Source organism: Hemicordylus capensis, chromosome 9, assembly GCF_027244095.1.
Source record: "Hemicordylus capensis ecotype Gifberg chromosome 9, rHemCap1.1.pri, whole genome shotgun sequence".
NCBI classification, from domain to species: Eukaryota; Metazoa; Chordata; class Lepidosauria; order Squamata; family Cordylidae; genus Hemicordylus; species Hemicordylus capensis.
The window spans coordinates 7,049,868-7,277,058 of NC_069665.1; the positions used below are offsets into that span (position 1 = coordinate 7,049,868).

At 46.5% G+C, this 227,191-nt stretch overlaps 5 protein-coding genes across 15 annotated transcripts; 3 read left to right on the forward strand and 2 right to left on the reverse strand.

The window, feature by feature from the left end:
- Positions 1-65,790: 65,790 nt before the first annotated feature.
- Positions 65,791-70,404, reverse strand: TMEM30B (transmembrane protein 30B). Its single transcript, XM_053271582.1, has one exon. The coding sequence runs from the start codon at positions 69,824-69,826 to the stop codon at positions 68,696-68,698; it is 1,131 nt and encodes a 376-aa protein (XP_053127557.1). The 5' UTR covers positions 69,827-70,404; the 3' UTR covers positions 65,791-68,695.
- A 16,707-nt stretch (positions 70,405-87,111) lies between these two features.
- On the forward strand, positions 87,112-119,812 carry LOC128334139 (receptor-interacting serine/threonine-protein kinase 2-like). Its single transcript, XM_053270454.1, has 12 exons — positions 87,112-87,270; positions 91,690-91,864; positions 93,005-93,158; positions 93,633-93,788; positions 93,922-94,070; positions 95,941-95,990; positions 101,124-101,285; positions 104,977-105,062; positions 106,421-106,489; positions 108,638-108,791; positions 114,078-114,248; positions 115,136-119,812. Exons 2-12 carry the CDS (start codon positions 91,713-91,715, stop codon positions 115,432-115,434), a joined length of 1,602 nt encoding a protein of 533 aa, XP_053126429.1. The 5' UTR covers positions 87,112-87,270; positions 91,690-91,712; the 3' UTR covers positions 115,435-119,812.
- A 16,655-nt stretch (positions 119,813-136,467) lies between these two features.
- Positions 136,468-183,757, forward strand: SLC7A6 (solute carrier family 7 member 6). Of its 9 annotated transcripts, none has more exons than XR_008311323.1 (12): positions 136,468-136,580; positions 145,565-145,670; positions 147,935-148,047; positions 148,802-149,361; positions 155,176-155,301; positions 162,776-162,920; positions 165,586-165,709; positions 172,762-172,865; positions 174,874-174,970; positions 177,751-177,900; positions 178,943-179,104; positions 181,195-183,757. XR_008311323.1 is itself a non-coding variant. In XM_053271492.1 (12 exons), exons 4-12 carry the CDS (start codon positions 148,842-148,844, stop codon positions 181,284-181,286), a joined length of 1,542 nt encoding a protein of 513 aa, XP_053127467.1. In that variant the 5' UTR covers positions 136,468-136,580; positions 145,565-145,670; positions 147,916-148,047; positions 148,802-148,841; the 3' UTR covers positions 181,287-183,757. The 9 variants fall into 9 exon arrangements, 8 of the variants coding, with proteins under 8 accessions (XP_053127467.1, XP_053127465.1, XP_053127473.1 ...); XM_053271492.1 differs by having other exon boundaries at positions 147,916-148,047; positions 178,921-179,104; XM_053271490.1 differs by having other exon boundaries at positions 178,921-179,104.
- A 1,235-nt stretch (positions 183,758-184,992) lies between these two features.
- On the reverse strand, positions 184,993-194,329 carry SLC7A6OS (solute carrier family 7 member 6 opposite strand). Its single transcript, XM_053271193.1, has 5 exons — positions 194,073-194,329; positions 191,793-192,158; positions 188,300-188,503; positions 186,403-186,514; positions 184,993-185,698 (listed from the first exon to the last, which is right to left on the reverse strand). The coding sequence occupies exons 1-5, from the start codon at positions 194,244-194,246 to the stop codon at positions 185,574-185,576; spliced, it is 981 nt and encodes a 326-aa protein (XP_053127168.1). The 5' UTR covers positions 194,247-194,329; the 3' UTR covers positions 184,993-185,573.
- A 90-nt stretch (positions 194,330-194,419) lies between these two features.
- PRMT7 (protein arginine methyltransferase 7) lies at positions 194,420-226,864 on the forward strand. Of its 3 annotated transcripts, none has more exons than XM_053271191.1 (18): positions 194,420-194,539; positions 195,529-195,684; positions 198,516-198,552; positions 202,449-202,598; positions 203,030-203,138; positions 204,139-204,251; positions 206,210-206,451; positions 207,195-207,375; positions 208,222-208,349; positions 208,599-208,737; positions 209,638-209,721; positions 211,026-211,073; positions 214,097-214,186; positions 214,558-214,719; positions 216,462-216,536; positions 220,306-220,466; positions 224,058-224,154; positions 225,524-226,864. In XM_053271191.1, the coding sequence occupies exons 2-18, from the start codon at positions 195,590-195,592 to the stop codon at positions 225,683-225,685; spliced, it is 2,073 nt and encodes a 690-aa protein (XP_053127166.1). In that variant the 5' UTR covers positions 194,420-194,539; positions 195,529-195,589; the 3' UTR covers positions 225,686-226,864. The 3 variants fall into 3 exon arrangements, with proteins under 3 accessions (XP_053127166.1, XP_053127165.1, XP_053127167.1); XM_053271190.1 differs by having other exon boundaries at positions 194,467-194,607; XM_053271192.1 differs by lacking the exons at positions 194,420-194,539; positions 195,529-195,684 and adding an exon at positions 197,148-197,322.
- The last annotated feature ends 327 nt before the right edge of the window (positions 226,865-227,191 follow it).

A 227,191-nucleotide genomic window follows, 5' to 3' on the forward strand; every position in this document is an offset into this window, starting at 1 on the left:
GGTTGTTAAAAGTATCCAGATAAGGCTTTCATAAAAGTGCAAAAACACCTCTGTCTGAATGCCTGCATGGAGGATGGAGAGGCGTTCAGGCTTGCACACAGCTTGCCATTTCTCCCCACTCCAAATGCCACATACTTAACTTTGGGGCTGGGGAAGGCGGCAGCAGAGGTGGTGGTGGGGGTAGCAGTGGAAACTCCCAAGACTCTGGAAGAGTGTTTTTGCCTGCAGTGGGCAGCCAGTCCCAGAATCTCCAGTTGGAAACTGGTAGGATCCAAGGAAAGCCCAGCTCTGTCCAAACCCTTCATCTTCCCCTGCCTTAAAGATAAGTACTTGGCTTTTGGAGCAGCGGAAGGAGAAGGGTACACCAGTCTTAGCATTCCCTCCTCTTGCTTTCACAGCAGCACCTTAAGGCAGGAGTTCTCAATCTTCTTCTTCTTCTTCTTCTTCTTCTTCTTCTTCTTCTTCTTCTTCTTCTTCTTCATAATAATAATAATAATAATAATAATAATAATAATAATAATTCGATTTCTATACCGCCCTTGCAAAAATGGCTCAGGGCAGTTTACAAAGAGAGATAACAAATAAATAAGATGGCTCCCTGTCCCCAAAGGGCTCACATTCTAAAAAGAAACATAAGACACACACAGTCACTAGAAGTACTGTGCTGGGGGTGGATGGGGCCAGTTACTCTCCCCCTGCTCAATAAAGAGAATCACCACGGTAAAAGGTGCCTCTTTGCCCAGTTAGCAGGGCAACTGGGCAAATCTTGGGTCTCCAAATGTTGTTGGACTAGAAGAACTCCCATCATGGCCTTTGGCCATTGCCACTAAGGAAGATGGAAGTTGTTTCCCAAGAACTTCATTCATTCATTCACATATATATCCCACTCTCCTCCAAGGAGAGCAGTGTACAGGGTTATGTTTCTCCCCACAACACAACTGTGTGGTAGGTTAGGCTGAAAGATGTGACTGGCCCAGAGTTACCCATTGAGTTTCAGAGCAGAACAAGGGTTTGAATTTGGGTCGCCCCAGTCCTGTTCGACTGCACCACACTAGACCCAAGGTCAAGAGCCACTGACTGAAATAACTTCATCTCAAGAAAGGGGCTCAGAGGAGCACAGCTACCACTGACTTCACTCAGTAATTTCCATTTCAGGTGAGCAACAATCTCAGGCACATCCAGTACCCCATCCCAAATCCTACTTAAGATCAACTTAACTCAGGCATATCCAGGCAAGCACCAATTTCAGCCATATCCACTGCCCTTCAAACAAGCAACCATCTCCAGTATATCTGCCGTCCCATCCATAACCCTAGCTAAGATAAAGCTAAACCAGTGAAATAAATCATTGTTCCTTGTGTGGAGACCAACTGATGTAATGGTGCTGGCATTCTCTAAAACTATAATTACTGAGTTCAATTGTTGCTTTTTACTGGAATAACTTGCCCTGACCTTTGATCACTGCAAAGAAACTGATCTAGAGTTTGAAAGGTCAGTTCCCTTCTGCACTTCCTCTGTATCTCAGCATGGAATCAGATGCTACAAAAGATGTTGAGGTGCCCCATCCAGGAACTCCCTGACCCCTTTGCCCAGTTACATTCACTATACCTCACTCATGTCATGATGGATCTTGCTGTGCATTTCCCTGCCCTCACTTCAGATTGGGGCTGTCCGTGGTGCGGGTGAGGAAATGCAGAGGGGATGACATCACACCATGAGTCATTCTAGACATTGCACAAAGAGAGCCAGATTCTTCTAACATCGAGCTTTTCATGCCCCCCAGAAAGGCACCTGTGCTGATCTTTTGGCAATACACATGTGTTTTTAAATGTAATGGATAATTATAGGGATGCGTGAATCGATTTGGGTACAAAATTATTTGTACCCAAATCTACCGGTTTGGGGCAATTTGTAGACAAAAGAAATCACCCCTGTGCTAGCTGGCCAGATTCGGGTCCAAAACAAATCACTCAGATTTGTAGATTTGGACCTCCATTTTGTGGCAATCTCAATTGCTGTCTCCATTTTGTGTCAGGATTTTTTTTTTTAAATCCCACCCTCCTAAACTTCAGATTGGTGACTTACAGTGTGCAACGATTGGCTGGCGATTCCCCCCTGGTCCCAGATTGGCTCGTTTCCATTCAAATCTTGTTTTGCCAGGGGTGGCTGACCCCTCATTGGCTAAGGGAAGTGTCAAAGAAGGGACAAGGGCGCGGGGGGGGGAGTTTGAAGGAGGGAGTTTCAAATGTACTTAAGGAGACAGACAGCCACCTTTCTGCCTCGTGGGGGAAGAGAAAGAGAGAGAGAGAGAGAGAGAGAGAGAGAGAGAGAGAGAGAGAGAGAGAGAGAGGAGCTTTGCTTTGCCTTGCCTGCCTGCTGCCTGGAGTGGATGCTCTGCTTTGAGGAAAAGAGAAGAGGATTTTTTCTCACTCCCTTCCTGCTGCTGAGAGAATCACTGCCTGCGTCTGCTGTCTGTGCAAATCGATTTGGGTACAAAACGATTTGTACCCGAATCTACCTGTTTCAGGAGATTTGTGGACCCCTGTGCTATCTGGTTGGAATCGGACCCAAAACAAATGGAAGGTGCTTCAATTTGGGTACAAATCAAATTAAAAAACTTGAGTTGTGTACATCCCTAGATAATTAAACAACTGCCTTTTAATTGATTGAGCTTCTAGAAATTTTCCAGTTGGTTCACAGTCCTACTGGGAGCATCCTATGTGGGAGCTACTTGGCTGCTCCAAAGATCTAGGTTGCCAGGATCTGAATCTGTGTCGGTTCAAAGTTTGGGTTAGTATCAGTAACATAAGCAACACAAAGGGGTTTTTCACATGACACAGGTTGATTGAGTAAACTCTGTGTTGTATGGGAGACTGGGAGGCCTCCTGACCCAGCATCTGCCATCTCAGGTCGCCCAGATACGCTCCCCAAACAAAAAGTGAGGCAGGGCAGAAAAGGAGCCTGTCCTACCTCACTTTTTGATCGTGTGCTGGAGCAGGGCTCTGAAAATGACTGCCTGGAGCAGCGGCCATAGAGCCCTGAGCACAGAGCAGCCAGAGAGAGGAGCCCAGCTGCATTTCAGTTGCTCTACCCCAGGTAAATATAAGGTAGAGACCACTTGAAAGGGTGCTTCTTTGTCCAACTGCCCAGCTTGCACAGCTGCTATGGAGTTCTACATTCTACTGCACATGTGAGAGGAGAGAGTCATAATAATATGTGCTGTCATATTAAAAGACACCTCTCTGCCCTGATAGAAGGGGTAATTGATTCCCTGTCCCAAAGAATGAGAAGGTGGACCCCTGTTCCAAAGGGACTGAAAATTTAAAAAGAAACCAAAGAGAGACACAATTGAGCTGATGGGTTCAAAGAATCTGGGGGCCCCAGCTTCTGATGGACCCCCAGCTCCACCCCTCCCTATTTTCTTCATTATCTCCCTCACTCCAAGGGGCCACCAAGGAGAGGGGTGAGCATGGGCCCCCTCTCCCCTAGCTATGCCCCTGGTGGGATGCAATTCTAAGATAAATGGGGACAGTTGCTCTCTCCCTAGTAAATATAAAAGAGCTATCACTTCAGAAGGTGCCTCTTTGCCTAGTTGGCAGGGGTTGATGCCCCCATGTTTAGAGATGATTTGGAAACAAAAACCTTTTTCCGAACAGTACCTTTGACTTGTGGTAGTCTTGTCAGGACTGGGGCTAATCTGATAGTGTTCACGTGGTGCTGAACTGTCCAAACCACAGAAGGCCTGAGGTATTGTGTTCACCTAAAAGTATCCTTTCCGAGAACTTGACACTCATATCATTTCCTGCTGCCTGCCCAAAGATTGCCTGTTACCCAAAGCAGTAAGTCCTGATGTATTTCAAAGACAAGCATCTTAAAGACTACACATAAAAAGGGTTTGTTAGGCCTCCATGATTTTAGAAGTGCCACCACAGGCAGGATCATTCAGGACCAGTATTTTTGGGAAGATAATATTTAACATTTCCCCTTCACCGTCACAATGGTCCATTGGTACCAACAGAAGCTTCCACTTGGGAGTTAATAGTAGATTTGGGGGCATAATTGTATTTAGGACCAGAGAGGGACAGAAAAGGTACCTCCTGGGCACCATGGTGTCAGTCATGACTGGGCACTTGTGCAGCTATGATTTAACTTAAAAAACAAAACCCTGCATATTTGGACCAAAGAGATGTATGGTGTTAGGCTACCTGTGGTTCTATGCCCCCTCCCTCCACTCTCCCATCTGTATTCGGACTTACTGGAGAGCTCCCTCTCTGCACTCAGAGAGACCGCAGAGAGGAGGGGGAACAGGCTGTGCAAGCTTCCTTCTTGACCAAAGGACAGCCTGCAAAGCTAATCACACCAGAGGGAGCAGCTTCCTCCCTCAACTCTGTTCCCAGGGGATGCAGCCTGAGGGTCTGCATTCAGACGTACCGCAAGCTGTGCAGAACCTCAGGTTGCGGCAACGAAATTCACTACAACCTGAGGGTTCAGACTGGAGTTCCAAATCTGAACCCTCGGTTTCATCACCACACCAAACCCGAAGTAACGTCTGCAGAACCGCTGGCTCATTCAACTGTTGTTCCACGTTACGTGCGAATGCAAACTTAGTCTTTTTGGTGAAATATGTAACACTAGCTGAACCAGGCACAGAGCATCTGCACCTCTAGTTCTCCCTCATTCTCTCCTCCCCACCCCCCGGCCACCACTATCTCCCCCCCCCCATTCCCTGGCCTGTCATTTGGCCGGCAGATGGACCCAGAGAGGGAGGCTGTGCTGACCACTCAGCGACCTGCTCGGCTGTTCTCCTCGCCACTCTGCACAGGTGCAGAGAAGTTCTTTCAGCCCCAGTACAGGCCAACCTGACATTTGGCTGGCAGGCAGACTGGAGAGGGTGGCTGTGCCACCCTTTCCGCTGCCTGCCCATGCTTCACATTTGGCCTCAGTGCGGGCCATACTTCCTTTTGGCTGGTAGGTGGGCCGGACAGGGTGTCTGCACCACCCTCTCTGCCATCTACACAGACGTTCTCGCCCTCCCCCCAGCTGCCACTTTTGGCTGCTTTCCTCACCCTCACCCCCAGCCACTATTTTTCTCTCGCCACTTTCAGCCGCTTTCCACTCACCCTCCCCAAGCTGCCTCTTTCCTCTTGCTGCTTTCCTCTTGCCCTCCCCCCAGCCGCCGCTTTCCTCCCACTGCTTTCAGTCGCTTTCTTCTCGCCCTCCCATTTTCCTGGCCAGCAGTTTCTTTTCCCCACCCACTCATCTTTGTCACTATCCGGCAGCTGCTCGCAAACCCGCGCGAGAGCTGACACACCTGGGATTAGCCATGGGTATGCTTTAGAGATAGAGAGACAGACAGACAGATAGATAGGTAGTTTCCTTGTGAAATATTACAGGAGTTACTAAGACATGCAGTTTAGTACACATGTAGTAGTAGTAGTAGTAGTAGTAGTAATATGATACAAGGAGCCCTCAACACATTTACTGTGGCATACATGAAACCGCTAGGAGAGATCATCAGGAGGTTTGGTGCTCAGTGTTATCAATATGCTGATGACCCCCAGATCTAATTCTCCATGTTGACCTCATCAGCAAATGACATATATTCCCTAAATGCCTGCCTGGAGGTGGTAATGGGCTGGATGAGGGATAACAAACTGAAGTTGAATCCAAATAAGATGGCGGTATTGACTGTGTGGGGTTGGGATACTAGATATGGTTTAGATCTGCCCTGGATGGGGTTACACACTCCCCCAGAAAGATCCGGTACGTAGCTTGGAAGTGCTCCTAGACACAAAGGCTCTCCCTGGTTTCTCAGGTTGAGGCAGTGGCCAGGAGCGTTTTTTACCAGCTTTGGCTGATTAAATCAGACACGTCCATTTCTAGAGGTAAATGACCTTAAAACAGTGGTACATATGCTGGTAACCTCCAGACTTGACTACTGTAATGCACTCTACATGGGACTGCCTTTGTACATAGTCTGGAAACTACCATTGGTACAGAATGCGGCAACCAGATTGGTCTCTGGGACAACACAAAGGGACCACATAACACCGGTTTTGAAAGAACTGCACTGGTTGCCGATAGGTTACCGGGTGAAATACAAAGTGATGGTTATTACCTATAAAGCCCTTAATGGCTTGGGTCCAGGCTTTTAAAGAGAGCACCTCCTTTGTCATGAACCCTGCCGCCTGTTATGATCTTCTGGTGAGGTGCGGTTATGGTTGCCACCAGCTCGTTTGGTGGTGACCCAGGACCGGGCTTTCTCTGTGGCTGCTCCAGAGCTTTAGAATATGCTCCCTGCTGAAATAGGAGCATCTCCTACTCTGCTTGTTTTCAAGAAGACCCTCAAGACTCTCCTGTTCTCGCAAGCTTTTAATTAGAATTTTAATAATTTTAATAATTTGTTTTACTATTAACTGTTTTATACTATTGTTTTAATTGTGTCTTGTGTATTTTAATCTGTGTTGATTTTTAAATATCTTAAATTTTGTACACCACCTAGAGATGTACATATCAGGTGGTATAAAAATATGATAAACAAACTTTCATGGGTAAACTGCACATTATGCTAAAGGTAATCCATGTAGTGCTGCTTGCAAACTTCACTAGTGGACCTTCAGCAACAGGGCTTCTAATATGATGATGACGACGACAAAGAATATGTATATACCGCTCTTCAACCAAAGTTCTCAAAGCAGTTTACATAGAGAAATAAATAATACATAAATAAGATGGACATAGGAACATAGGAAGCTGCCATATACTGAGTCAGACCAGTGGTCCGTCTAGCTCAGTACACAGACTGGCAGCGGCTTCTCCAAAGCTGCAGGCAGGAATCTCTTTCTCAGCCCTCTCTTAGAGATGCCGCCAGGGAGGGGACTTGGAACCTAGATGCTCTTCCCAGAGCGGCTCCATCCCCTAAAAGGAATATCTTACAATGCTCACAATCTAAAAAGAAACATAAGGCAGATAGCAGCAACAGCCACTGGAGGGATGCGGTGCTGGGGTTGGATAGGGCCAGTTGCTCTAAATATTGCTGCTAAATATAAGAGAATCACCACATTAAAAGGTGTCTGCTCAGTTAGCAGGGACCTGCTCAGTTAGGGACTATGAAGTGCAATCTGTAAAATAAACCAGATATTTTGATTAAAATATAGCTTTCGCTTCACCTGCTGGCACTGGGTGAAGGTTCATCCAAATCTCTGCTGTTTTCTCCTGACATCCTGCCCAGATTTGCAAGTAAGGACTTTACTCATGTACTTACTGGAGGGCTCCCAAGGTGAGCTATCCTATCTGTTTACTGTTCATCACTGTTCATTCCAACTCAAGCAAAAATATTGATTTGGGCATCTGTTCAATTCTGTGGGAGTAAGCAATCAAATATAAGAGGAGTCCCATGAGAAGGTATGCAATGCTCTCTGACTATTCAGAATATTTCAGATTCTTATTCAGAATCCTTACAACAGCCCTGGAAGGTAGGCCAAGCATCATTAACCCCATATTGCATGTGGGAGAGGGCTGAGACAGACAGATTGTGGTTTGCATGTAGCCACTTTGTGAGTTCATCATGCCAGAAGCAAGACCCAGCCCAGGGACTTCTTGATCTGTAATCTGGTCTCTTACCACGACAGTGTACCAGCCTTATATTTAGACTCAAACCTGGGAATACCAAGGTTCTGCATGCAAAGCAGATGGTCTACCAATGAACTACAAGCCTATCCCCAAGGGTAGCATACACGAGTCTCCTATTCGGGCACTGACCACAACAGGATCTGCTTAGCTTCAGCAAGGTGGCTGTGTTGTGTATCTTTAGACCAATCTTGTGGTAGCAAGCAGGAATTGTCCTCTTTGCTAAGCAGGGTCTGCCCTGGTTTGCATTTGAATGAGAGATGAGCTCTGCAAGATATTATTCCCCTTAGGGGATGGGTTGCTCTGGGAAGAGCATCGGCATGCTGGCATGCAGAAGGTCCCAAACTCCCTCCCTGGTGTCTCCAAGACAGGGCTGAGAGAGGCTCCTGCTTGCAACCTGGAGAAGCCAATCTATGTAGACCATACTGAGCTATTATTATTAATTATTATGATGATTATTATGAATTCGACTTCTATACTACCCTTCCAAAAATAGCTCAGGGCGGACCAGCTAGATGGACCAATGGTCTGACTCCATAGAAGGCAGATTCCTATGTTCCTATGGAATACTGAAATTCAAATTATCCAGGGAGAAACTTGTAGGATAATTTCAGGAACAAACCTAGAACATCTTGTCACTGTGCGACAATCTTTGCTTCTAGAAGACTTCAGTGTTGCACACATGTGTGCTTCCAGTATTTTGAACACTATTTCATGCCATAAACGGTTTGTGTTTCTCCCGCTAGCTAAATTCAGGATTAATCTCCAGCTAAATCTCTGTCAGTTGGGCTGCCAAGCCAAATGGGTTAAGCAATTTCCAAGCACAGGAAGAATCTGATTCTGCACCTTTATAACTATGTTTGCTTTAAAGGTGTGATGGAACATGTTTAAGCCCACAAAATGTCATGCCCCTGACACCAAGCAGGGAGGTTTTCCTTGGCTCTCTCCCACTCCGAAGGAATTGCTGGAGGGTTCAACAACATTTCTAATTATCTGCAAGAAAAGGGTGGTGCTTTCTTTCCGTGGGAAAAAGGTGGGGTTTGTTTTTGTCTCTGCTCTCTGAATGGAGGCAGCTAGAGGCATTGTAGGGAGAATGAAGAATGGCTGAAATAATCTATAGGCCCAGATTCAAGGGGGGGATTTGTGAGAGCAATCTTGCACACTGAGTTTCATGAGGACACATGTCTGAGATGTTTCGACATTATTAGCCTACTTTCCAGTAGGCTTAGGAGATCACCCTGCATTCTGTGTGTGTGTCCGTGTGTACCCCGCTATCAACTTCACAATGCCTGGACATATGAACCAAATCAGGCACAGTTGTAGGGGACACATAGGGACACCTCAACGGCATAGTTTGTAATACTTCTGAGTACCAGTTGCAGGGGAGTAACAGCAGGAGAGAGGGGATGCCCTCAACGCCTGCCTGTAGCTTCCAGCAGCATCTGGTGGGCCACTGTGTGAAACAGAATGCTGGACTAGATGGGCCTCCTTGGGGCCTGATCCAGCCGGGCTGTTCTTATGTTCTTCTTATGTCAGCCACCCTGATCCAAGATGGCGGACAGGTAAACATTTGAGGCGCAAGTGGGCTAAATTGTGAACCGCCTAACTTATTTGAACCCAATTTGCTAGAGCTGTAGGGGCACACAGGGAAACTCCAATGACATAGTTTGTGAGGATGTCATCAACCCCAAACCAAGATGGTAGATGCGTGAATGTTTGAGGCACAAGTGGGCTAACTTGTGGATGGTCTAACCCATTTGAACCAAATTAGGTACAATTTTAGTGAGTGACACAGAGGGACACTCAATGACATAGTCTGTGATGATGTCATCACCGATTCAAGATGGTGGAAGTGTAAACTTTGGAGGTGCAAATGGGCTAACTTGTACACCACCTAACTGATTTGAACCAAATTTTCAACAGCTGTAGGGACACACAGGGACACATCAACGGCATAGATTGTGATGATGCCATCCAACCCAATTCAAGATGTCAAACATGTAAACTTTTGAGGCACAAGTACACTAACTTAGTACACAAATCTAACCGATTTGAACTAAATTTGCTACAGCTGTATGGACACATAGGGATGCCCCAATGGTGTCGTTTGTGATGCTGTCATCCACCCCAATCCAAGATGGTGGCCGTGTGAGCTTTTGAGGCACAAGTACACTATCCTGAGGACTGTCTAACTGATTTGAACCAAAGTTAGTCCAGTTGTAGAGAGAGTAAAAGGAAAGAATGCCGATTAGTTCTTACTAGAACAACTTGTTTTTATTGTGGCTGGCTAACAATAAATTTTATTGTTATTATTATTGTGGCTGGCGCACCTAGGTAACTTGGTGCCTGGAACTGAAGGGCTTCGGAGCCCCCCCCCCACCGCTTAAAGTTTAAAAAGAGAGAGAAGAAACCTGCATTTGGGGGGGGGGCTCCAAATGGCCGGTGGATGGGCTCTTGCTCATGATGTCACGGGTGTGCGACACTTGATTCCCACTGCGCAAGCATGATGGAGCATCTCGCAGTTCTCAAGGGCTGCTGGGCCGGCCAGCCAGACCTAATAGCCACTGTGCCAGCTGTGGGGGAGGCCTGCTTGGCTCACTCCTCACCCCCCGGCCACGCACACGGCAGCTACGAGGCAAAGATTGGCAGGACAGCAGCAGGGCGGGCACAGGGTGGTGGCAGGAGCCCACCCACCCCCAGACATTTGGAGGCCCCTTTCAACATTGGAGGCCATGGACTGGCATCCCAAGGTCCGGGGGTAAGAGTGCCCTCTGGTGGCTAAGGGGCTCAAAAGCGGGAATTGTCCCAGGCCTCCCTGGACTTCTGCGAGAGCCTGGCACAGGGAGAAGCAGCTGCCTCTGGAGAAGCAGAGAGCCTGGCTGAGGGTCAGGAGGACAGGGCTGTAAAATCTTCTTCTTAGGGGGCAGGGCTGTAGCTCCATGGAAGAGCGCCTACTCTGCATGAAGGAGGCCCCAGGTTCACTCCCTGGCAGTGTCTCCAAGTAGGACAGACTCCTGCCTGAAAGCTTGGAGAGCCACTGCCAACCAGGGTACGCAACACTGAGCTAGCTGGCCAAAGGTCTGACTCAGTAGGCAGCAGCTTCCTAGGTGGTGGGGCTGTAGCTCAGTGGCAGAACAGCTGCCCTCTCTACAGAAGGACCCAGGCAACAAGCTGGCACTGGCTAGATCCACTTCTCCGTGGCATTTAGAACGGCTTAGGTCCGAGTTATCTTAGAGAGTGCCTTCTTCTGCACGATCCCTACCGCACATTAAGGTCATCTGAGGAGGTCCGTATCCAGTTCATCTGGTGGCGACTCAGAGGTGGGCCTTTTCTGTAGCTGCTCCTGGGCTGTGGAATGCACTCCCGGCAGAAATTCGTAATTTGAGATCATTACTGTCCTTCAGGAGAGCCCCTAAAACCTATCTGTTTGGTCTGGCCTTCCAGGGTTTTTAAATGAAAAATTGTTTTACATTGTTTTAAACGGTTGTCCTGGTTCTCCAGGGTTTTGTAGCTGTTTAATTGTTTTAATTGGTTTTATTTTGTTTTTATAGTTTTGATTTTAACTGTTAACTGGTTTTAATTGTTTTTACCTTGCCCTGAGCCACTTTGGAATGGCAGTATATAAATTGAATGAATGAATGAATGAATGAATGAATGAATACATACATACATACATACATACATACATACATACATTTTCCCCTGGCATCAAACCCTTGTTTATTTTCCAGCAAAATAAAAAATCCAACATACACTTTGAAATCAAACAGACTAGTCAAAGGTCAAGTGTGGAAAACTGCCAATCAGATGCTCCCCTCTCCTTATCACAGCCAGCTTATTTATAAATACAAGAGTTCAAGGTAGCCGAGGCCCTGGAAACCACGAGCAGTGGCATTCACTGAGCTTGCCACAGCTGAGTTACCTTTGATGCTCCTTTTAAATCGATAGAAAAAGGAAAGGCATTCAGCAGCCACAGGAATGAATCAGGCCCTCATCACACCGTGACCTCATGGGCCCCGCAGCTAGTTCCAAAGGAAAGATCGCAAAGTTAGTTTACTAACATTATTACCAGGAGAGCTACAGCATGGATCACTCACCGTTATGCAACACCTTGGCAGAGTTATAAATTAACTATAGAAGGGGTCGGGTCCTATTATTGCTATCGAGATGGGATGATTTCCAACTAAGAAGTGAACTCTAGTCCTGTGTCTACTCCTTGCCAGTGACATGCACAGGATGGAATGTTTGGTCAGGATGTAGGAGACCTGGGTACCACACACACACACACACACACACACACACACACACACACACACAGCGCCACCCCGGGGAGAGACATCATAGCTCAGTGGTTATGCACATGCTTTGCACATTGGGTTTGACTCTAATTTAAAGGACGTTGAGAGAATGAAAATTCTACTGCCATGAACTGATTTACAGTTGTTGTCGGTTGTTAATTTTTACCCCCAGTAGGTAAATTTTACCCAGTAGGTAAATCAGCAGAGCACTAAGGAAGAGAACGCACACTCCAGTTACAGAGTAGGTAGCAGAGGATGGTTTAGTTGTTGCAGCTATTTAGAGAAAACACATGGAGATTCCTGTACAACGAAATACTAAGTATTTATTGGTTAAGTACACCTTAAGTGGCGCAGCGGGGAAATGCTTGACAAACAAGCAGAAGGTTGCCGGTTCGAATCTCCGCTGGGATGTTTCCCAGACTATGGGAAACACCTATATTGGGCAACAACGATATAGAAAGATGCTGAAAGGCATCATCTCGTACTGCGTGGGAGGAGGCAATGGTCAACCCCTCCTGTATTCTACCAAAAGAAAACCACAGGGCTCTGTGGTTGCCAGGAGTCAAAATCGACTTGACGGCACACTTTACTTTACACTTGGATAGGAAAGCCTAAATCTAATCTAAAGGATTACATAATGAATAGGTAAGGAGGGAGACAGATGTTTCCATTCCTGTTCTCTAAGAGGAATGGAAGGATTGTGACTCACTTACTCACTATCTCTACTCCCAGTGCCCTAATGGTCATTAGGATAGTTGGTGCAAATGGTCGATGCGCTGGAACTCCATATCCAATGACAGTGAGCCAGGGGAGCTGCTGTTGCTTAAAGGCTTTAGGAGGCTGCTTTCGACCACTGTGAAAGGACCAAAATTAAATACAGAGACAAGTAATCCCACACATGTCCATATGCACAAATGGATAGTTACACTTCTTGCATCTGCTTGCAAGATTCCAGTCATCTTGCCAAAATCCTTTTGGTCGAGCAAGCAAGGAATCAGCCACCCACAGTGCAAATGTCCAGGTGCTGAGCAATTGCAATGGGCAAATTGACATGTGTGGAACTGTCTGCGTGATGTTTCATAAATCCACACTTTTTTGGCGTGATGCTGATGGTGGAGGAATGCTGGATACCAGTTAGCAGTTGCACAGGGTTCCAATTCAGCTTCACCCCAGCATTTCCCCGTTTTTCTCTGTTTTTTGTTTTGAAATATGTTGCTCAGCATCACTTAGTTGGCCAAGGCTACAAACTGAAACAGTCAGTGTGCGTCCTTTCAGCTCCCTAGACTGCTTCCAGGGAAATCTGTTTCTCATTAGAGGTGATAGGAATATTAAATCTACCACATCAGGAAGGTGTTCCATAGAAAAAGGCAGTCGCACTCATGGTACCAACCACTAGAGAAATGGACAGTTTAAAGCAAAGCCCTTCCAAATGATCATAGGGGGATGGCTTGTGGGGAGAGGAGAGCTGGTCTTGTGGTAGCAAGCATGACTTGTCCCCTTAGCTAAGCAGGACCCTGGTTGCATATGAATGGGAGACTAGAAGTGTGAGCACTGGAAGAGATTCCCCACAAGGGATGGAGCTGCTCTGTGAAGAGACCTGACAGCATCTCCAAGATAGATTCCTGCCTGCAACCTTGGAGAAGCTGCTGCCAGTCTGTGAAGACAATACTGAGCTAGATAGACCAAGGGTCTGACTCAGTATATGGCAGCTTTCTATGCTCCTAAGATCTCCTGCCCTGGTAACCACAGATGAGCAGAACCTGTTTGGATCTGCAGACTGCGCACACGGATGAACCAGAAGCAGCAGTCTCCATTGCTGAAATTGGGAGCTAGGTTCTCCAAGGATCAAAAGAGCTATCCCAGCATGCATCGTGCTGCCAGTAGACTGGCAACCCTCATCACATGATCATCTTTCCTCTGGCCATGAAGGGGCGAGAGACAGGTCCAGCCCTACTGATGGCACTGCTAGCAGAGGATCATAGAGTGTGCTTTGCAGAGCGGGACATTCACAGCTGACAGTCTCTGTTGCCACAGCCGCCTATTGTCAACATTGTTTTGCGTTTTTTGTATATGTTTTTAATTGGTTTTATGCCATTGTAAACCACTCAGAGGTGAAAGTTTGGGGCAGTGTACAAATTTGATAAACAAACAAACAAAAATAAACATGGCTGCTGCTTCCTGTCCCATGACCTGATATTGAAGACAAATGCATCCAGACACCCAAAACATTGTGGTAGAAGCACTCACTTTTAATCCTACCTGAATAAAGAGCAGGATAGAGGATCTGGGTTACCCAGATTTGAGCGAGCTGGGTTAGAGAGATACCCGTGGGTTCACACAACCATGAATCCCTGGGTATACTGCCGTCTACCCTTTTCTTACATGCTTGTTTGAATGGACTTGCAATGTATTGGAGAGCCGTCTTATCCTGAATCAGACTATCGGTTCATTTAGGGCAGTATTGTTAGTGGCTCCCCAGGGTTCTAGACAGAGGTCTCTCCTGTCCTACCTGGGTTTGAACCTGGGATCTTCTCCATTAATATGTGTGCTTTGCATGTGTCACACAGGAAGATTCCCGTCACAATTACTGCTTTATAAGAGCGCCTGACTATTATACACCAAAAGCTGACCAACATGCTCGCCAACCTCTGGTCTTGCAAATTTGCCCGTTTAACTTGCTCCACCTGTCTCTCCTTGCCACACAATCCCTGCAGGGAGGCATTAAGATACAAGCCTTCCATCAGACAAGTTGGGTTTGCATTGATTGATTGATTGATTGATTGATTTGCCACAGTTGTATACCACCCACTACCCAAGTCTTTAGTCGGTTTATATGCTGCTTATATTAACAGTAATAAAAATAGCCAGTATTTGCATTGGTTTTCAAATTGGCTGAACACTTCTGGCTGGCTCCTGATGGCTCTATAAACGGTTTCTGTGTGCTTTCCATAGAAAAGGAATGTAGATCTATTACATCAAAAGCATTAAGAAAAAGCCTGCTGTTTTACCAAGAAACATAAGAATTCCACGGGAGAAGAAGGCAGTCACTTTTGAATTTGTTGGGCCATTTTTGAATTGGCGTTAGACCAATTTGTCTGAATGTTGGTGCTGGCTTCCAGGAAGTACTGCCCAGTGGTTGCAATTCAGTAGGCAGGGTTTCTTAACCTTGGGCCCCAAGATGTTGTTGGACTACAACTCCCATCATCCTCAGCCACATCATCTGGGGGTGATGGGAGTTGTAGTCCAACAGCATCTAGGGGCCCAAGGTTAAGAAACTCTGGTCTAGTTCATGCGATTGACATCTAGGTAGCAGGAGTGCTCAGCCAGGGTAGAAGAGCTGGGCACAATCCTGATGAGCAGTGGTGTGAGCTCCGAGATCAAAGAAGGAGGATGGGAGAATGATCATGTAGGAGCCAGGAGAGGGAGCTGGACAGCCCCCCACCACCACACTCAGTAAAATGCTGGGGAGAGAAGGATCTGGGTAGGGTGTGCCTGCCTGACCCAGCTCCCACCTCCCACACAATCAGGAGGAGCGCTGGTCTTGTGGTAGCAAGCATGACTTTGCTATGCAGGATCCGCACTGAATGCATTTGATTGGGAGACTACATGTGTGAGCACTGCATGATATTCCCCTTAGGGGATGGAGCCACTCTGGGACAAGCATCTGCCTGCTTGCATGCAGAGGGTTCCAAGTTCCCTCCCTGGCAGCATCTCCAAGAGAGACTCCTGCCTGAGATCTGGGAGAAGCCGCTGCCAGTCTGTGTAGACAATACTGAACTAGATGGACCAATAGTCTGACTCAGTTTATGGAAGCTTCCTATGTTCCTAATCACAATCCCCTCCTCCTGCCTTGAACTTGGAGTCATCGCTTCCTATGTTCCTAATCACAATCCCCTCCTCCTGCCTTGAACTTGGAGTCATCGGGATCACGCCTGTTTCTCCTACTCCTCCTTCCCAGATCTCAGTCATGTGAATTAACCTAGTAATTGCATGCAGTGACTTAGCTAAACAGAGCCTGCATATTAGATAAGGATATATAGATAACAGAAATATAGCACTGTCAATAAACATGGTTAGTGATATCAGAAAATAGGTAAGTCCCTATTCTGAGCAATTTACAATATAATGTTGACAGAGGGGGAGGCAACAGATAAGCCGAGAAGGCAAGGAAGGGAGAGGCACAGGTTAAGAAGGATGAATATAAGCAAGTGAAGACGCACGTAAATAAAGTGTGCCGTCGAGTCGGTGTCGACTCCGGGTACCCACAGAGAGCCCTGTGGTTGTCTTTGGTAGAATACAGGAGGGGTTGACCATTGCTTCTTCCTGCACAGTATGAGATGTACTCACAGCATCTTCCTATATCGCTGCTGCCCGATATAGGTGTTTGGGGATTCGAACCAGCAACTTCTGGCTTGCTAGTCAAGCCATTTCCCCACTGCGCCATTAGATGGCTGATGAAGTTGCACGTACTTGGAGTTTATTTCAGAGATAACAACCCAGAGATTAAGTCAAATAATAGGAAGGTTTTGAGGAGGGATTCAAAGACAGAAAAAGAGCTAACTTTTAGAATTCATGTATTTTAATCTCCTTTGCTACATGCAGTCAAGACCTTCTACCCAAGTGTTTAACTGAGGGTAGTTCACCAAGGTGTAATGTAAATTGTTGCCGTTGAGTGTATTTACTTACCTTGGCAAGAAAAAAAAATCTGTTCCACAATGCCCAAATCAATCTGTGTTTTCTCAGCTATCATCATCATCATCATCATCATCATCATCATCATCATCAATCATCATCCAACAAAAAAAGTTCTCAAAGCAGTACAGACAGAAAATGAGAGAAGAATGTTAGTCCCCGTTCCAAAGGGACTTGTGGTCCAAAAAGAGACACTACAACTACAACTACTATTTATATACCACTTTTTAACACAGAAGTCCTCAGAGGGGTTCTCACGGAAAACAAGGGTTCTTAGACACAAGGAAAACACTAGCACACAACCACTAGAGAGATACTTTACTGAGCAGAATGGGGGCAGTTGCTTTTCCCGCTGCTAGATAGAAGAAAGCCATCACCTGAAGCTGCCTCTTTGCCCAGGTAGCAGGGGCAATTGATTCCCTGTCCCAAAAGGGCTCAGAGTCTCAAAATTAACAGAAGGGAGGTGCCAGCAACATTTGCTGGAGAGATGCTATGCTGAGCTGAACAGCGACCATTGGTCTCCTCCAGTCGCTTTCTAGACTAGCTGCTCATCAGCAGCAAAATGCCTCAGTTTGGGCAAGTAGCATTCGGGACGTAAACAGCAGGGGGAGCAGTCTCGCAGCAACGAACAACCCAGAAAAAAACAGCAACTTTTGCATGCCGGATATACGACGTCCGTGCTCTATATCACAGCAATTAAATTCTCAACAAGGTGAGAATGTGAATGGCAGCCTGCTGTCCACATAGGGACTGTGATGTCACGACACAGGAAGTGTGGAAGCACACTTCTGAGATTCGTCCTGACCCCATTGTAGGGTCTAGTCTGGAAAGCGCCCTGCTAAATATCATGTTCAAAAGTGCCTTTTTTAAAAAACTGCACATGTGGGAAAGGAGAGCTGGTCTTGTGGTAGCAAGCATGTCTTGTCCCCTTAAGCTAAGCAGGGTCTGCCCTGGTTGCATACGAAAGGGAGACTAGAAGTGTTTGCACTGTAAGATCTTCCCCTCAGGGGATAATGGGGCCACTCTGGGAAGAGCATCTAGGTTCCAAGTTCCCTCCCTGGCAGCATCTCCAAGATAGGGCTGAGAGAGATTCCTGCCTGCAACCTTGGAGAAGCTGCTGCCAGTCTGTGTAGACAATACTGAGCTAGATGGACCTATGGTCTGACTCAGTATATGGCAGCTTCCTATGTTGTTCCTAAAGATTTGCCAGTCTGCACCAGAAAGAAAGAGGAGCTCAGAAGAAAGTGCAGCCACATGGCCCAACGTTTTCTGTACACAGTACAATACAACGGATATTTATACACCACTTTTCAATGAAAGGTTCCAAAGCAGTTTACACAGATATAAATAAATAAATAAATAAATAAATAAAATGACTCACTGTCCCCAAAGGGTTCACAATCTGGAAAATAAAGATAAAAAAATAAACCTAAGATAGACACCAGCAACAGCCACTGGATGGGTGCTGTGCCAGGGATGGATAGGGCCAGTTGCTCTCCCCCTGCTAAATAAAGAGAATTATCACTTTTAAAAGGTGCCTCTTTGCTCAGTTTGCAGGGGACAATTCATGTATAGCCATGAATTGCACCACATTGAATTAGTAATTACTACTGGGGAGTTAATAGCATGGAAGAGATTGTATCCATTAACAAAGTGACCTTGCTGCAGTCATAAGTCATACTGCAGATTATTGCAGTTATACAGTTTCAGATAAGATCAGAGTCAACAGGATTTCAGCTCAGAAAAATCCCTCCAGTGGCTGTTGCTGGTATCTACCTTATATTTCTTTTAGATTGTGAGCCCTTAGGGGACAGGGGACCATTATATTTATTTGCTGTTTCTTTTTCTATGTAAGCCGCGTTGAGAACTTTTGTTGAAAAAGTTTATAAACATTCAGAAAAATATTAGAAAAATGCAACAAGTTCAAACTTGGTCTTCCAAAGTAAAGCAAATCAGCAGAGACCAGTGGCTTTTCTGCATGCTCAGAAAAAGATATGTCCTGTCACATGTTATCCTTTTGCTGCCAAGGCCAGATCAATAAAAAATAACATGAAAACCAACACAAAACAAAAGCAATTACAGCAAAAAACCTAAATAGCAGTTTAAAATTGTTTAAATCTTAAACAGAAGTTTAAAAAATTAAAAATTGCAGCAAATTGCAGCAAAATACATAAATAGTTTGTGCTTTTATTAATTATTTTATTTTATTTTATTTTATTTTATTTTATTTTATTTAACATATTTTTATACTTCCCAAAACTTATGTCTCTGGGCAGTTTACAGCAAAACAAAATAAATGGCAACAGAAAAAATTAAAACATTAGTTTAAAAAAATGACAGCAAAAAAGTTAAAACATTACTACAATTTAAAAATTTAAAACAACATATTAAAACAATGTTAAAACTATTAAAACAGTATTTAATTAAAAGCCTGGGTGAACAGATGCGTCTTTAAAGATTTTTTTTAAATTGTCAGATGGAGAGGCTCTTATTTCAGCAGGGAGCGCATTCCAAAGCTTCGGGGCAGCAGTGGAGAAGGCTGGTCCCTGAGCAGCCACCAGACAAGCCAGTGGCAACTGCAGACAGACCTCTCCTGATGATCTCAATGGGCGGTGGGGTTCATGACGAAGAAGACGTTCTCTTAAATACCCAGGGCCCAAGCCGTTTAGGGCTTTATAAGTTATTAACAGCACCTTGTATTTTGCCCGGAAACCTATCGGCAGCCAGTGTAGCTCTTTCAATGTGGGAGTAATATGCTCTCTCCGAGATGACCCAGAGACCAACCTGGCTGCCGCATTCTGGACCAACTGCAGTTTCCGGACTACGTACAAAGGCAGCCCCACATAGAGTGCATTGCGGAAGTCAAGTCTGGAGGTTACCAACATATGTACCACTGTTCTGAGATCATTTATCTCAAGAAATGGACGCAGCTGGCGTATCGGCCAAAGCTGATAGAAGGCACCCCTGGCCACCTCCTCAACTCGGGACACCAGGGAGAGGCTTGGATCCAGAAATACTTTTAACTAGCTTAACTGGCGCAGAGCATCTGCGTGCTAGTACTTGATTGCTCCTCTCACCCCAGAGCCCCCCTCACCTCAGAGATCTCTCCACCCTCACCTGAGCCACACTCCTGCACGTCCTCCTCCATCCCCTTGATTCCATCCTCCTCACCCCTCTTGGTCATTCCTCCATCCCTTTATTCCATCTCCCTCGCCCTTCTTCGTCATGGCTGCAGCGTTGCTGGTGCTGAATGGCCAAGTTGCAGCCCCCTATCCCCAGAGAACTCCCCATCCTCACCCGAGCAGCGCTCCTCCTCCTCCTCCTCACAGGAGCAGCAGCAGCAGTTGGCCGGCCCTACCTCACGGCCACCACCACCATGGACGAACATTCTCCTCAGGCCCCTGACAGACCCAGGCCCATCCCTTGCTGTCCCCTCCTTCTGCCAATGGCCTCGGTAGACCCAAACAGCAGTAGTGGTTGACTGGGCCCTTCCTTGCTGCCAGTAGGCACCGCCATGGCTGCTCATTCCCCTCAGGCCGCTGACAGGCTTGGGCTCGTCCCTCTCTCTTCCCCTCCCTTCTTTTTCTCTCTCTTCCCCTCTCTCTTTCTCTCTCTTTCTCTCTCCCTTCCTGAGTTAACAAATCTTGTTCATCTTGTTTCCTCATCTAATTCACACAACAGCAGCCTTCTTTTCCTGAAGGGGATCTTTCCTCCCTCACGACCCCTTTCTTTGCAGACCCATGCCTAGATAGATAGACAGATAGATAGACAGACAGATAGACAGATAGATTCCTCTCCTCTACAATCAAGAACATCTTCCAACCAGTAACAGTTTCATTCAAACTGTCCTTAACCATCACAGGCTCCTCCTCCCTATCTGCATATGGAACCCCCATTCCCCAATCATCATGGTGCCACAGGCACCTCCCCCCATCTGCATATGGAATCCCCACCGCTCAATCACCATGGTGCTTCTGCTTTCACAAGCTCCTCCTCCCTATCTGCATATGGAATCCTCACTGCCCAATCAGGTGCTACCACTCGCAAACTCTCACAAGAGCTGCCACGCACAGGATTAGCCATGGGTATGCCTTAGAAAATTAAATACATAGATGCTATGCTAACAATATGGACTTTATGTAGCACTGAACAGCTAATAATGAAGGTGGCAGGCAAACGTGTCAAGTTCTTTCTAGCTGCCTTTGGTCTCACATGCCCTTACTTTTTAGTTTTTAGTTTTAAAAGCCATTTTACGGGGTGGTGGGTTCTCCCTTGTTGGACACCTTCAAGCAGAGGCTGGACAGCCACTTGTTGGTGATGCTCTGGTTCGGGATTTCCAGCATCAAGCAGGTGGTTTGACTAGATGGCCTCTAGGATACCCTCCAATTCTATGATTCTATGTTATTTTGAGAAGTATCTACGTATACTTCTACTGCGCAGCCCTTAGGGACATATTTTTGGATGGCCTCAAGGAAGGGGAGGGTGTGAAGAAATGCCCCTTTCCCTGTACAGTTAGTTGTTAGCCTGCTCTTCTCACTGCACTGGTGCTCCCTTGCTCTGTATGTCATCCACTGGATAGACTACTACTACTACTACTATATTTATATACCACTTGTCAGCCAAAGTTCTCAAAGCGGTTTATACAGAAAAATGTGTAATACATAAATAAGATGGTCCCCTGTCCTGAAAGGGCTCACAAGCTAAAACGAAATATAAGGCAGAGACCAGCAACAGCCACTGGAGGGATGCTGTGCTGGGGTTGGATAGGGCCCGTTGCTCTCCCCCTGCTAATTATAAAGAAAATCACCACTTTGAAAGATGCCTCTTTGCTTAGTTAGCAGGGGTTATGTATAGCATATAGCACTGTATACGAAATGAACGGAACCTATGGAGATCTGATCACAGATGTGTTTCCTTCCAATGCCTCTTACTTACTAGGGGTGTACATTTTGGAATTTTCTTGTTTTGATTTGTATCCGAATCTAAACATCCCCGTTTTGTTTTGTACCCAAATTTTCTGAATCCGATTCAGCACTGTTTTGTTTTGTAGCCGAATTTTCCGAATCCGAATCGATTTGGATTTTTTAAAAGGGTCCCAGGGCAAAAAGAGTGGGTGGTGGTGGTAGCGTCCAATGGGTGGAAGCTAGCAGCCAAATTTCAAAAGAATTAGGCAAAGGGCTTTTTTTGGTGAATTTTTTAAGTTTACACATCTTTAAGAATTTTCCCATAGGGAATAATGGAGATTCCAGCAAATGTATCGCTTCAAATCAAGGGGAAAGGGATGACCCAGAGCGGAGTGTGGTGGGTGGTAGTGCCCAATCGGGGCAAGGAAACTTCCAGAATTATTTCAAAGAAATTGGGCAAAGGGCTGATCTTTTGTGATTTGATGAAGTTTACGTGTCTAAGATTTCTCCCATAGGGAATAATGGAGGTTTAGGTTTCAGCAGCCCCATAATTCCACTTGGGGGGCACTGGGGTTGCCCAGAGTGAGGGGTTGTGTAGTGCACATAGGGTGCCAACCACCCCCATACCCACAAGCCCGTGGGGTACTGGGTTTTGTTGTTTCTGAGGTGTTCACTGTAGATTCTCTGGTAGCATATGAGATTTTCAGTGAAAAACAAGAATACACTCTCATATGCTACCAGAGAATCTACACTCAGAACACCACAGAAACAGCAGAACCCAGCACCCCATAGGTTAGCAACCCTTCCCCTGGCCAATGTGGGGTCAGTAAAGAGTGGGAAGAAGCAAAAGAGCCAGTGGGGAACAAGGAGGGAATTGTCAGCAGGTCAGCCCATGAGTTAGGTCACTGATCAGAAGTCTGGAAGGGTGGGAAATTCAAAGAGATGTCAAACACAAAATGGAGACTGACTCAGAGATCACCACAAAATGGAGGTCCGAAACAACAAAACGTTTCGTAGCCGAAACAGGGACATTTTGCTTTGTATACAAAACTTTTGGATCTGGAAAATGGGTGTTTTGTTTTGTCTTCAAAACACCCGAAACAGGCTGTTTTGGGTACAAAACGTTTTGTATCCGAAATGTTTCGCACATCCCTATTATTTACTTTCTGGCTTATAACACTGCCAACCTTCACTTCTCTTGAGCATCATTTGGAGTGAACTTAGGTCATGGCCAGAACTTGGCTTTTCATTCTGTTGAACTTGCTTTGCTGAGGTACAGTCAACAACTCCAAGGTGGCTTTTATTCAGACTCTGTAACAAAAACAAAAGCAGAACATTGCTCAAGTCAGTCCTGGGTGGGATCATGATGCAGAATGACAGGTCCTTTTCTTACAGGCAAGCAATGGCAAGCCGGTCCTGCACTTAATGCCATGGTTGTAACAAGGAGAATTATATAAGGTCTTTAATTCCTGAGTTACAAGAGGCCAATCCCATCACAAAGTGACTTGTCCAGAACATGTTGTGGCAACTTGCTATGACTGATGTCATTGATCAATCCACACCTCAATAGAGATTCGTGTTAACTGAGGTAACCCTGTGTGGGATTTCTGCCATTAAATACCAACCATCTCTTAAAGGCTGCAGCAGAAGCTCTGAGATTTTGCATGGATTCCTAGCTGAATGCCAGGTGAGCTCCTCACATCTACCTAGATTAAGATGTTAATCTCCTTTTGCCAGAAAGACAATCGCGAATGTGCTGAACACCACCCTGCTGCATCCACGGTTCATATCTTGCATCATTTGGGCTTTAGCTTGTTTATAATGGCCTCACTACTGCATGTGAAACACCCTTCTAAATTCCCACCCATTCCTATAATACTTATGCAATTAATGCTAAGGATTTGTTCTCACTGAGCGGGGACCACGGCACCACATCAGGCTGTTTTGACTACATAAAAGACAATGAAAGGTGGCATAAGTTTGCTGGGGTTAAACCAAGGACTCCTGTTTCTCCCCAAAACTTGAGTCCACTTCAGAATGCCCATGGGGGCATGGAATGTCCATTATAAAAGAACACACACACACAAAACCCTACATACAGAAAACTGGAGGTCAGGGAGTGGGGGCTACACACAGGGTTAGGAACATAGGAAACTGCCATATACTGAGTCAGACCATTGGTCTATCTAGCTCAGTATTGTCTTCACAGACTGGCAGCGGCTTCTCCAAGGTTGCAGGCAGGAATCTCTCTCAGCCCTATCTTGGAGAAGCTGCCAGGGAGGGAACTTGAAACCTTCTGCTCTTCCCAGAGCGGCTTCATCCCCTGAGGGGAATATCTTGCAGTGCTCACACATCAAGTCTCCCATTCAGATGCAACCAGGGCAGACCCTGCTTAGCTATGGGGACAAGTCATGCTTGCTACCACATGCTGTTGCTTTTAGGTATCTAAAAGCAAAGGTACACCTAGGTAATTTCGGATCCTGGACCTAAATGCATTTGGGGGAGGGGCTGCCATGCTGCCCCCCACTACCAGATAAGCTGCAGTGCACTATTGTTTACACCAGAACATGCTCAGGGAAAGCTGGGCACTGGTGGGTAGAATTTTTTCAGAAGAGATTCTGAATAAGATACTTCCACTGACTTGCAGAGAGATACCACATTTTGCATGTACAATCCACTTAGATTAGCAGGCCGCTCAGCATTTGGAGGCCCCTCAGGCCTGCAGAGGAATCCACCCAGATGTCCAGGCCAAAGAGCGTCACTGCCTAAATGTCTCGGGCCACAGGCTCACAGAGTCTGACCCATTCCCATTCACCCCCATATTTTTGTATTTATTTCTTGCACCATCTCCACACCGCCCCACACCCCGGCTGATTTTTTGCCCCCTTTTCTTTTGGGCTTTGCACTAGGCAAAGCTTTAAAAGTTTGTTTTAAAGTTATATTAGCAGAAGAGCGGATAAACTGTTGCAGGGAAGCTGGCTTGGCTGCAGCCTGCCCAAACACAACATCAGCATGTTGCGGGGGGAAATCCCTCTAGAATCTAGCCTTCCTGTTTGATTCAGCCACTGGCTTTCATCCTTCTATCACCTGGATAGAGAATGGGGTGTCTTGCCAGAACCAAAGAGGATTAGGCTCAATTCTCGCCGATATACTTGTTGTCTTACCTGAATGGAGCCAAACAACAAGGGTGCGTTGCTCAAAGAAAGCGCTTTATTTCATGTCATGAAAGGCACGAGTATCATCAGAGAGCATCTGGGTGATACTGCACGCATGAGTCATAAAGTTTGGTAGTTTTATAGGTTTCAAACATACATGCATATCAATAGAGCGATTAATACACATCATTAGTTATCAAACTTACATATTCCAGAGGTGTCATCTAGAGCCTGAGAAGATGAGTTACTACCTGGCTTTTATGACAACTTTAATCCCTATGGTATCTCTTCGTACTAGCAAGACCCTCTTTCTGCTGACTGAGGAATTTAGCTAATGCCGTGTGTTTGACCACTCCTGGTACCTGTTGTCTCTGGTGGGCCTCTCAACCCACATTCTTGAGAGGTGGGCCTCTTGCTCTTAACTCTGGCCTCCGAGAGGCTTCTCAACTCTGAATAACCTGCTAGCTTTATATTCCATTATATTCCATTATACTTTTGAGTTATACTTTGATACACACTTTTATATACTTATTTGTAGGCCTGGATTAAACCATTCATTATCAAGCAGCAGCAATCTGGGGTTCACACACTACCGGGGCTTTGTGCCTCAGGGACCCAGGGCTAAACACACACATGCGTGCTATATAGGTTAGTCTGCAGGGAAATGTAAAAGGTCAAAGTAGTCTAATTGACAAGAAGATGCAGCAGCAGGAAAGATCAAGAAACCCTGTTGAGAATGCAGGATGGTGTGGCGATGACAGACTGGGGAAAACAGCAGTCAGTTGACGGTCGGCAGTGAATGTTGGAGTTTGGCGGGGCCCCACCTGTCGCAGGAGTGCACGAGCAAGGAGAACACTGCTCATTCTTATTGTTTGGAGACACAGAGCCTATTCCCACGATCACGAGAAAGAGGGCTAAGGGAGCCTAGCCTGCTTTCTGGTGTTCGTTGGAACTCGTTGGTTCGCGGGTGAGCCCGATGGTTCAAAGGCGGCTAGCCTGCCTAAATCCCCCTCCCCATAAACGAGGTTAACAGAGCAAGCGCTCCGTTAACCTTGGGGGTTTTTTTTGCTCATGTGCCACCACGGTGCACGGCGAGTCACGGGTAGACCCCCAGCCGGAAGGTTATAAGCAGCCTCCTGGTCTTGGAGCTCCCCCCAGAATGCCCTGCGCACTTGCGCAGGGCATTCTGGGACTTCTGGGGGCCATGTGGGCCCCGATCCCCACAGCTCCCACCGGCTCAGTGACAGAACCAGTAGTCCTGTGGGTGGCCAATCCAGCCACGCAGGGCTGCAGGCCTCATCATCTGCGGGGAGAGTGGGCTAAGCCTGCTTTCCCCGCAGAGCCCAATACAGCACTTCACACTAATCGTGTGAAGCGCCTCATAAAGTTCTTAGTAAAGTAGTTTATTTAGGAAATACATCAGAGAGATAGGAAAGGCCTACATGCCTAGCTGCTTGCTAGATCAGGAAAGGGAAGGAGAGAGGAAGAGGAAGTCTGTCTCTCAGGTGAGAGAATGTAAGCTGAGGCTATCAGTCTAACAAAGAGGAATCAGGACCGAGATCGTGTGGTCAGAGGGGAATCCTTTACTCACTAGCTCTATTCCCTAGTGCCCCTAGTGGTCAACAGGGTTGCTGGTGCTGAGAATTGGTGCCTTCAGGGGCTGCATCGAACATTTAAGAGGGCTGGGAGAGGGTGAGCTGGGCACTTTCCGGACTGCGAGGCTTACACTGCAAAAAGTGGCATAAATGCCAATGTTTTGTGGCGCCAAATTCAAACTGCATTAGAGATCCATTGTAAGGGGGCAAGCCTCCTACAACGGGGAAATGCAGCTCCCCCCCCCCGCTTTTCTTTTCTTTTCAGGTGTGACAACATTATAGGGCTGTGACACAGCAATAATCCGAAAGAAGGCATCGGAAATATGAATGGCACTTTCCTTACAATGCAGGCAGGGGCTGTGATATCAAAACACGGGCAATACAGAAGCACACTGGAGGGAACCATTGCGACACTGTCATAGCGTGCAAACTGGAAAGTGGCCTGGAGGCTTGGGGAGTAAAGGAGTACTGAACAGAAGAGACTTCTCTGAGGAATAGAGAGGTGGAGGGTTAGGTAGAGGCAGTGATGAATCTGCTCTCTGGAGGAAAACCCTTCGCCTGTTCAGGGAAAAACCTGGAGTCCTCAGAGGGTTAGGGTTAGGTTGGGAACAGAGCAAACAAGCAAGGCACCCTAACTCCAAAAGGAGAAAAGACATAAAGAAGGAGCCTTAACATCCTATCATCTTAAAAACATCAGCACTGTTGTAAATCATAAGTTGCAAATTCATGTTGAAACCCTGAAACCACTATGCTTATTTACAATTCATACCTGAAACCACTGCACATTAACACTGAATAAACTTGTAGAACATCTTCTTTCCTCTTCCACACCACCAGAAGTGCTACGCCACGCAGCAGCAAATCAGAGGGAGCAGTGTGATTCTGCTCTCAGATCTTTCCAAAACAGGTCTGAGTGGTGGCTGAGCAGAGATATCTGGAGGTAGGCTGACCCACAAAAACCTCAGCATCCCAGGCGAAGAGCAATCCATAATAGCGGCAGCTGGAGCTGGTGCTGATCTAGTGGGCTACCTGGGATTCCCAGGTCTTGGACTTCTCTTTAGTTATTTTTTACATTTGTATCCTGCTTTTCCTCCAACAAGGCAACAGAGGTGCAAACCCTCCACACCGGCAATGGGGAAATAGCATGGGGTTTCTATTGGTTCACGCAGGAAGACTAATGCAGTCAGACTGGTTAAAGTCTCTCTTGTGAAGGAAGAGGCAGGCAGAGAACAAACAGCTCCAGGGTGACCACTAGGTTGGGCAGGGCAGGAAATAGGAAGCAAGGTCAAGAAGTGGGCAGGGCTGGAAGGAAGTAGGCTTTAAGCCCGGTCAGCTCTCTGCCCTGGGGTATTTGAAGACAAGGCAGCTGATGGCAGCGGGGCTGGTTCTGAGTTTGGGAGCCAGGAGTTCTCCGGGAGAGGGAACTGGCTGAATGCAGCCAGCCAGGAGGAGGACTCAGGTGACCAGCTCTCCTCCTCCCCTGGCTGTCCCTGGAGCTGACCTTTTTAGGGGTGCTCCAGTCATTCTGGAGGTTAAGAAGGGTTAGGAGCCCACCTCGTCCCCTGAGAGTCTGGCACAGTGCTCTCTTACCTGTGCTTTCTGCTGTAGCCGGGCAGATAAAGAAACCGCTCCTCTTGGGCTTGCTAACAAAGTTCTAGTCACGATTTTGCAGCCTGAAAACAAACAAACTTGAAACCACATTCCTTTTTTAAAAAAAAAAAAACTTTTCTGTCTGTATCATCTTGCCAAATGACCTTTTCTCCTGCAGGAAGTCATGTCTCCATAATGCTGTAAGCCGTGCTGCACAGTGTGCTTTTCTATCAAGCATGGCTGCGTTGGAGCCTGTGCAGTGCACACACAACCCTGCACGTACTGTGCAGTTGTGAACAGAGATGTTTCACTCGGGCATGCAAACCACAGCTCTTCAACCTGGTTGGGTCAACACTTGTCCCGCTTACTGTATCTCTCAGCAACCCCAGGGCTGCTTCTTACGACCTCCCCCCACCCCCCACCCTGCCACATCTGACATGGCAGTGACAGGGAGATCAGGTCGAGGTGGGGATGGAAAGGAAGAGCAGCTGCTCTCTCCAGGTCTTGCATATCTGAGGCCTCAGGCCTATGCTGTCGGAGGTCAGTGGAGAATCAAGACCTTGGTGCATGTCAGGCAATGCATGAAAGGTCACTCCCTTGCTTGCTCCCACCTCCCCCTCTCTCCTTTTTAAAAAGCAGCGGCAAGAGGGCACCCTAATAGGCTTCTGCCTAAAGCAGGGGTGGGGAACCTTGGCCCTCCAGCTGTTTCTGAACTACAACTCCCATCATCCCCAGCCACTTGTGGCTAGGGATGGTGGGAATTGTAGTTCAACAACAGCTGGAGGGCCACAGTTCCCCACCCCTGGAAAGGGACCACCTTGCCTCACCTCACCTCATAGAAGGGTCGTCCTTGCTTGTGGGGCCCAAGGCTTTCCTTTGACCTGCAGTGAGAGGCAGAAATGGGATCTTTAAAGGCCTGGTTCTTCCCACTGTGACCTAGCAGATAGGAAGCACAACCTACCATCCAACCTGCATAGAGGAGGAAGCATCCCTCTTCATGAGGTCCTGACTGACCATGGGACTTTCTAGTTTCTCATCTTAAATTTTAATTTTAAATTTTAAAAAAGTGTGATTGTAACTGATATTAAAAAATGTTTTTAAAATTGTTTTTGTATTGTCTTTTGTACTTTCTCCCATCCACCCCGCCCATTTTTTATTTTTTATTTTTGGTCTGTTGTGAATTAATATGTTTTTATCTCATTTAATGTTGTGTTGTGAGCCTTCCAGAGAACAATTTGTTATGGAGTGGCTAACAAATAAAGTTGTATTTATTGTTATTATTGTTTACACAGTCAGACAGGTGTTATTGACTGGTTTGTTTTATCCAGACATCGAGTCCTTCCCAAGGACCTGGGATGGCTGAATTTTATTGTCAATTGTTATAGATATCGTTGCAGAATATTGTTGTTGTTGTTGTTGTTGTTGTTACCACCTTGGGGTTCTCTTTCTCTATTAGGGTGGTCTTCCTCTGTGATATAATTGGCTGAATTTTGGCTGTTTGGCCTGCTCCAAAAATCATACAATCCAACTTTTGGTGTTTGGGGAGATGAAAGAGGAAGGAGAAGGAGAAGCAAGCTCAACAGGGGAAGAATGTGAGCTACAGTAAATGCACAGAAATGTCCTTTAGAATATGATTCTCAGTGCAGCTAAATGTTTGGTTGGTGATTAGGAGGAAGCGGTTAAGCCCAAGCCCACAGTTTGGTGGAGGGACCTGAAGAAACTGAGATAAAAATTCAAAAGTAAACTCTAAGAACAGAAACAGTCCTGACCTTGCATATCACTTTCAGATTGTAATCTTCGTGGGGCAAAGACCAGACATTTTGGCTGACATTACTCTGTAAAGCTCCCTGGGCACTGATAGTGCTGTAGAAACAACAAATCAATCAGGAACGCAAAAGTTCACTGGCACGGAGAAGTGTTTTCACCCAGGCAAACATGCTGACTTTGATCTTGAACTGTGCTGCCTTCTCAAGCAGAGAGGGAAATATGGTCAAAAGTGCACTATGTGTTGTAAACGTTCCTAGCTCGATAAAGAATACTTTGAAGAATTACATTTGCCGTGATCCATCACAGGGGCTTGAGATGTGGAAATGCTTCTGTATGTGTAACTGCCACAGGTGCTCATCCTGATGCTCTTAACAGCCCCATTGAATTGAGAAGATCAGAAGGTTCCCAGTTCCCTCCCTGGCAGCATCTCCAAGATAGGGCTGAGAGAGACTCCTGCCTGCAACCTTGGAGAAGCCGCTGCCAGTCTGTGCAGACATTACTGATCTAGATGGACCAATGGTCTGACTCAGTATATGGCAGCTTCCTATGTCCCTGTGATGGGAGAGGCTTCTGTACTCCTCCCTTGCGTGCTTTTCTTCCTGTTAAAATCCCTGCCCTGTTTTATGTGCTTATTGATCTTTGTTTAGACATAAGGATCTGTTGTCCTTCACATCTGGTTTGGCCTTTAGTTTGGGCTATGGCAACATCCCTTTGTCCTCGGATGTCACAGATGGGTGACATACCCTCCAGCTCTCTTTCTTTCTCAGGGACACTCCCTGTTTTCTCATATTTTCTAGAGTCTTCCAGGTGGTTTTCATTCTGCTACAACCAGAACTGGCCAGCACAATTTCTGCCTATCTCTCTGTTCTGGCTCAGCAAGGTACATCGGCAGCATTTCTTGCCTGGGGATTAACTTAATCTCATTATGTCATTGCATTCTCCTCCCTGTTTTATTGTTTGTTCTCGTATTCAGATTTCAAGAAACTTGGCCTTTCTAATCAAGAAGGTGAGTTATGTAAGATATTGGTTTGGTTTACATGGCAGCCGCTTTGGTTGTGAGCCTCTCAGAAGTGTAACTGTACACCTAGCGCAAGGGAGAAGAACATAGGGCAGAATTAGCCTGGAATTCCTGAGGACATCTGAGTCTGCAGACGAACTTCAGAGGTTAGTTTTCGCTGTGAGACAGAGGTCTCCAAAATTCAGCACCAGAACAATACAAGACTCTCTACAGATAAGAGCTTTCTCCGGAGTCAAAAGTGTTTGGCACAACGGCCCCCACAAATCAGATGGAGAAGCAGGATAGCTAAAACTTTTACTCAGTGAACTCACCCTGGCTCCAAGCAGAAGATCAGTCACAGGCTGGGCCCTGCTCCCTTTACAGGGTTCAAGGAAGGTCCTCACACTGCCCAGCCTTGGAAGCTGTCAGCTCTCTTGGCCATGGCCAAAGTGCTTCTATATGAGGCTCATTCAAACAACCACCAGGAGTGCAGGGCATTTTTCACACAGGGCTCTTAGTTCCCATCTCCTCCAGAGTGGAGGGGGTGCATTCACACATCAGCTAGATTTACCCTGAGGAAGTCCCTGTGAGCTATCAGGGAGAACTTCACACACAATTCAGGGTTTTTTTAAATTGCACATTAAGAGTATAGCCCAATTTATATCCAGGGTTTTAAAAAACCCCACTTTTTGCATCATTGGGGGGGGTAACTTTGAACTAGCAGCAGAGGCACTCTTACCCCTGGACTTCAGGGCCAAAGTCCAGGGCTGCCACAGCCCCTGGGGGCCCCCAAATCCTCTTTAGTCTGTCCTGGGTGGTGTGGTTGCCCGGCGGAACATCATGATTCTTAGTTTGCAGGGGGCAGGGCTCCAAAGGCCTTTAGGTCCAGGCTCCAAAATTACCTAGGTGCACCTCTGACGAGCACAGTAAGACCTCACAGTAAACTCATGGTAAAGCCTGTGGTGTGAAAAATGCCCAGGAGCAACATCTGCCCAGCTTCAGGAGCTGTGCCTACTCCTGATGTTTGGTCAGGTACTTGCAAAAAATCTAGGTAGGAGGAGGGAAGCCTGATTGGGTGCAAGGTGGCAGCTGGGTAGGAGGGCTGCAGTGTACCAGCGGTGCACCTAGGGAATTGTGGAGTCTGGGACCTAAAGGCCTTTGGAGGCCTCCCTGCCCTGCAAATGAAGCATCATCATGCTTGACTGGGCAACTACACCACTAGGGCCGGACTGGGGGCATTGAGAGGGTGGTGGAATGTATGTGGGGAGGGCACCAGATTTAGAGCAGAATGGGAAATTAAGGGTGGGAGTTGGGGTTCAGGGGCACCCCACAGGTGGGGTGCACCGGGAATATGCCCTGTTGCCCTGTGGGCCAGTCCGAGCCTGTACACCACCTGGGACAGACCAAAGAGGATTGGGGGGGGCAGGGACTGTGGGGGCCCTGGACTCTGGTCCCGAAGTCCGGGGGTAAGAACGCCTCTGAGTGCACCCTACCCAGATTTCATCCCCAGCAGCATTTTACTGAAGTCGGAGGAAAAGCCATCCTGCCCGGCTGCCGCCAAACACCCAACCATGATGCTCCCCTCCCCCTCCCTCGATTTTACAAGCACGTGGCCATGCTCAGCTCCTGGAGGGAGTACAATGCTTCCCCTACTCTGCTGCCGGCAGTCCTGCGAATGAGCTTACTGTTGACGTACAAGCAGCTTCTGTTCAGCAGAGCTCACCAACAATGTAACTTGGTTCTGGGCATTTATGGCTCCTTGTTCAGGGATTGGTTGCCTCATCCTTGCTCTGTTTCCGTTCCCTGCGGGGTCTGGTTAAATGCTGTCTTCTTTCTTTTAGAGAGAAAGAGTGTTGTTTCACTATGAACAAAAGGACAGACCGCTGCCACAACTGCACCTTCTTCATGAAAAATGCCAAAAGACAAGTCTGAAAAAAACAAGGAGAGCCTTTAGGAGCATTGGGAGCTGCCATACACTGAGTCAGACTACCAGTCCATCTAGCTCTGTATCATCTACACAGACTGGCAGCGGCTTCTCCAAGGTTGCAGGCAGGAGTTTCTCTCAGCCATATCTTGAAGATGTCTGAGAGGGAGCTTTTAACCTTCTGTATGCAAAGCAGATGCTCTAGGGAATGTACTACAATGAATGACAGGGAATGCCCAGTGGAAAGCCCTGGTTCCTTCCAAAGGATCATAAGAGTGCATGGAATTTCCGAATGGCCATTGGCCATTTGGAAATTCAATGCATTCCATGGCCATTTGGAGGGAGGAATATAGTAACACTAGCCGACCCCTCACAGAGCATCTGTGTGCTCCTTGGGGGCCGACGGTCACCTTTTCCCTCCACCTTCTGCCCCAGTCTCCACTTCCTGGCCATGGACGGCCCGTGCCGGGCCCAGCCACTTCTCCTCCCCACCGCCACTTCTGCCCCCACTCCCCCGCCCCGGGCCTTGCCTCCACTGCTGGGTCAGGCCCGCCACCACATCTGGCCTCTGCAGCCAGGACGGACCTGCCACCTCCTCTGGGGCCTGCCGCCACCTCTAGCCTCTGCGGTCACGCCCACCGCCACAGAGACCAATCCTCCTGGGTGTGCCTCAGCCAATCAGGCACCTCCGTCGCCCAGCCAATCAGCTGGGCGCCAGGACGCACATTCCAAGGCACACCCAGGAGAATTAAATATATACCGTAGATAGAAAGCTGCCTTCTACCAAGTCAGACCATTGCTCAGTATTGTCTACACATGCTAGTAGCGGCTTTCCCAAGGTTACCATCAGGAGTCTCTCTCATCCCTATCTTGGAGATGCCGGGGAAGGAGCTTGGGACCTTCTGCATGCAAGCAGGCAGGTGCTCTTCCCAGAGTAGCCCCACCCCCTGAGGGAAATATCTTACAGTACTTACAGTATCTTACAATGTGGCCTCCCTTTCAAATGGGAACAATTCATGCTTGCTACCATGAGCCTGGCTTCTCTTCCTTTTGAACCTCCTGCTTGATGCAGGAATTCCAGAGTCAGAGCATCCCCAAAGGTGGCTGTGTCCAGCCTTTTCTTGGAGATGGCCAGCAAAGGAGAGTCTACCCACCTCCAGGTAACGGCTTCCATTTTCAAACTGCTCCTACTGTTGAGAATTCTTTCTCCTCCTAAGGCTCAGGTAAAATCTACTCTCTTGCAACTAGATCTGGTCCTGATCTCTGGGACAAAGTAAGTCTTTGCCTAACTCTGTGTGACATTTCTTCGGGTATTTGAGGAGTGCTATCCTGCCGTGCCCCCCTGCCGCCAACTCAAGCCGCCCCCGTCAACTCGGTAAAAATTCAGAAGCTTCTATCATGTTTCCTGTCATTCAGTCCTTTTGCCAAAGCTGGATGATGGCTGAATTGCTCCTGAGTGTCACTCATGCTCCAAGCTCCGGCCTTGACTCCTGGCACTCTATAAAGTTCTGTTACTGGTGTTGAAATTCACTGCAAGTAATAAAATTTCTAGATAATAAGCTTGTTCATACAACCACCAGCACGAGAGGAGAAGCGCACAGCCTATTTAGGAGAGCCGGGCACATTCCTGATTTTCGGTCATGGGTTTGCAAACGTTAAAGTCGGACACAGAGAGAATGATTGTGTACGAGGCAGCAGCTGGGTCAGACCGCTTTTCTTCTTACCTCGCTAAAAAGCTGGGGATGGAATCTGGGGAGGTCCCCTGCTCACTGAGCCAAGAGGCACCTTTGTAAAGTGGTGATTCTCTTTATTGAGCAGGGGGAGAGCAACTGGCCCTCTCCATCCCCAACACAGCATCCCTCCAGTGGCTGTTGCTGGTGTCTCTATCTTATGTTTGTTTTTAGATTGTGATCTCCTTGGGGACAGGGAGCCATCTATATCTATATCTCTATATATTACTCTAAGGCGTACCCGTTACTAATCCCATGCGTGGCAGCACTCGCAAGAGTTTGCGAGCGAGCTGTTGGCAGGGGGAGAGGAAAGCGGCTGCGCCGGCAGACAGGCTTGCAGATGAGGGGGAAAAGAAAATGGGGTGGGGAGACAATGGTGGTGGCAGGTTGGTGGGCAGGGAAGAAAGTGGCGGTGGTGGCGGGCAGGTGGGCAGTTGGAGGAAAAATAGAAAATGGTGGCTGCTGCTGCAGCGGGTGGGGAGTTAAAACAATGGCAGCAGCAGTGGGGCTGAGAACAGAGGGGAAACCGCAAGGGAGGGGGGAAGGAGGTGGGGGAGAACTAGAGGCACAGATGCTCTGAGCCCGACTCAGCTAGTTTTATTTATGTATTTATATTTGCTGTGAACTGCTTTGGGAACTTACTTTTGTTGAAAAGCGGTATATAAATATTTGCAGTACCTGTATGCTCATGCGACCCAGTGCCACCTAGCACAGGATCCTTCTCCCCGCTTCTTACCTTAAGGTTTGCAAGCACACAACTTAAAAATGGGAGTGTGCCCAGCTCTCCTACCCAGGCTGGGTGGCTTTTCTACCCTGCTTGCAGTTGTATGAACAAGCCCGATATCAAAAACCAATTTGTTTTTCCATTGCTTTCTAATAATTCTATGAGGAATATCCAACACCTGCGATCCTAACGAAATAGCTGCACACATTTGCCACAGTGTCACTAGGGATCTGCAAAGTGTGCTTCCGTACTTCTTGTGTTGTGACACCGCAGTCCCTGTGCTGACAGCAAGATGCCATTCACATTTCCGATGCCTCACTTCGGATGTTATCTTTGCATTATAGTGCTACAACATTGCAAATCCATTGCAGAAGAATAGCTGTATTTTCCCATTGTAGGAGTTCTGGGGATTGTTTTGAAGACGATCCAGCCAAGCCGAAGCATTTGACGGTGACTCCTGTTGTAGCGTGTAATGAAACATCCTGATGGGATGAAGGGGAGAAGGAGGAAAGAACTGACAATCCTTCACTGCCACCCCGTGGTCAAATCATCGAACTGCTTTGGAGAGTTGTTGCACACGTCAGGGAAGTGAATGTATGTCCTGGTTAGTTGTCCTGCCTGAACTTGCTGTTTATTAAAGGGGCTCCCGGATGGAAGGGTTTTCCTTTTTTCCAAAGGGAAAGAGGAGGAGGCAGAGGAGGAGGTTGTGCAGCAGGGAAAGGCGGCATTTGATGCCCTGCTTCAGGGTCACAGAGGTCGTGAGTCACCAATAGATGTGTTGGACCCACACATATCTCCCCCTCAAGACCACGGCTGCCAGTGCCAGCAGCTCTGGCTGCTCCTGCTGGGATAAGCAGGCTGCAGCTGCAACCTTCTCTCATCTCTGGCAAGAGGCAGTGGGGTGCTCCATTCCTTAGGAGGAGAAGGGACAGTAAAAGATAGCAATGAAAAGCCAGCCAGTCAAGCGAGTATAGTGGTTAGAGTGTTGGACGAGGACCAGGGAGACCTGAGTTCAAATCTCTGTTCAGCCAGGGATGAGTTTACTCCTGTTCGGAGGAAACTCAGTAAGGATACCTTATTGTCTTCGGGGGTTTTACTGTTCAGAGAGGTTAAGGTGCCCTGTTGGTGAGGAGGAGGAGGCGGAAGAAGAAGAAGAAGAAGAAGAAGAAGAAGAAGAAGAAGAATTCTGTAGCTACAAAAACAGAGATAACTTGCAGCCAGATAGACCAAACTTTGGCCTGTGCACAGGTTGTATCAAGCAACCTGCAAGCTTGTGTACATGTGTGTGAGTTGATATTGAGTAACCACTGGAGCATTTCCAGACTCAGGCTTTACCATGAGTTTACTGCGAGGCTTTACTGCAAATTCGAAGTTGTCCCCCAAAAACCAATGCAAAAAGTGGATTTTTTTAACCACTATCAGCCAATTACAAAAAGCAACTTTACTGGGAACAGCCTATATTCTGCGACGATATCTATAACAATTGACAATAAAATCCAGCCATCCCAGGTCCTTGGGAAGGACTCAATGTCTGGATAAAATAAACCAGTCAATAACACCTGTCTGACTGTGTAAATAAATAAATAAATAACAACAGAGGTGAGCATTCTCTGAAGCATAGAAATCTGATACTGCTTTCTCCATTCTAATGGACCACCTGATTCTTTAGTAGCCTGAACCTACCTCTGGAGCCACTAGGCAGCCAAATCTCAGCTGGGCTGCCCATGAGTACCACTGGGATCCATGTCGATCCTGGTGGTCCCATGGCATCAAACCCAGTGCCAAAGCCTGGCTCTTAGCCGAGGTTCGTGTGTCAGCACAAGCTGCTCACAGCTCGTACTGACACAGAAACGGGTGCCTAGAACGCCTGTCCCTTGAGGGAATCCCCCAATGAACTGCGCCCGGTGCACTTGTGGGATACCTGGAGGCAAGGACAATGAGTTCTGGCCTCAGAGTGATCCACTCTGCACTGTGCTGCATGGAACAGAGCTGATCATGTGGGAGGGTGCTCTATGCTCCCATCAAGGGGGGAAATGAGGGGGGGCGGGGTAGGAGGCAAGATTTGCAACCAGAGGCGTATCTAGGGAAAATCGCGCCTAGGGCAAGCACTAAGATTGCGCTCCCTGTCCAAACATCTGACACCCATCTTTCAGATAACTTTACCATAATATCAGCTGAAAAATACAAGTCAAGCTCATTAATCTTTTAATATTTCAAAAACTATTTAGCAATGGACATAGCCGAACCAAAAAATGCTGGAAAACTACAAATTTCAGTATGCTAGGGCTCATGAAATACCAAATATTATGTGGAGGTGTACGGGGAAAAAACTAAATAGAAGCGCCTATCTAATTCTCTACTTTGCATTGTAGCATCACTATTACATAAGTTTTAAAAATAAATGGAGAATTTGACTTTTCCCAGATACTCTGAAAATAATTAAACAATATGCAGAGTAAACTGTGTTACTGCTTGGAATATATTCTAGTATTTCAGAAAGACAGTTAAAATGAGAGAAAGAGCAAGGAACTCCCAGTGGGCCTTAATACTAAGGATTTCACACTGATTCAAAGACAAACTCACCGTTAATAGCCATATTATTAAGACATCACATTTAACTTACTTATCACAAGAAGCAAAGTAAGAGCAAATGAATAAAATCTTGCCTCATAAACTTCAGCGCAGTATTTACAAGCCCGGATTCTCTGTACATAGTGCCAATCTGAATATGTGTACAGTGACATATTAATTATTTTTTTTAAAAAAAAATTGCCTGTAGCCCCTTTGGGGGGTCTGATGTATGGGGTCTGCAAAGTTTTCCCCTCCTCCCACTGGCCTCTAGGGCCTCACAGGCACCATTTGAGCATGTGCGGTGGTCATTTTTTAAAATAATAATATTTTTTAAATGGTCGCTGAAAACAAAATGGCCGCCACGCTTGCTCAAATGGCCCCTGCAAGGCCTGGCATGGTCTAGGGCAGGCATCCCCAAACTGCGGCCCTCCAGATGTTGCTGAACTACAACTTCCAGCATACCCAGCCACAAAAAATTGTGTCTAGGGATGCTGGGAGTTGTAGTTCAGCAACATCTGGAGGGCCGCAGTTTGGGGATGCCTGGTCTAGGGCCTCACAGAGGCCATTTGAGAATGTCCAGTGGCCATTTTGTTTTTGGTGGCCATTTAAATTTTTTTAAAAATTTTAAGAAATGGCACCCCCTTCAAGTGGCGCCTGGGGCACATGCCCTGCCTGCCCCACCCGAGATACGCCCCTGTTTGCAACATCTTCTCCCTGCCCTCCCTCCCAGTAGGTAGTGTGAATGGCCCCAATGTCTTTTAGCCTTACCTATCTATTTGGCTTACTCGGAGGATTAAAGGAGAGGAGAGAGAATCAAATGTACTGCCTGAACTGCATATGGCTGCATCATTAATGGATATCCAGTTGGTGGGGATTAGAGACAAGGCCTTCTCAGTTGTGACCCCTCAGCTTTGGAATACCCGCCCAGAAGAGCCTCACCATGCTCCTTCCCACACGGTTTTAAAGAAACTGCTGAAGACCCATCTCTTTAGAGAGGTGTGTTAATATTTTAGCTGCAGCTTATATCCAGTGGGTTTTAACTTTTTACCCTTTGACTTTATCATTTTAAATTTGGTTTTAACCGAGGATTGTTTTTCGTTGATTTCTATTCATTTCGTTAATTTTATACAGTGTATCTGTTTTATTTATTTTGTGAGTCACCTCGAGCGTAGTGTACCAGAGGGATGGGGTATAAATATTCTAAATAAATAAATGAGCTCCTGTCGTGAGCCAAATACATATGCAGTCACTAGATAGGCATTGACATTGATATAACATTTGAAGGTGGGTGTTTTTAAGCACAGTAGAAATGAATTTGTTTGTAGGTATATACTACTTATCAGCACATAAAAGTTCTATGTGGTTTCATAGTGAAAGGGAACAGAAGATGGTTCAAATGGACTCACTATCTTAACCCAAACCCAAAGGAGACACCAGCAGCAGCCACTGGGAAGGTTGTTATGCTGGGAAGAAGAGAAACATTCTTCTAACTGGAAGACAGCTTCTACTTTAAAGGGCACCTCTTTGTCCACTTATAAGGGGCTGGAGGAATCAAATGCTCTGGCGCAAAATTATTCTAGTGCAAAGGGATAATGCCAGAACACTTCCCAGTTACACCTTTACGTAGAAATTAGGGATGTGCAGACAGGTCTGGAGGTTTGGGGATTCGGTTTGAAGGTTCTGGGGTTCGGGATCGGAACACACACACACACACACACACACACACACACACACACACACACACACAGTTCCATCCAGACCAGAACTGACCCTCTGGACAAGTCCGCAATTTTTTTAAAAAAAATTAAAATAAAAAATACCTGTAGCCCCTTAGGGGGGATTCCTGTAGGCCGAAGGGGGTCCTTTGTGGACCCTACAGACGTTCCCCCTCCCCCAGCCAGCCTCTGAAATCACCGCTGGGCAAGGTAAAAAGGCCTTGTAACTGTGTGCAGTGGCCATTTTGGCTGCCGCCACGCATGCATACATAGGAACATAGGAAGCTGCCATATACTGAGTCAGACCACTGGTCCATCCAGCTCAGTATTGTCTTTGCAGACTGGCAGTGGCTTCTCCAAGGTTGCAGGCAGGAATCTCTCTCAGCCCTATCTTGGAGAAGCCAGAAAGGGAACTTGAAACCTTCTGCTCTTCCCAGAGCGGCTCCATCCTCCAAGGGGAATATCTTCCAGTGCTCACACATCAAGTCTCCCATTCATATGCAACCAGGGCAGACCGTGTTTAGGTAAGGGGACATGTCATGCTTGCTACCACAAGACCAGCTCTCCTCTCCTCTCCTCTCCTGGCAGGCCTCGCAGAGGCCATTTACGCATGCACGTGGGAAGACAAAATGGCCGCCCCGCACAGTTACAAGGTCTGAATGGGCCCCAAAGATGCCTTTTTACCCAGGCGCAGCGGTGATTTCAGAGGCCACCGGGGGGAGGGGGAATCTTTGCAGACTACCCCCCCCCATGCCCTACAGGAAGCCCCCCAAAGGGGCTACAGGTATTTTTTTATATTTAATTTTTTTTAAAGTCCCCAAACACCCCCCCTCCCACCTGGTCAGACTGAACTTGGCCGGTCTGGTTCACGTCCAGTACAGAATCGAACCAAACCAGGCCAGCCGGTTCCGTGCACACCCCTGTTAGAAATGCACTTTTCGCTATGGAAGTTTGCTCAAATTATTGTACTAAAACCTTTTGTCATTCCTTCGCAGCCAACTCTTCATCAAATCACCATTCTAGATTGAAGGTGGTGGAAAAGCAACCTTACTTTGTCAAAGTCTTTAAGGGGGTCTCTCATATTGACCTGCAGCACATTTCCAAGGACTGGCAGAGGCCAAGGTCCTGGGGGGAATTGCCTGGGACGAATCGTCTTCCAGAAAAGATATAAAACGAAGGAAAATAGCAGCAGCAGGCTGAATGCTTCTAGGGATGTGCGGTTCGGTTCGGATCCGGACCGGTTCGTCCGAACCGGTCCGGATCCGGCGGCTCGATCCCGGACCGAATCGGGCCCTCCCGGGGACCGAGCCGGACCGAATTCGAGCCGGTTCGGTACCGAACCGGCTCGGGTTTCCCGAACCGGTTCGGGAACGAAATTGAGTCTCTGGAGTGTCTCTTTAAAGTTCCAAGTGTGTCCTCCATTTTGTGTCTCCTTCCCGAAACTTTTGCTCCTCCTTGCATCCATTTTGTGATGCTATTTCCAGGCATTGTATTGGCTGCGCTATTGATCCTTGATTGGCCAGAATGAGTCCTTTGGTCTGGTAGGCTGCTTGGCTGTTGCACTGTTGAGAGCTGGCACCCTGTTGGCCGTGGGGGGAGTGCAAAGGTGGGGGCTCCCAAAGGAGGGAATTTCAAACCTATATAAACCCAAGCCTCTTCTCTGGAAACTTCTCTTGGCTGCAGTTGTGGGATCATCTCTGAGACCTGCTTGCCCTTTGCTGGCTGCTCTGGTGTCTCTGTGAGTCCTGACTGTGTCCTGTGTCTCTCTGTGTGTGCTCTGTCTAATCCTTTGTCCACCAGCCCTTTGTGACTCTCTGTGTGTCTCCTCTCTCTGTCTGTCTCTTCTCTTGCCTGTATACTGTGTGTTACTTCACTTTACTTTCTTCTTAATTTCCCCCAATTTTCCCTGTTCCTTGTCTGTCTGCATTTCTCCCCCCCCTCCCCCCCCTTTCCCTTCTCATCCTTTGGGCCTACCCTCCCCCTCCCCCACTCCCACCCACTGCATCCTCATTGCTTTAAATCTTCTTCCATTAATTATTGCTCTTTGTCCTGCCTTGTTGTTGTCCAACTTTTTGATTTTCACATTGCATTCCATTGGTTTCAGTTATATATTGCTTGCTGGTTTTGCTTAAATTGTACCATTTTGTTTGTTTCTGCTGACTGCTGCTGCCCTGCGAGTTGGTTCCCTGAATCCCTCCCCCCCACCCCCAGAGGATTCTGTTGTTGTTTCTTGTTGTCCCATATAATCAGTTTTGGTTCCCTGCTCCAAACTTGCCCCTCCAAGTCCAACCACACCCCACCCCAACCCCACCCCATCCAGCCTTCTCCCAAGTTTGCTGCTGCCAAACCGAGTCCAGTTTTCTTTGCTTGGTTCCACTTATTCATTTGCTATTATTAATTTGCAGCAATTGTGGTTTCATTGTCTCTGTTCACTTAGTGGCCCCCCTCAGAGTCTGTGTTTGGTTCCCCCTCCCCACACCCCCACCCCCAAGTTTTTTCTGCTGGTTATAGTCTTTCTTTTAATTTTTTTTTTAAACTTCTGGCTTGTGTTCTCTTGATATATATTGCTTTATATATTTTGCTACCCTCCTCCTCCTCCCCCCCCCCCTGCCTGCCCCCCCCACCCTCCCTCCTCCCAGACCCTACCCTAGCCCAGGCCCAGCTCCTCCCCCAACCACCCCATCCAGCCTAATCGCTGCTGCTGCCCGAGTTGTTCCAGTTTCTCCTTTGCTGTTTGTTGTTGCCCCCTCCCCTTCCCCCCAACACCCCTCTGCCACACACTAGCCCCCAACCACACACACCCTCTCTGCTCCCCCCACCCCACCTCTTTTTCTCCTTGCCCCTGACTCTCTCCACTCACCCCAGGCCCCCTGCCACACACTAGCCCCCAACCACACACACCCTCTCTGCTCCCCCCACCCCACCTCTTTTCCTCCTTGCCCCTGACTCTCCACTTACCCCAGGCCCCCTGCCACACACTAGCCCCAACCACACACACCCTCTCTGCTCCCCCCACCCCACCTCTTTTTCTCCTTGCCCCCGACTCTCTCCACTTACCCCAGGCCCCCTGCCACACACTAGCCCCCAACCACACACAGCCTCTCTGCTCCCCCCACCCCACCTCTTTTCCTCCTTGCCCCCGACTCTCTCCACTTACCCCAGGCCCCCTGCCACACACTAGCCCCCAACCACACACAGCCTCTCTGCTCCCCCCACCCCACCTCTTTTCCTCCTTGCCCCCGACTCTCTCCACTTACCCCAGGCCCCCTGCCACACACTAGCCCCCAACCACACACACCCTCTCTGCTCCCCCCACCCCACCTCTTTTTCTCCTTGCCCCCGACTCTCTCCACTTACCCCAGGCCCCCTGCCACACACTAGCCCCCAACCACACACAGCCTCTCTGCTCCCCCCACCCCACCTCTTTTCCTCCTTGCCCCCGACTCTCTCCACTTACCCCAGGCCCCCTGCCACACACTAGCCCCAACCACACACACCCTCTCTGCTCCCCCCACCCCACCTCTTTTTCTCCTTGCCCCCGACTCTCTCCACTTACCCCAGGCCCCCTGCCACACACTAGCCCCAACCACACACACCCTCTCTGCTCCCCCCACCCCACCTCTTTTCCTCCTTGCCCCCGACTCTCTCCACTTACCCCAGGCCCCCTGCCACACACTAGCCCCCAACCACACACACCCTCTCTGCTCCCCCCACCTCTTTGGACCGCTGCTACTGCTGTGTCCTCCCCCCACACCTGAATCCCCCCTCCCTGCTGCGCTGCGCTTCTCCTCTCTCCTCTTTCTCTCTATCATCTCTCTTTCTCCTCTCTCTCTCTTTCTTTTCTCTCTCTCTCCTCTCTTTCTCTTTGTCCCTGCCCCCCTCTCTTTTCTCTCTCTCTTAGTCTTTTCTCTCTCTGCTCCCCTTCACTTTCCACCTCCTCTCCCACAGCTGCAGCCGCACACAGTAGCCTACCCACCTGGCGGCTGCCATCGGTTTTTTTTTTCTTTTTATAGTTTTTGGTTGATTTTGTCTCTGCTTGGGGGTGAGTTGAGCGACACAAATAGTGTTGTCTCCTCACTTCTGCCCCTCCATCGTTGTTGAACTACCCCGGTTGCCTGTGTGCCTCGTGCGGCCGCCCTGCTGTGTCTCAGCCCAGGGTGGCTGGCTGGCGGCGGCGAATCCGTGACCAGCAGTGAGTGGCAGGAGAAGGACCGGAAGAAGAGGGGTTAGTGCGTGTGCGATTGTGCACCTTTTGTTGCCCCTTTCTCTCCCTAGCTGGCGGTTTTAAATAGGGACACCCCTATTCTGAAATGCATTTGGGTGTGGGGAGGAGGGAGGGAACCTTGGAGAGGAGATGTACTGTTGTAAAACTTGTGTCTTCATGCCCATGCCCAGTAAAGAAATTGCTGCTGTGTGTTGCGTTGCATTGCATGCGTCTTGCAGGTGGTTTTTGAACAGGTGCCTTCCAGAGTGCTTCCTTGCCTCTGGGGCAGTCTGAGTGGGGTCCAGGGTTCTGATGCGATGCTGCCACTACATGCTGGGCCCATGCCATGCCAGAGTGCTTCCTTGCCTCTGGGGCAGTCTGAGTGGGGTCCTGGCTGGGCTCTGATGCTGCCACTACATGCTGGGCCAATACACACGTATGATGATGATCATGATGTTCATTCCATGAGGCTGCCATCAAGTGTTTGCTGCTGCTTGCTTGCCATGGCATTGGGCAGGCAGAGTCACAGAGTGGGTGGGTTCAACCTCTGTGTTGGTGTGACTGGGTTCTGGTTTTGGTTGTGTGCAATTTAGAGTCACTAAATAGGCTGCATTGAGTTTGATGCTCCCCCCACAGGAGCATTACTTGAGAACCACCCCCCAGAACCCACACTTTGTGTTCCAGTTCACTAAATAAGGGTTTCCTCCTTTGATCTGCAGGTTCCCAAGCGTTGACTGCATCCCTCCCCCACCCCCGGTAGGTGCTGTGCCCTCCCCCCATCCACTCTCCCCCCCCAAAAAAGCTAAAAACTTGCCACCCACACCACAACTACTCCACCCAACTGCCCGTGCCACCCTCCCACACCGGGGTTCCACCCTTTAACCCCCTATTTTTCTAAAAAAAAACCCTCCCAGACCCATCTCCCCAATTGGCTTGGTGGTTGACTCCCAAATTCAAAAAGGACACCCTCCCCCTCACTTCGATTGGCTTCCCCCCCCATATCAAAAAGTCTTCCTTTCCCCCCAATTGGCTTCCTTTTTTGAAAACAAACTTCCCCCCCGCCGCCTCCAAATCAGCTGCCTTTTTTTTGGCCCCTAAGCCCCTCCAAATTATTTTTTTGACCCTGTCTGGCCTTCCTCCTAAAGTCTCCCTCCTTCTGACCTAGCAGCATGTCTGAGCGCCGTGTGGCGGGCAGGGCTCGCTCAAGGCTGGCAGGCAGAGGTGGGAGAGGCCAGGTGCGGGGTGCGCCTGCGGCACGGGGAGGGAGAGGACGCGGGGAGCCTGAGGACACCCCAGTTCTCCCCATTGGAGAATTCTTTGCTCCGGCCCCATCTTTGGTGCGCAGGATTCAGTTCCCCACGCCTGCTGCCGCCAATCGCGGCAGAGGCAGAGGCACCGTTAGGGCTGTGGCGGGTCCCTCCTCGCTGGCGGCACCAGGTGCTGCTGAGCTACCGCCAGTTGTTGAGGTGGAGGAGACTGTGGAGTTGGAAGAGCAGGTAGAGGGCGGTGAGGACCGTGCGGCTGGCAGCGATGCAGCCAGGTTCTCCCTCCCTCTGGGGCCCCTTCCCCCTATCCTTTCGCCGCTCAGTGGGGCCCCCCCTCGTGAAGCCCGACACTCTGGTGGGGAGCGGTCTGGCGAGGTGGTGGAGGAGAGGCCTGCCTCTCCGATGCCAGTTGAGCCGGGCCCTTCCTCCGCTGTGGAGGGCGGAAGGGGCGGGTTGGGTGGCAGCAGTGGGCAGGCAGCGGCGGCCGCCCCCCCCCCTAGGACTGCAGCCACCCTGCGAGAAACGGCCTAGGACGGCGCCCAGGGCGCAGGAGGCCAAGGGCAGTGGTGCATGGGTGCATTTTGAGGTCCCTCAAGATGCCCCATTCCACGCCCGCTGTGTCCACTGCAGGATGCTTGTCAGCCGTGGAAGGGACCCTGCACACCTGGGTACGACGCCTATGTGGAGACACCTAGAGCGTCACCACCCAGGTCTCAGGGGACAGGCTGGCAGCGCTAGTGCGCCTTGTGCATCTGCCACTAGGGCGGGCAGCGGCAGTGTGCCAGCCAGCAGGCAGGCTACACTGCCCGTCCAGCGGTGGACGCAGTCCTCGGGCAGCCAGCGTATTGTTCGCGTGGACCATCATCACCTCACCCGCCTCATAGGGGAGATGATTTCCACCGATGACCAGCCGTTTCAGGTGGTCGAGAACAACGGCTTCCGCCGTATTCTCCAATACCTGGCTCCCGAATACGTCATCCCCTCAAGGACGACGTTCAGCCGGAACGTGGTCCCCTCCCTGTACCGCCGGTGCAGGGAGCTCGTGTCGGCCGAGCTGCGTGCAGCTCCGGCCGGGACAAGCGTGCATTTCACGACTGACCTCTGGACCAGTGTCAGTGGGATGCACGCTTCTTTCCTGGCCCTCACTGCCCACTGGTGGGGACCGGAGAGTGAGGGGACCTCCGCGGGCGATGCTTCCGGGTCCGGCGCGGCTCCCGATGCACTACGGCACAGGTGGGCCGTCCTGCACGTGGAGACGATGGACACGAGGCACACCGCGGAGGAGGTGGCGGCCGTACTCGACCGCCAGATAGAGGAGTGGATTGGCGGGTGTCCACACCTCTCCCGCGGCTTCATTGTCACCGACAATGGAGCCAACGTTACCGCCGCTGTCGAGACAGTCATGGACTGTGTGAACATACGGTGTATGGCACACACGCTCCATCTGACCGTCAGGGACGCCCTTGGCCTTAGGGAGCTGAGGGCGTCCCAGGAGAAGGGGGCCCGCCCCATCGCAGGTGCTGTTGCTGCCACGGCCACGCTTGTGGATAAGTCCCGCAAGCTGGCCGCCCACTTCCACCGCAGCGAGAAGTCCAGGAGACTGCTTCGCCAGAAGCAGGATGACCTTGGCCTTCCTCGCCATCTCATCCCTACGGATGTGGAGACGCGGTGGAACTCCACCTTCCTCCTGTTCCAGCGCCTGTTGGAGCAGGAGAGAGCCCTTGTCGCCCTGGCGAGGGACGAGTCCTTGGATGTCTGCGACTTCTCGAACGCAGAGTGGAAGCAGATGTCCGAGGCGGTGTCGGCACTCGAGCCCTTCCAGCTTGCCACGAAGGGCTTGTGTGGCGACACCACTCCCTTGAGCCAGGCGCTGCCCACAGCTGTTGGTCTCGAGAAGCTGATGGGTGGACTCCATATCTCTCTGACCACGCCAGAGGGTCGTGCTCTGGCTGGGAGGCTGAGGTCTGGGGTTGACAAGCGGCTCGTTGATGTGCTGGGAGACAGGGAGGAGTATGTCCTCGCTTGTCTCTGTCACCCAGCCCTCAAGGGCAATGCCGTGAGTGCCGACGACTTGCCCAGGTGGAAGGGCATCCTGGTCGAGAAGGTTAGGGAGGAGGAGGCCGCTAGGGCCCGCAGAGACCAGGGTGTTGGTAGTGGTGCGGGGGCAGCCCTCGCGGCCCAACCCGCACCCAGCAGCAGCATGGGCGGCCAGCCGGCGTCAGCTTCCCCTTCCCCTCCCTCTTCCCAGTCCAGCAGCGCGGCATCCCAGGCGGCGCCATCGCAGCAGCCATTTGCTACCGACTCGAGATCCGCCCAGTGGTTTCAGCGGTTCTGCTATGGCGCCATGCCTGGTATGCGGGAGGCTCGACCTGCCAGGCCCCCCTCCAGTGCTGAGCAATGCGTTGCGCAGTACTTGGAGGAGCCTGTGGAGGGAGACGGCGTGGACTGCGCACAGTTCTGGGCGAGCCGCCGCCAAGTCTGGCCGGACCTGGCGGTGGTGGCTGTGCGCCTCCTCTCCTGCCCCCCAACCAGTGTCCAGAGCGAGCGGGTGTTTTCACGTGCTGGGGACGTGGTGACACCCTCTCGCTCCCGCTTGGACCCTGGTCTGGTGGAGCAGCTGGTCTTCCTTAAGGTGAACCTCCCCCTGTTGGGCTACCCCAAGCTGCAGTTTGAGACGGGCGAGTGATTACCGTGGGTTGCCCCATGGTTGGTCACCTGCCTGGCTCGAACTCTGTGCTTATCCCTACCCTCCCCCCTTCCACCTCTAGCTGAGCTGACGTGACAGATGCTGAGCCGTGCCAGCCAGTCGCAGCGTGTAGTGTGCCCACACAGAGATGCAGTTGTAGTAGTAGTTGTAGTGCTGCGACTGGCCAGATGTTTACAATGCCCACGCCCACCTAAAAAGAAACCCAATGCTGACCAGCACAGGCCCTTTATCTATCCACCTGTCAGCATTTGGGGACCTGGCGTGGGCACGGCACACCCCCCCAAAGTAGCACAGCCCACGGAGTACTAGACTTAGCGGCAGCGGCGGGTATACGTTCAAAAATGCAGTGTAGATATGTAAATACTGTATGTAAATAAACATGTAAATAATTTTTTCTTTAAAAACCCCATGTCAAAATCAAGCCTCAAAATTATGCAAAAGAAAGAAAAAAAGGTGACAAAGGGAGAACAAAATGATGAATGCAAAATGAATTGATTTTATTGAAAATGTCACCAGAAATCATGTGTGGGGGGCTTGGTTTACATGGAGAAGATGATTGGGTGATTTTTTGAAATGAAACGAATGAATTATTATCATCTTATGTTCATCTTGATTGTGGTCACTGTTGATGTTGGCTGATGGCAAAAAACCCAAAACCATCAGAATAGCAATGAACTGGCTGCCAACACAACATATTGATTGATAACTGTGCAGGGGGGGAATTGGGTCTGTGTGTGTGTGTGTGGTGCAGGCTCAGTCTGTCTCTTCCTGTTGTGTGTCTGTCTGTCTGTCTGTCTGTCTGTGTGAATGGATGCCTAGCACTGTCTCTGTGTGTGGATGCTTTCTGTGTGTAGTGTGGTGTGTGTCTGTCTACATGTTTTTTTTCCTCCCCCCCATGCCTCCCTCCATCCTTCCCCTCTCATCCTCTCCCCTTCCTCTTCACCACCTTCCATCCTCCCTCCCTTCCAGCCCACCACCGCCTCACCTGCCCCCAACCCCGGTCTGGCAGATGATGAGAGTCTGGTCTCTCCCACCGAAGCACACACGTGAGCACGTGTGTGCACAAATATGTGGCTGACCAACTCTGAGCCGGACCCTCCCCCCTTCAATCCCCTCTACATCCCTCTCCCCCTCCCCTTTCCTCCCCCCTGCCTCCCAGCCTCCCTCCCTGCCTCCCTCCCCCCTCCTAGCTAGCAGCGCACACATACACACACAAAACACCTGTGGTGGCAAACACCACCAGCACACATGCACTCACACTGGTGCCACCACCTCTGCCTTGGGCCTCTGTGTCCTTGAGCAGATATGTGGTGGTGGACCAGAGAAGCATTTCTTTCCAGCAAGGCAAAAGGCATGCACTCACTGCACACACACACACACACACACGAAGAGGTGAAGACGAGAAGAGGCAACTTCTAGAACCAGCAGCAGCAGGTGAGTGTCGTGTAATTGTGTTGCTTCCCAAGGCCACTGCCCATGCTCAATGCTCAGTCTGCTGAAACTAAAGAACTAGCTACAATCACCCTTCCTCACATGCAGCTCAGCTCAGCTCAGCTCAGCTGCACAGCACACTGACTAACTAGACACTACAGCTGGTGGTAGAAAAAACAGAAGTCTAGATTCTAGAAGATGTCCTGGTGGATTTTAAACTTTCAAATCTGTGCTAGGATTGCCTCGCCCGCCTCCTCCTCCTCCTCCTCCTCCTCCTCCTCCTCCTCCTCCTCCTGCCTGTAATTGTGCCCTCTCCCCTTGCAGTTGCGCCGTCGTGATGGGTTGGTGATGTGCGTGCGCCGTCTACTTGTTAGCTCTCTCCTCCTCATGTTGGCTGGGCTTGCCAGGCACTGGCTGGCAGCAGCTGTTGGCTGTGTGCTAGGCTCAGGCTGTGGCGCGCGTGACTGGACTGGGAATGTTATTGTAGCGGCAACACTGGTTGTGGTGGTAGCAGTAGTAGCTGTTGTTGTTGCTGGGCTGGTGGCTGCTGGCCTGTGCTGACTCTGCGCACTTGGTCTGGTCTGGTCTGGTCATTGGGATGCAGATGTAGGGTGTGTGTGCATCATCCATGGGGAGCATCAGAGCAGAGCAGAGCAGGTTGGCTGGCTTCTGTCTGTCGGGCCTAGTCAGTGGCAGGCACTGAGTGAGGCGGTGGTTCCTTTGGGCATCACGTCACCCATCATGCAGAGCGGCAGGTCTGCTGCTCTGCTGCTCCGCCTCCTGCTTCTTCTCTGTGTGTGCTGCTCTTGTGCTTAGTGTGCTGCTCCGCTGCTGCTGCTGTGCTGGCAGGCAGCACAGCAGTGGCCTTTTTGTTAGATCAGAGAGTGGGTGTTGTCTCTCTGAGTGTCCTCCTCTTACTTGCTTGGATAGGAGTGGTGGTAGTAGGTAGGCATTAAGATGGACTGACTAGGTGTTACGTGTTAGGGCGCCCAGAGAGAGGGGCCAAAAAGATGGGGTGGCAATTGTTGGGTTGCTCCTAGTATTATTGGTGAATTTCTGAAGAAATTTTTTTTCCCCATTGGCTAGAATGGGGGTTCGGGGCTGCCCCAGACCCGCCTCTGTGGGGTGGCAGCACCGCCAAAGTGGGTCCGGGGCCATGGCAAAAATGCCCTCAGTCCCTCCCAGCAATCCCCGTAGAGATAGGAGTGATGGTTCTGTTGTTTTTCTGAGGTGTTCTGAGTGAGTGTGGATTCTGTGATAGCAAATGAGAGTGGATTCATGGTGTCTCATTGGAAATCTCATAAGCTATCATAGAATCTACACTCAGAATACCTCAGAAAAACAACAGAACCATCACTCCTATCTCTACGGGGATTGCTGGGAGGGACTGAGGGCATTTTTGCCATGGCCCCGGACCCACTTTGGGGGTGCTGCCACCCCACAGAGGTGGGTCTGGGGCAGCCCCGAACCCCCATTCTAGCCAATGGGAAAAAAATTTTCTTCAGAAATTCACCAATAATACTAGGAGCCACCAATTGCCTTGGGATTTTTGGGGTGGAGGACACCCATGGGTGGCTACCACCCACCCCAGCTTTTTTGCCCCTAAGGGCTCCACATTGTGAGTTATGGGCAAAAATTTATTTTTTGAAAAAAATTTGTAAAAAATCAGAGGAAGGTCCAATCGACTTGAAATTTGGGTGGCAGGTAGAACACAATGTCCCCTTCAAAACCAGCCACTTTTTGTGATCCGAACCGGTTCGGTTCGGATCCGAACCGGTTCGAAACCGAACCGGACCGGGGGGGTGGTCTGGCAAAACCAAAACCGAACCACCCCGGTCCGGTCCGGACCCGGTTCGGACCCGAACCGAACCGGGAGAACCGGTTTTATGCACATCCCTAAATGCTTCCATGGCAAAAGTGATGGAGTTGCCACTGTGGAATATGTTCTTGGCTGCCTCTCCTAAGAGCTACAGAACAGTAGAATATCTAAAGCATGAAACTTCCTTGTTTGTACAAAAGGTGGACTCTGAACAGGAAAAATAGAGCAGTTTTGCTACCAGGGCTTTATGCTCTGATGGGCATCTAGACATTTTTTAGTGTCCAAAGAGGCTCAAGGTAACACAGTGCCTGAGGTGAGGTGCTAAATGCTGCCTTGCCACAATACCCTGGTGGGGGCCAGTTCCATCTCTGAGTGGACTCTGCAATCTTTGAAAGTGGTGCAGAACTGACAAAGTCACTAGCAGCCTCCTCTCTTCTCCTCAGTTTTTCAAGGAGTGTGTGAGGGGAGGTGCCCTTAGAAAAGCTTGCAAGGGTGAGATCCGCCTTGAAGGACTGCTCCGATGGCATTTTGCCACCCTGCTGGTACCCCAATAATCTGCTGCCTAAGGTGACTGCCTCAGCTTGCCTCATGAAAGGGCCACCCCTGTTTCCAATGCAACCCAAAGATTCTTAGGATGCCATATTTGGGGCCAGAGTGGAGGTTCAGCATCTGTACAGTGATCCCTGTGAACAACATAATCAATAACTGGAGAGTATAAAACTAATCCACCAAACTACAATACAATATTATAGAGCCAACACAAATCTTAACCAGAAGCAGTAACCTCCCACTCCAACACCCAAGTCAAGCAGCAGGTAGGCTGGGTGGCATTGGGTGTGATCAGCGACTTGAATAATGTCCATCCAGATGAGGATCCTGATGATGAAACCAGTGCTCTGTGCTGCAGCCATACACCTTCACCTTCCAATCAAAAAAATCTTCAAAGAGAGAGGAAAATGCAACTCTCTGAGCAGTCTGGCCACTGCAGTGAAGAATGGCCTCTCTCTTGTAGCTACCAACCAGTATTTCCTCTAACGGATTCCCAGATGTTGACTACAACTCCCAGAATCCCCAGCTGCAATGGATTTTCTTTGGGGATTCTGGGAGTTCTAGTCAACAACATCTGGGAATCCCTGTTAGTGGGAACATGGCTGCTAATCGTTCTTTCGTTTGCAGCAGGCAGGACCGCCTCACAAGCTAGTCCAACAACATCCGGGGACCCAACTCCAACTATTCCGAGCAATAATGGCCTTCAGCCACTGGGACTGGGAACAACAGGAATTGCAGTCCCACAAAATCTGAGGAACCAAGCTTGAGAACCATGGCACTAACTATTCGTGGTGAGGTGGCAGATGAGCAGATGTGGAGGGGTGTTCATCATTTCCCAGCTCCACGGGTCACCTCACTATGGCTCTTCCCCCGGCACCTCGCCTATTGGGCAGACACGGCAACAGCAAAGTCACTGCCAGCCTGCCACCTCTTCCTCCTCCCCCCACCATTGCTTTCCCCTGACTTTTGAAAACAGAAAGAGTCCTTTGAGGGAGGCCTTGCCCCTTCCCACAAGCAGTAGGAGCGGGGGGACATGTGGCGGATCAGAGTGGTAGACCACCAGCCCTGCTCCTCTTCTCTGCCTTCCTCTCGGCATTCCCTACCCTTTTGCCTTTTCAGACACCAAAGGGCAGGAAAGTGGAGGCAGCTCAAGAAAGGGAAAAGCTAGAGGAGACAGAGCAAAAGAGAATGGCCAACAAGAGGGGTGGTGAGCTTTGGTGGGAGAAAGCCTCCTTGCCTGAAATTTCCTTTAAAAGAAAAGGCAACAAACCAAAGCTTATTTGCATAAACATCCCAGCAGCACTTCAAAACATCCTTGAAGGTGGACAATATGCCTGAAGCATGAGGAAAAGGGCAAGGCAGATAACCCAATAAGAATTCAGATTGCTGATCAGCATAGCGAGAAGTTAAAAATAATGCAGTGAGCCCTGTTTGAAGACGGCATACATGCCCTTGGGTAAACATCTTGCATCACAGCAGAATTTCTACACGTGGGATCCTGACTTGCATTTCGTGGCTGTGGATAATTCTAGAACTTACAGCATATTTGTGAATTCTGCTTGTGGGAAGGGGCAAGGCCGCCCACAGTGCACTGAAGCACCATCCTCTGTTCACTGGAAATCCTGATGAGAAATAATAAAAATCCAACCTTCCAGGAAAATAATTTTTAAAGCAATTGGCAAAAATCCCTCCAAGTCCTTTAATATCGCCTAGAGTTACCCAGAGGAATGAGGTGACTGAACCGCTGGAAGTTTTTTGAACCACCACCCTCCCCATCACTTGCAGGGATTCTCAACGTTGGGCCCCCAGATGTTCTTGGACTTCAACTCCCATAAACCCCAACGAAAGGCCACTGGGGCTGGGGATTATGGGAGTTGAAGTCCAACAACATCAGGGGGCCCAACGTTGAGAACCCCTGACTTAAAGGGACTTTAAATTGTGAGGAGTGGGCAAGGGTCAGCAAGGATCAGCAAGACGAATGGGCAGATCGAACCTCTGAACCCCCCCAAATTACTAACCCCCCTCCAAACCACTAAAAGGCCTAGCCAACCGCGGATACTCGGATCGTGGTTGGTGAGACTGGACACAATTTCCTGTCCATGGGTACTCAAAACTGCAGTTGGCAAAACAGCAAGGGATGACTGTATACCAAGGGGCATTTAAAACACAGCTATTTCTAATAATGTATCATGTTCCCAAACATTTCACTTGTCACAGTACATTTATCTTCATAATTTACCTGGATTATTCCTACCCCGCAGACAATCTGCAGTACGCTTGTGGTCCACCAGTGACCTGCAGAACACAGTTTGGGAACCCCTGCTCTGGAAGATAGAATCTAATATTGGATAAATATTGATGTATAGTAAATCAGAAATGCATAGAGGTTCACAGCATGACATAAGCAACGCCATTATGTTTAACTAAACTCAAGGATCTGCTCTGCTAGAAGGATGCTTACTACTGTGTATTCTCTCTAGTAGTCTTCCATCCCCCATAAGTTAGAGTGACCGTGAATGTAGAACAATTTTGAGATAAGGCTGTCTGTCTGCCTGCGCGCATGTTTGTGGTTTATTCCCTAATCTTAGCAAGTCATGATGACGTATTTGCTATGTAGCTGAACAACATGTTATTCTGGAGAACAATTTTAAGAGTATAAATGTATGCTCTCTGTAATGGTCCTTTGTCCCGCTTTGAGCATAAGCCAAAGTAGTACCTCTGCAGAATAAAAGCTTTGATCTTTAAGACCTCTCATCTGGGCTGATTATTGGCTCCATCTGCCCGGAAAAGAACCTCCCCTACTGGGTCAAGTCTACCCTAATACATCAAGTGGTGCCGTGTCTCGGATTTAGGGTGAAATTAAGGACCCCACTGGGCGGTGCGTCCCCTCCGGGGCTCTTGCTGGGTGAAAAGGCATGCCGACTACCGGGAAGTTTCCCGAGTCCTTTTTCACAGGCAGAGCAGCCCCCGAGTGGCCACCACAAGTGAAGGAGTCTAGAGAGGCAGATCATTGGGTGCAGTCCGGCCGGTGGGATGGGGAAGCGCACAGGGGTTAATGTCCCAGGTTATTGAGGTTGCATATTATTGGGGTGAGTATTGTGCAGGCCTAGACACTATTGTGGGTTTAAGTCCCATCGTAGTCTAGGTGCACAAGATTGGTTAAAGTCCTACTCATTGGGTTGGTCCAGGGCTGCTCGGCTTCAGCCCTCCTCAGCTGCTTTTGTTGTGCAGCTGGGGGCCTGGGTTGAGGGGGCCTGGATTACTCCCACCCGCTGGGTTTAAGTTCCGAGCCCCATATGGTGATGGGGAAAAGCTCAGAGCAATTTTGAAAGGGGAGTCATGAACCCCGTTGGAATGTGTTTTATAGACCTGACTGGTTCTTGCGGGTGGTGTCCCGTTAAGGAAAAATGATTGGTCTTTGTCAAAAAATATGGTTTTGTTATGACTTGGATGGAATGAAATGGCTTTTGGAAGTGATATTGCAACTTCTATTGTTTTGTACCCGGGTGGGAATTGGTTATCCACTTCTGTCCAGTTGGTTGTCCACTTCTGCCTGGGAGGTTTGTTTAACATTATATGTTTTAAGGTTTGTGGACTGAAATTGAAAGAGGCAAGGAAGACTCTTCCCCCCCTTCCTTCCTTCCTTCCTGCTGGAATCATGTTATCTGTGTTCGGATCCCAGCTGCTGGTTGTTTTGGCTGGGAGAAAGGGGGAGAAAGGGTGAAGGAGCGCACTTTAGAGCGCACTGCTTAGGAGAGAGGAAAGTTTGTAAGTAAGAAGGGGAATTTGGATGGAATGTATTGCTATGTGGTTTGTAGTTTGAAGGACAAAAGGGAAGTTTTTATTTAAACGGTATTTAAATGGAACCACAGTTTTATTTTGTTTAATTGCAGTCTAAAATATGTAACTGTTCATTTTGTTATGTTTCTAAAATGGTATTTGATTGTATCCCTGACATGCGAACTTATCTCCCTCCCTCCAAACACTTTGTCTGAAGGTTAACTGCGTTTGCTGTTAGTTCCAGGGGAGCTTCATTATGTGTGTGTGCTTTTGAAATGACATTTAATTGTATCACTAATATGTGAGCTTTCCTGCCTCCTGTCAAGAGCTTTGTTTAAATATTGCTTGCGTCTGATGTTAATTTCAGGGTTGCTGTGGGGGTGTTTGTGTATATCTGGAGCGCTATGAAGGAGTGCTAAACGTGCTTAAAAGTTATGTCATCACAGTTTCTTTTGTTTCAATGCTGTTCGGAATATGTAGTTGTTCATTTTGTTGTGTTTTTATGATGGTGTTTAGTTGTAACACTGAGATGGGAGCTTCCCTGCTTCCTCTCACAAATGTTACTATGTGTTCAGTGTTACTATGCCTGATGTTAATTCTAGGGGAACTGTGTATAACTCTGCCCCCGCCTGCCACAAAGGCAGAAAGGCTTTGTGATAATATATACTATTGTTTTCCTTTTGTTTTCTGTGTGGCCTGTGGTTATAATGAACTTGCTTGAAATTGCTTGAGTGGATGTGTATACACTCAAATCTACACAAGCCGGTATATTTTCGGATATGGGGTCAAGCCCATGGCAGACTGTAACCGGAGTTTGGTCTCCTCAATCCAAATACTGAGTGAGAAGGAAAGTCTTTGAACAGCCACTTGTTGTTATGGGTGAGAAGGAAAAAGAAATTCTAAGTCAGATAGAGTTATTGTTTAATATCTTTTCAATATGTAAGAAATATTCCTGCTAGTTATTTCTGATGTAAACTGAGAGTATTGTCAATGGGTCTGAGGCTTCAAATTTATAGATTTGTCCTATTGCCAGCCCTGCTTTGCCTTCACAGTAGCTGAATCTTGACATTCCAGATCCCGGATGTGGGATTTGGTGAAAGGAATTTTGTTTGGCCACTCCTGCAAGTGGAGGGGAGTTCCAAAGGACTGGTCTGCATATTACCTGGAAAACCTCCCAGATTGAAAGGGATCAAGTTTTTGTGTGTTATCATGGAATCCATACCCTGTTTTCACAGCTCCCGCCTAGAGAATAGATAATAACTGTGTTTATCACAGGCTTCACTGCTCGGCGAAACTATGGACATTTTTCTTGATGATATCTTTTAATAAGGAAGCCTGTTTGTTTCATGAGACACTGGACCTCATGTAAGGGGTTTTAAATCCTGTTTCAACAAGGTATAGTATTATTGCTTGGACTGGGTGGGGACTGTTTCTTTTCTATAGGTTTTTATGAGGATATTGTAGCCCTACCAAGCTTGCTAGTAATGAGGCTGAAGATGGAGAGCTGGAATACTATCTGCACGTGGCTTAGATGGGGATAGTGAAAATCCCAAAGGCCAAATGTTACTGACAATCGAAGTCAGGTACACTGGATGGAGATTGATTGCCCTAACAGGAATCTGTGAGTATGTAGGCAGCCACTTAGGTTAGATTGCTGGGCTAGGAAGGGGAGACCTGAGTTCGGATCCTCATTTGACCATGACACTTGCTGGGTGATATTGGACCAGCCACTTAAACTGCCTGGCCTGCCTTGAAAGATTGTTGTGTACAGACATAGGACTTATGTAGTACACTGCTTTGGACTTTTCAGAAGAACAGCTGGACATAAGAGAGACTTTATGAGGCGATGGGGGAATGGGACTGTCAGTTCCACCCAAAGGCCCTTTGTGACATTTAAGCGCTGGAATTTCTGTTGTAGCCTCTCGAATGATAAGACTATGTTTTCCCACAAGGGGTGGGGGGGAAGGATGTGGACTTCATTATTGTTTTCCCTTTGGGCTTTTTTTAATTGTTTTTGCCTCCTGCTCCGGATTGCTCATTGGGTGAAGCATTTTACCTGTTGTCAACAGTAGTTGTCGCAAGCCCCAATTGAGGACATCCCCTATTTTGGACTTTGGGGAAGGGGAAAAAGGGCAAGCAGGAAAGCAAACATAAGTTGGAAAGAAATTGCCAATAGCCTCAGGTTTGTTTATTGTATTGGGCTATACAGGGACTCAGTCTCAGTATGATGTCCCTACCCAAAAAGAAGGGGGGGGGGAATTGGAAATTCATGCATCTATCTTTTATTCCTAAAATGAGCTGGATTGTCTTGAGCAGAGGACAACAGTCCTGACCCAGAAGGACTGGCAGTGTGACAGGCCAGGCTAACCAACGGCGGCTGCCTGAAAGGGGGGTTCCCCATCTGCATTCCCAGTCCAGGCCAATGATGACGGAACATCCATTGGCTGCCCTGTTTTGGATTCGAGGAAAGGGTCGTGATGCAGGTTTCTTGTTCCTGCTTCTCATACGTCCCGGAGTGTTGTAGTTACTGATGCCAAATATCTGATGGAATTATGGTGATGCCAAATATCTGAATTGATGCCAAATATCTGAGGAAGGCCTGTATGCATCCAGAGGACGGCCTTGCATATGTCCATGCCCTGAGGAGCCTATACCCGTTATATTTGTCCCCCGAGAGAGGCGGTGACAGGGGGAGCGGACATTCATGTTGTGATTTGAAGTGTCAAGCAGCCTTGTTGGGTGAAGAATTCCTGGATGGATAAGTTTTTATAGAAGCACTTGACATGTTTGGCTTTGGAGCTTCATTGAAACTGGGTTAGAGCATTGCCATTGGCTCTCTTGTGTACGTCTGACCCTTTTGCCCCTTTTTGAGGTGTTCTATGGGTGGTTCCCATTTCGAATGTCACGAATGACATTGACTTGCTTGTGGGGGGGGGGATGATGAACAGCAGGTGTATGTACAGGAACTGGTGCAGAGACTTGTTACCGGATATGCCTGCGTCCCCAACCTACTGCTGACCAGCCTCTACGTGTACAGTCTGGGGAGCCTTGATGTCCGTGACTGTGGGACTGGGGATGGCTCTTGCAGCATACTTGTGAATGTATTTGTGTGTATTTCTGTGTGTTTCTGTGGATTTCTGTCACAGATATTGAGGAGCACTCAGTGGGGTAGGAGAAGCCAGGTTATCTGTTTGGTCACTCAGGTTTGACTGTGGGTTGCTGTATTCCCCCCAACCACTTGTTCCCAACCATATTGTTCCCAACCACTTGGGGCCAAGTGATACCCCACCCCCAAGGTACAGGCAGTAGTCCTTGCCACCGGGTTGAAGGACTGCTGGGTGGGCACACGTGCTAACATGCTGCACAAATTGCCTGGTTAGGAGGTCCGGTACCCCTCACATGGTGGATAAGGCCCCCCACGTGTGGGATGAGGTCTTGTTTGGGTTAGCAACACTAACTGACCTTGATTGGAGACCCACATGGAGGGGAGGTGGGGCCCAGGTTAAGATCTGGTTCTTCTTGGGAATACCTGAATGGTGGAGAGTGGAGCATTGGTTGCATTGTCCTGTTGGCATCCAAAATGATACCACATGGCTACTGTGCCCACACCTGGCTTGTTGGCATTGTGAATGTGGGGAAGTGTTTCCCTCTGCATGATGGAGAACATACAGGTCCCTCAGGTACATTGTTCATTTGCATGGAGGGAGTACAAGGCGAGTGGGGATTCTGGTGAGCAATGAAACATGCAGGGATGATACGTATACCTGGGGTACCCCTTTTTGGTATCTATGGCTCAGCATCATCTGTGCCAGCCACAGGGATTACTCCCTGACCAGTGCTCCAGCCTGAAGGACCAATGTAAGATGTCTCTCAATCGTTGGGAAGAAACACTGAGAGAACAGAAATTTCTACTAGATTGAGTCATTGTTGTGCTACCTACAGTATGTTTCATTTCTTACCCATTATGAGATTAAAGGGAAGAGGCAAGCAACTAAACACCATGTGGTTGGGTGTGTCAGGAAGGAGACCAGTGCTGCCATAGCCTTGGTGTTTCAGTTTCTGATTCCCAGATTAACCCACAACGATGAAATCTACAGGCCATGTGATGTGTGGGAAGAGAAACTGTAGGACAGAGATGTGGATCAGGCATCTCCCCTATCCTGAATGAACCAAGGATGTATTGGTTTTGTAGCCAAACAGCATATAAAACATAACCCCCTGAGTGGAAGGGCCGTTACGTCCCAACCTATAGGGCCCCTTGGGTGGCAGTACCTCCAGAGTATTGAATCTAGCTTTCTGCATTGGCATCGAAAGTCAACCGATGGCAGTGTGGAACACAGGGTTTCACATGGCCTGGAGGGCAATCCTATCCGGTCTGGGGTAATTGGACTGGAAAAGGCGATAACCATCATCTCCCAGGAGGTTGAGGAGTCGTTTAATGCTGTTTTGTGTGTATTGTTGGACTTGCAAGGAGAGGTCCAGTCTTTATCTGTGATGATGGTCTCTGAAATGTTTCCAATATGCTCATTGCCCAACAAGGGGGGCCATGTGCCCGTTATTATTATGTGGATAGTGACGATCAACAATTGATTGTCAATCAACAATTGAACCAACGATTGGTTTGTTCAATCAACGATTGAACCAGAAGGCCCAGGAACTTAGGAATGCCCTGCAGGTGTTTTATAACACAGGGATCCACACAAGCTGGGATTCCTGGGAACAGCTTACCAGCTGGTTGCCTGACCTGAAATGCTGTCCTGTGGCTTTCATGTTTTAACTCTAGCTAACCACTCAGTTCTATGCCCTATGACTTTGAGAGAGCACATTCCATGTAATTGCAAACACTGTTAATGTCACTTATACTTATAATACTACTGGAGGAAATGACTGATATAGCACTGCGTTTGGGGGTGGGGGCGTATTTTCAGTGGGAACATAAGGATTATCCTATTTCTCTGATGTGGGTGTCATTGCTATGAGGGAATACTTAGTAAGTATGCCCTTTATTTTTAATTGATGGACTTAATAAGATAACTGTGTATAAAAATGTGCAGATATACGTAATATCCTGGTGTAACTTATTATTTCCTATGTTGGTTGTCAGAAGGAAATTATTTACTGTTTCTCCTGTACAGAACTGCTTCTTATGATAATGTGCACTGATGGTTGTGATGGCTTTGGGCTTGTTTCTGTTTGCTTGTTGTTACTTGTGTTAATTGTGTACCCTGTTACTTATCTACCATTAGAGGATATGGAACCTATTGAGAGCCATGTATGCACCCCTTATTACCCCTTCTGGGAATAAATTATGAATGGAGGCAGCTTTATGCTAATGGGAGGAGAAGGGCAGGCTATGCTATGGTCACCGCGTCCTCTGTTCTTGAGGTCACCCCACTGCCCCCTGGAACGAGTGCCCAGCTGGCAGAACTGGTAATACTTCATAAAGCGTTGGAATTGGCTGCGGGCTATAGGATGCTGCCTTGTGGGCTGGATGGGGATCGGATCAGCCTGTTAAATGCTCAGTTGCTACAGGCAGTTCAGCCCACAGCCGTGGCAGTTATGCATTGCAAGGGACATCAGGGTGGGCAGGACCCTATAGCGCAAGGGAATGCCTTTGCTGATTCCATTGCCAGGCTTGCAGCTTGATTGAAGGCGATCCCTGCTTTCCATGTTCCCTTAGTAAACCATCCACATCCTTTGCCTTTGACCCCTGAATATACTAAGGAAGATCTGCAGTCCCTACCCACTCGCCCCATGAGGACTGGACATAGAATCAGAATGAGTGATGTATTGAATTTGAGCTTGTATTGCACTTATGTCAAAAAGCGCAGTCTAACGTATTCTGTTTGTGGAAGACAGTTATTTCAATTGTCCTATTGGCTTTTGTTTTTGTTTCGGGTTTGACATAGTGGGGCTTATTTGTGAGTAAGCATGCATTTGTTTCAATTTGGTTAGTTAGAATGTGAACTTGATATGTGTAACAGCCCAGTTCTGCTCATTGGAGTTCCAAGTTTATTCCCCAAGTGATTATGCACAGAATTGGCTGTCCCAATATTTGGGTTTTTGATAAAACTTTGTATAATGATGTCTTGTATGATCTCAGTGTATGATATATGTGTAGTATTGGTTCACCCTAGAGGGAGAGATAGGTTGCTTTAATGGATCTGAAGGTTCAGATACGAACAATAGAGAGGGGGGGAATGATGTATAGTAAATCAGAAATGCACAGAGGTTCACAGCATGACATAAGCAACGCCATTATGTTTAACTAAACTCAAGGATCTGCTCTGCTAGAAGGATGCTTACTACTGTGTATTCTCTCTAGTAGTCTTCCATCCCCCATAAGTTAGAGTGACCGTGAATGTAGAACAATTTTGAGATAAGGCTGTCTGTCTGCCTGCGCGCATGTTTGTGGTTTATTCCCTAATCGTAGCAAGTCATGATGACGTATTTGCTATGTAGCTGAACAACATGTTATTCTGGAGAACAATTTTAAGAGTATAAATGTATGCTCTCTGTAATGGTCCTTTGTCCCGCTTTGAGCATAAGCCAAAGTAGTACCTCTGCAGAATAAAAGCTTTGATCTTTAAGACCTCTCATCTGGGCTGATTATTGGCTCCATCTGCTCAGAAAAGAACCTCCCCTACTGGGTCAAGTCTACCCTAATACATCAACATTGTAAAATGTGTTAGCCGTAGCATGTGGTTAGGGCTGAAAGATTATTTTGACAATGAGAGATAACCAGTGTGGGCTCAAGGTATTGTGGTGCCTAAGTTGAGGCACCAAGAGCTGTCTTGCTCCATGCTCCTGGCAAGGACCAACTTTTTTTTTAAAAAAAGAGTGGTGTGGGGGTGGGAAGCAGAGAAGGTTGTCAGCAGCCTCCTTTTCTCCCCTTGAGCTTCTTGCAAACTTTGCAAGGAGTGTGAGGATAGGTGCTCCTTGTAGGGCTTGTAAGGGACAGTGTCCCGAAGAGCTGCTCTGATGGGAGCAGCAGAAGACATTTTGCCACCCTGCTGGTGCCTCAATAATCTGCCATCTAAGGCAACCATCGCACCTTGCCTCATGAAAGGGCCGCCCCAGGAGACAACTAGGTAATAGCCAAAGATGCCTGAAAGAGGCATCCTCAAGATCAAAGAACTGGGAAAGATCTGGCAATCTGGAATCAGAGTCATCCCTTGACAACCGCTAGGGTTACATTCTTGCAAAACCCCATGGTTGGAGGGACATAGAAGTCAATGCTAATGAGGGGGTTAGGGGATCTGCAGTTACAAAAGCACCTCAAGAACAAGGGGAAAAGCCTAAAAATGAACTCAAAAACATGGGGAAACAAGTTGAAAAGCACTAAAAACCCACTCTCACTGTGTCCCAGCCCAAACAATAATAATAAAACTTTATTCGTTAGCCACCCCATAATAAATTGTTCTCTGGGTGTCTCACAACACACATAAATGGCATCTGCGCGTGCACAAACACATCTTGAGTGGTCAGCAACACCATGCTGACCACTCAAGATGGTGTCCGTGCACATTCAGATGCCATTTGCATGCCAACACCACCCGCAGGCTGCTGGGAACGGGGAACTTCCTGTTCTCAAACAGGAAACAGCCACACAGCGTGGCTTTTCAGGACAGACAGTGTGGCTGCTCAATACGGACAGTGCCACGCTGTGGGAGGTGGGGGCAAGAGGAGCAATGGAGGGCAAGTAAGACCTGCCTCCCTTCCGTTAAAGTAACCACTTGCCCCCACCACAATGAAGCATTTCAGTGCCTCGGAATAGAGGTGCCAAAATGCTTCGTGCACATCCCTACCAAAAATTGAGTAGCACTATTCAGGGAAGTGGGAACACTGAACCTTGTTAAATTTAAGTTATATCGGTGGGGAAGCAGCTTGCCTAGGGAGCAAGAGGCTGTGAGTTCAAATCCCCGCCGGTGCGATTCCCAGACTGTGCCTAGTAAATATATCTTTGTCGTCACCTATATCAAGCAGCAGAGATATAGGAAGGTGATGGAGGCGGATGCTCATTTCAGCGAGATCATCTCATACTGCGTGAGAGAAAGGCAATGGGATTCTCCTGTATACCACCAAGAAGGCTGAGCACCAAGAAAGCCACATGGCTCTGTGGTCACCAGAAGTTGACACCAACTCGACGGCACAATCTTTCCTTTTTCCAGTGCTCTCCAGTGCTATTCAGAGTTTGCAGCTACTTTTTCAAAAACAAAGAAATGTACAAGCCTGTATGCTTTTTAGGCACTCCTATTTTTAGACCACATTCTATCACATTGCCAGCTCCATGAGCCAAGAAACATTACCAAATTGCGGAAAGGGAAAATCTCGTAATACTGTAGCCTGCTTTCTATAGAACAATCAGCAATGTTTCTGCATCTTGACTGCACTCTTCTGTTTTGGACTAAGCTTGCGAAAGGCTTCTGTTTTCCCACTTGCTTAGAACATTTCTAAAAATAGATTGAGAAATCCCCTTCACTGATTTGCATTACAAAAAGGGAAATGCCCAGAACTTGGGTAACATTTTACTTGCATTTTCTTACCTACAACACACAGAGCAATTCATTCTGCGTGCAGTGCTGTGGTAACACACACTTTCTGGGTACTGAGGTTGTGCCATCGATGTCAGCTCCTGGCAACCACAAAGCCCTGTGGTTGTCCTTGGTAGAATACAGTAGTTGTTTGCCGTAGGGATGTGCACGAAACCGGGCAGGGGGGGCTCGAAGGCATGGGGGGTAGGACTTTAAGGGTGGGGAAGGGTGCACATACCCCTCCCCCCCTTTCCTCCCACCAACACTAGAGTTCTGTAAAATCTTTCGGGGCAGCAGTGTACCTCCCTGCCACCCCTTCCCCTCTTTGGCCGGAACCCACCCAGCATGCGCACATGTGCCTACTTCTGGCTCCTTCTGTCTGAAGAGAGGAAGGGGCAGCAGGGAGGAACACTGTCACCCCAAAAGATTTTACAGGACTCCAATGCTGGCAGGGGGAAGCAGGGAGAGGAGTAAGTGCACCCTACCCTATTCTTAATGTCCTACCCCCGACTCCCCCCCCCCACAACATTCAAACCAGCCAGTGTTTGAACCTGTTCACAGGCCCGTAAAAGGGCCTCCAAAATGGTTCACGCACATCCCTAGTTTGCCATTGCCTCCTCCCGCACAGTATGAGATGATGCCTTTCAGCACCTTCCAAGATCACTGCTGCCTGATATAAGAGTTTCCTGTAGTCTGGGAAACACAACAAGTGAGGATTCGAACCAATAGCCGCCTGCTTTCTAGGCAGGTTGCTTCCCTGCTGTGCCATTAGGTGGCTAGTTCTGGGTATTACAAGGTAAAATTGTCTCTTGAGCACAAAGAGAGAGAACCCTATTCCACATTTTATTGGTGGGCAAGAGGACCAGTGTTCCCTCTAACAGCGATTCCCAGATGTTGTTGACTACAACTCCCAGAATCATCAGCTGCAATGGCTTTTGCTTGGGGATTCTGGGAGTTGTAGTCAACAACAGCTGGGAATCTCTATTGGAGAGAACACTGAAAACGACTGCTGTTTCCATACCAAGAGAAGAGAACGAGAATGTACACAGCACTGCCTGTTGGATCTGCAAGATCAGATGTGGGGAGGGCTTGTGTCAGCGGGGGGGGGGGGGGAATCCCAAGCTGCATGACGGCCGCTCTAAAGGTCAGGTTATGGTTGCCATCAGCTTGCCTGGTGGTGACCCAGGACCGGGCTTTCTCTGTGGCTGCCCCAGGGTTTTGGAATATGCTCCCTGCTGAAATAAGAGCATCTCCTTCTCTGTTTGTTTTTAGGAAGACCCTCAAGACTCTACTGTTCTCACAAGCTTTTAATTAGAATTAATTTTTGCAATTTTAATTTGTTTTATACTATTGTTTTTATCGTTTCATGTATTTTAATCTGATTTTTAATATCTTAAATTTTGTACACTGCCTAGAGATGCACATATCAGGTGGTATAAAAATATAAGAAAGAAACATAGTGGTTTTGAGTTCTCCTGCATTAGGTAACAGCTCAGGGTTCCCCCTCCCCCTGCGCCCCCCCCCGGAGTTAGAAGTGTGTTTTAAGCATGATTACTGGTTAAAAGGTCAGTGCCTAGTCTATATTGCATAATGTGGGGGTCTACTTGTTTGCACGGCCACCAGCAGGGTAGAAGCGTCCACCCTGGGTAGGAGTGTTGGGCACGCTCCCAAATTTAAGCTGTGTGCTTGCAAACCTTAAGGTAAGAGGAGGAGAGAATGATCATGTGCAAGGCAGGAGCTGGGTAGGATGAATCTGCCCTCTCTAGCATCGGTCCCCAGCTTTTTACCAAGGCAGGAGGCAAAGCCAACCTACTCAAGCAGCTGCCGCCTTGCACATGATCACTTCCCCTGCCTAACATTTACAAGCAGACAGCTGAAAATTGGGAGGGCACAGAGTTCTTCCTACTCTGCTGGCAATTGTGTGAACAAGCCAAGTGTGATTGGGGGAAGAGAGCAAGCAAATCCCAACAACATGCAATGCAGACCATGCTCGCTCCTTGGCAAACCTTATTTGCTTGCAGAAAATTACTTTTTAAACAGAAGAGTAAAAGGTCTGGTGGCACATTCTGCTGAGTTGTCACTGTGGTCACCTTTTATACGTTTATGCTTTACATAGAATGGCCACAGACTACAGCCTTCTTCAGAAGGCAAATGCTTCCACCCACACTTTGATACGTGCTGCCAATCAAAAACTTTGCAGAGTTGTGAAATCATACTAAAATTTTTATTATCCGTTCAAAAAAATCCCAAGTAATCTTGGATAGTACAAGATTTTGAAAGGTTCAGAAACTTGGTTATACATGGTAGTCTTGATTTCACTTCACATATAAGGAACTTCGACCCACAGATCTTATCTTATGATTATAGTAATTTTTTTTTTTTAAAGGAGTTCCAGTATTAAGACTCAAGAATCAAACACTTCCCTAAAAAAAAAAAAAAAAAGCCACTGAAGCATATCAAACATCTCACCAAGAGGGGTGTTCTGGTCAAGTGCGGCAGAGAATTAGTCATTTGTACAAATCACTGGCTTTTATCACTGACCAGGGTATCCATCCCCAGGCAATCCAGCTGGCATACTACAACTCCCATCATCCACATCCACAGTTATTGAGGCTTTAGATAATGGAAGTTGTAACCAACCACTGGAGAGCCTCAGGTTGGACACCTGTCATAAGCAGGGGCTCATCTTTTCCATATTTTATTACAACATTAAGAGTTGACGGAAGCTTCCCTCCCATGACTGATGCTCTGGGGGGCAGAGTTTTCTGAGGCCACAGCAGGAAAGGGTTATATCCTCCCTCCCTATGCAATCCAGTCTTGATCAACTCTCCATCTCCACAGCTAATATTTAAAAATGTAGATCCAAACTGGCTCTCAAGATAAACCCCCTACAAAAGTGTATCAGTGAGAGAGCAACAGAACAATATTTTAAAGGAGCTACTAGGCAGAAACAAGGCATTTACATGGCAGTGCCTAGAAGCACACAACAGGAAGAGAAAAAACGAGGGAGGGAAAACCATCCAGAGGGAAAAATATAAGCTGTTGTAAGACCCATCCCCCTATTAGCCCCTCTAAAAAATCTCTTTAGCCAAGCTTTTAAGTTTAAGCTTTAGCTGATATTTTTAGTTGAATTCTGATTGTTTTAACTTTAAATTTTATATAGGTTTTTAATGTGTTAATTTGTTTTGTGTTGTTGTTGTAAACCACCTAGAGCCTTTGGTAGTGGGTAGTATATAAGTGTGTTAAATAAAATAAAAAATAAAACATTGCTTGCAAACAGAGACACCCTGTTGATTTGAGTTTGCAAGTAATTTCAGGACAGTGGCCTAACTACAATGTTTTGTAGTATTATCTAATTTTTAAGAGAACCCATTCGCATCTTAATGATAGCATACATGGGACCCACATTGGCTATGGTGCTGCCACTACTACAAATATTTATATACCACTTTTCAACAAATGTTCTCAAAGCAGTTTACACAGGAAAACAAGAAGTAACAAGGCTCCCTATCACCAAAGCATTCTCAATCAGAAATGAAATATAAAGGTAGACACCAATAGCCACTGGAGGAATGCTGTTGACTCCAACAACCACTAGAGACACCAGACACCAACCACCACGGAAAGAATGGTGTTGAAAAGGGACAGTTGCTCTCTCCCTGCTAAATATAAAGAAAACAACTTCCTCAAAATGTGCCCAGTTAGAAGGGACTAGAAAATGATACCAGTGTTTGACACCATCTGTAATACTACAGATTTCATGAATCTTCCTCATTAAGAGGGTGATATCATTCATTTACTCTCATGCCACTTAAGTGCATGTCTGAAACCACATCAAAACTATAACATCTAGCATTGTGAGCTAATGTTCTTCCCAAAACATGAGAGCATAAATTCCATTTCCACCATGCATAGAGCCTGTTCAGATATTTCTCCCCCTCCCCACAGGTCAAGACTGAAAGCAGTCCATATGCTTGTATACTCCTCCTCATATTATATTATAATTCTAATTATTAATTAATTAATTAATAATTCAATTTCTATACCACCCTTCCAAAAAATGGCTCAAGGCAGTTTACACAGAGAAATAATTAATAAATATGAACACTCTGGGATTTCCTGGTTTGGACGCAATTTCAATATGGGATATCCTTTCTGTATACAGTGAGATGAAGCATGCGTGTTCAAGAACCACTCCTAATCTCACTACATGTATGTGTGAGAATCATACTCACAGAGTTGCAAGTCTAAGTATATAATTTCTGATCCATTGATACATCACAGGGAAAAAAACCCATTTTCAGTCTGCAGCCACAGAATGCTTTCTGGAAATCATTAGGACTTACTACCAACTAATTTCATATAGAACTGGGGTGCAGTGTTTCCTCTAAGGCATGCGCAGGTGTGTGGACACACTTTTAAAAAAAAATTCCCACTCAGTTCATTTTAGATCCCACTCAGATTGAATCAGGAAGGCCCCATTCTGAATGCATATGTGCGCACACTGCTGTGATACCGCCACCCAGAACAAAACTTGTTCTGCACACAGATGGAAAAAAATAATTAGAGGGAACACTGCTGAGATGTCAGAACATTGGTATCACTGTAGGCAGATTTATTCTAACTTCAAGAAATAGGAATGTTTGAAGTTCTATTAGCCAACAGCTAGAATGTTTGAGAAGTTTCCATCCAATGGCAGAAATACAGAATATGTAGATCTGCCTGTTATATATTCAGTTCAATTTCAAGTTTACCATAAACCCCAACAGATGTAACTGTGCAAATGGAAGAAAAGCCAGTAGAAGGAAATGCCCAATATTCTAGAACCCAAGGCACCAAATTTGCATTTGCCACACTTTCAAGACAATGAACTGCCAATACCATTCGATGTATGGCAGTCACTGTCAACACCAACACCACCAGCAGTGTGTATTCTTCATGTCATCGTGTGTAGAAATGAAACAAACTTAAGGCCACCTCAGCAGACAAAATGTCACAAAAATGTCACTGCAGAAGACTTTTCTTTCGAAGGGCTAATTCTCTTAATGAGGTAATACTCTGGCCCGCTGTGGCCTGCTTTGGTCTCCTGAAAGCTATTGACCTTCACTGTTCTACCTACAAATCCATCGTATTCTGGTCCTTGAATTTCAAGTGCACTGCCAGCATGACACAGCCCGTGAGAATACAGGCCGACCCAAAGGCCAGGTAGGCGATGCCCAAGAAAGGGTTCTTGCCCCCCATCCAGGAGAGCGTGCTGAAGATCACCTTCTTGGTGCCGTTGAAGGGAAGGACAGGGTAGTTGTAGGTGATGTTGAGGTAGTAGTTGCCTTGCCGCAACCCCACGGAGAAGTTGCCCTGGCGGACGCGGGAGTAGAGCTTGCGGAAGGTGGGCAAGGCGGCGGTGCGCATCCACACCACGAAGTGCTCGTTGACGAAGCCAATGTCGTCGGTGTCGTTGGTGCGGTTGCCCAAGTCGTAGGCCGGGTAGGGCCAGTTGGGCGGCTTGGCCGTGCCCGCGAAGGCCAGGCTCAGGCTCCCGTTGACGGGCTCCGGGTTGTGGAACTTGAGGCTGGTGTCGCTCCACCAGGAGATGCCCCGCTCGTCCAGGGGCACCTTCACCAGCGAGCCATCGGCCCGCACCTGGTAGAGGGCAAAGGTGTCGTTGAAGAGGCTGTTGGCGATGGAGCCGCAGGGCGCGATGGGCCTGCCCTGGGCGCTCCGGCGGTAGGGCTTGCACTCCTCGGCCGGGGCGCGCAGGGCCGAGGCGGAGCCGCTGAGCTGCTCGTTGTCCCGGGAGACGCTGTAGCGCCGGTTGTTCTGGTAGTAGCCCGAGAGCTGGTAATAGAGGCAGACGGGCGCCGGCAGGTCGCGCGCCAGCTGGAAGGCGAGCCCGCAGGTGCAGGCGGGGGCGCGCGCGCCGGCCTTGCTCTGCTGCAGGCTTTGGGCGCAGCGCGAGCAGTTGGAGCCCGGCGCGGCCCCGGTGTAGTCCAGCTCGCGCTCCTGGATGTCCTCCGAGGAGAAGTGCAGGCCCAGCCCGATGGCCAGGAAGGCCGCGCCCAGGCAGAAGAAGAGCGGCAGCACCGTGCCCGCCGACAGCAGCGGCTGCCAGGCCGGCAGGCGCTGCTGCGTGAAGGCCGTGTTGTCCGGCTTGTTCGGCGCCGCCGCCGCCCCGGAGGAGGGAGTGGCGGCGTCGGCCGCCCTGCGGGCTCGCCGGACATCGTAGGAGGCCGAGGAAGAGGAGGCCATCTTGGCGGGAGCTTCACCTGCTGCAGGGCCGGAGCGGGGAGGGCGGTGGCGCCGAGCCCGCGCCTGACAGGTGTGCTCGGAACGCGCGCGCGGACGCACCTTGGCCGCTCCTCCTCCTCTCCGGCTCGCCCGCACCCTTCGGGCGGGGTCCCTGCGCTGGCGGCCCCGCCCAGCCAGGTGCGCGAGGACCCGCCCAGCGCGCCCGCCTTCCTCGCTTTCTTTGCCGCTCGCTCAGCCGCAGGTGCCCGCGGGGAGGCGCGCGCAAGCTCGAAGGGGGAAGAGGGCGCCCGCGGGACGGGAGCCCACCTGGCTGGCGCTTGGCCCTGCAAAAGGACAGGCCAGCCCGGTGGAAACGCGCGGCTCGCCTCCGACCAGGTGCGGCGGGACCTGTGCGCTGGCAGAGCCAATGCGGCTTCCCCCGCCCCCTCGGTTCTCTGCGCGGCGCGCCCAGGTGCGGGAGGCGCGCGCTCCGCCTGGGGACGTTGAGAAGCCGGGCAGGGAGGTGAGTCGCCGCGTGGGCAGAGGCGGTCCCAGGGCTCTGTTGCGCGGCGCCCCGGCCACGCGCTGAGGCGGTCCTGCGCGGCGTCTTCGCCGGCGGCGCTATCGCTGCCTCCCCGTGCGCCGCAGGAGTGCGCATCCTTCTGTCTTAAGACGACGAGGTTCTCGAGTGAGCAGCAGGAGTGGACCCGAGGTCTGCTTTTTAGTTTGGAAAAGAGGAGACTGCCGGAGACGTGATCGAGGGGCATGCAGTTATTTATGCGTGGAATGGACAGAGGCAGGGCTGTCCCCCCATTGTCCACCCAGACTGGCAGCGGCTTCTCCAAGGTTGCAAACCGGAGCCTCTCCTAGCCCTATCTGGAGATATGAGGGCGGGGAACTTGGAACCTTCTGCATACAAGCATGCAGGTGCTCTTCCCAGAATGGCCCCATTCCCTAAAGGTGATATCTTACAGGGCTCACACACGTAGTCTCCCATTCAAATGTAAACCAGGGTGGAGCCTGCTCAGCAAAGGGGACAATTCATGCTTCCTGCCACAAGACCAGCTCTCTTCCCCTAGACTATGGATATGTATTTGAGGACTAGCTAACAATGAATACATACAATCCTCTTAGTCTTATTACACTGTACAGGTAAATTTCTTGTCTTTAAAAAGCGAGGTATAACCTGGCTATACAGTCTGAAAGAGGCATTGTCTACATGCTTCAAATCACCTGTTGGAGAGTTATTCTGTAAACTTGAATGACATCATTCAGTGTGATCCAAGGATTCTGGCCATGAAGTCCAAGACAGGAAGAGGTTTCAAAAGCCTGCTTGGGCAACTCCTCCCTGCACTGGTTCCTGATTCTAAATTCTCGCTGCTTTATCAGAATTTACAAGAATAAATCAATCAGAAATGCTTTTCTTTGGGGTTCAAGTTAATAATTGTTCAGTTGTGAAGGAACTGCTTCCTTCTAACTTGTATTGCTCAACTTGTGTTATTTAGTCACTTCAAACATATACTCTTCTCCCCCGCCCCCCGTGTGCAAATATGGGGAAAGGAAAGGGACTGTTAATGACCTCCACAATGTACAGACCTACTCGTCTCAACTGCGGCCAACTCATGCCCCCCCATAGCCTTTTAGAAATAGTAACTATGGAGTCCATCACACATTAATATTCCCAGAAGGATTACTTTGTGATTATTTTCCCCTTCTCCTTGCTTGACTGAACCATTGCATTGTGTGTCTGTATATACATATACTTTTAAACATACATATACATGCAGAGCTTGCTGCAACCCAAGAAGGTGTGTCTTGCAAAGGAAATTGACTTTTCAGGGGTGAGTCAGATGTCACATTTTCTATTTATGTGTTAACTTCTAAACAATTTCCCTTCTGACCTCAAGGAAGTTGCACAAGAAATGGCTTTGTTCGAGACAGTTCTGTGAGTAGGCTTCTAGGTTCCTGTTTAGAAGCTGTTCAGCCAAGTGTCCAAGGAAAAACTACATGGGTAACTCGTGACAGTGTTACTTTTCCATATGCATGCAGGATCACTTCAAAATGCTCATTTCTGAATGGGGAACTCTGCTGGAATTGGCCGGTAGTACCAAAGACAACCACAGGGCTCTGTGGTTGCCAGGAGTCGAAATCAACCTGATGGCACACTTTACCTTTGCCAGCAGTTGGGTAAGCCACTTAATGGTGCAGCAGGGAAGTAACTTGCCTAGGGAGCAAGTGGTTCCCAGTTCGAATCCCCACTGGTATGTTTCCCAGACTATGGGAAACACCTATATCAGCCAGCAGCAATATAGGAAGATGTTAAAAGGCATCATCTCATCCTGCATGGGAGATGGCAATGGTAAACTCCTCCTGTATCCTACCAAAGACAACCACAGGGCTCTATGGTCACCAGGAGTCGACACTGACTCGACAGCACAACTTTACCTTTACCATCGGTTGGGGACCAGTTGTCCCCACCACTTGGGGACTAGCTGCAGATGTCGCTGAACTACAACTCCCATCACCCCCAGCTATGGCAATGTATTGCAGATGTTCAGCAACAACTGGAGTACCAGCAGTTGGGAAGCCCTGTATTAAAACATCAGCTCACCCAGGGATTCCCAGGACTAGTAGGGTCTAGATTCCTGTACTGTAATTCCCAGTACTAGATTCTAGTACTCCAGGTGTTGCTAGACTACAACTCCCATCATCTCTGGCTACAATTTATTGTGCTTGGGGATGCTGGGAGTTGTAGTACAGCAACATTTGCAGTACCACAGGTTGGGGACCCCTGAATTAGCCTGAAAAGTGCTAATGTTCTTTCTTTGCTCTCTTTGGTTATGCCAAAATGACAATGAGTTTCACCATCCCATTTTCTGGAGTGCCAAGGGCCTCAATCTGACTCAATCAATCAATCAGCTTTATTACGGCCAAAGACCAGCATAGGTAAATACATACAACTGTCAGTGAATATAAAAATGTCAAAAAAGTATAAAATGTTTAAAATAAGCTCTAAGATATACGAAAGGGTCACAGCGGGATAGCTCAAGAATCAGGGAAGACTGCTGATAAGACTAATAAAACTGATAAAACAGCTAACTGATATCAGCAATTTAGTGCCAGCTATACATACTATTGGTCTATAGGGAGATCCCACTCTAAAGGGATGACTAGTAAAGAGGAGGTAAAACATAGTTAAATATATAAGTACATCTATAACTAAGCTAAAAGCAACTAAGATAGTAAAAGTATGCTAGAAAACACGTTAGAATAAATTGGTCAACAGTTAAAACCATGGGTTAGGAGCTGGCAGTCAGGGTCCGACGGATCTTGCACACTGCCACGCAGGGCCTAGCAACATTGCGCATGAAGGTTCGCTTTTCAGCTGAGAGCAGCATCTTACTGTAGACTTGACTGGAATGGCTGGGGTAGTTGCAAAAAAGGGGAAGTATGAGTTTCTCCTGGCTATCTTTATAACTTATAACATCTATATCACTTCCAGTGACTGTTGCTGGGGTCTATCTTATGTTTCTTTTTAGAATGTGAGCCCTCTGGGGACAGGGAGCCATCTTATTTATTTGTTTGTTATTTCTCGGTGTAAACCGCCCTGAGCCATTTTTGGAAGGGCGGTATAGAAATTGAATTATTATTATTATTATTATTATTATAAAACAGGCAAGACAAGAGTACGTGTTCAGTGGTTTCCACCTCCCCAGGGTCACAGGGGCAGAGCCTTTCCATAAATGGGATCTTCCTGTATTTACCTTCCAAAACAGCGGATGGAAGGGCATGGCAGCGGGCGAGGGTGAACGCCCTTCTGTGACTTGGTATTTCCAGCTGGGTCCAATCCGACTCTCTGGGCAGCTGCTTCACCTCTTCAAGCAAGCAGTATTCCTATGTGGAGATTAGGAACATAGGAAGCTGCCATATACTGAGTCAGACCAATGGTCCATCTAGCAATAGCAATAGCACTTACATTTATATACCACTCTATAGCCGGAGCTCTCTAAGCGGTTTACAATGATTTTAGCATATTGCCCCCAACATTCTGGGTACTCATTTTACCGACCTCGGAAGGATGGAAGGCTGAGTCAACCTTGAGCCCCTGGTCAGGATCGAACTTGTAACCTTCTGGCTCAATGTTGTCTACCCAGACTGGCAGCGGTTTCTCCAAGGTTGCAGGCAGGGGTCTCTCAGCCCTATCCTGGAGATGCTGCCAGGGAGGGAACTTGGAACCTTCTTCATGCAAGCATGCAGATGCTCTTCCCAGAGTGGCTCCATCCCCTATGGAGAATCTCTTACAGTGCGTCTAGTCTCCCCTTCAAATGCAACCAAGGCAGACCTTGCTTAGCTAAGGGGACAAGTCATGCTTGCTACCACCAGACCAGCTCTCCTCTCTAGAGATTAAGGGCATCTGAGCCACGGTTTCCGTTTATAGTGAGGAGCGGCTGTCGGAGTCCTCCCAGGCATTGTGTCCTTGCACTCTGGATTGTATGTGGCAATTCTCGATTCAGGCAATTCCTATGTTACATTCACAGACCAGCACAGTTTACAGACAGAAGCCCAACAACAACAACAAAACCCGTATATAACATACAGTAGTTAAGCACCTGTAGGGTTATGTAGGGTGTTTGTTTTGTCTTGTCGGGTTTCTGTTTGTAAACTGTGCTGGTCTGTGACTGTAATAAAGGATTGATTGGATTTAGAATTGCCACATACAATCTGGAGTGCAAGGACACAATTCCAGATTTGTCATTCTGAGATTAATGCAGAAGAAAGTGAATGAAGTTCAGGAATTTTGCTATAAACAACTTGCCTCTGGGTGCAACACACTCTTTCTGTTAGCTCAGACTAACATGCGGGGCTGGTCTTGTGGCAGCAAGCATGAATTGCCCTCTTTCCTCAGCAGGGTCTGCCCTGGTTTGCATTTGAATGGGAGACTGCATGTGAACACCGTAAGATATTCCCCTTAGGGGATGGAGCTGCTCTGGGAAGAGTATCTGCATGCTTTCATGCAGAAGGTTCCAAGTTCCTTCTCTGGTATCTCCAAGATAGGGCTGAGAGAGACTCCTGCCTGCAACCTTGGAGAAGCCACTGCCAGTCTGGGTAGACAACTCTGAGCTAGATAGACCAATAGTCTGATTCAGTATATGGCAGCTTCCTATGTTCCTATGATTTCATTTCATTTCATCAGGTAGAAGGCAGCTTCCTATGTTCCTGTGAGTTTGAACATGGGGCTCCACGTGTGGTTAGAATCCCTGATCTAGAGCCCCTGACTTCTCATCCAGTGACATCTCCTAGCTTCATGGGCCATCAGCCACTGATCCGCCTAGCTTGGCAAAGAGGCACCTTTTAATGTGGTGATTCTCTTTATTTAGCAGGGGGAGAGTAATTGGTCCTATTCACCCCCAGCACAGTACCTCCAGTGACTCTTGCAGGTGTCTATCTTATGTTTCTTTTAGATTGTGAGCCCTTTGGGGACAGGGAGCCATCTTATTTGTTTGTTATTTCTCTGTGTAAACTGCCCTGAGCCATTTTTGGAAGGGCGGTATAGAAAACGAATAAATAAATAAAATAATAATAATAAGTGTTCACCAGCATTCATATTAGGAACATAGGAAGCTGCCATATACCGAGTCAGACCATTGGTCTATCTAGCTCAGTATTGTCTTCACAGACTGGCAGCGGCTTTTCCAAGGTTGCAGGCAGGAGTCTCTCCCAGCCCTATCTGGAGATGCTGCCAGGGAGGGAACTTGGAACCTTCTTCATGCAAGCATGCAGATGCTCTTCTCAGAGTGGCCCCATCCCCTAAGGGGATATCATGCAGTGCTCACATATGTAGTTCTCTCATTCAAATGCAAACCAGGGAGGGCCCTGCTTAGCAAAGGGGATGATGCATGCTTGCTACCACAATACCAGCTCTCAAAATCATTACAGCATTATGAGTTTCCTAGCCTACACTTGGTTCCTCTCATATGCTCCACACACCCTTTCCTGTTTCCTTGTGTATGTATTTTTTTATAAGCACTTTCAGTATATTCTAAAATTAGACAGTTACATTTGAGAGAAATGTTGGGAGACTCCCTTCCTTAGCTGATACCCACATTGCTGACAGCTGAAAGGGACAGTTTGCTGCTCTGGGCAATTTTGTCTTGCCTGGAAAGCACCCTTTGTGTCTCCTCTTCACTTTTGGTTATTTCAACAACGTAAGGAAAATCCTCTTGGATCATCAGACCATATCCTGATTTTCACAGTGACCAGTACTTTAGTCAGTATGTCATCCAGCCCCTGTACGTAGGACAGTGGTGTTCATGACAGCAGGGCAATGTAATGGCTTGTTCCATGCAAAGCTGATAAAAGCATTGCAAAAAAGCATGTCTTTTTTGCTGGTGAAGAAAGAGTATGTACACTTTAGGATTTACACAAATGGTTAATGAGGCTGAGTGGGAAAAGTATCCAGTTTTCAACAGTACAGACAGCAAGATGATTTAATGCAGTATTTTTGTCTCTTGCTCTTAAAAGTTTGAGATAAAGATATTCTTAATATCTGTTTGTATTTGATTTTTGTATTTTTTTATTTGTGTTTGATACGTTTTGATGATGGTGGTTCTTAATATCTTAAGTAAATTGAAGGCATTCCTTCATGCAGATGACGTGACCTAACCATTGCCTCTGATGAAGAGCAATCCTCAAAATGTGTTGGGCGTAGCAAATTAAGTAAACAACACAGGTCGAGATAGCACCATTTGAGGTTATTCACACAATCAAAAACTATGGTTTACCTGGGTTTGTGTGCTGTGTGTGCTCCCAATTTTTGGTTGTGTGGAAGCAAGGAAGGAGGAAAACCTTGCTTCCACACAGTCACTTCTACTTAGATCACACAACCGAAAATTGGGAGCACACACAGCTCCCAAACCCAGGTAGAACACAGCTTTTGATTGTGTGAATGATCTGTTTGTCTTTTCAGTGGCTGTTCCTGGGCTCTGGAACACTGGCTGTGTGTAACTCCTCTGTGCTTATTTTTAAATATTGAATTTTGTTTTAAATTATTTGCCCACCACCTAGAGACAATTTTTTGAGGTGGTACAAACATGCAAAGATCAATACACGAAGATGCACTTTGCAGCACATATATCAGATTGGACTCCGGGCAGCGGAAGATGTGGGTATTAAGTGACTTGCATTTCTAATCAGTTGGTGACTAAATCTGCTTGAGTTGGTTCTAGAGCTGTGAGTTGTCAAGAGGAGCCATGGTGAGTCACTGCTCCTGTTCTGTCCATGCTCCTTATTAAATTAGCATTGCCGTTCTATTCACAGAAACTAGGTAAGGGTTTGCAGTCATAACAAATCACCAAAGGTCTAATCATCTAATAAGGGAGCAATGTTGTCTGATCTTTGGGTGTGGACGTAAATTGGGAATGAGCCACATTTTCTTCAAAGGGATGGGAAGTACTTATTTCCACATCTGGATGTCTTTTAATAGAAATACTTTGCATATTTTGATTGCCCAGCATGGCTTGACACTAGTAATCATGTTTCGCATTTATTAAGTACTTTGGAGTGTTCCAGCACCTTGCTTGCACACATTGACTTGTTGTCCTCCGATCTATGGCAACCCTGTAAAGTAGGTCAGAATGATTATCTCCATATTACAGACAGGGGTCTAAGACTCAGAGAGAGAGTAGGCTTGTTCACATGAGCATTTTGAGGTGGGTGGTGGGAACCCAGGCAAGCTGATAGCCTGTATCCTGCACATGGGTAGCACCTTGTCTTGGTTCTGCACATACACAAGCATGGCTGCCGAGGGCCTGGGTGGTGAAATCAGCAGCTGCAAGCCCCACCCCTCCACGGACAGTCCTCCAAAGCTGCTTTTGCCTTCCCAGCATGCTTTGCTTTGCCAACAGACTGGGAAAGCTTCATGATGTCAGCAGATGCCCTCCCATTGGCCATGAAGGAGCAAGAAGAAGGCAGAGCCCTGCCAAAGTTGCCCCATTACAGAGTGTGCTTTGCAGGGCAGTGTGTCCATTGATAGCAGCCACTGTAGCCACAGCTCTCTATGATTGTGTTGCATTCTATCTAGCAATTGTTTACGTTTTGTTAATCAGAAGTTCGTCCCTGTAGAGATCCTGTAGGGAATGTGGGAGCTGGAGTCAGAAAGGAAAAGGGAGGGAAAGGACAATCATGGATGTGACAAATTGCAAAAGACCTTTACCACCCCCTTGACTCCAGTAGACTATCCCAATGGTCCCTGGGGAAAAACTTGCTCTGGATATAATGTGGCCTTGTGATAACTAACCCACAAAACAAAGATTTGTTATAATAATGATGGTGGATTGCTATTCCAGGTGGCCAGAAGTTTCATTTGCTGGCAACATTACTACAAACAAGGTAATCCAGTTCATGGCTGTGGTTTTTGTGAGATAAGGTCTTCCTAAAGAACTAGTGACTGACAATGGGACACAGCTTACCTCATTTGAAATTGAGCAATACAGGCAAACTTCACCATCCGTACATCCAATAACTGCTGTTTCATATATCCATGGTTGGGTAATTGACACCCAACCCTGGCATATATGAAAAAGACCCAGTGAACAAAGGGTTGATTTCATGTATTTGTGGGTCAAGGTGAACGGAAATCATCTCTGAGGGCATTTCCAGCCACCATTTTGAGGGTAGGAACCATTCTGTGCCTCATTTGCAAATAATAATAATAATTTATTAATTATTAATTATAATTATTAATTGTGGTTTCCCACCAAAAATGGCAGAATTGGGCTTTTGGGGAGGCATTGCTGACATCTGGGGACCTGCAGAGCACGGTACAACATTTTGTATTATTTATGACCGTTTCCAGCAATTTTAGCTTCCCCCCTCCCCACTTCCAGGAACCTAGCCCCCTGAGTCCCATTGACTCAATGCCTCGGTATCCATGATTCCATTATCTGTGGTTGTAGCAGAGAACAGAAGCCCCTATGGATCACCTGGAGGGTTTGCCTGTATTTGTATAACCATGGGATAAAACACAAGATTATTTCCTTGTACCAGCCTTGAGGGAATGGCTTAGTGGAAAGAATGGAAAGAGAGAAAGTTTACAACTGGCTAATATGCAACAACAACCCTGGAAGGAGGCAATCCATGGAAAACTATTTACTTGTCGAATTTGTCCTCATTCAACTATGGGAAAATCACCATTTGAAAAACTGAGCAGACGCAAAGCTACCATCAAACTTACCCAATGGCAACATCTTTCTGTGCCATCTCACCCTGAGGATGCAGAGGTTTGTGATCGGGTAAGGGAGAAGCAACAAAATTATAAATTGTATGTGGATCAGAAATGGGGTGTGAAACAGAGAACATTTCAGGTGGGGAACATTGAGTATGGCTGCCTTATAAACAAGAAAGGGATGTTCCCAATATTCTGAACCAAAACAAATAACTGAAATCTGAGGAGACGCTGTCATACTGGATGATGGAAAGAAATTGGGGGGGTGGGGGAGTTGGGACTTTCCAGCATGCATATTATGAGAAAAGAGGGAAGGGAGGCTGATCTCAGGAGAGGAACTGGAGAGGAACATGTTCTTGCCTCCAGTTTTGACCTCACAGATGAGGCTGATGGAAGTGATGGACAATTCTCTGTGCCAGAAAACAAATCACTAACAGCTCCTGTGCCAGAGACCCCAAGAATTAGGAGACGACTGGAGACCACCTAAAAGACTTCAAGACTTTGCCACCAGATTCTAAACGAATTCAGTTCTGATTGTTATAAAGGGGAGGGGTGTGTTGTATTCCCATCTAGCAATCTATTATGTTATGTTAATTAGAAGTTTGTCCCTGGGGATCCTGTAAAGAGTGCATGGGGTAGAGTCTGAAAGCAAAGGTGGGGGGAGGAAAAGGGAGTTGTTCTTCAACAAAGCTTAGTTAAACAAACCGAAGATGGCTTTGGGTTTACGAGGGAAGCGGCTATAAAGTAGACTGCTGTGCGGGGGAGGGCATGGGCGGTGTGTGTGCACCATTCAACCAGGTAGAAGAGGCACAAGAGTTTTCACACTACCAGAGAATCAAGGCAGGAGGGTTGTCCTCTTGACACTGACTTGGAAGATGGCAGCTTCCTATGGTCTGTGTTTGGTAACGGGATTCCTGGCAACTGTTGCTAGGAACGGGGATTGGCAGAGAGGATTCCAGGGGTGTCAGAACCCCGGAAGCAGAGGCAGCTTGAAGGTAATGGTCAAGAAAGAAGCCGGGAGAAAGGGACTCAGCCTGAAGGTGACTAAACTGTAACTGGTGGTGCTATGAACTCTGCATTTCTGGGAAAGGGTCAACTTCTGTGTGTGTCTTTTGTTGAAACAATAAACCCTCTGTCTCTATAAAGTATATGGCCTTTCCTTATTGGAGAAATACCCTGTGCCTACAGCATTCCTCTGCTATCATGGGCAGTAAATTTTTATGGAAGAAGACGGTTGGAGATAAATTGTGGTGGTGGAGACAGGAACCATCACAGGAATGGTGGGCAGTAATCCAACAAGAACTAGGGACTCAAGATTAGGAATCTCTGGATTAGTCCATCAGACTGGAAGGGCAAAGGAAAACAAGATAGCATTTTCTTGCTGTATCCAGAAGAGGAACCTGAATATGATCCCTGCATCTTGTAAGCCTATGCTCCATCTTCATCACACTAGTTTCTGAGACTGCTGCACTCACCTCTCCCTCTGATGCAGCCGGGCAGTGTGACTGTGTATTCAGATGGTCCTGGGGGTGGAGAGACAAGGGCAGTTGGTCCCAACTCCCAGCCATGCGGATGGAGGGGGCTGCCATATTCCAGCTTTCCAAATCTGGGTCCCTAATTTGCATATTATGAAAATTGGCTGGAAAATCGTTTTTGAGCAGAAGAGTGACTGCACGTTTTGCACCATAACTCTGCTTCTACAAGGGCTAGAGCTTAGCTAATAATAATAATAATACTATAATAGAAGAAGAAGAAGAAGAAGAAGAAGAAGAAGAAGAAGAAGAAGAAGAAATCTAAGAGAATCTGGGCAGGCTAGACAAACTGGGTGAGAAGCTTAAAATCCGGGTGAAACCTGGAATTTTCAGGGGACGTGGCAACTCTATGGGGCTATTCTCACGATTGGGAAAAATCAGACTAGGAAAGCCTAGCCCGATTTTCCCCGATTGTAAGAACCACCGGGCTTGGCTGCGAACCCGGTGGTTCTTGAGCAGCTAACCCGCTCAAGTAGCCTGCCCCTTAGCCTGGGTTTGTGGAGTGAGGGCTCCGCAAACCCGGGCTATCGGATCGTGAGTAGCCATGCCGCAGCTCCGCGCTGTGGCTACTCATGAGGAGACCCCTGGAAGAGAGTCAAAAAACCGCCTCCCGGCTTCAGGGGTCTCACCAGCATGCCCTGCGCGCTCGCTTGCAGGAGCTTGCGTGGGGCCCCGCTCCCCCAACCCCCGCTGGCTCCATCACGGAGCCGGCAATCATGTGGGTGGCCGATACGGCCACCCAGGGCTCCTGAAGAGATCGTCTGCAGGGAGAGCGCGCTTAGCCTGCTCTCCCCGCAGTATCGGCAAAAGCAGGTCTCACGGATCGTGAGTCCCGCCTCGATATCTGGCTGACCTCCTCTTCAGATGCAGCCTGGTGCAAGCATAGTAGTGCATGCTTGGGGCTGAGGCCCTGATCTTCAGTGTGGCTGCATGCAGGAGAGTAAGGGCACATTGGCTCTGAGATCTTGGAAGTGCCACCATCTCAGAGCTAACCCAGAGGAGGAGCGGAAGCCTCTGGGATGATGTGTCATCTTGGCGGCGTGGTGCCATTTCAGACCGCAGGTGCAGAGACTGAGTCTGGGGAAGCCCCACCCCATCAAGTCCTCTCTGCCTCCAAAACTAGCACACCCGGTGAAAGGTTGCAGGCTAGCCTTTTGATCAGCCCGCCTGGCCGCGGCGTGCCTGAATGTCACGAACGTCGGCCGCTGCCAATGGGAAATGGGCCTGAGGCGGTGGGGAGGTGGCATCTCTCTCAGCCAGGGACAACTCCCTCCCGCCTGAATTGCTTGGCACACCATTCCATGCGCCTCTTGTTTGCCAGGAGGCAAACGACAAACAAGGTGCAACAAGAGGAACTCGGTTGGCTTCAGTCTCCCTGTTGTGGCCAGAGAAGCTGCAGAACCTGAAAAACCAGAAGGACGCTCGAAGAATTCACTCACTCACTTTTCCAGCATTCTCACAAAGACTTTCTGAACAGCTCTGTGTAATAGCTCGGGTATGTGGGTAACCTACATGCTTGTATGCTTAATATGTTCTGCCTTCTGATACTCTGATGCATTTTTCTTATTACTCTCTCTCTCTCTCTCTCTCTCTCTCTCTCTCTCTCTCTCTCTCTCTCTCTCTTTTCCAGAGGGCAATATAATGCAGAATTTTGAAAGCTTACACACAAGCTCCAAACACCATCTTATTCACAGTCCACACACTCGCATCAGCTTCCATGCTCCTTCCTAGAGTGTGATTGCTCTCTGGCCACACTTTGCACGATTTTCACAGTGCCACCTGCTGACCGGTGCTTGCATTCCAAGAGAACTGGTCTCCCCACCCCACCCCATCCCCGCCAGTCACTAGTATCACTGTCTGAAATACTGTCAGTGGACATGAGGAACAGGGTCTTTTCTGTGATGGGGAGTGGATCACCTGCCAAAATAAATTCACCTAGCCTCAGCATTGCTCACCTTTCTTTTCCAACATGCTTTGTTTAGGTCGGGTTGATTTTTGCAAACACACAGTCGCTGATCAGTAGTACCCCATGACTCTCCTACCCTGGCTGGACACTCCTCCAACCCTGTTTTGCTTTCCTGCATTTGGAGAGGTTTTTCTTCCCAAATGGGGGAACGTTAGGTTGGTGGAGGTGCATATGTTTGAAATGGTACCATTCACATGAAACTTCGGCTCTCGGTTCTGCTGAATGTAATAGGCTGGTCCTCCACTTATGAAGGACTGAATCATCACGTAATGGGTTGTATGATCCGAAGAATCTCTGTCATGACTAAGACGCTTTGAAATCAGTGAGACAAATTACATGTGACTAACACAAATCCCCTTAATTCCAATAGACCAGGACTCACTCTCTTTGATTACAACCAATGATAATAATTGCAGAATTGCCTAAAAAACTGTATAGACACAAACAAACAAACAAACAGCCCTACCCAATCGGGTAAGGTTTGAATTTAGACAGAAAACTCTCAGTGAATTGATACAGGGGATTGGGCCATAACTCAGTGGAAGAGCATCTGCTTTTCATGCAGAAGAAACCCAGGTTCACTCCCTGGCAGCATCTCCAGACAGGGCTTTCCCCTACCCCCCCCCAGCCCGAATCCACTCCTGATTAGATTGTGCCAGTCCACATATTCGCAGGATTTAACCTGACCTCCCTGCGGGCTATCAGGGACCAGGACAGACAGGGCTTTGTTTTTTTCCAAAGGGGAAGGGAGGCTGTGGATTTTGGCTTAGCCCTTCTGTCCAGAGTAAAAAAAAAAATCCTCTATTTCCAGAAGTTTGGGGCGGGGGGGGGGACCTCCAGGGCTTCTGCTTTCTCCAAAGGTGCTGATGGCGGTGCTGATGGCTATGCGAATGGTCCATCTCATCCCTCAAATTAAAATGCCTCAAATCTGCTGCTCTTCAGATACCCTGAAGCATAGAGCCATGTGTGAAAAACCTCCAGGTAGGCTGGGAAAGACTCCTGCCTGCAACCTTGGAGAGCTGCTGCCAGTCAGTGTAGACAATACTGAGCTAGATGGACCAAGGGTCTGACTCAGTAGACAGCAGCTTCCTGTGTTCCAGTTTACAAGTGAGTATATGCCAGGTTGAAGGTCTCATTAATCCAATACAAAACAGGGCAGGTACGGCAGTTCTAGGGATGCCGCAGCTGTCCTGAGCTTCTGAGAAATGCTATGATTACCCACATGTACTCTCTTAATTACAGTTAAGCAACTGATGTTCCACAGACCAACATGGCAACAAGGCCTTTTCTATGTTAGACATGGGAACATTTCCAAAGTCAATTTTACTCTGCTTTAGTTTCTCCTACGGAACTCTGAACACTGCAAAGATACTGCAGGTGGGATAGGCATATACGAACATAATAAACTGCCTTATAAACTGCTAGACAGACATCTAGCTCACTATTTACTCTGACTGGCAGCAGCTCTCCAAGATTTCAGGCAGGAGTCTCTCCCAGCCTTACCTGGAGATGCTGCCAGGGATTGAACCTGGGACCTTCTGCATGCCAAGCAGATGTTCTTCCACTGAGCTGTGTGGCCCCATCCCCTCAGGGGAATATCTTAGACAATTCAATCAGACAAAGACAATCAGAGCCAGCGTGGTGTAGTGGTCAGAGTGCTGGACTAGGAGCAGGGAGACCCGAGTTCAAATCCCCATTCAGCCATGAGACTTGCTGGGTGACTCTGGGCCAGTCACTTCTCTCTCGGCCTCACCTACTTCACAGGGTTGTTGTGAGGAGGAACTTAAGTATGTAGTACACCGCTCTGGGCTCCTGGGAGGAAGAGCGGGATATAAAATGTTAAATAAATAAATAAATAAATAAGACAATGTTCACATGTGTGAGGGGTGAAAGGTGAATGCACCATATAGGAAATCTTTGGTCTCTTCATAAGCTTACACTTTGCCATGACTATTTGTCTGTCTATCTAGCTATCTATCTTCACAACAACCCTGTGAGGTGGGTTAGACTGAAAGAGTGGCCCAGAGTCACTCAGTAAGCTTCATGGCTGCATGGGAATTTGAACTCGGGTCTCCCCAGTCCTAGTCCAACACTCTAACCACTAGACCACGCTGACCTTTGGGGTGCGGCACCATGGCAGTCCATCTAGCAAAGCGTTTCTAGAGTCACCACTTGGCGTGTGGCTCACACACATCAACCTTCATGGGCATCAGGTGATTCCCCCCCCCCCCGCACACAATCCAGGGTTTTGGCTGGGGATGGGAATTGAAGCCTAACAAGATCTTGGGAAACTGCCCCCCCAAATGGGGAACCCCTGATTTAGGGAATAAGGGAAGGCTCTGTAACTGGAACCCCCCCCCGAAGGGAACACAGGGTCCTCTGCCCACACACCACAAGATGCAGGCTGAAGCCAGCCAAGTTAATTTCTGCACAGAACATCTAGAGAGGGCACCGTCCAGATCAATTATTTCCACCCACACTTTGCTTTCAGGACATTCAGAAATTGCAGTTAGTTCATGCTGGTTCCATGAGGAAAGATATCCCCAAGTCTCAGTAATATATTAAGATCAAGTTTTGGAGTTCTCCAGAACTTCTTCAGAACTCTTTCCTTTAACCAGATGTTAAAGGATGAAGGCAGGAGAAGAGGAAAATGAGTTCCCAGGAATGTTGAGAGAGCCCAGACCATGATGCCCTGAGACATTTGTTTCTCCACACCCCACCTATTTTCAAGTTGGTTTCTCCCCCCCCCCCCCGGCTTTTTGCTTCACTTCCTTCTTCTGGCTAGATGTTCTCATATGCTTGTTTAGCATTTTGTGGTTTTTCAGTTGATTCTAAAGAAAGTTTGTTCCTATTTTCATTTTACAGGCATCTATGAGATATACTAGGTATATCAGATGCTGCGGAGTATGTTATGTATCCCCCCCCCCATTTCTATCCTGTTCTTCCTCCAAGGAGCCCAAAGCGGTGTACATGGTTATGTTTCTCCTCACCACAACCCTGTGAGGCAAGCTAGGCTGAGAGAGATGTGACTGGCCCAAAGTCAACCAGTGAGTTTCATGGCTGAATGGGGATTTGAACTCGCGTCTCCCTGGTCCTAGTCTATCACTCTAACCACTACACCACACTGACTCTCAGTTGGGGTGTGCATGTCTGTCTGTTTCTGTGTGTGTGTGTATCTCTTTCTCTGTATCTCAGTTCAGCAACCCTTTAGAGCAGAAACGTTGGATGCCAAGGAGAATTTTTGGATCTACAGGTTGAGGACTTCAACACCTTATGGCAGTGTTGTTCATTGTAAGGCCTGGGGGGGCAGTAGTGGCCCCATCAACCCTAAGCACAGCTTCTTGACTGACTGCTTATCGGGCCTGCGCAAAGCTTCAGCCAAAGCTGAAAACTCTGCAGTCCCCCTAGTACTGGGGGTGTACAAGGAACCGATTCTGGCAGTTCGGTTTGAATTCGAGCCGAATTCAAACTGGACTGCCAGACTGCAAGTCGAACTGGGCCAAACCGTTTCAGAACCGATTTGTTTCAGCTTGAGGGGGTATGCTTGTAAAGGGGAATCTAGAAAGAGTTCCCCTTTACAAGCAAAGGGGGGAACCTTGCCTGCCTTTAAAAATACTCCTAATTGTGGGGGGGGGGGGGGTAGTGAGAGGGCACCTCTGCGGCGGTTGCTCAGCTCCTGAACTGGGTCTGGCAGTCCAGCGCAGCCTGGTTTGGGCCTCTGTGCATGCGCGGAGGCCATTTGTGTGACCTCTGCACATGTACAGAGGCCAGAACCAAGCTGTGCTGGAGTGCCAGACCTGGTCCGGAGTTCAGAGAAGCTGTGCTGCCACCCTCCCTGGCATTTCTAAGATAGGACTAAGAGAGAGGTGCTACCTGCAACCTCGGAGAAGCCGCTGCCAGTTTGTGTAGACAATCCTGAGCTAGATGGACTAATGGTCTGACTCAGTAGAAGGAAGCTTCCTATGGTCTTATGTTAACTCAGTACACATCTGCCAGTCGTCTTCACCTCTCTGCCTGTCCTAGAGCTCTTCTACTACAACATTCCTCCTCTGTTTATTTCCGTTGGCAACCTCCTCTAATATGTAGGTGTGTGTAGGCATGCATGGGCCCATACAAGGGAAACTCAACGGGAGCAAGAGCCCCCTCTCACAACGAGTTACTCCATTTATGTTTCAGCCATGCAACATGTGGGGCACAGCTCACACACCCAGCAATGCATTTTGCCCCTTCTGGGGCCCCCTCATTCCCCCCCCCCCACAAAAAAATCTGGTGCTGCCACTGAAAGGGTATACGCCACTTATCATTTGGATACTGAATCAAGGGAATAGCTATAATTGAAAATGCAGTGGGGTGGGGGGAGAAATGTCCCTGGGCCCCTGGGGGGGTCTGGCTGGCTGGGTGGGTCTTTACCTCCCCACCCCCCACCGAGGAGAAGGGGGGCAGGGGCCCAACACTTTTTGTCTCAGGGTCCACTCCAATCTTGCTACACACCTGGATGTGTATTTCCTTCTTAACCTGCTGCCAACTTAACTTGCTTTCTTTATCTTGCAGGGCATGAAAGAGTTACAGCTGGAACTTTCACAGCCCGGGGGGAATTCTTGGTTGGTGTCAGCAGTCAGCTGCAAGCCAGGGAGGAGCCTGCCCATGAGACTCACTCATAATCAGCAGAGCTCCTGCAGATCGCCTCTCCAGGGCTTCGCAGCAGTCGGATTAGGCTGAGTCCTGTGCACACACCTTCTTGGAGGTAAGTCCCGGCACTTGCTTGCAAGTCTGCTCTTCCTCGCTCCAGCAGAAAGTGCTTTGAATGACAGCTCGACCCTGCTACTTGATCGGCTTATAAGGCTAAATCGCCGAAGTTTCCTCCGCAGTGACTGTCACTGCATAGTGTTTTCTGGCTGGCTGGGGAAGGTACGATCCTCCCACTAGGTTTTGCAGATTGCTGAGCATGAGAGGCAAAGGAATCTGCAGAATATTGTGTTTTATTCACCACAAAATAAATTGGGGGTGATTGACTGATCTGGCCAGTTTTCGTAACTTTAGGAAGTGGTTTTTAGGCATAAATAGCAAGCAAAAAAACAGAGCCACATTAAGACATTCTTGAATGGCCAAGTGTGTTGGCTGCACAACACAAAAAACAGGTATAACCCTGATCCAAAGAATAACCCAAGACAATACAAGGGACCAGGGAGAACTAATGTAGTGCCAGGTTGTAATGCAGACCTCCAAAAGAATGAGAATACAAATCTAAGTGGGTATTTTAGTATTAAAACTTCTACATAGAATAGCTTAAAACTCAGTTCCAATACTGTGTTTTTTTAAAAAAACCCATCAAACATAAAAAAAAATCTTCATACACATGCTAATAAAATATTATAACAGTCCTAAAGCATATGTATGTATTACAGCCTAGAACTATATTAGTTCTCTCTGCTTATCCCTTTTATTGTCTTCAAGTGTGATGGTTGGCCAGAAAGATGAAGGGCTTTGGAATCGAAAGTGCATGATGCGTTTGTTCTCTTTGTCAAAGAGTCCTGGGCAGCGTTCAGAAAACCTCTCGAAATATCACTGAAATGAGGGCTCTTTCCCCCCTGCTCCGTCACTTGAAATTGTGTTTGAAACTGTGGCCCCATTCAGAGGCCACACCAAAGCGGAGGGAAACAAACCTGCGGTTAATTTCTGAACTCGAGAACCGTGCCGGAGACGGTCAGCCAGCTGCAGTTTCGTTACCTCCGGACGCTGGCCAGAAGGAGCGCTGAGCCTTCCCAGCAATCTGTGGGCATTGTGGCAGCATGTCGGTTCCCACAACTCACGTGATGTGAGAGGGGGTGTGCTCTGCGCGGTCATTGCCTGCCCTTGCTTGGCAAGGAAAAGACAGATTAACTCTTTCCTGCCCAAAGACGGCAGTGTCTTTTTCGGAATTGCTAAGCCACACAGCCATGCATATGCACAATTGGTAATACTTCAGTATGGCAAGGGGGGCATTGGGGGAGGAACACAGAAGACTCACTAAGAAATGGGAAGGAGGGGGAGTTGGGTAGATGGGTGCGAGAAGGGATGGCCCAGCTCTCCTGGGAGGAGAGAGGACCCAGAGTTCCTTTGAGTCCTGGGACCGGCTCCCACATGCTGCCTCCTCCTCTGAGCAGCAGCAGCAGCAGCCACTCAGGGTAGAGGGTCAAGGGAGAAAGCACGCAGAGCCGCAGTTGAGGGGAGGAAGAGAGAGTGCACGTGCAGCCCATGTGGGGCCTGCCGGCTGTGCACCCCCTCAAAGTAGCAGACGTACTGCTGCTGCTAGGCTGAGGGCTGGTGGTTGGGGCGGGCGGGAGAGTGTCCTTGCGGGGCCTGGGGAAGTGCGGGTTTCTTCATCAGGGAGGCCACCACGAGCACGCGTGTTGAGGGATGCAGCAGCCAGGTTGTGGGGTGGGGGGTTTGAACACGGGCCGCCTGTGCCCTCCCCGCACCATTGTCCCTGAGGAAGCAAGCAGCATGGACTGCATTGGACTTCAATCCCCAGCTACATATCGACGCCTTTTCTGCAAGACTAGCATGGCAGTATCTTTGGTTTTCTTTCCCTTTGGCAGCGAGTATACCTCTTGGAGTGGTCTCTTCTAGTTTATTTTATTCTAGTTTATTCTATTTATTTATTTAACAGATTTTTATACCGCCCCAAATGTGCGTCTCTAGTTCTGTGCTGCAGAAGCCCACTTAAGCGGCTCCATTCTATTTTTAGAACCCCCATGGCCTGTTTTGATGTTCATTCCCAGTAAGGCTGTGTGGGCGTTTGTTATTCCATAACATGCGGGACACAACATGGGCCTCTGATTCACAGACCTGACTCTACACGCCCGGTCTGGGATGACTCCTCTTGTCTCTGTGTGAGACCATTCTGTTCCTCACTCATTCTTGATCAATATTACCCATCAGAAAGGCATGTATAATAAAGTCATTACATAAATGAAGAGGATAACTACAAACCCTTCACCTCCCTGCAAGAGGAGTTCATAGGAAACTGCCATATACTGAGTCAGACCATTGGTCTATCTAGCTGAGTATTGTCTTCACAGACTGGCAGTGGCTTCTCCAAGGTTGCAGGCAGGAATCTCTCTCAGCCCTGTCTTGGAGAAGCCAGAGAGGGAACTTGAAACCTTCTGCTCTTCCCAGAATGGCTTCATCCCCTGAGGGGAATATCTTGCAGTGCTCACACATCAAGTCTCCCATTCATATGCAACCAAGGCAGACCCTGCTTAGCTATGGGGACAAGTCATGCTTGCTACCACAAGACCAGCTCTCCTCTCTACTTACCCCCATCCAGTGCCTGGCAGAATATGCAGTTGAAACATAGTATATCTGCTCAATTTGGACCCGACGCCTTGGCGGCCCCAGCAACTCCAAATAGATTAGTAGTGCATGCCGTTACGATGTTCCCCCTTCCAAAACCAGTGGCTGGTGTTCCCTGTAGTACCATGAAAACAGAAGAGCACCCGCAGGATTGCAAAGAGACTGGAAACTAGCTGCACCTCTTCCACAGTTCAGCAGCAGTGAAGAGGGGAAGTGATTTCCACTGCTCTCTCCTCCCTCCTAAAGGGCTATTCACTTGCAGGAATATGTCCCTGAGGGCCGCAGCATGGCATAGTATTATTTCTGCTTTGTCCCTAGGCATAGTTAATGCTGACCAAGATTACACTCATAATCCAGATTTGAAGTCCTGCGTACACTGAGGTCATTCACACAATCAAAAACTGTGTTCTACCCAGGGTTGGGAACTGTGTGTACTCCCAATTTTTGATTGTGTGCAAGCAAGGTTAGAGGAAAACCTGGGTAGCTTTTTCTCCTACCTTGCTTCCACACAATCACTTCTGCCCAGGTTTTCCTCTAACCTTGCTTCCACACAATCAAAAATTGGGAGTACACACAGCTCCCAAACCTGGGTAGAACACAGTTTTCGATTGTGTGAATGACCTCACTGTTTGCAGGATAATTTGGTTTGTCCCAGTGCCGATGCAAATCCCAGCTGTGTGAGGGGATCAGGGCGATGGTGTCTACATGGGCCAAAGAAGTAACGAGAATATTGTGCTATTAAGGTGATTTGTACGCTTAGGGGAGATGGAGGTCTAAAGCTAGCTCTATTCAGACCTTAGGTTTGTTCACACGATCCTCATCATAGGAGGAAGAGCACCCAGCCAAGGTAAGAGAGCTGGCCACACTCCTGATCGGAGGCTGTGAGAACTCCAAAACCCAGGAAGGAGGATGGGAGAGTGATCATGTGAGAGGCGGGAGCTGGGTCAGGCAGCTTTTTGTCTACCCTGGGTAAAATGCTGGGGCGAGAATCTGGGTAGGGCACCCCCATGTGACCCAGCTCCCACCTCTCACACGATCACTCTCCTGTCCTCCTTCCTGGATTCTGGAGTTCTCATGGCCCTTAGTTGGGAAGGATCGTGTGAATGAGCCTCATTTTTTTTTGCATTTGTGTACCCGTGTCTCTACACATCTACATGTTCTTGTGTAAATGGCTGTATGATGCTCAAAAGTGGGGTACAGACAGGAAGTGTTCTACTGTGCATGTTGTGAGCATAATGTCTGAGCAATTGTACCTTCATGTGTGCAGATCAACAACAAACTTTATTTTAGTCACCGACCAGAGGAAATTGTTTAAAAATACAACCATGCATATAAATAATAAAGAAAAGAAAGAAAGATTCTGCTGTCAAGTTGGAGTCGACTCCTGGCGACCACAGAGTCATGTAGTTTTCTTGTGGTTCACCATTGCCTTCCTTCTACGCAATATGAGATGATGCCTTTGCCGTTGTCACTGAAGTGAGCACCCGCCTCCGGCACCTTCCCATATCGCTGCTGCCTGATATAGGTGACTGCAAGGATATATTTACTAGGCGCTGTCTGGGAAGCATACCGGTGGGGATTCGAACTCGCAGCCTCTCGCTCTCTAGGCAAGCTGCTTCCCCGCTGCACCACCACGGCATATAAAAAACACATGGTACATAATACATGAAGTAACTGAATACATAAAATGTGTACAGATCTGCACCACTGTACACAGACTGCAAATGTGTCAAGCACACTATGTGAACAGGGCTTTTATTGCACAATATCCTGCTGATGGTGGTGATTTTGAAAAGTGAACTGACCAAGAACGTCTCTTCTTTTTCAGTTCTCCTCTCGGAACCTGACAGAATGTCCAGCCTGGTGCCTGTCCTTTACCAGAAGGATCTGGAGAGCATTACTATGATTAGGGCAGGATCCAGTTTTGCCCTCAAAGCCTTCCACGCACCTAGGAATATGGAGGTCTCCCTGAAGCTGTTGACTAGCCAGAAGGCAACAGAAAGGTGGGTTTTCTGTTTGGAGAGGGCAAGCGAAATGAATGGCTCTTGCCCAAGCTTGGCTGTCCTGCAGGGTTTGGCTCCGAGTCGAACCGAACCAAACCAGGTTCTGTTTGGCTTGAGGGAGAGCCATCAAACAGGCCCAGTTCGATGGCGAACCGGCTCAACCTTGAGCTGGTTCACACATCCCTAGTGGACGGGCAGGTAGGTAGATAATCAGACAGACAGATGGGCAGACAGACTGTAGTATATTTATATATATAGTATATATTGTTTAGTATATTTTGTATACTAAACAAAACTTATATTTCATACATTGTTTTTATATTTGCCTGTGAAGAAGAGCACCTCACACTCGATATGTATCAGGCAATATTGAATAAACTTTATCTATCTATCTATCTATCTATCTATCTAAAAATATTTCTATACCACCCAAAACTTGCGTCTTGGGCGGTTTACAATTAAAATCATTTAAAACATCAAATCAATTAACAATTAAAGTCATTTAAAACTTTGAAAACATTTTAAACCCAATATTAAAAAATATTTATTATTATTTTTATTTATTTAAAATATTTCTATACTGCCCAAAACTTGCATCTCTGGGCGGTTTGTATTGTATTGTATTGTATTGTATTGTATTGTATTGTATTGTATTGTATTGTATTGTATTAAAACTATAAATCTAATTAAAAGCCTGGGTGAATAAATGTGTCTTCAGTGCCTTTTTAAAAGTTGCCAGAGATGTGGAGGCACCTTTTGAGAATCCTCCCCTCCCCTTTAAAAGTTTTGACTTCTTGGTGCTGCTTCATTTTTCTCCCACCTTCTTTCCTTTTTTGGGCCAAGAGATTTGAGAACCCCTCCTTTTCAAAAAATGCTTATATCACAACATCATGAAGCATAGTCGTCATGGAGAAACTGTGGTAGAGGAAGGGAGCCTTCTGGGAACCAATGGACGTATTGCCCTCCTTTCATCTGAACTAGTCCTTGCCAAATTGCTGATGCTGCTCCTGACATCCAGACCGAATTCCTCAGAAGCACCACTCACAGGTTACTCTGGGATGACTTCCTCTCAGTAGACTTTCTGTTGAGTCATTTCGTCCGAATGTCAGCCAGTATCTTTTATTCTTTATGTTTTTGCAGAGATGTGAAGGCGCTGTTGCAAGAGGTAGCCACCATCCGATGCCTTCAGAATGCAAGGCTTATGCCCCCGCTTGGCGTCTGCCAGTTCCAGGGTGTCTTTGGGGTCGTCACTGAATGGATGTCCAATGGTTCTCTCTCCTTGCTCATCCATGAGGTATTTAAGAGATGGATCTCTAGACATTGTTTAGCTGGCCAGTGAGAACAAGCCTCGGGTTGCCTTGCCCATGGGGTGGAGATGCAAAATTCTCCAGCGGAAAGGTGGAGAAGCAGCAATAACTGGAATAGGACAACTGGATTCTTTTTCAGTGGGTCTTTTGCTCTTATTTGTGGTTATTTAATCTTAATGTTTTATATATGAAATGTTTTGCTTTTAGATATAATTGACATTCACCTGAGCCTCTGGGACAGGGGTCCCCAGACATGGGTCCCCAGAGATCGTTGGAATACAACATTCATCATCCCAGCCATTGTGGCTGGGGATGATGGGAGTTGTAGTCCAACATCTTCTGGGGACCCACATTTGAGAATTGACCTGCTCTAGGTCAAAGCAAGAGGGGGAAAACTCAAGCAGAATAAAACTGGGTTTCAGTGAAATGACAGTTTTTGTGGTCTTTTGTTCTTTTTTTAGCATGAACTCTATCCAGAACTGCCTTTTCCTTTATGTGTGAGGATCCTGACAGATGTGGCAGAGGCCCTAAGTTATTTACATCATTTGGAGCGTCCTGTCCTTCACCACAGCCTGAAGCCTTCCAACATCCTCCTCGATCGACAGTATAGAGCTAAGGTGGGCTAATTTAAACCTTTGCTTTCCTCTTCACTTGTTTCTAACGTACAATAAAACAGATTCATTAAAGGGCAAAAAAAAACCCAGAGATGTGCTTGGTTGACGTATCTTAAGGTGCATTTCCTTCTTGCAGATATCTGATTATGGCCTGGCCACCTGGAGAAAGAAGCAGCTAAGCTCTGCCTTGCAGAACTGTAGTACCAGAAGTTGCTGGGATTTGCTCTACCTGTCCCCTGAAATTCTCCAGGGAGGCAGCTTCTCAAAGGAAGGCAATATTTACAGGTGAGCTTTTTTAAATTTGGAAACAACTTTGTCACTCAAAGTAACCATTTTGGTATCATTCTGCCCAGGTATGAACAGGGGCGGCCCTCCCATGAGGCCAGGTGAGGCACTAGTGAGATGCCCGCCTGCCTCTCTACTTTAGAAAAGGGACAGAGCAGGGAGGAAAGTGTGCCCAAGGGGGAAAGGCAATGGACACCCTATCTCAGGCAAGCAGATTTCTTGAGCTGTCTCTCCAGGTGAAGCTGCCTTATCCTGAATTAGACTGTTGGTCCATTCAGTCCAGGACTGTCTCTTGTGACTGGCAATGGTTCTCCCAGGCCTCAGGCACTGAGGTCTCCCAGACCTGCCATCAGAGATGCTTGCACCTGAAGAAACCCAGCACGGAACCTGGGACATTCTGCATGCAAAGCCTGTGCTAAGCTACTGACCTGTGTCTGGCCCCGTCCCCTGTTTCTGGACTGTTGTGTATTGGGTTTCTTGTATCGTTATCTCATGCAAGCAAGAGGTCGCTGTTTCGAATCCCCACTGGTATGTTTCCCAGACTATGGGAAACACCAATATCGGGCAGCAGCGATATAGGAAGGTGCTGAAAGGAATCATCACATACTGTGTGGGAGATGGCAACAGTCAACCCCTCCTGTATTCTGCCAATACATAGAGCTCTTTGGTTGCCAGGAGTCGACACCGACTCGACGGCACACATTAGCTTTACTTTAAGCACACATGAAAAGGCCTTTTTGTTTGTTAAGGAGTGAAGTGATTGGCGGAATGCTGGAGCCCTTCCAAAGCCTCCATATGGATGCATATTCTGGATGAAAATAAACACAGACCTACTAGATCTGTGTTTTCTAGCCACAGGTATCCCTTAGGTATCCCTTAGATTTAGGGCTGTAGACTTGGAAAGGCACAGGAAGAGGCTTACTGTCATAAAATAGGAGGACTCCTGGACTAGAGAACTGACCCAGAACAGAGGAATGTTCAGGTGTCCAAATGAACTGGAATAGGAAGGCTGCCTATGAGGAGAAATACAGATCAGGGGCGGCCCTTCCATGAGGCACAGTAGTGTGGCCAGCTCAGGCTGCAGTTGACTTGGGCACCAGCAAGCTGGAAAGATGGCCTTCTGCCCCCAGCTTTAAGGGGAAGGGGAGGAGGGTGCACATCAGGGAGGTAGGATTTATTGCCTTCCCTCGGGTGCAAAGAGACCTTTAGCCACCACTGATATGGGCTGATAACAGTGATGTTGCTGAAATTCGTAATTGCCAAGTGGGGATACAAATGTTGGAATGTATTATCAAACATCATTTCCCTGAGAGGTTTTTCCACAGAGTGCAATGAGATTCTGGATAGAGTCTGCTTTTCATGGACGTTTTAAGTATTTGCCCCAGTCCTGGACACCAGTTGCAGCTCAGAAAGAACTGGGGTTGCATACAGTAGCTCCCCTTTCCCTGGGTCCGCTGTCTGTTCCCCAGAGCCTTTTTATTTTTAATTTTTAAAAATGTCCTTTAGACTTGTTTGCATAGCTGTGATTAGTGTCTAGGACTGGGAGCAAAAGTTGATAAAGCACTGAGGGGCAGTTAAACATATATTACAAGTCAGTTTAGAACCCTTGCAAGAAATGAATCCCATTTTTTTCTGTTAGTGTTCTACAGTAATCTCCAGAGATGTCTATATCAAATATAGAAATATGATGGATGGATGGGTGGGTGGATGGATAGATAGATAATGTTTGCAATGGAGATGCAGTTTCAAAAGCAAGCTGGGGGACTTTCAGCCCTCACTGTGGATTATGGAAAAGTTTCTTGTCAAGATGCTAGTTTAGACAGCAGATTCCAGAGTAACACCCTGCTTTTTCCCCAATATTTCTGCCTAGCTTTGGAATGGTGTGTTGGGAAATCCTAAGCAGACAGAAGCTATTGAAAGGTAGGCCTCTGTGTGCAAAGCTTTCGTTGTATTTTCCTTTAATTTCCCCCCTAAAGTCATTTCCTTGTCTCCATGTCAGTACTGTTTTTAATACCCACCTCTCTGACTTGGTCCTTTGCTGAATGTTATCATAATAGAATCTTTGTTCCCCCTCCTGATTGTCTTTAAAAATGTCTCAGATGTTTCCAAAATCTACTGTCCTATTGCTGACATCCAGACTAACAGTACTTCTTCCAACGGCCACTTTCCTTCCACAATTCCATTGCACGCCAGTCCTAATTCGGAACATAGAAAGCTGCCTTATATTGATAGTCAGACCATGGGTCCACCTAGTTCACTATTCTCTTCAATGGCTGGCAGCAGTTTCTCCAAGGTTTCAGGCAGGAGTTTTTCCCAGCCCTACCTGGTAGGGGTGTGCACAGAACCGGGTTTTTGTTGTTGTTGTTGTTCACTTCAAATTTGAAACCAAATTTGTACCGAACTGCCAATCCCCAACCCAGTTCGGTCAAATCAACCAATGGTTCAGTCCATTCTATCAAACCAGGTCAAACTGGTTCGACCTGGTTCGAGGGACTATGCTTGTAAATGAGAATCCAGTGAGGTTTCCCCTTTACAATCAAAGGGGAATCCTGCCTTTAAAAGGCTTCTAAGGGTGGCTGGGGGGTGGGGTAAAAGGACCACCAGTAGCTCCTCTAAACCCCAGTGCTCCCCCAACCATCAGCACGGCCTGCATAGTGGCAGCACAGTTCTGGCCTCCATGCATATGCGAAGGCTGGAATCGCACCACCACTGCATGGGCTGTACTGCTGGGGAGAGTGCCAGGGTTAAGAAGAACACCCGTAAGTTGCCCTCTCTCCACACACACCACCCCCACCTGCCACCTTTAGAAGCATTTTTAAGGCAAAATTCCCTTTTGCTTGTAAAGGGAAGATTCCTCCTCACCAGATTCCTCTTACATTCCTCCTCACCAGATTCCTCTTCACAAGCATAGCTTGTCGAACTGGACCAGGACCAGTTTGGTTCGAACTTGAACCAGCCGCCTTTTTTTTTTTAGCCAGTTCAAGTTCAAACCAGGTCAGTTCTAATCTAAACTGGTTTGATTTGAACCAGTTCTGCATACCCTTACTGCCTGGAGATACCAGTGAGTGAACCTGGGACCTAGATGCTTTTCCATTGAACTATGGCCCCATCCCCTGAGGGGAATGTCTTACAGTGCACACATGTAGTCACCCATCCAAATGCAAGTCAAGGTGGACTCTTCTTAGCAAAGGGGACAATTCATGCTTGCTACCACCTTAAGTGGTACAGCGGGGAAATGCTTGACTAACAAGCAGAAGGTTGCAGGTTCGAATCCCTGCTGGTACTATATCGGGCAGCAGCGATATAGGAAGATGCTGTAAGGCATCATTTCACACTGTGCAGGAGGAGGCAATGATCATCCCCTCCTGTATTCTACCAAAGACAACCACAGGGCTCTGTAGGTGCCAGGAGTCGAAATTAACGGCACACTTTACCTTACCACAAGACCATTGGAAGCTGCCTTATACCAAGTCAGGTCATTGGTTCCCCTCACTCAGTATTGTCTGCATTGACTGGCAGCGGCTCTCGAAGGTTTTCAGGCAGGAGTCTCTTCCAACCCCACCTGGGCATGCCAGGGAGTGAACCTGGGACCTTCTGCATGCAAAGCAGATGCTCCACCACTGAGCTACAGCCCCATCAGGTGACGGGAAAGCAAATGATGCATATGGCTACAGAATTCTATGCCATATAATCTTAGCTCTGCAGATTTCCAGGTAAATCTGTAAAGTACAACCGTGACAGAGGTATCTATGGTTTTAGGCCTACGTTGATCAAAGTGACACCCAGATAATAAAGAGAAGAGTGTTTGTTTGTTTTTCTGATGGTATCTAGACCTCAAGTAACATCTTAGGTTGTTTCCTATCCACTATACCCCATCTTCAATAGAAATGATCAGCTTTCCCATAGTAGGCTGAAGACCAGGAATGCATTTGCAACAGGATTTACCATAACACAGGTATTAAACCTGTCTCTTTTAGGGTGTGAGCCATTCCCCAATCTGACCCACATAGATCTTCCCACACATCCTACACCCAGGCAGGGCCTCCAAGTATTTACTGTTTATTTCTTAAATTTCTATACCACCCCATACAAAAAAGTCCCTGTACAATCTAAAAAAAACCCCATTAAAACATTGACACAATTAAAACAATTTAAAAATACAGATTAAAAACTCAAACACCTGAAGCTTTAAAACGATCAACCAAAAGCCTGATTAAACAGGTATGTTTTCATTTGGCGAGCACAGGACATTTCCGCACCAGGTAACCACCAGGGTTCCCTCTAACAAGGCTTTCCAGATGTTGTTCACTACAGCTCCCATAATCCCTAGCTGCAGTGGTCTTTGGATGGGGTTTATGGGAGGATTATGGGCGTTGTAGGGAGGATTATGGGAAGATTATGGGGGATTATGGGAGTTGTAGCACAGTGCTCCCAACCTTCACCAGTGAAAAAATGGGACTACAACTAAATGTCAAGCAGACTAAACTAATGACAACAGGTACAGCAACCAGCCTCAGAATTGACAATGAAGACCTTGAAGTGGTGGATAGCTTCTGCCTTTTAGGATTGGCCATCAACAGTCAAGGATCCAGCAGTCAAGAAATACGCTGCAGACTAGCACTTGGTAGGGTTGCAATGAAGGCCTTGGAGAGGAGATTTAGATGCTGTTACGTGTCTATACCCACAAAGATTAGAATCATTTGGACAGTGGTTTTTCCTGTGACACTCTATGGATGCAAAAGCTGGACTCTGAAGAAGCAAGATAGAAAAAGTATTGACGCTTTTGAACTTTGATGCTGGAGAAGACTTTTGAGGAGACTGTGGACAGCCAGGAAAACAAGCCAATGGATCCTAGAACAAATCAATCCAGAATTTCTACTCAAGGCAGAAATGACCAGGCTCAAACTATCAGACTTTGGACACATTATGCGAAGACCCAGCTCCCTTGAAAAGTCCATAATGCTGGGGAAAGTTGAAGGAAAGAGAAAAAGAGGACGACCAGCAGCAAGGTGGATGGACTCAATGATGACAGCAATAAACACACCACTGAGAGACCTCAAAGGCCAAGCTGAAGACAGATCATTCTGGAGAGAATCTATCTATGTGGTCGCTAAGAGTTGACACCGACTTGACGGCACTTAATCAATCAATCAATCAATCAATCAAAAGGTAAAGCGTGGTGTAGTGGTTAGAGTGCTGGACTAGGAGCGGGGAGACCCGAGTTCAAATCCCCATTCAGCCATGAGACTTGCTGGGTGACTCTGGGCCAGTCACTTCTCTCTCAGCCTAACCTACTTCACAGGGTTGTTGTGAGGAGAAACTCAAGTATGTAGTACACCACTCTGGGCTCCTTGCAGGAAGAGGGTGATATAAAATGTTGATGATAATAATAATGTTGATAATAATAACAATATTTGGGAATCCCTGCTAGAGGGGTCACTTGGTGTGGAAATGGTGTGTGCTCGCCAGATCTCCTTTCCAGCTTGAAATGCAACTTCCAGGAGCCACACAAAGATGCTCTTGATATCTTGGTCATGTTAGGCTTCCTCACTACCGGAGTCACCCTACAAGTGATTCTTTCCCAGTCCTACCACTGTGCACACCTTCTCCCTCTCCATTTCCACAGCAGGGGCTGCCCAGATGTGACATCTGAAGTGTCAATGCTGCTTCAGGGGTCTTGCTTTCTAGCTGTGGGGTTGAAGCCAAGCAGAGCCTTCTGGCCTTCTTCTGGTTGATAGCCAGGGCCACTCCAATATGAAGCTACTGGAGTGTTCTCTTGTGTGTGGACTCTCTGTTTAATATCACGTCTCCAGTTTCTCCTGCATCTCAGCTTGGAGCTCCTTCACCACATCTTCCAAGTAATAATCTGGGGCATAGGTGACTCCCAAACCACTGCACCTGTTTTCTGTAGCTTATGTTACATTTATGTCCGGCACCAGCAGTCAGCTAGCTTTGGCAAGCACTGACACTCTCTACAGAGGGCTTTTCTCTACCCCTCTTAAATAACAACCTCAGTACCTTTTGCAGAACTGATTATCTTCAAACCTTGCACAAGCATTGTTTTGTAGAGTTTGCGGCTGGGTTTACAGATAGGATATTCCAGGGAGTTCTCCACACAGCAGGCTTTACCGCTGGTTTTCTGGGAGGCTTTACTGCGAACTCAAAGTTATCCCCAAAACCCAATGCAAAAAGTGGGTGTTTTTTTTTAACCCTGGTTATAAATCAGGCTGCACTCTAATGAGCAGTGAAAAACCCGAATTGTGTGTGAAATGCTCCCTGACAATGTGAACACACACCCTCCATTCTGGATGAGATGCAAGCTAAAGGGCGTTAAAAGCTTAGTGTGAAACACTTCCAGTTAGGCGATAAAGGAGAAATCTGGATGGAGAACAAACTGCCGTTCTTTTCCATGTCCTGCTGCCCTCTTGAGGCCGTGTCTGTGTTTGTTCTCTTGGTCATCTACAGAAATGTGATTGTACAGTCATTCCTCGGCAACCGCTAATGTTCCGTTCTGGCAAAACCTCGCCATTGGCAAATTCGCAATTGGCGAGGCATTAAAGTCTATGGGAAACAGGGGGTGAGGGGAACCACGGCCTCAAAAAGACCTAAAAATAAAGGGGGAGAAATACCCCCCAAAGGCTTAAAAAAAAAATCACAAAAAATCCTGTAATATGACCAAGAATCACCAAGGAGAATGAGCAGATCAAAACTCTCGAAATTTTTTGAACCTCCTGACCCCCACCCCCAAATCACTCAAAGGCATTTTAAATTGGCAAGGGTCACCAAGAGGAATGAGCAGATCAAACCTCTGAACCACCCCCCCCCAAATCACTGATACTCCCCCCACCATCACTAAGAAAACCTCACCAACCATGGATACTTGGGTTGTGGTTCTCAAGACCTGTCACAATTTACTATTTGCATATACACAAAACCACAGTTGGCAAGGGATGGCTATATGTGGAATATGCCAGTACAAGTTCCCGTGCTGATACAAGCTACCCTGTGACTTTTGTAACAGGGGTTTTCTTGGGTTTTCTTTTCCTTCTGCAGGCAAGAAGACCTTACTTGAAGCTGTGACGGGAGTCTGCAGCGGTGTGCGCCCTGGTATTGAACCAGAATTTATACCCAATAGCCTGCCAAATCGAAACAAGCTGTTACATCTCATCATTCTCTGCTGGCACCAGGAGACCAGTTACAGACCCCGGGCTGAAGGTAATATAGACCAAGTGCTCACCTCTGACCAAATAGACAGATGCCATTTTTTTTCCAAAAAAATATTATTATTAGATTTGTATCCTGCTCTCAGCCCTAGGCTCTTTCCCCAATAACAACCCTGACTCCAAGGGGCTCACAATCTTTTTAAAAAAAAAAATTAAAAGAACAAAAAGTTCTCAGAGGATCAGATCTGAAAAGAAATGTATCTTCTAATGATAGTAGTAGCAGTAATAGTAGTAATTGTGTGTGTGTGTGTGTGTGTGTGTAAGGTTTCTATTAATATGAAATAATATCAAATATTAATACATTAATGATAATGCAATACAATACAACAGATATTTCTATACCGCCCTTCCGAAAATGGCTCAGGGCGGTTTACACAGAGAAATAACAAGTAAATAAGATTGATCCCTGTCCCCAAAGAACTCACAATCTAAAAAGAAACACAAGATAGACACCAGCAACAGCCACTGGAGGGATGCTGTGCTAGGGGTGGAGAGGGCCAGTTACTCTCCCCCTGCTAAATAAAGAGAATTGCCACGTTAAAAAGGTGCCTCTTTGCCCAGTTAGCAGGGATTTTCTGTCCCCAGCTTTAATTAAGATGCTTAATTATGCTCAGTGAACAATCAATCCTTCACAACTTTCAAAATCTATAATTACAGATTAATACAACAAATATTTGTTGACTTTCATTCAGCCTTTGATTCTATTTCTAGAAATTTACTGTGGGCAAGATTGGCTAATACATCAGTTGATAAGCGGCTTTTACTGTTACTTTATAAGTTACACGAGAACTCGAGAACTCTTCTATCTGTGTTCATTTGAACTCTACTGGTCACTTATCTAAAGCAATCCCAACTACAAAAGGTGTGAGACAAGGATGTATAGTTGCACCTTTTTTGTTTCATTTTTATGTAAACAATTTAATTAAACGTTTACAGGAATTGGATACTTTTGCCCAAATATTAGCAAACAGAAGGCTGCCTCTATTGGTGTATGCTGGCGATGCAGTGATTCTTTCCCAAACTAGATCAGGCCTTAACGAGAGCTCTGGGGGCTTTGGTAACACATTGTCAGGAGGAACATCTGGTCATCAATTATTCCAAAACGAAAATAGTTTGTTTTAACAATAAAGCTAAGAGCTTTAGATGGACTGTTGGGGGACATCAAGTCGAACAAGTAAAGCAAATCAAATATCTTGGTGTAATATTTCAGTATAACAACAGGCGACGTGCCCATGCTAGAATGGTTTCTGATTTGGCTCAACGAAGCACGGTAGCTATTCTGAGATTTCACCATGCGCAGGGCAGAGGATATATTCCTGCCACCATTAAATTGTTCCTCGCTAAAACTGTTCCGCAACGTTTGTATGGAGTTCAGTTGGGCCTCTTTGACAGTTTTATGCCCCTACAGCGGGTACAGTTGGGCTTTCTAAGAGTGCTTTTTGGTACACCTAGATGCACCCCTAATGTGGTGCTATGACAGGAGGCTGGGTTGTGGAGGACTGAGACCCGGGCATGGTTGCAGATTATTTTCTACTGGCTGAAGCTTCACCTCCGGCCAGTGGGACTTGTGCCTGGGTTTCTTTCGGCTACACCCCGGCCTATTTGGCTGGTAACGATTATGGCTAAACTTTCCAGTATTGGCCTAGATACTGAATTTTTATTAGAAACTGACCTAGTGAATGCCAAAAAATTAGTTCGTCAACATTTAAATGATATGGAGCTCCAGAACGAGTTGGCTTGTCTGCCGACATTTTACAGTCAGTTTAAGGCCAGGGTGGGTTCCCCACCAGCTTCATATTTGTCCGTCATAACTCTCAGAAAGTTCTGCCGGGCTTTTTCAAGAGCACGCTTTAATGCCTTTCCTTCAGCTATATTAATGGGGAGATTTCAACATCTACCCCTGGAGCCTCGCTTGTGCCCTTGTGGTTCGGGTGAACCTGAATCAATCGCTCACATTTTATTACGCTGTAGATTCTACAGTAACATTAGATGCCATTTGATTCTGCGCTTCTTTCTAGGTTTCAACATCAATTGGATGAATTTCTGGTGAAATTTTTACTTGATAATGCACTCTGCATCTCTCATGTTGTAGCAAAATTTTGTTACATTGCAATTAGAATTCGTAGCTCATTGATTGATGTTAAAGTTAATGACTAAGTTAATGTTGAATGCTGGAATAATGTTTATTGTTTGTGTTGTTGTTTTGTTTTGGCCATTGGCCGTAAATAAAGTATCTATCTACTAGTAAATAAAAATTTTAGTAAATATTTACTAGTCATAATGATTAATGATAATGATACCACAAGACCACCTCTTGAATCGACCCCTTTGCTAAGCAGGGTCCACCCTGGTTTGCATTTGAATGGGAGGCCATGTGAGTGAGCCCTGTAAGATATTCCCTTTAGGGGGTGGGGTTGCTCTGGGAAGAGCATGCAGAACCTTGCATGCAGAAGTTTCTAAGTTCCAAGTTCCCTCCCTGGCAGCATCTCCAAGAGAGGGCTGAGAGAGAGACTCCTCTCTGCAACCTTGGAGAAGCCTCTGCCAGTCTGTGTAGACAATACTGAGCTAGATGGACCAGCGGTCTGGCAGCTTCCTATGTTCCTATAATTATAATAATGACATTATTAAAATGATTTATTACATTATTTCATGAAAATATGTATGTACTATTTTTCAACACAAAAGCTTTAAAAGCTGTTTACATAGCAAACTGTATGGGGAAATGGTTCCCTGTTTGAAGGGGCTCAAAATCGAGGGGGAGAAGGAGCGAGTCCTCCCTCTCTTGCCTGCTTCCCACAGTCATTCTGTCCCATGCTGGTCTTCTGATGATGACCCCCCCCCCGCAAAGTGCCGATCCTTGGCTCTTCTCCTCAGTTCCTCCTCCTCCTCCTCCTCGTTCCCCTGCCTTCCCCTCAACTGCCGTCCTCCCAGCATTCCACACCCCTTGTCATCAGTTGCCTAGCATCTGTTGCCTGGACATTCCCTCTGACATCCGCCACACTTATATACAGCTTTTCGACAAAAAACAGCTCACAAAAGTGGTCTACACAGTGGCCAACGTCCTGACCAAGGATGCATGTGCACTGCAGGAAGACGTGTTGGAAATTCTCTGTGGTGAGAGAATCCCTTTCTCAATATAGCAGAGTACACAGAGGCACAACACAGCGGTAGATTAGTTAGGCATGCGTGTGTGCTGAGAGTAAAGTAACTTGGAGCCAATTGCTAGTTTCAAATCAATATAAAAGGCATTTATTAAGGAACTCCATTCTAGATAGGAAAGTGAGGATTTAGGATCCCTAATCTATCTATCTAAGTGGATGCAGATGGATTCTCCATCTTCTCTGCACATATGGTGCAGGGCAAGAGACTTGCCATGTTGCAAGGTAAACAGCCAGGTAGCAAGAGAGAGAAGGAGGAAGGAAGTTGAATCCCCTGAGATTAGCAATCTGCATATCAAAAGGGATAGCATCAGAACAGTGGAGAAGGGATGACAAATATCTTGACCCTCTAGCCCTCTGACTTACTAGTCTATCCTCCACTGTCTGAGGCAAGAGACAGCGCAAAGTCCTTTAACTTTCCAACAAGACGTGCCCCAACCGCAGAAGTGTAATAATCAAGAACAGCTGCCCTGTGATCATGCAGATATAAGTATAAATACAGCGGGTGTGTTTTTCCTTCAACAGAATGCCAAAAAACGCTACAGGACATTCTCGGCACATTTAAGAAGGAAGTGATTTCTGACGCCATATACAGCTTGATCCATGCCAAGGTAAGCTGTTGTACACTTTCTTGTTGAGGTGTCTGCATGATCTTGCCTTTAATTATCTGTTCCAAAGCCACACTAAAGGGAATTGGTTGCAAAATGCAGTGAGTGAAGCTCATGCAAGCAGGACTTTGGTGTGGACAGAACAGGGTGTTTTCTGTGAGGTGTGAATTAGGATTCACAAGTGGGACCCACAACAAAAATGTCACATCAGACCTGAAATCTCATGACTGATAGATTTTCATTACTGTCAGAAACCAGCCATAGATACACTAGATCAAGCACTATACCAAAGAATACAAGACAATATACAATAAAGTAAGATAAGACAATAATCAGGCAACCAGCTCTAAACTGAATACTTTGGTGTTTTAGTTACTGCTAAATGAAATGGCTGTAGCTCAGTGGGGAAATGCTTGGCTAACAAGCAGAAGGTTGCTGGTTTGAATCCCCGCTGGTACTATATCGGGCAGCAGCAATATAGGAAGATGCTGAAAGGCATCATCTCACACTGTGCGGGAGGAGGCAATGGTAAACCCCTCCTGTATTCTAGATCTGTATTCTTTATCTGCATGGATACTTTTTTTAAAAAAAAGAGGTAGAATTAACTTGTGACTGATGTCCTGATTAAAAAAGAGAAATTTCATGTGTCATATTGGTGAGGAGAAAAAGGTTAGTGTGAGCTAAAATGGATGAACTTTGCCGCATTCTGACAATAAAATAAGTAATAAAATCATGGAACAGCCCCTCTGTTGGAGATCATGAGAGTTATTCGAGGTGGCAGAGAAGTCTAGAGTTGCAGCGTTGGAGCCATATCTCGACTGACAGGGGCATCTTGGCCAGTGCCCATGCCCAGCTCTCTTTGTAAGAGTGATCTTGTAAGGCACTTTGACCTCTGCTCTGGACTTAGCAAATCAGCCTGCCTCGGAGAACAGTTCTACCTGGGTATAGGTGAAAGAACAGGGCAATGTGTAGCGGCTAACCACTGCTTTAGCCATGGGTCCAATTCACGATTCCCAAGAGTGGCAGGCTGGAGTACTCCTGAGACAGAAAACTGTAGTTCAGAAAGTGGTTCCAACATAAACTTTGCCTGGCTGACAAAGCAGTCTAGGTTTTCGTAACTTGGAAGGCCTGCAGTCTTCTCAGCGGTAGGCCCAGGGTCACGGAGTTTGCGATGACAGCTGGGTAAATCTCTGCAACCACCCACTCTTTTGAGAAGCCTTCTGCTTCCCACTCAATAATCATGACTGGAGATTCTGTAGAGAGTCGTATTTGGCTAGTCTCTGCTCTGCCTAATTTCCTACCACCTTCTAGTGGGGCACAAGGAGGAACTTGACTTTTTGTGCTGTATTTTACTTTTCCAGGATTGTGCAATCGATGGGGCCAAAGGGCCAGCAGCTCATGTGCTTGAAATGGACACACATAATTTGGAGGTGAGGAGCAGATTCTGTTTGTTCACGATACTCTCCCAAAGCCCTGAGGGCTCCCCTTGGAGAAGGGCCCAACCACACATGGCTTTAAGCATGCATTCTGCAGTTGTCTGCTTGTTTTTCTTTGTTAAATGGCATGCATGCTTTAGAGGTGATCAGGATTGGACCTCGACAGAGGGGAGTGAGGTCTCTAACCTTGCCACAGACCCAGTATGAATCAGGAAGGCACCCACAGCTTCTAGTCTACCAGGGAGAAAAGCTCCTTTGGTGCCGATGGTGGGAGTTTGCCTTCTTCTGGACCAAAGAAGAGCTGTACAGAGAGGTTATCCAGATTGGGATAATGGGGGGAAACATTCAAGCCTCCTGCCTCTCAGCCATAATCCCTTCTCTCACAAGGGCATGTGCAGTTTGACACAGTGATATGGGAGGATTCATATTCCTTGTATGCGCTGGGGTTTCTGCTGTCTTTTCCCTCCTGAAAATTGCTGAGTCCGGGTATTGGTCCATCTAGCTCAGTATTATCTATACAGGCTGGCAGCGGCTTCTCCAAGGTTGCAAGCAGGAATCTCTCTCAGCCCTATCTTGGAGATGCTGCCAGGGAGGGAACTTGAAACCTTCTGCCTGCAGAGCAGATGGTCTAGGGCAGGCCTGCTCAGCTTAGGCCCCCCAGTTGTTTTTGGACTACAACTCCCATAATCCCACAGTGGCCAATAGCCAGGCATTAAGGGAGTTGTAGGCCAACATCTGCAGAAGGGCCGAAGTTGAGCAGCCCTGCTCTAAGGAATGTACTAAAATGAATGACAGGAAATGCCCACCAAAAAGCCCTGTTTCATTCCAAATGGCCAAGGAATGATTATTCCATGCATTCCTATGGCCCTTTGGAAGGAGGAACATAGGAAGCTGCTGTCTACTGAGTCAGACCATTGGTCCATCTCACTCAGTATTGTCTACACAGACTGGCAGCGGCTTCTCCAGGTTTGCAGGCAGGAGTCTCGCTTGGCCCTATCTTGGAGATTCTGTCTGGGCGCTTTCCAGGCTAGCTGCTCAACAGCAGCAAAATGCCTCCATTCAGGCAAGTCTCACTGAAAACGTAAACAGCAGTGGGAGCAGTCTCGCAGCAACTAACAACCTGAAAAAACAGCAATTTCCTTATGTCGGATACACAATATCCCAGCTCTATATTGCAGCGAATAAATTTGAGACAAGGCATTGGCAATATGAACCGCACCCTGCTCACCGTAGGGACTGCGGTGTCACAACGCAGGAAGTGTGAAGGCACACATCCGAGATTCGACATGACCCCATTGCAGGGTCTACTCCGGAAAGTGCCCAGGAAGGGAAACTGGAACCCAGGCATGCAGATGCTCTTCCCAGAGTGGCTCCATTCCCTAACGGGAAGGAGCCAATGCCAATTGGGAGAGCTCTTTAAAAACATGTCTTAAAAAGAGAGGAGGGGGGAGTAAAAAGAGAAGTGACTCCAAGGTGACCTTCAGACTCTAAACCTGTTTGCTCAGACCTGTTTTGCATCCTGCTGACATGCTGGGAACCTACTGAGGGGGGGAAAGCTGTGGGACGAGCCAGACAGACCTCAGCTGCACCTTGATTTTGGCTGCATACCTAGAAACCTATGGGAGGACAGCTGGTCTTGTGGTAGCGGCAAGCATGAATTGTCCCCTTTGCTAGGCAGGAAAGAATGAAATGCATGAATGAGAATGATATCAGTCAGATTATCACATTAATAGTAGCAAGATCTCTTGCTGATGCCATTCAGATTAGGAGCTGGTTTAACAAATTTCAAGCTGCTAATCTATTTTAATTTTCTGAGCTTTCTTTTTGGTGCTATTCTGAATTGGTTTTGTATTCAGATGAATATTGTTATCCTTTTCATTAGCACTGCTCCCCTTCTGATTTTGTAATAGTCTTATTTTATGGTTAATGAGCTGAAACAAAGATACTGCTACTAATATTCCTTGTGACATTACAATTAACATCATGATGTTTGTACCTTCATTGCAAGCATTATTATTTTATCGGGGATTTTTTGTGCTTTTTAAATTTGTACACTAGACTGGATATTGCTGCAGAAAAACCGTACAAACATTATTGTGCTGCTATTATTTGAAATAATGTTTTCATTTTTCTTTGTTGCAGGTCATCTGTCCTCAGAACAATAACAGACTTGACAAGATAATTTCTTTCAAAGCACAGAGTTTGTCAAGTATTCACCTTGCGGGAAAGGCAGGAAAAGTTGCTCATCAGACAACATTGGCCAGCCACACTCCTCACAACACAGCATTAGAAAGAGGTAGCCCTTTTTAAATAAATCCTTTAAACTGATGGTTGCAGACATTAATGTGTTGGGGCTTGTGATTATTAAGCACCAAAATGCGCTACCCGCTCCAGAGTAGAGTGCAGCAGAGTTTAGTTGTTGCCGTTATTTAAAGAACACGCATGGAGATTGTTGTACAATCTCAGCTAAATACATTTATTGATGAAGGTCATTTGTGATAGGAAAGACCGATCCTGTCTATCACCTGCATAATGAATAGGTAGGGAAGAGAGAGAGAGAGATGTTTCCATCTGCTCTCTACGAGGAAAGGAAGAGGACTGACTCTCTACACAGGAAGTACCTGAGGAGTCAAGGCAGGGGTCATAGAGGAGAGGCAAAGCAGGGACAGGTAAGGAAACCCTCACTAGTGACCTCTACTCCCAATGGCCCTAGTGGTCATTAGGATAGTCAGTGCAAAAAGGTCCATGCACTGGAACTCCATCTCCAACAGAATGAAGCACAGGAACATAGGAAGCTGCCTCCGACTGAATCAGACCCTTGCTCCCTCTAGCTCAGTAGCATCTACTCTGATTGGCAGCAGCTCTCCAGGATTTCAGACAAGGGATTTTCCCAGCCCCCACCCCCCGCCCCCCCGCGCCTCCACAATGCCAGATTGCAACCCTGGGACCTTTTGTATGCAGAGCAAATGCTCTGCCACTGAAATATGGCCCCAGGTTCTCTTTGCTTCTCTTCTGGTCTCCTCTGAGATGCTGCCAATCAGTGTAGACAACCCTGAGCTAGATAGGCCAAGGGTCTGACTCAGTATAAGGCAGCTTCTTGTCTTCCTCCTTCCAAATGGCCATGGAATGGTCTTTGGCCCTTCCCGGGCCTGTTCCCTGGCACGGTGGTCATTTTGGAGGCCGCTGCACCTGCACAGTGAGACCCTGCGTGGCCGGGTCAGGTTCAAACTCAAATCAAACCGGGCCAGGTAGTCTGGTGCACACCCCTAGTGGCCATCACCCGGTCTCAGCAAAACATAGTTCCTATGAAAAGCGATTCATTCAAATCCGGTTCAAAATGAGCCAGCGTGGTGTAGTGGTTAGAGTGCTGGACGAGGACCGGGGAGACCCGAGTTCAAATCCCCATTCAGCCATGAGACTAGCTGGGTGACTCTGAGCCAGTCACTTCTCTCTCCGCCTAACCTACTTCACAGGGTTGTTGTGAAAGAGAAACCCAAGTATGTAGTACAACGCTCTGGGCTCCTTGGAGGAAGAGCGGGATATAAATGTAATAATAATAATAATAATAATATAAAATCCTTACCTATAAAAAGAGCGGCATTCAAAATACAAATACAAATGGGGAACGGACAACAGGGTTCACTTCTTTGGCATCCTGGCCCTGTGGCTAGACCTGCAGTTCGATATTTATTTATTTATTTATTTATTTTTACATTTCTATACCGCCTTATGTTAAAAGAAAACCCCAAAGCAGTTTACAAAAATTAAAACATACAATAAAAGCAGTAAAAACATCAAGCAATAAAAACACTAATATATTTAGGAACGTAGGATTCTGCCTTATACTGAGTCAGACACTTGGTCCATCTAGCTCAGAATTGTCTATACCAGGGTTTCTTAACCTTGGGCCCCCAGATGTTGTTGGACTACAACTCCCATCATCCTCAGCCACAAAGGCCATGTCTGGGGATGTTGGGGGGTTGTAGTCCAACAACATCTGGGGGCCCAAAGTTAAGAAACCCTAGTCTGCCTGGGCTAGCAGCAGCTTCTCCAAGGTTGCAGGCAGGAGTCTCTCTCAGCCCTTACTAAAACTACATGAGATCAGAGGTCAGGAAGGCAGCCAGAAAACCTGCTGCTTGAGTATTTATCTTCTGTAGCTATAAACAAAAGGATGAGTGTAATCGGCAACATCCTTCCTCTGGCTGAGCAAACACTGCCCAATCCACTTGTGTTGGCTCCATGAAGCTGAGAAAGGAGAAAGGTCTGTCAGCTGTGGTCAGGCCAGCCAAATAGGAACATAGGAAGCTGCCATATACGGAGTCAGACCCCTGGTCCATCTTGCTCAGTATTGTCTACTCAGACTGGCAGCAGCTTCTCAAAGGTTGCAGGCAGGAGTCTCTCTCTGGAGATGCATGCCAGGGAGGGAACTTGGAGCCTTCTGTATGCTCCAAGGTGCTCTTCCCAGAGCAGCCCTGTCCCCTAAGGGGAAGGTCTTCCAGTGCTCACACATGTAGTCTCCCATTCATATGCAACCAGGGTGGACCCTGCTTAGCAAAGGGGACAATTCATGCTTGCTGCTACCACAAGACCAGCTCTCTTCCCATAGGTATCTTGGTAGGTGACCCAAATCAAGGTGCAGCTGAAGTCTGTCTGGCTTGTCCCACAGTTGTTGTTTTTCTAGTAGGTTCCCAGCATGTCAGCAGGATGGAAAACAGGTCTGAGCAAACAAGTTCAAAGTTTGAAGGTCACCTTGGAGTCACTTCTCGTTTTACTTTTCCCCTCCTCTGTTTTTAAGACATGTTTTTTAAGAGTTCTCCTCAGTCTCCTTCACAGTTTTTAGAAAGCAAGTGAAATCTTGGCTTTTTACCCAGGCGGTTATATATGAGCATTGCTTTTGTTGCTGCTGCTCTGTATTTTATGGTGTGTGTGCAGGTGTGTGTGAACTTTTAATTAGATGTGTATTGTTATATTCCAATTTGATGTTTTTATTGTGTAACTGTTTTATAGTCTTCTATTGTTTTAAATGTTTTGTAAACCACCTTGAGGTTGTTTTAATGGAAAGCGGTAGAATTTGTGATTGTGATTCTTTAGCAAAGCCCCACGAGGAAGCTGCCCAGTCCAGTTATGCAGAGTCTTATTGGTGCAGTTAGTCAAGAACAAGCATGGAGATTGTAGTGCAGTATAAAGCCAATAAGATTTATTAGGTTAAGTACGTCTGAGATAGGAAAGACCGATCCTAGCGATGAGCTACAACATAGTGAATAGGAGCGGGGAGAGAGAGAGACTCTCCCATCTGTTCTCCAAGGAAGTAGAACTGACTCGCTACAGGAAATACCTGAGGAGTCAAGGCAGGGGTCATAGAGGACAGGTAAGGGGACCCTCACTAACCACCTCTACTCCCAATGCCCCTCGTGGTCATTAGGATAGTCGGTGCGAAAGGTCCGACTATCTGGAACTCCATCTCCAACAGTTTTATTGTCTTATATTGTTTTAAATGTTTTGTAAACTGCCTTGAGATTGTTTTAATGAAATGCAGTAGAAAACTTAAAACGATCGATCAATAGGTAGATTAGATTAGATTAAAATAAATTAAATGTGCAGAAGGTGCTTGCAGAACCATTAGGGTTGCCAACATTTCATTGCCAGAATGCGGGACACAAGTTCCAGAATGAGGGACACACGTTTGGGAGGGCTGGCTGTGGGGGTGGGCTGGGAGGTGTATGCAGTGGTAACCAAGAGCCTAAGTATTATTGACGTATATGTCATGGAATTATATGCTATTGAATAAATGAGGGACAAATGCTGTCCCTATAGGGACCAACATTTCATCCCTGAAATGAGGGACATCCTGCGTAATGAGGGACAGTTGTCAACCCTAAGAACCATGCAAAGGGGCTCACCTTTGTATTATTAAGAAATATAAAATCAATCAGTAACACGTACTACCCTTTATGCTTGTGGAATGACCCAGGCTCAGTTCTAGGTAAGACTGGGAAAGACCCCAGTCTGTAAGATAGAAGCAGGGGTGTCACTATAATTGAGCAGATGGGTTCAAAGACCCCGGGGGCCCCCAGCTCCTGAAGGCCCCCCCCACAGCTCCACCACTCTATTTTCTTCATCATCTCCCTCACTCCAAGAGGCTGAGAGGGGTGAACACGGGCCCCCTCTCCCCTAGCTATGCCCCTGGATAGGAGAGCCACTGCCGGTAAGTGTAGACCAGGAGTGGGCAAAGTTGACCCTCCATTGGTTGTTGAGCAATTCATTGTGGCTGGGGATGATGGGAGTTGTAGTTCAACAACAGCCGGAAGGGCAAGTTTGCCCATTCCTGGTGTAGGCTAGATGGGCCAAAGGTCTAAGGCAGCTTCATATATGTTCCTGTGCCCTGTTTAAAATAAAAGTTTTTTTCCACCAAATAGGTAGGAACAGGATGAAATTGGGAAGTTACTAATTCCCCAGTAATGCTACTAGTATGCATTCCGCTCTCCATTTCGGGGTGAGGGATGGTGTGCTAAGGACCCCGCCCCCTTGCTCTAAGGCAGTATGAATAAAGAGTACACATTGGGATTTGAACTCAGCTCTCCCTACTTTAAATTCATCACTCATCACCACACTGGTTCTCGAATGTTTGACCCCCACAAAACAAGTCTTTTCTGAAATTGTGATAATTCCGTGCATTCCATAAAAAAGATACTTACCTGGTTTCTTGCAAGTATTCTGAAACCAGTGTAGTGGGTGGTGGGTAGAGTGTTGTTATGTATTTAAAAGATTTATATCCTGAACCTTCATTTAAAAAGTCCCACTTAAGCAGCCACCAGCAACACAACACAACATGTCTAGCTAAGAGCTTGCCTAAACAAAACAGCCTTCGCCAGCACTTTGAATCAGGCCAACCAAGGCTCCTTTAGAGCATTCCAAGGGAAGGGAGCCTCTGCAGAGAAGGCCCTGCCCTGCATGTCCCCAAAGGGACCTCAGTTGGAAGAGACACTCACAAGAGGTCCTCTCTGGCAGAACTTATAGTGTGGGCAGATTCATGTGGGAGGAAGTAATCCATGTGGGAGGAAGTGATTCATGTGTGAGAAAGTGGGAAAAAGTGATCCATCTTTCATGTGGGAGAAAGTGATTCATGTGGGAGAAAATGACACCCTGGCCCTAAACAATTCCAGCCCTCCTTGCAGACTTGATAGTGCATGAAAAGTGAGGAGGAGAGAGGGTGGCGAGCAACCTCCCCTTCTCTGGCCTTGCTGAATTAGCACTCTCCTTGAAGGAGCTGTTTTAGACTGGGTTGATCTGGGTTGAAATCCTCACTTAGCCCTGAAGCTCTCTGATTGGCCTATCACACATTCTCAGCCTAATTGTTGTGAGAATAAAATAGGAGAGGGACCATATATGGCTTCTTGGAGGAGGAGTAAGATAAAACTAAAATTTAAATTAAAAACAATTTTTGTCACCATCTAGGCAGCAGATTCAGTGCAGCATCTCTTGCTTCTCCTCCCAAGAAAATGGAATCTTTTCATTAATAAAGCCTGGCTTACGACTCTTTCCCCAACTCATGTTTTGCTGTCATTTCTTTTCTTGTCTGCAGATCATCCAGTCTCTAGCAGTAATGGATCAAGCCCTCTGAATTCCTTCCCCACTTTTCTTTTGCCTGATCCCAGCACAGGTGGAGAAGGCATCATCCCATATCCCAGAGGATCGGAAGATTGGCAAAAGGGGCCCCCACAGTTAGTACGTGGACCGGATCACACCTTAACAGGTAAGATGTCAAAACCAAAGGTTGTTTCTGGGGAAGAGGATCTCCCATTCTGAACCAACCTGTTGAGAAAACAATGTGCAAGATGTGACCATTAGTCCACCTGGCTCAGGACTACCTACTCTGACTTTCAGCGGTTCTCCATGGTCTCAGGCAAAAGCCTTTCCCAGTTCTCAAAAAACCCAGTTGGGGGTGGAATGAAAAACTACCCCTTTATTGTAGGATAGTACATGGAGTATGAAGCCACAAGGGATAGGGTCCTAGACCCATAGCCAGCCTAAAAGTATAGGGCCTCCTCCACCCCCCAAAAAGTTAGGGGGACGCGTATCTGGCTCCCTTCAGTCCTAAATGCAAGCAACATTCAGTTATTTTATTCAGGTTTTTAAAAAATATTTGTTTTGAAAAATAGGGGCAGAGAAAAATTTAGGAGGAGTGGGTCCACTCTAGCCCTCCACCCACCTAGAGTTACCATGCCCCCCAGAATTCTGGGTTTCACCTGGATTTTAAGCATATCACCCAGATTGCTTAGTCCAGCCAGATTCTCCCAGATTTCAGATTTCATTTTTTTTTAAAAAAGCTACGCTCTAGACTTTAAAAAAGCTAAGCTCTAGTGGAGTTATGGAGCAAAACGTGCAGTCACTCTTCTGCTCAAAAATTATTTTCCAGCCAGTTTACATAATATGCAGATTAGGCACCCAGATTTGGAAAGCCAGAATATGGCAACCCTACACCCACCTCACCCCGGCTACAGTTCTGCAGGGTCGACAGTTTTATATTTGTAGAGATTGTACCACCGTGGATTCAGCTACAAGCAGGGGGTGTTAAGAGGTTATTGGGAGTCGGAAAAGTGACAGAGGGTTGCCAACTTATTGCCTCCCTTTGTGCTCCAGGTCCTTGTTGCAAAGAGAGCAGTTGCAGCATCTTATCCTATGGGCGAGAAGCCATTTTGAGCGGCATGACAGAAGGGCGCCTGAACCAGATCTTGGATGTCCTGCGTTCCCAGAGACTCTTGTCCAGAATGGACTATGAAACCATCACTGCCTTCCCTACCCTGACTGGCCGGGCACGTGCTTTGCTGGATACTTGCCTGAGACTTGGGGAAAAGGCTGCCCAGACAGTGGTGACCGTGCTGTCTGCTAGTAAATGCAGCCCTTTGACACGAAGCATCCTGGCCAATGCTGTGCATTAAGCCTACGGCTCACGGCAACGTTTGGTTCGTGTCTCTGTGAACGAGTAATTTGCAATGGCATCGACATGTGCATTCATGGCCTGCTGTCTCAGATGAGATGAGGGGTTTGCCCGGCTGCTGCCGCCCTGTGACTTTTGGTCCTCGTAAAGAAGAAACTTGAATTCGATTAAGGGACTGAGTCACCCACTGTCTGCAGCAAGAGCATCGGATTCTTCGAACAACAACCATCAGCCAGTTGGACATCTGAGAAGTTTGGAACTATGATGTGGCTGTAGGTTCTGATGTAGGCGCCGGACATCTTTGTTCTTCTTTGAAGAGAATGAATTGTGGCACCTTTGTTTTCGTACTGTGAGAGAGAGATTTGCCAAGACCTGGCTCCTAAAAAGGGGAAGGCCCTTAAGGGCAGGGTTGTCCTCATGTAGCAGGGAGAAAAGGCTGCTGAGGTGAGCAGAATGTGAGGGCAAATCGCCCCAGCAGGCCTCTTGCTGAACAGGAAATCTCATTAATTGCCAAGTTTTCAGGAGGGATTTCCAGCAATCAGTTGAGGCGTTTGGTCAGTTTCCACAAATAAACTGTTGCTGTCTGCACCTGCAGTGTAGGCAGCATGAATTCAGAGAGCTTCTGAAAGAATGACTTTGATCGTGCCTAAGTGGAGGATGTTGGTACACTGTATCCACTGAAATTAGTCGTGGGCATTAATCTGACCGTGTGCAGTGGTCCAGAGAATGATCTGCAGGCATGCAGACTCGCTGCTGAAGCTAAGCAAGTTTGGCCTTGGAAGCTGGATGGATGAGTGTTCTCTTGGGAGCTCCTCTAAGTGTTGATTTAAATGATGCCTGTTTTGCTTTTGTAGTATACAACATTTAAAAAATTCAGCATGTTTTTAAAGTCATAATCATTGAATAATATGCATTGCAATGGGACTGGTCTTGTGGAACAGAGCTGGTCTTGCAGTAGCAAGCATGAATTGTCCCCCTTGCAAAGCAGGGACTGCCCTGGTTTGCTTGCTTGGCATTGATTGGATGACTACATGCAAGCTCTGTCTGCTATAAAATATTCCCCTTAGGGCAGGCCTGCTCAACTTAGGTCCCGCCAGTTGTTTTTGGACTACAACTCCCATAATCCCCAGCCACAGTGACCAATAGCCAAGGATTATGGGAGTTGTAGGCCTACATCTGCAGAAGGGCCGAAGTTGAGCAGCCCTGCTTAGGGGATGGGGCTATAGCTCAGTGGTAGAGCATCTGCTTTGCACGCAGAAGGTCCCAGGTTCAATCCCCAGCATTTCCATGTAGTAGGGCTGAGAGAGAGACTCCTGCCTGCAGCCTTGGAGGAGCTGCTGCCAGGCAATGCAGATAATACTGAGCTACATGGACCAATGGTCTGACTCATTAGAAGGCAGCTTCCTATGTTCAAATACTTTAGCTTTTGTTTTGCATCATCCTCGCAAGGTTATTCATGTTCTCATTTTGCGGTCACCAAAACTGAGTATAAGTAACATTGTCAAGGCCACTCAACCCTCGCCCATGGCAGAGTCCCACACATTCTACCCACCAGACCACGTCAGCTCTCATCTTGGAGAGGAGAGCTGGTCTTGTGGTAGCAAGCATGACTTGTCCCCTTAGCTAAGCAGGGTCTGCCCTGGTTGCATATGGATGGGAGACATGATGTGTGAGCACTGCAAGATATTCCCCTCAGGAGATGAAGCCACTCTGGGAAGAGCAGAAGGTTTCAACTTCCCTCCCTGGCTTCTCCAAGATAGGGCTGAGAGAGATTCCTGCCTGCAACCTTGGAGAAGCTGCTACCAGTCTGTGAAGACAATACTGAGCTAGATAGACCAATGGTCTGACTCAGTATATGGCAGTTTCCTATGTTCCTGTCTTGGACAATGGGTGAAAAAACAGGGTTGAGTCCACAGAGCACGCTCCTTGGCTGCTTCCCATCATGGTGGAAGGAATGGGAAAGAGTTGACTGGAGACTGTTCAGGGCACCTGTGTTGAGGCGAAGCAGCCTTGGGTTGGTTTAGCCAAGGGGTTCTCAAACCTGAGTCTCCCTGCAATGGGAGTGATAGTCCAACCACATCTGGAGACCTACATCTGAGAACTGCTTTAGCCCAAGAATAATGTTTGTGCCTAGTCTGCTGATGCTACATAAAGCATTTGTTTTGCAAGCAGATACGTCACCAAGAGGGCATCTGTCTGCTTTGTCTAATTTTGTGGGGCGAACAAAGGAACACAACTCTGTATCTTGCAGCCACTGCCAAGGCCACATTTGAGGATATTAGAAGATTCACTGTCATGCAAGTATTATTTGAATGTCCAAGCATTAAGATGTTTCCGTTAGAGATCATCTTTGTAAACAAGCACTGTTTAAATGAAAGGGTGTCACACAAGTCCATTCCTTTTGCAATCCGCATGCATTTCAGTGCATCAGGAGCCATTAAAACTGGATTTGAATCCATTGTTGGATGAGAATGTATCAGAAGATTGACTCAGGCATACAGCTTATAGTTTGGCCATTGATTGATTAAGTGCCGTCAACTCTTAGCGACCACATAGATAGATGTGTAAGATGGTAAGAAAGGTTGGCCGTAGGCCATAATAAATCCTTGGTGAGCACATAGACAGAATATAATGATTAGAATTGTCACGGAAATGAGTAAATGCATAATAAAAGTACTGTTTAATGCACTTTTTTCCCCTTTTGCAATGGTTTAACCCCACTTTTAAAGGGTAAAAGTAAACTTACTTTTTCAACAGATTCTAGCAAACTGTATAATCTTTTGTTTGTTTTTAAGACTAGAGCTATATACCGTCTTTTCACAATGAGTGCACAGTGCGGCTGGCCAAAGTGTTTGCTTACATCAGTTCAGGAAATGGGGGTTTCAAACCCTCTGCAGCTGTTTCTGGGGCGAGGCATGAAAGTTCAACCCATCATATCTGGATAACCTAAATTAGATGTGCAGGGTGGAAGGCAGGATAATTCAGTCTTAAATTCATATATTTAAGGCAAATTCAAATAAATTCGGTCAAGGGCAGAACAAATGATAAGCAGCTGTATCAGAAAAATTTCTGATACAGAAATATCTGAAACAGAAAGGAGTGAGTGAGTGGCAGGCAGAGAAAACTGGCCAGGGCGCTTTTCAGCTGCAAGGTGTGTGAGGCTTTTAGTGTAAGGCTTTACTGTGAGTCTGAAGTTGCCCCAAAAAACAGACACAAAAAGTGGATTTTTTTTTTTTTTTTAACCCTGGATATAAATTGGGCTAGGCGCTAACAGGCAATGAAAAACCTGAATCGTGTGTGAAGTGTTCCCTGATAGCTCGCAGGGACTTATATAGGGTAAATCTGTCTGATATGTGAATGCACATCCTCCATTCCAGAGGAGATGCAAGCTAAAAGCCCCATGTGAAAAACACCCAGGAGATTTCAGACAGAATCCCCATCGCAGAACAAAATAACATGTATATTACCAGTGTTTTTCAACAAACATTCCCAACGTGGTCTACATAGGTATAAATTAATAAAATAGCTCCCTGTCCTCAAAGGGCTCACAATTCTAAACAACAGCAACAAACATAAGATAGACACCAGCAACAGCTACTGTAGGGATGCTGTGCTGGGGATGGATAGGGCCAGTTGCTCTCCCCCTGCAAAATAAAGAGAATCACCACTTTTTAAAGGTGCCTTTTAACTCAGTTTACATTTCTCACTTTAAATTTTAGCTAGAAGTGTGCTACTGTACCTGTGTTCAACATAACTTGTGAAGAGCTGTACTTGTGGACAAATCTGTATCTGTGTACACTGTTCGCTCATTGTACGAGTGTTGAACATGATGTGTTCACATTATGAACCTACTACTGTACCTAAGAAGAATGGTACAGTGGGGAAATGACTTAATTATCAAGCCAGAGGTTGCCAGTTTGAATCCCTGCTGGCTGGGATGTTTCCATATTGGGATGTTTCCATATTGGGCAGTAGCAATATAGGAAGATGCTGAAAGGCATCATTTCAGACTGCGCGGGAGGAGGCAATGGTCAACCCTTCCTGTATTCTACCAAAGACAACCACAGGGCTCTGTGGGTGCCAGGAGTTGACACCGACTCGACGGCACACTTGACCTTTCTACTGTACCTAATCCCATTAACCCTCAGCAATAACATGGTGAAAGGATTGAAGAATACTGGTAGTATATTATCAGTACTGGGGCAGCCTGTAAACTGAGACGGGAACAACTGAGTAGTTGTAACTGAGATTTTTGTATAACCTGATGTTTTGTTATCTAGTTTTATTGTTTTGATTTTGTTCTGTTTTATGCTGATTTATATTTTGGTGTGTATGTTGACTGGTCATTGACCGTAATAAATTATTACTTACTTACTGAACAGTACTGAACGACTGAAGTACCATTGGTATACTGTGGTGCAGGGCAACGCAACATCTGATTAATTTACTTGGGTGGCAATACCCCTGCCCAAAATGGGCTCCTTAGGTGACCACCTTGGTCTGCCTAGTGAATGGGCAAACTTTGCCAAGAGGTTTTTCACACATGGCTCGATGCCTCGGGGTATCTGAAGAGTGAATCTGCTTCGGAGCAGATTAGAGGCATTTTAATTCGAGGGATGAGATGGACCATTAGCATAGCCATCAGCAGCACCTCTATCATCAACATCTTCGGAGAAAGCAGAAGCCCCAGAGGTTTTTTTTCAAAAGCTGCTGGAAATAGAGGATTTTTTTTTACCCTGGACATAACTCGGGCTAAGCCAGAATTCGCAGCCTCCATTCAGAGAGAATCAAAGCCCTGTCTGTCCTGGTCCCTGATAGCCCACAGGGAGGTCAGGTTAAATCCAGGGAATATGTAGATTGGCACATTCCAATCAGGAGTGGATTGGCGGGGTGGGTGGGGGGAGCCCTGTCTGTAAAACCTTCAGGTGACATATAAGAAAGCCACCACTTTCAAAGGTTCCTCTTTCTTTACTCAGCAGGGCAAGTAAGGTTGCCAACTATCCCTCATTATGCAGGATGTCTCTCATTTCAGCGATGAAACTTTGGTCCCTATAGGGACAGCATTTGTCCCTCATTTATTCAATAGAATATAATTCAATTACATATACGTCGATGATACTCAGGCTCTTGATTACCACTGCATACACCTCCCGGCCAGGGGCATAGCAAGGTTGGAGTGGGCCCAGAGACAAGATTTTAAAATGGGCCACCCCTCACTGAAGCTCAGTTCTTGAAGTAAAGAAATCTTCAATGAGGCTGAATTGTGGACAATGCAAGTCATTGAATGGTACTAGAGAAAGACCTGCTGTTTGGGTAGCTCCAGGTCTTAACACTCACATCAGTTTTGGAGGATGAATACAACTGAAGGAAGCCCGGGCGGGTGCGTGGCTGGGGGAGTCAGTCATGTGACTTGCCTCTGGGGAGGGGGCCCCCAAGGCAGTGGGCCCCCAGACAACTGTCTCCCCTGGCCCTATTATAGTTACACCCCTACTCCTGGCCCTCCCAGCCAGCCCCCCCAAACTTGTGTCCCTCATTCTGGCAATGAAATGTTGGCAATCCTAAGGGCGAGTTACTCAAGGTTGCAAAGAGACTGAGAGACAGTATGTCCAGTTTGCGAGCAGCAGTGACCTACAACCGCCTGACAACTAGAACAGCCTGAGAAGCGAGTCACTCTGGTTGAGAAAGGCCTGGGTTGAGTTGAGAAGCGGGTGTCAGTTTGCATTTTCCCTACCCGATGGGAAGGGGTGATAACAAAAGCGATTGCATCAGTCAATAAGTAAGTTCCAGAAGGGAGCATGAAACCTCTGATAAAGGGGGCTGTTGCATCACAGTAAGACAACACATTGCAGGAAACCTCTTAAGGCGCAGCTGTCCCTGCTGCAAAATGTTGTGGTTACAAGGCCTACCTTTCCCTTCTCGAATGTGTGCTGAAGCCAGTTCCAGGCGGTGAAGCAATTGCTTCTATGCCCTCAGGAGGGATTTCAAATCTTCTGAAGTACAAAAGATTTACTGTACTTGGCAGTTTCGATTGTGTAAAGCTCAGCGAGGGTGCGTGGCGGCCATCAGTCAACACCCCACATCTTCCTGAAATGATGCTCTGTGCGTCTCAGTTACATACCATATCTATTTATGTTATTATTGATTGATTTAACACCCTTCTTTACCACCCAAAACTCACGTCTCTGGGCGGTTTACACCAGGCAAACAAAAAGTTAAAAACATTAGTTAAAGCAAAATAAATGACACACAGTAAAAGTTAAAACATTGCAACAAGTTAAATTTTAAAACAACATTTTAAAACGATGTTAAAACTGTCAAACCAATATTTAATTAAAAGCCTGGGTGAATTGGTGCATCGTTAAAGACTTTTAAAAAGTTGTCAGGGATGGGGAGGCTCTTATTTCAGCAGGGCACGTGTTCCAAAGCTCTGGGGCAGCAGAAGAGAAGTCCCTTCCCCATTAGGGATGATGGGGATTCCATTGCTTCAGCACTGACACAATTCTTAGGCGTCACAGAGCCTCTGCAAGCTAGTTTCCAGCGTGGATGGGGTTTGAATTCACATGGGAACAGCACACACCCACCCCACTATTGGATCAGTGGGGTGCTGTGTGCTGTATGTAAGCCCATGCAACAACTTTATTTCTCTGCACTTGAGCCATGTGAAGTTGGCCATGATGGGGAGAAATATACATATGGAAGGAGGGTTGGGATTGCAGCTCACATGGGACATAGGAACCCAGGAGGAGGCTGCTGTATACTGAGTCAGACCATTGGTCCATCTAACTCAGTATTGTTTTTACACTGGCTGGCAGCAGCTCTCCAAGATTTCAGGCAGGAGTCTCTCCCAGCCGTCTGTGGAGATGCTGTCAGGGACTGGAACCGGGACCTTCTGCATGCAAAGCAGATGCTCTGTCACTGAGCTACAGCCCCATCCCCTGAGGGGAAGATCTGACAGTGCTCACATGTTACATCCAAATGCAAACCAAGGCAGACCCTATCCATGCGCTCCCTGTGGTCTGCACCTGCCTCCTGCAGAAAATGTAAAAATAAATAAATAAATAAAAACATGGTGACTTCCAGGGGCAAGGCCAGGGGTATGTGTGCGCAGCTGTCTAGCACATTATCACTTGCCTTCTCATGGAGGACAAGTGTCTGAAGAGGCTTATCTCTACCGTCAATGTATGCGCATGAACAGTAAAGCATCTCTACTCTCAGTGTATGCATATGAACAGTAAAGCATCTCTACAATCAATGTATGCGCACAAACAGTAAAACATCTCTATCATCAATGTATGTGCATGAACAGTAAAGCAATATTCAGACAATTATACATTGTCTGCCATTTCATTCACTGCAGCTGTTCAGATCTTGAAATGCTGGTAACCTTTGATAGGACTCTCTTGTCTTTCGGAGATACCTTTCACCAAAAGAACAAACACCTGCCTGCCTTTTCAATTGCTAGGAGGGAATCAGGCCATTGCAGTGAAAAATAAACACAAAAGGCGGAGTGCAGCCATCAAAACTGGAACAGCACAGGGCTAAGGTCGGGGGAGGACATTGGTCCTTGGCATGTGCACTGGAGTGTTAACAAGCGTGTCCTTGTTTTCACCTGGGAAACCCTGGAGGGGATGAAATCAGGCCAAGCAAAGTTCAGGAAGGTGACACTTTCCAGTAGGGGTGTGCCAAAATGCGATTCGGCGTCTGAATCGCAGCACATTCCCTTTAAAACTGAGGGTTCCATAGCCCCTTAACATCCCTGCTCCTCCTCCACTTGCTGCCATTCTGTATCCGTGGTGCTCCCCCAAGCTCTCAGTGCAAGCCGGCGGTGCTCTCCCTCTGCTGCTCCCACATGGCCCTGGCACACACATCGCCTCTGTGCATGCGCGGTGGCCATTGGCATGGGCAGCATATACTGAGTCAGACCCTTGGTCCATCTCACTCAGTCTTGTCTTCACAGACTGGCAGTGGCTTCTCCAAGGTTGCAGGCAGGAATCTCTCTCAGCCCTATCTTGGAGATGCCGCCAGGGAGGAACTTGGAACCCAGAAGATCTTCCCAGAACGGCTCCATCCCCTGAGGGGAATATCTTCCAGGGATCACACTTCTAGTCTCCCATTCAAATGCTACCAGAACAAACCCTGCTTAGTGAAGGGGACAAGTCATGCTTGCTACCACAAGACCAGCTCTTCTCCTGTGAATCATCTCCTACTGCATGGGAAAGGGCCATGGTCAACCCCTCCTGTATTCTACCAAAGACAACCACAAGGCTCTGTGGTTGCCAGGAGTCGAAACTGACTCGACCCAACACTTTACCGACATTCCTGCATTCAAGTATCTAAATGGCTCAGGCTCTTTGGCTCATCTCCAGCTCCTGGATGAGTGTCTCCCCCCCCAACCCCTGCACCTTCTGGAAGCTCTTTTTGCCCATAGCTGGCCCTCATTGTTTTCCTACTGGATTGCCCATTAACCATGATGGCTAAGCCATTTACCCCTTCTTAAGAGATAACTGCCCCAGGACCAGCATTTTGTGGTTTTGGTCATCAAGATAAGCCTGTTTTCTGTCTGGCAACTTGTAACCGCATTCTTCCTATCCCCTGACACAAGAAGCATCAGAGGTGTTCAGTGACTCACATGGGCGCTGAGCACATGACTTAGACCCCATTAAAAAGGGGACTTCCAAGCCAGACGCGTGCGCACACTCTCTCTCTCTGATCCTGGCAGCACGTCCTGTTTTTATTCTACTGAACACCTGGCTTCTGTAAAGCTCACCTGGATAGGTAACTATGGCTTTTCTTTGTTCCCCTTCCCCTCCCAAGCATGCTTGAAGATGTGTGGGTGCATGTGTGTATGTATGGGAGTGTGTGTGCGAGAGTGTTTAAGGACCAGCCAGCCTAGCAGCTTTTAGACTAGAATAAAACCTGGGGAAAGCCCTTGACCCTTGCAGGGAAGACAGCCAGAACTCTCCCCCAGGACAAGGACAGAGTCCCCATGGGAGCTCTCAATCCAATATACTGAGTCAGACTATTTGTCTATCTAGCTCAGTATTGTCTTCACAGACTGGCAGCGGCTTCTCCAAGACTGCAGGCAGGAGTCTCTCTCAGCCCTCTCTTGGAGATGCTGCCAGGGAGGGAACTTGGAACGCTCTGCTCTTCCAAAAGCGGCCCCATCCCCTAAGGGGAATATCTTACAAGTGTCCACACTTCTGGTCTCCCATTCATATGCAACCAGGGTGGACCCTGCTTAGCTAAGGGGACAAGTCATGCTTGCTACCACAAGACCAGCTCTCCTCCAGAGAGGCAGAAAAAGGTTTCACTGGAGTTACCTGGAACATGACTGCAGCCTGGATTGACTGCAGTCCCAGTTCCTTTCTGCCAGCTTCTTTCTAGCCTGTTATCTTTTGACTGGTTTGACAGCATGCATTTTCTAACAACTGTAGAACTCCTCCTTTAAATCCAAGTACCTGGCAACAGTTGCTGTGAACTTACTCACCCCTGCCCTGCCCCTCAAAGAAACACATAGGAATGTAAACCAGTTTGATGTAAACCAGAATGGAGAGCCAGCGTGGTGTAGTGGTCAGAGTGCTGGATTAGGACCGGGGAGACCCGAGTTCAAATCCCCATTCAGCCATGAGACTTGCTGGGTGACTCTGGGCCAGTCACTTCTCTCTCAGCCTAACCTACATCACAGGGTTGTTGTGAGGAGAAACTCAAGTATGTAGTACACCGCTCTGGGCTCCATGGAGGAAGAGCGGGATATAAATGTAATAATAATAATAATAAACCATTTTAAACTAAACCTTCTATTTCGGGGAGTCAGTTCTTCACAGAGATAAGCAATAGATAAGTACAAGCATTTCTACCACAAGAAATCAATTCATTTCTAACTTGCCACAAAATATTGTTATTTTTGTTACAACATTTTGCTGGTCAGAAACCAAAATAAAGTTTGATTGACTGAACTGAGTGAGTGAGTGAGTGAGTGAGTGATTGTGATAACAGATCTGGAATTTGTAGCTTGGTTACCAATGTGGAATTTGTAACTTTTTCCTGATTGGGACATGTGGAAAACTGAACTACTGTAGTCAAGAAGTAAAGGTGCCTTTAAGTACAGGATTCTGTATTTATAATGAACAATGTCAACTTTGCTCAAAGTAAGCAAACTTTCCTGCCTCCCTATTTTCTTTCTCTTCCCGCCCCCAACAGACTAAATAGATCTATCTATCTATCTATCTATCTATCTATCTATCTATCTATCTATCTATCTATCTATTCGATTTCTATACCATTATCATATGAGGATAATGCTTTTAATTTCTTAATTATTATTATTATCTCATCAAGTCATACACTGCAGGGAAATTATTTCATGGTGTCTATAAACCCAGCTGTATGTAGTTGCTTATTTGGATATGGATTGTGGTTTCATTTGTCTTGAGATGCCAGTATGGATGGAAGCAGATGTTGTTTGCCTTTGCAATGAAATGTCGTCATGCCAGCTTGTGTTATATTATTATGCACAATATAACAAGGTTTTGTTGGGGTTTGTTACTGTTGGTTATATAACCCACTTTTTATAATCCAGTGAGAATTTTGTTTGACTTTTCCCCTGCTTTTGTTAGTGTGGTAGTTAATTTTTAAACTATGCTAGAAGGTAAAATCTGCGACACAAAAATCAAGTTTTATTTTGTCTTTATTCATCTGCCCCATGATAGAAAGAACATTGGGGATAAATCCATGTGCTGGACTACATACACGCTGGACAATTCCGGCCCTCCTGCAGATGTTGGACTACAACTCCCATCATCCCTGACTATTGGCCACTGTGGTTGGGGAAGATGAGGGTTGTAGCCCAACAGCAGTTTGAGGGCTGGAGTTGTGCAGTCCTTTTGCAGTGCAGAGTTGTGCAGTTGTGCATGCTTTGCAAATGTGTGCTTGCTTTTTAAATGCTAAACGGTAACTGGTTTACTGAACAAGGGCAGAAATTTGGAACAAGATTGCAGCTAGGTGGTGGGCCGGGGGGGAGGATCTAACCCACTACCCCTGCCACAGTCCCAGTCTGGAGTACCCCACCACCTTCATGGCTGCTATTTGCCCAAGGAGGAAAGCTCTCATTGGCACCAGTGTTTTTAAAAAAATATTGTTATTTCTTGTTTACACAGACAGGTCTTATTGACTGGTTTGTTTTATCCAGACATCGAGTCCTTCCCAAGGACCTGGGATGGCTGAATTTTGTTATCAATATTGTGCTTGTTGTTATTATAAATATCGTCACAGAATATAGGCTGTTCCCAGTAAAATGGCTTTTTGTAATTGGCTGATGGTGATAGGAACATAGGAAGCTGACATATATCGAGTCAGACCTCTGGTCCATCTTGCTCAGTATTGTCTTCACAGACTGGAAGCAGCTTCTCCAAGGTTGCAGGCAGGAGTCTCTGTCAGCCCTATCTTGCAGATGCCAGGGAGGGAGCTTGGAGCCTTCTGTATGCAGGTGTTTTTCTTAGAGCAGCTCCATCCCCTAAGAAGGGGAATCTCTTCCAGTGCTCACACTTCTGGTCTCCCATTCAGATGCAACCAGGGCAGACCCTGCTTAGCTAAGGGGACAATTCATGCTTGCTACTGCAAGACCAGCTCTCTTCTCTAGATTAAGCCAATGCAATGAGCTAGCGTCTCTAGCACAATTTGCTTTCCTGATCATTTAGATGGTCTCTTTCAAAATGCAGTCTTCCAGTTATCTGAGATTTCATGCACTCACCTCCCAGGATGAATATTCTCACTGGCAGAGTTAATTTATGACACCGTTTTGCCGGGCAGCCCAGCAAAAATAAAGGCTATGTTGATCTTGTGCCAACATAAACTCATACCTGTTTGAAAGTGACAGGCCAAAAAAAGAGAGCCCCCCATGAAACATAATCTACATCTGTTCCAATGGAAGATTATAGAACAAACAAGGAAAGCATTTCTCATCTGGCAGCATTCTCGTATGTCAACTTCCCAATCTTTGTGCAGAAGTGAAAGCACTTAATGCTGTCAAGAGCAGTGTTCCCTCTAATTTATCTGTGTGCAGAACGAGTTTTGTTCTGGGCGGCAGTATCGAGGCAGTGTGTGCACATGTGCATTCAGAGTGGGGCCTTCCTAATTCAACATGAGCAGGAGTTAAAATTAACTAAGTGGACATAAAAAAAAACTTGTGGGTTTGCAAACATGCGCACACCTTAGAGAGAACACTGGTCAAGAGTCATTCTTAAATCAACCGGAGTTTGCCAGCAGTAATACACAGAGGGGATCATAACCCTTGGACCAGAATTATTACTTTCTTTCCAGAAGTCCATGGAATGAAATATATGCAAAGAGAATCCAGATCTCCCATAGATTTGAATGACAGGTTGTATCCAGGTAAAAGTTTGTTCATATACACTCTCACAAAATATAAACAGTGAATATGAAAAGGCTAAAATGGTAAGTTTGTAAACCATCAAATACTGTATACACAAATATATAACTCTCAGATAAAACTCTCATATTATAATAACTACCAGTATCTAATTGATTGATCGATTGATTTCCATCAAGTCGGTGTCGACTCTTAACGACCACATAGATAGATTCTCTCCAGGATGATCTGTCTTCAACTTGGCCTTGAAGGTCTCTCAGTAGTGCATTCATTGCTGTCATAATCGAGTCCATCCACCTTGCATCCTCTTCTTCTCTTTTTTTCAACTTTTCCCAGCATTATGGACTTCTCAAGGGAGTTGGGTCATTGCACAATGTGTCTAAAGTATGATCGTTTGAGCCTGGTCATTTGTGCCTCAAGTAGAAATTCTGGATTGATTTGTTCTATGATCCATTTGTTTGTTTTCCTGGCTGTCCATGTTATCCTGAAAAGTCTCCAGCACCAAAGTTAGGGTTAGGGGGAGTGGAGGTTAGGGGAAGTGGGCAGGGGGATGGAGTGGCTGTGGTCCATAAAAATACTATCTCCCTTACCAGGGCCCCTGTGAGACAGTTGACCTATATTGAGTGTGTATTTTTGAGGCTGGGAACTAGGGATAGATTGGGGATTCTGTTGGTGTACCGTTCACCCCGCTGCCCAACTGACTCCCTAACTGAGCTGACGGAGCTGGTCGCGGAGTTGGTGATGGAGTCTCCCAGGCTTTTGGTGCTGGGGGACTTCAATATCCACTTTGGGGCTGGCTTGTCTGGTGCTGCTCAGGAGTTCATAGCGGCCATGACAACTATGGGCCTATCCCAATTAATTTTTGAACCAACTCATGTTGCCGGCCACACACTGGATTTGGTCTTCTGTTCGGATCAGGGGGGTGTTCCGTGGGTGGGGAATCCGTTGGTTACCCCATTGTCATGGATGGATCACTGCCTGGTTAAGGTTGGTATCGCGGACACAATCCACCCCTGCAGGGGTGACGGACCTATTAGGATGGTCCGTCCAAAAAGGCTGCTGGACCCAGCGGGTTTCCAAAAGGCCTTGGAGGGGTTCGATGTTGGTGCGGCCGGTGATTCTATTGATGCCATGGTGGGAACATGGAATAGAGAACTCACCAGGACAGTAGATATTATTGCTCCTAAGCGTTCCTCCAGGCCTGCTTCTAAGATGGCCCCCTGGTATACGGAGGAGTTGCGGGGGATGAAGCGGCTTGGTAGGTGACTGGAACGCAGGTGGAGGAGAACTCGGCTCGAATCTGACAGGATGCAGCATAGAACCCATTTGAAGACCTATGCAATGACGGTGCGCGTGGCAAAAAAACATTTTTGGTCGGCGTGAATTGCGTCTGCGGGCTCACGTACGGCAGAGTTATCCCGGGTGGTGAGGAGTATAATTTCTACTCCTTCTGCCTCAAATCAGTTCCCGGAGACACTCTGCTGTGACGCCTTTAGTGGGTTCTTTGCGAATAAAATCTCCTGTATTTGGGCCGACTTGGACTCCACTATTTCTGCAGGGCCCATGAGGGAGGTATCCAGCAATCCCTCTTGCAGTGTTAGGATGGATCAGTTTCAATCTGTGACTCTTGATGACGTGGACAGACTGCTTGGAGTGGTGTGGCCTACCACTTGTTCTCTGGATCCTTGCCCGACCTGGCTGCTTCGATCAAGCGGAGAGATTGTTGGAGATGGCCTGGTTAACATCATAAATGCATCTCTGGGGGAGGGTAGGGTGCCTCCTTGTTTGAAGGAGGCAATAGTTAGACCTCTTCTTAAGAAGCCTTCCCTGGATCCCTCAGCGATGGATAGTTATAGGCCAATCTCCAATCTCCCCTGGCTGGGCAAGGTAATTGAGAGGGTGGTGGCTGACCAGCTCCAGGCGGTTTTGGAGGAATCTGATTATTTAGACCCATTCCAAACTGGCTTTAGAACGGGCTATGGGGTTGAGTCAGCCTTGGTCGGCCTGATGGATGACCTTTACCGGGGAATCGACGGAGGGAGTGTGACTTTGTTGGTCCTCTTGGATCTCTCGGCGGCATTCGATACCATCGACCATGGTATCCTTCTGGGTCGCCTGGAGGAGTTGGGAATAGGGGGCACCGCTTTGCGGTGGTTCCGTTCCTATCTCTCGGGTAGATCCCAGATGGTGGAGCCTGGTGACAGTCGCTCCTCAAAGCAGGAGCTGTTATATGGAGTCCCTCAGGGCTCCATTCTGTCACCAATGCTTTTCAATATCTACATGAAACCGCTGGGTGAAGTCATCAGGAGATTTGGTGCTGGGTGTTATCAGTATGCTGATGACACCCAAATCTACTTCTCCTTTTCATCTTCAGGAAATGGCACTCACTCTTTAAATGCCTGCCTACAGGCAGTAATGGGCTGGATGAGGGAGAACAAATTGAAGCTGAATCCAAGCAAGACGGAAGTGCTCATTGTGGGGGCTCAGAATCTGAGGAGTGAGTTAGATCTCCCTGTGCTGGATGGGGTTACACTCCCCCGGAAGGAGCAGGTGCGCAGCTTGGGAGTACTCCTGGACCCAGGCCTCACCCTGGTCTCTCAGTTGGAGGCCATGGCCAGGAGTGCTTTCTATCAGCTTCGGCTGATTCGACAGCTGCGTCCATTCCTTGAGGAGGATGACCTCAAAACAGTGGTGCACCAGCTGGTAACCTCCCGGCTTGACTATTGCAATGCGCTCTACGTGGGGCTGCCTTTGTACATAGTTCGGAAACTTCAATTAGTTCAGAATGCGGCAGCCAGATTGGTCTCTGGGGTAACCCGGAGAGACCATATTACGCCTATTTTGAAACAATTACACTGGCTGCCGATATGTTTCCGGGCAAAATACAAAGTGCTGGTGATTACCTTTAAAGCCCTGAATGGCTTAGGTCCAAGTTACCTTGGAGAGCGCCTTCTTCTGCACGATTCCCACCGCACATTAAGGTCATCTGGGGAGGTTCGTCTCCAGTTGCCACCGGCTCGTCTGGTGGCGACTCAGAGGCGGGCCTTCTCTGTGGCTGCTCCAGGGCTGTGGAATGCGCTCCCTGCAGAAATCCGTAATTCGAGTTCTCTGTTGGCCTTCAGGAGGGCCCTTAAAACACATTTGTTTGGCCTGGCCTTTCAGGGCTTTAAAAAATAAATAAATAATTTTTAAAAAATTTTTTAATTTGATTTAGGGTTTTAATTACTTAACACACACACCCCGGCCTTGTGCAGATGGGAGGGAGTTTGTCCCAGCCTGTCCTGCACGAAGACCAGGAAGGGTTCCGTTTGACCCTTTTGGTCAAGGGGTGGGGTTTCGGCCAGGATTGGCCGATCCCCGCCCCATTCTTCATTCATTCTTCATTCTCTTTTCAGTTGGGACCAGGCAACCACAGGAGAAGGAGCTCTCCCCTCCCTCCCCCCCGGTACAGAGCGGGTCTAGCGACTGGCTGCCTGAAGGGGCCGAGTAGGATTTTTTTGCTCCCAATGCATTGGCCACTGTTGGGGTTTTTTTCGCCTACTCTGTTCTGTGTCCTGGGTGCGTAGTTAGAGTTAGGTCAGCCACAATGGCAGGAACAGTGCGGGCGGGGTGGTAATTTGAGGGTTAGAACATCGGTGAGCACCCTTGGATATGTAAAAGGGGTGATTGGTTAATCGCTCCTTTGTAGCCTGTGCGGCACGGGGAGAATGATTGCCATGAACCCTGCTTCAGGACTTCTCCAACCTTTGGGCTGTGTGGTCCGGGGTGGACGAATGCCTAGAAGTATCCAGATCCTCTCTTACAGAAGGGGGGGGTTGGCTTTGAAGGAATTGGGTGGGGCGTACCTGCCCATTCCCGAGCCAGGGTGTGTTGCCCAGTAGGGTGATGGCTAGGACTTCAGAGTTCTGACCTGCTTCTATTGGCCCGCACTGTTCTCTAAGGGTGATTAATCACCTGGTGTTCCAGTCTGCCATGCTTTGTGCAATAGTTAACAAAGTTGTGGCCCTTTTCTTCTATACTAAGTCTACATGTTTTCTTGAGCTGGGGTCTGGGGCCAATGTTTAATTTTTGTTTTAAAATGTTTTTAAATTGTTAGTTGTTTTATTGTTTTTAATTTGTTTTAGCTTTTCATTGTTTTATGAGTTGTTTTAATTGTAAACCGCCCTGAGCCATTTTGGAAGGGCGGTATATAAATTAAATAAATAAATAAATAAATAAATAAATAAAGTTCAAAAGTGTCAATACTTTTTACAGTATCTTTTTAATCTTACAGTATCTAATAACAATACAGTATCTAATAACCATTCCAGAAAAAGGAGACAACATCAAGAATAACTTCCAAAAACATAGATCAGTCCAACTGCCTTATAATGTCCCAAGGGGAAAATATAGGGGTGCTTTGTCCAGGTAGAAAAAGACTCTAACTTGATCCAGCTCTCTTCTGATGTTCCATATGGAAAATAAGAAAGCACTTTGTCCAGACCAGTCAAATATGTTTCAGCTTATTGTAGCCACTTATCTTTAGTGGTTGAGACAATTGCATTTCCTTGTCCTCCCTTTTTTACTGGAAAGTTTTGCTCCTAATGCATACACTGTTTACAGTGTACTGCTCTCCATAGAGTTATACATGCATGGATTATATGCAGGCCTTGGGATCTTGTTCAGGGCTTGAATTGGGGGAAGCTAGGGGGCACCAAGTGCCAGCTAATGGTGCAGTGGGGAAATGACTTGACTAGCAAGCCAGAGATTGCCGGTTCAAATCCCCGCTGGTATATTTCCCAAAATATGGGGAACACCTATATCAGGCAGCAGCGATACAGGAAGATGCTGAAAGGCATCAAATTTATTTATTTATTTATTTACTTACTTAGAAACATTTAATATACTGCCCACTCCAAAGACTCCGGGCGCTGTACAAAAACATGTAAATAAGGCAACATTAAAGATCGCCTTCTAAATTAAAAACTAAAATTGCTAATGGAAAACAAATAAAGTAAACTACAGGGCAAAAGCCTGGCGAAAAAGATTTTCAATGGAGATTTGAAGATCAGTAAGGAAGGGGCTAGATGAATCTGAAGGAGAGTTCCAAAGAAGTGGGGCAGCAACTGAAAAGGCCCTTTCGCAGGTCCTAGAGCTCTGAACCTCTCGAAAATCAGGGACTTCATACTGCATGGGAGGAGGCAATGGTAAACCCCTCCTGTATTCTACCAAAGAAAAACCACCATGGGGATGGTGGGCGCCAGGGGTCTACATCGACATCAACTTTACTTGACAGCATACTTTACCTTTAGGGGGCCCTGAAAGAAATCCACCATCCCCATGCCCTAAAGAAGTGACCAAGTGGGTCATTACAAAAGGGAAGGAGAGCAGACCCACTCTGGTCCCCCTGTAATACGAGCACTGCATCTTCTTAGACTCCCAGATTTCATTTCTTTGTAGGAGTATACTTCTAGTGGAGGCTGGTTGTTGCATGAGGCAATAAGCCTTTGGCAGGAAGCCAGTATCTGTTGCAGTGGGACAGCATCTTCTCACACAGGGTGGGCAGGCACCATGCCAAATGTGCCCGGGATGCATGCACCACACTGGCATGTGGGTGGAGTGGGTTACTGCGAGGAGGACATTACTGGGTGCTCTCCGATGAATATCAAGCACATCTGTTCACCCTTGTTTCTCCTTCACATGGGAAACTTGGGACTATTTCCAAAGGACATTACGAAATTGTTAAATGGAAGGTATGTATGCATAAGGAATAATAAGCAACTTGCACATAAATTGCTGCACACATGCATATTTTGCTGTATGTGTGTGTGCAAACATGCATGTACATCCAGCATACATGTATTGTAAAGCTGTAGCCAGATAGTGGTTGACTTCCAGGCAAATGCTACACACAGGCAGCAGCAACAATGGTTCATGAGAGTGATTTCTGCTGATTTCCTCTTTCCCCAGAAGTGCTCTTTGACTTGGCTTTAAGAGGGGTTTGGAGAACTTCATGGAGGAGAGGTCTATCATCAGCTACTAGTTGGAGGGCTACAGGCCACCACCAGCTTCAGAGGCAGGATGCCTCTGAGTACCAGTTGCGGAGGAGTAACAGCAGGAGAGAGGGCATGCCCTCAACTCCTGCCTGTGGCTTCCAGCAGCCCATCTGTGCAAAACAGGATGCTGGACTTGATGGGCCTTGGGCCTGATCCAGCAGGGCTGTTCTTAGGTTCTTAACTCTGGAAATATGTCCCTGAGGGCTGCACAATCCTCGGGGACATATTCCCGGAGCCGAAAAATGCTTCTCGGGGAAGAGATCAGCAAAAATCACCCTCCTGAACTGTGCCCACTGTGATCCTTTTGCCATGAGTCTGGTTGTTGGCCAGTAATAGTAATAAATTTGCATTTGAATGAAACATTAGCTCTGAAGAAAAAGGCACATATGATTTGCTTTTGTATTATGTAAATCCATGTAACAGCATAATCTTAGAATAGGCAATCCCTCCTATGTGAGAGAGAAGGGTGAATGCATCTTTTAAAGGATTGCTTGCCATCTGAAATTTTAATCAACTTTTTTTAAAAAAATCTGTTGCTCAATTAATTGGGAGCACATATTTAATTGATCAACAGCTTCTTAAAAGCATTTTTTCCTGGAAAAAATGTCCAATAAAAAGCTAAGCAATGTCCTAGCATATTACAAATAACTTTGGTCTAGTCAGAGTTCCAAAGCTATTTTCAACATTTGAAAATGTTGACTATGTTGAAACTTCAGTCAAACTGTGATTGACTTCCACTGATTTTAAAAAAACGCATCCATGTTATTATACAACATACAAGAGAATCTACACAGACAAGTTAATTGAAAACTGTTATTCATTCAGGAATATTTCCTTATCTGATTACTGAAAGCAAACAAAACAAAAACAAAACACAATTGCTAAAATCAATGGTTGACATCCAGTTAAAGTTATTTGATAATACAACTCAGGAGGTTACTCTCAAGGACTACTATTTCAATAGGACTACTTAGGAGTAATTTATTATTATTATTACATTTTATATCCCACTCTTCCTCCAAAGAGCCCATAGCAGTGTACTACATACTTGAGTTTCTCTTTCACAACAACCCTGTGAAGCAGGTTAGGCTGAGAGAGGAGTGACTGGCCCAGAGTCACCCAGTGAGCTTCATGGCTGAACAGGGATTTGAACTCAGGTCTCCCCAGTCCTAGTCCAGCACTCTAACCACTACACCATGCTGGTTGGTGGTGTAGTCTGTACACCATGTAGTCTGGATGTCAACTAGTGAGAGCACTCCGTGCTTTGATGGTGTTGTGGTAGACTGAAAAATGACCATCTGAACTGGGGCTGGGTTCAGTTTTGTTTTGTTTTCAAACTTATGTTGAAAAGATTTTACTGTGAACAGAAAGGGAACATTTCCTCTTGTAGTCTAAACTTGATCACCTGTTGCATAAATATTTTCAGTGTCTGGCACTTGGAAGCACTCAAGAGGAAAGGGGGGGGGGATTGATCAGTAGGCTTATAAACCAGAAATCTACCTTTGCAGGAACTGGAGACTGATTAGCATTTCTATCTAGGAGGCAGATGCTCATTTAGCAGAACAGCCTCATAACAAATTATTCATTTTTTATTGTTGTTGTCGTTGTTGTTATAATTTGTATACACTACCCAATACAAATGGCTTCGGGCAGTTTACATACAATTAAAATTAAAATCACAAAAATTAAAAGTCAAAGCAATTAAAACAAACATTTTTAAACCACTTAAAATTACCCAAAGGCCTGGGTAATATATTTTTATTATTAATTCATATTATAATGTTTTTCAACCCCCCCCGCCCCCCCCCCAAAAAAAGCACTCAAAGCAGTTTGCACAGTGGGGGAAACATTGTGCTGGAGGGATGGGATATAAATCTCCTTTGTGTTTATTTTGGGATTGTGAATCCTTTTGGGACAGGGAACCATCTTACTGGAAAATAAGACAAGGAATGACAGGGAACTTTCTCTATGTAAACTGTTTCGAGAACTTGTTGAATAGCAGCATAGAAATATTCAACTGCAACAAAAACAAACAATAAAAACATGAGCTGCAAGAAAACTGAGAGCCCTTTTTATGTCCCAAATAGATGCATGGAATTTCCAAATGGCCGTTCAGAAATCCAGTGGATTCATGGCCATTTGGAAGGAACTAGTGGATTTTAGGGGGCATTCCTTGTCGTTTGTTTCCTGTCCTGTCCTGACACTAAAGGTAAAGGTAAAGTGTGCGCTATCAAGTCGATTGTGACTCCTGGTGCCCACAGAGCCCGTGGTTTTCTTTGGCAGAATACAGGAGGGGTTGACCATTGCTAAATTGCCATGCAGGCAGGACAGGGCCTTCTCTGTTGTTGCCCCTAGGCTCTGGAATGCATTCCCGGTGAATGTCCACTCTTTGCCATCCTGACAACTACAGACCTTTTTACTTGCCCAGGTTTTGACCTCTTAGGGACTGCCCGGGTCTCTCAGCTCTCCTGCTTCTGTTGGCCCTTTTTTTCAGGGGTGTTTTCTTGTTTGGGTGTTTTGCGCTTTTGATTCCTTCACTGGTTGTAAGGTCTGCAGTGTGGCTTTTAGGGAGCTTCCCTGTCTTTTTTCACTTTTGTAAGCCGCCTTGAGCGGGGCGGATGTCCGATGAAAGGCGGCATAAAAACCTTGAGGAAACCCATTCGCGACAAAGGGCTGAGCTCCGGCGGGGCGCGCGACCGGACCTCCGCCAGCCCGGCTTCGCAGGTAAAGCGTGCAGCGGGCGGGCGAGCGGGCCGGCTGCTGCGCCCTGGGAGGGCGAGGAGAAGGCCGGCCGGGCGCCGCCTCCCCCCTCTCCCGGGGCGGAGCCGCTGCCGAGTCCGAAGCGGCAGGCAGGAGGACGCAGGCAGGCAGGCAGTCACTCAGAGGGAGCGGTGCGTGCGCCGAGGGGAAGCAGCGCGGCGGCGCTCGCCCGGAGGTCGGCGCATCCATCCATCCATCCGTCGGTGGTGAGGAGAGGCGGAGGAGGAGGAGGAGGAGGGAAGGTGAGCTGCCGCCGGGCCAAGGCGCGGGCGAGCGCAGCTGCATTCCCCGCCGTCTGCAGCGGGAGACGACCCGACTCCGCTCGCCATGACGAGGCGGCGGCCGGGCCTCCTGGCCGTCGCCGCGCGGGGCAGCCAGCAGCCCCCCCCCCTCCAAAGGGCCTTGGCGCGGGGGGGGGGCACGCTCAAGCAGGGCTGGACTTGTGCGCGCGCGCGCGCGTGTGTGGTTAAGGAGACCCGCAAGTGGCAACTGCAGGCGTGCAGCAGGCGCGCTCTAGGACAGCCCCCGTGGCCATGCCCACCCCCACAGCCAGAAGCGCCGACCCGTCCCCCTCCCGCCACGCCCCTGTGGACCCCCTCCTCAGCTACAGCCAGGTGGTGCCCTGCCCACCCAGGTGCGCCTCGGTACTTTTGGCCCACCCTTCCCACAACAGCCACTGGGGGGGGGGCGTCCTGATATGTTAGGGCAAGGCTTCTCGGCCTTGGGCCCCCAGCTGTTGCTGGAGGACTATGGCTCCCATGGCCTGGGCTGTAGTGGCAGGGGGTGATGGGAGTTGTAGTCCAGCAACAGCTGGGGTACCGAGGTCGAGGACCCCTGAGTTTGGGGTGGGGTGCATGCCCCACATAATTCCAGCTCTAAACGGCTGCCTTTCCTAGGTGGGGGAAACGGCATGGGGCTGTCTCCCTCCCTCCGCGTTCTCTTGTGTGGGAGAAAGGGGCAGAACTCTGCGAATGGGGTGGGTGGGTGTTTCCTTCGCCTTGGCTCCCCAGATGTTGTTGGGCTGCAGCTCCCCATCACCCTCGGCCCCAGTAACTTAGGGCCGTTGGGGCTGGGGTTGATGGGCGCTGTAGTCTGGCAACATCCGGGGACCCAAGGCCGAGAACCCCTAATCTGGGGGGCTAGTTATGCCTTAGGGTGCATGTGTGTGCAGGAGTCCGTTCACTCATCTGTGTTTCTGGATGAGTCTTCTGCACCTGCAGAAGTTTTACAAGGGAGCTCAAGGGCTGGATCCCTCCAGTGTAGGGTTCATATTGTGTGTGCTGCTGTTTGTGTGTCCAAGTCTGTGCACACTGTACGGCAGCATGATGGCCTCGTCTGGATGGTTGTGTTTGGAGTGCCCGTAGAGCAATTCAGAAGGACCCCCCCCACAATGTAATTAAAGGATGCCCCAAACAGCACTTTGGGACGTCTTGCAGTGATGTTGGGGTGGGTACGCTCTGGACGTGTTTCTGTCCTGATTATGTGTGCCTTGGGCCCCCAGTAGTCCAAACTGGCCCAAACTGTGTATTGCCAGCCCTCTTGTGATTTTTCTTTTTATTTTGAGAGATTTCCACCCTAGGAACATAGGAAGCTTTCTTCAAGTCTGATCCAGTTGATCCATCTAGGCTTAGGAACATAAGGGACAGAGGAAGCTGCCTCATACTGAGTCACACCCTTGGTCCATCTAGCTCAGTATTATCTACTCTACAATGACTGGCAGCGGCTTCTCCAAGATTGCAGGCAGGAGTCTTTCTCAGCCCTATCTTGGAGATCGGTAACGTAAGATTGGTAATGTACTGTATGCTTTGGTAGTTTGTTGGTTCAATTAAAAAATCTTGTCCTATTTTAAAAAAAAAAGAATCTTGTCCTATCTTGGAGATGCCATCAGGGAGGGAACTTGGAACCTTTTGCATGCAAGCATGCAGATGCTCTTCCCAGAGCAGCTCCATCCCCTAAGGGGAATATCTTCCAGTGCTCACACTTCTAGTCTCCCATTCATATGCAACCAGGGTGGACCCTGCTTAGCTCAGGGGACAAGTCATGCTTGCTACCACAAGACCAGCTCTCTTCTCATCCCAATCCACCTGGAGATGCTGCCAAGGATTGAACCTGACACCTTATGCAGGCCAAGCAGATGCTCTACCACTGATTTATAGCCCCTCCTCCCTTGTTCAGTACTGAACCCTGTTCAAGCCTGCGGAAAGGCGAGGCAGCCTTTGTGTGTCCCCCTTGAATCTTTGGAGACCCTTGTCCCAAGGATCTGGAGCTGGGGAAGAGGGGGGTTGTGATTCCCCCTTAAAGGGATTTCCCAGTTGGCCTGGAGCCCTCAGAATGATTCAGCCCCAGATATTGTAGCACTGTCTTAGGTGAAGATCTCCATATTGGTGGCCTGCTGTCTTTTATGGTGCTGATGTTGGTGGGGAAGAAACAATTGTGCGATTTCTCCCTCCAGGGGCTCTTTCTGTGCCTGGCTGCAGCCTTGTTCTTTTCTTTCAAATGAGTGAATGGGCACTTCTATTCCTAGTATAGAAGGGAGGCAAAGAAGATTGCTATCAGGAAAAAATTGAGTGGAAACGCTCAATTGTTCCCCACATCTCAGGACTTTTTGTCCCAAGGGTCTGCAGAGGGTAAGATATGTTTTTCTCTCTGAGGAACTTCCTTCTTGGCCTGGAGCCCTGGGAATTCTGCCAGGCCTGGAAAGTTCCCTATTCTGCCTCTTCATTTGGGCCGCACCTACTGCAGAGATACCTGAAAAGAATTTACCCTGGTAAAATGAAAGAATCATAGAGTTGGAGTGGTCCTCCTCGTAGATCATCAATCTTGCTGCAGGGAATCCAGACCTAGAGCATTCCCAACTGTCCAGCTTCTGCTTGAAGATCTCCAGTGAGGGAGAGCCCGCCTACCCACTAGAGATAACTGGCTTCATTGCTGGACTGCAGTTAACATTAAGTTCTAATGTTCAACTGAAGACTCCCATTAACTTAAGCCCAGTGATGTTGTTGCAGATTCAGAAGTGCAGGCATTCTGCATGACATGCCCACCCCAACAGCCAGAGAACCTGAGAGAAGCCAAGAAGTATGCTGCTCTGCCCCTGTCCTAGCACTAACCCTCCACTACGCCCCTACTTAAGATCTCTGCTGCCCTAGAACAGGGATTCTCAACCTTGGGTCCCCAAATGTTACTGGACTTCAACTCCCATAATCCAGCCCCAGTGGCCTTTGGTTGGGGATTATGGGAATGGAAGTCCAATACCTTCTGGGGACTCATCGTTGAGAATCCCTGCCCTAGAGGGCTGGATTAGAACAAATCTTTACCCTCTTCTGTGGGACAGCCCTTCATGCCCTCCCCATTCTGTCTTCCCTTCTCCAAGCTCAATGTACCTACTCCCTTTAACCTCTTCTCAAAGGGCTTGTTTTCTAGGCCAGTGATCTTGGTTGACCTTCTCAGAATCCGTTCCAATTTCTCTACATCCTTTTTAAAAAGAGTAGTGCCAGAACTGGACTCTTTGTTCCAGATGAGGTCTGTCTAGTGCATTATAAATTGCAACCATTGATTCTCATGACTTGGAAGCTAAGATTCTATTAATGCAGCCTAAAACCACATAAACCCTTTTTGGGGTAGTTGCATCACAAATTTAGCTTGTGATTTACTTCACTCCTGGGATCCTTTTTGCATGTGCTATTGCCAAGTCAGCTATCCCACGCCTATACCTATGCTTTTTATTATTTCTTGTTTACACAGTCAGACAGGTGTTATTGACTGGTTTGTTTTATCCAGACATCGAGTCCTTCCCAAGGACCTGAGATGCCAGAATTTTATTGTCAATGGTTATAGATATCGTCGCAGAATATAGGCTGTTCCCAGCAAAGCTGCTTTTTGTAATTGGCTGATGGTGATTTCTGTGGCCCCTATGGTGTTGAGGTGCTCTTCAAGGTCTTTTGGAACTGCACCCAGGGCGCCAATTACCACTGGGATTATTTTGGTCTTTTTCTGCCACAGCCTTTCCATTTCAATTTGTAGATCTTTGTATTTGGTGATTTTTTCTATTTCTTTTTCTTCTATTCTGCTATCCCTTGGTATTGCTATGTCGATTATTTTAACTTGTTTTTCTTTCTTCTCGACTACAGTTATTTCTGGTGTATTGTGTGGCAGATGTTTGTCTGTTTGTAGTTGGAAGTCCCATAATATTTTTACATCATTAATTATTAATTATTATTATTATTATTATTATTGCCTTAAGTACAGAACTTTACATTTGTGTCTGCTGAATTTCATTTTGTTACTTTCAGACCAGTTTTCCATTGTATGGAGGTCATTTTGAATCTTATTTCTGTCTTCTGGGGTGTTAAAACTGTCCCTCCCAGTTCTGTGCCGTGGGCAAATCTGATGATGATTCTCTCCACCTTTCATCCGTCATTGCAATAAAATATCGAAGCGTCGTGTCCCAGCACAGCATCCCTTCTATGACTGTTGCTGTTGCTTACACATGTTTATAATATATTCTAGACTCTTTCCTGGTGTCAGCCAGACTGGCTGATCTGTAGTTTCTCAGATCCTCCTGCTTTCCATTCTTGAAGACTGGGATGACATTAGCCTGTCTCCAGTCTGCTCTCTAGGATTTCTCAAAAAATGATAGAGGTTCTGAGAGTACATTCATTAGGTTTTTAATACTGTAGGATACAATTTATCATTCACTTCTTTCTCGTGAGAAGAAGGTTGCCGAAATATAATGACATAACAATCTTTTCTTCTATGTGTAACTAACAGTACCCCCAAATACCATTTATTCAAAAGTGCTCTACACGGCTTTTTATTTTCTGCTGTTTCATTGTCAGATAAACCATCCTATAGTGACTATTTTTGCTGGAAAACATGGGTTCCTCCTAGGGATGGTTGTCAAAAAACAAACCAACCAGTAACAGTCTCTCTAAGTTGGGGGTGGGGGTTGCCTTGAGGTTTGAGATTTGATCTGTGCTTTTTCAGCAGGGTGCGTTCTTGCTGGGAAGATGTCCTCAGCAACTCCTTTTTCTTCGAACTGTTGCTGAAAATAACATGTAGAGCTGGTGTGTGTACCTCATCACTGTTGGGGATTGTCCCATATTTAGCTTTCTACTTCCTTGTTTTCCTGCACACAAGTTTATACTTTGAGGTACAACTGTTTAGTAACGAAATATTAAATAAATAATATTTTTGTGCATCTGGAGGGCTAGTTCATACACTTACCTGGTCGAAGGTGAACAAGTGAATATCTTCTCTCCTGCCCTCATAATATGTGACCTGAGTACTTCCAAGTGGAAGGTCATACATGTGGAGGCTTAATTCGTGCAATTCTTCCCTTTCAAGAGAGGAAGGTCATGCAGACTGGGTCTCATTGCTGAATTATAGCTTAATACAGCGTTTGGCAATTTCTACACTGATGCTCAGATGTCTTTGTGTAGATCCTTCAGGTTAACTGCAGGCCAGCACCAAATTCAGCTCAACATTGATGCAGTGCTGGGAACCAGTTGGACTACTTGAAAGGCTACTGACTTCTGGGCTGAAGATAAAGCATAGCTGTTCATTACAGAAGCAATATTCCCAACCTCTTAGCAATGTTCTCTCTTGAAAAAATTTCATTTGTGTGCAGAATGAGTTTTGTTCTGGGTGGGAGTATAAAGGCACTGTGTGCACACATGCATTCAGAATGGGGCCTTCCTAATTCAACCTGAGCGGGATCTGAAATTAACTGACCGGACATTAAAAAAATAGCTTGTGAGAGCAGGCATGTGTGCACGCTTTAGAAGGAACACTGCTTCTTACAGTGTTCTTTAAGGTATGAAGCAGACTGTTAAGGTATTGGAAGCAGGCTGCAGGTTTGTGTGCTCTCTTCCCCTTTGTCACTGTTTGTCCTTCTCTGGATAACTTTAACCATGGTTAAGAGTTGTAACCAGGGTTGGAACTGGTTTGCAAATCCTAATCTAGTCGGAACTTGGTCACTGTTCCCTCTAAGGCATGCGCATGTGCGGGCGCTCACAAGTTTTTGGATGTTTGCTCCGTTCATTTTAGATCCCGCTCAGGTTGAATCAGGAAGGCCCCATTCTGAATGCAGGTGCGTGCACACTGCCTTGGATACTGCCACTCAGAACAAAACTCATTCCGCACTGCGATGAAAACAATTAGAGGCACCACTGAACCTGGTTAGCATTGCCTATGGTTAAGAGAAGTGCAGATGTAAACCTTAAATATGACATCAGGGAAAATGGGAGAGGGAAGCTGATACATGAGGGAGTAGGGAATGTGTGATTCCACTTCCAACTGGTTTGCAAGGATTAGAGAGCAGTCATGTTGCATCTGCATTGGGTCTGTTCATTTAAAGCAGAGCTGTGATAATTGTTGAAAGCAATTCTTAGATTCTGGTTTAGGGGCTATTGTCCTTTAAAAATGTGTTCTCTTCTAGTTTTTAGTCAGTTTTTGAGGTGGGTGGGGAAAGGGAGTGTTGTGGTACTTGTTGCTTTTTCCTCCAGCATGTAACACTTTATCCATGGATGATGGGAGTGTAAGTTCAGAAGCTGTTATTTAGATGACAAATGCATTCTAGGGTGGATTTCTTTCCACAAGAGAAAAGGAACTTGGGTTGCTCATAAAGACTTCAACTGGCATGGCATTGTTAAAAATAACAGTGTACTTATTTGTCAATCAGTTTTGTTTATGTTTAACAAAGCCAATATTTGCACAACCAGTTTGATCAAATATGATGCATCATATTTAGCTATAGAACAGACCTATGGTTTTGTTTCTCTGGAATTACTGAACTTCAGCTGGTGAGTTGGAACTCCAAAGTGAGTCATGCCCTGGTCTAAGATGGGCTGCACAACAACCTCACCCACCATTTTTATATTTAGGATGGGAGAGGGGGAGAAGAAATAACTAAACTGAAAGTCGGGCATAGACACTGAAAAATGATAAATGAGTTGCATATTTGGAGTTAAAAGTAGCTCTGTTCTGAAAAAGATGACTACCTGACAGGATCTCACCTTTTTGTAAGATTTTGAAGTGCCATTTAATGGCCTCTACTTATTTAGTATTTTCCCCCTAGCTGCAGTTGTGTGTGTTGTAATTATTTAAAGGTGCTAAATGTGTGTTGCTCATTGTATGTCCCAGTTATGTACCCAAACGACTAATGATTGGCCATCACAATAGCATCCTCTTTATAGCTAAGAATCTGATTGGCTACCTCTTGTAATGCAAGTGTTCTCTCCAATTCTTCCATCATAGGAAGAGCAGGAACAAAACATGGAGTGGTTAAAAGTCCCTCCCAGCACAAGACAAAGTCTCCAAGATAGGGCTGAGAGAGACTCCTGCCTGCAACCTTGGAGAAGCCGCTGTGTAAATAATACTGAGCTAGATGGACCAATGTTCTGACTCGTTATATGGCAGCTTCCTATGCTGCGGTGCTCTCCTGTGACACTTGTAAGTTTCCCAGAGACGTAGTAAGCTGCCTTATCCTGAAGAAGACCTTTGGTCCATCAGGCCTGTGGGCCACATGTAGCCCACGAGGCCTTTTTCCTTGGCCCACGGGGCCATTTCACTTGCCCACCCCCGCCTCCATCCTGACCTGAACCTCCATGTTTTGTTTTGTTTTTAAGTTTTCTTTAAATTTATGCCATAGTTGAATGGCTCCTGGGGGGTGGGGAGCCAGGAGTAGTCCTTCTCCCCCCACCTAGGAATGGCTCCTATTCCCAGAGCGACGCAGGGCCCCGCGTCTCTTTCCAACTGTGCAGTGCGCCTGCGATGATCTCTCCACTGCACAGGCACCCCTCGCAGTTGGGAAGAGACACAGGGCCAAACGGCAGGCCCTGTGTTGCTCGGGGAGTGGGGGGAGTAGCCCCCGCCACCAGGGGGGGCAGAGAGAAGGACTACTCCTGGCTTACCCCCCTAGCAGCCATCCCAGCCACACGGCAGCAAAAATGTAAAAGAAAAGGCACGGAGGTTTGGCGGGATGGAATGTCTCCTCTCATAAAGCCTGTACCCTCTCTCTTTTTCTCTCTTTCCCTCTCTCAAGCCAAGCCTCCTGCCCCATCCTTTCCCCCTTGGATGAGAGTGTAATCTTCTCATCCAAAACTATGAGAAAAACATCTCTAACTTTTTTCCCCCCTTACGAGTACTCCATGTTCAATGTGATGATTTGGCAGAGGTGGAAAGGAAGAACAATGCATTTTATTATGTATTTTGTACAAATTGTATTGTATTTATTTTATTAGAATGAATTTTAATTCAATTTATTTTATATTAAATTCAATTGAATCTTGGCCTGCCAGAACTTCAAAAGATAAATCTTGATTAAATTCATTTTAATTAATTTCACTTTAATTAATTGATTGATATTAAGTGTTACTTTAACAATCAGCACTCTAAAAATTGACCTTGGCACCCATGAGCCAAGTCACGGTCGGTTTTGGCCCACCAGGTCATTTGAGTTGTGCATGCCTGGCTCAATATTGCCCACACAGACAGGCAGCAGCTCTCCAAGGTTTCAGGCAGGGGTCTTTCCCAGCCCTACCTGGAGATGCTGCCAGGGACTGAACCTGGGGCCTTTTGCATGCAAAGCAGATGATCTGCCACTGAGTTACGGCCTCATCCAGATATCTGGCTTGCCACTGCTGGAACCAGAGTTGGACTAGATGGAGATTCAGTAAACCAAAAATCTTCGGTTTAAGATGACAGCTAAGATGCTTTAGATTTTCACTTGTGCTCTAAAAAGAATGGAAATTGCAAGTTAAGGCGTTCATCTTAACTTCTGCACCATATAAGCTGTAAAGACTTTGTGTAGTCTGGTATATGATGATGGCTTTAGAAATGAGGCTCCATGCACCCACAGTTTGCCTTGATCTTTCAATTGGACATGGGGCTGGGGAGGGATGCATCCAGGCAGACATTTAACAGGTGTAATTTCCTTAATCACTTCCTAGAGGTGCCCCTGGTGCTCCTGCCTCATGCATCTCTGGTCAAGGCAAAGATGTGGATGTGACTTCATATCTAAAACTACAGTGGACACAACAGCTAAATTATGTTCAGGTATAGATAATGTACCTATATCTGTTTAAGTCGCATAAATGAGAAGAAACGTTGAATTTACATGTGCACTAAGCTATTGTGCATTCACTAACTTGTGTTGGCAATAAGTTGAAATGCCTGGTTTTCTGAAGGACAGGGTGTTAATCTGTAGAAATAGCTCTAGTTTCTTGGACTAATTGGATGTTTTTGCTGGTGGATGTCTGGAATGCTCTTAATGTCAAGCTGGGTATTCATGACCTGAATATCTACCTTGGTCTGAAATGAAGAGAGATTGCATAAGATCATTGCTTGGTATGTTCAATAATAAAAAAGAACATTCCTGAAATAACTGAGTGACACTTATACATATACATCCTCCCTCTTTGTCCTAGGTTGATCTTACATAAAATATACAAACCAACCACTGCAGTGCATAGATGTGGGTTTTCTGAGGGCGGGGGAATGATTTGGGAAACTTTCCCATGTAAAATGCTCCCTCATTTCTTTTTCTAATAAAATAAAATACAAATACAAATTTTCCTGATGCTCTAGACCAGTGATTCTCAACATTAGGTCCGCGGATGTTGTTGGACTCCAACTCCCATAATCCCCAACCAAAGGCCACTGGGGCTGGGGATTATGGGAGTTGAAGTCCAATAACATTTGGGGACCCAACGTTGAGAATCCCTGCTCTAGACTGTGATCTGATTTGGCATATTATTGCCACCTAATGGTGCAGCAGGGAAATGGCTTGACTACCAAGCCAGAGGTTGCTGGTTCGAATCCCCGTTGGTATGTTCCCCAGACTATGGGGAACTCCTATATTGGGCGGCAGCAATATAGGAAGATGCTGAAAGGCATCATCTTCTACTGCGTGGGAGGAGGCAATGGTCAACCCCTCCTGTGTTCTACCAAAGACAACCACAGGGCTCTGTGGGCGCCAGGAGTCGACACTGACTCAACAGCACACTTTACCTTGACCTTGACCTACTTATAAAATAACAAAACATGTCACAGGTTCGGGAACATAAACTTCACTGCTGCTACCAAGTAGACGCGTTTTTTTCTCTCCCGGCTGTGTCTATTGAAGTAGCCCCCCAGCCCTCTGTTTCAATCCAAGTTAGGTAGGGTGGGAAGGCTCCTGAGCATGGGATGGGGGAAACAAACAGAGGCCACAGTTTGTTAAATTCAAAGAGAGAATTTGAGGACGATTCAGTTCTCAGGAGAGTTTTCAGTCTAACTCTCCCAGTGATTTCTCAGCTCTGATTTCAGCAGCAGTTCTCAGCTCTTCTCTTCTGGCTCTCTAAGACTTCGGCTTCCACTCCAAATGGAATTTGCTCCTTCACTTGAACTAAGCTTTTGCTGCAGGCAGGCCTCCTTTTATTCTCTTTTTGCCTTCCATTTTTCTAAACAAACCAATCAAAACAACTCACGTTCCTTCCATGATTTTAAAACCGATCCAGTCCAATCAAATGCTCTCTTCCTTCCAAAAATTAACCAGTACAACTCTTCTCTTTCCCAAACCAAACTGTAGAACAGGAACTATGTTGGCTGCTGCACAGCTTTTTAACAGTGAACATAAAGTAAAAGGTAAAGTGTGTCGTCAAGTCGATTTTGACTCCTGGCACCCACAGAGCCCTGTGGTTTCCTTTGGTAGAATACAGGAGGAGTTTACCATTGCCTCCTCCTGTGCAGTATGAGATGGTGCCTTTCAGCATCTTCTCGCTGCTGCCCAATTGAGTAGGATAGGATTTGAACCGGCAACCTTCTGCTGGTTAGTCAAGCATTTCCCTGCTGCACCACTTAAGGTGGGCATAACAGTGAACATCAGGAGTAAGCAAATACATATGCAGTATAGAAATCTCTAACACAAAAAGAGGTGGTTCAGGCCTCATTCTTTCACACTCTGCCATATTAATTTCCTCTCACTGTATCTCAAAAGTTTTTCAAGTTGCCAAGTAGACATTTCAGAAATGGAAAACTTTTCACAGAACAATAAAAGTCTGGGGAAAACTTCCACCCCACACTCTGCTTCATAGGTAAGGCTTTATCTTGTGTGTGTGTGTGTGTGTTCATATTATGACCTCAGTAAGTTTGCCTCCTAAGTGGGCCAATTTACAAATGACATTTTTCACACTGTGAGATAGTGTAGGAAGGGAGAAGTAATGTGAGAAGTAGTGGCCATGTTTATGTAGCTGAACATGTGAAGCTTCTTGGATATATAGAAAAGCAGGGTTACACATTGATTACTTATTATTTAAATAAGTATGCTTTATCTAATCCAGTATGGTCTACCCTGACTGGCAGCAGCCTTTCAGAATCTCAGGCAAAGATCTTTCCCAACCTACAGCTGGAAACGTCAAAAAATTGAGTCTGGGACCTTCTGGATACCGTGCATGTGAGTTGCCACAGCTGAAGGTTAAGAAGAGTTGGGGGAAAGAGATGCCAGCGTGGTCTAGTGGTTAGAGTGCTGGACTAGGACCAAGGAGACCCGGGTTCAAATCCTCATTCAGCCATGAGACTTGCTGGGTGACTCTGGGCCAATCACTTCTCTCTCAGCCTAACCTACTTCACAGGGTTGTTGTGAAAGAGAAACTCAAGTATGTAGTACACCGCTCTGGGCTCTTTGGAGGAAGAGCAAGATATAAAATATTATAATAATAATAATAATAATAATAATAATACTGTGTAAATAAGAAATAATAATAATGTTTCTTGTTAAGATGGAATATTAACTTCAGGCAAGTTGCAGGGTTTGGAAATCCTTGACCTCAGTGATTCTGAAAATCAAATTATTTTATTTTATTTAAAATAAAATAAAAATAAAAAAATTAGGAAGAAACAAGTGGAGACCTGCCACAATACATTGCAGGGTTTCAGGCATGTGGCACTTCTGAGCTTTGTAGGCTGGGGAGAGAAAAAGGAAAACTTTTTTCTTCCCCATCTTCCTGGGATCTTCCCTCGACATGTGGATAGCGCACTAAAAGAGCTCAGGTTTTGGGCTGGCTGATGAACGTTACACCAGCAGCCCTACAATAATAAATGTTTCAGTGAGGAGTAAAAGCAACGTTTCAGTCACATGGGTGATTGTAGAGCACGTTTCATCATCTCTTCTTCTAAGATCTTAATTCTACCTTCCTCTCTTCTTACAGTTTGGAACTGGGGCTGCAGTGGAGAATTGCGGAGACGGGGATGGAGGAGAGGGAGGGTTTTTCGCCTCTTGATGAACTGGCTGAATATGATCCCATCAGGGAAACGGGCAGAAGGGGCAGCACTCAAACAGCGGAAGGAAGCCGAGGGGCCATGCAGCTGAAAAAAGAAATCTCTCTCGTTAATGGGATCTGCTTAATCGTAGGGAACATGATTGGCTCGGGCATCTTTGTGTCCCCCAAAGGGGTGCTTAACTACAGTACCTCCTATGGATTGTCGCTCGTGATTTGGGCGATTGGGGGGCTTTTTTCCGTGATTGGAGCTCTCTGCTATGCTGAACTCGGAACCACGATCACCAAGTCGGGTGCCAGCTATGCGTACATCTTGGAGGCCTTTGGGAGCTTCATTGCCTTTATACGCCTGTGGACGTCACTGCTCATCGTTGAGCCCACCAGCCAGGCCGTTATTGCCATAACTTTTGCCAACTACATCGTACAGCCCATCTTCCCTTCTTGCCAGCCTCCTTATGTTGCTTGTCGTCTCATCGCGGCTGCTTGTATATGTAAGTATTTTGTGCAAATATTTGGGGTGGGGGCGGGGCCGACGTGGCCACCTTGATGGACGCGGGGTCAGGATGGAGCCCATCTGAGTCTTCATTGGAAGAATGCTACCACTGCTGTGGTTGGAGATGTAGCTGTTCTACAAACCATCTTCTTTTATATATATAATATGCTAAGGCACACCTGTGGCTAATCCCATTTGTGGCAGCTCTTGTGAGAGTTTGGAGAGCTGCCGGATAGCGATGGGGATGAGCGGAGGGAAGAAAATGGCAGTGGTGGTGGTGGTAGCCATCTGGCCAGTAGGCCAGGAAATAATTGCGGCGGCAAGCAAACAACAGCGTGGGTGCGAGGAGAAGGCGGGGGTGGCCGGAGAAGGCGGGGTGGGTGGGAGAAATGGTGGCAATGGGGGGGAAGGGGGAGGAAACGGCAGTGGGGAGAACTAGAAAGCACTGGCTAGGCCAGCTGGTGAGGAAAAGTAGACTGGGCGGGGGAGAATGGATTGGGGCTGAGGGGGGGGGATGAAGATGGGGAGGAGAGACAGGGGGAACTAGAGGTGCAGATGCTCTGTGCCGGATCAACTAGTTGCTAGTTATTTTGCCATAAGCTATCAAAGAGAGGGAAGCTTGCGACAGGAGATCTGGAACGTGGGCCATCAGATGTGGCTGGACTCCCATCATCTGCAGAAGGGTTACTGGGAAAATAGATGGCCTTTGGCCGTTGTGGCTGGGGTGATGGGAGTTGTAGTCCAGCCACTGGGGACCCAAGTCTCAGTACACCTGGCGTATGACCAGATCTATTCCTTGAAGACTAAATCTGCAGTCTTGTATCCACTTGTTTGGAAGTTTATCCCATTGGACACTGTGGGATGGGCTTCTGAGCAAACACATATAGGATCAGGATTTCACTCCGGGCTGCATGACTTCGGCCCTCCAGCTGTTGTCGCACCACAACTCCCATCATTCTTTCCTGTTGACCACTGTGGCTGCAGTGGCTGTGGATGATGGGAGTTGTGATTCAGCAACAGCTGGAGAATGGAAGTTGTGCAGCCCTGCTTTAGCTAGCATCCAGAAATGTCCAGAAGTGAGAATGGTAAATACTGGGTGCAGAATGGTGTTTCTTCGTGAGATGGGAGGAAAGTTGGCAGAGTCCTTCACAATTTGATAACTAAATCACCTTAGAGAGTGCCTTCTTCTGCATGATCCCCACCGCACATTAAGGTCCTCTGAGGAGGTCCGTCTCCAGTTACCACCGGTTCATCTGGTGGCGACTCAGAGGTGGGCTTTCTCTGCAGCTGCTCCTGGGCTGTGGAATGCACTCCCAGCAGAAATCCGTACTCTGAGTTCATTATTGACTTTCAGGAGAGCCCTCAAAACCTCTCTGTTGGCCTGGCTTTCCAGGGTTTTTAAATTTAAAAATTTAAACTTACAGAGGCGTAAGTTTTGGGCAGTACAAAAATATGTTTAATTAAATAAATAAATAAATAAATAAATTGTTGTAAATGTTTTTTAATCTGTTGTAACCTGGTTTTCCAGGGTTTTTAAACTGTTTTGAATGTTTTAACTGATTAATTGTTTTATGGTGTTTTATAATCTTTGTTTTTAATTGTTTTGTTTTAATGTAAACGGCCCTGTGCCATTTTTGGAAGGGCGGTATAGAAATTGAATGAATGAATTACATTGCAGAGGTCAGGTAGCTGAAGGTCATAACATAGAATAATAATGGTGATAATTAATAACTATTTGTCAGCTGCCTCATAACAAATTGTAATTTGAGTGGCTTGCAAAGGAAAATAATAAAACAGCAGCTGAGTAAAACATAACAAATAAAACAAAAAGATTACAATAAAGTTCAAAAGCATTTTCAAAACCAATTTTGAAAGGTCTGGATGAATAGAAAGGTCTTCACCTGACATCCAAAAGGACCAAGAGATGGTTTCAGGCGAGCCCCACTGGAAAATCCGTTCCATAAATGGAGTGCCATTGCCAAAAAGGCCTTCTCCCTTGTAAGCTACTTGCCTCACCTCATTTGGCAGGGGTGCTCGGATCAGGGCCTCTGAAGAGGATCTCGGGGTTTGGATAGGGACATTGGGGTTTGGATAGGCACTAACTAGGGCAGCCTGTTCCAAGCCATTTAGATCTTTAAAGCTTAAAACCAGCACTTTGAATTGGGCCCAGAAATGAGTTGGGAGCCAGTGCATGATTAAGAAATGCAAGGTCATTCATCAGAATAATCCTGGTGAGATATAGGATAGGAACATAGGAAACTGCCTTATACTTAGTCAGACCATTGGTCTATCTAGCTCAGTATTGTCTTCACAGACTAGCAGTGGCTTCTCCAAGGTTGCAGGCAGGAATCTTTTTCAGCCCTATCTTGGAGATGCTGCCAGGGAGGGAACTTGAAACTTTCTGCTCTTCCCAGAGCGGCTTCATCCCCTGAGGGGAATATCTTGCAGTGCTCACACATCAAGTCTCCCATTCAGATGCAACCAGGGCAGACCCTGCTTAGCTAAGGGGACAAGTCATGCTTGCTACCACCAGACCAGCTCTCGAGATTGTAGCACCTGTGATGACTGCTAGTCTCTGGGTTGAGACGGAAACTCACAATATTAAATGCAATACATGACTTCTTGTGTCATTTATAATGCTTTCCTCCATGATTTTCTTTTGAATAGAAAAGCAACTTTTAATTCAGAATTTGACAGATGTTCATCATTCAGTGTTAAGAGATAAGTGTAGGCTTTAACATGTCTGTATTAAGATTTTAAACCAGGTTTACTATGGATGCATACTATACTTGATTTTTTTATCTAAAAGTTTTAACTTTTTAAAAAGATCATTAATTCTTATCAGTATATTTTTATGAGACAGTATAAGTGCGATGAAATCCACATTTTCATGCTTCAAAGCTTTTTCAATGACCTTCTTTACTGTGCAGTTAAAATTACTGCAGCAGAGATTTTCCTTCTCGAATGGACACTGGTGGTCTCTGGGGAATACTGTTATTATCCAAAACATTAAACCAATATCACATACAGGAAAAAATGGGTGGTTGCCATTTCTAGATATGGAGATTAAATTAAAAGAAGGGGGAGTTGAGACAAGGTGGTATAGGAAACTTATTAAAAAGAAAATAATAATAAACAACTGATCAGCATACCCACAAAGCATGAAAGTACAGACAGTGAAAAGTTTGATACAGACTGCTGTAGGAGTTTCATCTAATATCTAGGAAATATGAAATACCTAGGAAGAAAGCAGAGGAAATAGGGAAAATCAATGGTTGTGTAGTCCCTATTAAAGGACCCTAACACAAGAAATCCCTACAGATAAAGAAGTGTATCAAGGCTGCATGTTGGCACCATGCCTGTTTAATTTGTATGTAAACAAATGGTATAGTTTTGGCCTTACATGCCCAAAGCTTTCAAATGCCTAAGGTTCTTGACAGATTTGTAAATATAGTTGATTGGGGTTGACTGTCATGGCAACTCCAAAACGTGAAGTCTTGTCTTTGGGGAGGATGAATGTTCCCTTTTAATACTGCAATTTAACCATTTTAGATTTTTGTTTTAAATGCTGTTGATTTAAATACTCTTGTTTTATTGCCTTTAAACCTATTCTTGTTTTTACTATTAAATATTCTTTATACTGTCTTAAATGTTCCTGTCATTAACTTGTTTTAAACCCAAGGTCTCTTGATATCATTTTAAAGTCTAAATTTTATGTCTTACCTCTGCCTTGTTTTTATGCCTGTGGTTTTTTGACGCGGTCCAGATAGGTTTAAATCTGTTTTATTTCTGCCCTGTTTTTAGATCTGCAGTGGTCTGACATGGTTGCCTTTAGGTTTAACTCACTGTTTCATGTTTGCTTTGTTTTTAGATCTGAGGTTGTTTGATTTGGTCATTTGACTAATCAATAAAATTATATTCTATTCTGTTCATGCATTTTTATTCCTTAGAATTGGGAGAGGTTCAAAGCTACTTATTTGACATTCAGCTAAACAGGCATGTTTCTGGAGTAAAGCTTTGGGAAAAAGCTATGGTATCTTAGCTTTTTCTTGAAAACAACATTGTAGTACTTAGAGAAACCACAGATTCAAGATGTATCTGGGTATAAATTAAACCAAGATAATGCAATAGAGATGCAGCTCTGGTAGATGGTGCTATGGTTTTCTACTTGCAAGAAGTGGTGAAGATCTTGCTGTCCACCATCCATGGATATAGTGACAATGCCAGAATATTGAGTTAGTGCTACATACAACAAGGATGTTTTTATTTGGCTTGGTTTAAGGTTACAGGTGGCTTTCATTTGAGCATATAGTCTCAAAAGAACTGCCTTGTCTTACCTACCTCCTGAGATCAGAGGTCAAGGCAGCTGTAGATGCAAACTTGCATAACCACCTCTAAACTAATAACCATCTGTTAAACTAAGCTGAGAGATTTCATCATATTCCTGTTGACGGAGAAGTTTCACGAGGACTCGTGGTGTTGTCATAAGATATTCCCTGTGTGTCTAGATGAGTTTGTCTAATAGCCCTGACAGCAGGAATAGTGTGTGCTGCTTTTGGTATCTTGGAGATGCCAGGAAGGGAACTTGGAACCTAGGTGCTCTTCCCAGAGCAGCTCCATCCCCTGAGGGGAATATCTTGCAGTGCTCACACATCAATTCTCCCATTCATATGCAACCAGGGTGGACCCTGCTTAGCTAAGGGGACAAGTCATGCTTGCTACCACAAGACCAGCTCTCTTCTGGTCTTGTGGCTGGTCTACCACAAGACCAGCCTACCATGATTGGAGGCTAGTGCCAGCCATAATTGGCTTGATCCTGGCCTCATGAAAAGCTATGGTTGGCTCAGACATATAGGTGGGAATTAGCATGTGAGGAGGAAGGAGGTGAACAGAGCCCTCACATCCAGGATCTGTTCCAGATTTTCCATAGATTTTGCTTGCCATTTGATTGATGTGGTTTTGTAGAGCAGTTCTTTTGTAAGAGAGTTTTCTCTCTTGTGAGAGTGTGTGTGTGTTTAATAATCTTATGTAAATAATAGCTTTTATGTGGGATGAGCTAAGCCTTGTTAAGAGCTGGTATTAAATGATGAGTAATTGGTGCTTGATTTCCTTGTTTGAAACAATACTCTTCACTGAGTATATATAAACACAGGTTTTAACGATACTTTCCCATAAGATATAATTGTTTGGGGTGTTTTTGGAGCTTGCCATGCAGGTAATTAAGAGTTTTTCTGTACTTTCAAAATACAGAATGAGGGCATTTATCAATAGGGCATTATATAAGGCCTTTTGCCATACAGTATTTGTAGCACAAAACTGTTCTGAAACTGCTCTTAATCTACCTAACCTGACAGTCTATTAAAAGCATTAAAATAATTAACTGACTGTTGTTGAATAAAGGAGTTCCTCAATGGCACTTTCTGTTTTCAATCAGGATGTTGTCAATCAAAGCTTGTTTGCCAGTCTTCACTTGGGAGGTGTTGATTGCAAAATGATACCCACGGTGAATAGTCTTGAACTTGGGCCAAAAAGTATTTCATGCCATCTAGATCTTCTCCATAAAAAGTATGTGTCTTCAGATCCTCCCTCCTTCACAGCTTGTCACACGCTGAGCCAGTGATGAACTGTAAGCCAACCCATTGACGATGAACTCCTTTATACAAAATATTTCTACTTAGCCCCACCTGCTAAGCTTATTTGCACTAATACGTAGTTTTGTCATGTTCTCTGGCATGGATCAGCATTTCAAGCCAGTGCTTGATTAAAAAGACCACTTTCTAACGTCCTCCTTGCTTCCCTTTTTGTCTCCTAGGTCTTCTAACGTTTATAAATTGTGCCTATGTTAAATGGGGAACAAGGGTGCAGGATGTATTCACCTATGTCAAAGTTCTTGCCCTTATTGTCATCATCGTAACGGGAATTGTTAAACTATGCCAGGGTAAGATTGATAGCTCTTATAGAGGTTTGTATTAATCAAGGGAAACAATGGTGAGGAACACCTGTTGGGTTGTTCATGAAGAGAATCCATAGCAGTTGTTGGTTAAAACAACACCAACAAAAACCCTTTCATGGAGCAGGACTCTTGTGGACTTCAAATTGAGAATGAATGCTTTCCCTTTCCTTCACTTGGGCACAGAGAGAGGAGCAGGAGAAGGGAGGAGGCATGCACAAGCCTGAGCACACAGGGGTAGGTTCAAACCATAGTTTCCTGCTAGGTTTGAACTGGGCCAGAGTATCAAAACAGGCCTGCAAACACAGCAAGCAGTTCTGCCTGTTCCACACAACTGAGAATACTGAACTCTAGGGGGAAAAAATAGGGTTGTGCCTGGAATGCATGTTTGGTTCAGGGCTGAATTGGGCTTCATTTGAACTGAGCTGCCTTTTGGTTTCAGATTAAATTGAGCCCCATTTCATTCGGCTCAGATACACCATTGAACCACCTCCAGCCAACAGAGGTGCACCTCGGTAATTTTGGAGCCTGGACCTGAAGGCCTTTGGAGGTCCCCTCCCCTGTAAATTAAGCATCATCATGCTCCACCGGGCGACCACACCACCTGGGACAGACCAAAGGGAATTTGGGGTTCCCCAGGGGCAGTGGAGGCCCTGGACTTTGGCCCCGAAGTCCAGGGGTAAGTGTGCCTCTGCCAGCTAGAACCCATACTCCCTCAGCCCCTGTACCTGACTGAGCAGGGGGAAAGAGACGGGCTGGTGGACTCTCATCGGTGAAGGAGCAGTGTGCTTTCACTTCTAAAAAGACTCTGCCTCTGTGCTGTCTAATTCCTTTGCACACCTTGGAAGCAAGGCAGGGTTTCTTGGGGATGTGTAGTCTTTTGGGGGGGCTGTTGCCATTGTGCCATTGCAGCCTGTTTCCTGCCCCCTGCCTGATGGGGGTTCCCTGACCCCCGAGATCTTCAGCCCAGATCAGCTTCAGATCGGGCTGCAGCTAAGCACACTGCCCCCATCCCAGTCAGTCAGTCAGATGTCCCACACAGAAATACGACATAATGAGTACACCTGGCATATACCTGCACAGACAGATGTTAGTCATAGCTGTGGTGTGTACAAGCTTTGCACCTGGCCTGTTTATACATCCAACCAGGCACATTGGCTCCATATCCTCTCCAAATGACTGTTCTCGAAGGAAGCTGTTCAGGTCTGTAAGCTACATCTATGCAAAGCGGGGACTTCCTTTCCATATTTTCACAGCAGTTCCCTCAGTCAGTGCGGTGAATGCTCTTTAAATGGAACAATAGTTTGGCTCTTCAGCGGAGAGAAGTGCTTCAGTCTTGATCACACAGGTGCAGCTTTTTGCATTGCAGATTTATATCATTGCATTTATGTCCTGCTCTTCCTCCAAGGAGCCTAGAGCAGTGTACATGCTTCTGTTCTTCCCAAGACCCCTTAGAGGTAGGTTGGGCTGAGAGAGAGGAGGCCCAGAGTTACCCAGTGAGTTTCATGGCTGAACAGGGGATTTGAACTTGGGTCTCCCCAGTCCTAATCCAACATGCTGTCAGTGTCTTGTAATTCCTTTGGAATTATGAATAAAATATTTAAGAACAGGTGTTCAGATATGTTCATCTAAGGAAAAGGTGTTCTGGCCTCTACTTTCCCAAGTGTCTTACCTGCTTCAGATTCCTCCATCTTATACAGCATGTGAACGCAACTGGTCTATGATTGGAAATACACCAGATCAAGAAGTAAAGGAACATGTGAAAAGGTAGAGAGGCTTGTTTCAATACAGGCAATTCAGTTTTGATAATACATTAAGATGATAGAAATGAAGGATCAGAAGAAGCAGAAACTTCTGATAGTGATACCGCACTTCTAAATGTAATATACCAAACCTCATCAATGTTATGAGCAAGACAGGTTATACATAATAAATGCTCCTAAAGAAACAAGGTGACTTGAGACCCGTAAAGGATGCTAGGAAAAAAGCATTGCATATATTTCAATTTTCCCCCAAATCTCAATTTCCTCCCTGGAAAAAAAACGTTGGGTTTCTTCTCCACCCTCCATGACTTCAAAACATCCGGAAATTTCACACACCTGGTTAAGGACATTTAAAAGCTGCTTGTGTGACCCTTATGTGCAGATAGAATTGGCAAGGTTGTAGTTAAAAGCAAAGTCTGCTCAGCACCTTTCCTTTCAGTCATTCCCCCCCCCCTTGTCTATTGTTCAACTTTAAACAGCTGGGCTTGTTGGCTTGTTTTTCCTGCAGACTATAGTATTGCAACTACTGTAAGTTTATCAGAGGTGTTTTCCCCTCTGGTTTAAAAGAAAAGCTTTTATTCCTGTTTATGTTGGAAGCTTCCTTGATATGCTGACTTGAGAAAATAGGAAGCCGGCATTTCCACTCTGCTGAAAATGTGTTTTGTACCATTTGTACCTTTCACATTTAAAATGGGCCATGTGCCGTGTTCTTTCCTGACCCATTGTGCGTCTGCAGAACAATACGTGAACCAGCATAAGCGTCTCTGTCCTCTGGCAGCCTAATTTTTGCTTTTAACATCCTTCTAACTCTTAACCCTCTAACTTGATTGCTCCTCCATGTCCCCTGAGCCACATAAAGAGGTGAAATGGGTAAAACCAGCAATCAAACATGTGAAATGTTGACATGTTAGCAGGGCTTTCTAACTTACAAAACTTATTTAAATTGATTGTGTGGTTAATGCCAAATAAAATATTTAAACTACCTTTTCCCGCCTTAACAAGACCCTTGAAAAATACTGCCAGAGAATCCTGACTTACATCCAGAAGAACGCTGCACTTGTACAAATTTGTTGTGCACTGAACTCAGAAGACGCTTGTGTTCTAGACTAGTGCTGCATTGGTCAGCAATGTTGCCATTGTGCAAGGAGTGCAAAGAAAGGAATGTCTCTCCCAGACCAGTCCTTGTGCTAGTGAAAGATGTTGACAAGTTGCATAGCGCATTGCACAGCTTTGTATTTGTCCCAGAGAAGGTCTTCCACTAAATTGGGGGTGGGCACCCTTGGTCCTCCGGTTGCCATTGAACTATAACTCTCATCATTGTGGCTGGGAATGATGGGAGTTGTAGTTCAACAACTGGAGAGCCCTAGCAGTTGTGCTGCATTGTGGAGCGCCACAAACTTCTGAAGTGTGTCCAGCTTCTCTCATTGTGCTAGCACCACACGCCTGGATGCCAACCCCATCCCACTACCCTTGCTGCACAAGCAGAGTGCTTGCACAAGTCCAATGGGAGCACAAGAGATTGTAGACCGTTTAGCATCTGTGATAAATGACCTTCTTGCAGCATTAATCTGCATGGCAGCCATGGATTGCTGGTCATGATTGTAAACTGAAAGCAGTAGTCCTCTTTAATGCATGTTTCTTCAGTGAGCTAAAGCTACATTGAGACACACAGGTCTGGTAAGAACTGATCTGCCAGATTTCCTTACACTGTAATCTCAGTTGATCATTACCAACTTCGCAAACTAGCCCACTTACGCCTCAAATGTTCACACATCCACCATCTTGAATTGGGGTGGATGATGTCATCACAAAATTTATTTATTATTTCTCTGCGTAAACCACCCTGAGCCATTTTTGGAAGGGTGATGTAGAAATCGAACAAACAAACAAACTACGCCATTGAGGTGTCCCTATGTGTCACTACAGCTGAACCAAATTTGGTCCAGATCGGTCCAGACATTTCAGAGTTGACAGGGAGGGATGCATGTACACACACACATACACACACACACACACACACCCTTGGGTAAGCTCATAAGCCTACTTTCCTTAAGGAAAGCAGTCTTAAAAGGTGCATTACTAGACTAGCTTCAGTATGGCACACTTAAATCAGTTGTGTGTACTTAATTATGCTGTTAACTTTACCAGATCCCAGTGATGGGAGGCTAGGCAGGCTGGGTTTTCCAAATGTTGTTGCCAGTATATTGTGACGGGGATAATGGGAGTTGTCGTTCAACAGCTGGCGAGCCACAGTTGCCTACCTAGAGGATTTTCAAGGCATGTCAAAACATTATTGAGTAGTCAGTGGGCCATAACAACATATAATAGCAAAAATAAGTGATTTGAGGAGCCCTGGCCGATGGAAAAACCCTCTCTTAGATCTCCCCCCACTGCCGGCTTTGTATCTAGAAACTGGCCCTGTGTTGTTGTGAGAGCTTGCTAATGCAATTCTCTTCCAGGAATTGACTGTGCCAGGGAGCTATCTTTTCTCCATTGTGCCTGCAGTCAAAATAAATTTTCTTCCAGACACAGAGAATGTCCAGAGAAGAAACACCATCTTCTGATAGGGCAGGGAAGGACCATTTGCCTCTAGTAATTAATGCCGCAGCCTTTCAGGGTCATCCTTCTTGTTTTTGTTTTTGGCATTTATATACTCCCTTTTTTCCGTAGAGCCCGAGGTGGTTTATGGCATCAATAAAAACATTGTAGAAAGATCAGGGAAATATGAACAAGCCATAGGCAATCTCCTCCAACAGATGAGAGGGACAGGGCACCTTTCTTGCGTCCCTAAGGACCCTTTGGTGTTGTCCCTGATGGTGGCAACCCCACCAGCAGGTCAGCTCTGGGAAAATATCCTCTGCCCCAAAAGTGGCATCTTGAGGTCAAAGATGTCAGTCAAGGGGGTGGAGCTGTTTGTGTTCCTCCCAATACTGCTCTCTCTGTGTCTTTCTGAGCTGTGTCATCTCCATAGCAGCAGTCCTGTGGGTGGGTGGCAGGTCTTCTCGGTGCTGTTTTAAGAATCTGTACAGGAAACTGTCATATGCACAGCCATAGTGGAGAAACTGGAATTCTAGGCCATTTCCCCCCCCTCTTCCTCTATATTTCTAGAAAAACGCAATTTTTAATTAAATGCTGTAGACCAGGGGTTCCAAAGCTGTGATACTCCAGATGTTGCTGAACTACAATAAATTGTAGGCCCATAGGAAGCTGCCATATACCAAGTCAGACCCCTGGTCCATCTAGCTCAGTATTGTCGACACAGACAGGCAGCAGCTTCTCCAAGGTTTCAGGCAGGAGTCTCTCACAGCCCTGTCTTGGAGATGCTGCCAGGGAGGGAACTTGGAACCTTCTGCATGCAAGCCTGCGTATCACAAGACCAGCTCTTTTCTCTAGAAAGTGTAATAGTGAAATAAAATCACAGAGCCGTCAAAGGCCTGTTTACATTTGCATCAGTAAAAATGATGTTTAAAATTGAATGAGGCTATTCTCACGATGGGGGGAAACCAGGCTAAAGAAGCCCAGCCTGGTTTTTCCCCATTGCGAGAACCAGTGGTTCTCTGGTGGCTAGCCTGCCAAAGTAGCCCTCCTCTTAGCCCAGGTTAGCGGAGCAAGCGCTCCGCTAACCCGGGTTTCCTGATTGTGTGCTGCCACAGCACGGTTCCGCCCCATAGTGACACATGAGTAGAACCCCAACTGGGGGGCTGCGAGCAGCCTCCCAGGCTCGGGGGGGGGCTATCCAGGATGCCCCGCACGCTTGCGTGGGGCGTCCTGGAACTTCCTGGGGCCACGATCCCCGCAGCCCCGGCTGGCTCCGTAACAGAGCTGGCAGTCATGTGGGTGGCCGATCCAGCTGTCCAGGGCTGCCTTTTGATCGTCTGCGGGGAGAGTGGGCTAAGCCTGCTCTGCCCGCAGACCTCCGGAAGAAGCTCTTCTCACCGATCGTGAGAAGAGCTTCAGTGTGTTATGACTCTTGGGATTATTGCATGTTGAAGTTGTAATTTGAAGGCTCCCAGTCAGTTCTCAGCTGCTATGAATTCCAAATATAGATAGTACTTGCTGTGAGCCACATCTGTCTCTGCTGTTGCAGGGGAGTTGGCAATATATTGAACCAAGATTTGTTAGCAAATCAAACAGACTTCTAGGAAAAGCCTGGCTGGATCAGGCCAAAGGCCTATCTAGTCCAGCATCCCGTTTCCCACAGTGACGCACCAGATGCCTCTGAGAACCCCACAATCAACTGGAACATAGGAAGCTGCCTTATACTGAGTCAGACCATTGGTCCATCCAGCTCAGTGTGGTCTACACTGACTGGCAGAAGCTCTCCAAGGTTAGAACATACAAACAGCCCTGCTGGATCAGGCACAAGGCCCATCTAGTCCAGCATCCTGGTTCACATGATACCTCTGGGGAGCCCTTAGGCAAGAGGTATGTGCATGCCTTCTCTCCTGCTGTTGCTCCCCTGCAACTGGTATTTGGGAGGCATCGTGCCTCTGAAGCTGGAGGTGGCCCACAGCCACGAGACAAGTAGCCATTGATAGACCTGTCCTCCATGAATTTGTCTAAGCTCCTTTTAAAGCCATCCAAGCTGGTGGCCATCACCACATGCCATGGTTGCAGTTAGGAGTCTCTCCCAGCCCTGCGTGGAGATGCTCCCAGGAAGTGAACCTGAGATCTTCCTCATACGAAGCGGATTTGCTCTTCCGCTGAGCTACGGCCCTGTCCCCTAAGGGGAATATCTTTCAGCAGACAGTGCTCACACATGTTGTCACCCGTCCAGATGCAAACCCTGCTCAGCAAAGGGGACCATTCATGCTCACTACTGCAAGACCGACTCCCCACACCAGTATTCACGGGCATGGAAGCAGAGTGAAGTGGTCAGATAACGAAGGCATAGAATGGCTGGTACCACTGCTGTTGGGCAATGAGGTTCTTTAAATGCTTTCCCAACAGAAAAAACAACACCCAACTAGAACATTAGTGCCTCTGGAAAACTGGTTGTCACCTAGCATGCCCTTTCCTGTGCTAGCTTTCTACTTAGGAACATAAAAACCGATCTGCTGGATTAGGCTCAGGGCCCATCTAGTCCAGCATCCTGTTTCATACAGTGGCCCACCAGATGCAGAGAACTATTTTATGCAAGGCAGCATTCAGCAATATGGTTCACCCATCGGCCGTCTGCAGCGTAATAGTACCATCTCATTTATTTGTTTATTTGTTTTTTATTAGAAGCATTTAATATACTGCCCACTCCAAAGGCGGTGTACAATGACATGTAAATGAGGTAACATTAAAAATTACAATCAAATTGCAAACTAAAATAGATAATGGAAAGGAAATAAAGTAAACTACAGGGCAAATGCCCGGCGAAAAAGAAAGGTCTTCATTAAGGAATTAAAGACCGGTAAAGAGGGGGCTAGACGAATCTGAAGGGGAAGAGAATTCCAAAGAAGTGGGGCAGCAACCGAGAAAGCCCTTTCGTGGGTCCCAGAACTCAGAACCTCTCAAAAATCAGGGACAGACAAAAGGGTCATTCCCCAGCAGATGTCGAGCAGCCTCAGTTTGCTGTTTTCAAGGAGCGTGAGACTGGCTCATTCTTCTTGGCACGTGGCCCAGCCTTGTTTAGTAGAGTAAACAGTCTAATCTTGGATGGGGCAACATTTTGTATTGACTGTTTCTTTGTTTTCCCCTTCCACACACAGGATACTCGCAACACTTTCAGGATTCTTTTGCGGGATCGTCTTGGAACCTTGGGGGCATTTCTCTTGCCCTCTACTCTGCCTTGTTTTCCTACTCAGGTTGGGACACCCTCAATTTTGTAACCGAAGAAATAAAAAACCCTGAAAGGTAAACAATCCCTCAGGCTGCTGATTCATTAAATTTAAATTTGAAACCCCTCACTGAGATCTGTCACTGGAACGTTGTCCTGAGCTGATATGGAACTTGATCCAAGGAGGGGAAGAAATACATTACACTGACCCCATTCTGTATCTGATGTCCACATTCTGCACAGCTCTGGACCGAGGGTTATGAAGGACAACTGTCAGGATTAGGAACGGAAAACAGATCCGTTCAGAAAGGCTTGGCTGCCTGCTGCAAACTGCATGCAGTTCAGCCTAAGTAACTCTGACATGTGAATAACTTGTAGGCTGCGGCGTTTGTGGAAGGAGACAGACTTTTAAAAAATGTTCTTGAGGCTGCCGTTTATTCTGAAGCTGTGTAGTACTCAAATTTCTTATATCATTTCAATATTTTAATAGTATGGAAGATTGTGTCAAGGCATGGGGAGAAAATAAATAAATAAATATGTATATTTATTTATATTTTTATATGTTTGGTTATTTATTTATTTTTATATTTTTATGTATTCGATTTTTATACCGCCCTATCAAAAATGGCTCAGGGCGGTTTGCACAGAGAAATAATATATACAGGTGAAACTCGGAAAATTAGAATATCGTGCAAAAGTCCATTAATTTCAGTAATGCAAATTAAAAGGTGAAACTGATATATGAGACAGACACATTACATGCAAAGCGAGATAAGTCAAGCCTTAATTTGTTATAATTGTGATGATCATGGCGTACAGCTCATGAAAACCCCAAATCCACAATCCCAGAAAATTAGAATATTACATGGAACCAAGAAGACAAGGATTGTAGAATAGAACAATATCGGACCTCTGAAAAGTATAAGTATGCATATGTATTCAGTACTTGGTTTGGGCCCCTTTTACAGCAATTACTGCCTCAATGCGGCGTGGCATGGATGCTATCAGCCTGTGGCACTGATGAGGTATTATGGAAGACCAGGATGCTTCATTAGCGGCCTTCAGCAATTCTGCATTGTTTGGTCTCATGTCTCTCATCCTTCTCTTGGCAATGCCCCATAGATTCTCTGTGGGGTCAGGTCAGGCGAGTTTGCTGGCCAATCAAGCACAGTACACTGTATACTTTTCAGAGGTCCGATATTGTTCTATTCTTCAATCCTTGTCTTCTTGGTTCCATGTAATATTCTAATTTTCTGGGATTGTGGATTTGGGGTTTTCATGAGCTGTACGCCATGATCATCACAATTATAACAAATTAAGGCTTGACCTATCTCGCTTTGCATGTAATGCGTCTGTCTCATATATCAGTTTCACCTTTTAATTTGCATTACTGAAATTAATGGACTTTTGCACGATATTCTAATTTTCCGAGTTTCACCTGTAAATAAGATGGAATTAGTCATGACTAACTTGTCTCATTGATTTCAGTGGTGCTTAACCATGACTGACTACTCTGGATGTTTCCTTATCTCATTTTTCTGCCCTGTGTTAGGCTTCATTCTCCTTGAGGTGACGAATTTGTTTCTCTGGTGCTTCGCTTCAGTCTGTGGGTTCACATAAGGAAATGCTCCTGCATGCCAAAAAACAGTCCCCTCCACATGGCATGAGAGAGAGTCTTCTTGACCATTACCTGTTTTCTGTGTGTGTACGGGGATGGTTGACTTTTATTTATTTAACTTGTTTGTTTTGGCATGGAGGAGCATTCTGTTACTTCTGCCAGTCTAGAGGTTTACCACTTCAGTGAGAACCAGGCCAGAGAGTAGCCAAGCAAGGTATTTTCCTTGTTTCGCTTGCTTTAATAGAACTCTTAGTTTTTGCACGTAGCTTAGGTCTGCTTGCATTTTTAAACCCATCTCAAATGTGACTGTAAATAGCTGATGTCCCCAGTTTCAAACAGGTGTTTGTCAGGAGGTGGGGGGAGAGGCACTAGCAATTCAAGGTGCTGGTTTTGAGCTTTAAAGCCCTTAATGGTTTGGAACCTGGATATCTGGAGGATATCCTGCTCCAAGGGTTTCTGCCCGCTTGACAAGATCATCAGAGGAGGCTCTGCTCTCCTTGCCGATGGTGAGACGGGCTCGGTTGTCAAGCACGCGGGACGGGGCCTTCTCAGTCATTGCCCCCAGACTTTGGAATGCTCTCCCGGCTGGCATCCGTTCCTCAGACTCCTGGACAGTTTTTAAGGGGAAAGTAAAGACGTAGCTCTTCACCCAGGCTTTTAAATGAAACTATCGTTTTTGCTGCTGCTGCTGCTTTGTGTTTAATGTATTAATGTTTTAAATGGGTTATTCAATTTTTTAAATAGATATATTTTTATACTTCTATTATTTCTTCTATATTTTAATTATATATTGTTTTAATTCTACTGTAAACCGCTTTGAGATTATTTTAATGAAAAGCGTTTTAGTTCAGTTTATTTACGGTCGCTGACCAGTGAAATATATTCATACTGCTTGAATAGTTAATCCTGCTATTCGTAGGTCTTATGGAGTCCAGCTATACAGATATACTCTTACTTCGAATTCTAATGGCAATGAGACAGAACTTAGCAACTGCAGAAGTAATGTTGTCATCACCATCAAATAAAAGAGAGCTAGAAAAGTGTTATATAAATCGAACAATCACTCACTCAATCAATCAATAATAAATTACTACTCCTGCATTTTGTTTTTCTCATTTAACCAGGAACCTGCCACTGGCAATTGCAGTTTCTATGCCGATTGTAACAGTTATCTACATCTTGACCAATATTGCCTACTATACAGTGTTGGATATGAATGCTGTGCTTGCTAGTGATGCAGTGGCAGTGGTAAGTTTGGCCAATGTTTTCCCTCCAGGGTTTGTGTGCTAAATATTAACTCCTCTACGAGTACCTCCATTTTCGGCTGTGTGGGCTTTTTTAGTTAGTGTGCCAGTTTCAGTTTGTTCTGCAGCCACTTTTCATGACTTGGCTGCCTTTTGACTTTTCCAGCCTCATGGAAAGAGGCAGCATGGTGTAGTGGTTAGAGTACTGGACTAGGACCGGGGAGACCCGAGTTCAAATCCCCATTCAGCCGTGTTACTTGCTGGGTGACTCTGGGCCAGTTACTTCTCTCTCAGCCTAACCTACTTCCCAGGGTAGTTGTGAGAAAAAACTTAAGTATCTGCTCTGGGCTTCTTGGAGGAAGAGCAGGATATTTAAAAAATGGCAAAAAATAAATAAATCACAGAGGCTATTAACATGAGCGTGCAAAACTGGGCTCAGGGACCCCAGCCCGGTTTTGCACTCTTGTGTGAACCACTGGAATTGCGCCCGATCCCGGTGGCTACATGGTGGCAAACCCTCCTAATTAGCCACATAGTTAAATGAGGTTAAGGGAGTGAGCCCTTAGGAGAGGAGAGCTGGTCTTGTGGTAGCAATCATGCCTTGCCTCCTTAGCTAAGCAGGGTCCACTCTGGTTGCATCTGAATGGGAGACTAGAAGTGTGAGCACTGCAAGAGATTCCCCTCAGGGGATGGAGCCGCTCTGGGAAGAGCATGAAGGTTTCAAGTTCCCTCCCTGGCTTCTCCAAGATAGGGCTGAGAGCTACTCCTGCCTGCAACCTTGGAGAAGCTGCTGCCAGTCTGTGAAGACAATACTGAGCGAGATAGACCAATGGTCTGACTCAGTATATGGCAGTTTCCTATGTTCCTATGACCTTGTCTTTTTGATTGTGTGTCAGCTGGCACACTTGTGGGGGGGATCCCAGCTAATGCCCCACTGACTCACGTGGTGCATTATTGGGACTCCAGGGCGTGGGGTGGGCACATCCCGGCATCTGAACCCCTGGAGCTGCTGGGTGAGTCGTAGGTGAGCCATCGCTCGTCTGGGCGGGTGATCCTCCCACCCAGGAATGGACAGGAGCTCTACAGTTTAGAGCAGAATGAACCGAGAGTGGTACCCCCACCCAGTGAAACAAGCAAGAAGCTTTCAACCTTCAGGGCTATAATGAAGAGCCCTCTCCATAAAGTGACCAAGTGGTGAAGTTGCATTTCTCTCAGACTTGTTACTTAATCAGTAGACTGCAGTACAGGTTGTGCAGGAATCAGTGCTGAACTGACGACTCTTGCTAGGGGTTGGCAGAACTGGCCGCCAGCCGCAGCTCGGACCAGTTTCGGGGTTTGTGAACATGTCGCGATGCAGATGACTCTGGAAGGAGTTGCTGCTTCTGTTGAGGCGTCAAGCAGATTGGAAGTAGAGCATGTCGGCTGTGAGGCAAATGGACCTTATACAATGTGGGAACGTGCCAGAGAGACCCTGTGACGATACTGGGGTGTCTCCAGCATACTCTTGCTTGAGGCAAGGACATCAGTTGGGTTGGAAGCCGTGTGGTGAGCTGGCCCTGCTCCAGACCATCACCTCTCACTCGAGGGATATTGACCAGGGTTTGATGGCCCACTTGTGGGTTGGTACATGGAGCACGAGAGAGTGAATAGAGTGAAGCTAGCAGGGCCGTCTGCTGATAGTCTCCTGCTTGGGGGCCCTCAAGCCCACAGTAATCTGGGAGTGGTCAACTAACGCAGAAGAGGTCTTTGAAAAGTATGTGTTTCATTGTCAAGTTAGATTGTCATATGAAAAAGAGAACAGCAATCGTATTTCTTATCTGTTATTTAGGGGCTGAAACGCCTAACCTTTTGAATTTACTGAGCTCAAGCGGATAGGTTACGTCACTTCTCTGCTTTCTAGCCCTTCTAAAACTGTTGTGATGGGTAGGACTCCGTTGCGTTGAAGGTTAGCATTTTAACCTAAGATTTATTTTCCAACATAACAAAAAGAACTTGAAAGCTTGGGGTCTCGGAGGCAATGTTAACAGCGTAACCCCCGTGTGATGAGCATACTTTATTTTTGTTTCAGTACAAGAACTGGAGCAGCCTTGTTACTAAACCCCAAAAGAAACTCAGCACCCCCAAAATGTACCCATTTGGTCTGTGGTATAGGGGGAGTTCTTCCATTTTTTAATTTTTTTTAAACAACCTTTTCCGCTGCTGCAGCATTTAGAAGCACTGAGAACAATCTCAGTCAGCAGCTGGCTTCTGCTGTGAGTGGTTTTTGTTTTTTATTTTAAATCTCTATAACGAGGCAAAAGATGACTCTGATTAGTTCCTGCCTTATTAAAGAATATAACAACAACAACAACAACAAGGCAATTTAGCAGGCATCAGCAGCCACCATCAGTCTTTATGCTTCTAAGTGCTATTTTAAGCCACTCCTGTGGTGAAGAATTCCTTTTTAAAAAGAAAAGAATAAACACGCAACACTAAAATTTTAGATTGCCAGTGGCAACCAGGTGTGTAGTTAGGGACAAGACTGAACTTTTTTCCTTTTGAAAAAGGCATGCTGCCCAAACTCTTGAACCACCTTAAGTGGCACAGCGGGGAAATGCTTGGCTAACAAGCAGAAGGTTGCCAGTTCGAATCCCCATTGGTATGTTTCCCAGAATATGGGAAATACCTATATCGGGCAGCAGCGATATAGGAAGATGCTGAAAGGCATCATTTCATACTGTGCAGGAGATGGCAAAGGTAAACCCTTCCTGTATTCTACCAAAAGAAAACCACAGAGCTCTGTGGGCGCCAGGAGTTGAAATTGACTTGACGGCACACTTTACCTTTACCAAACTCTTGTCCTGTTGGTGTGAACGAAATATTCAACAAAGCTAGGGGTTAATACAGTAGCTTCCCTGATCTGCTTTGTCACCATGATGACCTCATTTAAGAGTCATAAGCTCTTTTCTAGTGTGTGTTGACTCTAGCTCACCTGTGTCTGCCTAACACACCTTTTTTTTCCTGTGTCAAGAAACATGTCCTTGTTGGTCCGATCTAATGTTCCAGTTGGAACTTGTTGGAGCTAATGTTCCAATTGCCTAAGACACAGCTATAACTAGGAAAGTTGACAGGCTGGTAAACATTTTCCTTAAACACACACTCCCCTGATCTGTGAGGCTTCTGTAGCATGCCCTTCATGACATAAAAGCACATTGATAGCCGTGCCTGAATCTTTTCCCATCTTCAACAAAGTATTGCATGTTCAATATGTGTTGTGTCCATTGTTCTCTCTAATTTTTTTCCATTTGTGTGTGGAATTACATTTGTTCTGGGTGGCAGTATCAAGGCAGTGTGTGCTCGTGTGCGTTCAGGGTGGGGCCGTCCTGTTTCAACCTGAGCAAGATCTAAAATTAACTGAGTGGACATCAAGAAATGTGTGAGCATGCGCGCATGCACACGCCTTAAAGGGAATACTGGTTGTGTCTGGCTGTCATTCTTTATTTTTAATAGACTGGAAGGTCTGGCTATCCAGGTCAGCCGTCAAATCTCCTATGCTAGCCATTATCAAGGAGGGATGAAGACTCCTAAATATTGTAATAAGCAGTTACATTTCACTTATCACCAATGGGGTGAATTTTTTCTGAACAATGCTTAGATGATCTGTGCAGTAAAATGACTACGGCTGATCTTGCAGTTGTATCCTGCCTAATGTCAGTGAGGCTGCTAGTTCTGTCTTGTAAATATCCCCTCGACTCAATTAGCTCAAGGTGACCAAGCAGAGGAGGCAGTACAAACATTGGCTCTCTCTCCCCGCACCACCTTAGACCATGAATGACTAACATAGGTGTGTTTCTGTAGAGAGGTTGATAACAGATTTCTCTGGGCTAGTAGATTTTGTGGACTTATTTGCAAAGCTGATTTATGGAACCAAATCAAACCAACTATATCGCCTTTATGATATGATATTGCTCTCAGTCTCTCTCTCAAATCCTCATCACTTTTTCAGATTTGCTGTTCAGGCTTTGAGAGCCTGATAATGACAGTTACTTATGTCTGTAAAAAGGAATGCTTTGCACCATAATTTCTGGAGGAATTTTATTTCGCCCTGAGCCAGTTTTGGAAGGGAAAAACACTATGCTAGATAAAAACTACTCCATCACATTCTTCTTTGAAGGAAGACCTTCTGTGTTTCTTCGGCCTTCTCATCTTCGCAACAAAATCCTAGCTGTGATTTCTCTCAATTCATTTTCAGTAACTTCAGAACACATCTTAATTTTAAAAGCTCTCAAATTTGACAGAAGGCATATGCCTAATTCTTGAAGCTCTTTGAGACACTTTCTGTAGTTAGGCAGGTCTGTTTCGGGCTAACCATTATGAATAGGAAGGAAATTGGGTTTCCTAGAATTCTAGCACTGGAGTTCTATGGATGTGTCTGATGTGAATTCTCAGCTTTAAAATATCAATGGTATGTTTGGAGAACATGTGTTGTGGACATGAGGAGAACTGATCTTGTGATAGCAATCATGCCTTGCCTCCTTAGCTAAGCAGGGTCCACCCAGGTTGCATATGAATGGGAAACTAGAAGTGTGAGCACTGTAAGATATTCCCCTGAGAGGATGGAGCTGCTCTTGGAAGAGCATCTAGGCTCCAAGTTCCCTCCCTGGCAGCATCTCCAAGAGAGGGCTGAGAGAGATCCCTGCCTGCAACCTTGGAGAAGCCGCCGCTGGTCTGTGTAGACAATACTGAGCTAGATAGACTAAAGGTCTGACTCAGTATATGGCAGCTTCCTGTGTTCTTGTGACATAGATAGCTCTGTGTGTGTAACCTTGTTTCAGAAAATCTTGGGCCGGTGTCAACCAACGCTCTGTTAGATGCCCCAACTAAGTTCCCTCTTTTTTGTAAAGTCTCTTTACTCTGAGCGGTGTTATAGCTTAGGCACTTGCTACAGTCTGTTGACCCAAGGGACTGGCTGCATTATGGTCGGAATGGTCTGTACGACTGTCACCAGTTACTCTTTTTCTTTCTTCCCTCTTGTGCCAAAAATTAAATGTCTCACTTCATAGGATACTGACTACAATGGGGACTTTGTCCCAGCATTTATACTATAAAAGTGCTTTTTGAAATGTCCTTGTCTTTGAAGGCTTTTTTGTCCCATTTTACAGATGCAGGACAGAGAAAGAGAAATCCCTCTGTCTCTCTGGCCGGCTGAAACTTGAGACATGGCTCCCTATTTTTAAATTGAATGCTCAAGCACATTTGGGACTGGTTAATCTGCAACACGAAACCATGATCGCTGGTCGAATGACCGTAACAAGAAAGATTTGATTTGAAACCATGATTGCTCCTCCTGCTCACCACCCCCATCCCCTTGTGCATTCTTCGGATTCCTTCCCTGACTTCCTCATTGGGCCAAACCAGAATTTGCCAATGCATCCAGATCTGCTCTGCACCCCATTACCTGTTGAGCTCTGTAGGTGGGGACACAGAACAAGTTATTTTCATTAGCAGCACACTGAGAAGGAAAACTCTTGTTCCTAAGGCCTGACTGGGTCCTATCCTTGCCAGCTTTTAAGTGGGCAGCAAAACATTTTTCTTCCATCTGGCTTCTTATTGATTTATTGACTCTTGTGTCCTCCTGTTCCGTGGCTCGAATTGCTCTGATGTGTATTTCTGTCATTTTTGTGTGCTTTCTGTTCTTCATCTTAAGTTCTTCTAGATTTCTGCTTTGTTTGTGGAATTCAGTAGCCCCTTTAATGAGATGGAAAGACAGGATATCTATATACCTGTACCTAAAAGAGAAATCGGTAAATGATGGTTTGCCTTCCAAACCAGAATCGATAAACCACAGGCTGAAGCCAGAAACCGGGGAGGGAATTGGTACACACAAGGGGAGGAGGGAGACATGTGCTTGAGTTTTGGACCCAACAGGCAGCCATGGTAGGGATGTGTACAAATGACTCATGCAGCCATGGGAGGTGCAGGAGTCGATTCCTTTTTAAAAAGCAGGTAAGAAGGACCTTCCTGATTCTGCACGCAGGCTGCAGTCACATGTGGCCTTTTGAGCCGTGCCCGGAAAAGCAGTGGGCAGCAGAGGAGCAGGTAAGGTCTTGGTTGCCTGCTTTTTAAAGGAACCAACCCCTGCCCCGCCGGTCCGGTTCGAATGCTAGCACCTGAACCAGTTCGGCACTTCCCTAAGGAGGCGCCAAAGCGGTTCAGACACATCCCTAAACTGTGGTTTGGCCATTATGTCTGAACCAGTCAAATATCATAGGAAGCTACCTTATGAGTCAGATCATTGGTCCATCTAGCTCAGTACTATCTAAGCTGTCTGACAGTGACCACACTCCCTGCCTCCTAGCTTGCTTTTTAATTGCACACAACTGAAAATCAGGAGTGTGCACAGCTCCCAAAGCTGGGTAGGCTGCTTGTCCTACCCAGTTAACAGTCATGTGAACGGGTCTAGTGTCTGCATTTTGATTTTGGAGCTATGCTGCTGCTGTCTTATATTGTAGAATTAATCATTGACAGGTCTATCAATGGCTGCTAGTCTGGTGGCTGTGGGCCACCTCCAGCCTCAGAGGCAAGATGCCTCTGAATCTTAGTTGCAGGGGAGCAACAGCAGCAGAGAGGACATGCCCTCACCTCTTGCCTGTGGGCTTCCCAGAGGCATCTGGTGGGCCACTGTGGGGAACAGGATGCTGGACTAGATGGGCCTTGGGCCTGATCCAGCAGGGCTGGTCTTATCATTCAGCATATTGCCTAGGTGAGACAGAATCTAAATCATTTAGTGATCCAGTTTGTGCCAGATTTTTACTCATAATTCTCTGTAGATTCGGTGGCAAATTCAGTCTGAATTGATCTGTAAAATTCCATTTGACCCGAACTGAACTTGGAGAGTAGGACACAAATGTTCTCCAAAGCTAGTGCTTAGTTTGTCAGATGGGTTACTGCACTGATCTGTATACTTCTGGAATACCGACACTTTGTAGAGAAATATTTTGTGTGCTTTGACTTTATATTCAATATATTTAATCCACACCACTCCCCACCCCGCTTTTGTTTCCTCTCATGTGTTAGACATTTGCTGAGCAGGTGTTTGGTGTATTCAGCTGGACAATTCCGATTGCTGTGGCCTTCTCTTGTTTTGGTGGACTTAATGCATCTATTTTAGCATCCTCAAGGTAAAGCATGTCTAGTTCTGGTTTTATCCTACCCAGGGCTGCGTTTCTACCCAAGAAGGCTGGGAGAATCAAAATTCTCTGTTCAGAATAAACTGTACAGACTTGTTAAAGATGCCCATGGTTTACATATTTGGGGATTTGAATTATTCAGCAGATTTATTCAAGAAACCAATTGCATTTAGAGGATTTTGTAATATTTACTTACTTACTTATTTTATTTTCTATACTGCCCTTCCAAAATGGCTCAGGGCGGTTTACAGTTAAAATCAATTAACGGTTAAAACAGAGATTATAAAGCACCATAAAACAACAACAATTAAACAATCAGAACAGTTTAAAAAAAACCCTCCAAAACAGGTTACAACATTAAAACCATTTACAACCATTTAAAAACCCTGGAATAAATCTGTTTGTGTACAAAACTTCACTTGGAGAGTTTAGAACTAAGCCTGTGCACAGGGCTGTCCTTAGGACATGGCAAGCAGGGTAACTGCCCTGGGTCCTGCTCTTTTAAGCCCCATAGAATTAACTGGAAGGGGCCCCCGCACCCCACCAGGCTCTCTAAGGACAGCCCTGCCTGTGTAGTCATAAAAATTTAATTTTTTCTCGTATACTTCTTGGACAGCTGTGTTTATGCTCATCTTTCTGCACAAATACATGCTTGCAATCACTCCAAATGGATTCCTGTGTAGGTGGGAGTTCTTAAGCTCACTGCTTAAATGCCTGGCTTCTTAAAAACTATTTTGCATTGATATTTGGAAAAGAACGAGAGGACAGAGAGCAGGTGAGAGACAGGAGAAGACAGTGCTATGTGCAGAAGACAGATTTGGAGCCATTTGCTGGGAGCGAGTGAAGGCCTAATCCAAGGTCTGTTTTGGTTTCCAGGCGAACAGTAGTCCTTAAAGCTGTTCTCACAACCAGGAATAGGGAAGGGGAAGCCTCCAGTCCTAACTGGAGAGCTGTGCCCGACTGGCCATCATGAGAATTCTAGAAGCAAGGTAGGAGATGGGGATAATGGTAGCCTTTGGAGATGGGCAACACTGGTGAGCCCAGAACTTGAACCCAGCTCCAGAGTGAAGGTGGAGGGGAAGCAACTCCCCACGCCTCTCACCTCCATACCCAGCTTACAGGCTAGCATTTCCCCTTTCTCCTACCCTGCTTGTAGGATTCTCGCTATGGCCAGTTGGAAACATGCATGTGAGAACAGCCCTCTTCTCTATGTGAACGTTTCTGTTATCCAACAAAGCAAAGACATCGCCCATTCTAGTACCGCATGTGGCTTCCTCTTAGATATAAGAACATAACCACATAAGAACAGCCCTGCTGGATAAGGCCCAAGGCCTATCTAGTCCTGTTTCACAGAGTGGCCCACCAGATGCCTCTGGGGAGCCCACAGGCAAGAGGTGTGTGCATGCCCTCTCTCCTGCTGTTGCTCCTCTGCAACTGGGATTGAGAGGCATCTTACCCTCTGAGGCTGGAGGTGGCCTGCAGCCACCAGACTAGTAGCCATTGATAGACCTGTCCACCATGAATCTATCTAAGCCCCTTTTTATATCCATCCAAGCTAGTGGCCATCACCACATCTCGTGGCAAAGAATTCCATAGATTAATTATATGCGGTGTGAAAAAGCACTTTCTCTAGTTGGTCTTAACTTTCCTGACTTTCAGTTTCATGGGGTGACCCCTGGTTGTGAGAAACATTTCTCTCTGTTCACTCTCTCCACTCCATCCATAATTGTATACACCTCGACCATGTCTCTCCTTAGTCACCTCTTTTCCATAGTAAAGAGGCCCAGATGCTGTAGCCTTGCCTCATAAGGCAGGCAAATTCTAGAAAAGGAAGGCAAATGATACACTAGGTTCTGTGATGCCCGGAATCTTCAAAAGTATGCACGATAGATAATTCTCATGGATGCTCTTGAGTACAATCACTTCAGATTTGACAAGCTGTTCTCCTTTGCTTCCGATGGGATGTGAGTCACCTGTGCAACCTGTCATTTCCCCCCAGGCTGTTCTTTGTGGGATCCCGGGAGGGTCACCTTCCTGACCTCTTGTCAATGATCCATATTGGGAGGTTCACACCCGTGCCTGCACTTCTCTTCAATGTAAGTTCATGACTGTGGTTTTTCTGTAGAGAGACCTGTAAGCAGGGTTCCACAGAATCACTCACCATGCTCATTTTAGCAATGCCCCCCCGCCCCCAGCTCTGGCAGGTAGAATGAAGAATAGAGTCAAGTGGTTCCCAACCTGGGTTCCTCCAGATGTTGCTGAACTACATCTCCCATCATTCCCAGCTACAATTTATTGTAGCCAACTGAGCAAAGAGACACCTTTTAAAGTGGCAATTCTCTTACATTTAGCAAGGGGAGAGCAACTGACCCTATCCAGCCCCATAGGAACTTAGGAAGCTGCCATATACTGAGTCAGACCCTTGGTGCATCTAGCTCAGTATTGTCTTCACAGACTGGCAGCGGCTTCTCCAAGGTTGCAGGCAGGAATCTCTCTCAGCCCTGTCTTGGAGATGCTGCTAGGGAGGGAACCTGGAACCTTCTGCTCTTCCCAGAACGGCTCCGTCCCCTGAGGGGAGTATCTTACAGTGCTCACACATCAAGTCTCCCATTCATACACAACCAGGGCAGACCCTGCTTAGCTATGGGGACAAGTCATGCTTGCGACCACAAGACCAGCTCTCCTCTCCCTAGCCCCAGCACAGCATCCCTCCAGTGGCTGTTGCTGGTATCTGCTTTATGTTTCTTTTTAAATTGTGAGCCCTTTGGGGAAGGGGACCATTTTATTGATGTATCTTTCTTTGTAAACCGCTTTGTGAACTTTGGTTGAAGAGCAGTATATAAATATTCATAGTAGTAGTAGTAGTTCGGCAACATCTGGAGGAACCCAGGTTGGGAGGCACTGCACTAGGTAATGGCAAGGCGGTACGCAGGCTTTGTAGTTGACGGTTTGCTTGGATCTTTAGCAGAAATGTTTAAGATGCAGAAAGTGGGTCAAGTCACTCTGTCGGAACTTGGCGAGACTAATTTTCATTCTCTTCTTTCTGATCAGTGCCAGCAGGGATTCCTGGCTAAAAATAAAGGTGAGCCTTGTGACTGGCGAACCTTGTAAATAAATAGAAGAAATGATAGAGAGTCATGCATGGCAAGTCTGCATAGTTCTCTCGGTTTCTTTGGATGGCTCCTTGAGCTCAAAATAAAACAGAAAAATAGAGTAAGCACCAGCGTGGAATAGTGGGTCGAGTGTTGGACTAAGACCAGGGAGACCCAAGTTCGAATCCCCGTTGAGCCATGAAACTCACTGGGTGACTCTGGGCCAGTCACTTTACTCCCAGCCTAACTTACTTCACAGGTTTGTTGTGAGGATAAGTGTAGCCGTATGCACAGCACTGGGCTCCTTGGAGGAGGAGCAGGATAGAAATATGAAGCAATAAATAATTCTTGTTAGAAATGCAAAGATTGCTTTCCAGCAGAAGAGAACCTTTCTTAAGCACATCGTGGTGTGTTTTGCAAGTTGTCTGTGCATGTTTACTCAGAAATACGTCCCTCTGAGTTCAGTGAAGCTTACTCCCAAGTAAGTGTGCAAACGATTGTAGTCTTAGGAGATGTAAGGAGTTTGTAGTTGGAAGTAATGAAAGGTTTTAACTGGAATGCAGCAGATTTCCCTCCTCTTTTTTTAAATGAAGGCCTTTACTCATATAACTTTTTGGAGCACTCTGAGAGCCCTAAAAGTATGTTCAAAAGTCTGGCTTCATCATGAATCCTCAATAAAAAATTAAAGCTCCAAATATAAATTTTTCAAACTTTCCCATCAGAGAGTTTCAATGTTCTAGCTTGGAAAACAATCCCTGGGACTCCTGTTCTGGGTTTGGTTTGTTTGTTTTTTAAACTGCCCTGACCTTTTTTGTTTTTGTAATAACATTTAACAAGCTCTTTACTTCCACACATTATCCACACTTGCTATAGTTTCCACATATCTTGGGTTTTGCTCCAGAAAATGTAAATGTTGCATCAAATTTGCAGGCGGAAAAAGATCAGCCTTCAAAATTAGAAAAGAAAAAGAGTAAAAACTCATGAAATTATAGAAAATATAAGTCAATACAATGAATGTATGTGTTCATTAACCTCGATGACGCCTGAGTTGAGACAGAATTGATGGAGCGGCTATTCATGTTGAAAATGCATGTAATGGTGGTGTAGAATTGTGATGAAATGGGATTGCTGTAGACTTGTGTGTGCGCACACATGTAACAGATTGTTGCTTGGCCAAACTGATATTTGAACTGATATAGGCCAAACCAAACTGATATTTGTGGATCCCTACCTGTAAGTCCGCCAGACTGCAGAATCCGTCTCATGGGAATCCTTGTAGAGCGATAATTACAAACTTTGCAACTTGTATGCATTGGATGAAAAGGAGACATGTTGTCGTCTTTGCAGTCGTAAAAGCCCCTTAACGTAAATGATGGGCAGAACACACAGCGTTTTGTCTTCCGCATGCCCCAAAGGTAAAACTTCATAAACTTAAATAACCCCTTGCCTGCTTAACCCCTGATTATCAAATGCCAGTCCAGATGTGGAGGGCTACTGGGAGGTGTTGGAGCTTGGGCTTTCCAGGAGGTTGATGTTCTGTAATTGTAGAGTAGCCACTAAGAAGACATTTCCCTCCATGCTGTTCTGAACGTAATGCCTAGATGGTAAGACGGCATGGCGGGTAATGTTATGGTCTAGGAAGACAGACCCTCTCCAGTTGGCCTCACTGTCCCCAAAGAGGCCCCATTGGCAAGAAAGGGGCAAGTACTTCTGGCAGCACAGATGCTGGAAAAGTGCCTCCCTTTTGAGCTTTTCACGGCATCTTGGTTATCTTTTCTTAACAGTGTTCGATGAGCCTCATATACTTGACTGTAAAAGACGTCTTCCAGCTTATTAACTACTTCAGCTTCAGCTATTGGTTTTTTGTGGGGCTCTCAATAGCCGGGCAGCTCTACCTCCGTTGCAAGGAACCCGATCGACACCGGCCACTCAAGGTGAGAATTGTAACAGGCAAATCCTCCTGTCATTTTTATAGACGCAAGGCTTCCTAGAACCGTCGAATACAGTTCTCGTTGAGGGGAATATCACAAGCCTCTGAGGCTGTTCTCATGACCGCAGGAACGCGGACTAAGGGAACCCAGCCTGCTTTCCTGCGGTCATGGGAACTGCTGGGAGCTGCATGGCTCCCTCCAGTTAACCCGCTTAAGTTAACCCAGTACTCCACTAACCCGATTTTGGCGATTGTGAGTTGCCACAGTGCAGCTCTGTGCTGCAGCAACTTGTGAGGAGACCCCTGCTGGGAGGCTAAAACAAGCATGGGGCATGCTGGGACTTCTAGGGGCTGAGCGGGCCCCGATCCCCACAGGCCCTACTAGCTCTGTGATGGAGCTGGTAATTGTGTGGGCGGCCGACCCGGCTGCTCAGGGCTTCCTGGGTGCTCGTGTGCAGGGAGAGCAGGCTTGGTCCGCTCTCCCTGCCTAACCCCGTCTGGCTCTCCACACTGCTCGCGTGGAGAGCCTCTCTGTCTGTTATCCTCTGCATATGTGCTCAACTTTCTAGGTCCACTAGAGGGGGTTTCTGTATAGGAACTGGAAGCTTAAAAACCATAGGAACATAGGAAGCTGCCATATACTGAGTCAGACCATTGGTCTATCTAGCTCAGTATTGTCTTCACAGACTGGCAGTGGCTTCTCCAAGGTTGGAGGCAGGAATCTCTCTCACCCTTCTCTTGGAGATGCTGCCAGGGAGGGAACTGGGAACCTTTTGCCTGCAAGCATGCAGATGCTTTTCCCAGAGGGGCCCCATCCCCTGAGGGGACTACCTTCCAGGGCTCACACATGTAGTCTCCCATTCAAATACAGACCAGTGCAGACCCTTTGCTTAGCAAAGGGGACAATTCATGCATGCTACTACAGGACCCATTTACAAAGTAAAGTGAATTGACGTGCGACTCGTGGTTCTTAATCTAAAAACTTCTAGTTATTTATGCAGTGTACATGTTTCCTCTCTTACAGTTGAGCCTCTTTTTCCCAATAGTCTTCTGCATGTGCTCACTCTTTCTGGTGCTCGTACCACTCTACAGTGACACCATTAATTCCCTGATTGGCATTGGCATTGGGCTTTCTGGGATTCCCGTCTACTTCGTGGGAATTTACTTGCCTGCTTCCAAAAGACCTCTCTTTGCCAGGAAGGTTTTAGGTAAGATGATTTTCCTGGCTATCTTTTCTTTTTTAAACAAATTTAAAGACTTCAGTTAACAATTGAACAACAGAGTAAGAGTAATTTTAAACTACATATTAAGCAGGTAACTGCCATTATGTTTTTGTTCCAAGGAAAAGCTTAAGTATGTGTTCCTTTTCTTTTATGCATCTTTGAAAGAAATAGGAGAAATTTCGTAAGAGCATTTCTAGCTTATTCTAGGAATTTACTTGCCAAACATGTCTGGAAAGCTGTAAAACCCGCTCAAAAGTAAGTGTTGGTGCTGTTCTGAGTACGTTTAGCTACTGTCAAACAATGGGGCTCTCCACAAAAGCAGTGTGGAGAACCGCAAGGGGGTTAGCAGAGAGAGCGGGCTTGACCCACTTTCCCTGGGTGGCTGGGTCAGCTGCCCACACGATTACTGGCTCCATGATGGAGCTGGTTGGGGGCGGTGGGGATCGGGAGCCTCATGGCCCCCCAGAAGTACCAGAATGCCCCGCGCAAGTGCACGGGACATTCTGGGAAACCCCTCCAACGCTGGGAGGCTTGTTGTAGCCTCCCAATCGGGAGTCTCCTTGTGAGTCATGGCATGGAGGCGCGCCGTGGCGACACATGATCCAATAAACGGGATTAGCGGATCAAGCGCTCCACTAACCTCGTTTAAGGGGAGGGGCATTTAGGGAGGCTTGCTGCCAGAAGCCGCATGGCTCTCGTTGCAGCGCATGACCAGGCGAAACTGGGCTAGCCTACTTTAGCCTGGTTTCTCCTGGTCATGAAAATACCCTTATTGTCTGTTTGCAGATTAGGATGAAAATATTTTGCATGGCTAAAATATAACCCTAGTGTCTGATTCCCCCTCCTCCCACATGAAAGGGTCCTCCTAGAGCTCAACTGAGCATGACTGATCTTCTCTGCCCCTCCGTGTGTACTCCCAGGCAGTGTGACAAGCTGTTACAGAGATGGGAAGCTTAAGTGTAACCTGGGGGATCCTGAATGGGAATATTCCTCTGCCCATCCAGTTATTTGAGCTCCAGAGCTGGACAGAACTATGGGAGGGCAGGTCACACACATCTCCCTTTCCCCAGACTATCCTGGCAATGCCTGTGCATGCACACCATGAGAGAAGGAGAGAAACGGGGCTTTCTTGAGTTGTATGAGAACATCGTCCGTGTACAAGTGCTGTGCCCATACAGGGAAGGATTATATCCCGTGGCCAACGCCTAGCTGCCATGCAGGGCTGGTCCCCACTCTGAAGTGCGTTACATTCAAAGCATGGGTACTTTTGAGCTCTTGCTCAATATCACAGATGCTTTTTGGAGCTCATGCTCCAAATATTCTTTGGTGCTCTTTGGAGATTGTGCTGCATGGGCAAGCTCTAAAACTATTTGGAGAGCATGCGCGCTAGCATGGCCTTAAGCTCTGGATCTTGGCCAGTTTTCCCAAGACCCCTTTGATATGTACAATTCATTTCCACCCACAATGTCTAGAATTGCAATTGCTTCAGGAGAATTTCTTCTAAGGAAACATTCTCAAGATCTCAGAAATGAGATTCTCATCCTGTGTGCTTTTGCTGTAGAGTCCTTCCTGGATTGTACCACTGAGACTGCAAATAGGAAACTGAAATATGCAGTGGAAAATCCCAACACATTGGGACAAAGATTCTGCCCCAGCTCTTTTAGTGTGCAAAGTTTTCTACATAGAGCAAGTTCTCCTCCTCCTTTTTGTGTGTGTTGAACATTATGCATATCTGACAAGCCAACTTGAACTGTGTTCTGTAGAAGAAGGGAATGTATAACTCTGCTTTTCCTAGGCATATCTCATGTTTCTTGGTTTTAGTTACAGATTCACAAATTAAATGACAAACTGTTAGTATTAAATTTTAATATCAACAAACTACATTGTGAGACAAAGACTTGGGGAAGGGAGGATAGGATATCAAGAGGAAGCCTTGCCTCTTGGTTGGCAAGAGATACATAAGAGAAATAGCCTCCTTCTGAAAATCGTGTTTATTGCCATCCGCCTAACCTCTGTAAGCAGCTCTTGCTCTCTAAATGATTGCCTGTTAATTTTATGCTTTACCTCGGATGCAGGTGGTGTCACTCGAGCCACTCAGCTGCTTTGTTACTGTGTTCTGACCGAAATGGATACACTTGAAGAAGAACCACAGACCAAGTCTCAGTAAAGAAGCAAAACCGAGTTGGCTGGCTGCACGAGAGGCTGTGGGCCCATTCAAAGCATCACTGGACTCAGGAATACTTCTTTAACTGGGATTCTTGGCTGATCATACTGTGTCATGATCTAGCGTTTGGTTTGCGTTTGGCTTGGTTTAAAGGAGCATTTCTTTCGCCGTGAAACGGAGTGTCTTGGTCAGAGAGCTCAGAAATCAAATTGAACAAGCAGGTGGCAGGAAACAGACTTTGCCAGTTCCAAGTTACTTGAGTTTAAAAGGCACCAACTGTCCTCTCAGCCTATCGTTGATTCACTCGTTTGTGTGAAGTAGATTCTGGAAATCTTTATGGCTGGCTGGATGTTCCTGACAAACTGTGGCATCAAAGAGGTTGAATCTGACAGAAGACTGCTGCTTTTTCGCTTCCATTTAAAGGCAGAGCATGTTGGATAGCGACTCACATATTGCTCACACATCATTCACATGAAACAAGGTTTTTTCCCCCTTTTTAAAAGAATTAAACAAGTGTAATTTCGCATTTCTAAGCTGAAGGAAAAGCTACCCAATTTTGTTTTTTGGGGGGTTGCAAATTGGAACTTCCAAATGATCATAGTCAAATAGTAGCATCTTAAAGCAAACGTTGATCTTATCCGGACCGAGATTGGCTGACCGGTTTGGCATTTCCCCCAACGCTATTTATTTATTTTATATTTGAGATCTTTAGTGCTTCAGAGACCTTTCATATCCCACAAGGACTTGGTCGGGCAGAACCCTTCTGCAGCACCATGCAAAATGGAATTAGCCGGATTGCTATGTAGGAGCAGGGAGTGAAGAGAGCTTCTTCAAGTACCTGATTCCCGTTCCGAGATTATGTGCTGTGTTCACTGAGGAGATTTCCAGAGCTTTTGCTTCCCTGAGATACACTGTGCGGGGCGGGGGGGGGGGAGGAGTATTTGAACTTCTTTGGCTGTTGAGAAACCGGAGGTGAAGGGACCTTAGCTTCTATGCATATTATTGACTGTTTTAAACACTCGTTTTGTCTGGCTCAGTTTTCCATTGTGGGTTTGCCTGTCTCCCCCACACAGGAAGCACAGACCCAAATTCTGACAGCAACCTTGCATTGCTATGGAGGCCATGGAGCCTTCTCAGCACCCTGCCAGCGTTTGACTTGTCAGCAGCCACTGGAGGGTTTGTCTTCTCCTTGCCTCCCTCGGTTTATGGTGGTGGCAGCTAGTATGTGCAGCATCACTGAAGCAATGGGGCCAGACGCACTAGCAGTGGCACTTTCACCGATTCCAAGCCTGTCTAGGGAAGTAAATATGCCTCAAGGAAGGTGCTCTGCATAGATTGTGGGAGGTCCCCTCCACTGTTCCCTCTAACAGGGATTTCCAGATGTTGTTGACTACAACTCCCAGCATCCCCAGCCTCAGTGGCCTTTGGCTGGGGATTATGGGAGTTGTAGTCAACAACATCTGTCCCGCACCCCACCACGCTCCTCATGCAACCTGTCGGATGCTTCCTAGTGTTAAATAATTATTAAAAGCAAATGTTTCTGCTGAGGCACTGGCCAAAGGGTTTAGAATAGAGGAACTCTCTTTTTCCATGGACAGTTCTAGTCACTTTTACATGAGCAACTGAACCTAGCCTGCGGGTGAATACTTTATTATTCAAAATTAAAGATCTCCCAAACTTGAAATGACTGTCTACATGTTAGTTTAAATGTGGTAGTGCATTGCCCTAGAAATGAACTGAAGAGTACATACTTGAAGAAAAAATATTCAGATATATACATCTGAATAAATGTCCCATTTGGGACTCAAAAGATTTAAAGCTACATAAATAAGGCCTGTGTGATGGCAAAATTGGGGACTTGGCTAACACAAAGGTTTTTATTACTTCGGTGGTTTAAAATGGGCTATCTCATCCATTTGTCTAGACAGTAGTGTAATGGCCTTAAAAAAAAAAACACTGTAGAAAACCTGTCTTTATTTTGTATTTCTGTATCCCAAATTATTTTATTGATCTTTAGATAAAACTAATGATTTAAAATGACTTCTTCCAATCTATATATTGAAATGAAAAATCAGACTTTTTATTCCACTAACAATTCTCTTTGATGTGTGCCACAACAATCCTCAGTTTAGAACCTTTAGGTTCTGATCTGATGTAAACCAGCAATTCTTATTTCAAGTATAGTAAAATGGTGATGACTTGGGAAATTACATTTAACCATAATGTAACCTACCCACCCCCAAATCTCCCTTCATTGTGTAATAGTGGCAATCATGTTTGTGAACTTTCATCTGGATTATTATTGCACTCTAGTAAACTAACTTTGTTTATAAAGGACTACTTTGTATAGCAGTTGATCCATCCAACTGGTTGTAACAACAATGCAATCTTTTATACAACTTTGGTGTGTGTAGGAACTCTGCAGGGGAAGAAAAGGAAACATCCACTGTGTGGGAATAAAATATTTACATGTTTACAGTTGTATCATTGTTTGTGAAGGGAAAATTTTGTAATTAACCACCCACACCATCTGTTATGCACGTAAATAATAAATTGGAAAAGCAACAGAGGATGTTAAAAATAACACTACTGATGGAGGAAGATTGAAAAGGTTTTCGACACCCAGTGAGATAGTTGCAAAAGGGGTAACAGCTGAATTTTGAAGTACAATCCCATGATGCAAGCAAGGACATCTGGACTGCATTTTAAGATGCATTCCACCTCAGTGGTTCTGTTTTCAACATTCCTTTTACTGTTCTGGATTTCAGCTTGGTCTCTCCCAGTCCATCCTAGCTGGTTTCCAATACTGTATTTCTACTTGGGATAACGGTAGATGCGAAGAGGATGCCGCAGTTTCCTTGACTCAGTTCTATAATGAAAAGAACCGAGTCAAGGAAACTGCGGCATGGTATTATTGACCTTGGGGAGAACAGCTCAGATGCAGTACTTGCATATATGGAACTAATTTCTTGTGTGCATGTCTGTGTTCCCTGCTGGGGGAATTAGTTTCATCAAGAACAAGACAAGAGGGGAGGGTGCATTCCCCTGGCTATTTGCAAAAGGTTTACAGAGAAATATGCTTCACACACCTGACCATGTTGGGGCCTCTGATTGTAGTTGAGATCACAGCACCTTTTGAGTACTGGAGATTGTTTTGTAGAAATTAGTATTGTGTGTAAAGGGGAAGTTATAGCTTGTTTCATGGCTGGATAACAGCAGTACCACACTACTTTAGGGGGCTGCTGCTATTGTGGAAACCCTCCACATAATTTGGACACTAGGGATGTGCATGGAACCACAGTGGGGGTCTCCCTTTAAGAGCAGCGGAGGGTGCACTTACCCCTCCCACCGCTTTTCTCTTGCCAGTATCAGTTTTTTTAAAAGCCCATCGAGGCGGCAGCGTATCTCCCTGCTGCCCCGTTGCCTCATCTTATGACTATGACCAGAAGTCAGACACACCTGCATGTTGGCGACTTCTGCTCATATCCAGAAGACAAGGGCAACAGGGAGGCAGGAAGGTATGCTGCTACCCCAATGGGCTTTTTAAAAAACTGATGCCGGCAGGAGGGGTAAGTGTACCCTCCCCCACTCTTAAAGGGAGACCCCCTCTGTGCACATCTCTACTGGACACACCACCTGAGAAGTTGCTTTTGATTTAAGATACCAAGAACTAAGTAAAAGCAATGTGGAAAAAAATTCTTGTAAGCCGTTCAAGAAAAGCTACCTTTTATTTACATATTCAAGTCCACAGAACTACATATTACTTGGCAGTCTAAAGTGCAAAGAAGAAATCCACCTTTCGTGGTTAACTATCCCATTTCAATTCACAGTGTGCAACAGGAGGAAGAGATCTTGCAAGAATCATTGAGGACAAGGCTTCTGCTTGCTTTATTCTCATTTCACCAGTGCTTTCAGTTCTGTAGGACCAGGTTTGAAAAACTGAAACCTTTCTTTTAAGAAGGAATCTTTCTTAATCCTCTGCTTAAAATGAGAAATAGTCTTCAAGCATATCAAGATGGTGAAATCAGGTATCTTAAGTTTAGGGAATCTTTCATATATGGTGCACTTTTAAAAGCTGCAAGAAGTGCAGATAGAATATTCCATTTTAAGAGACATTTCTTAAAAGTATACTGTTTCCTCTTGGAGATAAGCATAGTCATAAGTAAAAAACACCCCAAGCAGCATTCGCTGTAAATAAATGGCTTTGACTGCAGGGTCATGGTGTGGCACCATAGACTTTCAAGGCAAGATGGCACTGATGCATCTTCCAGGCATTGACGTTTCAGTGCTCTACTCAGAATCCAGCTCTTGCAACTCATCATATTCAAACTCCTGTAGGACATCAGACTGGTATTTTGACCACGTTCTCCTGATATATCCACTATCTTCATCGCTAATGCTCCCACTCTCAGATTCTAGAAGAAAATAACATGTTTATTCAAAATGCCATGTGAAAGATTCCTTTTATAATTGATGGTAAATAGGTTAGCTATTTATTACTGACTGTTTGAGCTCTGTACCCTTCCACTATTGACTTAGTGGCCCATGATAACCCAAAGAGGCACCTTTTAAAATGGTGGTCCCCTTGGATTTATCAAGCACACAACTGTTGCCCTTCATTCCATCATAGCACCCCCTCCAGTGGCTGCTTCTAGTGTCCCCTTTGTTCCCTTTTATATTGTGAGCTATGTGGGACAAGGAACCATCTTTTCATTCCTTCTGCCATGTAAGCTACCTTGAACACTTTTTTTGGGGGGGTTGAAAAGTAGTATACAGATGTTTCCACTTTTATTTATTCATATTCTTTAACATGTATTTTTATGCTGGTCTATAACTGTAATAAAAGATGATGATAGTATACAGATACTGTAATGTGTCAGTTGCTCACACTGGAGCCACTGATTTCCCAACACGAGTGATAACCTACAAAACAACCCTGTATCCAGCCATCAAGATTTTAACTCCTGGCCTATGACCTGCTTGTTTTGGAGGTAAAGCTTTGGTAGGCAAGATCTGGGTCTAAAGTCACCTCCCAGTTTATAGTTAAAGGAGTGACAGTTTGATGCAATCAGGTGACATGGTTAACATGTCCCCATATCACCACATCAAGTACCATTACCTTCCTCAGAAAAAACCTCATCTTCATCTGGGTAGTCATTACGCCAGTTATTCTCGTTATTCTCGTCGTCATCGTCATCATATATTTCTTCTGAGATGTGATCTCCATCCACCTGCATGTCAACATCAAAAAGCATTTTCAGAGGAGTCACTACAGCAGCTCCTTTTCAGGTCAGCCACTATAATAAATGCGAAACCTGAAATTGTTCCAAAATGCAGCAGCAAGGCAATATGGCCATATCACACCCTTGTCAACTGTGCCGATTCCCAAGAGGTTGACAGGCCAATCCAACATGCTGAAGCTCATTTTGAGTCTTGAGAGGTTGGGAGTGGGACCTAGATATCTGAAGGACCGTCTCCTCCTGCATAACCTGCCCACATGTGGAGGTCAAGACGGGACTTGCTGCGTAACAAAGCAGATCGCTGAGACATGCAATGGGGACTTCTGAATAGCTTCTAGATTTTGGAATTTATGGAGGACAAGTCTAACAGTGGCTACTAATCATGATGGCTTTCAGAGGCAGGGTGCTTCCAAATACCAGTCGCAGTGGCAGGAAAGGGAGCATGCTTTCATTTCCTGGTTGTGTAGCTCCCCAGAGGCACCTGATGGGCCACTGTGGGAAACAGAATGCTGGACTAGATGGGCCTTAGGCCTGATCCAGCAAGGCTGTTCTTATGCCCAGGAAAACCCTGTCAAGCATGTCTGTGTTTTCAGATGACAAGTAAAAACCATGTGCTGAGCATGCATTTCATTGTGCTGCTGCTAACTATTTCTTTTGTCACCTATACAGTTTTAATGCTACGTTATCGTTTAGCTTTACTTTGTTATGTACCGATCATAAGTTTACTGGATCTTGTAAACCACTTCAGCACTCTAACCAGGTGGAAGATGCAGGGAAGAAACAATTTAAATAAAAAACCAGCAAGCAAAGTTAAGGATAGTAGGTGGAGAATACTACAGTGTTTTAGGGATGTGCATGGAACAATTTTTGTGTTCTGTTCCAAGCTTGGAACGGAATGCAAACACTGGGAACGTTTCATCTGAACAACTGATCGAGCCAGCTGTTCCAATGAAATGACCCCATTCTGAGCTGGAACATTTTGACTCAAAACAGGGTTGTTCTGTTCTGAGCTCAGAACACTCGGAACAGTCCATTTCAAGTCAGAACGTTATGCTGATGGAATGTTCTGCACACCCCGAGTGTGTTTCTGTTAGTTACAAATACCTTGTGCTGAATTTGCTGTGTTGGAAGTTAATACCCCAAATCTGTGCATGTTTATTCAGAAGAAACTCCCACTGCATTCAGTGGGTCTTCTTACCAGGAAAGTATGCTTAGGATTGCAGCCTCAGTATGGAAGTCAATTAGGGATGTGCACAAACTGGCGCTGGGCCAGTTTGGTGGTTGGAGTGTGTGTATATGTGTACCTTTAAGGGACCGGGAGGGTGCTCCTACACCCCACCCCCAGCACCATGTTTCCCACGCCGGCGCTGTCTCAAAAACTACTGGTGTGGGGCGACAGCATACCTCTTTGCCACCCCAGTCAGCGTCAAACCAGAAGTGTTCAACGCATGTGCGCCCTGCACCAGCAGTTTTGGAGACAGTGCCGGCGGGGGAGAGGGGAGCACCCTCCCTGTGGTAACCCCCCTCCGCTGAACCAGCTCGAACGGTGAACCGGTTTGTGCACTTCCCTAAAGTCAATGAGCTGCAGACTCTCATACTGCCGCTTTAATACTCTGTTCTTATATTTTAGACTTGATTATCCATGTTCGTCAACTATTATGATGCACTTGTAAACAAATAGGTAGTGCTCAGAGACTAAGTTAGGATCATCAGCCTTAACAGTTAGAATCAACTTCATTCTCATCACTATCTTGGCATTATTTCCCATTTGCTTACCAGTTCACACTCCTGTGTGTAGGGCTGTACAGATAGTATGTTCTCAATCCAGCCAGGGGGGGCTGTTTCAATACAGTAGATGTCATAAACATATTCTTTTCCCTTTGTGCTGCACTCTGCTTCTTTACTACTGCCAGATACTGTTAAACGTTGACGAATCATCTCAACAGCATTGCAAAGAATCACGTCCGGATCATCAGGTTTCTATTAAGATTGAATAAGGTGTTTCATGCATTTCTCATTAACTGCAAAAAGGGGAAAAACCTTGAGTCCCTTGCACTAAGTTTTCATTAGACATAAGATATGCAAACAGGCAAACTTCCAATATTTAAAATACCAGTCTATTCTGTTTCAAACAGGGCAAAGACAAAAGGATAAGGGCAACTTGTTCAGAAACAGATGTAACAAGCTGCCCACATCATTCCTCTTTCCTTCTTTATAAACACGGCAAAGCAGAAATAAAGCTGATATACCTGGATGAAACAGGAAACTGGCTAGAAGGTGCCTTCTTTCTGAAACGTCAAAGTCAAGCCAACTTTTGAACTTTAGTAAATCTTTCAAAAACATAGTTTGTTTCCATTCTGTTTGGCACTGGAGCTGCCTTGATACAGGTATTAAGATGACCAAAAAAAAAAAAAAAAGATATTTTTTTGCTTTGTTACTTGAATCCAGCGTACTGTCACCAGATAGCATTTGGGAACAAAATACATGTAACAGGCTATATAAGGCAGGCTATAACATACAACAGGCTATATAGTTCAAACCTCACAGCCCTTTTGACCATAGCAGAACAAAGTTTACACAAGTGAACTCTCTCACTCCTCCTACTAACTATGATTTGAAATTAGGAACCGTGGCTTCTGCTATTGCAGTTTCTCATGACTGAACTGACAAACCATAGCTATAGTCACTACTTCACTTCTGGAGAAAGAGGCCACTGCCACTAAAGACAGGAGTGCTGAGCAGACAGAAAATGATAGAAACATAGGAAGCTGCCGCATACCAAGTCAGACCCTTGGTCCATCTAGATCAGTATTGTCTACACAGACTGGCAGCAACTTGTCCAAGGTTGCAGGCAGCAGTCTCTCTCAGCCCTATCTGGAGAGGCCAGGGAGGGAACTTGCAACCTTTGATGCTCTTCCCAGAGCAGGCCGAACCCCTGAGGGGAATATATCTTACAGTGCTCAGACATGCAGTCTCCCATCCAAATGCAAACCAGGGAAGACCCTGGTTTACAAAGTTAGTAGGTCAAGTTGGTGGGTCAAGTTGTGGGTTTTATTATAAATACTAGTATTTTTAAGCCCATTATAATAACGGGCGCTAGGTTCCCCCCCCCTTTATTCCTTCTTCCTTTTCTCTTGCCCTTTTTTTTGTTTCTTTCTCTCTTCCTTTCTTTCCTTTCCTCTTCAGTTACCTCTTTGAAACTATGGTCTACTTTACATTGATTGTGTAGGAAGTTGTATATCAAGTCAGAGACCCTTGATCCATCCATCAACCTCACTACTGCCTACTACACTGACTGGCAGCAGCTCCCCAAAGTTTCAGGCAGGAGTCTTTCCCAGCCCTCCCTGGAGATGCTGCCAGGGCTTGAACCTGGGGCCTTCTGCATGCAATAACTTACTATGGAGTAAGCCTTGTTGAAATCAGTAGGGCTTACTTCTGAGTAAATGTGCACACTGCAGACTCAGGCTGGAAGTATTCTACACACACCACCACCCATCTCCTTTGCAAGCTGCGGCGCAGGCGGCAACGTGACACAGACACACACTAAGCAAGCCAACCTTGCCTGGTATATGCTTGCTGTAGTGTAGTAGAGAGAGGCTTGGGTTCGCGGGGAGAGAAAGTGCTGGTGTTTTTCTCCAGTGGGGGAAACAGCGCAGAGAGCCTGGCTGAGCTTCGCCCTTGCTGGAGTGAGAGAGGTGCAAAGAGGAAAGAGTTACCTCCTTCAGTTGCCTCCTTGTTCTCTCACCTGCTGGCAAACAAACTGAGGAGGCTGGGAGCAGAAAAGCCTTTTTAGAGGACCCCCCCATCCGGAAAAGGAGACATAGGAAGAAGCTGGGCAGAGGCGCCGCCGCGGCCGGATGGGGTGAGAAGGCGGAGGCAAGAGGACCGCTTCCCGCGCCTCCCTCCCCTCTGAAAGGCGGGCGCTCCCCAGCAGTCAAAGCTGGAGGTATGAGAATTTCCAAGAAGCTAGAAAATGCTCCTGTTGAAAGAAGTCCCAAAATCCCTGGGAAAGAGAAGGCGAGCTCTGTTAATATCGCAAAAATGCAAAGCATGAGAGCCTTGCTGGCAGACACGTTGGAGAAACTTAGGCATAAACTTCCAGCAACAGCCTCACATGTAGCACATCAAAAGCCCCGGCCGACTCTGGAGAAGATTATACTGCCAAAAAGAATGTGCATTATTCCACAGCCACGGAAATGTTAAAGATGTAGAGTATAATATTCATATATTAGACAGGCTTGCTCTTAACAAAACAGCACTTAGCTAAGCATTGCGCATGCGTCAATTCTTCGACTAATTTTCCCGATCTTGACCGTTTCGAGGGGGGTGGGGGCTTCTTTATTAATTTTGGTTTTGGGGTGGGGGGCCTTGTTTGTGGCCGCTCCTCCCCGTGGTCTGGTGTGTTCTGCCGCCGCCGCCTCCTCTGGGCTCCGTTGCCGTCCGCTGGTTCTTCCGCTGTCTTCTTCTCCCACCCCACAACGGGGCCGGCCCGATACGGTTAGATTGTGGATTAAATCTATGTTGGCTTTGGGGTGTTTTTTTGGGGGTGCTGTCCCCGCCGGCCAGGTTGATCGCTGCCCGGCCCCGGTGTCCTCTTCCCTCCCGCCACCCAGAGTGCTGGCTGCGGTGGCGGCCGCGGAGGCCCTTAATCCTTTGGGGGGGGTGCGGGGAAGGGGAAGTTGGGCAGCTGGGAGGGCGGGGGAGCGATCGGTGGGGAACACGTTGGGCCAGGGCAAAGGCAATTTTGGGGCCGGGCAAGTGCCCCAAGGTCTCCCAGGCGCCCATCCGTGTTGGCGCCCCCAGGCCTCAGCGGCGGCTCCGCCGCCACCTCGCCCGGCTTCCCGATCCTCTGTATTGTGTTCTGGCCGCCGCCATTGCCCCTGGCTTTTTCTCTGGTTGTTCTGGCCGCCTCTGGTTGTCTCATTCTGCCTCGGCCAGTCTCCTCCTTCCCCGCATTCCTGGCTTCTTCGGGGCGGCCATTTTTGGCCGCCCAAGATGGTCGCCAGGTCCTGCCGTTCGTTTGTCCCTTGCTCTGTTCTAGGCATGCGCTGTGCGCATGCCCAGAACAGGCCAGGGAGGCACGGACGGACACCAAGCGTTTTATTAGAGAGGATTATAAATGGTTTGATGTGATGCTCGAGTTGGGCTGTTTCCATTGTAGATGCTATTGGCTCACTACATTTCAATAATTGACTAGGAACATTTTTGTAAAGGGCAGTGCAGAAATTTACTAAATGAACAATAATGATACTCAGGGCTCTGTACCAACCTTCAAGTGCACAGCAGTGTCTTTCTCCACATCTTCCTCCTGTACAATATCAAGCAGCTGAAATTCTCCACAATAGTCTGAAGTATCATGGCTTTCTTTCTGGGAAACGTCCTTTTTTGCTTCAGAGACCAACTGGCTGTTTTCACCTGACTCCACACCACTTGCATCAAGAACAACTTTTTCCCCATCCGTGAGATTTGGACGGTGGCTGGCAACCAGGCGGTAGCGACTTTCCTGCCTATTGGCTTGCTTGGAAGAACGAAGGCTCTGCATGACTCTCTGGGCACTTCCTAGCGAAGGTCTCAGGAGCTGGGCTGCTTTGCCCTTGGCAAATGCTTCTTGTACATACTTCTGAATAGGCTCGTTCTAAACAAAGCAAAAAATAGTCTTCGTGATCATGCACACGGATACAATGATTCACATGATAGTTTTTGCTCCCCAGATTTCTCATGTCTACAGTCAAGGGCAGTAAGTACAAATACAAATATTTATATACTGCTTTTCAACAAAAGTGCCCAAAGTGGTTTACACAGATATAAACAAATAAAATGGCTCCCTGTCCCTAAAGGACTCACAATCAAAAAAAGAAACATAAGATAGACATGAGCAACAGTCACTGGAGGGAAGCTGTGCTGGGGATGGATAGGGCCAGTTGCTCTCTCCCTGCTAAATAAAGAGAATCACCTCTTTTAAAAGGTGCCCCTTTGCTACAACATGAACCGTAAGTATCCTTTCATGATGGTCTCTGAAATTGCAGTAGTAACTTCTGATACTACTAACACATCTGGATCATGATTCGTTGAGCTCCATAAGAAATGGGTCCTGGGCCTGCGTAGAATCCTCGGTGTAGAATACCACAGCTCCTTGTAGCGTTCGTACTCTGCCCCATGTGAAAACTATTGTCGGGTATTTCACCAATCAAAATAGGTTTTGACGACTGACTGTCAAATCACAGCCAAATAGTTGAATTCGCTTTAAGTGATACTTTAGTCATCATCAGCTCTGTTACTAGTTAAAATCCTGCCCTGAGTAGCAAATGACACCACTCTCAAAAAAGGTAAGCTGCCTACAACATGGCATTCTTGCCTGTTTGGCAATGATCAAATAGAGGCATTTAACTGACAATATTGGATCGGTTAACTGACTGGCATGCCAACCCTCTACAAAAGATTTGCAATTCCTGCATAATTTCAGTCCAAAGAGCCAGAGATGTTATGTATAAAGAAAAATGGGGGGGGGGAGATAACCATGTCAGATTTAGCAACCAAACTATATGCTACAGGCAGACATGGATAGTGTTATTCTGGTGGCTTTTTAATAATAATAAATTAATATTGTTGTACTGTTTAAAAACACAAGCATTGTGTTTGAATTGTCAGTTTAATGTCTTAAAAAAATTGTTGTACACCACCCAGAGCCTCTGGATGGGGTGGTTTATAAATGCAATTAATTAATTAACTAATTAAAACATACAGAAAGACATGCTTGGAGAGGGGGTGATTTGGAGCAAAGACCCAGTGAAGGGTTTTATAATTTAACTCTTTGCCAGCCTGCTGGTTTTTTTTTAAACTCAAACAACCTTTTTCAAAATAGCTGTTTATTTCCAAACCAAAAAGGGGGGGGGCATCTCTGGGGCACCATTATATTTGCACATAATATTCCAACAGTTATTCCCATATGTTGACTACTACTCCCTGCATCCCCAGCTGCAAAGGCCTTTGATTAAGGATTATGCGAGTTGTAGTCAACAACATCGGGCAATACCTATTAGGGGGAACACTGGTAACATGCAGTGTAGACCTTTGTTCCTATAACTAAATAGATTAAAAACTTAAAAAAATTGTAATGTGTCAACTGGCCAAGAACAGTCTTAACAGGAATATTGTCTGCCAGTGCTTCCTGTAACAGGGATTCCCAGATGTTGTTGACTACAACTCCCAGCTGCAAAGGCCTTTGGCTGGGGGTTATGGGAGTTGCAGTCATCAACATCCGGGAATCCCGGTTAGAGGGAACACGGCTGTCCACTTTAACGTAGGAAGCTGCCTTCTGCTCAGGTCCAACCCCGGCTGGCAGCATCTCCAGGTAGGGCTGGGAGAGCTGCTGCCAGTCAGAGTCGACAATGCTCAGCTAGGTGGACCGAGGGCCTGACTCGGTAGAAAGCAGCTCCCCAGGTTCCTAACTTGGATAACGGCCCTGCTACTCGATTTATTGTTATTCTTATTCTTCCTCCTTGGCATGGGGACAGCGAGGCGGAAAGCCGGGCAACGAGACCCGCCTCACCTCCGAAGCCACGGTGGCCACCAGCTTGAAGAGGTTCTTCTCCACTCCATCCTGGGCGGCGGCGGCGGCCTCTTCCTCAGTCCGCAGCCGCTTGCAGGCCAACACCAGCGCCTCGGCCGGCACCGGCCCGCCGCGCTTCCTCTTCACTCGCAGCAGCACCGCGGCGCCCTCCATGGCAACCGCCGCACCAGGCCGCTCCGCACGCAGAGGATGCCGGGAAGTCGGAAAGCGGCGGCGACGTCACCCACTCGATTGAGCGTCAGTCCCGCCCCCTCACCCGGATTGGCCGCGCCCGCCTCCTGACTCGGCGCGTCTCCATGCCTATGCCACGGACGCCCGCGAATGGGACAATCATGTGCCGCTGGGGGTGCTGGGAGTTGTAGTCAGGGGAGAAAGGGGCGGGTCTTGCGCGGGGCAGCTTGGGAAGATGGTGGCGCCCAGCGCGTGAGACGAGCGTGCGTTGGCAGGTGAGAGGTGTCGTCAAGAGAGGTCCGCTCTATCGATGTCCAGCTGGCGACCCGGTGCCTTCCAAAGGGTAAACCAGGGCTGCTTCAGCTTCGGCCCTCCTGCAGATGCTGGTCTACCACTCCCGTAATCCCTGGCTATTGGCCGCTGTGGCTGAGGGTTTATGGGAGATGTAGTCCAAAAACAGCTGACGGCGGCGGCGAGGGGGGGCAAGTTGAGCAGGCCTGGGGTAGATCCTCACTTGACAGCGCATGGCTCAGGGCCCGTTCCCAAGGCGATGTGTTTCAAGCTTCAGTGGCCTCCGGCCTGGCACGGACCCAGGGTTGGATCCTGGCCAACGTTCCCTGTAATACAGGATTTTGCAAACTTGGGTCCTCAGAGAATGTTGCTGCTGCTGTACTGCAACTCCCATCATCCCCTGCCACAGTGGCCTTTGGCAGAGGGTGATGGGCGTTCTAGTCCAACATCATCAAGGCCCAAGACTGCAAAACCCTGTACAGGATTCCCAGATCCGGTTGACTACAAACCCCATCATCCCTCTGCCAAAGGCCACTGTGGCAGAGGAGGATGGGAGCATGCACTGCACACAGATGGGATTCAGTCCTGGCTCTGTGTTACTTCTTAACTGGCCCACTGGGCTACATAGGAATGTAGGGAGCTGCCATATACTGAGGCTTGTCTAGCTCAGTATTGTCTTCACAGACTGGCAGTGGCTTCTCCAAGTTGGCTGGCATGCATGTCATGTTCTAAAAAGCCAGCATAGCGTAGTGGTTAGAGTGTTGGACTAGGACTGGGAAGACCCGCGTTCAAATCCCCATTCAGCCGTGAAACTCCCTGGGTGCCTCTGGGCCAGTCATGTGTCTCTCAGCCTAACCTACCTCACAGGGTGGTTGTGAGGATAAAAATAAGCGTGAGCTCCTCGGACGAAGAGCGGGATAGAAATGTAATAATTATTATAATCATTAATCATTAATATAATCTATTGTTATAGGTTTCTGATCATGAGACCATCTAAACACAAGCTTCCTGCACGGTAACAAAGAAAGGCAGTCATGAAAGTGTTCTGTGGCCGAGCCAACCCAACCACAGGCGCCGTGGAGTGGTTGGAAGAAGATGAGAACTATGACTACCATCAGGAAATTGCAAGGTATGGTGGGAGATCCCGCTTGCATTGCGCGCCCCGTAATCAGGCCTGCCCTTTGTCTGGGGCGCTCCCAGTGGTGCGGTCCTGGCGAAGTGGCGGTGGCTGCTCCGAGGGGCCTGTGGCGGGTGCAGAGTGTTTCCCTGCAGCTGGCCTCAGAGCATGGCTCCCTCTGTGCTCAGCTGGGCCCCTGCAGTGCACTCTGCTTGGCTGCGCGCAGTGGCCATACTGCCTGGGTTGCGTCCTGGCTGGCCAAAGTTGGCTTCCATGTTTGCCCGGAGACAAGTGCAGCCCAGCTGAAGCCGCCACCGTGAGCAGCTGAGTGGAGCACGCTGCGGGGGCCTGGCTGGGTCAGGATGGCGGCAGAGCCTGGAGGGGGGGCGGGCGACTGGCTTGATCGTGCCAGGCTAGATCTTTAAACAGTAGCAGCTCCTCCGAAGGCTCCAGGGGGGCACCAACGGAGGCAGCTCAGGGGGCGCTCTCTCTCTTCCTGCACTGCCTGAGAGCCGTGCTGCCTGCAGGCTGGCTGTTCATCAGGCAGCTGCGCCTCCCCCCCCCCCACCCGGCTGCTTAGGACGATCCGCTACTGCCTTTAAGTTTAGAATGGCCCCTTGTGGGGTCTCCTGCAACCCTCTAGGAAGAGCCCTGACTAACAGTAATTCAGTGAAAATAAAATGTGAAGACTGTTTAAAACTATGACAAACAGGCTGGACTCTCTGGCTTACCAGGGAGTACCGTATTTACCCAGATACAAGATGACCCTGAATTTAAGATGAGCCCCTGTAAAAGTAGGGGTTAAATACAGATTATATCTATATTTACCCAAAAGGAAGGGGACTCTGAATTTAAGATGATCCCCTGATTTCTATCATTGGGGTGTGTGTGTGTGTGGACTAGTCTTGGATTCATGTAAACAGAGTCGTAGGTTCTAATTGGGGCCAGGAATAGGTTTGAATAACTGCTGGCTTTGATATTTTCAAAAGGAGAGCATTCGTGGCTTCTTTTTTCTCGGCATTTTAACAGTGCAGCCTGTTGCACTTGTCACAGTCTAATCTAATTAGTCTGTAATAAGATTCTTAAATTACTGTAATAAGCTTCTTAGATTACTGTGTCTTAAAAGACTATGTATGGGTCTGCTATGCCCTGTAATAGCAGCCCTCCTCCCCTATGTCTGGGCTGCTCAACTTTGGCCCTCCTGCAGATGTTGGCCTACAGCTCCCAAAATTCCTGGCTATTGGCCACTGTGGCTGGGGATCATGGGAGTTGTAGTCCAAAAAGAGCTGGGGGGGGCCTAATTTGAGCAGGCCTGCCCTACTTTCTTTCTCCCCTCTCTTTTTGATTAATATGAAGCCTGAGGAAGAGTCTTGTAAAACTTGAAATCTAGCTGATTGTTTGTGAAAATATTGTTTCCCCCATCCCTCTTAAAACAGGATTGGTATTCTTCAACTGAAGAAAATAAAAAGATGTCCAGGAAGTGTCTCGAAATTTGCTTTTTGAAATCTGAGCTAATTATGCAGGGTCTTATGCACTATTCTCAGTTGCACACTCTGGAGCTCCTCAGTCTTGCAGAAAGTCAATAGGAACCAAGAGGGCAAGAAGAGAGGAACCAAGATGATCAAGGGCCTGGAGCACCTTCCTTATGAGGCAAGGATACAACACCTGGGGCTATTTAGTTTAGAAAAAAGACAACTGCAGGGAGACATGATAGAGGTCTATAAAATAATGCATGGTGTGGAGAAAGTGGATAGAGAGAGATGCTTCTCCCTCTCACATAACACTAGAACCAGGGGTCATCCCATGAAATTGATTGCCAGGAAATTTAGGACCAGCAGACGGAGGTACTTTTTCACACAACGCATAATCATCTTGTGAAATTCTCTGCCACAAGATGTGGTGACAGCCAGCAACCTGGATGGCTTTAAGAGGGGTTTGGAGAACTTCATGGAGGAGAGGTCTATCATCAGCTACTAGTCAGAGGGCTATAGGCCATCTCCAGCCTCAAAGGCAGGATGCCTCTGAGTACCAGTTTCAGGGGAGTAACAGCAGGAGAGAGGGCATGCCCTCCACCTGCCTGTAGGCTTCCAGTGGCAGGGCGGATTGCTCTGAGGCCGGGACTCATTTTCCCGGCCTCCGTATCCCACAATGCACCACACGCCAAGAGCACTGCACTGGTCATGTGAGAGCGTCCCACCAAGGACAGGATGATCATCTGTGGGGGGGGGGAGGTTGGCGAAGCCTTTCCCCTGCCTCCCTGCCCAGTACTTTGTGTGAATGGCCCCATTGTCAGCTTGGAGAAGAGCAGAAGAAGGTGGTTCATATGATAGCACCCTGCAAACACTGGAAGAGCTGTCACGTAGAAGCCCTCTTGGTGACCCTCTAGCTTTGGATTTCATGCATCAAGCAGGAGATTGGATTATTTCTATTTATCTATTTATTACATTTATATCCCACTCTTCCTCCGGGGTGCTCAGAGTGGTGAACATGATTATTTTTTTAAATCCTCACAACTCTGTGAGGTAGGTTAGGCTGATAGATACATGACTGGCCCAGAGTCCAGCCAGTGAGTTCCCAACCCTGGATCCCCAAATGATGTTGGATTACAACTCCCATCATCCCCAGCCACAATGGCCAAGGGAAGAGACTTGTAGTCCAAAATCATCTAGGGTCCCTGGGTTGCAAACCCTTCGTCTACAAGCCCCTCTCCAAGTTTGTGTTTTTGTGTTTGCTTTTGTGTTCAACATGGGTTTTTTGTGTTTAATGCTATCTAATACTGGTCTCTCTCTCTCCGCCGCTCTCCCCCCTTGAAACTGTTCTTAATCTGTAATTTTTATTTATAGGTCGTGTTATGCAGATATGCTGAATGACAAAGACAGAGTGAGTTGTGTTTTTTTTTAAAGTTAAGGAAGTTGTTTCATTGGCTTCCATTGAATGATAATCTTCTTTCACCTTGATTGCCTTCATAATCTTGGGGTCTTTCCCCCTTTTCCTCTGTTACCATACAAGCTTTCTGATGGGATTGGAAGTGTTGCAAGAAAAACATATAACATTTAATGTTATACAGTATTTGATTAATAAGTGAAGTGTTTTCCAAGTGAATGTTTTTTTAAAAGACTTGTTCTGTACTCTTCTTGGAGGAGTTATTGAGGTTCATCTTGCAATATTCAACCTTGTCAGTTCTTCCAACTCTTGTCTTAATGACTCTGAAAATAAGTTTTTTTTATATTGTATAGGCTGATGTTTTCAGTCCTGCTGCGTCTTACCAAGAAAAACTAGTTGTGGACTGTACACGCAAATGTGAAAAGCCAATGCTTTGAGACTGCTAACTGGGCAAAGAGGCACCTTTTAAAAGGGGTGATTCTCCTTATTTAGCAGGGAGAAACTAACTGGCCCTCTCCACCCCCAGCACAGTACCCCTCCAGTGACTGTTGCCGGTGTCTTTCTTATGTTTCATTTTAGATTGTGAGCCCTTTGTGGACAGGGAGCCATCTTATTTATTTATTGTTTCTCTGTGTAAACCGCTTTGGAAACTTTTGCTGAAAAGTGGCATATAAATATTTGTTGCTGTTGTTTCAGGGTTAATTGTCTGGTGGATTGCCTTCTCCGATGCTAGATAGGCAAGATTTTCACTTATGTGGAGACTAGCCTCTTGTAGTTCAGTTATTATTTTGAGATAAAGCTAATCAATATTTTAATATTAAATTGTCATTGGTGGAATGAGGTATAGTCAATCAATCAATCAATCAATCTTTATTACGGTCATAGACCAGCACAGAGGTATAGTCTTACTGCTACATTGGGAAGAACAAAGCATAGATGACTTTAAAATGCATTAACCACAGTGGTGGCAAGTGCAGATGAGCTGGGCTATGGGGCAGAGAACAAGCCACAGGTGTGTCACTCACTCTTCCTTCTCGCCCCCTGGGCAGTCATTCACCCAATTGTGGATTTCAGTCCCCAGCTGGATGAATGACATAGGGATATCGGAAGCTGCCTTATACTGAGTCAGACCCTTGGTCCATTTAGCTTGGTATTGCCTGTACTGACTGGCAGCAGCTCTCCAAGGTTACAGACAGGAGTCGCTCCCAGCCTTACCTGGAGATGCTGCCCGGGATTGAACCCGGGACCTTCTGCTCTTCTGCTGAGCTATGACCCCCATCCCGCAAGGGGAATATCTTAAAGAGCTCTCATGGAATCTCCCATCCAAATGCAAACCAAGATGGATCTTGCTTAGCAAACAGGACAGTTCATGCTAGCTACCACAAGACAAGTCACCTTAAGTGGCGCAGCGGGGAAATGCTTGACGAATAAGCAGAAGGTTGCCGCTTCGAATCCCCACTGGTACTATATTGGGCAGCAGCGATTTAGGAAGATGCTGAAAGGCATCATCTCAGACTGTGTGGGAGGAGGCAATGGTCAACCCCTCCTGTATTCTACCAAACACAACCACAGGGCTCTGTGGGCACCAGGAGTCGACACCGACTTGACGGCACACTTGACCTTTACCACAAGACCAGCTCTCCTCCCCACAGTTTGTGGGGCAAGAAGAGAGAGAAAGCAACACAACTGTGGATCATTCTCTGCCTCACTCCTCCGCCCCAGCTCATCTGCACTGGCCTAGCAAGTTACAAGTCCACCAGTCTTGGCTTGCTTTGCTAGCTAAAACCATTACTTGGGGCTGCGACTGCCCCCTTCCCTTCTTGAGCCCTGTGGCAGATGCAGAGAACGTGGGTTACCGAGAGCTGTGTGCCCTTATAGCAATAGCACTAGCACTAGCACTTACATTTATATACCGCTCTATAGCTGGAGCTCTCTAAGCGGTTTACAATGATTTAGCATATTGCCCCCAACATTCTGGGTACTCATTTTACCGACCTCGGAAGGATGGAAGGCTGAGTCAACCTTGAGGAAAAGCCAAAAGCCCTTATGCTGGGCTTTTGCAGAAGGCCCAAGTAGCACCTTTCTGCTGCCTCCCGCAAAAACAAACCACAAAGGGAGAATAACCATCTCCCCCTTCCTTCCCTAAGTGAAGAAAGAAGGGATCGTCTCTCTCCCTTCCTGTTGGGATTTTTGCAGCAGCCAGATGCTCCTGGCACTTCCTGCAAAAGCACCATTTGCAGGACAGAAACCTCTTTTCCTGTGGAGGAAAGGAGAGCTGACTTTGCTCTTGGCTTTTGCTGGAAGCACCAGTATCGCCTCATTCCTGCACAAACTTAGTTGCAAGGGAAAGAGGCAGCAGACTAACCCTCTCTTGCCCCAGGAGGCACTGTTCTTCTCCCTTCCCATTCAGTTTTGCGGCGGCGAGACATGGCTGACGTTTTCTGCCAGTGCCCAGTTAGCAGAAAACAACCCGATTTATTTCCTTCCCATCCTCTGCCAAGAAAAAGAGAGGTGCCTTTTATTTAATTTTATTTTTATTTTTGCAAGGTGGGCCTCCGCTGAAAACACTAGCCAAGCCTGCAAAAACCTGGCAGGGAATGCAAAAAGATGGCCATTTCTTTTCTCCACAAGGCAGGAGCGAGGCTTCCCTCCCTTCTAGTCAGGTTCTTGCAGGAGTCAGTGGTGAGGCTGCTCTCTTTTCCTCCACAGAGACCAGGAAAAATTCTTCTCCACAAGCAGGGCTTTTGCTGGAAGTGCAGAGATGCTCCCCGCTGAAGGAAGCGAGTGGTTCAGTGGGGTCCTGGTTACCGCATTCGGTTTTGGATCCTATCTATTAAGCCCTCTGAGAAAGCATTCCATCTGACTGTGAAGGGCTTCTGTGACACTCTGGCAGCCTTCTTTCTTCCATCTATATAAAATTCTGGTCCAGATGGGTAGATTAAATATTTTTCCAAGTAGGCCTGGGTGATGTTCAGAAGTTCTTGGGTTTAAAAAAAAAAAAAAAGTTGTGTTTTAAAGTGCTAACAAAATTCGGCCCTGCCAGAGTTGAAAGCTGTCTTTAGCTGGTTTTGAGATTCTCTGAGCTCTTTGTAATTGTTTCCTTTCATTCATTTTTAAGTAGGTGACATCTTGAACAATGGGGGAGATCAAAAAGCCCATCAACCAACCGCCCCCCCTTGAGGGAATTAAGTCCATCTGTGTCTTCTTCAAACCACCACATCCTCCCAAAAGTCTCTATTTGAAACAAACTCTATTGGCAAGAGCAGGATGAAAAATCCTCGGTGGATTTCATGGCTAAAAAGCTGTGTGTTTATTCCGCAGGAAAACTAACCATTCCGTTTTTAAAAAGGGGTCCCAAGCCCAGTATTAGCTGCATCTGTTGCCAGTACTGCAAGGCTTAATGCTTTTGTGTGGAATGAAAGATGCAAAGGACACTTTCCAAGTGTAAAAATAAATGTGAAATGGAAATATCAGTAAGGCTTAAAATTTCTGGGACTGCATCAGTTCTACTGTTTTTGTGCAACAGTAATGCCTCTATTTAGCTTTCTTGCCAACACATTTTCAGATATTTCTCTGCAAGCCTAAGTATCCGAAGCCAGCTCTTATTACACAGACTTTTATTAGAAACCTTCAAGCAGAGAGGGCATCCCTTGAAGGTCTTTATCAAGAGCCTTTATAGTGTGTACTGAAGACAAGTTCCTTTGGAGCTGTATATCAATCATCCCCTGAAAAGTTAATGCCTTTTAATCTATTGTTGTTTGAATGGCGTGTAAATACCCAGAAGGGTCTAATGCTTGCGGATTCATGAATGTCAGGCCTGGAACACATCTGTTCCACAGTTGAGAACAAATAAGTGTTGTCTTGAAAGAACTGGTGTTTGCCTCTTTTAACAGAATGAAAAGTATTTCCAAGGTATTCGCGCCGCGGTGGGCAGAGTGAAAGAAAGAGGGGAGAGAGCAATTGTCCTGGACATTGGGACAGGCACCGGGCTCTTGTCCATGATGGCGGTTACAGCGGGGGCTGATTTCTGCTACGCTGTTGAGGTGAGCCTCGGCCCTCTCTCTTTCCCACTTCTGTGTCTGAACGCTTGTGTGAACGATGCATTCTGAAAACCGATTCATGCTCAGTATTGTGATGGAATCGGATCTTTTCTGTTCCATATATTTATTGTGCAGCTACCTTTAGAACTTGCTTAGTATAGAAGGAGTATGCTTTCCTTATGGTTATTCTTTGCTCTTGAAACATATATTTCCTTAAGGAAAGCACCCCCTTCACACACACACACACACACACACACACACACACACACACACACACACACACACACACACAGTCTTCAATTCTGCTCCTGCAATATGATGTTGATCCTAGTCGCCCGCTTTCCTGGGTTGTTGTACAGATAGTGAGAAAATATATGGAATGCTTTGAACAATTGCAATGCAAGATCTAAATGCTAAGTATTATTGTAACCTAGGTCTTCAAGCCTATGGCCGATGCAGCTGCGAAGATAGTGGAGAAAAACTCCTTTAGTGACAAGATAAAGATAATCCAGAAACATTCCACTGAAGTCACAGTGGGGCCAGGTGAGATCGCTGTGGACAAATATCTTGTGTTGCATGGGAGAAGAATGCCTATCATCTTGTTGATAGATAGGATTGTATCTAGGACCCTTCCTTGAAAGTGCATAGTGTTTTATATTGCATGTGGATTTTGGCATCCTGTCAATGGCCTGGTTGTGGAGAAAAGCTCAGAAATGTGGGAGAATCAGGATTGGTTTGGGAAGAGCTTTTGGTGGTCTGTTGTGCTGTTTGAGTGTCTTACAATCTCCAAGGGATATCTTATTTCCTATCAGTTTCTGATTTGTTTACACAGTCAAAGGATAACCATATAACTGGAAGCTAGAATGATTAGAAAGTCCTGGGATTGTTGGAGCTCTTACGTAACATTTCTTTCATCTTGAAACAAGTATATAAACACTGAGAATGTTTATTCTGTAAGTTCAGAAAACATTTGCTAACCAGCATGCATTAACTTGACGCAATGAACAAGGCTGTATGGCTGCAGCACTCTGGGGTTCCCTGCGTTAAATAGGACTTCATAACAACTCTAAATCAGCTCTAGATATAATGGCAATCTGGTAGGTGGTGGCTGGAGATGGGGCCTTTTCAGTTGTGGCTCCTCGGCTTTGGAATGTCCTCCCAGAAGAGCACCACTGTGTCTTTAAGACACAGCTTTTAGTGAGGCATTTTAACATTTTCTGCATATTTGGTGGCCTTTAACTTCTTAACTTGTAATTTTCCATTTGGTTTTAACTGAGTCATGTCTTTATTTGATTCATATTAATTTTATTTGCTAATATTGTGTTTATATTGTGTTTATATTGTGTTTGTGTTTATATTGTGTTTATATTATTATATTGTTATAATATTGTGTTTTTATTGTGTTTTACTGATTTTTATTGTGAGCCGCCCCATGCAGTATTATACTGGAGGGGCTGGGTAAAAATATTTTAAATGAAATCATAACAGGTCATATAAGCAATCAGCCAGAGAGCGTCTGTTTGTACTGTGTTGTGCCTTCTAGATGGAGACATGCAGTGTCGTGCAAACATCTTGATAACGGAGCTGTTTGATACTGAATTGATCGGAGAAGGGGCTTTACCGTCTTATGAGCACGCCCACCAGTATCTCGTAGAGGTAAGGAATGAGCTGTAGCCGAAGGGATGGGGCCACTTCTCTTCTGTGATGCTTTCAGGTCTGGAAAGTCTTTTGAGAAGGGCCGCATGAGTTCAGTAGCCCATGCGCTGCTTGCAGAAGGGTTACAACAGGGATAGGCCAACTTGGCCCTCCAGCTGTTGAACTACAACTCCCATCATCCCCATGCCACATTTTTTGCAGCTGGAGAGTTGTAGTTCGTCCACAGCTGGAGCACAGATGTTTGCCCACTCCTGGGTTGCAGTCTCATAGGAACATAGAAAGCTGCCATATACTGAGTCAGACCATAGGTCCGTCTAGCTCAGTATTGTCTACACAGACTGGCAGCGGCTTCTCCAAGGTTGCAGGCTGGAGTCTCTCTCAGCCCTATCTTGGAGAAGCCAGGGAAGGAACTTGGAGCTTAGATGCTCTTCCCAGAGAGGCTCCATCCCCTAAGGGGAATATCTTCCAGTGCTCACACTTCTAGTCTCCCTTTCATATGCAACCAGGGTGGATCCTGCTTAGCTTAAGGGGACAAGTCATGCTTGCTACCGCAAGACCAGCTCTTCTCTCCTCTTAGACCAGCTCTCTTCTCCATCTCCAACTAAAAGGGAAAGGCTTAGAGAGCCATTGAGCTAGATGGACCCATCGTTGGTACAGGGCAACTTAATGCATCCGGTTAGTCTCGGGCTCCCTAGGTTCTGAACAAGTAATGTTGAGCACTTTAACTTGCTTCCGCAGTTTTCAAAATTTCATCTGGCCTAGCTGGCTTCTGACTCCTCTCTTTGGCACTGTTTGGAATGATCTGCTGTTCTACGTGCCAGCTTAGATTTTGAAATGGGGCATGGTTGTTAGTAATGCCTTTGGGCCCATTCACATGAGCCAAATCATGGTGAGGGAAGGGCAGCGGGGATGGAGGGTGCTGTGGAGCAGAAATCCTGGAGGAAGCATCCTTGCAGCTCTCGGTTCCAGCCACTGGCACCATCCGCACCCAGGCCTTTAAGAACATAAGAACAGCCCTGCTGGATCAGGCCCAAGAAGGCCCATCTAGTTCAGCATCCTGTTTCATACAGTGGCCCACCAGATGCCTCTGGGGAGCCCATAGGCAAGAGCTGAGGTCATGCTCTCTCTCTCCTGCTGTCGCTCTCCTGCAACTGGGATTCAGAGGCATCTTGCTTCTGAGGCTGGAGATGGCCTATAGCCCTCAGACTCATAGCCATTGATAGCTCTGTCCTCCATGAATCTGTCTAAGCCCCCTTTAAAGCCATCCAAGCTGGTGGCCATCATCACATCCCATGGCAGAGAATTCCCATGGCAGAGATTAATTATGCACTGTGTGAAAAAGTACTTCCTCTTGTCATTCCTTAATTTCCTGGCCATGGGATTTCCTGGGATGACCCCCTGGATCTAGTGTTGTGAGAGGGAGAAAAATTTATCTGTCCACTCTCTCTACTCCAGACCAAGAGCCCACTTGAAGGAGAGGAGAGTTAGGAGCCCCCATCCAATCCCATCACATGGGATTCCCATGCTCCCTATATGGCCCCCAGTCCAGGAGTCACCACAAAGGGATTTGAACAATGCAGAAGAGGAAGCATCACAGAATTTCTGGGAGGCAGTTCCAAGCATGAGGAACAGCAAGGGAGAAAGGGAAGAGGAGAACTGGCACGTCAAGCATTGAGACAAATCTCATGCTAGGAATCCTGTGCACATCTATGGGAGTAAATTTCCTTGAATTCAGCCAGAATTACTTCTGAGAAATATTCCTAGGATCAGGCTGTCAGATCAGGAATGTTCTTGGTTTACAGATGAGGAGACACTGGTGGATCTCATACTTAGCTGCCGGATCCCGGTTCCTTGTGTAGCCCATGCCTGTTTCTGTGCTAAGATCCACAACTTGTTTTTTCAGAGGGCCTCCAATGAACCTTGCTCAATGTCTTTACTCTTTGCTCTCAAACGATCAGGAGGGATGTGAGGCAGTGCCTCACCGGGCAACGGTGTATGCCCAGTTAGTGGAGTCCAAAAGAATGTGGTCCTGGAACAAGCTACTTCCCATTCGTGTCCATGCAGAAGATGGCGAGAAGGTGGTTGTCTCCCTGCCGGAAATGGAGGACTGTCCTGGTGCCCCCACCGTTTATGACATCCAGCTGAATCAGGTGCCCTTCGGTGACTTCACGGCTCTCAGTAAAGTTGTTGCCGTATTTAGGTGAGTCTTGTTTAGATCTTTATCAGTGCAGTATACAGAGGCCTTACTCACGATCAGCGAGAAAGGGCTCAAGGGAGCGTGGGGAGGAAGGCTGCTGACACCTCCCTGCATAGGAAGCTGCCTTGGACTGAGTCAAACCCTTGGCCCATCTAGTTCAGTATTGTCTGCACTGACTGGCAGCGGTTCTCCAAGGTTGCAGGCAAAAGTCTCTCTCAGCCCTAATTGGAGATGCTGCCAGGGACTGAACCTGCGACCCAGAGGCTCTACCACTGAGCCTATGGCCTCATCCCTAAAGGGGAACATCTTACAGTGCTCACATGTATTCACCCATCCAAGTGCAAGGGTGTTGGGCCAAAGGCTTAATGGGAAAGCTGGGTTTTGCGGAAGGATTTAAAGAAGATAAATGAGGTGGCATTGTATAGTTCAAGGCATAAGGGACAGTAAGAGAGGAGTTTTCTGAGGGAGCAGAAGGCCTCTGGATGGCTGAGGGGAATAGATGGGACCAGTGTGCCCTCTAACAGGGAGTCGCAGATGTTGTGGACTACAACTCCCAGAATCCCCAAACACAAGCCATTGCAGCTGGGGATTCTGGGAGTTGTCAACAGCATCTGGGCATCCCTGTTAGACGAAACACTGGCTAGGACTTGAAGTTCACAGGCATGGGGATAGGAGAGCCGCGAGAGCAGGGCCAGAGCTGTCTTTGTAGGTCAAGGGAACTGATCGTAGTGCATTCTTTCCCACAGGATAGATTTCAGCAAGCCAGTCAGCAGAGCCTCCGGCCACCACACGGTACAGCTGGAGCCCATCAGATCTGGCCGGGCCCAAGTGGTCCTTTCCTGGTGGGATATTGACATGGACCCCTCTGGCTCCATAAAATGTACCATGGCCCCATACTGGGTGCAGACGGCCTCTGATGATATCCCGGTAATGTACTGAGCCTTTGTTTTGTTTTGTTACCATTCCGTTGCCCCATGAGCTTTTGAATGCTAAGGGATGAAATGTTAAGCTATGGGTGCTTATGACCCTCTTCGTCTTGCTCTCTGTAAAATGTATCATTTTTAATGTCGTTAAGTCAGATTTATGTGGAACTCTGGGCATGCAGGAAAAAACCAGACACCTTAGCCTAAGGCCTGAGGACCAGGGGCAGCCCTCTGACTAACTGTTTATTGGGCCACTGTGAAGCTTTGGCCAAAGCTGAATCCTGGACCAGGCAGATATTACCATTCCCACCATGCAATGCTGTGCTTTCCCCAAGCTGGTCTTAGTGGTAAAGATAAATAAAGTGTGCCGTTGAGTCGGTTTCGACTCGTGGCGCCCACAGAGCCCTGTGGTTGTCTTTGGTGGAATCCAGGAGGGGTTGACCATTGCCTCCTCCCACGCAGTGTGAGATGATGCCTTTCAGCATCTTCCTATATCGCTGCTGCCCAATAATATAGGTGTTTCCCATAGTGTGGGAAACATACCAGCAGGGATTTGAACTGGCAACCTCTGGTTTGCTAGTCAAGTCATTTCCCGCTGTGCCATTAGGTGGCTACGGCACTCTCTTAGAAGGTATTCTAACTAGTTACAGTTGGATTATGAGCTGTTGCTTTGGAATCATGTTGAACAGTTACCCAGCTCATGTCACTGCTTGGCAATGAAGCACATGCACCTGTGCTTCTGCCTTTCCACGTCCCCTTTCCACCACAGCATTACTGAAATGGCCAAACATCATTTTGCTTTTTTTAAAAAAAGTGTCTGTATGCCCCCCCCCATTTTATTTCTTCCTAGTGGAGAGATCATTGGATGCAGTGTGTGTATTTCCTGCCCAATGAGGATCTTGTTCTCCAGGGAGAGAGCGTGGATCTGACAGCCTTTCACGACGATTACTCTGTGTGGTATCGGCTTCAAAAAGGCAGGTAACTGAAGGCCCAAGGTGTGGGGAGAGGCTGGTAGTCCAGCAAATACTGGCAGACCAGGAAGGGTTGCTTTCTGAAGAAAATTTGAATTGGGATTTACCATTGTGGCTGGGGATGATGGGAGTTGTAGTCCAACAGCATCTGGGGCTCCAGAGTGGAGAAGCCTTGCCTTAATTCCATGCATAATGTACACGGTGATTTGGGTCAGGCACACAATGGAGTTGGCTTTGCTCATCCACATGTTTTCAGAAACGATGATGCCGGCATCGATGTCTGTGTCGAGAGACCCGTGTGTTGCTGCCAAGCCCACCTGCTATGGAACAGGCCCCGGTTTGGAGAACTCAACGATCAGAACCGGACAGCCCAGTATGTGCAAGCTCTGAAGAAAGTGAGTGTCATTTCCCAACTCGAGGATAGCATCATCCGGCTTAATTCTCTATATACCAGAAATACCCGCTTAATTGAATAGTACTTGTGAATACATACACTCCTGCTCGCCTTGCGCTTGTCCAAAGAGCTGTTGGCTCATAAATGCTAGCGGTGAGTCCATACGCTAGGAACTGTATTGGTATCACAAACAGGAGCCTCCCAGAGACCGGTTGTTATGAGGCTGTTCTGATTAGTTGGGAGTTGAATTCCCGGGTTAGGGTAAGTATAATTTGGTGATGGGGCCGTAGCTCATTGGTAGAGCATCCGCTTTGCATGCAGAAGGTCTGTGAGTCCTCTTTCAAAAGCTGTTTTGTTTTTCTCATGTTCTAGTCTGTAGATAAGTAAATAAAAATATAAAATTGAATGTCTGTTTGTTTGTCAGTTCCCTGTACATTCCCACACCCTTTGAGCTATTTGCCCAAAACTTTGCAAAGTGACATCCTGGGCCCCGTATGAGTAACATAGGGTGCCTGGGAACCGCGACAACCACCTCCCACAGACAGGTGGATATACGACAGGTATATCCACAAAATGGATATGGATGCAATAACAAAGAGAAACTCGCACCATAAGTCCAAGCAACACTGGTTGCACACACGCACGCACACACACACACACACACACAGACAGAAATTGGCTCTGAAGATATTTCTCATGGAGAACCTCTTCTAGATTCCTCTCAGAGATATTCACTTTAATGTCAACCATGTGCTCTTGGGCTTTTAAAATGTCCTGAGTTCTGTTTGAAACATGGGAATTACAGGCAGCTGCAACACCCAATCTTTTTAAGCCCTTCATCTGTGAAAGTTTGCGTTTGGAAAGAAGGAAACTTCTGACAGCTTCTCTGTTCTCTCTGAAGGCTCTGAAGCGAGACAGCGTTTGCCTGAGCATCAGTGATGGCAGCCTCCTTCCTGTACTGGCACATCACCTGGGAGCAGAACAGGTATAAGACACCTTCCTGGGTTTTTTCCTATGAAGTTGGGTTTTTTTTTAAAGAAATATAAATCATTTTTATAATGCTTTCAGGTGTTCAAAGCACTTCATGTCAATTATCTTGCTGTAATCCAGGGGTTCCCAACCTGCAGTCCTCCAGATGTTGCTGGACTACAACTCCCATCATCCCCAGCCACAACAAATTGTGGCTAGGAGTGATGGGAATTGTAGTTCAGCAACATCTGGAGGACCACAGGTTGGGAACCCCTGCTGGTAGTCCTTTTCACAACCCTGTAAGATACGTACGTAGTAAGGTAAGTAAGTAAGTCGTGGTAGGGACGGAAGCCAGTGTGGTGTAGTGGTTAGAGTGTTGGACTAAGGCCAGGGAGATGCAAATCCAGATCCCTGCTCAGCAGTGGACCTCACTCTGGGCCAGTCACTTGTCTCTTAGCCTAGCCTCAAACAGTATTATCCCTGTATGCTGCTGGGGCTGAGAGGGAATGACTTGCCTAAGGTCGTTGAGTGGAGTGTTTCTCAAACCTTTCCAAACCTTAGCACAAACAACTATGTTAAAAGCAAAAATTTGCAGCAAAGAGATTGCAAATGTTTTCTCCCTCCATAATTCATAAATACATAAATAAATAAAATAAACATAAGGATTTGTAACTCCTTTTGCTGTATTTCACCCATCCTTATCTTGTTGCCCTACAGGTGAAACGTGATTTGTAAGCTCCTTGGGGCAGGGGCCTATTACTCTGTAAAGTGACATAACAACAACAAATATTTATAGACTGCTTTTCAGCAAAAGGTTCCAAAGTGGTTAACATAGAGAAATAATAAATAAGATGGCTCCCTGTCCCCAAAGGGCTCACAATCTAAAAATAAACATAATAGACACCAGCAAGAGTCACTGGAGGTACTGTGCTAGGGGTGGATAGGGCCAGTTGCTCTCCCTCTGCTAAATAAAGAGAATCACCATGTTTAAAAGGTGCCTCTTTGTCCTGTTAGCAGGGTCATACAAACTGATGCTGAATAAGTCAAGGATAGCTAATTCCTCAAGAGCAGCGCTGCACAATTTTCGCCCTCCTGCAGATATTGGACTACAGTTCCCATCATCCCATTGTCGCTGAGGATGATGGGAGTTGTAGTCCCAAAAGAGCTGGAGAGCCAAAGTAGTGCAGCCCTGCTCAAGAGTCTCTGCAGTGGATCACTCCATTGCTTATGGGAGCAGATGTTCCTTCCCAAACCTCTACAAACGTTCGCCAGTCGAAAATGGTTTAAAATAATTGTCATCATGCTTTCTTCTGCTTTTAGGTGTTTACCTTGGAGAGCTCTGCAGTTTCTCATTCACTCATGAAGAAAGTGAGTAATCTTGTTAGAATAATATGTGTTCATTGATGTCGTCATATGGTTGTACAGGCAAACCTTGTTATCCAGGGATACGGAATCCACAGTTTTGCGTATCTGCGGTCGGGGAACTGATACCCAACCTCAGCATATGTGGGTGGGTGTTAAATTCTCATATCTGCGGGTTGAGGGGTGGCCGGAAATGACACCGGAGGTCATTTCCAGCCACCATTTTGTGACTCATTTAGTTGAATAAAACCCTTCCCCCCATGAAAAATCATGGAATAATGGCAAAAATTTGGACTTCTAAGTGGCATTGCTGCGCTGCTGGAGGCCCGTGGAGCGTGGGTGCAACTTACATAGGAAGCTGCCATATACTGAGTCAGACATTTGGTCCATCGAGCTCAGTATTGTCTACACAGACTGGCAGCAGCTTCTCCAAGGTGTATCATTGCTTAGTTGCTTCAGAGATCAAATGAAATTGGGCATGTTTGGAGTGGTATGGTTGTTGGCACTCAAATGCTCACTTTCAACCAGGCTTGCTCAACTTCGGCCCTCCTGCAGATGTTGGCCTACAACACTTATAATCCTTGGCTATTGGCCACTGTGGCTGGGGATTATGGGAGTTGTAGTCCAGAAACAGCTGGGGGGGGGGCCAAAGTTGAGCAGGCCTGCTTTAAACAAACTACTGGCTGACATCACGACAAAGGAAGTATCGATGATCCTAACGGCAGTGCCCTTGTAGTGCTTCCAAAGTGTGGGTGCTCTTCCATGAGAGGAGAAATACTTTTCGAAGCTTGGCCACACCCCTGAAGCACTCCGGGGTGACTGGGGACATGTCACCTGACCCTCAGCAACATGTTTCCTATATTACGGGGCGCTTCTGGAGTGTGGGCAAGCTCCAGAAGGTATGACCCACTCTTGCAGAAGGGCACTCTCACTTCGGAAGCAGGGCCGACCAGCACAGACTTTATTTATTTTATTTTAGCATTTTTTTACTATCCTGCTCTTCCTCCAAGGAGCCCCGAGCGGTGTACTACATACTTAGGTTTCTCCTCACAACAACCCTGTGAAGTAGGTGAGGCAGAGAGAGAAGTGACTGGCCCAGGGTCACCCAGCTAGTTTCATGGCTGAATGGGGATTTGAACTCGGATCTCCCTGGTCTTAGTCCAGCACTCTAACCACTACACCACACTGGCTCTCTGTGGCTGAGGGTGATGGGAGTTGTAGTTCAGCAATATCTGGGGACCTGAGTTTGAGGACCCTTGGTATAGCCCTGTTCTAGGATCTATGTGTTAATGTCTGGTTTTATTCTGACTACTTTTGAGTCTCATTTTGGAAATTCAGAACACAATAATATTTAAAAATACACACACAGACACACACACCCTTTTAAAGAACTAACTAAATAGTCCCTCTTAAATCAAAGGACATTGTTAAAAAATCCAACAAAACTGTGTCCTTGATCTTTGTACAAACTGCTGTCTGTAAAAATCTCAATTAAAAGGATTGAGCCCTTGAGTAGAAATTGGTGGAAACCACAAAAATTTCTCCCATTACCACCTAGAGATATACATGTCAGGCGGGATAAAAATATGATAAATAAAAATACTTCTACAAGAGTTAAGAGAAATTGAAGGAGAATGTCTCTAGAGTATCTGTCTGATCTACGATCGTAATAAAGTTATCTATCTCCAGAGTGTTGATTAAAAGATCTGGAAAGAAACTGTGTCTGTGGGAAACCATAGTAGCAGTAATTTCTTTTGCCAATTAGTGCTCCCGTCGCATTACATCAAAATAATAAATTTGCATTAAAAATGTAAAGGCCAGTTCAACAGTGAATCTTCTTAAATCATCTAAAGAATTTTTTAAAAAATCTTCAGGATCAGGGAAGCAATTCGGAGTGTGTGTCTGTTTGGGAGAGTGTGTCTGTGTGATGGCCACCAGCGAGCAAAGATAATCACCAGGGTAAGCAAGGTTCCATGGGAAGTCCATAAATTCAAGCGTCTTTAAATAGAGATCTATATCTCTCTGCGGTCTTAATTGAGGTATCTTAGGATTATTGGAAACACTGACTATGAGATTTTTAGCATTCAAGATATAGGACTGGGGAGACCCGAGTTCAAATTTCTATTCCGCCATGAAACACACTGGTTGGCTCTGAGTCAGTCAGTCACTTCTTTCTCTCAACCTAACCTGCCCCACAGGGCTGTTGTGATGATAAACAACCACATACAGTGCTCTGGGCTCCTTGGAGAAAGAGCGGCATATAAACATAAAAATAAAGAACCTTGACCTCATTGAGTCATTAACTTCAGAAGCAATCAGGATGCTGCTACCAGTGCTTAAGGTGTAGGATTTTGATTCTCTGTGCATCCTTTTCCATGGACTTGATTCCCTGCTCCTGTGTCCATGTTAGTATGTCCCTTGTCTGGACACCTGGACTAAATTACTCTTGGGTAGTCCTGCAGCATTCAGTAGTCCTTTAGAGTAACTCCCAAGTAATACTATGGAGTAGCTTAGTTTGGTTGTCAGCCCTTGTATCTTATTTACTGCATTCCTACCTACATGGAAAATTGAACCAGTGCTTTGTAAACGAAACTGTGTAATGAGAATAAAGAAGGTTTTATAGTCATTAAAATGTGAGAGATTTTAATGCAATTTTTTAAACACCACAAGGTAATTACTATCAGTAGGAGAAGCTGTTGCATTCAGAAATTTGGACATCATATTTACAAATGTAGCAGTGTGAGTCCCATCTTAGGCATATCCAACATAAACTTTCCAAAAGCATTCTTAACTACCTTACAGTGAGTAAGGTAGTTAAGAGCAAGAGCAAAGGGTGTCCTTCCTCTCTGGAAGATGAGCCCTTTGTACTTATCTGAAATAAATTTGATTCTCCCCCCCCCTTAGGGAAAGCAAAGGTTTTTCACTATTTCGTGCTTTCAGCTTATAATTTATTGTTGCCATATTTAGAACACCATTTAAAAAGTCAAAATAGCAATGAAACCTTTCTTTTATTTTTTTTCCCAACAAAGATTTTTAAGGCCAACCATCTAGAAGATAAAATTAAAATAATAGAGAAGCATCCGGAATTGCTGGTTTCTTCTGATCTGGAAGACAGAAAGGTGAGATTAACTACTCCTTTTTGTGACTTTCTTTTTAAAATAACAGCAACACAATGCTTGTCTGTACAAAACGGTACCCATGCAACAGAATATGTCAAATGGATACTTTCCCCAGCTGTGTGGCTGATACTGTGTAGCTCAGTATTACCTGCACAGACTGGCAGCGGCTCTCCAAGGATTTGGACGGGAGTCTTCCCCAGCCCTACCTGAAGATGCTGCCAGGGAGTGAACCTGCTACTTTCTGCATGTAAGCAGATGCTCTGTCACAGGACAACACCCCCATCCCTTAAGATCATCTGCGACCCCCTTGCCTATATAAGCCTTGATCTGTTTTCTAACGTCCCTGCCCTGTTTTTTTATCTGCCCTTAAGGTCTCTCTCTTAATTGGAGAACCATTTTTCTCTACAAGCCTCCTGCCATGGCACAACTTGTATTTCTGGTACGCGCGGACAGCAGTGGCCAGTTTCCTCACCAGTGACGTCACCATCTTGCCCCAGTCTGCTTCACTTCACATGATGATTGTGGAGTTTAAGGTAAAGCAGCTCTGTGTGTACATCCATGTGTGCCTGTGTTTCAAAGAGAAAAGCTTCTGAGTGGTTGGATAGCACAAATTGAGGGAGTTGTGCTGTTTAGTATCTTGGCCTGGCTTATTTTCATATGCTTCCCCTCCAAAGCAAAATAAAGATGTTAAAATAGACAACAATCAATAAACAAATTTAAAAGAATTGCAGGCAACACTGGGCAAAAACAAAGAAAGAAAAACCCAAACAAGTAGCAGGCCTGCTCAACTTCGGCCCTCCTGCAGATGTTGGCCTACAATTCCCATAATCCCTGGCTATTGGCTACTGTGGCTGGGGATTATGGGAATTGTAGTCCAAAAGCAGCTGGGGGGGCCTAAGTTGAGCAGCCCTGCAAGTATCAACGTGACAGAGCCATGCAGCGTTCCCTCTAACAGGGATTCCCAGATGTTATTGACTACAACTCCCAGAATCCCCGGCTGCAGTGCCTTTTGCTTGGGGATTATGGGAATTGTAGTAAACAACATCTGGGAATCCCTTTTAGAGGGAACACTGGAGCCATGGGGGGGCGGGGGAGACAGCTTTTTTCAAACCAAAGGTCTGACAAAAAACTCCTGTGTGTCAAAAAGCTTCTAAGGTGGGGGCCAGAGAGGTGTACCTGGAAAGGAAGATCCGCTGCCTGGGTGTCACCACTGAAAAGGCCCTTCCCACTTAGAAAATCAGAACTAGGCTTGAGTTGCACGGACAATATCCAGACATGCTCACTGAAAGTGGCTTTATCAAAAGTTATGAGCTCTTTGAACTTCTACACTGACTTTTTCCAGTTTTGCTAAGCGAACGTTCCTTCTTTCTTTTTCTTTTTCTTTTTGTTCATTTGTTTGCTTTTACTCTGCTTTTCAAAGGATGTACATGCTTTGATTACTGCTAGAGGCAGAACTGAAGAGTGGCTTTTATGTTTGTTTTCTGTGTCCTAGTAGCTCTTATGCTACAGTTTCTTTTGGATGTTTTGCTAATGGGTCAGCCTGTTCAGTCAGACTTTTTAGTTTTTAAGTTTTAGAGTTTATCTGTATTTTAAACTGTTTTAATTGTGGTGTTTTTAGATTGTGAACCACCCAGGGACTTGTGTATGGGACGGTATAAAAATGTGTTAAATAAGCATAAAGATAAATAAATAATAACATAGGTACCAGCCACTTCCCTCCCCCCCCCGCCATGAAAGGCTTTTAAAAGAATCCAAATTGCCTCTTCCATTTTTAAAATTTGCTCTGCACAGTCAAAACAAGAACCCTGCATTTGTTTCAAAATAAATATGAAGGTCTTGAGAAATATCAACCTTCCCTTGGCTATAAATGCTATTGTGTAAATGGGTATTGTGTAAAGGCTTCGATAATGATAAAAAGCAAACTAGACACCTTCCGACAACTCCCATCATCCCATGGGCCATGGTGGCTGGTGATGATGGGAATGGTGGTCCAGTGACGCCTGGGGTGGTTGTCTTCATGCCCTGCTTGTGGGCATGCTGGAGCCAGTCTTGGAAACCGGAGATGGAACCAGATGGACTTCTGATCTGGCCAGCAGGACCTTTTGTGTATTCTGATGATCCTGTAGGACGTTTCAGTTCTGAACACGTAACCCTCATATTTTCCTCAAGGATGACACTTAATGACAATATGCTTTTAACACGTTGGGCCAAACATTTCGTATTTGAATTAATTTTGAAGCATTGCAAACATATTAATGGGGTGCCCTTCCTCTAGGACTTGTGGCGGATCCGCAGCCCGTGTGGTACCTGCGAAGGGTTTGATGTCCACATTATGGATGAGATGATAAAGGTAAGCCTGTCCTCCCCACGTGACTATCATGCCAAGCTTTGCTTGGGTGCCAGTTGGGTGCAGGTGGTTACAGTCAACACATGCAGCAGGGATGGCCACTCTTCACACTGGAGGCGGCTGGATCCTTGGGGCCCCGAGCCCCCTCCCAACCAATTCTGGACAGTTTTGGCCCTCCCCACTGCCCCCAGCCATGGTGATGTTGCTGCCCTCCATCTGAAGAACTTGACTGCTAGGAAACAAGAAGAAGCCCCATATGGTTCTGCACAGCAGAGATCTTCCCATCCCTTCTTCCCACAGAGGTGCTTGTTACTCTTTGCTCAGCATCCCGTATGCCATCACAGACAGCCTCCAGCAATCCTGGTTATCTCTCATCTGTAAGAGGAAGGCTACAGGGCCACTTCCACAAATGGGAGATCTGCTACAAGCAAATGGATTCTGCAGATGGTCCACCGCAGATACTCAATAGAGCTATTTGCAGTCCCACATGACAGGTTCATTCTGTCCCCAAAGTCCAGGTGCCCAAACAAATACTCCAGCCTCTGATGGAGCATTCAGCATTGCTACACGCAAGGGCAATCCAGTCAGTCCCAGAGTCGCAAAAGGCTACAGGAGTATATTCGCTGCTATTCACAGGGCTTCCAAAAGACAGCTGTCCGAGGCCCATCTTCTGCCTGAAATCTTGAACAAGTTTGTTGAAACACTGCAGATTCAAAATGGAAGCCTTCTGCTTCATCATGGAAGCACTTCAACCTCATGACTTTCCCGCCTCCATTGACCTCAAGGAAGTTTATCTCCATGTTCCTATTTTTGACAACCACTGACGTTTTCTGGGCTTCGTGTACAATACTCGTGTCTTTCATTTTCAGGTGCTCTTCTTTGGCTTCTCAATAGCTCCTTGGTTGTTAATGGCCTCATAGCCTATCTCTGTCTCAAAGTCATACATATTTATCCTTATCTAGACAACTTATTCCTCCATCCCATTGCAGAGATGGTGCCGTCGAGTCAGTATTGACTCCCGGTGACCACAGGGCCATGTGGTTTTCTTGGTAGAATACAGGAGTGGTTTACCGTTGCCTTCTCCCGCTCAGTATGAGATGATGCCTTTCAGCACCTTCCTATATCACTGCTGCCCAATGTAGGAGTTTCCCCCACACTAGCTGGGATCTGAACCAACACCTCCTGCTCTCTAGGCTTGCTTTCCTGCTGCACCATTAGCAAAAGCATCCAGAAAGCTTTCGACTGACTGAGGAACCCCAGATTTCTTATAACACTGGCAAGAGTGACCTTCTAAATAACTCCTACACCTAGAAGTGTCAACTGATGCTGATTTGTTGATGCATTTCTTCTTTCTCACATGAAAGCTTTCTCTATTTCTCTGATTTGTTCAGGAAACTGGGCAGGGTCTCTTCCACTGGGCTCTTAAAGGCTCACTGATTTACAGAAGTCCTGCCTCTAGAGCAAGTAGGAAGAGGTAATCTACTCTAGATGCCCTCCATTTCACCAGCAATTAAAAAAAAAAACCCTTTAACAGTAAGTACCAAGGTTCCTTTCTCCCAAAAAAATCTGCTGACGTACTCAGCAGCAGTAGCATATATATACCATACAAAACTTAGCACGAAAAACAGAAAGCTGTAAAAATTTACAGAACATAGCAGTAAAATAAACAGTGAGCCAATTAAATGTAATCAATGGTGAAATCCTCAGTAAATAATAAAAAAAACAGCAGCACTAAAACCTCACAGCAGGGAAAATGAGCAGAACAATCGGGGGTGTATGGATGTTAACCAAAATAACGAATACTCCCACGAGAACGCCTGTACCACATGCTAATGAGGAGCTCTCGCAAGCCCCCCCGGTTTTCATTGTGCAAGCACACAGGACCAATTAACTTAATTGCAAAAATGTGTAGTTACTTGGAAGTACTACTTAGAAATGTCTGGGATGACAAGTTTAATGAGTTACGTTAGCAGCTGCAAAGTGGTAGTGGAGAGTGCTATAAAAAGGGTACCCGCTTGAACACAGCGAAAGAGGAATCAAGTATAGCCACTTAATTAAGAAGCAATTCTCTTCTGACACACAGACACACACACAGCTGGGACCAGAGTGTTGTGCATGTGCTGAGGAACCCTCGTACAGATCTGGAAGCTGGGATGGTCTGTAGCACTTGCGCAACAGAGGAGGAAAGGCTTCAATCTGCCATCTCATAGATCAGGCCTGATCTACACATATATTTATTTTGAAAAATGTATATGCCATCATGAACTCATGGCAAAAAACAAAACAACTTCTAAAATAATAAAAATGCAGGTATAAAAGAACAATTAAACAGGGCAATCGTAGATAGAGAAGAGTAGACCTGCTGAAATAAGAGAGTCTTCCATTTTCATTTAGAATTGAACAAGGAGGGGGTGAGCCTAAGATCAAGGGGCAGGGAGTTCCAGGGGCTGCAGCCATCACTGACTAGGCTTGCCAGCGTGTCACCAATAATCCTACTCCAGAAGGTGGTGGGATGTTCTAGAGATCTCTTGGACAGAGCTATATGGGAGTAAGCTCTACCTTTCTATAGCCCGGCTTTAACCCATTAAGGGATTCAAAGCTCAAAGCTAGCACCTTGACCCGCCCCTGGGAAAATGCTGTCAGCCAGTGTATCTGGCGCCACAGCAGAGCAACTTGGGCCAAGCATCTGTCTCCTGTGCCTCAACCGTCTCTTGCTGTCTCAATCTGCGCCAGCTGGACCACATGGAAGGTGGGTCGTTGCATTTTTGAGGAGAGCTGGTCTTGTGGCAGCGAGCATGACTTGTACCCTTAGCTAAGCAGGGTCCACCCTGGTTGCATATGAATGGGATACTTGATGTGTGAGGCCTTAGGGGATGGAGCCGCTCTGGGAAGAGCTGAAGGTTCCAAGTTCCCTCCCTGGCATCTCCAAGATAGCCCACTTTCATCATGCAGCCATTAGGGAGCATAAGAAGCTGCCATATACTGAGTCAGACCATTGGTCTGTCTAGCTCAGTATTGTCTTCACAGACTGGCAGGGGCGTCTCCAAGGTTGCAGGCAAGAGTCTCTCTTAGCCGTACCTGGAGATGCCCGGGAGGGAACTTGGAACCTAGATGCTCTTCCTAGAGCGGCCCCATCCACTAAGTGGAATATCTTACGGTGCTCGTACATGTAGATTCCCATTCAAATGCATACCAGGGTGGACCCTGCTTAGCAAAGGGGACAATTTATGATAGCTACCACAAGACTAAGTTACCTAATGGCACTGCAAGGAAATGCTTGAATAACAAGCAGAAGGTTGCCAGTTCAAATCCCCGCTGGTATGTTTCCCAGACTATGAGAAACACCTATGTTGGGCAGCAGCGATATAGGAAGATGCTGACAGGCATCATCTCAGACTGCGTGGGAGGAGGCAATGGACAGCCTCTCCTGTATTCTACCAAAGAAAACCACAGGGCTCTGTGGGTGCCAGGGGTCGAAATGGTGGCCCACAGCCACCAGACTAGTAGCCACTGACTACTAGTGCCACTGAAATTAGAGTGAAATATGGCCTACAGCAACAAACGGGTTAAATCTTGATCCCTGAAAATCTATATCCTTTGAAAGCCGTGTTAGGGAAAATAAATGCTAAAATCCTGGCTCCCTAAAAGCTTGCCTTGTTCACCAGCTTGGTGGCTCAGCGCGTTGACGCTTTCTGAGTTTTCAGGTGAGCTGTTTTGTGGCCACTCCAGCAGCCACAAGGCTTGTTACTTGCCTTTTGTTTTTCTCCTGTAGAATTCCTTGGACTTCAGGGAGTCGAGGGAAGCAGAGCCCCATCCGCTGTGGGAGTATCCTTGCAAATCATTATCTGATCCCCTGGAAGTCTTGACGTTTGACTTCAGACACACTGTGCCAGAGCACGTCCTCCGGAAAGAAGGCATCCTAAACCTGTTGAGGTATCGCAGTGAGAAAATATGTCAGTAAATGTGTAAATTGTTTCCGTGGGCTGGCCACAACTCTGAAAACGGGATTGCCAACGGCTAAGAGAGGGGTGCTCTAATGCAGGTCCCCAGATGTTGTTGGACTACAACTTCCATCGTTCATAGCCACAGTGGCCAAAGGTCAATGGGAATGGGAGCCTAACATTTGGGGACCCACATCTGAGAATCCCTGGGCTAAGATACTGCAGAGAATTTTGGCTTCTACTATGCACCTATGAATGGCTTTCGGTGAGCCATTCTCTTTCAGCCTTAACCCCCTACAGAACTGTCCTGGAAGTGTATTAACAGGATTATCCCATGAAGCAGCACTTAATATCAGGTCCACAGTGTCATACATCACAAATCCTTTGCAACTGACCTGATTCCTGGACAGGTCTGTCAGTGGCTACTAGTCTGGTGGCTGTGGGCCACCATCAGCTTCAGAGTCACAATACCTCTCAATACCAGTTGCAGGGGAGCAACAGCAGGAGATTGGGCATACACATACCTCTTGTCTGTGGGCCACTGTGTAAAACAGAATGCTGGACTAGATGGGCCTCTTTGGGCCTGATCCAGCAGGGCTCTTCTTATGTTCTTAAGGTAGGGCCACCTCTCTCTCCTTCTTCTTTATAATCCCCTCCCCAAAATTCACTTCTGTGAAGTGTAAGTATGTGTGACAGCTCTGGCACACTTTCATGTCTTTTCTCCTTCTTTCCCCTTCCCTGTTCTCTCTCCTCCACTGGCAGAATTTTAGACTGCAAGCACTGTGGGGCAGAGACTTGTGGTTGGATATCTTTGCTCATCCTGCTCTGAAAAACTCTCTGGACCTTGATAGTGTTGCATAAACAGTAAATAAACTGTTGCATAAACAGTAAATAACAATCCATTCCATCACTTCAAGGTAGCTTGGTATGAATTTTGAAACTGACGTAAGAGGGATATTAGAGAGTTTAGAGGAACAGTGCATTCTTACCAATTTGATTTAACCAATATTTTCCACGCATGAGGGAGCATGCTGTTCTCAACACAGAATGCATTCTAACAGTATGATTGGATTGATTTGTCATGGCAGTTCTTTCTTCTCTCCAAATACAACCATCTGTTCCCTGTTTGATCTTTTCTTTCTGATCCTGAGCACAGTGTATGGCATCATCGCTGTGCCAAAATTATGGTGGTATTTTACCTGCTGTAAAATATTGGAACATCCTGTGCAGAAAGGATCAATATTGGGTCTGTCGAATTATCCTTATTTCAACACAGATGTAGATTTTTGATACAGCATCATATAACTTGTACTAGCAAACCAGTTACATCAGGATGTTTAAGCTGAAACCAAAATAGCAGGCATTTGCTTCGGGGGTTGTGTTCATCATGTTTTCAAAGGAAATAACGGAGAAAATTGCATCAAGTCCAGAAACCAGATTTCTGAAAAGCATATAATGTGTGGTTAGGAGTTTTTAGGTGCAACCAATTATCAGTGAAATTATGGTGTAAGCCGAGGCTGCAGAACTTTTGGTCCTCCTGCTGTGGTTGGACTACAACTCCCATCATCCTAGATTGTTGGCCACTGTGGCTAGAGATGATGGGAGTCCAGTAACATCTGGGGACCGACATTTGAGAATTCCCACATGCCTTGCTTCTGCCCCAAATCCCCACGTCTGAAGCTGCTTTTAATTACTTTGGGGCGGCGGTGCAGGGAGCATCAGACCTCGAATAGGAGAAATATATCAATGGCTTCTTGACATGGAGGACAAGTCTATCAAGTCTTTCTTGATGGCTCCAGGCTGCCTCCGAATACCAGTTGCAGGGGAGCAACAGTTGGAGAGGGCATGCCTTCATCTCCTGCTTGGGGCCTTCCTAGACACTTCTGGTGGGCCACTGTGGGAAACAGGATGCTGAACCAGATAGGCCTTGGGCCTGATCCAGCCAGGCTCTTCTGATGTTCTTAATAATAGCGCCTAAAAGCGCAAACTAGGAGCAGCAGTTTTGGTTTCGTAAATGGTTGCATCCCACAGCCTTGAGGGCACGTAATTAAAAACATGATGGAGAAGTTGATTTTGTTGATTGAGGGAGTAGGCCTGATTCATACTGTCCATCATTCCAGTGGCCTTTTGGTTATGTTTCCCTGCCCTTGCTCTATTCTTCCTCCTACCCTGCAATACTTTCACAATCCATCCCCTCGCCCCTTACTTAGAAACATAGGAAGTTGCCTGATATCGAGTCAGGCCATTGGGCCCTCTCTCTCTGGACTGTCTACATTCACTGGCAGTCGGGGTGTGCACAAAACCAGTTTGCCCGGTTCAGTTTTGAGTCCGAACTGAATCTGGCTCCGCTCGGATTTGAGCTGGTTGGGGTCGTGCCGATGGCCTGTGCACATGCGCGGTGGCCTCTAAAATGGCTACCGCCAGCGCAAAGAGGCCCAAGAACAGGCTGAAAACTGTCCGCACCAGGCCATTTTGGGATTGGGGGGAGGCCAGTGAGGGGAGAGAGAAGTATTTTTTTTTCACATTAGAACCCCCCAACTGGCCCTGAGCTGGCTGTGGGGAGGGGTGGCATTCGGCTCGACCTCAAGCCGAACTGGGCCTGGTCTGGCTCAAGGGCGAGCCTTAAGCCGGACCAGTTGGATGGTGTACTGGCTCGAGGTTGAGCCAGTTTGCACATCCCTAACTGGCAGAGGCTCTCCAAGGTTTCAGACGGGAATCTCTCCCAGCCCTACGTGGAGATGCTGCCAGAGATTGAACCCGGGACCTTTTGCATGCAAGCAGATGCTCTGCCACTGAGCTAAGACCCCCATCCCCTAAGGGGAATATCTCGCAGCAGGGAGCACTCACATGTAGTTGCCCATCCAAATGCAAACCAAGATAGACCCTGCTTAGCAAATCCATACTCAGTACTGCAAGACTGACTCTCTACACCAGTAGTTAGCATCCTAAAAAGGCCCTAGAAAGCAGGGTTCATTGGCATGTATTATTGGATTTCGTGCTTGCAGAATGGGAGGGGAGCTGGTTGCTCTTCTAGGGGCTTTGATTCTAGGAAGGAGGAAGGAGCCGAGAAGAGCAAGGTCTCTTTCCCCCTGGCTGCTGGAAGCTCTTGCAGGCCCCGTTTAATCCTGGAGACTTTGATAAGCCTCTTTCAAAGCTTATCTCCCCAGCCCTGAAGTCTAGAGAATTATTCTTATTTTTTTGAGATAAAATGTGTAAGAAGCCCGATCCTTACAACTGACGCCCCACAGTAAACCACTTTCTTTGCTTGTAACATTACAGTACAGCAGCTTCTCTCTCCCGCTTTGAGTCTTTAGCGTGTCGCTTCCGTTATAGGCATCAAGTTGGTTCCTGCCAGACGGCCGCTTCTTGCCCCGACCTCTTGCGTGGAAGTTGGCTCTCAAGGCTGCAGGCTCTTCCGGTGAAACTTTCTTGCCCTTTCATCTGTCCACTCCAGACTGCCTGTGTGGAAAAGTTTTTAATTCATATTTCAGAAGGAATTTGTGCAGTGGTGAATGTACGTGTCTGCCTGCTGGCACTCTTCAAAGTTTGCTGAAAATCAATACCCGAATCTCTTGTTTTCCAGAACCGGGAAGAGTCACGGAGCTGTTCTGTGGATGGAATATCATCTCACTCCTGGCCTTTCGGTTAACACAGGACTTCTGCAGGTTTCAAATGAGAAGGTATTGGCTGGATTCCATTTCATCCATGCTCCAAAAAGAGAGGAGGAATTGCAGCAATTCCTCTTGGGATTTTGAAGTAGAGTTACCAGCCTATAAAGGTAAAGTGTGCCGACAAGTTGATTTCGACTCCTGGCACTTACAGAGCCCTGTGGTTGTCTTCGGTAGAATACAGGAGGGGTTGACCATTGCCTTCTCCTGTGCAGTATGAGATGATGCCTTTCAGCATCTTCCTATATCACTGCTGCCCAATATAGGTGTTTCTGGGAAACCTACCAGCAGGGATTCAAACCGGCAACTTTCTGCTTGTTAGTCAAGCATTTCCCCGCTGTGCCATTAGGTGGCTGGTGCCAGCCTATAGCAACAGCAATGCAATAAAACAAATGCAATGATAAGGAAAACTTCATTTATGACATTTATGTGCAAAATATAAGCTTGAAGGAAATGATATAGAACCATAGAGTTGGGCTAGAAAACCTCATGAGAAAGATATAAACTAGTTCAAGGGATCCCAGATGTTGGACTACAACTTCCATCACCCCCAGCCACAATGGTCAAAGTTACAAAACAGCACCTGGGGACCCTAGTAAAGGCTATTGTCGCTTAGGATGATGGGAAATGTAGTCCCGATGTCATCTGGAGACCCAAGGTTGGGAACTAGAAGGTGGAGTTCATGTGAGCATCTCATTTTTGCTTCGCGTAGGCTCTCTAAGTTCAATGGGACTTTCCCCCAGCCTATTTTGTACAGGACAGGCGCCCACAAATTTAGGCTTAGCCAGCCAGCTGGCCCACTAGCCAGCAATTACTTGTGGTTGCCACCAATCCCCTCTCTCCCCTCAGATCCTTTTCTGGCACTCAGGCAGAGGGCTTAGGAGAGCAGTGGGTCTTCTGTCACTTGCACTGGAAGATGGAGAGAGTAAGAAACAGGGGGAGCCTTCTCCTGCTGCTCAAAAGGGATCCCTGCTGTCTCTTACCTTCTCAAAAACAGCAGTGGAAAAGAGACCTCTGGGGAGGAGATCTGTTTGGTGCTGGGTGTCCTCATCAGGGGGCTGAGGGCACTCACCACTGGCGAGCTGGCAAGTGGATTTGTTGATGCCTGATGTAGCACTGCAGCCTTAAAATGACATTGATTATCCAGGTTTAGTGAAGAAGATGTTTCCTCCATTTCACATTCCTGAGGAGTAAATAATGCTTGAGCTACCAAGTTCTGCAGCAGACGTGAGAAGTTAAATCCATGCAGCAATCCCTTGGATATGTGGAATTCACCCAAATCTGCTTTCTGTTGTGAACTGACATTCTTGTTTTCAAAGAGAGACACGTTCTGCTATGTATTCCTGGAGGTGCTGATCTTGCCTTTGTTTTTTCTTTGCAGGGCTATTGTCAATGGACTCCCCACTGCAAACAAGCCGTGTACTTCTTCAGTTCGGTCACTGAGCCCAAGCCGCTGACCAGTAACCACTCTGCAGTTGCATATGCCATAGGCTTCAGCCCAAAGACAGGAAATGTTACCATGGATTTCAAACTCTTAAATTAATGCAGCATCCTTACAATCAAACAACTTGTTTTGTGTGCTAGATTTTAATAAATACATTGAGAGGGAGGTGGTTATGTTCTTTTTGTTTGGGACACAATCGCTGTTACTGGTCTTAGGGCATGGTCTGAAGCAGGTGGTCTGTTTTCATCGTTGCTAAAAGCTAAGCAGGTGTGCCTGTGGTCTGTGCCTGGATGGGAGACCACCTGAGAACCCTAGAGATGGCTAGGCAGAAGAAAGACAAGATGTAACTGGAATAAAATAAATGTATAAGTAAAACACAAAGCCAAAAATTAATAGATTTGTATCCCATCTTTCTAAATAGGATTACCCAATGTGGCTATGACTAGTATGCAGAGATAATGATATTGATAGCCCTGAGTCAATTTTTATTTGTTAGTGGTGTGATTTTGGTGATCAGGGGAGTAGCACACATTCGTAATATTTATATAAATTGGTCACCAAGTCACTCGCTGTGAAAACACAAATAGTGCGTTTAATGTAGCACCCCAACCGATGATTGGGCTTAAGGTATGTATGTATGTATGTATGTATGTATGTAAATAGCCAAGTTTTCTTTCCAATGCAGTAATTACTCGATTAGGATGGGCTCATGCTGGGTGGTTGGCACCAAATGTGCAGCTATCACTTGATGACTGGCAAATTTGCAGCTATCAGATGATGGCCTGGACATGGGAAATAACGAGTTTTCACATTCATGATCAGTTGTGTGCCTCTTTCCACGTCCCTGTAATTCAACTGTAGTTGGAACTAAGGAAGAAAGGGAGTGAGCTATTTACTTTGAGGATATGTAACTTAGGATTTGGGGGCAGGACAGATTCTGTCATTTCAAATCAGGACAGTGAACTGCTGAAAAGTACTCGTGGAACATTAAAAGGTCATGACTATTATTGTTTACAGAAAAAGTTGACAATGTTTTTCTTATATAAGATACAGCAGTCATTTCCCCTACCCTGTCCTGTGTCCTACAACAGTTGACTAATTAAAACACTGTATTCCTTTCAAGTGTTTGATAGATGCATTTCCCCCAGTCCTTTTCCTCTCCCCCCCCCACCCCGCACCTGTAACCTTCTCCACTGATTATAATGATGATCTCATAATCATGTTAAAACCCAAACGCTAAATAAAGAAGAGAAATCTACTGAACGGCTGTTGAAGATGCAGGGTGGTGTGTGTGTTTTCTTCATGTAAGTATTCCACGAAGGTGTTTAGGATGTATTAGAAATGTGTTGCACCTTAGGTTCAGACTACTGAGCCAAAGTGGAGGGGTGTGGGAAACGATTTCCACCCAGCCCAGACAAGGTGTTTTGCGGCAACTCAGCCCTGACATATTGCAGTGGGTAAAAGTCTCCTGGTGGGGATCTGACCGCATCAAAACCAAATATTAGCATTGGCCCAGTAGGATCTAGCCACCTTAAGTGGCCCAGCGGGGAAATGCTTGACTAACAAGCAGAAGGTTGTGGGTTCAAATCCCCACTGGTCAGGCAG

Bases quoted from the DNA above. Each gene is read 5' to 3' on its own strand.
- TMEM30B (XM_053271582.1), bottom strand. From the start codon at position 69,826: ATGGCCTCCTCTTCCTCGGCCTCCTACGATGTCCGGCGAGCCCGCAGG.
- LOC128334139 (XM_053270454.1), top strand. From the start codon at position 91,713: ATGTCCAGCCTGGTGCCTGTCCTTTACCAGAAGGATCTGGAGAGCATT. The intron at 95,991-101,123 runs GTAGGCCTCTGT...TTCCTTCTGCAG, and splicing joins CAGACAGAAGCTATTGAAAG to GCAAGAAGACCTTACTTGAA. The intron at 108,792-114,077 runs GTAGCCCTTTTT...TCTTGTCTGCAG, and splicing joins CAACACAGCATTAGAAAGAG to ATCATCCAGTCTCTAGCAGT.
- SLC7A6 (XM_053271492.1), top strand. From the start codon at position 148,842: ATGGAGGAGAGGGAGGGTTTTTCGCCTCTTGATGAACTGGCTGAATAT. The intron at 174,971-177,750 runs GTAAGTTCATGA...TTTTCTTAACAG, and splicing joins TGCCTGCACTTCTCTTCAAT to TGTTCGATGAGCCTCATATA. The intron at 179,105-181,194 runs GTAAGATGATTT...CCTCGGATGCAG, and splicing joins CTTTGCCAGGAAGGTTTTAG to GTGGTGTCACTCGAGCCACT.
- SLC7A6OS (XM_053271193.1), bottom strand. From the start codon at position 194,246: ATGGAGGGCGCCGCGGTGCTGCTGCGAGTGAAGAGGAAGCGCGGCGGG. The intron at 192,159-194,072 runs GTGAGGCGGGTC...TGCTTTGTTTAG, and splicing joins TGGCCACCGTGGCTTCGGAG to AACGAGCCTATTCAGAAGTA. The intron at 186,515-188,299 runs GTAAGCAAATGG...GTTGACATGCAG, and splicing joins ACACACAGGAGTGTGAACTG to GTGGATGGAGATCACATCTC.
- PRMT7 (XM_053271191.1), top strand. From the start codon at position 195,590: ATGAAAGTGTTCTGTGGCCGAGCCAACCCAACCACAGGCGCCGTGGAG. The intron at 204,252-206,209 runs GTAAGGAATGAG...TCAAACGATCAG, and splicing joins CCCACCAGTATCTCGTAGAG to GAGGGATGTGAGGCAGTGCC. The intron at 216,537-220,305 runs GTAAGCCTGTCC...TTTCTCCTGTAG, and splicing joins TTATGGATGAGATGATAAAG to AATTCCTTGGACTTCAGGGA.